This window comes from Carettochelys insculpta, chromosome 2, assembly GCF_033958435.1.
Source record: "Carettochelys insculpta isolate YL-2023 chromosome 2, ASM3395843v1, whole genome shotgun sequence".
Taxonomy (NCBI): Eukaryota; Metazoa; Chordata; order Testudines; family Carettochelyidae; genus Carettochelys; species Carettochelys insculpta.
The window spans coordinates 212341633-212629990 of record NC_134138.1 but is presented as its reverse complement, the minus strand read 5'-3'; the positions used below and the strand labels follow the sequence as shown (position 1 = coordinate 212629990).

General features: G+C 43.5%; 1 protein-coding gene across 3 annotated transcripts; it reads left to right on the top strand.

The window, feature by feature from the left end:
- Positions 1 to 99322: 99322 nt before the first annotated feature.
- On the top strand, positions 99323 to 263500 carry PLCL2 (phospholipase C like 2). Of its 3 annotated transcripts, XM_074984498.1 has the most exons (7): positions 99323 to 99549; positions 100260 to 100797; positions 193160 to 195646; positions 200141 to 200344; positions 224068 to 224143; positions 245285 to 245394; positions 256309 to 263500. In XM_074984498.1, exons 2-7 carry the CDS (start codon positions 100480 to 100482, stop codon positions 256486 to 256488), a joined length of 3375 nt encoding a protein of 1124 aa, XP_074840599.1. In that variant the 5' UTR covers positions 99323 to 99549; positions 100260 to 100479; the 3' UTR covers positions 256489 to 263500. The 3 variants fall into 3 exon arrangements, with proteins under 3 accessions (XP_074840599.1, XP_074840601.1, XP_074840600.1); XM_074984499.1 differs by lacking the exon at positions 99323 to 99549 and having other exon boundaries at positions 99840 to 100797; XM_074984500.1 differs by lacking the exons at positions 200141 to 200344; positions 224068 to 224143; positions 245285 to 245394; positions 256309 to 263500 and adding an exon at positions 198958 to 199015.
- The last annotated feature ends 24858 nt before the right edge of the window (positions 263501 to 288358 follow it).

The window sequence follows — 288358 nt, the reverse complement described above, 5'->3', positions numbered from 1 at the left end:
GTCCATCTTGCAGCTATATCAGCGTTCCAACATATGGAAGATGGGTCAACTGTATTTGCCTGTCCCATTACCACCCAGTTTCTAAAGGGGCTTGCAAATTTATACCCCCCCATGGAAACCGTTATCTCCTTCATGGAGCTTAGACCTGGTCCTCAACACACTGTCTAGAGAACCCTCAAACCATTGGCCACTGTATCCCTCTGACTACTTACCATAAAAGCGACTTTTTTTCTTACAATTACATTGGCCTGCAGGGTGAGCGAGCTGGCAGCAACAATGGCAATGCCACCCTATACAACTTTTTCAAAGGAAGCGGTGGTTTTACGATTATACTCGGCGTTCCTTCCAAAGATCACCTCAGAGTTCCACATTAATGAGCCAATAGTTCTACCATCATTCTACCTGAGACCGCATACCTCGAGTAGAGAAGTACGGCTGCATTCACTCAACGTGAGGAGGGCACTGGCCTTTTACATAGACAGAACTAAACCCTTCCAGAAGACAGACAGGCTCCTGGTTCTCTTGCACCCAGATCAAAAGGGGAAGGCCTATCATCACAAAGAATTTCAAATAACATCGTATCCTGCATAAAAATGTGCTACGAACTCTGTAAGACCCCTCTGCTAATTTCGCCCAGGGCTGACTCCACTAGAGCAATGGCAACGTCGACAGCCTTCTTCAAAGGAGTCGCATGAAAGGACATCTGCAGAACGGTGACATGGTCATCCTACAACGACTTCACCAGACACTATGGGATTCACCGGTGTTGGATGAGGATACGCGTCTATTGACAGCAGTCCTTTCAAGGGCAAACTGCACATAAATCTAGTACCCACCTCCATTTTTGGGGTCACAGCTGGGTAGTCACCTAATGTGGAGCACCCACGGGGACCACTCGAAGAAAGAAAAGTTACTCACTTGTGTAGTAATGATGATTCTTCGAGATGTGTCCCTGTGGGTGCTCTACTACCCACCCGTTCCTCCCTGCTTCAGAGTTCTGCTTTGTGTCTTTCAGGAGCATTCAGGGCGGTTGATCGAGGAACCGGTGTGGACAGGATCGCACACGTGACTGAAAGCGTGCAAAGGACCGATGCACATCGGCACATGTGTGACCCAACGAGATACAGCTGGAAATCTCTGATCTGCGGCGCCAGGGAGAGCCTGACACCTAATGTGGAGCACCCACGGGGACACATCTCGAAGACCCGTTATTACTACACAAGTGAGTAACTTCTCTTTTGCTAGAGAAAAGTATGTAACCTCCATCGACTTCCCCATGTCCACAGAGCCAGCTACCTCATCATAGAGGCTAATCAGGTTGGTCATCACGACTTGCCCTTGGTGAATCCATGTTGACTACTCTTGATCATTTTTCCCCTCTTCCAAGAGCTCCAAAAAGGATTCCTTGAGGATCCCCTCCATGATTTTTCTGTGGCCTGAGGAAAGGCTGACCAGTCTATAGTTACCTGGATTTCCTTTCATTTTTAAAGATGGGCACTACGCTTGCCTTTTTCCAGTCATCCTGGATCTCTCCCTATCTCCATGAGTTTTCAAAGATAATGGCCAAAGGCTCTGCAGTGACATCTGCCAATTCCCTCATTGCCCTTGGATGCATTAAATCAGGACTCATGGATTTGTGTGCATCTATCTTTTCTAAGTAGCTCTTAACCTGTCCTTTCCCCACCGGGGGCTGCCCACCTCTTTCCTATACTTCATTGCCTAGCGCCATAGCCTGGCAGCTGACTTTGTCCATGAAGACTGAGGCAAAAAAACATTGAGTACTTCAGCCTTTCTCACATCCAGTAATGGCCCCACGCCCTCCCTGATAACCCTCTTATTGTTAACATGCCTGTAGAAACCCCTCTTGTTGCCATTCACGTTCCTTGCTAGTTGCAATTCCAATTGTGCTTTCACTTTCGTGATTAACCCCCAGCATTCTCCAGCCATATATTTATACTTCTTAGTCATCTGTCCAAGCTTCTGTTTCTTATATGCATCCTTTTTGAGTTTAAGCTCACCAAGGATTTCCCTCATAAGCCAAGCTGGTTACCTACTACATTTGCTTTTCTTACTGCACATGGGGATGGTTTGTTCCTGTGCCTTCAATAAGATTTCTTTAAAATACACCCAATTATCCTGAATGCCTTTCCCCTTCATATTAGCTTCCGAGGGGACCCTGCCCATCAGTTCTTTCAGGGAGTCAAAGTCTGTTCTTCTGAAAGCAAGGATCTGTATTTTACTGCTCACCTTTCTTCCTTTTGTCAGAATCTTGTAATCTGCCATCTCATGATCGCTGCAGCTCAGGTTGCCAACCACTTCTATTTCTCTTACTATTTCTTCCCAGTTTGTGAGCAGCAGGTCAAGCTATGTGTGGGCCCTGGTTGGTTCCTTCAGCACCTGTACCAGGGAGTTATCCCAAACAGCCTCCAAAAACTTCTGGATTGTCTGTGTGCTACTGTATTGGTCTCCCAACAAATGTCTGGGTGATTAAAGTCTCCCATGAGAACCAGGGCTTGTGATTTGTAAGCTTCTCTTAGTTGGCTGAAGAAATCCTTGTCTACTTCATCTACCGGATCTGGTGGCCTATAGCAGACACCAAACACAACATCACCTCTGTTGCCTCTGCTTCTAAGCTTAACCCAATGCATGTGAATACGAGATGGTCCTTAATAAATAACATCAAACCATACATTTTATCACCCCTATTTTAAGAACAGTGCACATACATTTATTTAAACAAAAAGCAGTCAAGTAGCACTTTAAAGACTAGCAAAATAGTTTATTAGGTGAGCTTTCGTGGGACAGACCCACTCCTTCAGACCATATCCAGACCAGGACAGACTCAATATTTAAGGCACAGAGAACCAAAAACAGTAAGCAAGGAGGACAAATCAGAAAAAGATAATCAAGGTGAGCAAATCAGAGAGTGGAGGGGTGAGGGGGAAGGTCAAGAATTAGATTGAGCCAAGTATGCAGATGAGCCCCTATAGTGACTCAGAAAGTTCCCATCACGATTTAAACCATGTGTTAATGTGCCGAATTTGAATATAAAAGCCATATAAAATATATGCTAATATATTTATGGCTGACCTGGAACAACGATTCCTCAGCTCTCGTCCCCTATTACCACTCCTCTACTTAAGATACATTGATGACATCTTTATGATTTGGACCCATGGTACAGAGGCTCTAGAAGAATTCCACAGAGACTTTAACAATCTACACCCCACCATCAACTTATGCCTCGATTACAACATGCAAGAGATACATTTCCTGGACACTACAGTACTAATCAAGGATGGCCTGATCAGTACCACACTGTACCGAAAACCTACTGATCGCTGAACTTATCTACACCCTTCTAGTTTCCATCCTGCACATGTGACTAGATCCATTGTTTACAGTGAAGCTCTTAGGTACAATCGCATTTGCTCTGATCCAACTGACAGAGACCAAAAACTACAAGAACTTTACCAAATATTCATAAACCTGAATTACCCACCAGGAGAAGGAAAAAAACAAATCGACAGGGCCAGACACATACCCAGAGACCAGCTACTCCAAGATCGGCCCAAAAAAGCCAAGAACAGAACACCACTGGTCATCACCTACAGCCCCCAACTCAGACCACTGCAACAAATTATTAAAGACCTACAACCTATTCTTAATCAGGATGCCACACTCCAGAAGGCCCTGGGTGACATGCCTGTTCTCTCCTACAGACAACCTCCCAACCTTGTGAGGATCCTCACTAACAGCCACAGTCTATACCCCGGGAATACCAGTCCTGGAACCTCTCCCTGCAACAAAGCCCGCTGCCAGCTTTGTCCACATATCTTCTCTGGAAATACCATCACTGGACCTAACCAGGTTACTCACAGAATCACGGGCTCTTCCTCATGCTCCTCTACTAACATCATATATGCCATCATGTGCCAACAATGCCCAGATGCTTTGTATATTGGACAGACTTCTAACTCCCTTAGACAAAGGGTCAACAGGCACAAAACAGACATCAAAACACTCCAGATCCACAAACCAGTTAGTCAACTTTTTAATGGAATGGGGCATTCTGTCGATGACCTAAAGGTATGTATGTTACTGAAAAGGAATTATTGCACCATTCTGGAAAGGGAAACAGCCGAGCTGGCTTTTATATTCAAATTTGGCACATTAACACATGGTTTAAATCGTGATGGGAACTTTCTGAGTCACTATAGGGGCTCGTCTGCATACTTGGCTCAATCTAATTCTTGACCTTCCCCCTCACCCCTCCACTCTCTGATTTGCTCACCTTGATTATCTTTTTCTGATTTGTCCTCCTTGCTTACTGTTTTTGGTTCTCTGTGTCTTAAATATTGAGTCTGTTCTGGTCTGGCCATGAGCTGAAGAAGTGGGTCTGTCCCACGAAAGCTCACCTAATAAACTATTTTGCTAGTCTTTAAAGTGCTACTTGACTGCTTTTTGTTTCGATAGTGTATAGACTAGCACGGCTTCCTCTCTGCTACTATACATTTATTTTTATCAGTTAGAAGGGTGTTACCCCCATCTCCAGGGTTTATCTCTCATTCTGCAAACTCCCCCACATCCCCAGGCTTAACTCTGCTAAGCTCCAAACTGCACATCCCCCATCCTAAGGTTTAACCCCTCTCAGCCCAAAACTGCCTCTCCATCCCCAGGATTAACTCCCCTCAGCACATACAGCTCCTCTGTGGCCATCCCTCACCCCCGTTGCTCCTTGCCACCTCCTCCTCCTCCTCCTCAGCAGAGCTGCGTGGCTCCAGCAGGGGCACGCTCAGTGGCCCCTCCCCCCAGCTCTCATGCAGGCTTAGCGCTTCCCCCACCTGCAGCCTGAGCAGGTCCGTGCCCTGCCAGCTTTCTCTTCTGGAGCTCCCTGTCACACCTGACTGCTCAGTGGCTCAGAGGCTGCTGCTGCTTAAACAACAACAAAAACAAACTAAATTCAGTTGGTTTAACAGCTGGCAACTCAATTTAGTTTTTTTGTTTAATAGGCGGCAGCCTCTGGAGCCTCAAGAGGAGTCAGTGGCAACAGTGCGCAGAGCCTCAAATGGCTCTTTAAAGAGCGTCATATGTCTCCAGAGCCACAGGTTGCTGACCCCAGTCTAGTTTGTCTTCCTGTATAAGACATGCCATAGAACTTTCCCCGGCTAATTCCTTTTTAATGGCAGAACATCGTTAAAGAATGAAAACAACCTGATCTTAAAATGGTCAATGATGGAAATTATCCCTTGATATATTGTTCCAATTATTAATTACCTTTGTCTGTTTAAAAAAAAAGTGTTTTTTCCTGTCTAAATTTGTCTCTTCCACTTCCATCCACTGGATCTTTTTTACACCTTTGTCTGCTAGATTAAATAGCCCATTATCAAATTTGTATTCCCTCTTACTTAGTGTGAGCAAATCATTCCAAATCACTCCTTAACCTTCTTTGTTAAACACAAAGACCTTGATATATCTAGTTTATTACTGTACAACAGGTTTCCTAATGCTTTAATTATCCTGCTTGGTGCATCTCTGAACCCTCTTCAGTTTATCGGTATCCTTGTACTAAGGACATGAGAACCTGATACAGTATTCCAGTAGCAGACACATTGGTGCCAGATGAAGAATTAAAATAACCTTTCTACTCCTACTCAAGATTCCTCTCTTTATGCATCCACCCAAGCAGGCAAGCTGACCTCAGGAGAAAATAAGTAAATAGCTTCATCAATGTGAAAGATGCAGTTTTGGAGTTGTCTGATTATGTTTACTGCTCTATTACCCTGACTGGGTAATTTGGTTCAGAATTGTAATGTTATATGCTTTCTAAACATTTGCAGATGACCTTTACCACATTAATTCACACACCAAAAACTATATCAATAAATGTATCATTCAAACCGATGAGCCCAAATTATTTCTATTCTATTGATTTCAAAGCAATAAGGCCAGATTTCTAGTGGGTAAGTTATCAGCAATTATTTTTATGTAACTACAGTACACAGTGACTATTTGTGTGTTTAAATTAGGCATATTCACAAACCTAACTGATAATTTGGTGCACACTTTTAAAGCAGATTAGAATGCGGGTGAATGTACAGGTTGAACCTCTTGAGTCTGGCACTCTTAGGACCTAACTGATGCTGAACCTGATAATTTGCCAAACCACAGAAGGTCAGAATTCTCTAGTATCATTACTAACACTTTACCTGGTTACTGGGCTCTTACAATACATTAAGGGTAAATTACAGCTAAATAACAGCACAGAACATTGAGAGCCAGGTCTGGTGGCCGTAAACAAACTTTATGGGACCACTGGAAACTTGGCCACACGCGTGATAAGTGGACATCAGACTAAAATCATGACAGACCATGGATGTTACAGGTGCAGAGAGTGCCAGATTTGAGAGGTTCAACCTTTACTTATTTTTAGTGTGTTTGAAACTGACACTGTGAGCTCGTTGTCAACATGGTGCAGGAAGGTTCTGTACAAGTTTTCCCCCACAAGCAGTTCTGCTAATACTTCACAGTTTTGATCTACAGCATGACAGCCCTGCTGTTTCAATCCTGGATTCCATCTAAATACACACTGTCCAACATGCAAACTCAGCTGGTGTTTTTGTGATACAAGCATGTAATTTAAGGACTAGACAGAGCAACAAATTTGGAGCTTTTCTAAGTTAGGCCTATATGCAGGCTTTCTAGGGGTAAATTATTAAGATGATGTATAGGCCCTGCATGAAATCTTCACGAAGGAAGTGAAATCCACTGTAAATTATAATACCACTGAAGTCTGAACACTCTGTTTTCTAAGTGATGACTCAAGATAGGGGTAGCAGTCACCAAAGCATAGCGAACAATTTTTTAACATGTTTTATGATTTATGCATGCACAATTTAAACTTCAGTGCCTTAGTTAGCCATGTCTTCAAAGTTCTTTTCTTCTCAATAGTTCAACTGCTCTTGAATTTTCAACTTTATAGTTAATAAAAATCAGTATTCCTTGGAGCGTAAAGACAGAGTCATGTAAATTACAGTAACTAGCACAAGAACAAAGTCAGCAGGTACCATTCTTGCCACGATTAGAGGTTTCTACTCAAAGTGCACTTGCTGCATTTGAATAAATTGACAATTTTCTGAAATGTTTCTAAATAACAACTTTTGAATAGCGTTAAGACAGCTACATAATTTTTCAGCAATGAAGAAAAAGGAAGACGGAGGAAAAAGACACTATACTGGAAAGAGAAGATATTCTCACTCATTGCTTGAAGTGCTAATTTACTTTTGAAAAGGAGATTTTTGTTAATATCTTTAAGAACAAATTATCCGTGATCAAATCCTGCTACTTCAGATCACTCATTTGTGCTTCTCTGATGAAAACAAAAAAAAAGTCAAGTAGCACTTTAAAGACTAACAAAATAATTTATTAGGTGAACTTTTGTGGGACAGACTTGACTGCTTTTGTGTTTTGATAGTATATAGACTAGCAGGGCTGCTTCCTCTGTGTTGCTTTTCTGATGTTTGGGATTTTTTTTTATTAACAAAGGAGAAAGATGAGATAAGAAATATAATCAAACCTTTTGACTTCCCTTGAGATAAACACTAAGCTATTTACCTTCTCTTGTAAAGAACTCTTAATTGTGGATAAACAGATGAGACATTATTGTGCAGGGATTGTACAATGTCATTCTGAGAAAAAACGTTTGTACTTTTTCAACAATAGCTGTTAAGCCATGTTGAGTTGCTTTACTTCTTTGCTTATTGTAATACTCTTTCAAGGTTTTGGGGTTTTTTTTTGCTCTTAATTAATAGTATACATGCATCTCACACACATCTGTGCTATCTCCTTGATTTTAATGAGGTTACATTGTTATAATCAAGGGCTAAATATGCTTCTTGTGATTATTTAAAGAGTAAAATCCTGCCTTCTTGTAAGTCAATGAGAGCTTTAACTTAGACTTCAGTGGCACCAGGATTTCACCTGAAATGGTTTTCATCTTAATATTCACCAAGAGAGTTTTAATTTCTCTTGAATATCTATTCTGAAGTTTATTTTAAAGCTTAATTTATGAATGTAGGGTTTTTTTTCATCAACACTTAGAACCAGTTGCTTCAGATGAAAAAGATTTGAGAGTCAGCGATTCCCCAGATGACAGAATAAGGAGCAATGGTCTGAAATTACAGAAGGAGACGAGTGGGTTAGATACTAGTGTAGTACCCGGAGATACTGAGCTCTCATCTGGGGTGAGCGAAGTCACTACTTGACAGCCTCAGCTAAGAGCCAGCTGGCCTTTAGCTCATGTGGCAGAGTGCAGGGCTTTAGACCCTATGCTTGCAGGTTTTATCCCTGGTGCTGGCAACCCAGGTCTGTCAGCATTACAACTGGTGCATTGGCTGGGAAGAACTGCTGGAAGGTCTCAGAAGCTTGGGACACACTTCCTCAGCCCAGGAAGCATGTAGTACTCAGAGGCACTAAGACCTCATCTGGGGTGAGTGAAGTCTCTACAGCCTGGGCTGAGAGCCAGCTGGCCTTTAGCTCACATGGTAGAGTGCAGGGCTTTAGGCCCTATGTTTACAGGTTCTGTCTCTGAGGCCAGCAACCCAGGTCTGTCAGCATCACACTAGGAAAAACTATGACCTCCTGAGGTCCCTTCCAGCCTTATGATTCTATGATAATCATTCACTTAGCCGCTGTCTTGCTTTGTGATCGTGTTCAGCTTCATGCATCGTTTTTCACCCCCTATAAAATGGGGGTGATATTTACCAGTACATTAGCAGGACTAATTTATGTTTGTGTAACTCTTTGGACAGGATAGGTGCTAGATATTTTGATAATCACTTATTTTGTCCTCTCTCCTCCCATCATTCAGAGATCTTTTCAAATACCTTTAGAAGGTGTACAAAGTACATAGTCAGGATGTTGTCTGTGAACAGCTTTGGAACATCTTTTTGGTAATATTTATATTGTATTTCCATAAACACCTTGACAGTGGAAAGGTCTCCAACCAAATATGAATATTGTTTATGCAAATAGGGAGAAAGAGGGCCAAATGTTAGCGAAGATACTAGAAGAGGTTGGACCCCGCTGGTCTGCCACCTGCAGGACCTGCACAGTCCCAGGCCTCAGGCTTCCCAGGCCATCTGCTGCTCCTGGGCTGTGGCTCCCTGGCCACTGCCAGCCCACCTGCTACTGGCCTACATGAGGCTGCCTGGGCTGGGGCTCTCAGCTGCTGGACTTCCAGTGCCCTTGGCACTCCTGCTGGCTGCTGTGGCTTTCTCCTCCAACAACATTCATGTCCTGCTGGACCATGTATATTGCAGGACCAGACAGTCCCAGATTTCAGAGGTTCAGCCTGTATGTAAGTTTATAACAAACATTCTGAATAGTATGGTAAGTATAAACAAATCTTATTTAAGTAGTGGAATAGATATCATAGCATCGGAAGAGACCTCAGGAGGTCATCAAGTTCAACTCCTTGCTGAAAGCAGGACTAATCCCAACTAAATCATGCCAAGCAGGGCTTTGTCAAATTGGATTTAAAGACTTCTAGGGAAGGAGATTCTGTCAGCTCCCTTGATAACCCATTCCATAACTTCACTACTGTCCCAGTGAAATAATTTTTCCTAATATCCAACTTAGACCTCCTCCACCGCAACTTGAGACCATTTCTCCTTGTTCTGTCATCACTGAGAACAGCCTCTCTCCATCCTCTTTGGAACCCCTCTGCAGGTAGTTGAAGGCTGCTTTCAACTACGTACTTGTTCTTGTCTTCTGTATACTAAATAAGGCCAAATCCCTCACACTCTGTCCTCATAAGTCATGTGTGCCAGCTCGCGAGTCATTTTTGTTGCCTTCTCTCTAGTGTGTCCACATGCTTTCTTTAATAGAGGGGCCCAGAGTTGTGTGCAAAACTCCACATGTGCCCTCACCAATGCCAAATAAAGGGAAATGATCACTTCCCTAGATCTGCAAGCAATACTTCTACTAATGCACTCCAGAATGCAGTTAGCCTTCTTGCCTACAAGGGCACACTGTTGGCTCATATCCAGGTTCTCCTCCATTTTAATCCCTAGGTCCTCTTATGCCGACTGCTGCTTATCGAGTCAGTTCCCAGCCTATAGCTGTGCTTGGGATTCCTCCATCCTAAGTGCAGGACTCTATACTTGTCCTTATTGAATCTGATCAGATTTCTTTTGGCCCAATCTTCCAGTTTGTCTACGTCTCCTTGGGTCCTAGCCCTACCTTCCAGCATATCAACCTCTCCCTTTAGTTCAATGTCATCGACAAATTTGCTGAGGATGCAATCCATCTCTTCATCCAGGTAATAATAGAAGTATTGAACAAAGCCAACCCCAGAACCAGCCCTTGGGTACTCGGCTTTGTACCGGCCACCGACCAAACATAGAGCTATTGAGGCACTGCATGTTGAGCCCAATTATCTAGTCAACTTTCTATCCCCCTTGTGAAATCCACACTTTAACTTGATGGCAAGGATACTGTTGGAGAATGTATCAGAGGTGTCCCCCTTACAGAGCATGCAGGCTCAATCAGACTCTGGCTTGTCTGGATTGGGACCACAAGGCTTGGGGATATCCCTCTGCAGTGACACTGGTACTTCACCTATGGTGCTGCCTTCATGTCTGGAGTGCAAGCACTGGCTCATGCTGCTTCAAGGATGGTGGGGGAGCCCAGGCAAGCTGCAAGTCAGACCCAGCCTGTGGGCTATAAGTTCCCCACCCCGCAGTAGAGATTACTTTAACCATTTCACCTTGAATGTTGAGCTCATTCTAGGTCATCCAGGCTTTACCCTACACTAACTACTGGTTGCCCAGTTTTGATATATTCTCAACTTGTCTGTGACAGGAGTATTTGCTTCTGATTTAGCTGAGTCCTAACATCTGATGTATTTTTACACTTCCTGAAACCATACATATATTTGAGACTGAAATTTAGGTCTGAGCATCCATCTTATTTAAGCTTTTAAATTACTATGTTTATTTAGACCTTGTTTCTCACCCATAGGAGCTGAGAAATTTTGCTGGGGGCAAGGCGCAGAGCCCAAGGCTCTCCCTAATTTGCAGCCACAAGGCTGGCTGTAGGCCAGATGAAAATGATTGGTGGGCTGGATCCAGCCACCAGACCATATCTTACCCACCCCTTGTCTAGTGGCTGCACTGGGTGCAGAACATGGTAGCATGAAGGAGACTCTATAATAACCTGTGAAGGTGTCAGAGTTGCTGTTGGCAGCTGGAGCTCACAAGTGTGATTGGTCTATCAAACAGGTCTTTCTGTAACGTTCCGCCCTCTGCTCTCAACATGCAATCCTATTCAAGGAACTGCATGACCATTATCTCCCTCAGCTCAGCTGTCTCCCTCTGCACCTTCCACTCCTGATTTTGCTTTCTGGTACCATTGATAGTCATTTGACTTCACCACAGCGTCATGCAGCAGTTCAGCTCCAAGCTTTTTTTGTCTCCACTGCTTGTGAGTACTCTCCTCAAAACTCCATTGCAGATGTCTCAATCCAAGAGAATTAGCAAGGCCTACCAAGGAAACAAAAACCACATTACAGTAACTCCTTAACATTGCCATTATGTTCTTGAAAAGTGCTACTTTAAGTGAACTGTTAAGCAAATCCAATTTCCCCATAAGAATTAATGTAAATTGAGAGGGGTAGAGACTCGGGAAATAGTTTTCAGCAGACAAAAGACAGTATTTACATATACACTATAGGTTTAAAGGGATGTACAGGGTGTACAGGGAGGGGTAGTACCTCTGTTGGAGGGACTCGTCGTACCCCTTCAGGGATAGTCCGTCCACTTTGGTCCCCACCTGTCACTCAGCTCTCACTTGTGGCTCCAAGTAGCTGCAGCATGTGCAGCGGCCACACCCCAGGCAACAGCTTCAACAGGCCAGCCAAACCAGGTGAGTGTAACCGATGGGGCTAAAACCCTTGGTGAATTTTTGGTGAATTTAGGGATGTGCCTACCCAGCATGCGAAGTCAGTTCCAGCGGACTGGGCGGAAGAGATCATTTGGATCCAATGGCCAAGAAGGTGGTTCTGCAACGCGTTGTGGAAAGTGAAGGGCTTGACAAGGCACGAAAGACATCAAGGCCATCCACTGCAATCAAAGAAGTTACCAGTTGTGATGATTCTGCATACCACTGGTGCCTGGCTTCCAAGGTCGAGAGAGTGGGATTGCTCCCATGCAATGGCTCTACCACTTAAAAAGCTTTCATGCACAAGTCCTGTGCAAATCATCATATCACCCAAGTCCTGCGGCGATGGGGGAGGGGCGAAGCGACAGGTGGAGGTTACCACTGGGAGTCGTAGTCCCAATCCTGCACATAGGCGGCCTGTGGACAAGTGGTCGTCCAGCTCTGTACCTGGAGCAGCAGAGTTGCCTGGCAGCATCCCAGGTGTCTGAGCAGTCCTCTTTAGGACAGCACTGCTCACCCTAGTAAAGGAGGGGCCTAGAAAAGGTGGTCTAAAAATTGCCTGTCCTACAACAACAACTGGCCAGCAAGCCACAACTGGCAGTTCAACCCTACTTGTGGTCGAAACCAAAAGAAAAATTTGAGAAAACTTACCATTGGTGTATGGAATGTTTGTACTCTCATGGATCGAGAAGCTGTTGCAAGACCTGAGAGAAGGACAGCTCTCATTGCTCATGAACTAGCCCACTATAACATCGATATAGCAGCATTAAGTGAAAAAAGATTGGCTGGGGAAGGTTTCTTGAGTGAACCAGGAAGTGGTTATACCTTCTTCTGAAAGGGCAAGACTGAGACAGAGGATAGAATACATGGAGTCAGTCTGGCAATAAAAACCTCATTGATGCATCAACTCACAGACCTTCCAGTGGGTATCAATGAAAGATTGCTGAAACTACACTTCCCACTAAATGCGAAATGTCATGCCACCATCATCAGTGTATATGCACCTACTTTAACATGCCCTGACAATTCAAAGGAACAATTCTATGAAGATCTCAACAGACTGATCAAGGCCACACCTGCAACAGACAAACTACTCCTACTTGGAGATTTCAATGCCCGAGTCGGGGCTGACAACAAGAACTGGAAAGGAGTAAGCGGGCCACATGGTGTAGGCAAAATGAACAGCAATGGACTCCTCCTTTCGAGCCTTTGTTCTGAAAATGACCTGACTATTACCAACACTCTGTTCCAACAAGCGGATAAATACGAAACGACGTGGATACACCCTAGGTCTTAACAGTGGCATCTGATAGGTTATGCCATTGTTAGAAGGCGGGACATCTGAGATGTGCTGATCACCAGAGTAATGCGAGGCGCAGAGTGCTGGACAGATGACAGATTAGTCAGGATGTGTCTTCAAATTTACATCGCTCCCTCTCGGCACAAATGCCTTAAGCATGAGTGACCTGCTTCTAACGTAGCCAAACTGAAGGATGCTCAAGGTTTCAACAATTTTCAGAAGAGTCTTGATGACAAATTAACATCCCATGGTCAACTGATCGGTACTGTAATCGGAAAGTGGGATCAGTTAAAGCAGATAGTGACTGACACAGCAATAACATCGCTTGGACCAAAGAAAAGAATACATCAGGATTGGTTCAATGAGAACCAAGAAGAAATATCAAAACAAAAAGCAGTCAAGTAGCACTTTAAAGACTAGCAAAGTAGTTTATTAGGTGAGCTTTCGTGGGACAGACCCACTTCTTCAGACCATATCCAGACCAGGACAGACTCAATATTTAAGACACAGAGAACCAAAAACAGTAAGCAAGGAGGACAAATCAGAAAAAGATAATCAAGGTGAGCAAATCAGAGAGTGGAGGGGTGGGGGGGAAGATCAAGAATTAGATTGAGTTAGGTATGCAGACGAGCCCCTATAGTGACTCAGAAAGTTCACATCACGATTTAAACCATGTGTTAATGTTCCGAACTTGAATATAAATGTCAGTTCGTCCACTTCCCTTTCTACAAAGGAGCAATCATTTCTTTTCAGTAACACACATACCTTGAGGTCATTGACAGAATGCCCCATTCCATTAAAATGTTGACTAACTGGTTTGTGGATCTGGAGTGTTTTGATGTCTGTTTTGTGCCCATTGACCCTTTGTCTAAGGGAGTTAGAAGTCTGTCCAATATACAAAGCATCTGGGCATTGTTGGCACATGATGGCATATATGATGTTAGTAGAGGAGCATGAGAAAGTGCCCGTGATTCTGTGAGTAACCTGGTTAGGTCCAGTGATGGTATTTCCAGAGAAGATATGTGGACAAAGCTGGCAGCGGGCTTTGTTGCAGGGAAAGGTTCCAGGACTGGTGTTCCTGGGGTATAGATTGTGGCTGTTAGTAAGGATCCTCATGAGGTTGGGAGGTTGTCTGTAGGAGAGAACAGGCATGTCACCCAGGGCCTTCTGGAGTGTAGCATCCTGATTAAGAATAGGTTGTAGGTCTTTAATAATTCGTTGCAGTGGTCTGAGTTGGGGGCTGTAGGTGATGACCAGTGGTGTTCTGTTCTTGGCTTTTTTGGGCCGATCTTGGAGTAGCTGGTCTCTGGGTATGTGTCTGGCCCTGTCGATTTGTTTTTTTACTTCTCCTGGTGGGTAATTCAGCCAGACGCATACCCAGAGACCAGCTACTCCAAGATCGGCCCAAAAAAGCCAAGAACAGAACACCACTGGTCATCACCTACAGCCCCCAACTCAGACCACTGCAACGAATTATTAAAGACCTACAACCTATTCTTAATCAGGATGCTACACTCCAGAAGGCCCTGGGTGACATGCCTGTTCTCTCCTACAGACAACCTCCCAACCTCATGAGGATCCTTACTAACAGCCACAATCTATACCCCAGGAACACCAGTCCTGGAACCTTTCCCTGCAACAAAGCCCGCTGCCAGCTTTGTCCACATATCTTCTCTGGAAATACCATCACTGGACCTAACCAGGTTACTCACAGAATCACGGGCACTTTCTCATGCTCCTCTACTAACATCATATATGCCATCATGTGCCAACAATGCCCAGATGCTTTGTATATTGGACAGACTTCTAACTCCCTTAGACAAAGGGTCAATGGGCACAAAACAGACATCAAAACACTCCAGATCCACAAACCAGTTAGTCAACATTTTAATGGAATGGGGCATTCTGTCAATGACCTCAAGGTATGTGTGTTACTGAAAAGAAATGATTGCTCCTTTGTAGAAAGGGAAGTGGACGAACTGACATTTATATTCAAGTTCGGAACATTAACACATGGTTTAAATCGTGATGTGAACTTTCTGAGTCACTATAGGGGCTCGTCTGCATACCTAACTCAATCTAATTCTTGATCTTCCCCCCCACCCCTCCACTCTCTGATTTGCTCACCTTGATTATCTTTTTCTGATTTGTCCTCCTTGCTTACTGTTTTTGGTTCTCTGTGTCTTAAATATTGAGTCTGTCCTGGTCTGGATATGGTCTGAAGAAGTGGGTCTGTCCCACGAAAGCTCACCTAATAAACTACTTTGCTACTCTTTAAAGTGCTACTTGACTGCTTTTTGTTTTGGTAGTGTATAGACTAGCACGGCTTACTCTCTGTTACTATTCAAGAAGAAATATGTTCAGCACTGGAAGTAAAGAGAAAAGCCTTTATTGAATGGCAGAATGACCCCTCCTCAGTCTCCAAACAGGACCATTTCAAGCACCTTTAGAGCAAAACACAGAAAGACCTCCGTCAGATACAAGACAGCTGGTGGGAGAGCAAAGCCAAAGAAATTGACCACTATGCTGAGACTCACAACTCACAGATGTTCTTTAGTGCTATTAAGACTGTCTATGGACCTTCTAAACCAAGGACTACCCCATTGCTCTCATCAGACAACACAACACTGATCAAAGACAAAGAGGGCATCAACGAAAGATGGCGAGAACACTTTAGCAACCTCTTTAACAGACCATCGACCATGAATAATAACATCCTAAATGAAATTCCACAACAACCCGTCCTGACAGATTTTGACTTTCCACCCACTATAGATGAGATTAAGAAATCTGTTAGCCAGATGAGTTCAGGAAAAGCTCTTGGAAAAGATGGGATACCAGGAGAGATATACAAAGCAGCAGGTCCAGCAGCACTAGCAGCGTTCCATAGCGTGATCATCAGCATCTGGGAGGATGAAAACATACCACAGGACCTCCACGATGACGACACTATTATTATTATGATGACACTATTATGGTCTCCTTTTTCAAGAATAAAGGCAGCAAAGCAGAATGTGGAAACTACAGAGGCATATACCTCCTCTCCATTGGAGGGCCCGCATCATCTTGAACCGCCTAACAGCCAGTATTTCCGATGCAAATCTACCTGAAAGTCAATGCGGTTTTCGACCTGGCTGGAGCACAGTCAACATGCTGTTTGCTGTTAGACAAATACAAGAGGAGTGCATTGAACAGAACATGCACCTGTATACTATCTTCATAGATCTGACAAAGGCGTTTGATACCATCAACAGGGAAGCCCTTTGGATCATTCTAATACGACTTGGCTGCCCAAGAAAATTTGTCCAGATTATACGCCTTTTCCACGACGGCATGACAGGCGAAGTACTGTCTGATGGAGCCACATCAGCCCCCTTCAGCGTCACCAAAGGCATGAAACAAGGATGTGTTCTCGCTCCTGTCCTATATAACCTGTTCTTTGCGTGCGTCCTTAACCATGCAATGAAAGATCTGGACCGAGGTATATACTTGAAATACCGGCATGATGGTTCACTTTTTGACCTCTGTCGCCTGAATGCAAAGACTAAGACAGTGCAAAAACTCCTTTCTGAGGCACTCTTTGCCGATGACTGTGCCCTTATGGCTCACACTGAAAACGATCTTCAGCACATTGTCAACAAGTTTGCTGAGGCCTCATAACTTTTTGGACTATCAGCCTCGGAAAGACAGAAGTTCTCCATCAACCTGCACCTGTATCAAATGCTCCTGTCCTGAGTATCTTCATTGATGGCACTCAGCTTTAAGTAGTGGAGAACTTTAAATGCCTGGGTAGTGTCATATCCAGTGATGGATCACTGGATAATGAGATCAACGCGCAAATATCCAAAGTGAGCCAGGCACTTGGCTGTCTGCGTGTCAAAGTTCTAAACCACCACAACATCCGAATGTCAACAAAACTGCTTGTGTACAGAGCTGTTGTTCTCTCATCTCTTTTGTATGGGTGCGAAACATGGACACTGTATATGCGTCACATCAAGCAGCTCGACGCATTCCACACGTGCTATCTCCATAACATCATGAAGATCTGCTGGCAAGACAAAGTGCCCAATCCTGAGGTCCTTGAGAGGCCCCAGATGACAAGCATCAAAATGATGATTATGAAGTCACAACTACGTTGGACCGGTCATGTCAGCCGCATGGATGCCAACAGAATCCCTTGCCAGCTTCTGTATGGTGAACTCTCCCAGGGCATCCGGTGTATAGGTTGTCCATGGAAATGCTACAAGGATACCATCAAAGCCAATCTGCAGTACAGCAGTTTCAAACTTAGAGACCTTGAGGACACCGCCAGTGACAGAACACAGTGGCATGCAACAGTCAGAAATACCTGCATTGCCTTTAAGGAAGACCACTGCCAGCATCTACAAGAGGCATGCAAACAACATCACAGAGCATCAGCAATGCACAACCCACTGATAGTGAACTTCCCATGCACCATCTGCGGCAAAATGTGCACCTCTTGAATTGGCTTATACATTCACCAGAGGGCACACCATGAGACCAATAACAGATGATCTGTACAGATTTGTCATCATCGGATTGATGGACTACCATTATAGGTTTAAAACAATTCGAAACAAACAGTTTGGTACTGGACACAGCAGTCATGATTGTGAAGCTTGGTTGGGGTCATGGAGTCAGAGGACAGAATATTTCAGAGGGTGGAATACCTTGCTACTAAATGATAAACTAGCACATGGCTGAGTCCTCAAGAGTTAACATATTGTGGTTAATGTGGCTTCACATGCTACAAGGTGGCATGGACTGAGGCAGGAGGGAGGAACCACAATAGACCTGTTTGTGGAGATGGGGTGCAGACCGCTCAGTCAGGGAGAGAGGCGTCAGCACGTCTTTCTTCTCTCAGCACAGCAAGCAAGGGGCAGCTCCAAGGCAGAGAGCAAAAAGGAGTACAGCAGTGGAGGAATAGACAGCAGAACTGTTGCTGGCAGCTTCTCAGCCACATACAGTATGTTATAGGGAACTTAAGGGAGCTGATGTGGGGCTGCTGGCCCATCATGGCTACGTCTACACTAGCCAAAAACTTTGAAATGGCCATGCAAATGGCCATTTCGAAGTTTACTAATGAAGCTCTGAAATACATATTCAGCGCCTCATTAGCATGCGGGTGGCCGCGGCACTTTGAAATTGACATGGCTTGCTGCTGTGCAGCTCATCCAGACAGGGCTGCTTTTCGAAAGGACCCCGGCTACTTCCAAGTCCCCTTATTCCTATGAGCAGATGGGAATAAGGGGACTTCGAAGTAGCCAGGGTCCTTTCGAAAAGGAGCTCTGTCTGGACGAGCCGTGCAGCGGCGAGCCGCGTCAATTTTGAAGTGCCGCGGCCGCCCGCATGCTAATGAGGCGCTGAATATGTATTTCAGTGCTTCATTAGTAAACTTCGAAATAGCCACTTGCGTGGCCATTTTGAAGTTTTTGGCCAGTGTAGACACGGCCCGTGGTTCCAAGCCCACATAAGGATAAGCTGCTTTTGCAGAAAATACTGCAAATAGTGGACAAAGCAGGAGGCCAAATGATGGTATAATGGAGCACTCCACAACTTTAAATGAGCATGTCCTTTAATAGATAGCTATGAAGCAACATTAACTGGGTCAGTGTTACAGTATTATTTGATTATGAAAAGAAAAAACTCTCCATCCCTTTTATATTCTGTGACATACATAGGCCATAGGTTGTTATTTTCATGACTTGGTATGCTTTTATTACATCCTATTAACTGTCCTTGTCAGATGCTTCTGCTAATGTTGCCAGACCACAGACACATTATGGTAAGTATTGTATATTGAATACGAAAAAAAAATTAAAGCCTTTTGGTCTCAGCTGGGAGGAGAGGGGCAATCCAGATAAGGTCCTTTTATTACAGTTGGTTTTAACATTATTGCAGGCAGGGGAAGCCTTGAGAGAAGTTAATCTATTAGAGGTCCTAAAATGGAGAAGTGGCCCTTAAAGTGAGTAATTAACAAGCCTTTCATGTTACAGTCTTGGTTATTCATGCAGAATAACATTTTAACATTTGTTAGAGCCCTTTTTCCAAATAGAATTTACATACTTTAAAGGCAAACCTGCAAATGCAAAAATGCTATATATTTCATTGTCTGAGTGCCCTCAATAACTTGGATAAGTGGTGTCAAGTATCGGGGGGTAGCCGTGTTAGTCTGGATCTGTAACAGCAACAAAGGGTCCTGTGGCTCCTTATAGACTAACAGAAAAGTTTTGAGCATGAGCTTTCGTGGACCAGTATCTGATGAAGTGAGTCTTTGCTCATGAAAGTTCATGCTCAAAACTTTTCTGTTAGTCTATAAGGTGCCACAGGACCCTTCTTGGATAAGTGGGGTATTTAACACGTTAAAAATAACCTTTTAACATTCTTTCTGATGTCACACCAGCCCTGCTGGGTGGATCTGCTCAACTAGTCTCCTAAAGAGAGACTCTCTGTAAACACATAATAGATGGTAAATAAGTGTTTACTCCCACTCTAAAGTAAATCTATTTCTCTTGGCTGGGGAAAAAAGAGATTGTTATTTTATGTTTAAATATTTGGAGATTTTCCTACTATGATGGAAAACACACATCTGGCTAGAGAGGCATATGAAAATATTCCATTTGCTGAACAGCTACATATATTTGCCCTCAGTAGGCCAGCCTTGCATCAAAAGGGTTGCCTTGTAATTGGGATGTCATAGTGATATATTCTGAGACAGTGGAGTGAGACCTATACTAGATTTTAAATTAATATGTTTGGTAGTCAATGTGTTAAATGCTTCTCTTACCCTGCATGGGGTGGGAATATTCAGCACATAGGAGTGAAGTAAACAGAATGTGCGTATTGCATTTGCAGTTCATTGTTTAAGATGTATGTAAACATCCTCTTACTGCAATGTTTTCTTTGCAACATTTGAAAACTTCTATTTATCAGAGTCTAATGCATACTAAAGTAGGACAGAATTTATAGTCATTCATCCATCACCATAACATTATCTTGTGTAGTTCTCTGAGTTGCCTTTCTGCTTCCAGTAGTAAGACGTTGCTTTACTATTTATTCTCCCTTCGTATCTGTTGCTCTTGTGAATCAACTCCCTTACAGGTTAGACTCAGAACACATTCTGTTTTAACATAAGATTAGTTTTGCTGCTACATGGTTAGAAAATGTATAATAAAACAAGGATCTTAATTTGTCATCTTTTTCCTTGCAGTACCCTGTGATCTGTTTTACCACCTCTCTGTCTCTTGCTCCTTGAGTGGCTTATCCACTAAATCCATTCTCAGCTTTTTTTCACTAGCCCTGATCCCCTGGCTCACTGCTTGGAACCCTTCCTCTCTGTTCCTAGTTCTGTACTGGCTTTCCCTTTGGCTCACATACTCAAAGACAGCCAGAAGCTCAATAGGAATTAGGCACTTAAATGCCTTCGAGGATCTGCCCACCTAATCTTCTGTTTGTGTGGGTGTTTGTGGTTTTTCCTATCTTGTCTTCATATAGCAATTGGCCCTCCAGCCCTGACTTCTCTTAATATTCACAGAGAGAAAGCCATGCTAGTCTATATACTATCAAAACAAAAAAGCAGTCAAGTAGCACTTAATATGTGAATGTTGGTAGCTAAGCTAGTTAAGTGTGATTTTTATGTTCATTGATGAAGATATTCTTAAACAAATTAAGTTCTCCCATTAATTTGGGAGAGTAACACTCTCTTTATTTTACACAGAATTTGCCTAGAAATTGGTTCCCAAGCAAATAAAATGGAATAAGGATTTACCCTACAAAAGTTTAAAAGTGTGCTTTGCATTATTCCCCAAAGTGTCATTAAGACACTGATAGCCCGGGGGGAAGGGGTGGAGGGAGCCTGTCGTAAACTGTTTTAATTTAAGAGTTAATATGAAAACCAAATTGCTTCTCCAGAAAAGCTTATTCAATGACTCAAGATGAGATTAAAAATGTTACTGGTTCTGAATTACTATAGATAATTTTCATAAATATAAATAGATCAGAATCTTTATTAATATATTTTGCATAGTGCTTGCCACAGCTGAGATTCTGTGACTCCTGAATTCTAGTATCAGTGTGTATACGATGTTGCTTGAGTCAAGTTACTTGAATCTCTGCCTCAGTATCTCCATCTATAAAATAAGGATAATATTTATCTCCCTCACAAGGGTATTATGACAGTTAAAGTTAATAAAGCCAAGGGCAAAATGGGTCCTATAGACCTAATTATTCTCTTATTTATACCAATATAGCTCCACAGTAGAGTTACAGCAGTGGGAGATGTTAATTATAGAACTGGAAAGAATGTTGACAGATCATCAAGTCCAGTCCTCTGCACTCATGGCAGGGCCTTATCACATCTAGACCAGGGGCTGGCAATAAGCAACCTGTGAGCTAGATGCAGCTTGTGGGTATAGACTGTGGCAGGTCACAGGTAGTTTATTTGCCTGGGTGTCCACAGGTATGGATGCTTGTAGCTCCTATTGGTTACATGTCACCACTGTTCATGGCCAATGGGAGCTGCAGGAAGTGATGTCCCAGTCCACGTGTTTTCTGCAGCAATGGAAGCTGTAGGTAGCTGTAGCTGCAAATGTGCAGGTAAATAAAGCACCAATGGCCCACAAAGAACTAACCCTGGTGAACCACATGGTGTTCTGATTAAGCAATCTGCCTTTTTACATAACATTTAATAAGTAACTTTGGTAGATATATTTTACTAATCATCTGTTTATATCAGCTCCGATCATTCCTCTTACATATCCTGCAAGTTGTTTGTTTGCTGTACTATATGATAATATGTTTAGGGAGATGCAACCAAGCCATAGTACGTTTGTAAGCAAAAATAAACAATATTAATCTCTCATAAAAGGGCATGGGAATTTGTAAAATTAAGTATGGCATCAGAACCCAAATGAAAGATATTTCATTTATTTTACTCTAGCTAACTTGCCATTTTTTGCAATCTGGCCATGGAACAATTTATTATACAAGCTTGATTTAACCAGAGGTTTCTATTCTCTGTAATTTTGTCTCACTTCATCTGTACCTGATTCATTTCAAATACACCACATAATAGTATAGCCTTAAAAAGAGCGCTCAGCCTTTGAATGCAACATTTCCAATTTCTTACAGCTTTCTGGTTCTGAAAATGAAGGTTCCATTCTCTTCACAGGTCTTATCCAGGAATTGGAAAATATGATGAAACCCATGCTGGAAGCCCCCAAGCTGTAGCTAATTCTTAACAGATACACTGAGACTTTAGAAAGCCTGTGAAGGCAAAAATACAGAGAACTTCCAAAGTACCAAATGTAATCTTAAACTTATTCCAGCGAGCACAGCTAAAACAAGGTTATGCAGAAGTTATTTTGCTTGACCAAAACAGCTTTTGGTATGCAACTACAAAAAAGAGCTTTATCTCCAAATCTATAAATAACTTGGAAGATGCCTTCATTCATAGCCACAGAGGTACATGTCAACAGCTTAAAACTTTCTAACATGTAGACCTGTAGACCCATGCATAGGGACTGGCTTTCTCTTCCATCCTCCATGCTAAGGAAATAAAAATAATTTTTATTAATAATAATCTGAAGCTCAAAAATAAACTTGATACAATTTATCATATCAGTGTAGAATAATTCTTGAGATAAAGCCAGAACCCACACTTGCAGACATCTATATGCAGTGATCAAGCTGAAAAAATAGGTAGTGGTTATCTCCCAAGCTCTGTCCATTGGCAGACCTCCACTAACTCTGCCAACATGCTCAGACACTATGGCTGCATCTACACTAGGAAGTACATTCGAAATCCAGGTTGGAAGACCAAGTTATTTCAAAAGAACCCACGGAGCATCTACACAGACACGGCGCTCTTTTGAAATTAACTTCAGAAGAACTCCCCCATTCTTTCAAAGTCTGTCCTCTGTTCCCAGGATGGGAAGAGTGTCCTCCTTTGAAAGATATTTTCGAAAGAGAGCAAGTGTAGATGCTCCGTGGCACGCTTTTTCGAAAAAGGGAGTCCTCCATGGCTGCAATCAGTTGGCGGGCAGCACACCGCTCACACCACAGACGGAACTCTATGCCTCTAGCATTTGGCTGCAGTTAAGGATGCAGACTCCCACAAAGCCTCAGGCAGGAAGCTGAGACCATGTAGGCAGCAGGGAGTCCACACTGCTCTCCAGCTCACCAGCCCCCGCGATGGACAGCCAGTCCCTCACACATCCCGGACTCATGGCCAGCCACCAGGACCCCGGCCCACCCCGGGGCCCTCCAAGGATAGCAGGGAGTCATCCCAGGAGGCAAGAAAGGCCCCAAAGTGCCCGGCCCCTCCTGGATCCAGGACCTCCTCTCCCTATGGGAGGGTGAGGTGGTCCTCCAACAAGTGGGGATTCATCTCTGCAACACCGTGGCCTTCAAGTGGCTGGCAAAAAGGCTGATTGGCCGAGGCCACCCCACCTGCACCCTGGAGCAAGTCCGGTCAAAAGTGAAAGAACTACAGCAAGGGTATTGCATGGCCCGGGATGCTGCTGGGCAGTTGGAGGCAGCGCCTACAAGCTGCCCCTATTATAAGGAGCTCCACTGCCTTCTGGGGCTGAAAGAGGCCAGACCCCCCGTCACTGTGCTCAACATGGCCGTGGCAGACACCTAACTGGAGCACCTGGGACCATCATCCAGCACCAGGCACCAGTGGACAGTACGGTGGCCTGACCCCACCAGCAATGATGAGGGCTCAAGCGAGGAGAGCCTTGTCATCGACTTTCTGTCTGGGCCATTCAGCCAGGCCCCTTCCACCTGTGCCTCGCCCAACCTCCCAGAAGGACCCAGAGGTAGGTGGAGTGCACACCAGCCCCCCCAGTGCCCAGTGAGGGAGTGTCAGGATCTGCCCAGGGTGGCCACAGGCATCCCACACGGCCACCAGCCCTGGAGCATGCAGACCCCGGATGGTTATGCTCCCTGGGCCTGGGGGGGGCAATATGCGGCACTCAGCACCACGTGGATGGGACAGCAGCACGGGCTGGCCAGCCGTGGAGGGACTGGTGGGGGGTTGCCCACACCCTTGGCACCCATGCGGGTCACCCAGGACATAGGCACTGCAGGGACCCCCAGGGGGGCAGTGGGCAGGGACATGGGGAGCTGCACCTGGGACTAATGGTCTAGTCTCCCCTCCCCTTCTGTCTCCAAAGCTCCTGAAGCCAGCAGCCGGACCAGCCCTGTGACCGAGGGGGAGTGGCCCAGATCCTGAGTGGGAACCGCATGGAGCCGCTGCTGGGCTATCTGCCGGTGTCACCAGGGTAGGAAGGAGGAGGCAAGGGATGCTGCACACACCGTGGCACTGTGGGACCTTACTGGCATGCTCTGGGAGTGGCTTGCCATGGAGGGGCAAGCCTGGGACTGGGTCGCAGTGAACATGGACGCCCTGACCCAAGCCATGGTGGGCCACCTGGGCCAGCCACCGCCCCATCACAAGCCATTCCTGCACCCACCCCCACTACCCCATCCCACCATTCTCCATCCCTCTGTTACCCAGCCGCCCTCCCGCCAGCCTCCCACGTCAGCCTTCCCTCCTCTGACCTCTCCTGCCTCCCTGGTCCCCTAGTCAGCCTCCTCACCTCTTACTTCCCCTGCCTTCCTGGTCTTCTCTCTGACCTCACCACCTGCAGCAAACCTCCCCCCTCCATGAGCCCGACCTCTCTGCCCTGGTCCTAACCCACCTGCCCCCAGCCAGCTTCATACAGCTGGACCATATGTTGTTGGCCAGGTTTGACCGGGAGGAGGCTGTCCCCGTCCCCCTCTCGGTCCCCCTGTGCTGACCCCAGGGAGCCTGCAGGGGCCCCACCCCAGCTGTGCCCATACCTCCCCATGCCGCCTGCCCCAGCCCAGCCACGACAGAGCACGTGGACACGGGGGGGAAGGGGTGGGCGCAGGCAATGGGGATCCCGGCCCTTGACACCCGTAAATGAATAGGGCCTCCTGCCCTTACCCTCAGCTCTCCCAGGGTGTGGAGGGTGAGTGCCTGGGGCCACAATGCCCCTGTATATCGTTCAACCCCAGCCCCCTCTTGGCAATTCCCCCCGTATATATTTCCCCCCACCTGCCCTGTTCGCAAGTCCCCCCGTATATAGTTCCCTGCAGCCCCGCTGTTAGCAATTCCTCCCCTGTAGGTAGGCACAGACCAGTTGTTGAAATGTTCAGTAAAGTATTTATTTTATGGTTCCATCTGAGTCCCCTGTGCATGTGTGGGGGTGGTGGGGCATGTGTGCACGGGGGGTCAGGGGGAGGAGGTGTGGTATGTGTGTGAGGTGGGGTGGTTTCAGTTGTCCCTGATCAAAGACCTGGCACAGGGCCTCCCGTACCTGCACCCTGTCCTGCTGGACCTGGCAGCATCGAGCAGCAGGGGTCTGCTTGTACCCACGCCCTGCCTCAACGGCCCACCTCTTCATAAACATCTCATGCTTCACCTTCATTAGGCTGTGCAGGACGCAGCAACCTGCCTCAATCACCACTGAAATGCTGGGGAGGCCCACCTCCAGCCTGGAGAGGAGGCATCTGAAGCGTCCTTTGAAGAGGCCAAATGCCCGCTCCACTGTGCTGTGGGCCCAGTTCAGCCACTCATTAAAAACGTCCTGGCTAGCCTGGGTGTGTCCTGTGTATAGCCTCATGAGCCAGGCCTGCAGGGTGTAGGCCACGTCTGCCATGATGCAGGGCGGCATTGTGGCGGCCCCAATGGGGAGCTCCCACCAGGGATGAAGGTCCCCTCAGCCATGCGGCTGCCCAGCCCTGAATTCTGAAACACCCTGGCATTGTGGGCATGACTGGACTAGCCCACACAGATGTCCTGGAACCAACCTTTGGCATTGAAGAATGCCTGCAGGACCACGGAATGGTAGCCCTTGCAGATTATGTAGGCCCTGCCACTGTGCTCTGGGGCCTGGATGGCGATGTGCATGCTGTCCAGGGCCCTGAAGCAGTTTGGGAAGCCCAAATTGTTGAAGCCCCAGATGGCATCATCCATGTCCCATCATCCCATGTCCCAGTAGACCCTATCAAACTTCACCCTTCTGTAACTAAGGAACTAGCTGAAGTAATCTTGGATGAGGGTTCAGGAAGAGACGATGAAGCTGAGAGTTGAAAAAATAATAGAATAAAAGTTTGTACTGCAGCCCTCTTTCTCCTGTTGTACAACTCCTAAAAGAATCAAACAACTTCATGAATTTGTCATTTGCGTGCTGAACTCCAGTCTAAGTTTGGGTCGTGTTCAATGAGAATTTGAGTAGCTGCCTCCAATGTACTGAAGAATTTTAAGAGTCCTTTAGTGTCCGGCGTTTTCTGTGGTTCATCCAATTCTTCCTCCTCCTTTTCTGATAACCTTTCTGGATCCATCTGAATTAATTCATCATTAGTCAATTCTTCACCATGTGACAATAACAGGTCTTGAACATCATCTGTGTCTACCTCATTGAATCCTGCTTGAGTTGCCAATTGCACAATAGAATTTGAATATCTTTCACTTCACCCTCAAAACCATGGACTTCATGAACATATTTTAGCAACAGCTTTTTCCAAACACCATTCAGGATACTTTTAGTAATTTTATTCTATGCAGCTGTAATATTTTCTATAGCTATCTTGATATCATAGTTCTTCCGCAACTGCTTAATTGTTGGTTTGTCTTCTCCATCTGATGTAGATATGAGATACCTCATCACCAGTTGCAGATAGTAACCTTTAAATGTAACAATCATGCCTTGATCCATTGGCTGAAGGATGGAAGTGGTATCTGGGGGCAAAAAACCCCACTCAAATGTTATTGCCATAGTCTTGGACATTGATAGGGTGACCAGAGAAGTATCAAGGATCAGCAGGGATTTATTATCCAGATTATTTTCAGCACAATATTTAGAGATGACTGATGAAAGGTGGTTTGTTATGTTATCAGCAAAAGCCTGCTGTGTCACCCATGCCTTTCAATTAGAATGCCACACTCCGGGCAATGATGCCTTGTGTAAGCCTTTAAGCACCCTCAGATTTTCCAAATGGTAAACAAACAGAGGCTTAAATTTCATGTCTCTTTCCAAATTTCCATCAGGAAGTAATGTCAGTCGATCCTTCAAGGCCTTGAAGCCTCTTGCTTTTGTTTTATCCCATGAAATAAAGGGTTGAGAGGGCATCCTTTTTCAGAAAAGCCACATTTCATCAACATGAAAGATTTGTTTTGGAGAATATCCACCTTCATCTAGGACCCATGATGATCACAAAAAAATGAAGTTATTTGAAGATTAATATCACTTACAGTCAAGATGACATGAACCCAGTGAAGAGTGTGAACCAACCATGAAGATCTGGGCATTTGAGAGAACTGAGTTAACTTCTCAATTCGTACTGCTGCATTCCTCTGCTTTCATTACTTACAAAGTGGATGTTCAGATGAAGTTTGGTTCTTCTTTGTAGCAAAAATATGTTCGTGAATTGAAAAATAGGTAAAAATTTACATTGTTTGTTGTAGCAAAAATTTATAAATTGAAAGTTTGTAAATCGAGGGTCAACTCATGATTCATCCTCTGTGCAGTTCTTTGTCACAGCTGCCTGTTTCAGTCTTCTTCTCTCTGTCATCCCTTCTGCTTTCCCATGCCTGGCCCTGTGAATCCCAGTCCAGTTCCTGAATGACTGTAGTGTAATCCATGCCATCTTGTCCCATGTTCGTCTGCTGGTGCTGCTGAGGTCAGACTTCTATGGAGCAGCCAGAAAGCAGCTGGGCACAAAGTGCTGACATCACAGCATCGTTTCGTTCTCCTGTAGTGAACCATGTCAGGCACACAGGGCAGTTGTAACTGCTCTTTAATACACATATACTTGGTCCTTCCTCAGCATGTTTGGGATGAGAATTCTCATTGTTCAAAGTGTGGCTTGAGGCCTTACAACTGCACGCCATTAAAACCCTGCTGTGAACACAAAATTACCTCCTTGGCGTGCGTGCGTGCGTGTGTGTGTGTGTGTGTGTGTGTGTGTGTGTGTGTGTGTGTAAAAGTGTAACCCTATATATATATATATGGTGGAGCTCACTGCAACTCATAGACTCCAAGGAACCACTGTGCTCTTCTAGTCTGACTCTTGTAACACAGGCCACAGAACTTCCCCATAATAATTCACAGTGAAACAGTGTTAGAACTACTCTTTCTGAGACATGGAGAGAAGCTTCACAAGCATCTTCAGCAAAGCCATCTGCTGGGAAGTTGTTCCATTTTAAAGCTTCCCCTTTCTGAGCGAGGCTACTGAAGAAAACAGAACTGTCCTTAAAATGGGATGTCAGCTCACTAAATGCGCAAAATTGCCCAGGCTATTACTTTTTTTACATAGCAACACTATAAACAAATGCCCCTTCACCCCCAATTTTCAGTGACAAATTTCTTAATTATGTGAGCAGCTGACAGACAGTTGCATAAAATATTGACTAATTACACATTTCAAAACTTGCATACATCAGTAACTCCTAAATAACTGTTTACATTTGCACACATTCACCTGGCCAGATAGTTGTCAAGGCTATGTCCTAGGAAACACAAGCGGTGTCCAACAACGTACACATTCTGACTGCCTATGTAACTACACTCAATTGATCTTTGTGCCTGTGGTACCAGTTAAAGGTAGCAACTGTAAACATGAGATTAGCAGCCCATGCATAAATGACATATGTTTCGCATAAACAAATAGTATGTCATAATTTTAACAGGCTCCATGTTTGAGAACTGTAATATATGAAAGGGCCATTTTCGTATTAGTTTTGCATATAAATCAATATCTCAGTCAAGATCTCACATAAGATCAGAATTGTGTGTAAACCAGATGCTATTTATATAGCTTTGAGTATTACTAGGAAAGTCCCATCAACATCAGGTTTCTTCAGTGTGACAGAGCAGGATATGATTCCTTGTACATATTGCATAAAAAAATCATTAAAAAGATGGCCTCCTTGATGTCTTTAGTCCTATAAGCACACAGTGGAGCTGTGCATCAATCAATGCACACGGGAGTGCACTGCTCTGGGGATAAACTGGGGTTGTGCAGTGAAGAAAACTGTTGCATATAGGACCCCTGTCTCATTTGTTGCAACAGTAGGAGGATCTACAGTGAGTGAGTCAGGGGATTTCGGGAAGTGAAAGGAGGTTCTCCTGGTTACAGCAGTTGAGTGCTACCCTGAAGAACTGTATTCTATCCCTGTCTCTTCCATGTAGAAGCACCTTAACCCTGCCCCGCAGCTTGCTGCGCCCCCCGTCATTTCTGAGTATAACTTTCTCTGCTATCACACCCCTCCTTTTCCATTTAATAAGGAACAATTACATTCCACTGTCCTTGCACAACCAAACCCTGATAAGAGGAAGCTGCATACCAAATTTTGTGGTCCTAGCTCTTGCCATCTATGTGGAGTTCTTCAACAAACAGACTCATCGATGGACACACAGACAGACAGACACACAAACTCTCTCAAATATATAGTAGATTAGTGTTGCTACCATAGCGCATAACAGCCCCAGTCATTGATCATCGTCTCAAACAGCCCACGAAAGCAGTCTTTGGCTCAAAGAGCTTACACATGTACCATTGACAAATTCCCTCTAAAATGTTAATATATTTCTGAATATAGATAGATGCTGTTATGAAGATGTACAATAATGTGACACTTTTGACCGGCAGTAGATAGTTTTACAGGGGAACAGAACTATTTTGCACAATAAAGCTATCTACTTTTTTCTGATGTACTTTACCTTTATATCAGGTCCGTGGGCATGACATTTTCTTTCATGAATTAAGTTCTCTGATTTCTTGAACAGAGGAAAAATGCATTGTTCAGCCTATGCTGTCTTTGGATGTGTATTTTCAAGTGTGCTGCAACACTTTAGGGATATTGTGTTGTCATGTAAGTTGAAGATAGCAGATGGGTTGCTGGGATTTAGAGGAAGAACAATGACAATGTCTGTAGGAAGTAACTTGTACTGTCCGTGCTGGAGTCCCATAGATAGAACCCTGCACTTTCCAGAAAAAATGGTGTATAGCTGTTCTTTGGTATAGTAAATATCGGCATTCAGCTTCTGCTGCACTGATTGCTTTTGTGTAAATAGATTATGAGGTAGCATGAGAACAAGAGAAGCTTGTGGAGTTGATGAAACAATTTCTAGGACAATTTCTAGTCCCTTAGGAGTAAGCTATAAATCTCTTAACCACAACAAAGAAGGTGATTTTTTCTTCACTTCCACTATAAAAGAACTGGGATATCTGGGATGTCTCTCTCTCCTCAGTGTTTTGAATAGGTCCCAGTGCAGAATTTACTGCTGGGAAGTGGGGTGTGGGAGTGGGAGATAGTACTTACATTATGATCTCTGAGATCCTGATTATTAAGGGCACCCATTGATGTTAAAGAGTTTTTTCCTCATTGGATCACTTTATTTATTTTAGGGGGAAGGTCGACAGTAATATTGAAATACAACAATATAGAGGAGTAACTAATCTAGAGGAATGGTAACAGAGAGTAAGCCGTGCTAGTCTATACACTATCAAAACAAAAAGCAGTCAAGTAGCACTTTAAAGACTAGCAAAATGGTTTATTAGGTGAGCTTTCGTGGGACAGACCCACTTCTTCAGACCATATCCAGACCAGGACAGACTCAATATTTAAGACACAGAGAACCAAAAACAGTAAGCAAGGAGGACAAATCAGAAAAAGATAATCAAGATGAGCAAATCAGAGAGTGGAGGGGTAGGGGGGAAGATCAAGAATTAGATTGAGTTAAGTATGCAGACGAGCCCCTATAGTGACTCAGAAAGTTCACATCACGATTTAAACCATGTGTTAATGTTCCGAATTTGAATATAAATGTCAGTTCGTCTGCTTCCCTTTCTACAAAGGAGCGATAATTTCTTTTCAGTAACACACATACCTTGAGGTCATAGTCTTTAAAGTGCTACTTGACTGCTTTTTGTTTTGATAGTGTATAGACTAGCATGGCTTACTCTCTGTTACCATTCAACATGCAAGGCACTACATTTAGCCGTTTGGAATGGAGATCCATCAACTACATGAAAAAACTCGCCCAGATCCAGACAGACATCATCTTTCTCTCCAAGTGCAAGAAAATGGACATTATACCCAAGGGACTGGCAGTGAAAAACCCATTACAATCAACATACTACACTGACTACAGTGAACATCTATGCAACACGCTTTGTAAGAAACTGCGGAACCACTTGATCAAAATCCTTTACAATAAACAAAAGATGATCAAAAATGAACTCTCTGAACTTGAAATTATCATCAACGAACAGGCATCCACACAAGACCCCACAGTACAAAACTTTACCAGTGCCAGACAAGATATTTATAAAACACACTTCCTCTTTCTACAAAAAAGAAAAGAGAATAAATTTTCTTCATTACTTCGTTCCTCAGGATACTTCAACCACAATAACAGTAGCTCGATCAACAACATTGTTAACCTCTCAAACTACCAACTCAGCCCCGCAGAGGAGTCTCTCTTATCCCGGGGTCTTTCCTTCTGCCCTACTTCCCCCACGAACTTAATACAATTCTGTGGGGACCTTGAAGCCTTCTTTCGCCGCCTCCGTCTAAAGGAATTTTTCCAGCACACCTATGAACAACAGTCTGACTCTCTCGACCCCCACCTACCAACAATAAAAGAAGAAGAACTCTACGTGGACTCCCCGAGGGTCGTAGTGAAAGTCTGGACTTCTACGTACAGGGCTTCCGCAACCGTGCTCAGTCTGACTTTATACACAAACAATGCCAAATGAGACACAATCTCAACTATGCTGAACGCTATGCTGTCCAGAGTCTCAAAAATAACCAAGACATCATAATCAAACCAGCTGACAAAGGGGGTGCTGTTGTCATCCTGCATAAGTCAGACTATGAACAGGAGGCAGCCAGACAACTCTCCAACACCACAGACCTCTCTCTGCTGATCCCACTTTGGAATTCCAAAGGAAATTACAACAACTACTGAAGGAACTCCCTGCTGCTACTCGGCACCTCATTAACTCAGACACATCATCTGAGCCGCAGCCTGGATTATTCTATTTACTTCCCAAAATCCACAAACCTGGAAACCCTGGACACCCTATCATTTCAGGTATTGGCACCCTTACCACCGGACTATCCAGTTACGTGGACTCCCTCCTCAAACCCTATACCACCAACGCTCCCAGCTATATCCGAGATACCACCGACTTCCTGAGGAAATTACAAAACATCGGAAAAGTTCCTGATAATGCCATCCTTGCCACAATGGATGTAGAGGCTCTGTACACTAATATTCCACATAAAGACAGATTACAAGCAGTCAGGAACACCATCCCTGATGCCACCACAGCCAGTCTGGTGTCTGACCTCTGTTACTTTGTTCTCACACACAATCATTTCTGTTTTGGGGACAATTTATACCTCCAGATTAGTGGAACTGCTGTGGGCACCCGCATGGCCCCACAATATGCTAATATATTTATGGCTGACCTGGAACAACGATTCCTCAGCTCTCGTCCCCTATTACCACTCCTCTACTTAAGATACATTGATGACATCTTTATGATTTGGACCCATGGTACAGAGGCTCTAGAAGAATTCCACAGAGACTTTAACAATCAACACGCCACCATCAACGTATGTCTTGATTACAACATGCAAGAGATACATTTCCTGGACACTACAGTACTAATCAAGGATGGCCTGATCAGTACCACACTGTACCGAAAACCTACTGATCGCTATACTTATCTACACACTTCTAGTTTCCATCCTGCACATGTGACTAGATCCATTGTTTACAGTGAAGCTCTTAGGTACAATCGCATTTGCTCTGATCCAACTGACAGAGACCAAAAACTACAAGAACTTTACCAAATATTCATAAACCTGAATTACCCACCAGGAGAAGCAAAAAAACAAATCGACAGGGCCAGACACATACCCAGAAACCAGCTACTCCAAGATCGGCCCAAAAAAGCCAAGAACAGAACACCACTGGTCATCACTTACAGCCCCCAACTCAGACCACTGCAACAAATTATTAAAGACCTACAACCTATTCTTAATCAGGATGCCACACTCCAGAAGGCCTGGGTGACATGCCTGTTCTCTCCTACAGACAACCTCCCAACCTCATGAGGATCCTTACTAACAGCCACAGTCTATACCCCAGGAACACCAGTCCTGGAACCTTTCCCTGCAACAAAGCCCGCTGCCAGCTTTGTCCACATATCTTCTCTGGAAATACCATCACTGGACCTAACCAGGTTACTCGCAGAATCACGGGCACTTTCTCATGCTCCTCTACTAACATCATATATGCCATCATGTGCCAACAATGCCCAGATGCTTTGTATATTGGACAGACTTCTAACTCCCTTAGACAAAGGGTCAATGGGCACAAAACAGACATCAAAACACTCCAGATCCACAAACCAGTTAGTCAACATTTTAATGGAATGGGGCATTCTGTCAATGACCTCAAGGTATGTGTGTTACTGAAAAGAAATTATCGCTCCTTTGTAGAAAGGGAAGCGGACTAACTGACATTTATATTCAAATTTGGCACATTAACACATGGTTTAAATCATGATGTGAACTTTCTGAGTCACTATAGGGGCTCGTCTGCATACTAAACTCAATCTAATTCTTGATCTTCCTTCCCACCCCTCCATTCTCTGATTTGCTCACCTTGATTATCTTTTTCTGATTTGTCCTCCTTGCTTACTGTTTTTGGTTCTCTGTGTCTTAAATATTGAGTCTGTTCTGGTCTGGATATTGTCTGAAGAAGTGGGTCTGTCCCACGAAAGCTCACCTAATAAACTATTTTGCTAATCTAGAGGAGTGCAAGAGGTAAAACATATGCATTATTGTTCATGGCTCAGTGCATATACCTATTCAAGTCACAAGTTGTAATCTGGAAAAGTATATGAATTCAGTTTATAAAGAGAATTTTTTGTTGAAGTTAGCTTCTACATTTATAATGAGAGGATTTATTGGCATTGCTCAGGTGCTTGTGGGGACTCAGGGCAGGAGGGGTGGGTGCAGGAGTTAGGGCAGGACTTGGAGAGCTCAGGGCAGGGTGTTGATTGTGGGGCAGCTCTGGCCCAAGGGTCAGTGTGCAGGAGTGAGTGCAGGGCTGCAAGGGTGGTGAGGGGCTCATGGCAGGAGGTGAGTGATGCTGGAGTTAGGGCAGGAGTTTGGTGGCTCAGGCCAGGATTTGGGAGGGACTCAGAGCAGGGAGTGGATGGTGGCATGAGGGTAGGGTTTGGAGGGGGCACAGGAATCAGGGTGAGGCACACGGCAGGAAGCTCAGGGCAGAGGTCTGGAGGGGGGATTACTTCATCCACTGTGGCTGTACAGGTGGAGCTGGTCTTGGGGTGGGGGTGTGCAGGGCTGTGTTGCCTGGATCTGGCATCTCTTGGGGATGATGGGGCTGGCAAGTATATACCAGCCCTTGTGTCCCCTTGTGAGGGGCCACATCATGATTCCCATCCCCAGGGTGCCCTCAGGACAGTAGGACCAGCCCCCAGTTTCTGGCCCTGGTGTGTCCTCTGGAAGGCTGGTCCAGGCCCTGGTTGCCAGCCCCTGTATGTCTTTGTGTGTGAGGGGGGTGGGCAGCACTTCCCTGCCCAGAGTCTCTTGGGGGACAGCCTGTCCAGTGGGAGCCACTGGGGTGGGGGGGTGTTCTGCAGCAGTGGGACTGAGGGACAGTGGGGCTTCCTCCTTCTGTCCAGCACAGAGTCTGAGAGATGGCAGGAGAGTTTTGGCACAGAGGGGTCACTTACCCAGTCTGGTTGCTGGCAGTGTGGTTAGGTCCAGTGATGGTGTCTCCAGAATAAATGTCGACAAAGTTGGCAACGGGTTTGGACATAACCATGTTAATTACCAGATTAGGGGTTCATATTTCTGTACCTCAACCAAGGTAATATATGCCATCATGTGCCAGCAATGCCCCTCTGCTATGTGTATTGGACAGACTGGACAATCACTTCACCGAAGAATGAATAGATGCAAAGCAGACATTAGGAATCTGAGTACACACAAACCTGTCAGTGAGCATTTCAGTGGAGTGGACCATACTGTTAAACACCTGAGAATATGTGTCTTGCAACAAAGAGACTTCAACAGCACATTACAAAGGGAAACATGTGAACTGCAATTTATGCTCAAATTTGATACTTTGAGACTTGGCCTTAATAGAGATAACTACCTCATGCATTACAAAGACAGCTTCCCCATCCTTGATATTCGTCTTGATCTCAGGCAGGACACTTACAGTTAATAATTCTCTCTCCTCTTCCCTGCCCTTCATGCCCATCCCTCCCACCCTCACTTTAGCCGCATCTACACGTGCCAGCTACTTCGAAGTAGCCGCGCCAACTTCGAAATAGTGTCCGCCATGTCTACACGTGGCGAGCGCTATTTCAAAGTTGACATCGACGTAAGGCGGTGAGACATCAAAGTCGCTATCCTCATGAGGAGATGGGAATAGCGCCCTATGGGCACGTGTAGCCGATCCGCGTCCCGCAACATCAAAATAGCGGGGTCTGCCATGGTGGCCATCAGCTGAGGGGTTGAGAGACGGTCTCTCCAGCCCCTGAGCTCTATGGTCGCCACGTGCAGTGGCCCCTTAAAGCTCCCCGCCCTCTGCCTTCCTGTGCAGGAAGCTGAGAGAGTGTGCAGGCAGCAGCACAGCCACGCAGCCTGCCTGTACGCCTCCCTGCAGCCCAGAGACACCCCCCCCACTGTGATGGCCGCCCGCCAGCCCCCCAAGTGCCCCCAGGGCACCCCCCCAAGGGGAGCTAGGGCTCCCAGGCTGGCAGCCAGCTGGGGAAGAGGCAGCAGGGCCCCTCCTGGACGGAGGCCGAGATCCGGGACCTGCTGGGGCTCTGGAGCGAGGAGGAGGTGCTCCAGGTAATGGGGAGCAAGAGGCGGAATGCGGATGCGTTTGCTTGGCTGGCCAAGGGCCTGGCCGCCCGGGGTCACCCTGACCACACTCCTGACCACGTCAGGAGTAAGGTCAAGGAGCTGTGGCAGGGTTACGCCCGGGCCTGGGATGTGGCCAGCCAATCTGGGGCCTCCCCCATCACTTGCCCCTTTTACAGGGAGCTCAGGGAAATCCTGGGCCCCCGGCACACCCCCTCCCCGCTGGTCACTTTTGACTTCTCAGCCGAGGAGTCCCAGCAGGCCCCGAAGGCGGAGTCTGCCCCGGAGGCAAGCCCCGCACCCCAGGGCGCCCCCCAGGAGCCCACCCCTGGGATGCCGGAGGAGGAGGAGGAGGGGGAATCCTCCTCCAGCGACGGGGGGCTCCACATCGCGCTGCCGTCCCGGAGCTCCAGCAGGGCGTCCTCCCACAGGGTGTCCCCTGACCGTGGGAGCAGACCGTCAGGTATGTACGCCCCTGGTGCACACCCCCGGGGTTGAGGGGCAGGGACAACAGACATGACTAGGGCCCTCCACATGCCCAAATGACCATGGCCCCAAGGACAGCAGTGGCATGTCCCTCAGAAGAGTGCATCAGCTCCTGCCCCCGCAGCACAACAGTGCCATGCCCCATCCCTGGGGATGGGGAGAGCGGAACCTAGGGTCCCCCGGGGGGAGGGGGTGGGACACCCATCATCATCAGCAGCATCTCCCGGGGACGGGGATGGGGAACCAGCAGCAGAGGGGTGGGGGGAAAAGGGCCACGGCTCGGGGCCCACATTAACGGCTGTCTCCACTCTTCTTCTCCCCCGTGTTCCGCAGCTGCACCATCGGAGGGCCCGGAGAGTGCCGGCGAGGTGTCAGTGGTCCCGGAGAGCCCACCGGGGCCATCACTGCAGGCCAGCCCCTCAGCGGAGCACCGACCAGCCCCAGGGCAGGGACGACAGTGGACCCAGCACCACCACCGGACAGCAACACACCCCCAGCTGCTGGCGATCGTCCGGCGGCAGCTGGAGGTCTCGGAGCAGCGCCTGCGGGTGGACGAGTGGAGCCTCCAGCTGCAGGAGCGGGCGCTGGCCTGGTGCCAGGAGGCATGGGGGGCCTTTATGCGCACGTTTGAGTGCATCACGGACTACCTGGCCCCCCATGCGCCGCCATGCGCTCTGCCCGCCCTGCCTGCTCCACCCGCCGCTCCACCCGCTGCTCCATCCGCCGTCCCACCGCCGTCCGCCACTGAGGGGCCTTCTGCCGAGGGGGACCTGGGGCCTGCTGACACCCGCCGGCCGTATCTGCCGGTTTGCCCGGCCCCCAGCCAGCCCCGGCCAGGGCTGAGGCCGAGGCGAGGGTCACGCCCGCCAACCCCCAGCGCTGGACATTAAGGGGTGCGGGGCCCAGGACGTGGCCCCCTCTTCCCCCTTTGTACATAACCCCTTAATTTATGTTGTATATAGTTTGTATTAGACCCCTGTTATTTTATGATACCTGCCCCCCCATGTAAATAGTTCTCCCCTTCCTTGTGTTCCACTGTTTGTTTATCATATAATATATAATATTTATATTTGTAGTAATAATATAATAAGAATTCACCATTTTGTGGTTTCATGAACAACAGGTCTATTTTTATTTGCAAGAAAAGTGCGGAGGGGTGCTCTTGGGTGCTCTGTGGTGCGAGCGTAGGGGCAGGGAGTGTAGTGGAGGATGGGGGGGTGCAGTGGGGGGCCTGCCAGCTTTCACCCCGCGGCCTGCAGGGCCTCCTGGACCCGGATCCCCTCGGGGTCGACCTGGCGACTGGGGGCAGCGGGTGGCTGCACGTCAGCCCTGCCAGCCTCCACAGCCCAGCCCTGAAAGAATGCCTCCCCCTTGCTGTTCACTAGGTTGTGGAGGGCACTGAACGCGCCCACAATCTGGGGGATGTTGGTGGGGCCCGCATCAAGGCGGGTGAGGAGATACCTCCAGCGCCCTTTGAGGCAGCCAAATGTGTGCTCAACCACCTCGCGCGCATGGGTCAGGCGTGTGTTGAAGCACTCCTGGCTGGCTGTGAGATGGCCCATGTAAGGGTGCATGAGCCAGGGCCGGAGGGGGTACGCCTCGTCTGCGACAATGCAGAGGGGCATCGTGGTGTACCCCACAGGGATCTCCCGCTGGGGGATGTAGGTCCCCGCCTCCAGCTGGCGGCACAGGCCCGAATTCCGGAATACCCAGGCGTCGTGGGTGCTGCCAGGCCAGCCAACATAAATGTCCAGGAAGTGGCCCCAGCTGTCCACCAAGGCCTGGAGGACCACCGAATGGTAGCCCTTCCTGTTCATGAAGCATCCTCCACTGTGCTCCGGAGCTCGGATGGGGATATGGGTCCCATCCAGAGCCCCGAAGCAATTTGGGAAGCCCAGGGTGGCAAACCCCGCGATGGCGGCATTCAGGTCCCCAAGCCGCACGAGCCTGTAGAGGAGCAGGGCGTTGATGGCGCGGATGACCTGCAGGGGAAGGACATGGGAGAGCACCAATGAGGGGTGTGCAGGGTGTGTCTGGCCCTCCCCTCCCAGGTCTCCCCTCCCCTCCACCCCCAGGGCTCCCCTCCCCTCCCCTCCCAGGGCTGCCTCCCCCTCCCCGTGGGTCCTCTTACCTCCATGAGGACAGCCCCGACGGTGGCCTTGCCGACGCCAAACTGCTGGCCCACGGATCGGTGGCTGTCTGGAGTGGCCAGCTTCCAGACAGCGATGCCAACCCGTTTCTTGACTGTGAGGGCACGCCGCATGGCGGTGTCCTGGTGCCTCAGTGCAGGGGTGAGCCACTGGCAGAGCTCCAGAAATGTCTGCCAGCTCATACAAAAGTTCTGGAGCCAGCGGTTGTTGTCCCACTCGCCGAGCACCAGCCGCTCCCACCAGTTGGTGCTCGTGGGGTAGCTCCACAGCCGGCGGCGTGTGCGGTGGGGGGGGTGCGGGGGGCAGCAGGGTCTGAGGTTGCTTCCTCCTCCCCTGGGGGCAGCTCCTCTTCCACGAATAAAAGGTGATCAGCTGCCTCCTGCATGGCATTGAGCAGGGCGAGCACTGCTCCTGCAGGGGCGGCTGGGTGGACCTCTGGCTGCTGCTGCTGCTGCTGCTGCTGTTGGGGGTCCATAACTGCTTCACCGAGGTATGCGTGCCTATGGCTCTGCAAACCGCGTGCTGTGCAGGCTGAGTGTGTCTGGGAGGGGCCCTTTAAGGGAGCGGCTAGCTGTTGCCCCGACAGTGCTAGTCCTCCCTGTGACCCTGTCTGCAGCTGTTCCTGGCACCCTTATTTTGATGTGTGCCACTTTGGCGTGTAGACGCTCCCCTGCAGCGCCTACTTTGATGTGGTGCTGCCCAACGTCGACGTTCAACGTCGACGGCACCAGCCCTGGAGGACGTGTAGGCGTTATTCATCGAAATAGCTTATTTCGATGTCGCTACATCGAAATAAGCTATTTTGATGTAGCATACATGTGTAGACGTAGCCTTTGTGTCCTATGTATCTGATTTGTCAGTTTTTATTTCAATTTTTTTAAATCTCTGTACCATTTCCAGTACAGCACTGTCTCTAGATCTGAAGAAATGGGTCTGCCTCATGAAAGCTCATCTCCTAATAAATTATTTTGTTAGAATTTAAAGTGCTACATGACTGCTGGTTCGTTCTAATAGACAGCCTACAGCTGTTCATACTCTGCTATTTACCATACACACACATCTCGTAGAACTGGAAGGGACCTCTGGAGGTCATCGAGGCCAATCCCCTGTCCTCTTGGCAGGGCCAAGCACCATCCCTTTTTTGTTCTTTTAATCTATTTGCCCCGGATCCCTAAATGGCCTCCTCAAGGGCTGAACTCAGAACGCTGGGTTTAGCAGGCCAATGCTCAAATCATACCCTTCAATGCTTAGAGAACAAGCATTATTGCGTAGAGAAGGAATTTTTGCCTGGTTTGGTTTTTTCACTGTCCTCTGGAGCATGGTGTGTGGGTTACTTACAATTGTAAATGATATCTTCTCTGGAACTTGAATTCTCTAAACCACGATTTGAGGACATCTGTAACCCAGCCCAACGTCACTTATGGGAGTGGTTGAGTCAAGTGCTGTGGCCTGCAATGTGCAGGAGGTTAGACTACATGATCACAATCGTCCCTTTTGGGCCTTAAAGTCTATGAGACAAAAATAGGTACATTTTATACAAAGGTTATTGTGTTCTTTGGCAAGGTGAGCTGTTGACTACATTGTAAGATCTCTGGTTTCTGCAGTACTCTGGAAAAATATTGCAACAACTTTAAATTTTTGAAAATAGATTTTCTTGGTTTACACAACAAAATAAATAATTCAGTCTAAGACAATAGAATGCATGGACATTTCTAATATATTCAATTTTTATTTTAGATTGGCTCCTCCTTTTTAGTTTTGAGGGTGCTGCAGATTTTTGCACTGGTGACACATAGCTGTGTGGTGGAAGTTGCAAGGGAAAGATGGAGAGTTTGATGACTAAGGAGAGAACAGTAAGGGTTTGAGATGCAATTTCTTCTGCAGAAATGAACAGCGGTGAATTAGTTAGTATAGGTGTTAGATTTTCATCTCTAGGGGTGCATCTACACTAGCACTCTATTTCGAAATTAATTTTGAAAGTGGGCCCAATTTTGAAAGAGGCTGCGGAGTGTTTATATGCCCAACAGCCTCTTTTGAAATTGTTTTTGGCGAAAACAGGCCTGAATTTCAGATCAAATCAAATTTCAAAATAGTGCATGTGTAGATGCTCCGGGCCTGCAATTTTGAAATTGTGGGTGCACCATGGTGGTGGCTCCAGGGAGCACGGGAGATGCACTAGCAGGCCCCGGCGGGGCTCTATGGTCCGTGAGCCAGCCCCTTAAAGCCTCACAGCTCCAGAAACCCTGTGCGGGAAGCTGAGAGCATGCACAGGGCTAGAGAAGCATGAGCTGAGCCCTATACACTCTCTAGCAGCCAGACAGATGCACCACCCAGCCCATCAGTGGGATGGCGAGCCCACCGCACTCTGGGGCACACCAAGAGGCCGCCTCTTCCCCACCCAGGGGGTCTTCAGAGGAAAGCCAGGGCCAGAGAAGGAGGGGCCCATCCTGGACAGAGGCCGAGGTAAAAGACCTCCTTGGCCTCTCGGCAGAGGAAGAGGTGCTGCTCCACAGCACAGGGAGGCCCTGCAACACAGCTGCCTTTGAGCAGCTGTCCCTGGGGCTGCGGAAGTGGGGACACACCCAGCGCACAGCTGCTCAGGTCCGCCCCAAAGTAAAGGAGCTGAGGCAGGCCTACAGCTGGGCCAAGGATGCCTGCAGCCGATTGGGGGCCAGGGCCGGCCCGAGGTACTCACACTACTGGGCACTGCAACAGCTCCTCAGCCCGAAGGACGTCCCAGAGCCGTCGGTGGTGGTGGACACGTGCAGGCTGGACAATGACTGGGAGACGGACCCGCTGGAGCAGCCAGGACCCTCCAGCCAGAGCACACCTGTGGGGACAGGGAGCAACTCAGAGGAGGGGGGCCCGCTAGTCATCGTGGTCAGCTCCGGTACCTCCAGCCAGGTGCCCTTGAGGCTGGTGTCCCTGGATCTGTTCTCCAGAGCCCCAGGTAGGTGACAGGTAGATCAGGCTGCCTCGGTGGGGGGGCCTATCCCACAGTACCCTGCCCCGTCCCAGACCCAAGCACGGCACCATCCAGCCCCTGCACCCATGGACAGCACTCTAGCCCTCCCAACCGGGGAGGGATGCAGGGGCCAGGCCACAGCCAGCAGTTGCCTCACAGATGAGGTCCTGGCGGGCACACAGGAGCCCCTCCTCCCCATCACCCCAGCTGCTGCCTGGGCAGACCCGGAAGACCCAACGCCGGCGATGCTACGACCCCCAGAAGGTGGTGGAGGCCCACACCACAGCCATCCAGGAGCAGACCACCGCGCTCCGGGAGTGGCTGCAGATGGAGTGGGAGGACAGGGCCTGGTGCAGGGAGGTCTGGGCCGAGGCGGCCGCAGCCCTCCAATGGCTGGCCCCCCAGCCGGCCCCACCAGCCGCCCCTCCTGCTGCCCCTGAACCCATTCCCACTGCCGCCCCCAAACCCATTCCCACTGCCGCCCCCGAACCCATTCCCACTGCTGCCCCCGAACACACCACCCTCATCCCACCCACCCTCAGCCCATCCACCCATCTCACCCTGGGCCACTGGCTGATCACCAGTGCCAGCCAGGAGGGGGATCCCCTCCCCAGCCCCTGCGGCCCCCGCCCCATCTCACCCAGCCCACCCCATTCTTCAACCCCTGGCCCACCCTACCTCCCCGTCCTTCCAGCCCCCTCCTGGCCCCGACAGGGCCCCCGCACCAGGGGCAGAAGGGGCACCCGTACCCACTGGGAATCTTGCCCCTCCACCCCTGTGGGGGACTAGGCCTGCCCGTGCCTTTGGCCCCACCCATGGGGGCATGCCCTTGCCCCATTGTATATAGTTCTCCCCCTCAGCCCCCATATTTAGCCCCAATAGGAAGACCCCACACCATTGCTCAACAGCTGTTTATTTACATATAGTTGGTCCCCAGTTAATAAACCCTTTCGTGCACCCCAGTGTCCCCTGTGGGGGGGGCAACAGGGTGGGTGTGAGCCACTGACACAGCTCCATGAACGTCTGCTTCATCATCCTGAAGTTTGCGAGCCCCCTTTCGTCATCCCACTGGCCCAGTACCAGCCTCTCCCACCAGTCCCCACTTCTGGGGTGGCTCCAGAGGCACCGTGGGGGACGGAGGATAGGGAGTGGCGGTTGCCCTGTTGCCAGGGCCTGCAGGACCCCTGTGGGGGGGAAAGTGGGCTCCAGGCGTTCCACCACGGCCAGGATGGCGATGACCACCTAGGTCCTGGTGGGGGTGGCAGCATCGGCCTCTGGCAGCTGCTGTTGCTCCATTCTCCTCTCGTTCTTCTTGGTGCACAGCCCACACAGTGCTGTGTACTGCTCTGCCGTGCTCGGTGTGTGCAGGGTGGATGTGTTTGGGAGGGGCCCTTTAAGGGCGCTGCTGGCTGTGTGACCCGGAAGGGCTTGTCAGCCGTGTGACCCTGTGGGGGATGTTTCCCGGTTGCTTCTTTCGAAAGAGCCTGCGTTCCTGTGTGGATGCTCTCTTTCGAAAAATGGAGGGTGTTCTTTCGAAATAGCGGATCGGTACAGCGATCTGTTTTGTGCGTATAGCTGCTCTATTTCGAAATCCCTTATTTCGATTTTGTTGTTCGATGTTCCCCCTTTCGAAATTTCCTTGTAGTGTCGGCGCACCGTAGCTTTCAGCGTTTACACCTTATTGAAAGGATTCGACATTTGCGACCAGTCAGCGCTTTCCTCAGGATGTCATAGGGCTGCCAAGTGTCCAGTTGACAATGGAACCTGGCAGTGTCCGGTCAGTTCGGTTGGCCACAGTTCCAGTCTCCACCACTGAAGGATGGCAAGAGCAAAAGCTGCAGCTGGAGCCACGTGGAGGAACTGCTCTCTGCTCATCTGATAGCACCTGAGAAAGAGCAGTTGCTGGCCTTCCCCACCGGGATCCAAGAGGTAGGTGCCACTGCCTGGGGGTGGGGGATCCTGTCTCCCCGTCTTCTGCCTTGTCATACCCCAATTGCCTTGGTCCGATGGCTACAGGGACCAAGTCTGACCTGTCCTCTTCACAGCCCCTTCCTCCAGGGATCAGGCCCTGATTACCCCAGCACTAGCTTCTCACTCCAGGGCGTGGCCCATTTCCCATGTTCAGAGGACAACATGGGCAGACTTGGCTCCACATCAGTTTCTCCCAGCCTGGCTCTGCTGGCAGCAGGGCAGTCCAGGGAGAAGGCAGGATGAGCGAAGCAGAGGTGGAGAACAGGAAGGTGGGGGATGAACGAGCAGGGTGGGGCAAAGATGTTCAGTTTTCAACAGTTAGAAAATTGGCAAGATTAGACTGTCAGCAGGCTCAGGACAGCAAAAATATATTAAATTACGCAAGGTTCATGTTTAAAGTTTTCTTCGCAACTCCCAGAGACAGAGTCATAACTCTTATTTTTAAATGAAAGCTTAGATTCTGAAGCACAATTTTTCAGTGGATTTGTTGGAAATATTGCAATCATGGGATCATGAAAATCTCTGTCATGAGGATCTGATTGTAACGGGATAACTGGCTTTCCTTATACCAGTTTCATTTATGTGAAAAACTGATGACTCGAAATGTGGTGAGATATAACTATGTTGTTTCACACCTGGCCAACATTAAGGTTGGATCAGCACTTACCTGGAATATTGATGGCTGCTACACAATTTTAGGTACACCAATTGTGTACCAAACATTGATTTTGCAGCCATTGATATTTGTCCCTGTCCCCACTGCAGAATGCTGATGGGAGTGCTCCTCCCGTCGGCATTCCTTAATCCTTGTGGCTCGCAAGGAGTTCCGGGGTCGACATTGATCCTGGAACACACCATTTCACATCCTGTTTATATAATATAAATAATCACAAACAGGAAAAAAAATTACTTTAATTTGACACAACAGATGAACAGACAGTAATTGGATCCTCTAATTACCAGCAACCAAAAGCAGACTGGAAAATAAATTAATTGGAGTAGTCCAAGCTAGATGGCAATGAAACGTTATGAGCTGAAAAGCACAAGTCAAAAATTTGAAGTGAAAACATTTTCCTTAATAGTAGCCTTTTTTTTAAATTAAGCAAATCCACAATAATAAGAAGAATTAAAAACACATGATTTCTTGTGGGCCTTTACAGCTAAATAACTAAACAAAAAAATCCTTCAGACATGGAAGGCTACAGCAGCTCTATAAGTGGATGTTTCTGATGGAAGCTTCTAAATGCGAGAGCATCTCACACAGAAAAAATGGCAAACTTCCTCAGACATAGCGTCCATTCACTGAATTCTGACAAACTGGGTCTCTGCCCACGAAAACTTACGCTCCAAAATATCTGTTAGCCTATAAGGTGCCACAGGACTTCTTGTTGTTTTTGAATTCTGCAGTGAATAATGCTTACATGTTTAACCCCATTTACTTGGTATTGTGTACTAACGTGAACCAGAAACACAGTCCATGGTCTGCTCTTTAAAACTAGATCAAGTTATGTTGCTCACGACTGCGAAAAGTTTTGTATCCTGAGTGCCATAGTTAAATTAACAAAACTCCCACTATAGACGTGGCTAGGTCAATACAAGAATTCTGCTGACCTCTTGGAAATGGATTAGCTACATTGGCAGAAACCCCCCTACCGTTGATATAGGAAACAGCTATGCTACAGAAGCATTGCCGCAGTGCTGCTGCTTTAATGTAGACAGACCTTTAAAAAATATTTCTGTTCTTCCTATCATGCTGGTCAGTCTTGATTTCCTCTGCTCTTCGATTCTCAAGGAACAATTTATTTCTAATTCCCATTTGTGTTGCAAATAAGTTCTTGCTCACTCACCTTGAGCTTTCATGGTCATACAAGGAACAGTTTAGTTTTCTGCTATGTAATCAAGTACAAGACATGTTGGATCTTTGGTACTGTTAATTCCATGGAACTATTTTCAAGTTATAATTCTGATATACATAATCAGAAATTTAACTGAGATACACCATCTGAGAAAATCATATTCATGTCTAAAATCTGCCAGATTTGGATGACAAAATGTGTATATTAATGTATGAAATGTACACTTATTGGTATGTTACAGTTGAGCTAATGGGTAACCATGTTTCTAAAATGTGTATGTGATTTAGGAGCCTTAGTCATTGTGATGGAGTGCACTCACTTCTTATAAGTGCCCCTTGCCAGCAGGGTACAAACCTATACTCTTCCTACCTATGGTGCCCCCTCTCAGCTGTATTTAGTGTCTCAGTCCTTTGGCAAAATAGTAGTTGAAAGGATGGATGAGCCCCTTCTGAGGTAAAAGATCCAACAGAACCAATCCCTGTTCCCTTGTTAATGTTCTTAACACTATATTGGGGCTTAGTCTTCAGACCCTTTGGGGCTCACGTTAAGACCATGTCTGCCTGGTATAAAGCAGTACCCTCAGGGGTTTTCTCTTTGGGAACTCTTTGTCCTCAGCCAGTTCCTGAGAATCTTGTTTAAATTCCAGACCCTTTCTTGGGCATTTTGTACTGAGTTCTATCCCCTTCTTCTGGCTTTGGTTGCTGTCCCCAGTATATGGATCTGGGTCTCCCCACTAACCACAATTCCAAATTAGGGACCCTACAGATAATAGTCCCATGCTGCATCCTTTAATAGTATTTACTACTGCCATTGCTATTCCTTAGGTTGCTTCCAAATAGTCCCTTCCTTTTCTCCCTTACCTCATAGCTGACATTCTCCACTCTTCTCCTTCCTCATCAAATGCCACCAGAAAACATTTTCTGCTTCTACCTTGAGCTCCAACAAAGCGCTTCCGTTCTTGCTCTGGTACCAGCCAGGAACGAATAGTTTCACCTCTGCAGCTCCTTTTGTCTGAGCCTGCTGGGTTCTGATTGGCTGCTTCCCTGCAATCTCTCTAGGCATGCCTGTTCCTTTCCTGGGGTGGTGTATGGTAGGACCATGAAGTCTCCAGCAGGAGTCATCAAAGGTCTTGGTACACCCCACCAATCTCATTTTCAGAAAAAAAATAGATCCAGACCCTAAAAGGTATTTACATGCCTGTTTCCCATTTAAATTGCAGATATGGACCTATGGCACATTTGAAAATTGGCCTTATGCTCCTAAATCACATACGTTTTTGAAAGTGTTGCCCAAAGAGTCTAATTCTCATTTACATTAAGACCAGTGATTCAGCTGTGGCTTGCCAGCTGATGATGCATCTAGCTGCCTTCCTTATATGACTTTTATAATCATCAGCTCCTCTCCACTTCAGTCTCACTTCTCAAATGGTGAATCACTGATATTTCATTGTCATGTGCTTTCCCTCTGATGAACCATAGATGGGTCTACTACTGGGACTGGTACTTGGGTTGCTAGCTTTTCACAGCCCTTTGGCTTCCTCTCAGAGTAAGGCAAACCAAATGTGTAAGCAACAGGAAACCTGATGCCAAATGAAAGTGGCTGGTGTGGAGGTACTGGATGAATGGTCCATCAATTGGTGCGATTTCACACACGGAAGCATAGATAATTGGGTGCTGTACAGTGGATGAATTTTCAGTTATACTGAAACATAGGTGTTGTGTGCTTGAAAAATTGCCTATTAGGTTGACAGAAAGATTACCATCTGGGAAAATTGGAATCAAACAAAGAATGTTTTGCTCATTAATTAGGGGACTGGTTTGTCTCTGGTTTAATTAGAGATTTTCCTTTCAAAGCTTAGACTTTGATATTGTGGAACACCCTCCCTACATGGTAGGGACCTACTGCAGCCAGAAAAGAAATCCTTCAATAAAAAATTTTTTCAGTCAGGCTATGGCCATGTCCGCAGATGCCCCTCCCTTTCAGAAGGGGCATGTAAATTACGCGGATCAGAACTGGTCAGTGAGGCACTGATATGAATATTCAGCAGCTCATTAGCATAACAATGCCCAGTCATGCTTCGAAAGTGCTGCTTTCGAAATGCCAATGGGCTGTATAGACGTGGGTGCATCGAAATAAACCCAAGACTTCAAAATTCCCTTACTCTCAAAATGAATTTCAAAATAAGCTATTTCAGAATAGCTATGCTGAAAAAGCTATTTGAACATAATACTGCTACCCATAAAAATGTACTTTGACATAGTGCCAATTTTTGAAATAATTATTTCAAAATAGTTGCTGTTAAGACAGGGAATAGCACTTATTAGTAAGGGCTATATCTACACTAGCGCTCCCCTTTCAAAAGGGGGATGCTAATGAAACACTTCAGAATATGTTAGTCAGGCGCTGCAATGAATATGCAGTGCTTCATTAGTATAATGGCAGCCACAGTACTTCGAAAGTGCCTCTTTGGATACGGGGTCCTTTTCAAAAGGACCCCGCACACTTCGAAATCCCCTTATTCCTATTTGGTTGAAGGAATAAGGGGATTCTGAAGTGTGCAGAGTCCTTTCGAAAAGGACCCTGTGTAGACAAGCCGTGCACAATCGAAAGCGGCACTTTCGAAGTGCTGTGATCACCATTATGCTAATGAGGCATATTCATTGCAGTGCTCCATTAGCATAGCTCAAAGTGTCTCATTAGCATCCCCCTTTCAAAAGGGGGGTGCTGGAGTAGACATAGGTTCTGAGTATTATGTATTTCGAAATTGTGTGTAGTGTGAACAACAAAGTTATTTCAAAATAACAGTGTTATCTCAAAATAAGTTGGCTCTGTGGCCATAGCCTCACTGTTTTTGCTCCAACACTAGCAGACCTACAGGAAGGTAGAGGTCACTACAAAAATCATTATTTTCTTGACCTCAATAGCTACATCTACACTAGAGGGCCCTTTCAAAAGGGCGCCTTTTGAAAGAGAGCGGTTGAAAGACACCCTTTCGAAGGGGAGCGTATACACACGGGCCATTGACGAGCACTGTGAAAAGGGCCATGTGGCACGTTGAAAGGGGCCATCCAGGCCATTGAAAGAGAATGTCCATACACACACATGCCCTCTTTTGAAAGAACGGGGCAGGAAATGCCATGGATGGGGTCGCAGGGTGGCCAAGCCCTTCTGGGGCTGCAGCAAGCAGCTCCGTTAAAGGGCCCCTCCCCAACACCCTCAGCCTGCACAGCACAAAGCCTGCGGAGCTGCCACAAATCCTGCAGATGCAGTGCCTGCAGGAAAAGCCATGGACCAGCAGCAGCTGGAAACCCTGATGGCTGCGAGGGGCAGAAGGGGACGCCCCAGACCATGGGGTCCTCTGGGCCTCCACAGGCACTCCGCTGGCTCTGGAGCTATCCCACCAGCTCTGAGTGGTGGGTGCAACAGGTCATGGGGGAGTGGGATGATGACTGGAGGCTCCAGAATTTCCTGATGCAGTGGCAGACCTTCCTGGAGCTGTGTCAGTGGCTGTCCCCAGCCCTGAGACACCAGGACACCCGGATGTGGCGTGCCCTCCCCCTGGGAAGCTGGCCATTCCAGACAGCTACTGCTGTGTGGAATGCCAATTTGTTGTGGGCAAGGCCACAGTTGGGACCATCATGATGGAGGTAAAGAAGCCCAGGAATGTACCCACCGGGAGGGTGGGGCCCAGGGTGGGGCCAGGGTGGCTGGGCACACCCTGCACACCTTCCTGGGTGCCTGTGCCCCCCTGCCCCCTGTAGGTGGTACGCTCCCTCGATGCCACGCTCCTGCAGAGGCTCATCCGCATCGGAGACCTGGACGTGGCCATCGTGGGCTTCGCTGCACTGGGGCTCCTGAATTGCTTTGGGGCTTTCAATAGGACCCACATACCTGTCCGCACCCCGCAGCACAGCAGAGGACAGTCTGTAAGCAGGAAAGGCAACCATTCAGTGGTCCTGCAGGCCATGGTGGACAGCCAGGGCCAGTTCTAGGATGTGTACGTGGGCTGGTCTGGCTGCACCCAAGGTACATGGGTGATCCAGAACTTGGGCTTCTGCTGCCAGCTTGGGGTAGGGACCTACATCCCACAGAGGGAGATCCCACTGGGGGACACCACCGTGCCCCTACGTCTGGTGGATGATGCTACATACCCACTCCAGCTGTGGCTCATGCGGCCCAATATGGGCCACCCTACACCCAGCCAGGAGTGTTTCAACAGCCAGTCCAACCACGCCCACCAGGTGGTCGCGTGCACCTTCGGCCACTTGAAGGGGTGGTAGCACTGCCTCCTGGCCTGCCTGGAAGTGGGCGTCCTCAATGTTCCACAGGTGGTGGGCGCCTACTGCATGCTCCACGACATCGTGGAGAGTGAGGGGGAGGCCTTCATGCAAGGGTGGGCACCCGAGGCCAGCCTGAGCTACCCCCAGCCAGCCACCGCCCTTAGCTGCCAGGCCCATCTGGACGGGATCCACATCCAGGAGGCCCTGCACCGGTACTTCAACCAGGGGCCCCAGTAAGCACCACCCCAGTCACTCCCAGCGGGCCTCTCACACACTCCCCCCACCCTGCACACCCCATGTCTGAACCCCCCACACCCCACCTCCCACACACCACCACCACCCCCAACCAAGCGCACAGCATGCTGGCATTTGGGAAAAATAAATGGGTATATTGTGAACTACAAAAATGTGGGGGTGATGCTGTGTGGTAAGCTTGAAGCAATGTCCAGCTATTTATGGGGGGGCCTAACTGTTTACAGGGGGAGGGGGACCTAAGTGACCAGCCCAGTGGGCCATCACTCTGGGGCAGGGGTGGCAGCGGGGGTGGTGGCAGGGGGCAGCCAGGCCAGCAGCTCCTGGTACTTCTCCGCCACATCCCTACATGTGGAGAGGAAGTCTCCCCAGGATGCCTGGCACCAGGAGGCCTCACCCTCCTCAAAGTGGAGCCGGCGCTCTGCCAGCTCCACCTGGCGCCAGATGGAGGAGGTGAGGTGGGGGTTCTCTGCTGGCCACCTGTGGCTCCACAATGACCGGGCCTGTCCTGGAGCTGGGGGTGGCTCTGGCCAGTCACTGTCCCTCGCCTCTCCCGGCCCTCAGATGGTGCAGCTGGCTCCTGCAAGCTCAGGGGAGATGGGAACCCGGCTGCTGCCTGGTTCCCATCTCCCTCAGCTTGTGCAAAATTTGAGTTATGTGGGGGTTGCAGGAACGCATCCCCCCATGTAACCTGAGGGTCTACTGTACAGTGCACATGGCAGGAGCTTCACTCAAAAAGCAGCGTCCTGGATTTCTGTATGTAACGCATGGAGTTGTCACAGATTAAAACCAATTAAATAACTCTCTTGAAAACAAATTCATTGTTAATATATTGGTTGTGTGTAAGACAACGTTTGCTATTACTTTCACACACAGGCTGTACACTCTCCTGTGACTCCAGAGAGGTTTTAAGAAACCTTTATTCAAAGAGAAAAAAGTACGCTGGTTTGTGCACTAAATCTGAAGGGAATAGAGTGATAAGATTGAAAGTATCTCTGACTGAAACAGCCGGACACCTGGCTCCCAGCTTCCCTCCACTTGCAGAGCCAGGAAACTGACCAGGGCTGGTGCCCTGGTCAGCTTCCCCATTCCTGTCAGTGGCGGCTGCTGAGAGCCTGACTCTTGGCTGCCGCCACTGACAGGAACAGCTGCCGCCACTGACAGGAGTGGGGAAGCCTGTCAGGGACAGCAGCCTGAATCTCAGCCTTTTGGGGCAGCAGTCGCGTTAACCCAAGACACACACAACTTGTTGCGCATATCTCTGGAGATTATTGTATATTTTATTTACACATGTGTGGTCATGTAAGCACACCTTCAGAGACAAATCATGTACTCTATAGATGCCATTAAGGGTTCCACATCATGATAAATGAAATATTGTATTTCCTTTCTTAGTAATCTATATAAGTATGTGTTTTTAACAAGTGGAATTCTTTACAATTGTACTTAAAATCTGAATTAATAAGAGCAGCTTTATTCAGAAAATACCAGTGGTGGTTCTTCTCCCATAAGGCTGTTTTCTAGAAAAGCACATTGCATAAGGTGGATGTGAATTCCATGGTTACCTTTATCAGATAATAGGGCCCATAGCAGTTTCAGCTCTGCTAGCACATTAGCCTGAAATGAACCTTCTGGTTCAGTGATGTCATGCATCTCATCATTATCAGCCACTAGACCATAAAAATACTACACTGCAATCTTCCTAGTCATTTGCAAGAGAGCAGCATTCCATGAATACCTCGGTACTGTATACTTTCCTTCTGCCAGATCTTGAGGTATTGATGGGCATTTTTTTATTTGTTATTATGATTCTGATCCTAATTATGATGATTTTCACTACTATTTCCATTATTTTTTTCCTGACAAGCCTGTACCTACTTCTATAAAATGCAATGAAAACATCTCATTCATGATCATTGCTATGATTGGTACAACTAGGGTGGTTAGGGATGACTTGTAAGGCTATAGTTATATTGGTATACCCATCAGGGCAGACATACTGGTATAAAGGTGGCCTTCTACCAGTATAGTTTATTTCCCTTCCCCTGTGGAATAAGCTATTCAGGTATAAGCACCTTTTGTACTGGTATAACTAATTGTCTCCTCGCAAACAGGGTTGTATTGCTTCAACTGTACTATTGAAAATGGTAAAATGTTTGTATGTAGACATGCCGTCAATTGCCAGTCCTCCTGAGCTATTAGAAAACAATGCATCTAGCCACTGTGTTATTGCTATGTTCCTTCGCCTCAGTCTGTGTACAAACCATGAAGGCAATAGTATGCTGTGTATCAAATCTTTCTAACAGCTGGAAGCACACTTGAGATATATGCAGCAGTATTTCCCACAGCAAGAGAGAACACAAACAGTTTAAAGGTTTCTTAAAGAATTTTTGAATGAGAGGAGCCTAGAGGTACATATGCTGCTATATAGTTTATAAAGCAGTGGCCTCTGTCATCAGCTGACTAGTTTGCATTCAAAACAAAAAAGCAGACATGACAGCGATCACAGAACGGGTTATAATGGAGCAAGTTCCAAGAATAAAACATCTTTTTGGAGTCCTAATAGTCCAGCATCACGGCCATGATTTTTATGCTCACATATCCTACTATTGCTATTTCCATATAAATTTGTACATAATTTAAGGCACTGTGTACGTAGACTTCCCTTTTTGCAAGGAATACATTTGTGGATTATACCCACTGTTACAGAGAAGGTAAAGTGAGAAGAAGAGTCTACTTTCACACAGAATCATGAAGAGAAAGAGGACTAGAATCAATAGATCCCAGTTTCATTTTCTGTGTTCTAACTACTTAGGTAAGCTCCCTCTACAAAAGTCCACAGAATGTTAGAAAACAGACTGCAGATGCCATTTAAGGGTGTTCAAATGTTTTCAAGAACATTTAATTAAAATGCATCCTCAGGTTCTTCATAAATGCACCAGTGTAATTTACATAGAATATTGACAGTGAAATGTAAATCAGATAGCATAACAGGCTAAAGGAGAGAGTTAAGACAAATTTATTCTCTTAATTCAATCAGAGCATGCAAAACTTACGCATTTGATAGATATGACAGTGCTTATTGGGAGAGCCAATGCAACACAGCACAAGTGAATATTACCGACAGCAGCTGCCCTTGCAGCTTGAAAGTCAAGGGACAGTTTTAAATACATTTCTATTAATTGACTGTAATTTCACTTACGAGGATTTTATTTACACTTAATCTTAAGGTGTCCTCGTTATTTACTCACTCATGGATTCTGCATGCCTATGATCCAGGAATGGAATGCAGGTGAAAGAGAAAGAAAAAAGGAAAAGTGGGAAAGAAGATATAAGGTTTAAGTGAGCTAGAGGCAAGATAGTAAGAGTTTTTATGCCTTGAACACAAGGTTTCTTACAGTGTGATGCTGAGTATGGAAGAAGAGTATTTAGATATTCATTGCTAACCCTTCTTCCTCCTCATGGATAATGCAGCATCATAGGTAGGCAATAGGATTGTGAGTACCCATGTCAGGAAGTTCAGGGTTCCCACAGCAACCGTAAATCAGACCCCTTTGTGAAAATGCAGTATTATATATGCTAAGTGTATGACTCACTGTATCTGCACAAGGTGGCTGTTAGCGTGCTGTAGAAAATAAAGCTTTTAATTTCCTGACTTTAGTGGGTATTAATTCTAATTTGTAATATTGTATTAACATATTTTTCCATTTTTTCTTTTATTTTAAGAGGCAAGTTCAAAAAAAAAAAGAAAATCTGTTTCATTGTGTTTATTTTGGTGTGAAATATGTTCATTTGAATGTTGTCTCCCATTATATGGGGTAATACACATACCAATTATTTAAGTTGCCACATCAAGCGTATCGTTAGGGAATGCCAGACTTAGGATTGCTTTTACAACCTTAATTCTGTGATTTTGTGTGTCTATCCTGTGCAGTGAATGAGGCCAGGATCACATGGAAAAAATATGTAATCATGTCATTAAAGACTTTATTGTAATACATGTGCTCAGGGACGTCAATCAATGTTGGAGAATCAGTTATGAGTTTGGTATTTCCTAACTTTTGGGTGCTTGACTCTGCAACCACAATAACTTTCTTTTAATGTAACTTTTTAAAGAGAATTTCATAATTTTCTTAAATAGAAGAGAATTCTGATATGTGCAACTCAAACAACTTCCTCATCATTAACCATCAGTGGGATTTGAACATCATCATTGCAGGACAGATTTCTCCCACTTGAGCTACAAGACTAACTCCAAAGACAGGTAGAAGGGGAAAGCTGTTATCTCAGAGGTGAATGGATTCAGGAAGGTTGATAGAGGGGTAGGGATAGTTTCCAGCTATTCCGCATGCTTATTTTCTCTCTCACTCTCCTCAAGAAATTGGAGGAGCTCCTGCCCATCCAACATCCCAAAATGAAGCACAAGTCATCTACTGATTGAATCCCAGGGACAGGGCTATCCCAAGGGCAGGCAGGGCCTGAGCCACCCCTGTCAGTGACCCATGTGCAGGGCCCAGGCAACCCCCATCCCATGCAGCAGCCCTCACCCTCCCCGGCTCGGTCTCCACGCAACATCCTTCCCTCCTCCCTGGCCAATGGGGCTGGGATGTGACAGCAGAGAGTCACCTCCCCCTGGCCTCCCACTCACCACGTGGTGGGAGCGGCAGCCTGCTCCTCTCTGCCCTGCCCTCCTTGGCTGCTGAGCCCTTGCCAGTTCACACTGCCCAAAGAGTGAATGCAGGGGTGGCAAGGGGGCCTCCTGCTGCTGCCACTGCTGCTGTGCCCTGCCCCGTTAATCTGTTCCCTTCCATAGGACGGCTGGGGAAGTCACCACGGGGCCCCCCAAAAGCACAGAGCCTGGGGCAGCCACCCCACCTCATCCTATGAATGGGACAGCTCTGCCCAGGGGAAAGCCCAGCTCTCTCTGTTTCCTCCCCTGCGGCAGCTCCAGCAGCTTCTCGGTGTTCCTAGAACAAGGTGAGCAGCTGACGCTGCTTTGGTGGTATTGCAAGATCATTCTGCAATACAGGGCCCTTTCAGTTATTTTGGCAGACTGCAGAAACGTTCCTGAAGAACATATGAGATGGGGGAAAAAGTATTTTTTAAGTTTACATCTAAGCGAACGCTGAACGGAATTCCATGGGACAAAGAAAAGACGCATCTAACACAAGGCCTATATCTTGGCTGACTATCAGACTAACTCTAATCTATGTGATAAAATCCTCATGTATTAGAGCAGGGGCAGAGTGCCGAAATTTGACCTTTTAACCTCTGTGTATGGGCGGAGTGCTAGTGATACTTTTTAAAGTCACCAACAGTCCTACTTACAACAGTTTCATTAATAAGTAAATTTAGATGCAGAGCTTTACCATGAAGGTGATGGTTGGTAGCATTAGCTGGTCTTTTGTTAATCCACAGGCAGCATGGCTTTGAGTAAGCTCTGGGCTGCATCAGGGTTGAGCTCCCGTGTCACATGCTGATGAAAATCGGCTCGTTTGGCACTCGAGCCAGAGGTTGCTAATCCCTGTATTAGGGAAAAGAGAACATTTCCCTTTAATATACTGATGTGTCTAGTTCTCTGCTTGATTTTTGTAAAGCTGTCTAACTCTACAAACCCATGAAAAAAAGGATTTTTTATTGCTATACTTAGGATGTATTCAGTTCACATTGCAATAAAACAGTTAAAACTGTTTTATAATCTAGTCCCCCTTTGAAATACATTTATCAAAGAGTAACCCTCAGGAAAAGTTCCTTTGTACCGAGAGGATAGAGACATAGATTCCGGTGAAAGAAGTTACATGTTCTTGTTTGTTTAAACTGTAGATCAATCTATTCCTGCTCACCTCCATTGCCACTTGACTGGTGATTGCCAATCAATGTTGACGACGCATTGCTAGCTGCATTAGGTTGACCTTTGTCTTTTGAGGAACTGGTTTACCTCAACCCCAAGCTTGTCTGGTAAATACATTTCAGTCTTAATTTCACCTTATACTCATAACTTTCCGTATAATGTTGCTACATAAATTTTACCATGATATTATTGACCAACAAGTTATTGGTTTTCAAATCATACTTCACGAGGCATATTTTATACAAAATTATTAGAATGGTGTGTAGAATGTGAATACAGTGGTGCATTTGGCCACATAGTACTAGCTTCTTAATTATAGTCAAATAAAATAACTAAAAGCTGTATTGGTTTTACAGACAAAAGTTTCATTATGGAAATAAAACTTGGCTGTGGGAACATTTCAATTACTAGAAGTGTCGTGGCCAAATCTTAGTTTGTTAAAGGGCTGAGAGATGAGGCTCACATCAGTGTTACGAAATAGCTTGTTGACGAGCTTAAATATTTCGGTGGCATCAAAGCAAGGTGAAATCCATTCCCAGTGCAGAAAGGCTGAAGTGGGCAGGTTGCCCTGGTTGGTGTTGGGACAGTTTTCTGCCCCGCTGCCTCCCAACAACAGGAGCTTTTGTGTATGGGTGTGTGGCTGGGGTGTGGGATGGTGCTTACCTGTGGGGCTCAGCTCTTAGCTCCACATACTGCCTCTGCCTGAAATTGTTGCCCCCTGAAGCTCCTCTTGGCTGTGGTTCCCAGCCAATGGAAGCTGCAGACCCAAGGCTTGTAGTAGAGTGGAAGCAGCGCATGAATCTAGGACTAGAGGTTGCCACTTCCCAGGAGCCAGGTAGGGAGTTGCCTCAGCCCAATCAGGCTCCTCCCGGCATCCACGGCACCACCCATCCCTAAGTTTTAATCAGAAATGTATAATACAAGCAATAGGCTGCGTCTACACTTGCATTCCTATTTCGAAAGAGGTATGCAAATGAGATAATTTGAAAGTGCAAATGAGGTGCATATTTGCATAGCTGACACCTCATTTGCATATTCTTATTTTGAAATAGCTTCTTTCAAAAGAAAAAAACCAGTGTAGACACTGCTCTTTCAAAAATAAACCCCATCTGTGAAAGAATCCTTTTTCCCATGTGGGCAGATGGGGGACAGTGGGGTGGGGATGGGAGGGGCGGCTGTGGGAGTGGGTGGCGATGGGGCGGTGGTTGGGGCCCAGCAGCTGGCCGTGGTCTGGTTCAGTGTGTCGAGGTTGGCTGCCACCCAGTCCCAGGCCTGCCACTCCATGTCCAGCCACTCCCACAGCATGCTGGAAAGGTCCCACAGTGCTGCAGTGTATGCAGCTTCCCCCATGTCCTCCTCCCCACCCAGGTGGTGCCGATGGACTGCCTGGTGGTGGGCCCACACAGGGACAGCACGGGGTCCGGGTTGCTCCTCCCAGCCCTCTGTGATGGGGCTGGTCTGTCCACTGGCTACAGGAGCTGTGGAGACAAAAGGAGAGAGTCGGGGGGCCATGAGTCCCAAGCACTGAACCTTGTGCCCCCACCGCCGGGTGCCCTGTGATGCCCACGTCCCGAGGTTCCCTGTGTGGGTGCCAAGGGCACGGGCTGCCCCATGCTGCCCTCTGGTCCCTCCACAGCTAGCAGGCCTGTGGTGCTGTCCCACCCGTGTGGTGCTGAGTGCCACATGTCGGCCCCCCGTCCAGGCCCAGGGAATGCAGCTGTCTGGAGTCCACAGGCCCCAGGATGGTGGGCATGTGGGGGGACTGCGGCAATCCTGGGTGAGACTGGATGCCCCCTCCCCACTCCCAGGGTGGCTGGTATGTGGGCCACCTACCTGTTGGTCCCTCCAGGAAGTTGGGCGAGGTACGGGTGGATGGGGCCCAGCTGGACAGCTCGGATGGGATGTCGATGATGAGGGCCCCCTCTCTTGAGCCCTCATCATTGCTGGTGGTGTCCAGCCTCCATGGGCACCTGGTGCCGGGCGTGAGTCTGGGATGGTCCTCCCCCACTGTCCACATCTTGGGCTCCTGCTCTGATGCCAGGACTGTAGTGTCCAGCAGCACGGTCGGGGGTCCTGCCTCCTTGGGCCCAAGGAAGTGGTCCAGGTCTTTAGAGTAGGGACAGCTAGTGGGCACTGCCCCTGACCGCCAGCTGTGTCCCGGGCCCTGCAGTATCCCTGGCGCAGCTCCTTCACCTTGGACCAACCCCGGTCCAGGGTCTGGGTGGGGTGACCCCGGCCGGTGAGGCCCATGGCGAGGTGCTCGAATGCTGCCACATTCCTGCACTGGACCCTCCCGTCTGATGCAGGACGTCTTCGTCTGCCCAGAGGGCAAGGAGGTCCCACACCTCAGCGTCAGTCCAGGAGGGGGCCTGGTGCTTGGGAGTCTGGCTCCCCTCCTGGGAGGGCTCCCCAGTTTCTTTGGGGGGCCCCTGAGGTGGGCGGGGGGCAGGGGCACTGGCCATGGTGCAGAGGAGGGCTCTGGGCTGGCTGGAGCATTGTGACAGGGAGCAGGCTGTGCAGCAGTGTGAGCTCCCTGCTGCCTGCGTACTCTCAGCTTCCTGCCTCAGGGCTTCTGGGAGCCTGTGTGCTGAAACGCAGCCGGACGCTGGAGCCATAGAGCTCCGCTTGTGCTGGGAGCAACACCACCGCCTGCCAGCTGATCGCGGCCATGGAGGACTTGCTCTTTCGAAAGAGCAGGCCACGGAGCATCTACACTTGCTTTCTTTTGAAATAATCTTTCAAAGGAGGGCGCTCTTCCCATCCCGGGAGTGAAGGACCGACTTCAAAAGAATGGTGGAGTTCTTTCAAAGTTAACTTTGAAAGAACGCCGTGTGTGTGTAGACGCTCCACGGGTTCCTTCAAAAGAACTCGGTCTTCTGATCTGGATTTCGAATGTACTTGCTAGTGTAGGCACACCCCTCCTGACTGGCTGTGTAAACTTGTCTATGTCATTTCACCTGTTTGTGCCTCTTTTCCCTTTCTCATTTGTTTAGTTATAATGCAAGGTCTTTGTGTTAGAGACTGTCCTTATGTGTTTGTACAATTTCTAGCACAAAGGAAAGCAATCTCAGTGCTTCTAAATATTCGTATAATACAAATTATCAGAAATTATCATTCATTAATATCACTTGGCACATCCAGAAGGAAATATCTTCACTTCTTAATTTCTTCTCAAAGTCTTCTGCTATCCCTTCGTCTGGTCTTGTTGAAGGATCACACTAATATCTGCTGTTTAGTCCATTTTCTTTCCTATGTCTTTGTGCCTTCTCAGCTTGGCTTCAGCACCTTCCAGGGCAGAACTATGGTTACCGCTGTACATGTGAGCTTTGTCTCAGCTTTTTCTCTTCTCTCCCCTTTCCTGTGGGTGTGCTCGTCCATTTCTTATCCATCATCCTTTTTATCCATCACTCAAGAGGTATATCATATCCTTTTCTCCCCCTTCATCGCCATTACCGTGGGGGCTGGGGCAGAAGAGTGATGGTTAGGCCCACTCCCTACCCCTCCAAACCACTTCTGGAACATTGTATGCCTCTGTGGAGCAACCCTGTACTAGTAGCCCTGTACTCCAGTTGTGCTCAGCCCTTACAGGGGGCACAAGAGTGTGGCAGGGACACCTAATCCTTTGCCTCACTCACTGCACAGTGTACAAGGACCTGGAAAGCTCTAGCTCCAAATGACTTACCTAAAGTCACAAAACAAGTCAGGAGCAAATCCAGAAATAGAAGCTGGGATCAAATTTTTATGTCAGTACTTTGGTGTAAAACCAGAGTAATTCTCTTGGCTGATCAAACTGAGAATTTGTCCACAGGAACTGTAACTCCTAATTCCCAGCTCCAGGCTTTTCCTATACTCCTTGACGTGTATTCTGTTTTTTCTGGATGCCAATCTGCCTTCGTTATCTTTAATTTAGCTTCATTAACTTCTATAGCACTCCCTTCTGATTTAAATCACATGCACTGGTAGTAGGCCAGATTAGGGAAAATAAAAGTTGACATAGATTTTTGACAAAACAAATTAAACAGCCTTGTTGTTTTCTCCTAGATATAGTAGTATCCCATTCCTCCTTTGTCCTCCCTCGGGCAAATTCCTCATAGCCCAGTTCCCCTGAGTCCTCTTCGTGCACATTTGGCCCATTCAAGTCAAGTACCATTCACAAGCTCCCCATCTTAAAAGTTCAATTTATAGGCATGGCCTTACTCCCCTACCAGTACCCAAATGTAACAGATTTGAAAAATAAGTATTTATTGAAAAATACTCAGCAAATAACCACAAATCCATCCATTCTCATAGACAGACAGGCAATTCTCAAGGTGTCAAGAGAATAATTATAGAAAAGATGACTGCTGCACTAACTTAGCCTTGGGGAGTGGTTCTCTCAGCCTTCCAATGGCATCTGTGGTTTTCTCCCTTTTGAAGTTTTAGATTACAGTATTCCTCAAAACGGAATTACAACAGGAAATTGTAACTAGAGTACTTTCCAGACGAGTAATTAGGTCCTAAATTAACAGGGCACTTTAGATTTATTTTTAAACAATAAATGCTGAAATCCTTAACAGGAGATGGACAGCAGGTGTGGAATTTGTTTCCAAGTGGATAAAATGCTTCTTGCCATTGTCAACACTGTCAAACATTATTTAACATTTCTAACGTATAGACCACCAATGGCATGATGGTACTATACAAATGAGTGAGCAGAACCATGTGCATTCTTCATCCCTATGTTCAAGAAAGATGAATTCAGACTGGAACAAATGCATGGAGAATGGAAAACCTGTCTTACGAGAGAAGGCTAAAAGACCTTGGCTTGGTTAGTCTAGCAAAATGAAAGATGAGAGGAGATATAATTACCGTGGGTATATATATCAGGAAGTAAACATAGGAAGGATAAGAGCTATTTAAATTAAAGGATGATATTGGTCCAAGAATGAATGAATAGGAACTAGCTGTGAATAAATTTATGCAAGACGTTAGAATAAGGTGTCTACATATGAGAGGAGTGAGGTGCTGGAACAACTTCCCAATGGCAGGAGTGGGGACAAACAGCTTAACTTGTTTTCAGTTGGAGTTTGATAAATTCATGAACAAGGTTATGTGACTGATCACCTGTTACAACATGGAAGTGGACACTGCATATGTACACACAGCAAAGAAAAACCCACAGTTGGTCCATGCCAGATGACTTGGGCTCATTGGGGTCAGACTATGGTGATGTTTCATTGCTGTGGAAACTCCTGGATGGAGTCTGCAGCCCTGTCTCTGGGACCCTCCCACCCCATAGGGTCCAGGACCCCAAGGTCCAGACAAACCCTAAAATCTACAGAGCAATGAAACAGACCCACAGCCCGAGCCCTCCATCTTTGTCTTCATTCCAGATCACCACTTCAGCGGCATTTTTGCTTTACATTGAGCCTGAAAGGACTGATGACCCATCTTAACCTAGGATGTATTTCAGAGACTTTTAAAATAGCAGTTTGTTCCATCTCTGCCGAAAGTCTGCACCAGGAACTTTGAACTGGTGTATAGAATTTGATTCCTTTAACAATTTTACTCTCAAACTTTTCTTTCTTTCTGTTTTCTTAATAAACCTTTAGGCCGTTTCTACACATGCCACTTTCAGAGTGGCACGCTAATAAAGTCCTGAAAAATGTTATTGAGGCACGGATGTAAATTCCTGGCACCTCATTAGCATAGGGTCACACGATTTGGAGTCTGGAAGAAGCTTTCCTGGACCCCAAAACAACATGTAGAGGCCCGGCCCCTGGGGGAGCTCCCAGAAGGAAGTCCTCCTTCCGGAAGCCCCTTCTTCCTGAAAATTTTCAGGAAGAAGGGGCTTCTGGAAGGAGGAGTTCCTTCTGGGAGCTCCCCCAGGGGCCGGGTCTCTACATACTGTTTTGGGGGTCTGGAAGAGCTTCTTCTGGACTCCAAATTGTGTGACTCTATGCTAATGAGGTGCCGGGAATTTACATCCACGCCTCATTAGCATTTTTCAGGCCATTTAGTAGCATGCCACTTTCTGAAAAGTGGCATGTGTAGAAACAGCCTTAGATTTTAGATTCTAAAGGATTAGCACAGCATGCTCTTATAGGTAAGATCTGAGCTGTAAATTAACTTGGGAATGTGACTGGTACTTTAGGATTGGAAGAACTTATTCGGATTTGGTGAGATTGATTTTCATAACCTCTCATCTGTGTAAGGAGTGGTCACTTAGTGATTGCACAGGAACAGTGGAGTGTCTAAGGCTGGGTCTACACATGCCCCTTCCTTTTGAAAGGGAGATCTTAATGAGTGGGTTTGACAGATGCTAATGAAGTGCTGCAATGAATATGCAGTGCCTCATTAGCATAATGGCGGCCACGGTGATTTGAAAATGCGGCTTTTCCGATCATGTGCTGCCCGTGGACACAGGACCTTCCAAAAGGACGCCCCCCCAGTTTTCGAATGCCCTTTTTCCTATCTGGTGATTGGAAGAAGGGATTTCGAAAACTGGGGGGGGTCCTTTCAGAAGGACCCATCTCCACAGGCGGCGCACGATTCGAAAAGCCGTACCTTCGAATCGCCGTGGCCGCCATTATGCTAATGAGGCACTGCATATTCATTGCAGCGCTTCATTAGCATCTTTCAAACCTGCTCATTAACATGCCCCTTTCGCAAGGAAGGGGCACGTGTAGACACAGGGTAAGGGGATTGCTTGTATGACTTCTTGCTAACCAGTATGGCAAACAGAAGTGCCCTGTGTGACTGGTTTGGTGCACCTTATAGTGAAGGACCCACTTTTTTGGGCTGTAAGCAGCCCTTGTTTATAAATAATTTGCCCTGATTTGACCCTCTTAGCAGTGCACCTGAAATCCCACTATATTACATAAGGAAGGATTTTTTTCAGGAAGCATTGACTTTCATGAGAATTTGTCTGAACAAGGGCAGGATAAAATAAAGAGTTAGGAATGCAGGATTTGTTCCAGTATGGTCACCTAATTCAGTGGATGTAAGTAGCGGGGAATCTGTGGCCCATGGGCGGCACACTGCTCCCCACAGTAAGCCACTGGGGGATCTCCAGACAGGTTGTTTACTTGTGCCCACAGACCTGGTCAGACACAGGTTTCATTGGCCCTGGTTTGCTATTCCCAGCCAATGGAAGCTGTGGGTGGCCATAACTTGGGTGCAAAGTAAACAAAAACGGTATGGTGGCCTGCCAGTGGCTTACATTGACAAACTTTGTGTAGCCTCTGAGCTGCAGGTTGCCAAACACTGATCCAGGGAGTGAGCTGTAAGAATTGTCTTCACATCTAGCAGCAGAACTCTTGACACAACAAACGAGAAAAGAACAAAAGACAGCCTTTGCATAACTCTCAACAAAAAAGGCGGGAAACCACTGAAATGAGCGACAAGTTGCTAAACACAGCAGCAGGAAATGATGGCCAGCAGGGATATAAACAAGGAACAGATTTAACAGTACAAAATATTCTAACCATGAAATCTCACCCCAAACTATCATCTGCTTTGTGAGTAATAAAAAAATTAGAGGAACTGTGTCTGGCTGCTATTATGGACAAATTTATTATTTCAAAGAAACAATGGGGGCTAATGTCTCCCATACTTCATCAAGACAGTTTGGGTAAGATCTCTGAGCTTTCTTTCTTCAGCAGTTAGAGAGGAAAAATGTAAAATTTGTATTCACTGGGGAATTCACTGTTCTTGGTGGATGAATGGGATGGTTGTGCTTTGGTTAAGCCATGGGGTCAGCTTTTCTGTATTTATCTTTTTAATGTATTGTTTTTTATTTGCATTGTGTTTTCCAGTCATGAATCAGAACACAGGACTTAAATGGGTGGAGAGACAGAAGACTGACAGGACTGGAACTATTTTTAAAAGTCATTGTGTTGACCTTCTGGAGCTTTGCTTTGAATACTAGATTGGCGGAGATAAATAAAAAAAAGACAAGCTGCATTCAACTCAGCTTAATTTAACACAAAAACTAGTTGTGTTTCCCTAGTTAGATTTCCCATGCCTGCTGCAAATGCAAAACACAAAAATGAAAAACATATAAATGAAAAACTTATTCTGCAATGGAAGTTCCTATTTTACAGAGTGGCCCAGCTCCATACACTGGGTGTTGCAACATGATGTACAGGAGCAAAATGCAGATTAGGTTTGTCTTGGCTGCCTCTCCATCATGTTGGAGAGGGTGTGTCCAGACCAGATTTGTGTGAGTGAAATTGTTACCTAGCACACAGTCACACCATCACTGTGCGTTCATCTAAGGTCATGGTGTCCAGTATATTAGCCACATGTGGCTATTTGACCAGTTGTGTGGTTATGTGGTTTGAACAATAAATATATTTGCAAAATAATGTGGCTAGTTCGCTATAGTGGCTACTGTTTCAGACTTGGTTGGACGGTTCTAAGAGTCTTGCCAGTGGCATGTGCTAGTTTGCATGTTGCATTGCCCTAACATGAGATGTTTCCAAGGTTTTTTTTTTTAGATAAGCTAATGTGAGTCCCTTCATCTGGCCCGGGGTTAGGGTGACCAGATATTTCAATTTTAAGGGTTTTGTCTTATATACACTACTATGCCTCCTCCAACCCCCACTTCTCCCCCGCCCCACCAAAAAAAAACCCCAACCCCAAGTGTCTTGATTTTTCACCCTTGTTGTCTGGTCAACTTAGCTAGGGTGCATATTCCCAGATACAGCATAAATTTACCCAAAAAGGCTCACAGTCCTAGGAGCAGCAGCATGAATCAGACCCATAGATACAACTCAGGTGGCTTTTAAGTTAAGTTTAATTGTCCCTATTTAGAAAATAAACAAATATTAATTTTAAAAGTTTTTCCAAAATACTTCTGGCTCCTCCGTGAATATTCCTTGGCTTCCCAACAGACCTGTGGCTTACAGTTTGGGAATCTATACTGCAGAGCATCTCTGATCTCCAGAACAAAAAATGAGCATTGACAGCTGGATGAGTGCATATGACACTGTTTAAAGAGAATTATATTTTTTTCTTTGGGGATTTTGAACTGACCACACATACTTAATGAAAACAATGGCAGCTTTCCATGACCACTAAATTGTTGGGTGGCATTTTCAAAAGCAGCTAAGAAAGTTAGGTGGCATGCAGCTTCTATAGATACTTCAGAAAATACAACTCAATACTCTACAGTGAAACCTATCTTACAAATATTTTCCTAAGTGGGTTGGTCTTTTAATAAAGGTTGAATAAATATATGCTGGTAACTTAGAGGAGACTCTACAAGAGTTTGCTTAAGGTGCAATTGTGGCTTCTATTAGATGTTTGGTCAAATATTCCTAAAGAAGGTGGTGACTCTTGGGGAAGATGGGCAGGAAGGATAGAGACTGAAGTGGTGGCATTATTATTGACTCTGGCCATTGAGTTGTGTTGCCATGCTAACAAGGGGCATATTAAAGTTTAAGGCTCCTAAACTGCAGCCTAGAGATGCAGGACAGTCCTTTAACGTGGGATTCATGCACCTCTTACCCACCACAAAAAGAAGATGGGACATAGCAGCCCAATAACAGTGTGAGAGAAATAATGAGCATGCCATGGGATAAACAGGGTCATTTACTGGAGCAGAAAAAAATGGAGGCAGACACTAATGATGTTTTCTGAGAGGCAGGGGAAGGACAGAAAGAGATAAGGTAGAGAAGGAAGGATTTTCTGTGGAACTGTGACAGAGAAGGAGGTTTTGAGATACTGAAGCAGAGCTGGCGCAACAGGGTCTCGTCAGTGGGTGGGGCCCAAGGCAGCTCAAGACAGTGGAGCCTAGCTGTTGGATGGTGGATGCTGTTTTCAGTTTGGACACAGTACCTCAAAGGCATGGGGCCCAAGGCGACCGCCTTTCTCACCTTGCCCTTAGGCCATGACTAATTGAGGGGAGAAATTAAAAGGATAACAAAGGTAATGGAGAGGCAAAGGTGGAGGGCCAAGAGACTGGAAGGAAGAAAGGAAGAGAGAGCAGAGAGAACAGGGAATGGGGAAGACACTTGCAAGAAAATTGGCGAAGATGAAAAAGAATAGACAGATAAAAGTGAGAAAGCGGAGAACAGAGAAATGTGAAGGTGACCTGTAAGTTAACAAAAATGGAGGCTCAGAAAAAAAATGCTAAATATATTGCATTACACCAGTTCTCTCATCTCAAAACTTTTAAGACTTGGAATAAAGCTGAATGCTCAGGCCAGAAAGACAGTCAGCACACATACTAGTTTAAATTAACCCATTAAAACAAAATCTCCATTTCATTAATTCGTTGTTGTAGTTCTTGGTATGCTAACGGCCTCCAAGCACCCTGCACTGAGCTGTCCAGTATCTAGTCAACTGTAATAGCCAAACAATCCATCATGGGGCTCAGAAAACCCCTCCCATTTTACCTTTCTGGTCTGTGGTTCATTTTCCTACTATATTTTATTAATAAAGTTGAAACTTAAAAAAATCAGATTTAAAACCACTGGCTTTATTTGAGCCCCTAGGACTTATTCAAAATTACATCCAATATCAATGAATGATGCATTTAGGGGTCCCCAGTGAACGAGAACCAGCAAGGGTTTTCTGTGGGATACTGAGTTTTTTTTGTCTTTTAAAAGGCTGACTTTTAAACTAATCTCGTGAATCTTTTTTTTGTCAGGCCATCATTGAGTTCAGGATGACAAAATTAACTTAAATTACACTTGGCTCATGTTTAAAGTTTTCTTCATAAACCCCAGGGATAGAATCATAACTCTTGTTTTTTCAATGAAATCTTTGATTCTGTAGGCCAACTCTGAAATGGATGTGGTGGAAAATTTTGTAATCATGGGATCATAGAAAACATTATTTTCCATTCTTCCCTGTAGCACCGTGATCTGAGTCCAAGTTTTTTACCTCACAGTCTCTGCATTACCCTCAAGCTGTGAGCAGGGCACCAGTGCATAATGCAAGTGAAGTCATACCATGGGGAAAGTGCCATTTTGAAGTATGCTGCTATCCCACCCTTACCAGCAAGGGTGGAACATTCTCTGGTCCCAGAATTCAGGGCTGATCCCTACTCTAACACTGTGAGTGCACAATGGAGGCCTGCAAAAAAACCTTAAAAATACCATGCTTAAAAAACACCCCAAGGCCATAGGTTCCCTGACCCTGGGAGGTAGCTGCCACCCCCGGGGAAAACTCCCTTTTAAAACTCAGGAAGTCACATTTGGATATCTCCCTGTGGTGTAACCTTGTTAGAGCAAAGCCTGAACACTGTATGAAGCAAGCAGAAGGGTTTATTACACACAACGCTGGTGGAGTGTCACTTCATTTGTTAGGCTCAGTGAATACGGTCAGAAAATAGGTTACAACTGATTATACAGGAAGCTGATGGGCAGCAGAAACAACAGCATGGGAGTTTTCCAAGCCTGGATAGGTTCTGGCAGCGAGACAAAATGAACACAATAAGCCAATCTAAAAAGGTTACATGGCGTCCCCACCCATAGCTTACAGAACACCTTATCACTAGTATGGGTGGTTTTCCTTAAAAAGTTACTTAAGTGAATCAGACATTTAATGACAACTGTGTGTGTAATTGGATTAATGACACGTCTACAGGAGTAATGATGGCATCTTCACATGGGCATATCCAGGGGTCCGTTATCTAGAAGAGATTAAAGCAAAAGACAGTAACAGCATATAGCACTTGTGCCTTTGTTTTTATATACCAGCCTGGGACAGCAAATGGGATGGTGCTATATTCTGGTTCTCACATGCATGGCCTCTTCTTGCGACGCTGTTGCCCAGTGCAACTATCCCTCCCACCAAACTCCAAGGCCCTGTCTGAGTTGGGATGACGTTTCCCTGGGTCTTGTGAGTGAAGTGGGGTGGGAGGCAAGCAGCATTAACCTTCCACTCATGCTAACTGGGTTTCTGAACTATAGGATTATCGACCTACTCCAGACTTTAGGATTCAAATAGGAAGTCTTTCACAGAATACCATAACCTGCCCCAGAAATTTCCATCCTACAACCCCAAGATTTTCCCCCTCCCTTAGGAGATAGCTTGAAAACAAAAGAAAGAAATTAAGAAGTCATCTGATAGCTGACCTTTTGATCTAGGTATGGATATGCGCAGACATTCCTTTAGGACATAGGAATCAAATTATTGCCTTAAAAAATAATTTATTAACAAAACAAAAGAATGAAGTATAGTTGGTTGATAGGTGTAACAAAAGCAACTAAAACAACATCAAGGTTAGATCACAGAGAATAACTTCCCTGGGATTCAGTTCAGAAGTTGGGGTACAGGTGGAAAACATCAACCAACCTAGGAAGTTCCACACCAAACCCAAAATAAAAATAACCTGATTATGTCTAACTAAACATTTCTTTTCTTCTTACATATCTGTGCATCAGATTATGTTGCAGCCAGAATATTTACTGGCTTTATTAAGCATCTCAGCCTCTCTGCTCTAGCCACAGAGCAAGGACCTTTCTTAGCAGGCAACTGCTTCAGTTCAAACCATCCTTCTCTTCTCCCATTAGCTCACCTGGCTGGGTGCCAACAGAGCTTGCACTCTGTCTGGGTTTTATCATTTACAGACATTCATTCACCACACCTGAGAAGACCATGTTTTGCACAGGTTAGGAACAAACATGACCAAAATATGACTATCTGGCATCAAACCAGATGAATGGGCTGCCTACTTACCTGGGTCAGTATGTGTATGTTCAGGTCCCAGGGACTTGGTTGTAATTTTAAGCTGTTTAGAGTGAGAACTAGTGTGTAGTTTCAAGTCACAGGAGGGTGACTGGTTCAGCTAGCTTACTCCATTGCATTGGCTGCTTTGGACTCCCCATTATGCTTGGGAGTAGGGGTCCATGTGAGGGTTGCCACCTGACTGTATTTTAGACAGCCTGACTGACCTTCAGGCTTCCTTTTTGATTTAAAAGATTTAATGTGACTTCCCCCCACGACAAAGGAGAGTGCACTACCATTTGATGAACTCCAACAGCGATGCGGTAAGACAAATAACATATGTGACTGACCCCTTGTCTGTTTCTTAGGGTTCCTGCACTTCCGGGCAGCTCCTTGTGTGCCTCAGAGAAGCCCCTTGTTTGCCCTGGGGCTTCCCAGAGGCAAGGGGCTCCCTTTACTGAGCCATTTTCATCAGAGGCCAGTCTTGAGATGTAGTAGGTCCCTCCGATGGTCTCAAGCTGCCCCAGTTTGGCCCAAGTTGGATACCCATCCAGGGGAAGGGCATGGGAAGGGCAGTCCCACCCTCTGCCCCGGACTCCAGCTCAGGGACCCTAGGAAGGAAGAAGCTGGCAGGGCTTTTGCCCCTACCCCGTGGCAGCAACCTTTCCCTGGGCCTCTGCACCCACCACTTCCCTCTGGTACCTTGTGGCTGGTGTCACTCCACCCCACTCCACCCCACTTCTGCCCTGCCCTGCCCTTCCCTTCTCTCACCCCTCCAGCCTCCTTCTCTCTGGCTGCTGCTCTCCCCTCCTGCTGCCTGGGGAAAGCCTTTTGTGGGGAGCCTGGAGGCATTCCGTGCTAGCGGGTGTTTGGTTGCAAGCAGTTGCTGGCTGACTCCTAACAAGCCCCAGCTGCCTATCCAGTCTGCAGGTCTGCACCCTCTGGGAACTTAGGAGGGGAACAAAAAGGAGTTACTCTGGCACCCAACATGTTCACCCTCCATCTGGCATTTGTCAGCTGCAGCTTCTGAGCTGCCACACATAGATTATTATTTTGTGTAAAATGGCTCTCTGCAAGACGTAAGTAATGCTATAATCAGCAGCAGGGTACTGTTCGGTATTTGGGGCCACTGGCCACTGGTCATTTTTTCTGCATCTTGGAGGTGGCAACCTTGTTCTACCCCCATGTGTAGAAGGCATAGGTGTGGCCTCTGCTGTCCACACTTGCATAGCTACAAGGATGACCACCAGATGGCAAGCATGAAAAATCAGGATATTTCCTTTTTGGTAGTAAGGGGCATAGTTGCATATGTAAGACAGAATCCCTGATATGATCACCCTAACTGCTACCCATGATCAGAGAACTAAGCTAATGCCTTAGACCATATGACAACCCCAAATTCAAAAATCACGAGAGACTCCCAAACCATGCAAACGTAGTACAACTCTTTTTGATTTGGTTTAGAAGTCACCCAGGCGCAGCTGACAAGAGAATGAAGTGCTTAAAAGATTAATTAAAATGTAAAGATAAACTGTATAAAATGAGAAGAAAAATGTCCCTATTTTTCTCGTGTCAAAACCGGCCCCACATCATGTGCTACATCGATATCACACATCCCTGCATGAAACAGAACGTGCAGTAACCAAAGGGGAAACGGTAGCAGCACATCTCTAGTGTCACAAATTTTGTCAGTGACACTTCTGGGCTCTATCTTCTGGGGCGGCATATGTTGTGTAAAGGTTTGGCAGTTGAAGGATGACACCCCTCCAATTCTTCCTCACTTTCTGCAAGGATTTAAAATACTCTTTGTCAGTGCTCATACCCTCAGCTTTGACCCTTTCTAAAAATTACATATTATGACAGCACCAAATCTACCCCCTCCTCCAAACTGACAACTGTGATAGTATTAAAATCCCAGATTTTCATCACCCGGTCTCTGAAGAGCGGAGAATTGTTGTCAATATCATTCTGTTACTGGGTCAGACCAATGGAATCTAATGTGCTCCCAGAGGAACAGTGGAAGGACAGCACAAAATGCAGGCACTCATACTGTGTGCTAACATATGAATAAATATATTAAAACCCATTCAAATTCTGGTTTTGGTGGTTACACTGCACAGGAATGGCAGTTTTAACATTATAGTAGCTTTCTATGGAAGGGGTTTGACAGTTCTTTTGTTCTCTTCCCATACTGCCACTGTTGGGAAAACATAGTAATTTTCTAAGTGTGTTTTCAAGGAAGAGTGATATTTTGGATCTGTCATTTATCTTTCTAATTTCAGTGGTTTTCAACCTTTTTCCGTATGTGGACCTCTAAAAATTTCAGACAGAGTTACAAATGCCTTTGGAAGTTCAGCATGTGGTCTATGGATCCCTACCATAGAGGTGCTAGAATGAAAACTGCCTGAACAGCATTCATCTATAAATGCTGAACATGCTCAGTACAGCATTTGACAAAGTCTGACGCATTGGCATTAAAGTGTGGGCTTCTATGATCATGACAACACTTCTGGGGTTTGACCTGTAGGTGGTGGTATTCTCATACTTTTGATTGATCAGACAATGGTGTGCCTTTTCTGGGATGTGAAACTTTAGTCACCTGTTGCAGACCCCTTCGACATAGTTTATGGGCCCCAAGGGGTTCACAAAGCACAGACTGAAAACCGCTGTTCAGCTTTAAGGTATTAAAAAGGATATGGGGGGATGCAATTTAGAGCAGGTGTACCAGTATGTCTCCAGAATTAGAGTCTCAGTGTAGAGAGCTAAATATATTGCAAACAAGAGAAGCATTCTTTCTTTGTTTTGCATATTGAAAGTAGCAATGCTACAAGACAGGTGACATGGGAAGTGAATTGTATGTATGGAGAGATCAACCGCACTTTCTCCTATCCCCATCCCAGTGGGCATATCTTTATTTGATAAAAGCACTGGGTGTGGTCCTCACAAGTTAGGTGGAGACTAATAAGAGATGCATGAAAACCTCATCTCATTACTCTCACTGACAACAGTCACTCATTGGCTTGTGCATTGTAGGAGAATATTGCAACACTAGCATATTGAAAGTAGGGTGGACACAGAAAATGCTACGTAGAGGAAGCACCAGGTCATGCAGGATTATAGGAGGAAACCATAGAAGTAATGTGTTGTTGCAGAATGGACATCTGGCAAATGTTTTCCTACTGCTGTTTCACATAGAATGGAAAATATAAGTTGTTACATGAGCAGTCAATAGCGTTGAGACTATTGACACAGTGACTATTGACTGTGCAGTAGCCTAAAAACAATCGATTTTGTTACTTGGTCCTGCTTAAAACAACTGAATTGAAAGTGTGTACATGCAAAATGAAGACTCAACATGGTAGATCATAAAGGTTAGTATAATTTGTGCTGCTTGACTTTTTGGTCCATGTTTAGAATTTTTAATCAAGCCGACACTACGACCCCGTACATTTTGCTCTGTTTACTTTTCAGACAAAAAGGTTTGTTGAGGATGAAAGTGTTTCAGTGAAGTCCAAGTAACAGTTTCTCTGCCCTTCCTCTGGAGAAAATAAAATTACTTGGTATTCAAAAAAATTCTGTACCTTTGGTAGAAAATTCCAAATGTTACAAGGTCTGTAAATAGTTAAGGGCTCTAGGTAGTTCATATATTGTTTAGTAAAGAACAGCATCATTTGCCCTGAGCTCAGAGATGTACTAGACCTTACACAGAATATATATTTTAGCTGAATGGTGCTTCCTGTTCTGCTAAATCAGTCTGTGTTTGGAGAGGATATAGGGAGAGGCTCACTTCTAAAATGCTCTTTAGTATGGGAAAAAGGGCCCTAGGCAAGGAGCCAAAGACCTCTGTATTCCAGTCTCACAAGTAGATGCAGAATAGAAAATGTAAAAAGAAAACATCTCATCAACATGTGTTCTCATGACACCTGTTTATTTTGGTGTATCTTACAGCTTTTATTATTGATTAAGTCCTAGTAGCTCTACCCTAGAAAGCAATCACATATCAGCCTCCCCATTTTACAAATAAGTCAACTGAGAAGTTACACAAGGTCACTACTGCCAGAGCTGGGAACAGAACCCGGGTATCTAATATAGCTGGCTCAATTCTCAGGCACGCTTCCTTTTGGAATTAATAATATGCTGATGCTGTATACTTAGCTATGCTGTATACTTGGCTATTACTGTAACGACTTCAACCCATACTTTCCTCTGAAAGCCTGAAATAAATCCCAGACTTTTTGACTCCCAGCTTTCTACTGCTGTTTAGCAAAGAGCTGTGTAATTTACTGGCACAGGGTTTCATCATCAACAACAACCACGGGCTCAATGCCCATTGATGTCCAATGCCTCTCTCACTATTTCCTTCCATCTTTCCGTGTCCAGTGGGGAGTGGCTTAGTTTCTGTAGACTAGCTCCTCACCAATCTACTGTATCATCTATCCATTCTCTGTGGGCTTAGCCGTCCATTATGCCAAATACCAGGATCTTGACTTTTTGCTTGTTTTTCGTTCTGCAGATATGCGTGAATAGCTGTAGCTTCCATTGTATAACCTTCTGAAGTAGGTTTCCTATATAATTCCTCACTGATGACCTTTTGCATCGATCCTATTCTCAGGACCTTTCTATAACAACTCCTCTCAAATGCCAATATCCTTCTCTTTGAATCTTCCAGTATCGTTCATTATCTTTCAAGATCCTCGAATTTGTTCCTAAGCCAATTGATTTGCTTTTCCAGATCTTATCCATCTCATTCAAACTCACTCTTGCTTTCATTATTCTAGTCACTCCTTCCTTTTTACAGTCTAGATCATACATCATGTTGCTCCCCTGATATGTGAACTTCTCTATAGTCTCTAGTTTGATCCCATCTACACTGATTTGTTTCCTATTTCCCTATCTCCAAATACTATTGTCTTCATTTCATTGATGTTCATAACCAGTCTGTACTGCTTCCCTTCCTCATTTAGCACCTGCACTCTTCTTGCTAGTTTCTCTTCATCTTCCTCGATAACTGTATCATCTGCGAAACTCAAGTTCTTAATTCTCATCGTGTGCACCAATATCCTGTCTACCTCTTCCTTGATCTTGTCCATCATTCTCTCTAGGTGTGTGATGAAGATACTCATCAATATCGGATCTCCTTGTCTCGTACCTCTACTTGTTCTATACCAACTTCCCAACTGTCAACACATTCTTACCACTGCCTCCACATTGTCACTGATATCCTTCAACAACTGTATCAGTCTTCTATCCACACCATAGTACTCCAACACTGCCCAAGTCACTTTCTGATCTATATTGTCAAATGCCTTCTGAAGTCAGCAAAGCAATTGTAGATGTTCTGTCATCAAGCTTTCTCCACTATCAATCTTAGTGCCAATATCTGCTGTATGGTACTTCTATCTTTCCTGAATCCCACTTGCTCATCTTCTAGATGTTCTTCTATCTGCTATCTCAGTCCCTCCTACAGTGTGATCACCAGCACCTTGCTTAGATGACCCATGAGGGCAATCTTTCTGTAGTTCTTGCACTCCAACTTGCTTCCTTTCTTGTGTATTGTCACTAGCACAAATTTTGTCCATTCTTTAGGTGCCTTCCCTTCTTTCCATGCTATATTACATAAGCGGTGTGTTTCCTGAATCATATTTTCTCCACTGTATTTGATCGTCTCTCCCACGATCTTGTCATTTCCAGGGCTCTTATTGTTCTTTAGTCATTTCACTGCTCTTTCTAGTTCCTCTTTCAAAATATCAGTCTCACTCTCAATGGTCAGTGGTGACATCTCTTTCAGTTCTGTGATCAGTCTCTTTGAGACACTCAGTTCCAACTGTGCTTTGTACAGATGGGTTTGTTACATGCCATTTCAGGGTGAGGCAGTGGCCTGCTGAAGTTTAGTTGGTAGCTGTTAACTAACAATCTGAAGTTTCAGGAATCAAATCCTGCTACTAGCAGGTTTTTATCCACATTAAAAACGTCAAGTGCAGAATTTTATATCTAAAAAAAGAGTAGGCATATAAAATTCAACATAGAATAATGACTTTGTCTTTCTTAATTATTAAATCAACTGCTTATAAAACAGTTCCAAAATCAAGTCTACCTCTGAATAATGAAAACTCACCACCTCAATTATTCTGTAGATTCAACTCCTCTGTTGAAATAGTTTAAAATAAACAGGTCTGATATTTACCCCTGAGGTCTGTTCAGTGGCGATTGATACAAAATGTCTTTGGTGCTGGGGTCACATACTTTCATAATAATTATTAATCCACTTCACTGGCCTTTTAAAGCCCAATGGGATTATCTAAAGTTTAGAACACTCCCTAATTTTGGAGACCTGAAATAGAGCGTAGTAAACCTTGAATTTACAGTTTGTTTGAAGCTACATAAAAATAGTTTGACGTGAAATTTGCCTTTGTTACTAGGAGATGGACTCATATATTTCCAAGGTGAAATCTGGATTTGGATCCAAACCCAGGCTTAAAGGTGCAAGCCATCCTTTCTCATAAAAATAACATTTTGAAATAAAACTATATTTCAGTGTTCCATGGGCTATTATTTTTTAATCTGGATTCTGGTCCATCTTTAACAGCATGAAAAGTAAATGTAAAATAGTGAACTTTTTAAATTGATGTACACCAAACTAAAAAATAAAACAGAAAAACCTAGCCTTATCATATACAGTGGAACCTCAGAGTTTTGAACCCCAGAGTTATGAAATAGCTAGTCAATCACTCCCCACACCTCAACTGAAAGTTATGCCATCAGGTAGCAACAGAGACACACACCAATTAAATAAATAAATCAAAGTAATCAAAAGAACCTTAAACTACTAAAAAAAAGGGAGAGTTTAAAGAAAAAGTATTTTACATGATAAGTTTTGGTGCTTGCTTCATTTAAATTAAAATGGTTAAAAGTAGCATTTTTCCTTCTGCATAGCAAAGTTTCAAAGCTGTAGTAAGTTAATGTTCAGTTATAAAATTCAGAAAGAGCACACATAACATTTTGTTCAGCATTATGAAAATTTCAGAGTGATAAACATGGTCCACGCTTGCGATGTTCATAACTACTGTAGCATTATGTAATTTTCTTTGACAAAGTATTGTGAAGTATTTGTGATCCATCCAGTCCTTCACTGCCGTAATCCTTCATTAATTATGACACGTTTATGTAAGTGTAAGTAGATGTTTCGTGTTTGTATTTTTAATTATATTAACTACTAATAGACTTACCCAGCATTTCCAGGGGCTGGGGCAAGACCAGGCTGGGGGGGCCCACTTCTCACTGCCTCTTTCTGGGATTGGCCCCGGGAGTGGGGCAACACCCTGCCTACCAACTGCTTGCTGGGGCACAGGGGAGACGGCTGCTCACTGGGGACACTCGCTTCTTTGGGGACCAGCTTGGGTCGCACAGGCCACCCACTGGTGTGCTCCCCTGGCCAAGCCCAGACTGCACAGGCATGGCCAGCTCAGAGCTGTGGGGCAGCCGCAGTTGCTCCTCAGGACTGGCGGGGGTGGTGGGGCTGATAGCTGCTCCCTGGGGCAGGCTGGAGTAGCAGGTCTATGCCATCCACCAGTGCGTGGTCACTGGGGCGCTTGCTGCCTGCCCCATGGTCCCTCATGAGTATAACTGTCCCACATACTTGTTGCCCTCATGGTCATGGGTGAGTATAACAATCCCTGCTTTCCAATCCTCCCTTCCCCCTTTCTGATTGGTGGGAACCAGTTGCATTCTGCACACATCCCATTACCCTGACACAACCAAACCCTGACTTTTCTTTGAGTTATGATAGGAGGAAGCTGCATATCAAATTTAATGGTCCTATTTCTTACTATTTAGGAGAAGTTGTTGAACAAATGGACTCACAGAGAGACAGGCAGACAGACACACATTTCTAAAATATATATATTGAAGACGATAGATAGAAGAAGATGTGGAGTAACAACTAATGTTGTTTCTGTGTATTGAGAAATGTTGTAGAATGTTAGTGTTATAAGGTTCACATTTTTGTGAGAGATTTCACAAATCTGCTTGTGTGTGTGTGTGTGTGTGAGAGAGAGAGAGAGAGAGCGAGAGAGAGAGAGAACAACATTTTAAAGCTTAGATCAAGACTTGGGATATTACATGTACATAAGACAGAAGGAAAATAAAAGTATCCTGAATCATGCTTTCAGAAACTGTGCAGCATTAAAATTCAATGTCAGTGATTGCTGGAGGTGCACATACAGCAGTATCATTCTGTTGCCTGGCAACAAGTGGGAGGGAGAAACCTTGGAGATATAAAGGAAGAAAGAAAAAGAAAGCTCAGCAGCACACACTTGTGCAGAAATGCTGGCAGTCTGGCATGTGTTTCAGGTGGGTTTGAGCCCCCTAAGTACAGAAGTACTTGACGCAGATTTTTGTTGTTGCTATTTTTTTTTCGCAGATAGGAAACCAGACTGTTTTAGAGAGGTGCCTGCAATTTATGGTCAATTTCATCATATCAAATTATGTTTAAAAACTTGTCTTTTTTCAGAAATAAGAAAGGTAATAAATCTTAGTGTACATTCTTAAATACACCATGGGACTGTGTTCATCTTAGCATAACAACAAAGTAGATAGATATTAATAATCTATAGACAGTTCTCCCAAGAAAAATAAACTTGAGGACTGGTAATCTGGAAACATAACAGCTCTTCAAGAGCAGCAAACTTTGTGTTTTCTTAGGCGAAATGTGTTAGCTGTTGTGTTGCTGGACTGCTTTGCCTTGTGAAAAGGAAGTTAAGGAACAAGAAACTTACTGAGTCAAGAAAGCCAAACATTCTTACAGAAGCATGATATTCTTTGCAATATAGAAACGTATTCTATGAGGATTGCAGTCTGTGCATCACTACCTATTTTATGTGCAACAGAAAATCAAATTAACATTAAGGGAAGGGTGAATTAGTTTATATCTATGATGAACCTGTGTGACCGTTGATCAGACTCAAATGAACTGCTATTGAGGTTTGAAAAGGCTTGGTTAACTTTCATTCTCCTGCAGCTTTGCACTTCCTGATTCTGGCCAAGCTCAGAAACAGAAAGTCTTTTTTTGTGAGGTCTTTCTGAATCAGCCAGAAGCAGGAAGCCTCACACTCTTGCTAGAGAGTCTGTTATTGCAACACAGTTTTGAGGAATGGTAAAGTTCATATAATTTAGATCCAATCTGAATCAGCCTCCAAACTTTAATGGCCTTATCTGAGTTGAATACAATTAAAGTTGTGCTGCCGACTAACGAACTATCAGACCTAGCTGTCTCTTTTAAAGTCATCCAAGAATGAGCCTTTGTCCTCATAACATTTCAGTGTAGAACTAAACATGTGACAAATGAATTAAGCATACATGTTTTATTTTTAACTTACAAATATTAGCTAGTAGGTAAAATACATTCTCACCTAAAAACAGCCAACCTGAAAACTTCTTCTGTCAGCATATTGCAGCTATATTGCATGGAAGAGCCTATATTGACAGGTTGTCCAGCTTTAACAAGGTCTCTTACCTTTCCTAAACTAATCCTCAGTCCAAACAGTCTTGAACTGTGGCAGTGAGATGACAGTTGTGATCAGCTCTGGGTCCCCAAATATTTCACCAAAATGCTTCTCAATCCACATTGAAACATATCTAGCAGGGGCCTACAGAACTTGAAGGACATCTTGGGCCTTTGCAGATTTGAATCCATCTGATATAATTTGAGAAGCAGCTGTCCCATTTGTGCACTGGTCTCTGCTTTGAGAATATTTTGTGCCTTTGCCACTGGGCACATGACTGTGGCATGTTCTGAAAGAAGGCCAACTCTGCTAAATTCAGCTTGTAGAATACTTAATAGACATTGTTAATTAAGTTAAATACAGCTCGATCAGGTTTTTTTTAGCAAGAAGAAAAGTATAAAGCAAAGAACTGCTATTTACATGTTAATTTTGAGTGTTGCAAACATATTTCTGATGCCCTCTTCTCCTTGTTCATTCAGCATGCATAGAATTGGCTCCACAGCCATGAACATAGAGTTCCATCTTGTCCAGTTTGGCCAAATGAACTGTAGCTTGCATTCTCCTTCTGCCATTTCTGCTCCAATAGCTGAGCACCCAATTTTATTCCACAGTGGTTGGCATTTGGCAAAAGTGGACCTGGCCAGCTTTTTGTAGTTGTCATCTGAGTCAGCTTGTACATCTACAGATGAAACTTGGTTCAATCAGCAGCAGACAAAACAGTGGTGTTGTGGTAGATGGTACTCAGGGCCGTTATCTGCACCCAGAGGATGTCTGCAATTTTGTAAACTTCACCTTCTTTCTTCTGGTTCCAGACTGCCTTTTTCAATATTCTGGTGATTTTTGCTGCCAAATAGTTTGAAAGCTTTGAGAAAATTTCACTCTTTGTCTGTTGTTGCTCTAACTATCTTCTCTCTTATCTGATATTCTGAATGAATGTCATTTAGGTGCCTACATGGTAGTGCAGCAGAACATCTCTCCAGTTCTTGGGATCAATCCAGTGAACTGGTACACCAATGAAGCCATGTTGCTTGGCCATCTAGCAGTATGTGGTAGTGGCAAGCAACATATTGCATTTCACTCATGGCATCAGTCAAATTTCTCTTCACGCTTTTGGCAGCATCGGAGATCTTTGAACAAAGAACAGGTCTTGATATGATGGTAGAGTTAGGCAGTAGATCATGAAAAAGGTATTTAAATGCCTGTAACTTGACAACACTAAATGGCTGGAAATCTTCAATGATGTACTTCATCACTGCCTTGTCTACTGTGGCCCGTGATAGTGGAACGCGTAATGGGACTTGTCATGGTGTCAGTCTAGAGCTACTCGCTTGTGGAACCAGCCGTATGGTCTGACTCCCACTTCCTCTTTTGCACAGTAGAAGTAAACCCTGTGTATTTCTCCAGCTGATTGGGGTGTTTACAAAGAAAATACAATAAGATCCTAAAGGTACATCTAGGAGTGAACCATGCTGTTGTCCACCATCTTAAGTATAAAAAGCAGCTGTTGACAAAGAAGAGATGCTCCTTTTGGAAAACTGTAGATTCTTCTTTGAGTGATTGCTCGTGTGCACTCCAGGGAGCACTGCTCTGCCCGATGGCTACCAAATAGAGGCAAAAGACTTCCAGCAACTGGGCCTGTGCATGTACACACACCTGCATTGGAATGGCCATGAGCAATACATCTTGAAGAACACCAGTTACAGAAATAGGTAACTGTCTTTTGTCATCGGGAACCTTTTTTGGGTAAGAGGCCACTGATCTACAGAAAAATCAGTTGGGAGCCCAAACAAGTGAGAGGTAACCCACCCGCAAAAAAAACCCAAGCCCTCATAGATGTGGCTCCCAACTGAGATACCTCACTTCCCTGATTCTCCAGCCACATAGTAGGAGATGGGCATGAGAGGAGTTAAGGAGAACAAAGCCACTGGCCAGATTAACTCTTTTAGGGTCCCAAGGTTGGTAGATTTTAGGAGCCCACCACAGGCTCTGGAGTAAGGCCAAAAATGAGGGGTTCAGTGTACAGGAGGGGCTGCAAGGGAGTGGGATGGGGTGGTGTAGGGTGCTGGAGTGGTCTGGGAGTGGAGGTCTGGCCAGGAGGGAGGTGTGGGAGCAGGCTGAATGTGGGGGTGTCTGGCCAGGGGGGAAGGGTACAGGAGCAATGGAGAGTGCAGGAGCAGACTGGGGTTGGGAGAGCTGGACAGGAGGAGGTGGAGGAGTGGACCTGAACTGGGAGAGCTGGATGGAGTTTGGTTTGATACAATCATTAGTTACAAAATCCAGACATGCATGTTTAAAAATAATTTGAAATGCAAGTACTGTATGTTTTTTTTCTGCATGTACATTTATAGTATAATCTCACAAAGGGCTTGTTTTGGAAGGCACTGAACATTCTGGGCCCAATCTAACAAAGCACTTAAGCATGGTCTTAATTTTCAAGAAAGAGTCATTCCTTTATTTTGATGGGATCACTTACCTGCTTAAAGTTTAGCACATGTTTAAGTGTTTTTCTGGATTGGGGCCAGAATGTTCAATGCTAGAACTGAGCCCTAATCTACAGGGGAGACAAATTACAAATTACTGTATTTTGTGAAGGGATGAGTGAACATGCACAATAAAAAGCCATGATACTGAGTCATAAGGTATACATTAATTTGACTGTGTAGTATTAATGATTTATAATACGGCATAGCATATTATATGGTGTGCTATATACAGAGAAAACAATGATGTCTAAATGACAGAAGAACTCACAGCAGCGCAATACTCTTAAATCCTTTTGCTGAGGAATGGGAAGGAGACCCTGTCTCTGTGTTTGCATTATGAACTATGCAGGTTAACAACATGTGAATCACTAAGGTATTTACAAAACTCTTAATCAGACAGATTCTTACCCTTACATTACTGACATGTACACACAATCTTAACTCCATTTTAACATTTTTTGTAATTACTTATCTATTCCTAGTCCCAGATAAAAGCTATGTGACTGGAGATTTCACAGCATTCCATTTGCAGAGACCCATACAAATTCCTCCCTGGATAGGGTGTGAGGAAAAACTGGAGGTTTTCTGAGGAGACGCAGCATCCACAACCTACAGGGCTAAGGAGATTCATCTGAGGCCAGAACTATACAGCTGGAGGCCCTGTACTCCTGCACCAGCTCTAGAGTCTCCTGCTTTCTCTCTAACAATGATGATTGATAGAGAAGTACATAGATGAGGACACAGTGGAGCAATCCCATCTTCTGTCCAGTGTTACTGAGGAGGATAAAAGTCTAGGGAAGGAGAACACCAAGTTGCAATGAATGGGAACTACATGGTAACTTTGACTCACTCTCCAGATGGTCACCTTGTCATGGTGAGTGGGCTTGTGTTCCAACGAAGCCAGGAGCCTCGTTCTTCCAGCAGGGTCATCCATGGTAGCAAGGTCAAGCGGGAGGGCCCAGATGAAGAACGATCCTAGAAGTCCTCCACAGTAGAATAGGCAGAGGATAGCAAGGGTAATGCTACAGTGGCTGTGAAGGTGGATGTGGGCTGTAGTGGACAGGAGATTCCCAGTCGTCATGGATCCCGTGCCATTGGACTTGAGATTCTATCCCTCAAAAACCATGTGGTGACTACAGTGCAACAGTTCCCCCACATTAAAAGAAGTCATGGACAGGAGTCTTCCTCTGCACACTGCTCTCCTAAACTTAAGCTCTGTGACAACAGGCAAATGGTGAAGAAAGAAAGATAGTGAAATCTGGAAGGTTTTAGTCATGGACCAGCACATAGGTGGTAGATGTATGTATCAGTCATTCCATTTTGAGGACTAAGGTGGTAGAGTGTTCCAGCTGCTGCATCCATGACTGAGCAGCCCTATGGTGAAGAGGGGGCTAGAAAATGTGCCCTAAACATAGTCCACCTCAACCCCATGGACAGGGTAACAACATCAAACAGTAAATTTTGGAACATGGAATATTCAGACTCTAATGGACAATCCAGACAGTGAGTGACCTGAAAGATGCATGGCAATTATCACCCGCAAGCTGCGATGATTCAACATCGATATAGTTGTCCTGGCAGAAAAGCACAGACCAGAAGAAGGACAGCTAAGAGAAGAAGGTGGAGGGTACAAATTTTTTCTGGAAAGGAACCCCAAAGGAAGAAAAACAAATTCATGAGTAGGATTTGCCAACAATAATGAAATGACAAAGATCCTATCTAAAGTCCTTGTCAATGAGCGTCGCATGATTCTCTGCTTGAAGCTTGTGAAAAACCAACAGGCAACTATTACCAGTGCTTATGCACCAAAGATGCCAAAGATGACATGAAGGAGAAGTTCTGCAGCCAATTGGACACTGTCTTGAAAGACATTCCCAAAGAAGACAAGATTATTCTCTTGAGAGACTTCAATGCCAGGTTCAGAAGAGACGTGGATCCCTGACAGGCTACCACTGGGAAAGAAGGAATCAGCAACAGCAACTCCAATGGAGTGCTCCTCCTTACAAAACGTGCGTTGCATGAACTAGTCATCGCGAACACCCTTTCCACCAGAAAAACAAATTTAAGACCTCATGGCAACATCCTCGATCAAAGCACTGGCACCTCAAAGACTATGTCATCGTCCCTGCTTGGGATCTGAGTAATGTCCTTCTCACACATGCAATGACTAGTGCTGATGATTGTTGGACCAATCACCACCTTATTCAATCCACAATAGCAATCAGGATTTTCACCAAACAGAGAACTCAGAGGAAAGAGATCCAGTGAAAGATCAATAAACAAGGCTTGAAGGACCCCATCAGATGAAGTGATTTCCAGACGGCACTCGAAAGGAAGGTGCTGACAGTACACCCTGAAGAGGTGGAAGAATACTAGTGTTAACTGAAAAATGCCTTCATTAGAACTTGTGGAGAAACCATTGTACACCAGTACAGGAAGCACCAGGACTGGCTCAATGAGAACGATGTGCAAATTGGATGCCTGATTGAGGCAAAAGGGAAAGGCTTTAGGGCCTGGCAAAGCAACACCAACTGCACAACAAAGAGAGAAGCTCATGCCGAGGCCAAGGCAGAAGTCCAATATAAAACAAGGACTCTGAAAAACCAGTGGTAGACTGAGAAGGCATGAGAACTTCAACATCTCACAGACATCAATGATACAAGAGGTTTCTTCAACGCTGCCAAAACTGTTTATAGACTGAGAAACCATGGAATCAGTTCTGAGATCAAAGGATGGTACCCAACTCTAGAAAGACAATGAAGCCATTGCTTCTCACTGGTTTACCCGCTTCTCACAAAGTTTACCCACTTCAGGGTCTTTGCCCATGAAAGCTTATGCTCCAAAATATCTATTAGTCTATAAGGTGCCACAGGACTTCACACTGATTATCAGTTTTTTCAAGAAGGGTGACAAGTCAGACCGTGGAAACTATCTTGGCATCTCTCTCCTGGCAATGGCAGGGAAAATCTTAGCTCAAATCCTTGCAAAGTGACTCCTGCCACTCAGAAGAAATTCTCACAGAATACCAGTGTGGCTTCCAATCATTCTGGGAACAGCAGACATGATCTTCATCATTGGGCAACTGCAAGAAAAATTATCACAAACAAAACCAAGCCTTATACATGAGTTTCATGGATCTGACTAAAGCATTCAACTCAGTCAATCATAGTGCCATGTGGACCATCCTCTCAAAGATTGGCTGCCCCCAAAAAATTTCATTAGCATCTTGAGGCTGCTTCATGACAACATGACTGCCACGGTATTGAGCAACAACGGACCCCAAAGCGACCCCTTTGAGGTCAAATCAGGAGTCAATCAAGGCTGCAACATTGCCCAATCTCTGTTTTGCGTCTTCATCACTATGACCCTTCATCTCATTGATGGCAAGCTTCCAGCTGGTGTGAAGATTTTCTGTAGAATGGATGGGAAGCGTTTCAGTCTCAGGAGACTGAAGGCTAAAAGCAACACCTCCACAATCTCGATCATGGAGCTCCAGTATGCAGATGACAACATGGTTGCTGCTCTTTCTCCTGCAGCTCTTTGGACCATCTTAAATGCCTTCGCTGAAGCATATGAGAATCTCAGCCTCACACTGAACTGCAAAAAGACCAAGGTGCTTCTCCAATCCTCGCCAACAGGACAATTTCATGTACCTTCTATTGAAGCCAATGGAGAGCTTCTGGCACATGTGCAGCACTCCCCATACCTTGGAAGTCATCTTTCTGCTCAAATCAACATTGATGCAGAAATCCAGCATCATGATCCATGCAGGCTCTGTTTTCACCAACCTGAAACAAAGGGTTTTTGAAAACTGGGACATCTATCCCAAGACAAACCTGCTTGTATGCTGTGCAGTGGTTGTCCCAGTGCTACTGTAAGCATGTGAAACCTTGACAGCCTACAAGCATTGTTTGAAAGCACTTGAACAATATCATCAACACTGACTCAGGAGAGTCCTTGAATCTCTTGGTAGGATAAGCACACAAACACTAGCATCCTGGAAGAGTCGAACATAACCAGCATTGAAGCCATTATCATTCATCAACAACTTTGTTGGACTGGTCACATGGTTTGGATGTCTGATCAGTGCCTCACAAAACGGATTCTGTTTTCAGAGTTGGAGGAAGGACAGAGGAGCATTGCGGGGCCAGCAGAAGTGATATAAGGACGTGCCGAAGGTACACATGAAAGAGTGCAGCATTGTTGTGGATGCTTGGGAGAGCCTTGCCCAAGACCATCCCCAGTGGAGAATGGTAATCTATGAGGGGATGGCACAATTTGAGAGGTCCCACAGCAGTGCAAATGAGGAACATAAGAACATAAGAACATAAGAATGGCCATACTGGGTCAGACCAAAGGTCCATCCAGCCCAGCATCCCATCTGCCGACGGTGGCCAATGCCAGGTGCCCCAGAGAAGGAGAACAGAAGACAATGATCAAGTGATTTATCTCCTGCCATCCATCTGCTGCCCTTGTTCTGAAGGCTAGGGGCACCATACTTTATCCCTGGCTAATAGCCATTTATGGACCTAACCTGCAAAAATTTATCAAGCTCTTTTTTAAACCCTAATAGAGTCCTGGCCTTCACAGCCTCCTCGGGCAAGGAGTTCCACAGGTTGACTGTGTGCTGCGTGAAGAAAAATTTCCTTTTATTAGTTTTGAACCTACTACCCATCAATTTCATTTGGTGTCTCCTAGTTCTTGTATTATGGGAAAAGGTAAATAATTTTTCTATATTCACTTTCTCCACACCATTCATGATTTTATATACCTCTATCATATCGCCCCTCAATCGCCTCTTTTCCAAACTGAAAAGTCCCAGTCTCTCTAGCCTCTCCCCATATGGGACCCGTTCCAAGCCCCTAATCATTTTAGTCGCCCTTTTCTGAACCTTTTCTAATGCCAATATATCTTTTTTGAGGTGAGGAGACCACATCTGCACGCAGTACTCAAGATGTGGGCGTACCATAGTTTTATATAGGGGAAGTATGATAGGAGAGACGGAGAAAAAGAAAAGAGCATCAAAAACTGCCACATGTCCCTCCAACAACTACCAACACCTGCCCCTTCTGTGATAAGACCTGCAGTTCCAGAATTAGGCTGATCAGCCATCAGTAGGTTCGCAAATAGGGGGGTGACATGAAGACATCCTACTCTTTATTGAGTGACCACCAAGCAGTACCTTTCAAGACATCTAGATGAGTTTATGTGTAGTGCTGGGGAGGAATTGCTAGTTGTAATACCCATAAGTAATACTGACACAGAGAGGTCCTGGAGGCCAAATTTAGGTAAGAGATTAAGTTTAGGACCTCCATGGTAGCATTTTCTGAAATGTTTCTAATTCCATCCACAGGTCCAGTTAGACAGAGCTGCATTTTCTCAATGTTTAAATGAGATGAAGATAGTTTTCATAGGAAGAATTTAGATTTATTAGAAACTGGGCAAACTTCTGGGAAAAGAGGACCCTTACAGGAAGGATGGGCTGCCATCTAAATCAACAGGGAACAAGACTAACAACATTTAAAATTAAACAGGTAGCAGAAGGGTTTTAAAAAAACAAGAAACAAAAAGCAAGAAAAAAAAACAAGAAGTGCAGAGTAGCACACAGTTCAAACAGTGGTGCCTTTAAGGGGAATTTATTAAAGAAGATATGCTATAGCCTTGTAAAAAGCAGAGTGTAGAAGCTGATAAAATATAGGGAGTAACTATAGAGAGATGGTCAAACGAAACAGTGCTATTCAATAACGTCAGATGTAGGCAGACTATTAAATGTTATAAGTACTTGTGTACAAATACAAGAGGTCTAAACACTAAGATGAGTGATTTTGAGTACTTGGAATTAAATGAGAATATTTATATAATAGGCATCACAGAAACTTAGTAGAATGATGATAATCAAGTGGACAGGGTGATACCAAGATAAAAATATATATAGGAATGACAGAGTGGGTTACATTGGTGGAGAGTGATATTATATGTGAAAGAAAGCTTGAAGTCAAATACATTAAAAATCTTAAATGACTCAAGCTGTACCTTGGAATTTCTATCCCTAGAAAAGTATAATAGTAGTATTATACTACTTGATCACAGTGTGATGATGACTGAAATTCTCAGGGAGGGAGAGGATACAAAACCAGCAAACCCAGTAATAATGGAGGATTTCAGCTATCACCACATAGACTTTATGCATATCCTCTTAATATGGGTGCAGAGAGAAAATTTCTAGACACCAGGCACCATCAATAAGTATTTTTTGAAATAGCTGGAACCCATAAGGGGAAAGGCAATTCTTGATTTGGAATTAAGTGGCGCACAGAATCTGACCTAAGATATGAGTACAGCCAACTGCTCAGTAATAGCAACCATAGTGTAATTAAATTTAACATCTTTGTGGGGGAGGAGAATATCAAAGAAGTTCACCATAGTAACATTTAACTTGAAAAAGAGGAACTACACAAAACCCATGAGACTAGTTACACAGAAATTAAAGGAACTTAACTGAAATGCCCGCAAACTGCAAGGAGACTTTTTAAAAAACCGTCATAGAGGCTCAAACCATATGTATGCCCCAAATTAAAAAATAAACAGTAAGAGAATCAAAAACTGCCATGCTGGCTAAACAACAGAGTAAAAGAGGAAGAGACAAAAAGATATGTTTTAAAAACTGGAAGTCAAATCCTCGTGAGGAAAATAGAAAGGGGCAAAAAATTCTGGCAAATGAAATGTAAAAATAAAATTAAGCAGGCCAAAAAAAGGAATTTGAAGAGCAGCTAGCAAAAGACCCAAAGGTAGCAGCATTTTTAAATACATCAGAAGCAGGAAGTGTGCCAAACAATCAGCATGAGGCACTGGATGATCAAGGTACTAAAGGAATACTCAGGAAAAATCAGACCATTACAGAGAAGTCAAATCAATTATTGAATTTATTTTCACAGCAGAGGGTGTGAAGGAGATTCCCATACCTGAATCATTCATTTTAAGTGACAGCTCTGAAGATCTATCCCAGATTGAGGTGTCAAGAGAGGAGGTTTTGGTACAAATTAGTAAAGTAAACAATAATCAGAAATCAGGATCAAGAATTCTGAAGGAACGCAAATATAAGTTGCAGAGCTGCTGACTGTGGTATGTAAACTGTTGCTTAAATCAGCCCCTGTACCAGATGACTAGCAGATCACTAAAGTAATGCTGATTTTTAAAGGATCCAGAGGCAATCCTATAAATTATAGGCCAGTACACCTCTCTCAAACATCTAGATTAATGTGATATATAAAGGAAGAAGCAACAGCTTTCATTAAAGAAAATTATGCCTCACCAATCTATTAGAATTCTTTGAGGCTGGGTGTCAACAGACATGTGGACAAAGCCAGTCAATGTGGTGTACTTGGACTTTGAGAAGGACTTTAACGAGGTTCAAAGGTGGTAGTCAGGAATAGAGAGAAGGTCCTCTCGTGGATCAGCAGCTGGTTAAAAGATAGGAATAAATGGTCAGTTTTCACACTGGAAAGAGAGAACGAGCAGAGTCCTACAAGGATATTTACTGGGACCATTGCTATTCAACATATTCATACATGAGCTGAACAAAGAGGGAAACAATGAGGTGGCCAAGCTTGCAGCCAATATAAAATTCTCAAGGTAGTTAAATATAAAGCTGACTTTGAAAAGTTACACACAGATCTCAAAAAAAAGTGGATGACTGGGCAACATAATGATGGATGAAATCCAGTGTTGATAGATGCGAAGTAATGCAGCCTGAAAAATATAATTTCAGGTATACATACAAAATGATGGGGTCTACATGAGCTGTTGACTCTCAAAAAAAGAGATCTTGGTGTCTTTGTGAATAGTCCTCTGAAAATGTCTGCTCAATGTGCTGTGGCAGTCAAAAAAGCTAACAAAATGTTAGGAACCATTAGGAAAGCAATGTATAATAAGACAGAAAATATCATAATGCCACTATGTAAATCCATGGGACACCCACCTCTTGAATAGCGGTTCTGGTTGCTCCATCATGAAGACATATTAGAATTGGAAATACAGTGAAGGGCAACAAAAATGCTTAGGAGTATGGAACAGCTTCCATATGAGAAACGATTGAAAAGATTGTGACTTTTCAGTTTACAAAAGAGATGACTAAGTGGGGCTGTGATGGAAAGCTATAAAATGATAGATAGTGTGGAAAAAGGGAATAAAGGAGTGCTATTTACCCCTTCACTTAACATAAGAACCATGGTCACCCGATGAAATTAATAGGCAATAAGTTTAGAAACCAAAAAAAGAAGTACTACTTCATGCAATGGACAGTCAACTGGTAGTATTCATTGCTAAGGGACGTTATAAAGGCCCAAAGGGCCCAAAGTATAAACGGGTTAAAAAAAGTTCATTGGGGGAGGGCTTGGTATATCAATGACTATTAGCCAAGATAGTTAGAGATTCAGCCCCATTCTGTGGATGCCCATAAACCTCTGACTGCCAAAAGCTGAAACTGGATGACGGGGTACGGATCACTGAATAAATTGCCCTGTTCTGTTCATTCTTCTGAAGCATCTGGCTCTGACCACTGCTGGAAGACAGGGTAATGGGCTAGATGGACCATTGGTCTGACCCAGTATGGCCAGTCTTACAAAAAGTGAGAGTGGGATCATGCAGAAACTAATGCAGCTTCAGTAAGATTTTGACTGTAGGATGAAGGACATGCCTTCTATCCTATGTCCTCTCCTCTGCCCATGGAGGATCCTCCGCAAGGTTCTATGGGAGAGACGTTCAGTGGAACTATCTCACTTCTCACTACTGCATAGAAAAAAAAATCAGATGTATGCAATTCCTTCTATACACAGGCCAAAGTGAATGTGATGTTGTGGGCCTAAATGTGGTACTAACAACCAGTTGGACAAAAACAGTGTCAATACAGTCTATGTACTTTGGTTCAGACCCAAAGCTGGTGTCAAAATCAGCATAACTCCATCTGAAAAATCTATCTAAAATTGCTACTTTTTATGGACTTGGAAGGGGCTGGGGAGGGAAATGACATTTGAAACTTATGACAATAGACAAAATGACAAAATATACCTAAGACAATGACAGTATATAGAGAGCACTAAGCCTGCACAGTAAAGCAACATGTTTAACTACAGCCATAGCTCACTGGTGTACAGTATTTAATGCCTAGCTGTTACCAAGCTCTTTTTGCTCCCAAAGGGAATAGCTGTCCTCCTTCTTGTATTATATGGAGTTTCTGCCTGTCTGATGACTAAGGAACATACATATCACCTTGAAGTGCAGCACTGCTTCTTAAATAAGATAAAGCATAAGGAAAGGCACATCTGAATATGAGCTGCTATTAAAAACATTTTATAGGTGCAGAATGGTATTTTTAACAATATTAGCATATTCTAAAAATATTCAAAACATTAGATTAAAGGGTAAATCCAAGCAGGAAGCCTTGCTTCCCCAAGAGATGCTGTATTTGAGAGTCTGTTGTCAGGGAGCTGGAGGTCAACCCTTCACATACAAGAAGGGAGAACTACTGTGTAGTGTGTGTGTGTGTGTGTGTGTGTGTGTGTGTGTGTGTGTGTGTGTGTGTGTGTGTGTGTGTGTGTGTGTGTGTGTGTGTGTGTGTGTGTGTCTAAAATATGATGATCCTATTAAAGTTGGAAAACATACCAGGCAATTGAAGGCCTATTTCCGAAAGCTATGAAACGAAACAACCCCAAGTCCTCAGAACTGCTTAAGTAAGCTGTGCTTTCATAAGCAATTCATTTTGAGCTCCCAGTGGATTAACAACGTTTTTATTTTTTCAAAATCTTAGATATATTCCAAACCATAAAAGCAACTGAAGTAGATAGCTCTACAACTTACTACTTTTCAGGCTCCTGCGTAATAAATACTCTCTTTTTTGGAGGTGAGAGGATTTCTTTTTTCATTTGCAAATAGCGTAATATAGATTTTGCACTGCATTACCCATAATTGCTACCAGGACACCACTCCGTGTGGAGTTCTACTTCTCTCATTTCTATATCTTAGCTAAAACTACTGTTTGCATCTGTTTTCTGTGGCAATCAGGGTAGTGCTATCATATGTTGTGTGCATATATAAAATCACTATCCAGAAACCAAAGGGATCTAATTTATGAAACAAAGGGCTCGTCTGCTATAGCCCCTTCCTTCGAAGGGGGCATGTAAATGAGCCTGATTGGTGAATAGCAATGAGCTGCTATGCTGCATATGCAGCAGCTTATTAGCATAATTCCCATCCCGTGAACTTTGAAGTTGCTAACTTCAAAGCAGTGGCAAGCAGTCTAGCCATGGGCACTTTGAAGTACCACTCTTTTGATTCTCTTTTTTGTGCGTGAATGCACTTTTTCAAAAGGCTGCTGTAGTGTACATGTAGCCTTCCTGTTTGGCTTCCACCTTGAGCTGTAGTCTTTTGTTAGAGTCCCAGGTTATTCATAGATAGCATTAATGAAAGGTTATTAGGCCAAAGTGGAAAATGTTGAATTTTGTTTTCAGTTTACTTTAGGAGTCAAATTCCCCTCTTATTCATGTCACTAACTTCCTTTGTAGTGTCATCAGTTTTCTGGCTAGCAGAGTAATTTGGAAGCAATATAAATCTAACTTTTGACCTGCAGAAAGTTATGCATTGTAACTTTCAAAAACCGGGCACAAAACCACCATAATGCTTGTTAAGCACCTACAAACCCATTAGTTGCCACCAGAGATGATAAAATGTACGTATTAGATGAGATGCAGTTGATAGAAATGAGACACTTTGATTTAGTCAGGGCCCTTCCCGAGCTAGTGAAATATATAATACTATGAAGAGGATTGGCAAGATAATATCAAAGTTGCCCAGTAAAGCCTATATATTTTTATTTCAACATAGGAATCTAATGAAGGATGTAGGTAAGTGTTTAACATTTCACTCAGTTTGCAGAAACAAAGTCTAAGTTACATGAAGTTGTAAAATATTATTGCAGGTACTTAAGTGACTTGCAGCTTTTGCAACAGCAGTCAGATATGTCAACCTAGAATGTACATGACCTTGAGATGCTTTCATGTTCAGTGAGCCGAGTACTGTATAACTGAACATCTCCGATAGTTACTAACAAATATAACAAGAAGAAATAAAATCCAATCTTCCGCAGAATTCTGGCTCTTGGCCCTTTTATATAACTCTGCCATTTCCCTGCTTTCCTTAGAGGCCAGAGTTCAATATGTTAATGAGGAGGGTGCAAACAGTATTTGTGTGCTCCTTTGATCAGAAATACTTCAAGAGCAGATTTGTTGTTCCAGTCACTCTGGTGAAACATATGTGCTACAATTTAAATGCTCATGACTCAAGTCTTATCAACTGTATCTGTCTTCCCTGTGGGTTAGAAATAGACATTTTGCCCTACAGATTATTGAGATATGTGAGAACGTCCAACATTTCTGGAATTGTTATCCAAAATAATCTCAAATACTAGTTGCCTGAGATTTAGTTTTGCTGAATTTAATAACTTTTGCATAAATCAAGAAAAGTTCAACTCTTAAGTATGTTAGCAATTATTATAAATAACAATTAGTTGTGATATGATGTAGTGCCATTTCTCTTTCAGAAAGTGTAAATTTTAGAACAGGGCTGTCTAAAGTATGGCTTGCCAAGGCCATGATGTTCAAAAGTGACTAGTGATTTTTGGATACTTTTTTTACATGTCTAATTTGAAATTTTAAAGGGAACCTGATTATCAGAAAGTAATGCACACCTCCTCTCTGATAATCCCTTAAAAATATGTCAAGCTTGGACTCCCAAAAAGTGAGGCATCTGAAATAACTAGACATTTCTTAAAATCCTGGCCCTACGTTTTTCATTAGAAACCTCAGAGAATGGTCTGTTTTTCAGAGATACTGGGAAATAATGTGACCTAGAATAAGAAGATGTTGCATTGGTTGGAACCAACTGACAAATAAGTCTGGTGCATGAAAAAGAGCTAGTCTTCTGAGTAATGCTGGCTTGGACAATAACCCTCATGGATTCAAATACTGAGGTTGGTCGGGGACAGCCCGAGAGTGAGGCTAAGAGTGTAAAGCTCTTGCTAATCTTAATTTGCAAAATTTAGTAGATTTCCAGCCAAACTGACACAATAGGTGGGAGGGAGGCTAAGAAGTCCTTCACCCTGCAGTCAGTGGGCTAAGAACATGTGGTACAGATGAATGAATGTAGAAAAGAAGCAATTATCTTGCAATGGCTAGTCCAATGAACTTTCTAAAAATATAAATGTAATGGATTGCAAGTGCAAAAATCCCCCAAATATTTTCCAAGAAACAAATCTGTTAATTTGGCTGTGTTCACTCACCAACATGCTCTCTCTCTGACACAGTCACATTCTCTCACACACAAGCATATGCTCTTTCTCTCAGGCACATAGACACTCACAATCTGCAAATGTGTATAATACATTATTGATAACTACACTCTCCTTTTGATCGATTACTGACTGCTCATAAGTTTACTTTTATTCATGTGCATAATCATTTGTAAGGTCGGGACCTCAGTTATTGATCAAAACAAATACAAGATCATTACTGGAGTTGTAAAGAATCTGATAATGGAGGAAAAAACAAGTTCTAAATGGAGATTACAAGAAAGCTTTATCTGCATAAAATAATAGCTCATAATATTTTTAAATATTTAATGTGTAAAAATGCTTTGGATATTAAAGATCTGACATTTCATTTTAAGGGTTATTTAATTACAGACCAGGGGTTAATTGCCCCATTTATGTGGGATGGGGATCAGCAACCTTTCCAAGGTGGAGTGCCAAAATTTGAACTTTTGACCTCTACATACAGTCTGCATGTGTGTGTGTGTGTGTGTGTGTGAAGAAATTCCGGGGGGAGGGCGCCAGACAATCCAGCCCCCCCATCATATCCCTCACCTGAAGAAAGAGCTGGCCTTTGCTTCTGGCTCTCAGCTCCTGACATTTTACATGGGTGACCCAGTGGAGCCTCTATAAAAAGCAGGCAGCTGGTGAAGATCCACACGGAGCTAGCTCCCTTCTGCAAAGCGGAGTGAGCAGAGGTTGGCGGGGGAGGAGAAGGAGGATGGGGTTAGATGGGGGACAGGGGGTGCCTGGCTCGGGTGAGGGGGATGGGGGTAGGCTAAGAGCAGGGGCTGATGGTGCCTGGCTTTGGGGGATGGGAGGGGAGGATCTCGGGCAGGCGGCTCACGGGGCTTGTGGAGCTTGAGTGGCTGGCTGGCTTGTGGGACTCACGGGACTTGGGCAGCTGGCCCTGGCATCACAGGGCTCACACAGCTTGTTTCAGCAGCGTGGGGCTTGAGCGGTTCCCAGGCAGCACAGGGCTCGGGCAACTCAGGGTGGCGGGTGAGTGGCTGGCCCCAGCAGTGCAGGTGGCTGACCCCGGCAGCATGGGGCGTGGGCTGGTGGATGGGCAGCTGGCCCCAGCAGCATGAAACTCAGGCAGCTGGGGCTGGCGGGTGGGCAGCTGGCCCCAGCAGCGTGGGGCTTGGGAAGCTTGGGATAACAGGCAAGCAGCTGGCCCCAGCAGTGTTGGGCTTGGGTGGCTCGGGGTAGCAGGCAGGTGGCTGGCCCTCGTAGCGTGGGACTTGGGCAGGCAGCTTAGGTAGCTTAGGTGGCTGGCCCGTGGCTGGGGCGGGTGGCTGGTGAGCAGGTGGCTGGTCCCAGCAGCACAGGGTTCAGGCAGTTTGTGGGCGGGCAGGCAGCTGACAGTGCAGGTCTCAGGTGGGCAGGCAGCTGGCGTGGGCAGCTCTGGCAGCTGGCATGGGGCTTAGGCAGCTGGATAGCTGGTGTGTACCATGCACCCACAAGAGGCCAAGAAAAACTATTTGTGCTTATTTTTAATTTTAAATAATATTTTTGTATCAAGTTGTGTTTATTTTAAATTACTAATTGATTATTTTGTTAAAAGGTGGTTTGGATGAGGGTAAACAAGAGGTGGGGGGGCAAGAGGGTTTCTCAAAACTCAAAAAGGGACGTGACGCCAAAAAGTTTGGGAACCGCTGGTTTTGGTGGTGATTGCTAACGTTAGCTGGTCTTTTGTTAATCAACAGAAGGTTTGACTTCGAGCAAGGTCCTAGCTGCATGGGAGTGGAGGGGCGGGGCTGAGCTCCTGCCTTGTACACTGATGAAAATCAGCTTGCATGCCATTCTTGGCACTTGTGCGGGGGATTGCTGATGGTTGGGGTAGGCCTTAATGATTGCTAAGAAATACTTGACTTGGACTAGACAAACAGGTGCTTCTTGCTTAGCTATGGAACTTTGATATTTAATAGGATTTGATGAGAAATGACTGCTGTGAAAGCATAGTAGCTATTTTTCAGTTAAACATCTTCATAGCAGGTTTTCTGGCTCTTATTATAATAATCCTCATTTCATCATGACAATTAAAACAGTTGGCTGATATGAACATCTTATAATAGATGTCTAAGCACTTGACAAAGAACATAATATGCTCCCCGTTTTAGCAATGGGAAAACTGGTGCACAGTGAAATGAAATGACACGCCAGTGATACAGCAAGTTGCCTGAGTCATAGGGCAGTATCCCATCCACTGGCTAAGCTATACTTCCTCATAGAATAGAGAGAAAAATCAACGTAAGTCGGGTGTTTGTCATGAAGTGAAGAAAAGATGGTGTCAGTTACCTACTTGCACTCAAGACTAAGGCCAAACCTTTTCAAAGGTATTTAAATTTCTTAAGATGTCACCTATTAGGAGTTTTAAATGTGCCTAAGTCCCACAGAAAGTTTGCACTAAATGCTTTTGAGAACCTGGTCTCATCCGAGTGACACTGAAGTTAAAGGCAGAACTCTAACTGATTTCAGTAGGAGAAAAATGAGGGTCTGATGTTCTGTTGGCACAGTGTTCTACATGCCCTCAAGTCCTGTTGACCTCTAGGACACATGGTATTTCATAAGATTGAACCCAATGTCAACGTTTTCAAAAGTGACCACTGACTTTGAGTGCTGAGCATTCAAAGCACCTTGGGCTTGATTTTCGTACAGAAATTTTTGGGGATGCAGAAACTCGGGTCTATAAAGCCAAGCCAAGATGCCTCTATTTATGGAGCTATTCACTTATTCTTGAGTACTTAAACCACTGGCCTCATTGACTTCTACAGGCCTACCTGAGTACGAAGTGCTCACTTGAGTGAATATGAACTCCCTGCTTGATCTGATTTTACTGGGTACATTGACATTTGACTTATAAGTACCAGCAGTTTTTCATTTGGGGGAAAAATGAAAGTTTGGGGAAAATTTCTATGGGGAAGTAGAGTTTAAGGTTAATGTAATCTGAATAAAAGGGGTGAGGCATAACCCATCACCCCCAAATTAGGTTTGTACAAAGTGTAAATGTTCCTTTACTAAAATATGCAGAACAAAAAAATTACACCAGGGAATAAGGAATCACAGAAGAAATCCCAAAAACAGAACAATTTTCAACTATTCTTCTATTGGTAAAAAGGTTTAAGTTTGGTATTTGATACCTGTATCTTTTCTTTAGCAGTTATTAGGTGCCTAAACTGCACTGTTATTATAAAAATACCTGAATGCAGTATTGTACCTGCTGGGTGGTATGTTGTATATGCTTCTTCACCTGAGACTCAGAGATATTTTAATTGTCACTTTATATCAAAAACCTGCACAAGCCAGAGGGCTTCTGGAGACATGTATCTCTAGTACTCACATAAAAAAGTTTGGCAGTGGCTGCTTGTTGTTCCTAGCATCATTAGTTACAGGTTTGACAAGGTTTTATTAAAGGCTAAATCTGTTTCAACAGAGTTATACCCCCTCATATAGAGTGGACAAATAGGGTAAGATGAGGAGAGGCTTTTTTTCTGCAGGTGGATCATTCAAATCTTGTTACAGGCCTGAAAATCAGAAGTTGGATGACTGATTCTCTATTGTGCATCCTAAGTAGCAAAATGGCTGCAAATATTAATCTTTCTTTTCACTGGGTTACTGGAAAGGCTGTGTGACAAATGATTCTAATAACATTCTGTACCTGTCACTTGTAAATCCTGCATTCTGGAGGAAATTGTTACAGTGCTAATGTGGCTGAGGAAACTCGGGTAGGAGTAGTTTTCATACCTGAAGAGACATTACTCAAAGATCATTTTGAATTTTTAATGATTTGTTTTTACTTAATTGGTCTGGCAGTACCAAATGCCAAGCAGAGGAGGAATATTAAAGATGATCGCATGTCTATATCATCAAGACTCAAAATGGTTGTTTCAAATCCAGAACTTAGGTTTAATACTATTAGCCATCACAATTTAAGGTCTGACTCCTGAAAACACTTATGCCTGGGTTTAACATTAAGCAAGCAACCTCTCTGACTTCAGCCTTCTCTACTCACCTGTTTATAGTTAGGAAGCATGTGCATGAGTGTTTGCACAATTAGGGCCTAATAGATGTTAAAAATACATTGTGGTCACAAGATGGGAGAAATTAATAATCTATTAAAATAATTGCCTTCATGCATAGACTTGCTTTTGTTTGTGTTGTATTCCCCTTTTTGGATATGGATAGATGGCTACGTCTACACGTGCACCCAACTTCGAAATAGCTTATTTCGATGTTGCGACATCGAAATAGGCTATTTCGATGAATAACGTCTACACGTCCTCCAGGGCTGGCAACGTCGATGTTCAACTTCGACGTTGCTCAGCCCAACATCGAAATAGGCACAGCGAGGGAACGTCTACACGCCAAAGTAGCACACATCGAAATAAGGGAGCCAGGCACAGCTGCAGACAGGGTCACGGGGCGGACTCAACAGCAAGTCACTCCCTTAAAGGGCCCCTCCCAGACACACTTTCATTAAACAGTGCAAGATACACAGAGCCAACAACTAGTTGCAGACCCTGTATATGCAGCACGGACCCCCAGCTGCAGCAGCAGCAGCCAGAAGCCCTGGGCTAAGGGCTGCTGCCCACGGTGACCACAGAGCCCCGCAAGGGCTGGAGGGAGAGTATCTCTCAACCCCCCAGCTGATGGCCGCCATGGAGGACCCCGCTATTTCGATGTTGCGGGACGCGGATCGTCTACACGTCCCTACTTCGATGTTGAACGTCGAAGTAGGGCGCTATTCCCATCCCCTCATGGGGTTAGCGACTTCGACGTCTCGCCGCCTAACGTCGATTTCAACTTCGAAATAGCGCCCAACACGTGTAGACGTGACGGGCACTATTTCGAAGTTACTGCCGCTACTTCGAAGTAGCGTGCACGTGTAGACGCAGCTGACGTGTGTTACATATGTCAGGGTGTACAACAGTGTGATTTTTGTATCAACAGTATTTCTCCTGGTAACTGGCAAATTATTGTTAATTAAGCTATGATTAACCCACTATTAGATCATTGTATCTACTCTGTATTAGGATACCTTTCTAATTGTACGGGCTAGATTCTGACACGTGCACTCATGTTGAGTAAGACCTTGCTTTGTAAGTAGTCCTCCAGAAGCTGGGGGAGGTGGGCTGTCATGTGAGGTAAATTGCTACTCAGACTTCCATGAAAACGAAAAAGCAGTCCAGTAGCACTTTAATGACTAACAAAATGATTTATTAGGTGATGAACTTTCATCGGACAGACCCACTTCTTCAGATCATTTTGTTAGTCTTTAAAGTGCTACTGGACTGCTTTTTTGTTTTCATAGTATATAGACTAGCACAGCTGTCTCTCTGTTACTATTCAGATTTCTGTGTTAGTGATGATCACCCTGTGCGTTCAATGATTGCTTTCCTTGGGGGATCAGTATTCCCTGTAAGCTGAGTGCTTGGACTGCCACCCAGGAGAGATTCAAACGCCATCCAGTTGATTAGCAAAGCACCTGCAGCATGGTGCACATCCACACATGCCTTGGTGCCCATAAATTTATTCTGCACATGGATGGAAAAATCAGAGGGAACATTGATGGAGATATTGTAAAAGAGGAGGTTTCCAGGTGTGTCACTGCACCAGGCAGAGTCAAATTGCTGCCTGTACCACACTGTGCCATTCCTTTCTCTGGCTACCCTCCCTCTTTTTTAAAAATTGCCCATCATACACGTACAGCATGTACTCCCATTATCCAGTTCAATCAATTTGATTTACACTTTGGATGCAGTTAATGGTCAGGATCGATTGTCCATGAATGAACTGGTTTCCTGCCTCTAATCTAATACAGACAGCTTCATAGACTAATTTGGGAGAGTCCTGAGGGACTGGGGTGGGGAGGGACATGCACTGGGTCAAAGCGGTTCAAGGTGAGCAGTGCAGCGCTATAACACACTTAGTGACGATGAAAACCACAGTTACAAATACGCAGATGGGGACAGACACAGGCCCCGGGCCTGGGGAACTGCTGGAGGGCAGGAGCTGGGAGGCTGCTGGCCGTTTTGATCGCCGCCGTGCAGAGCGTGTGCGTGAGAGGAGCTGTCTTACCCCCCAGCCCTTCTCCGCCCCAGCCCCTGCTATCCTGTTGCTACAGCTCGGGAGGGTCCCGCGGAGCAGCAGAGCCAGCCCGGGGCCGCGAGGGTAACATTTGAGTGACGGACGTAATCCTCCCCAGCCGCGGCGCGCTGCGGATGCGCCGGAGGGGGGTGCTGGCGCTGGCGCTGGCGGCCGGAGCCGAGCGCGGCTTGGCCGAGCTTTCCCCTCCCCCGAGAGCTTCCCCGGCTGGGGGCGCTCTGGCTGCCGGCTCGGCAGCGGCTCCCGGCCCGGCGCGCTCAGCTGAGCTGGGGAGGCGGCGATGCAGAGGGCGAGGGAAGCAGCCACGCGAATCTCTCCGTATCCGGCTTCGGGCAGAGGCGGCGCCCAGAGCGCGGAGGGAGCGGGAAGGGGGGGGAAGCGGCGGGCGGCGCCCCCTGTGCGCGGGCTGTGGAGGTGTGTGCCTGCTGGGGACAGAGGTGGGGCCGGCCGGGGGGAAGCGCGGGGCGGCTGTGGGGCTGGCCCGGCCCGGCCCGGCGCGGCGCGGGGCGGGGTGTTGCTGAGCTGGGCTTGGCGGCGACCGGAGGGGAGAAAGTTGGCGGCCCCGCCTCTGGTGCCCTCCCGGGGGGCGGGTAACGGTTCTGGGGTGGCCGCGCCGGGGCGCCGCGAGCTAACGTGTAACCGGTGCGGGAGGCCGGGGGCGGCAGTGGGGCCGGCCTGGGAGAAGCACAGGAGGGGTCGCTGGTTCCTCGGGGTCGCGATGGGATCCCGCCTCGGCGCCTTTGTGCGAGGCGAGGGGCGGGCTGTTCTCCCCCGGCCGGGGCTGCGGCGTCCTGTGTGGCGTGCAGCTCTCCCCTCAAGTTTGTGTATTCGCCCCCCCCGCCCGGAGCGGGGTAGCTCCTCCAGAAACACCACGTTGTGAGCAACACCCGGGGCGGGTTTTATGCCCCCCCCCCATTGTCTTTTCTTCACGTGCCCCTCCCGTGGCGTGTGGCACCTTCCCCCCCCCCCCCGCGTGGCTGTGTGGGATTGTGTTGTATCCTTCTGGCGGATCTCATTCAGCCTTCCTGTCCCCGTAGAGATCGTGGCGTGTTGTGCTTCTCCCCCCGCCCCTTCGCCTCCCGTGAAGCGAGCGGCTGTCACGTTTCAGTCTTTTCCTTTCCCAGGTGCTGAAGAGGAGGGCTGCGGCGCCCAGCGGCGGGAGCGAGGACGTTTCCCCCGCGCCCCGCCAGGAGCGTTACCATTGCAGCCACCAAAACCGGTGGTGGGGGGGAGAGACTTTCGCCCAGCCCCTCCTCAGGCTGAAATACACAAAAAGCGGAAGAAGAGCCCGCGGCCGGGGAGAGGGGGACGGCAGCATTGTTGCAGTTGTAGTGGGAGAGGCTGATGGCGGAGTTTGGCAGCCGGGGTGCAGCCGCTGGTAACACGAGGGGCGGCGGGCTTCCCTCGTCCCCGGGTGCTGCCCAGGGGAAAGTGGCGTTCAAGGCAGGAGATGGGGAAGGAGGCGGCGGCGGCGGCGGCGGCGGCGGCCGATCCCGTGTTGACAGTGCGGACAGCGGAGTCTCCAATGGGGACTGCACTCTGGTCGGAGACGAGACGGGGACAGCACAGCTCAGTAGCCCTGGCAGCAAAGAGAGAGGATGTTCCTTGGTGCAACAGAAGGAGGGCAAACCCGGCATCCCCCGGCGGAGCAGTATCATCAAGGTAAGAGGGTTTGTCCCGCCCCAGCGCGGGGCTTTCTCCTTGGCTGGGCGGGGAAGAGATGCAGGGGCGGGGGCGGTCAGTCAGACTGAAAGGTTTTGTGGTGGGGACTTGGTCTGCCATTGTACATAGTGGACAATGGGGTTGGGGGGAGGAGGATCTTATGTGCAGGGTATTTGTCTTGGAGGGCCCCTAGCCTAAAGCAGGTGGAAACAGAGCCTAGTAATGCAAAACAACCAGGGATTACTGAAAAAGCCCTGGGTGACAAGATTCCTGCTTGTTATGTGATGGTGAGTGCAACCCTGCAGAGTATTTTGTGGCTCCCCTGGGGAGGGTGGTGAAAGGGAGACTACATACAGGTGATGGGAAAACCAGACACTCTTTGGACTGGGGAGAGGGGGATGGGGAGAAGGCAAAATAGGAGGGCTTCTTCCTTAAAAGTATCAGTGCATATGGTGATAGGCTGTAATCATCAGCAGCCTTTTTTTGCATTATACCTGTATGTAGATTTCAGCTACTAATGTTTAAACATGAATGGACAAGGGCAGGCTTCATATTATTTAATCATTGGAGGAAGGGATGGGAGATTTACAATAACCATGTAATTAAATATAGATATTCCTTTTCCTTAACCCCCAGGCCCTTAAGAGAAAAATAATTAATCTGAGCCAATTTGCCATCTCTTAACTCCAAGCTAACTAAATCTTAAAGAGCTGTAAAAAAATCTTCCAAAAAGAAAGCAGGTTTTTTAAAATTAAAAGTATACTTTAGAGGGGAGTTTCACTGATGCAAATAATTGGCTTCTGTCTTCCTGTTACACATTTTTGGAAACAGGTAATAAAGTATGCTGAAATGTGAATATGTAGTTTTGCTACCTGGACAACACTGAAATATGTCAGCAAAAGCTAGGCCAGTGTTGTCTCAAGTTGTGTTTGTTATGTGAAACTGCAGAACCTTGGTTTGAGAACCAAGGAGAGGACAAGGACAGCCATTGGTGGAACACACTTGACAGTAGTGCACCCACCCTTCCTGTCAGAGTGATGATAGTGGGTGTGGTGGTGGGGAAACTGCAACAATAAACAAGAGGGAGTTGAAAATTCTGTTTGCATAATTTAACATACACTGGACTTGCCAATTTTTTTATACAAAATCTGTGTTAATTTTTACATCTTCTCTGGTAGTCCAAAAAGATACTGCAGTGTATGCTGTATGTAACAGGCGGTTGTAATACTGATTTTTTTTTTCAGTATATCATCCTTTTAAACAGCAAACTTATATGTTTGTAAGGCCTAAACAAGCATATAACATTTAACAGTACAATATAATAAAACTAAAGAGTACAAATATTAAAGTGATTTTAATAGTGTTGTGTCTTAAAATACATGTCATTTTTAACTTCAAATTTCTCATTTTTCCATATAAATTTTGTTGGGCAGTGATGTCTAAAAGTTGCTAATTGATAACTCTCTGTTATAAATTTGAATTCTCACATATTTTAGCTTAGAACTGAGAAATATCTTTTGCCTTACAGCTTAAGTAAATAGGATGTAAGATGAAAGGTGTAAGATGAAAAAAATCCAGTGAAAACCAATAACTTCTGAGATTGTTTGGATCATATTTCTTTTAGACTTGGGTACTTTAAATTAGGTACCTAAATGAAAATGGCTTGATTGCTAGAGTTGCTGAGTACCCTTCTTCTTGTTGACTCTTACAAGAGTCAAAGGTGCTTTGAAAACCTTTACAAGGCAGTCTGACAATTTTAGCAACAACATTTAGCGTAACATTAACATTCAATATCTGACATTTATCCACCTAGTGCTACATAGCCTAAATCAAGATATGGGTCTTTTCATTGTCATAGTCCAGTTTGTAAAACTTCTTTTTAGAATTTAAGGGACGTATTTTTATATGATGGGCTAAACTCTACTCTTTCCAAGTAATATGGGTGTTAATAATGGTTTGTGATACAAGAAGTGCAGCTTTCTGTCCTTGTTTGAATTATAGAGCTATGTTAGTGGATTTGAATGTAGGAGCAGTAGTAGTAATTTCATGAAAGCTGGAATAATACCTGGTCAGTTTTTCAAGACAACTTGTTTTTCCTGCTAAATATTGTCTAGGCTCCTGAGTTATAAACAAGTTGTTGGCAGTGTTGTAGCTGTCTTGGTCCCAGAATATGAGAGAGACAACAGCAAACTGATATTCAAATAGTAGTCTCAGTTAGTATATTCTTTGGAAGTGCCGATGGATTTGAAAATCAGGATTCCAAAAATATTTTACTCCAAAAGACTGCATTGTAGGGGTTACCAAACCTTTTCTTTGAAGCCTTCTTTGGTAATAAGAAGGCACACAACTGCATCCCCTTCCATTAATCCCATATCTTTGAATGGTTGCTACCTTTTTCTTTCCTCTTTTATTGTTTGGTCCCTGTTTTTCTGCCTTCTTTAATATTTTTTCTCTAAGTCTTCGTTTTTCTATTTGTACCCACTTCACTGATGGCTCTTCTTTTTCCCTCCTGGGATGGCTATGCGCTGCTTGAGTGGGAAGTACTCATAGCAGGATGGATAAATAGCAATGATTTACAAAAAAAAATCAGACTTTTAAATTGCATTTTTAAAAAAAAAAATCATCAAGAAAATACTAAATTTCTCATTTAAGAAGTTACAATAAGATCTCATCGCAAAAATGCTGCACATATCCTTACAGTCCCATTGAAGTGAATTAACAGCTGTAGTCTGTCCAGCCTAGCTCCCAGTTTGTGCTTCTTGAAAGTTCAGGCTTTCAACTTCTGTTTCTCTAAAATCACACGTTCAGAGGGAGACACACAGGCTGGATAGGACTGGTTTTGGTTTGTGCTTTTGTGGTGGTAGACCAGGGCCAAGCAGGACAGAGGAGTTAATTAAGATGCTGTCCTAAAGACAGAAATACGATATATGCAAAAGGACAGAGGTGGAGTGGCAAAGAACAGTGGAGTGGACTGGAAAGAAAGGGAAGACACGATTCAGCACACACACTGCTTCCTATACAGTAAAGCCTTGAAATGTGCAATTTTGAGTTGCGTTTAATTCACATTAATGCAAGTTAAGCACACCTCGAAATCTGGCTGCCCGCTGCCTTGTCTCAACCCTTGCAGCCTGTGGGGGCCCGGTTCAAACCCCCCCCCCCCCCGAGCCCTGCTTCTCACCTGTGCACAGCTCTGTCTCCCCCCACCTTTGTGTGTGGCTCCAGCTCACCACCCCTCACATGTGGCTCCAGTTCAAACCCCCTGCCGGCTCACCACCCTCTCAACACCCCACACCCTGGTTCAAACCCCCATGTGCGGTCCTGGCTCACCACCCTCACACGTGCCCCCATTCAACTCCCCTGTGGCCCAGCTCACTACCTCCGCCAGTGGCTCTAGCTCTACCCCATGCCTCACTGCAGCCCTCACACACTCCACACTTAACCCCCCATCCCCCTCCCACAGTCCCAACCCCCTACCAGGCTTAACCCTCCCCAGCTGCCCCCTCCAATCCCAGGACTTACCTTTCAAAAGGAGATCCAGGTGCTCCTGCTGCTTGCCCAGCTGCAGAACGTGTGTTCCACTATGGGAAAAAAGCTGCCCCCCCCCTCAGACTTAAGCAGAATTTGAGATCCGCAAGAATGAGCGGCAGATACCTGCATCCACATCCACGGATCCAGATACCAGCAGTTGTAAAGCAGATATGCGTAAATTTGCAGAGCTCTACTCACTGGCACTTCTAGTTTTTGAGGAACCAATGAGAGAATGGGGTTCCCTCGCTCATTCTTGTGGATATGGAAACAAATGTGGATACAAATTTTGTATTTTCAACACTGCAAATTTGTGGATATCCCATTTATATCTGTGGGTATTAGCATCTTCAGGTGTCAGTTTGGATATCTGCATCTTGATTTGTGGATGCAGATGCGACAGCGGATACTAATTTTTAATTTGAGCAGGGCTCTACCAGTGAGTTCATTGAGGCTTACTCCAAAATTGTGTGTTCTGAGTGCAGTCAGTCTTAGTTTTTTTGGTAAACTGGAATCAGATCTGCATCCTTGCTAGAAAAAACATGTAGATGATTAACTAAATAATAGAATGAGAAGAACTGAGAGGAATGTCTATTCAAAATCATTGTTGAAGTTTGTTTCAGGATCTTATTTAAGTGTAAGAGACTTTGATTGTCTATCTGCAACAACTTCATGGTTATCATTTGGTAATTTTAGCAGCAGTACTGCAACTAAACATATTTCATTCAGATAATGAACTATCAGTAGCAAGCAAAAGATTTCAGTCATCAGTGAAACTACCACCATGGATGTGTTTGTAGTAAGGACCAGCAAATACCAAAAAGGGATTCAGTTCATTTATGCCACAAATTCTGCTTTTTGTATTGTTAACACGTCTTTGAAATGGTTAAGTTCTTATGACCAGCAGGCCTATAGGCAGTAATTTCTGTACGGGGATGCTTTTGTAAAAGGGGAGGTTAATGAAGAATTGAGTAGAAACCATTATTAGTAAAATTGTTTTAGTTATACTATAGTAAAAATGTATACAGTAGTAAAGGATTTATAGAAATTACCATCTGGGAAATTGCTGTAATATCGGATGTGAAAAACTGTGTTTCAAAATATTCCAGTCTTTGTCTTCAGAGTTTTTCAGTTAAGACTGTATATAGGCTAGTAGTAATTTAGTGATTTGCTTTTTTATGTGGGGATGCACTCTTTCGAAAGAAGCTCTTTTGGAAGAGATCTGCCAGAAGGGCTTCTTTTGAAAGATCTCTGTAGTGTAGATATAGCTGCTCAATATATTGAGGCATATAGCCACAGCCTTCATCAAACTTCATAGAAGTTGCATTGCTGATGCATTGAAATTTGGGAAGCACTTCAGGAGGCATTGATGAAAGAACTACCTAACTGGAAAGTTAAACTACAGGCAGTAAACAAACAAATGGCTCAAACACTAATGCCACCTCATTTTCTTGCAAACATTTTGATGACTCAGATATAAAAGTAGATGCCTAATTTCTGAGGATGTTGCTGCTGCCACTATGGAATGGGCATCTCAAAATCACTCCTCAGTTCTGCTAGCTATGACTAATTTCAGGGCTGGAGGGAACCATATAATCAGTAGGTGTTTACTGATAATCTTTTGAACAAAGTCAGTCTCCTGAACTGGTGGGACTCATTAGCCAGGCACTTTGAAAACAGAGTTCCTTCAGTTGCTTAGTTAGCTTTTCACAGCATTAGCTTCCTTTACAGGCATAGAAAGAAAATATTCATTATTTGGTATTAGTTGCACAAATCTAAGAAATTGATTGGGATGTGAAAAATCAGGACGTCTTATTTCTATTTCAGTCTATGAATCAAATGACAGTGGGAGTGGGGAAGATGAGAGCTAGTTGTAGAAAGGTGGGAAAAATCAGCAATGGGGACTGGGTCCAGCACGCGTAGTATTTCTCTCCACCTCGCACAGCTGTTTAGCAGAGTGTGCATACTTACAACCAGCAGCATGTTTTTAGGTGCCTTTGCCCCCAACTTGTTCTATCTGCAGTGGAGCTGCTCCTAGGATTTTCCTTAGATGTGCGCAGAGGGAGGGAACGGAAAGGAGAGAGTAGTGCTTAGGTAAGGGTGTTCCCTTGCCCCTGTACCTGTATCTTTCTTGTAGAGCAGTGATCTAGGAGAGGGAAACACACAGATGTGCTGCTCCAGTCTGAAGCATGGATGGTAAGTGGCTCACTCAGGAGAGGAGGAAGACAACAGAGCCGGACCAGTTTCTCTTAAAGAGACAAGAGGGTGACTTCTCTCAGAAACTTATCCAGCAGCAGTCAACACACACACACTGTGTGTCAATGTCACACACAACCAGTCTGTGCCACACAGACATAGTCATTGTCATATATATGCTGCAGCACACACTCAATCTGTGTCACAAAGTCTCTCTCACACACACAAAGTGATTCTCTTTCAGACTCACATACTAACACGCTCTTTGTCTCTTTATACAACCTCCTGTCCCAACCTTTCTGCCCAAGGTCGCACCCATTGCAGGGGGCCCAGAGGGGGCCGGTGACCAGTACCAAAATTCGTGGAGAGGGGGTGAAAATTATTGCCCACCTCTGTTGTAGAAGGTATAAAGATGCCATACATGTGGGCTATGGTTATACTACAGTACTCTGTCCACTGTTGGAAGAGATTTCCTGACAAAACTTCTGTTGACAGAATACGGCCACACACAAAAGCAAATCATGAGAGCGCTCTGCTCTGTCGACAGAGCAGCCAGACTGCTGTGCTTCTGGGTGCCTGTTTTGTCAAGAGCAGCCAGCCAGACAGGGCTGCCTGTTATGGATGCCCTGTCTGTCAAGAGGGTCTCTGCAGAGGTATTTACACAGCTATTTTGCCAACAGAAATCTGTGGACAGCAGTGTTCTGCCTCTAAGTTTTGAGGCAGAACACTGCTGGAAAAAATGCTGGGTTTTGTTGACACTGTTGACAAAACCCATTTTGTGTATAGACGCTCCATGAGTTTTGTCAACAAAACCCTCTAGCCTGGGTATTTGAGGACTTGTCAGTGTTAATAAAATTTAAAAAAAAAAAGTGCAAAAGACAGCTGTCAGCTAGCAACTCAGGAAACTGCTGCAATTGCAGCAGTGAAACATTTATGTAATATTTAAGGTGTAGCTTAATATAATTCAAGTTCTATTGTGTTTGTGTGTGTGTGATTTAATTCTTACCATTCCGGCATTTGCAGCTTGACACAGGTAACAAGTATTATGTACTATTTCCTAAATTAACAAAAATCAGGGTGTCTGAAAATTGCAAAAACTATGTATTTTTAGAAGTTGTGAAATGGTGTACTGAGTTATAAATTAACATGTTTTAGTGAGCAGATTTGCACCATTTTGTAAGAAATATGTGAAAAAGTATCAGTGGGAAACTTGATTTAAATCATTGATTTTTTTTTTGGTGATGATTTAAATCAGTGTTTTAAATCACCTTATTTTAATTCTATCTACCCTGATTCATAGAAGCTCAGGGTGCTCAAGTGGTTGACCTAAGTGCTACAGAAAAACAGATGACCTTGAGAGGTGAGGGCTGCTCTTTGTGCTTAGCTCTGAGCCTTTGAGCTGTATTCATGGCCAAATGTATTAAAGGAGGGTGTAGGACCAAGTAAAGATAGATCGTTTTCAATGAAAAGCTTACTGCTTTGCTTGAATCTGTTGGAGCAGGTATGGGCTTTGAGTATATTGGTGTTAACAAAGCTATTCTCTCTCCTACTTTTTCTTTCCACTATACCATGCCATTCTCCCAAAATGGGAAATGCTATACTAAGAATTATTTCAGGCAATGTTTTATACCACTGTACCATGTTTGTATGTCTTTCAGGGATGTCTTGTTTAGATTCCCGGCTCATGAACTTAAATACTTTACTAGAGCATGATGGGAAAATGAAATGTTAGTAATATTGCAGAATACTAGGAGTTATTATTAGCTAAGGTTTTCTATATACTTGCCTTTAATATAGGAATTCATTTATTTAAAATCCCTGTTCCTGTTGCAAGTGGGGTTTTATGATCTTTTTCTTTCATCACTCTAATCTGCCTCTGGCATTTTTCATAACTTAATAGGGCTTGCAACTAGGCAGTCAGATTGCAGCTCCCTTGATCAAGCTGCTCTTGGACTAGACTTTTTAAGGTTTCTACCTTTCTCTAAGCTAGTTAGTCCCCTGAGGTCTCAGAAGCTGCTGCATAACTTTCTGAGCTTTTGTATACAAGTATATCTGTTGTTTCCAGTAAACCCAATAAGCTATGTGAAAGAATGAACAGCAGCATTTTCTATTCATGTGCCCTCTCTTCTTCCTCACTTCAATGACAGGGCATAATTCATGTCACTTAAATTATAAAAACGGCAATGATAATATAAATTCTCTGTTAAGCTCTCCATGAAGTCATATTTATAGCCCTCAGGAGTCTCAACATGTTTCATTTGTCAGTGACCTGAAACCATGTTGCTGTTTGCTAGCAATGAAGTGACCAGGTGACTTTAATGTCATTGTTAGTTTGTGGAATGCCATTGGCTCTAAACAGAAAAGACATGCCTTACTTTTTCACTGAGATACATGCTACAAAATGATGCAACTTCCTCTCATGATTTGTTAAATCTTTCTTAAGCTATAAGAAGTACTAATCATAACATTTGACATGTGCAGAGTTCTACTATGCCAACAACAGGTTTACTAATAACCAAAACAATTGAAGAAAACCGTTTGATTATCTCTGGTAGGATCTATAAGTATATTAACAAAATTTTGTGTTTAGTGGTATGTCTGCCATTTAAAAGAATCAGCATGTATTTTTTTGTCAAAGGCCAAGGTGAGGTCACGGTCCAGCAAGTACAATTATATCTGTACCATAACTAGATTTAAAATGAGACTAGAATTCCCCTACATCAGGGGTCTGCAGCCAATGGCTCTGGAGCCCTTTAAGGACTTCTTTATGGCTCCTGATGCTATAATTGCCAAATTTAAAGCAAAACAAAACAAACAAACAAAAAACAAAAACGAAAAAACCTTCTGATTTATTTTTGTTACAGTGACCATCCTGCAGTAAACATGTATTGCATTACAAATCATTGTATCTGCTCTGTTTTAAAAATAGGGGTTACGAAAAGTATGGTTTGATGTATTTATTAAGGACTGTCTCATATTCATGTGCATTGCAGCTCTTGAATTATTGAGTTTTTTTACTGAATTAAACAAAAAAAAAAAACCTCCTCTTGTTTTTTTGTTGCTAACCCCTGCCCAATATTCACCCCAGGACATTTGAGGACCAAAGGTATTGTAGAAGTTACTTTGTGGTAATGAATCCTTGAACATAACTTCCTGACTGAGGTGCCTACCATTTTCTTAATGAGCCATTGTTGGAAGCCTGTAATAGGTTTTGATTTCTTCCTCCCCATCACTATTGGACTTTTGTTGTTAGGTTTTAAAATTAATGTGAGTGATAACCCAAAGTTCTTCAAGTAGCTCTGGGACTTCAATGAACACAATTGGCTGGAACTTAAAGAAGGAAATGGGCCACTTCTTGTCTTTCCTGAAATACAAGTTAGCCCCATGGATGCTGCCACTGCAATCCAGGGTAAATCATTCTTTTCAGTGAAAAAAATTAAAAATTCCTCCAGCAATAGTCATTTGACAGCATCTGAACAGAAGCAGCTAAATTCGCTACTTGGAGCAATTTTGCTTACTGTGGTTTTGCAGATCTTATGGTGGAGCAAAAGAGAACCTTCTTTGTTTCAATCGCATCTTCGGTATTGGACTTTAAAATTTATGAAATGAGCAGTGTAGCCTGGAATATGACTTCTGCCATCCTGACCTCCTCTCTAATTATTTCATTTGATATAGAGGAAAAAGTATATCATTGTGACCCAAGAGGCCAGCAGGAGGAGACATTTAGGGGCTATCCTCTGTATAATAGAGCAGGGAAGTGGAAAGTGGAAGATGGGAAGTTTCGTAAGAGGGGCTCAGCATGAATGGCTGCTTGGTGTCAGGCTCATCTATCTCATTTAAAAATGTTGAAATATGTTGCTATTTTTATGTGTGGGGTATTCACGCTTATATACCGATTAATAAAGGTTTTACATTCTACATACTTATTTTCTTACATGTGCCAAAAGGTTTTTTTTCATATGAGCATAACTGAAATTTCCGTTGGCTTGGATTACATTAGACAGGATGGGGGTCCCTGCTAATTGCAGGAACAAAAAAGTGGGGCTCCACAGAAATTTTGCTCACCCCTGTAATAGAGGACAATATTCTTAAAACAATGAAAGGAAAATTCGACTTGTGCTCCCCCAGACAACTGCAAATTCAAAACAGGATATCAGATGAATTTTAAGAGATGACTTAACCTTCTGGCATGAATAAGTCAACTTCTGAAATTTGGAAGCTAGTCTTAGAGGCTTATCTGTAAACTTTTGAAAATTAATGCTTTGGGTTGGAGTTTTAATCTACCCATAGGTGTGAAAATGTGTAGTATTATAGGTAGGGCTGGTTGTGCCACCTATAATTAAAATACTCATCACTTCCTTTTTTCAGTTGCTTCCTTTTTTCAGTTGCCAAACTTTAACACTTAAGGCTGAAATTTTCCATGCCAGGAGTCTGCTTCAGGCTGACTTATTTAGCCAGACTGGTTCAGCCATTTCTGAGCTAGGGCTAGGTCAAAACAGCGTATTTTCCCCATACTTTGGAGAGACCTTGTAATTTGGCTAAGGGGTAGCGTTCCCTCTAATTTTTTTCGATCCCTGGACAGAATGAATTTTGTTATATGCACCAAGGCACATGCAGATGTGCACCACCAATAGAAACTCATGCTGTCCCCTGTGGTAGCTTTGGAGCCTCTACTAATTAGATCAGCAGCACGTTAACCTTTCCTGACAGCTCTCCAAGCACTCAACTTATAGGGAACACTGCTAGGGGCTGACTTTTATATCAGGAATGTGACTTGTCCATGAAAATCTGCCCAAATTTGACTAGTCTATAAATTTCTGAAAAACTCGTGCTTAGCAGAAGCTTCTTCAGTTTTAGCCGCTAAAGTATCTCCTGGCCTCTCCACATTTCCTGTGTGTGACTGGAGTACATATATGGCATCCCTGAAGAGCACCTGAGCATGGACTTTATCTGTCTTAGTTGCACTTGGCTGGGCACTGAAATTGAGAGCAGGGTGCTTGTAGATTTTAAGATTGCATTAGACCATCAGTAAGTCACTGGGCTGATCATTGGTGCTGTTTAAGATATTGACTGAGAGAGTGCTGTGGACGTTTTTCAGATAACGCATTTAAACTCTTGTCCTTGAAGAAATGTGTTTTGTTTTTATTTTTGTATTTGATTTTGTTTTGTGTGTGAGGTGGCAGGCACACTAGTGTGTTTGCTGGAATCTGTAAGCTCAGTTTTAAATGGTTTAGTAACATGTTCCTTTTCCAGTGTTAGTGATATGAATCCCTGCTGATTAATACATTCAGCTTCCAGCTATAGTTGAATATGTGTATTTGCATATCAGTAGAGCAGAAAAAAAATCATATTATGTAAGGCTGCAAGAGTACAGTTAAAACCATGTAGCATTTCAGGGTAGGCTTCTACATGGGAGCTAGAATGTACGTATAAATAAAATATCCTTCATTATGAGAGGATTTTAGACTTGCTAGTGGTGTGATTCAGAATAGCCGTCGTGCAGGAGATGAGTCCTTTGGAGCAAATTCTCAGATGCTTTCTGTGTGTAGGAAGGGACACCCTCCTCTATAGGTTATGGGGCTCCCTTTTTCATACAGTGCTTTTTGATAGCTAGTAAATATATATATACCAGAAATTTATGTTCTGTGCATCATTTCAACATTTTTGAGTCTCCTAACTCAGACCGGTGGATTTGTAGTTTGTGTCATGAAAGTGGCAGACAGCAGCTCCATTAAAATGAGATAAAATGTTGTTGAGGCTGGAGACTGCATGTATATGAATATAAGATTGGGAAAAAATATTCTTTGCCCAGAAAGGAAATAGTTATCAGTATTGAGAGGTGTGCTGTCTCAGTTGGTTTGACTGGGAATTAAACTGTCCTGACTTCAGATCACTGTCTGTTGAACTCCTGCTTTTGTTTAACTGTCTGTAAAATAATAACAAAAAGTAGTGATCTATCTTATGCAGTTGACATGATTAGTTTATTTAAAAAGTGCTTTTGATATGAAAAACCATATAAATATGTATATAAAGACAACACTGTCATCCTTAGAAACCATTGAAATAAACAGAAAACTCACATGCCTGTTATTTCAGACTGTCTTCTTATTTAAGGAAGCACTACATTGATTCACCTTCGGAAGATTATTTGCACTCCAAAAACTTCAAAATAACATTCAATTAACGCTTATACAGAAGTCACTCTGTTCACCACGGATGTCCTAGTGAGTGTCCTAGATCAGTCTGTGTGTGGATATCCTTCGTCCGTCCTTTTACTATTCTTGTGGAAAACTCGTTTTCGCTTTCACTGAGAGGGCCAGTTGCATGTTGCTGCCTGCCATCTGAAATCTTGAAGGCCATATCTACACGAGCGGCTTTTCTGGGCTAAACTGGGCTTTTGCCAGAAGAAAATGTGGAGTGCTTACATAGCAAATGCTCTTCCTTGACAATTTGTTGACAAAATCTGGCACATCTGCCGGCTGTGTTATACCTCTCCCCATTCAGGTATAACAACTTCCTTGATGGTATTCTGTCAACAAAACAGCCATGTAGATACTGCAGGGCCTTTTTGGCGACAGACAGGGCTCCCAGTTCACTGGGCAGCCCTGTTTCCAGAGCTCAGCTATTCTGTCAAGAGAGGGCTGGGCAATCTGTCCACCCTCTGTTGACAGAGCAGATTGCTCTTTTGATTTGCTTTTATGTGTAGATGTGATCAGTCAACCGAAGTTATGCCAGGAAGTCCCTGCTGACGGTAACTTCTGTTGAAAGGGGCTTCTTGTGTAGACGTAGCCACAGATTTTACATATATGCTAAACGCAATGCTTGAAAATAAGGAACACAGCCTCGAGTGTCTAGTTTTGCACTGGTTGCTCTCTTTGTGGTACACATTCATAATGGAGACTGACATGCTATTGTGCATCAGGCAGATCCATCAGTGTGAAGCATCTGATTAGATCAGCTGACTCTCACAACCCCACCTCTTTTATGGAAAAGGTCTGCTAGAACTCTTTTTGGAGAGAGGGGATATTTTGATCCAATAGTGATCCCAAGATTGAGGGGGGACATGATAGCGGTTTTCAGATATCTTAAAGGGTGTCATAAGGAGGACGGAGAAAACTTGTTCTTCTTGGCCTCTGAGGAGAGAACAAGAGGCAATGGACTTAAGCTGCAGCAAGGGAAGTTTAGGTTGGACATTAGGAAAAAGTTCCTAACTGTCAGGGTGGTCAAGTACTGGAATAAGTTGCCAAGGGAGGTTGTGGAATCTCCCTCGCTGGAGATATTTAAGAACAGATTAGATAGATGTCTATCAGGGATGGTGTAGATAGTGGTCGGTCCTGCCGTCGGGGCAGGGGACTGGACTCGATGGCCTCTTGAGGCCCCTTCCGGTCCTAGTGTTCTATGATTCTATGATACTATGATACTATTGTCCCTATTACTGCCTTGTTCCTCCCCTACCTTTCTGTCCTCATGAAGCAGGAGAGCAAAGTGAAGCTTCCTTTATCTCCCTCTCCCAGCACTTCATTTCATGGTAATTAGACTTTGAGCTTCCTATTTGCTAAAGCTGATCTGAAAGGTGAGAAAGGTAGCAGTGTCTAGAGTGCTTGACACTGAGTACCGTGTCGGTGCTGGTGTTGACACTGGCGTTGATGTGAGTGTAGGGGTCGGTGCTGGTGTAATGCCCAAAGGCCCCAACCGCTCAGTCTTGGTGCTGTGGCGCCAGTCCACTACCAACGGGGAGGAACCCAGAACCATCATTTGAAGAAGGCCTTGTGCCACTCAAAACACCTCCAGCATTGATAGCAAGTCCCAGCACCTGTGGGCTCCCGCTCTGCAGCGGCTGCAACTTTTGCACCTCCTGCCCTTTAACAGTGCATGTCGGAGTGTAGCGAGCTGCTGTGGCCTCCCCCTGACTCAGAGGCAGAGCAGGCTTCTTAGAGACCCTGGTGGGCAGGCCCTGAGCCAAAACACCTGTGCCTTGCCCCTCAGATGGAGCTGCCTAGGGCCAGAAGGTCCAGGGATGGGGCTTGAGGCTCATTAAATGACTGGCCTCCAAGCAGGACAGAGGGCTCTGACCAGTCTCCTGGGTGCCAGGATGGGGGACCCGCTGCCCACTGGCCACCTGGCAAGAGCTGCCCCACAGCTGCCTAGACCAGCCTGGGCAGCCATAGCCTAGCCTGCTGTTGGGCCAGTACCCCAACTCCCCTGATCTACCGAGCGGCCTTCCTGGATCTCATAAAGGAAGTATTGTTAAATAGTAACTCTCCACAAGGGTGACTTATTTGGCTAAGTGGAAAAGGTTTTTGGTTTGAGCGTCTCACAGAGGGCTATCTCCCTCGCAAGCTCCCATCCTGTTGATTTTAGATTGCCTATGGGGTCTGGTACAGGTGGGCTTCTCCCTCTCCTCACTTAGGGTGCACTTAGCTTCTACCTCAGCCTTTCACCTGGTCATGGAACGTCTTCTGTGCTCAGACCCTGTGCTCAAAAGGTTTCTGAAGTGTATAGGAGGAATCAAGCCCTAGGATTTGGGCACCACTGCCCCCATGCAATCTCAATTTGGTGTTAGCCAAGCTAATGGGGCCCCCTTTGAACCCCTGGCTACCTGCTCCCTGCTGTTTGAGTTACAAAACGGCATTTTTGGTGGCAGTCACCTCCGCCAGGAGGGTTTCTGAGTTGAGAGCACTTTCAGTGGACCCCTTGTACACAGTGTTTCACAAGATTAAGGTTAGGCATTGTTTGTGGTGTATTTGGTGAAGGTGCCTATTCAGGTCATCTGTAGGGCTGCCACCTGGTCCTCAATTCAGATGTTTATAGCACATTACGCTTTGATGCAGCATGCATGTGAAGACATTGCATTGGGCAGGGCTGACCTGCAGTCTGTTCGGGGTTCCAACCCCACCTCCTAGGCGTTGGATTGTATTCACCCAACTTGGAATGCACATGAGCAATCACTCGAAGAAAAAAAAATACATTTATCTGTTCTGTAACTGGTGTTCTTCAAGATGTGTTGCTCATGTCCATTCCAAAACCCTCCTGCCTTCCCCACTGTCTGGAGTGGCTGGCAAGAAGAAACTGAGCTGGGCGGGAGGGGGCAGGTGGTTTATATATTGGTCACCATATCGGTGCCACTCCAGGGAGCGCTGCACAGACCCTATGGCTACTGGCTAGGGCAAAAAGCTTCCGGCAACTGGGCGTGCGCCTGCACACACCTAACTTGGAATGGACACGAGCAATACATCTCGAACGTCAGTTACAGGACAGGTAAATGTCTTTTCTCCTGTTACTAATGCAAAAAAGTTACCCTATTTTTTTTCTCCATAACTCAGTCTTTTTCTGTAATTACTCTGGCTTGTGTAAGTGCAGATAGTTCTCCCTCAGCTACCATAATAATTTAATTCAAAATTTGGGGCACCAGCATGTCCATGATCATGTGAGTAGAAACTGATGGGGTAAAAATGACTCATCCAGGAATTTAATGGGAGAAACTGATCCAGTAAGACTCAAATTAAACATGTTTAAGGTAGTGAAAGGCAGAAATTGAATCCACAGAAACACAGTTAAAATTGCTTTTTCTTTTTCTGTTAACTTGTCTTGTAGAATTTCTCTTCCATGCATAGGTTGAACCTCTCTGGTTTGGCAACATCCATAATCTGGCATGATTTTAGTTAGCTGGATGACCGCTAAATAAAATAAATGTGTTAGGGTGCTTAATTAAAATGTGTTGGTTACCTAGTAATTTTAAAAAAAAAAAAAAGCAACCACTAAACACTTTCTACTTGGCCTAATCAAGGTCCCAAAGAGTCTTTCTGATGAGAAAGAAAAAGCTTGCCAATGATGGATAAATCCAGTAATATTTTACACTGTCCTTATATGGTTTGCATTATTTTCTTCCATCTCCTAAAACATCAGCTGAAAAAGAAATTCTGATAATGCCCTTGAGATTGATTCAGCAGGTGTCCTGCAATACACTACATGAAAATGTCACTTCCAGGGATCTTTTTGATTATAATAAAAAAAAATGAGTAGAGTTCATGAAAGGTTGTTCTCTTATTAATGACAAGTGGGGCTCTTCAGTGATCAACTTGGCATTGAATTGGGCTCCCTATACATAGCTGGAATTCTTACTGAATGGCAAGTAGAAAAGTCAGTTGACTTCCTCTATGAAAGACATGTCCAAAGTGCTGCATAGAATTGGATTCCTTTATGGCCTCGAAATATACATGCTGTAATGCCTAGAGCCCTGTGTGGATATAGAATTTGTATCTACATCCACAAAAATGAGCCATGGATGTGGATACCCCCAGATATAAAGCAAATTTAAAGGGTTCTAGATACAAAACTTGTATCCACATCTGCACACATACTTTACCAAAATTTACCAAACGCCAGTTCTGAGGTAGACTAAAATATACAAATGAGAAGTAACTAGAAATATTTCCCATAAAAGATTCAAAATAGATGTCTTGTCAAACTCCAAACCTGTGTCTTAACGGTAGGAGAAAAGGGAACATATGGGATATTTACTAGGGCGCAGTTCCTGTATTGTCTGGGGCCTTTTCCTTTTGTATCTAGCCTCAAAATAAGGAACATTCTCCCCATTCTTCAGCCTCTTTGCTGCCATGAGAGTGGCCAGTCTTTATTGTTCTGCCACATAGGCGTCTCCTGCTTTATGGAGGTATGCAAAGAAAATTGCTGTTCTGTCTTTTTCCCAGTTGTCCTTATTTTGTGTTGTCCTAGTGATTAAGTGTCTGTAAGCATGCTAAAAATAGAGAGGTAACATGGTCTACTTACCAGAGTACAAGTTTGCCTGATTAGCTGCCAGAACTCTGCCCAGGGAATCTGTTACTGCTCAGGCTACAATATTCACACTGTTGTTAATAGTTTGCTAGCTGGAGCTGAGCAAGTGTGTCTGTAAACCTGGGCTGGAAGGTATGCTCCTGGTGCAGTGTGGACATATTCATAAGAGCATTGCCAAACGTTGTCAACAAGACAATGTGATTTTTAGCAGTTTTACAACTTCCCCCACAGGCTTCTGAAGATTTGCTATGAAATTGACCAGGGACTTGGTGCTTTTCCAAGCAGTAGCAGTAAAATTTATGAGCTTAACAGAGGCACTGAAACAGTTTGCATGCAGACATAAGATGCTAACAATTTATGAATTAGTACTGAATTCTCATTTGGAAGATTATCAGTTCATAAGGACTGAAGACTTTTCTCTCCTACCTCCAAAGCTTTAACTGCATAGACACTCATCCCTCCTTAAACAAGTACTTTATTTACGAGTACTTGCTAAAACGAGGGACACATATACCTAGCTTAGTTCACTCCACAAGTGAACTCCCCCATGCTAATGTGAGTATAACCCTCCCCATAATCTGACCCTGCCCCGTGGCCCCAAACCACGGCAGCCTGACCGGCCCTGTGGCCCATGCTGCGGCAGGCTGACTCCCCGCCACGGCCCTGCAGCCAGAGCCCCTTGCTGGCCCTGCAACCAGACTGTCCTGCCACCTGACCCCGGCGACCTCCCTCCTCCCCCATGGCCCTGCAGCCGGACCCCCTGGCTGGCCCCCCAGACCCATACTGCGGCAGCCTGAAAGCTCCAGGCACCGCAGCCTGATCCCCTGGCAGCAGCCAGACCCCCCCCCTGCCACCAGTACCCCCTGTGTCCCCACAGCATGCCCCCCCCACCGATGGCCCTGTGGCCCCAAACCGTGGCAGCCTGACTCCCCCCAACCCAACCCACTACCAGATTTTAACCCTCCCTCCTGCTCATGGCCCCAAACTGCCCCCAGCCTTTAACCCTCCCCAACCCAAGGTTCACTTACCTTTCAAAAGCAGCGCCACCTGCTGCCACTCCTTCCCTGAGTTAGGAGCTCTAGGAACCAATCAGAGACTTCTACATGTATTTTAATAGGAATTTAGTATCCCTCTTATGAGTTTTCGCCTACGAGCAGAAAGTTGGGAACCAATTGTGCTTCTATAGTGAGGCATGAGTGTAGAAATTGTCAGGTTACCCCCTCAACACTTGTAGGGAAACTTCCAACGTATCTTGGTGAGTGGTGGCAGATCATGCTTTTGGTGTTTATCACTAGTAGTGACTTGTGATTAATATAACATACAAGTTCAATGCCTATAGCTGAATCACATGTGCTGTCTTCTCTACATCTCATCTAATGTCGTATGTTATCTGTCCTTTCAGTTTCCCTGCTGTTCTTTTCTTTGCATGGGTGGGCATGTGAAATTTACTAAATCCTGCTTTTGGTAGTAGCTCCAGAGAGTCAGACTGCAGTATATATAATCTTACTACTTGCCAAGATAGCAGCTAACTGCAATGAGATGCAAAAATAAATAAATAAATAACAATCTGAAAATGTTTGCTCCTGAGGGACTCAAGGTGCTATTATTTTTCTGAGAAATTATCATTTGTCACAAATCTGAGTCTTGAATTGATAGAAACTCTAAAATTATATCTTGTATTGAGATTTTACTGTATAATTTGCCAATGATAGTATTTGTTGGAAGTACTGTAATGTGAGTTGCTAAGTTTATTTTGATCTTTTCCAGGTTTATTTCCCCTTGTGTGCTTAGGTAATTGGATCTCAACTAAATAAGAACATTTTAGAGTATTCCTGTCATGGCTGATTCCCCACCCTGACAGTTCAAGTGCAGGTAATGGGGGTTGGGCTAACCAAATAAAACACTGCTAGACCCTGTCTCTGCAGTTCCCAGAGACAGAAAAGTATTCCTGATTTCAGTTTTACCTGAAATCAGTAAGTAGCTGCCACCACCAATTGTATAAAATCCCTCTTTCAGGAAAAAAATCACTTGCAATCTGTTTATTGAGGTCATGCCTCCCACCTCCTTTTCCCCAAGGAGCTGGAAAGAAAAAAGTAAATGAACAAAAAACAAACACAAAAACACCCCACGAAATCATGCAGAAAGCTGTATATAACAGAGAGGTAGCTGTATTAATCTGTAGTTTAACAAAACAAACCAGCCGTCGTGTAGTACTTTAAAGACAAAGTTTTACAAGACTGCTGGTTTTGTTTTATGCAGGAAGCTGTGACCTCTTAGTAAACAGGCACATTATTTTAAACCCTCATAGGTCATAAAGGATCAATCAGTATTTGTTAACAAAAGCAAAAGAACTTTTATTATTAAAGCAAAACTCTCTTTGCAAGCATTGTAGATTACTGTTAGCGCCCCCCCCCCACCCAATAAATTAAAACAAAACAAGATTTTTTTTCCCTGGGTCAGATTCTTTGATTATGGGAGAGAACAAAAGGAACAAATAACCAGTTCAGACATAATTTCCAAGCCCTCAGACAATAAAAACAGTAAACCTTACACGACTACCTAAACTTTTCCCTACTCACACTTTCTGATGAGCTCGGGGGGGGCGTGTTCTGGAACAGCTCATTTCTTTCCCTCTTTTCTCTAATTCTTTGCGTTCTGAGAAAGGTAAGATGCTTCTGTGATTCATTTTCAGATTGTAATTTTTCCTCTAGATTCTGTTGGCTCTTTGCCACCTTCCCCCAACTCCCTCTCTGAGTCAGGTTAACTTAACCCTTTTTTAGCTCTCCAGGCAAATTTAGGCATTAATTTCCAGCTCCCATTCGTAACAACTCCAGAGCCTGATCTGACCATGATTAAAGCCCATATTTTAGCAAGTAAATGAATAAATTCCTGATTTTTATAACACCTGTTTTTTCACTCATTTGCATTGGACTAGGATCAATTTAGGATATTCATAATGTTTCAGAAATCCTCAAAGTAGATACTATATGCATTACTCCTTGTGATTTTACTATGACTTGGAAGTACAGAGTTTATGGTGTATTCAATTAAAATGTCATACAGGTCACTAATATATTAAAATATATTGTATGTTTTAAAAAACCTGTGAAAATACAATCTTTACTTGTATAAAAAGACTAAAATCCATAATTACAAAATTTAGCTATTGATTTCTGCTTGGCCTGGAGTGGTTCAAACTTTTTATCTGCTATCAGTAATTTCTCTAATGCTTATGGTCAAACTTAGTCACAGTCAAAGGATATCATTTACATTTTAAAGGGGGAGCGAGTAAATTTTGGACCATAGCATATATACTTCTTGCCTCTTAAAGGTGAAGTGAATAATCCTGAGATGAAGCCAGTTCATTTGTTGTGTCTCAGAACAATATTTTTTAAGTTACACAATCATGTTATGTATGCTTCAGACACCATTAAAATCTTTCTTTGCCCAGCAGTGAATTAAGACTAAATGGGCCCCTATGCAGTGTAAACCAGGGGCCACTCCCCAAAATTTCCTTACAACAAATCAAAAATCTCTCTGCCAAAAAAGTGCTCATGATTCAAATAGTGTCTTTCCACTTGTAATACAGTCTCAGAATCATACAACAGGTAATGCCTCTAGGCATGAACATAGACTCTTGCTAATGTTCACAATTTACAATATTCTTAAGAAACAAAAGGCAAAAATAACCCCCAAACCAGTGGGTCCATACTTGTGAAGAAGAAAATTATTTCAGGCATATTATAAGAATGTAGAGATTGAACCTTTCTGGTCTGGCACCCTCGGGACATGATCAGTGCTGAACAAGAGAATTTGCTGGACTATGGGAGGTTAACACAGTCTAGGAGCATTACCAGTATTTCCATTGTATTCTGGGCTCTTAGAAGACATTTAGTGGTAAATTTCAGACACGTAACAGCACAGAACACTGAGAGCCAGGACTGATGGTTGTAAGCAGACTTCATGGAACCATGGTAAACTTGGCTACACCCATGATATTGTGGTGGTCCTGCTAACTAAAATCAAGCTGGATTATGGATGTTGCTGGATGAGACCATGCAGGATTAGAGAGGTTCAACCTGTATTACAGTAACATTCTGGTTATCAGACATAATTGGGACCAACTGATGGTCGCGTAACTGAAAATGTTGGATAATTGGGGGTGGGGAGGACATGGGGGGGGCAGAGGGAGGGCTGCTGTCTGGCTGAGCCTCTTCTGCAGGGTGGGTGGATGGCTGCCACAGAGCTAGCTGCCTGGGGTACGCTGCTGGCTGCTGCGGGCCGCCTTCCTGGGCCAGCTGCCCACTCCCTGGGTTTGTGGCTGGCTGCTTGGGGCAGGTTGCCACATAGCTGGCTCCTCTGGCAAGCAGCTGCCGCCCTGGGTGCAGAGCTCCAGCCAGCCTTAAGTGGGCAGCGACCACCACCTGGACGGGGAGCCCCAGTCGGTCTGGGGTGAGGAGCCGCTGCTGGCCTCAGACAGGGCTGCCAGCTGCCTCCTGGGGTTACTGCTGGGAGCCATTTCCGGTTACCGCGGGATTGAGGTGAGATTCTCTGACCCCCCCTCCCCGGTGGTGTCGAAAAAAACAGAATGTTGGATAACTGGAGGGTCGGGAATTGGGGTTTTACTTTATTTTTACAAAGTATATTGCAGTACATTTATTTTGAAATACTATCAAATAATTAAACTGATAACCATTGTAGTTTTTATCAGGTATTTCACGTATACCAGATTCAATCATATGTAGCAGGCTTCTCAGTAGTTCATAAAATTATGTTTATATGAGCCTAGTCCAAGTATTTAAAAAAGATTTATATTTCCAAAAAGGACACGGCCTTATAAGTACCTGCCTTTTTTTAATTAAAAAAAAAGGCAGGGAGAATGCAAAATACATGTAAAATGCTTCTTTGGAAATAAACAAAACTGGGTAGAAGGAAAGACAGGTACAGGTAGGTGAAATAATTTGGCCAATGTCACATCACTGCAGATCATAGAACAGAACCTTACCTCTTTGACTCCCAGTTCAGTGCTCTGGAATGCATGTAGAAGGAGAGGGGGACAAATGCTGTATAAGTATGGCTCCCCTTCCTTTGAATCTCAGTTTGACCTGCATGACTGCAAAGTGTAAGTAATATATATTCAAGACTTTTAAAAAATGCAGTATGTGTGTATTACTTATGGGATATTTTGATGTAAAAGCAGGATCAGACTGGAATTCCTGGACAGGAGCAATAGGCAGATTTGGACTTGCTGAAGAAAATTAAAGAGCAGGGAGGCAGAAATTCAGCATCCCAAGTCATAATGTGGTGATAATGAACACACTAATTCACCAAGGTATGCTTCAGAGGAAGTATAGGCAAATAAAATTATGATGAGCTTATGAATTGCAGATGGAATCAAGTTTGTTATGTGGGTCATATATGGACAATGCTTGCTCGGATAATAAGTTAGTGTAAACATTAATCAGACTGAGTGTTGAAATAAGCAAGGAATGTTGAAGAGGGATGGAATAGTGTGAACATGGGATAGCGAGTTGGTGAACAGCTATTGGCAAAAAAACCCAAATCTGTATAACTGTCTCTCTTCATTTGTTTTATTGCTTTAGTCACTGTATTGTACATAGCCAAGTACATCTCTCTCCCTTTTTATTCTCCTTCACCTACTTAGCCTTGTCACTCAATTGCAGCACTTGATCAATCAGCTGGATAAGTGAACAAAGTAAAGAAGCAGGAGATTATGCAAAAAGAAATGCAACATGGGTTATATTGTCATATAAGAACTGGGAGATACGAATTGAAGAACATGATAGTGAAAGGAAAGCATGGATAAATAATTGAAGATGAACAGATACAGAATGTGATACAAATAATATTTTGAAGAGCTGTAATATGTAAAGGAAGTAGAGATCTTAGTAGAAAGTTTTGAAAAAAGGAAAAGGTGCCAGGAAGTGACAACATAACCACAGAGCTGTTGCAAGCAGGCAAGAAACACATGGTAAAGACAATGCACAATCTATGCAACAGGATTTACAAGCAAGAACAAGTGCTGAGCAATTTGGAGAAAGTGATAATAGTGAAGACCTATAAAAAGGGGAAAATATTACAGGGACTATAGAGGATTATTGATTGATCTGGGGACAAATATTCATGAGGATTGTAGAGGGGAATGAAGTGGTGGAAGTGGTGCTAGAGTAACAGACCATATTTAGAAGAGGATGAAGTACAGTAGATAAGCAGTTTGATAAGGCTGGATATTACAGAAAGATGTGGAACACAAAAACTTTATAGACTTGAACAGGTTTTTGACATTTAAGAGGAAGAGTTATAGCAAGCCAAGAGGATGTGTAGCATCCAGAAAACAAACAAAAAAAAAAACTATCAAGCTGATTTAGAAAATAAACAAAAAATAGTCATGGATAGACTAGACTAAAAGTTGATAGAATGGTTCAGCTGACCACAGGAGTGAGGGAAGGATGGCACGATTGCCTGATTTGTTCAGCTTGTTACTGGAAGTATTAATGGGTTTACCACTGAGATGTGAAAAGAGAGGAGTTACATTATCTGGGAGGACAACGAATAAGCTTAAATTCATAGATTATATTGATCTCATAGCATTGACCAAGAAGGCTTCATGGGAATAACTGGCAAAATAGACTGGAAAGCAGAAAATTTGGAGTGAAGGTCAACATGGAGAAGAGAGAAACTATGGCAGTCAGAAGAGAAGAGGAAGAAGTAAAGATCAAATTTGGAGACAACCAGAAAAAGTGGAAAAATGTGTGAATCTTGGAGGACTAGAATCAAAGAAAGAAGATTGTGAAGACACATAAGGAAGTATTGTACTAGCTGCTACTGCATTTGGAAAACTCTGAATGATAGAGAAGGTCAGAATATTCTGATGAAAATGAAAATAAGCAGATGGGACAGTCATGCTGATACCACTAAATATGTCAGGATGGTTGGAGTGTGAAGAAAGTGAACAAACTTGAGATACTGTCTACAAAAATGAACTGGGTGAGAGGAATTCTGAGTGAGTTAAGACTGCAGAAGATGAAGTGATAAGAAAACAGCTAGGGCAAGAAATAACTTAAGGAAGATGATTATTATGGTTATGATATGTGTCAAGAATGATACAGAAAAGATGCCATACCTGGAAATATGCCTGTCAATCTCACAGAGCTGTAAGGGACCTTCAGAGGTCATGGACTCCAGTCCCTTACACTCACAGCAGGACCTATTGCCCTCTCTGAGAGAGTGTTTTTTAATGTATTTGCACCACATCCCTAAATGGCCTCCTCAAGGATTGAGCTCATAACCCTAGATATAACAGGCCACTGTTCAAACCACTGAGCTACCCCTCATCTATGCCTAGTGTAAGGTAAGTAGAAACAGAGGTAGACCTGAGGATATATTGATTAGATTTGGTGAAGAATGACACAGAGAAAAAAGTTTCAAACTGAACAAAGCTATGAATCTGACACAAGATAGATTATGGTGGAAAATCTTATTCTTCTTCGAGTGTCCCCGTGGGTGCTCCATATTAGGTGTCGGGCTCGCCCGGCGCCGCAAATCGGATCTTCCAGGCAGTTTCTGCCGGACCGCGCATGCGCCGGTGCGTGCCGCTCCCCCGCGCGCTCCTGGCCATGTGCGCGATCCGGTCCCCGCCAGTTCCTCTTAACCGCCGTCGGCTGCAGACGGAATCCAACTAGGCTAAGGCCAAGTAGCGTATTCAACGACTTTATCTGTTTTTCTTTAAAGTTTTTTTCAGGCACTTAGGCTATTATAAGCTAGCCGGTTGTTATTTTGTAAAAAAAAAAAAATATATACTTCGTGCCGACGAAGGGCATGGAGTTCCTGTTCAGCCACCCACAACCAAATTCTTTGGTGGTGGAGTCGTCGCAACGTGGGGGAACAGACAAACATGCCAAAAAGCTAGAGCGGTTGGGCAGAAAGGTCTACTCCTCCTCCACACTACTGTTGCCAATGGCAAATTACGCAGCACATCTAGCGAACCATAATTTCGACATCCACATTAGGTTAACCTCCCTCATGGACTCGCTTCCAGAGGGCACGAAACCAGTGCCCAAGGCCATCATCCGACCATTTTATAACCAGTGGCAAAGGATCACCACAGACAAATGGGTGCTGGAGATCATAGCCACGGGGTACGCCATCCCCTCCCAGTTGCTCCCACCGCCATGACCTCCACCCGGGGCCCCACCTCCAGGAGGCCTCCCACGTAGCGAGGCTCAAGCAGGAGGTAGACCATCTCATGCTTGTAGGGGCAGTGGAAAGAGTGCCGGAGCAACTGCAAGGGAGAGGGTTCTACTCGAGGTACTTCCTCACGGGGAGGTCCATCTTAGATTTTCGAGGCCTCACCGGTACCTGCGCAAGCAACGCTTTCGGATGATCACAAACGCCTCCATCCTTACGGCACTAGACGATGGAGATTGGTTCGCAGCCCTCGACTTACAAGGTCCTACCGTTTGGGCTCTCCTCAGCCCCCAGAGTCTTCACCAAGACCTTGGCAGTGGTGTCAGCCTACCTGCACAGACAGGGGGTATTTATATTCCAGTATCTGGATGACTGCCTACTCAAAGGGGCCTCGAAGGAGGAGGTACTACGCATAATATGTGTCACAGCAGGCACGTTCTCTTCGCTCGGCCTGCTTATCAATCTGACAAAATCAAAGATAGACCCCACACAGGACATAGAGTTCGTAGGGGCACGCATAAATTCTATAACAGCGAGGGCGTATCTACCAGAGACTCGCTTTCGGGCCATCGGCTCCCTCGCGCAAGGCTTCACCTTCAGCCCTATGGTGCCGGTTCTGATGTGCTTACAGCCGCTGGGCCACATGGCAGCAGCGACGTTTCGTAGAACAGAACGCCAGGTTACACATGCGCAGCATGCAGCATTGGCTGGCGAGCGTATACAAACCAGCAGCACACACTGTTCACAGGATGGCGTCGCCCACAACAGAGGTGCACAAATCCCTGCAATGGTGGGTAAACCCCGGGAACCTGCTAACAAGGGTACCCTTCCACCAACCACACGTATTGGTTTTTCTTACTACAGATGCCTCCCTCATAGGGTGGGGAGCACACATGGGCGAAGAGGTGACGCAAGGGCTGTGGTCCTCCATGGAGCAGTCACTGCACACAAATATACTGGAGCTCAGAGCAGTGTTCAACGCCTGCAGACACTTTCGAGACCAAATGAAAGGCAAGGTAGTCGGGATCAGTACAGACGATACCTCCACCATGTTTTATATAAATCGGCAAGGAGGAGCTCGGTCCCGTGCCTTATGTGTAGAAGCAGTCCGGTTGTGGAACTGCTGCATTGCCAACAATATAACCTTGAAAGCCTCGTACTTACCAGGCGCTCGCAATGTGAAGGCAGACCAGCTGAGCAGGCGTTTCGCACTCACGCACGAGTGGCAGATCCGTCCCGATCTGCTGCAACCGATTTTTCCACGCATGGGGTTTTCCCCAGATAGACCTGTTTGCTACTCAGCACAACAAGAAGTGCCCACGATTCTGCTCCAGGGCAGGACTGGGACGGGGGTCCCTGAGGGACGCCTTCGCGATCTCATGGAGGGGCCCCCTGCTTTACGCTTTCCCTCCCACAGTGCTCATCCACAAAGTGTTGCAGAAAGCCAGGAGGGAAGGAACCTGAATGATCCCGATAGTCACAACGTGGGATCGACAGCAATGGTTCCCCCTACTCCTGCGCATGTCGGACCGGCCACCGATGTCCCCTCCGGTGGCGCTGGATCTGCTCACGCAAGCCCAGGGGTCCATAGTGCATCCGCACCCCCAAGGCCTGCGACTACAAACGTGGTTAATCCATGGCTCAGCTCCCTAGAGAGCACATGTACGGAGGAAGTGCAGCAAGTCCTAGAAAGTAGCAGGAGGACTTCCACCAGGAAGACCTACAAGCAGAAATGGACTCGCTTTACGGCATGGTGTTCTACCAAACAGCTAGCCCCCTTTCGGTGCCTATGGCTGTGATATTAGAGTATTTACTGGACCTCAAGAGAGGAGGACTCTCGCTATCCTCGTTTCAGGTCCACCTGGCCGCCATTTTGGCGTTCAGACACGAAGAGGAAGGGCACACGGTGTTCACCCATCCCATGGTTACCAGGTTCTTCAAAGGGCTGGTAAGCCTATACCCCCCTCAGAAACCGCTTCCACCTCTGTGGAACTTGGACCTGGTGCTTAATGCGAAAAGGGGACCACCGTTCGAGCCTTTGGCCACGGTTTCCCTCTGCCTCCTTATGATGAAGACGACCTTTCTTCTCGCAATCACGTCAGCTCGCAGGGTGAGCGAGCTTGAGGCAGTTATGGCAACGCCACCCTGCACTGTTTTTCCAAGGAGGCGGTAACCATACGGCTGCATCCAGCCCTTGTTCCTAAAGTTTCTTTCAGAGTTTCATACTAACGAACCTATTGTTTACCCTTGTTTATCCAAAGCCTCATAACTCTAACAAGGAGGCGCGCCTACACCTCCTGGACATGAGGAGGCGCTAGCTTTCTATATGGACAGGACCAAGTCCTTCCGGAGAACGGATAGGCTCCTAGTCTCTATCGCTCCCAAATCAAAAGGAGAATGTCTCTCTTCGCAGAGAATCTCTAAGCACATCGTATCTTGCATAAAAATGTGCTACAAACTCAAAAAGACTCCTTTACTGGCCACGCCCAGGGCTCATTCCACTAGGGCGGTGGCAGCATCAACAGCCTTTTTTCAAGGGCGTTGCGCTAAAAGACATTTGCAGAGTGGCGACCTGGTCATCCTGTGACACCTTCGCCAAACATTACGCCCTTCACAGGGTATTCCAAGAGGATACCCGTCTCTCGGCAGCGGTCCTCTCGGGGACAAGCTGCACATAATCCGATTACCCACCTCCTATCTTGGGTTACTGCTGGGTAGTCACCTAATGTGGAGCACCCACGGGGACACTCGAAGAAGAAAGAAAGGTTACTCACCGTAGTAACGGTGGTTCTTCGAGATGTGTCCCCGTGGGTGCTCCACTACCCGCCCATCCTCCCCGCTCCGGATCTCTGTTTAGTGTTTTGCAGGAGCATCCGAGGCGGTTGGTCAAGGAACTGGCGGGGACCGGATCGCGCACATGGCTGGGAGCGCGCGGGGGAGCGGCGCGCACCGGCGCATGCGCGGTCCGGCAGAAACTGCTTGGAAGATCCGATCTGCGGCGCCGGGCGAGCCCGACACCTCATGTGGAGCACCCACGGGGACACATCTCGAAGAACCACCGTTACTACGGTGAGTAACCTTTCTATTTGGGTCCATTGTTGGGGTTGATCTGATGTATGAGAATTGAAAAAGAACGAGCATATATAGAGTCAAATTTCAGGATCATTGTATTCAAAATCCTGAATGTAGGTGTTACTAATAACTTAAAGTAATTTTTAGAGTGAGTACCACACAGTTGCTTAGTAAATAAACATTTATATTTAATATTCAATTTGTAAAGAGCATTTGAAATAGTTCTTAATTTCTAAACAAAAATCTATAAGGTAGTGAATCTATTAGAGTTTCTTGCTATGGCATCCTTCCAGTTATACAAGTGCGTGGAAGTAGTTTGTTTGTTATCTATATTACAGTATAAAGCTTTCCACATAAATTGTACACTTGAGCGCACACAAATTCTTGGCCCTCGATCTTTCAAAAATGAGTCCCCATTCCATAGTGTGACCTAAGGTGCAGTGTATGTATCACTTGGATTTCTTCAGAGCTTGAAAAAGGAAACTGCAGGCTTTAGCACAAAATCCAAATGCTTTTGTTATACCAATGAGCAACTTGAGGGTTCCTTCTAGCTAGTGGCATTTAGTCTCTGGTTAATAGGTGACTTGACTTTCTCAGTATGTGGTCAGATAGGAAATCTGTATCCTGTCTCAACAGGTGTTGAGACCCAGTCTAACATCCAGCACTTCTGACCTTGCATTGATGAGCTGAATTCATATAGCTTTTCTGATCTCCTGTATTTATAATCTCCCCCCATGTTTGAGCTCAGATTAAACCAACTCAATAATTTTAAATACATAAGAGGTGTAAGCTTGCCCATAAAGATAGCTTTGTATGAAGTTTCAAGAAAAGCAAGCTAAGAAGTATGAGGGGTAATTTACCCTGTGTCTACTCTTCTTCTGCATGTTTCTTGGACACAGATGTTCAGACACTGATGACTGAGAGAACTGTTTCCTGCCCATTGCTGCTCTCCATTTCTTTATATTAAGAACAATAAAATTCTTCAATGTATAAAGCATGTGGTTTATGTACGTTGCTTTCAAGTCTTGTCTTAATCCACTCTGTCTTCCGACTTACACAAATTAGTATTCCTAATTTTTAAGATACAGTATGTACTTTTGCAGTATTGTCAACCTGAATGTTAAGAAAGCATGAATCAGCTCCCCCAAAATCATGAGTGGCTTAAAAATTAGTCTTTTAGAAATACATTTTGGGTTCTTTTCATTTGTCTTTGGTATGCATTCTTTTGGGCCACATCTACATGGCATTCCTCTCACAAGGGAAATGAGGGAACATGACGTCGCAAATGAAGCACTGATGTACAAATCTTGTGCTTCATTTGCATAATCTCACACGATCGTGTTGTGGGGAGAGATTTTGGTGGAAAAATACAACCATGTAGATGGCTTTCAGTCGGTGAAACCTCCCTTTTTCAACAGAACCCTTATGCCTCATTTTTTTCAGGATAAGGGTTCTGTGGAAAAGGGGGGTTTTGCCAACAGAACCTTGTTCTGCACGGCTGTTTTTGTTTTCCACCAAAATCTCTCCCAACAATGAAATCGCGTGAGATTATGCAAATGAAATGTGAGATTTGCAAATCAGCGCTTCATTTGCAGTGTTGAGTACGCTCATTTGCATTCCTCTCAGGTGAGAAGAATGCCGTGTGGATGTGGCGTTGGTGTTTTAAAGTTTTTTTTTTGCAATTATGAGGGCTAGAAACAATCAATGGTCCTGGAACAATTTGTGGGAACAGAGGAAGAGGTGCTTAGACTATTGAACCAAACTGTAAACCATATATATGATGGAAACCAGTTCAAGTTGGGGGTGGGGGGGGCCCTGTGGTAGCATGCCCAGTTCTGGCACCTCCATATTCAGTTTTTAAAAAATGAATATGGATGCTCATGTAGTCATGTGACTCCGAAGCTGAGACTTGAAGGAGAACACCAAGTATCAAAAGATTTGTGGTATCGTGAAAGGTTAGTTCTGTAAGATCTGACTTTATCATGCATTCATACAACTTATCTGGGGGGCAGACTTTGGCTTTTCACAACAAGAGAACTGAAAGACAGAAGTTGTATGCAGTAGATTTTAGTTTTTTGTCAGCATTTGTATTGTTGTGACTTATTTAATTCTTTTATGTTGGAAAATTATTTTGTTGTGAAAAGGTCTTTTAGATTTGACTCGTGTATTAGAACCTTGATAAATTACAAATTCCAAAACTCAAAAAAATCAGCCATTTCCCTTCTATTCATAGGATAGATTTAATCTGTTGTAACAGTTTGCTTAATTGCTGTAATGGAGAATATTAATTATATTTTAAATTGATTATATGGATGCTATTAAATGTGTTCTTTTATGGCAACTTTGGTACAATTATGGTTCTGTTCTGAATTGTATTAGAATATATGCAGAACCAGAAATTTTGCAGGACTCGTTAAGTTGCAGGAACCAGAGATGCACTAATTGAGATTTATATGGTACCAGTTGAACCTCTCTAATCTGGAACTCTCTCAGCCAGTAAACTCCATAATCCTGCATAATTTTAGTTAGCTGGATGACAGTTTATCATGGGTGTGGTTTTGTTTCCTGTGGTCCCATAAACTTTGTTTCCAGCCACCAATCCTGGCTGTCATTGTTCTGTGCTGTTATTTAGCTGTAGTTTACCCCTAACTGTTTTCTAAGAGACCAGTAAACTGTTAGGCTATGTCTACACTAGAAGCATCTGTCGACAGACGTTAATGTTGATAGGGTAATCTTGACAGAACCTCTGTCAACAGATTGCATCTACACATAACTTGCTGTGTCAACAGAGAACTGCCAGACTGCGCGGCCCTCTGCTGCCAGAAAGTCAAATGGCAGTTCTGCAAAGAGGGCTGCTAGGCAACAGGAAGCCCTCTCTGCCTACAGAAGTGTTTACACTGCACTCTTGTCGATAGTACTATGTCCAGAGATGGTTATGCCTCAAATTTTTGAGGGATAATACTGTCGAGGAAAATGCAGAGTTCTGTTGAGACTTTGTCGATAGAATGCTTTGAGTGTGTAGACGTTTCCTCGTTTGTTGACAGAAGGCCCCTTCTGTTGACAAAACTCTCTAGTGTAGACGCAGCCATAGGCTGTTTCTACACAGGTGGCATGCTAACACACAGAGTGAAAGATGCTAATGAGGCACGGATGCAAATTAGCATGATGTCATGTGATTTGGAGTCCAGAAGACCGTTCTTCCGGACTCCAAAACGCCGTGTAGAAGCTCAGCCCCCGGGGGGACTTCCGGAAGGAAGTCCTCCTTCTTCCGGAGGCCCCTTCTCCCTGAAAATTTTCAGGGAGAAGGGGCCTCCGGAAGGAGGACTTCCTTCCGGAAGCCCCTCCGGGGGCTGAGCTTCTACGTGGTGTTTTGGAGTCTGGAAGAACGGTCTTCTGGACTCCAAATTGCATGATGTTATGCTAATGAGGCACAGGGAATTTGCATTCTCACCTCATTGGCATCTTCCGCTCTGTGCATTAGGATGCCACTTCCAAAGGAAGTGGCCTGTGTAGAAACAGCCTTAAAGTGGTGGTAATTTTGCTAGACAATGTGACTTCCTGTGGCTGGCAAATTTTCTCGTCCAGCAGTGGTAAGGCCTGGAGGATGCTGGATTAGAGAGGTTCAACCTGTAGTTTTCATTCAGATATTTTGGAGGAAAATAATTTGGAGAATTTTAATAGAATAATTTATCTTCATTTGCAATATACCGCAATTAATAAGGCAGTTTTATTGACCAAAGTATTATAAACAATTCCTCCTCTTCAGGGCAAAATATGTCTCTCTCTCTGTAAATGTAAACGAGTGATGGGCCTTTCCCGAATTTAAATGTAAGAACTACTAATTTGAACCTGCTAGCAGATATCAGTTGCGTGGGCAGTTCCAGGGGAAAGAGATGTTATCTTAGCTGGCCAGAGCTCAAGCCATATAGGACCTCTGTGTATGAAACAGCTCAAATGACATTCAGTAGTGCATGGATACTATATTAGAAGAAATGGACTAATATGTTCCTTGCTGGTTGTCGAGTGGTAGTGCAGTGTTCATTGATTCTTCCTCACCCTTCACCTAAAGAATGTCACTGAATGAGGCAGAAAAAACTTGAGGCAGTCCCATGCTAAAATATTGGCTGCACGTGACCTACAGCAGAGTTAGGAAGGATCATACTGGGAACAGAGCTGGGAAGCAGCTGTGTATTGCTGTGCTTTTCTGGGAACCCAGGGTAGTGGTTTTTGCCTTTTTTTTTTTTTTTTTAATTAGAAATTTACTTGAGTCATTATTCTGAGGGGAGATTATTTAGCAGCTGCAGCAGCAGCATATCTCTGTAGCTATCAGATCACCTCCCTCCATCAGAACTCTGCTCAGCTTGATTTGTCAGGGGAATAACATCTGCAAACAGGCTGAAAATTGGGATTTTAATTTCTCACATCCAGGGTTTTTATTTTAGGATTCCATGTTGGTAAGACAAACACTATGGTTGGAGGGACAGTCAGAAGTGGAGACTATTGCTGCTTTTTTCAATAGGCTCGCGGGGGGGGGCAGGTAGGGGGAATTCATCTCTAGAGGAACGCGTGTAGGCTTCCCCACAGACTGAGAATGCACTGTTGTTCCCAGTCTCCGTCAATGTATGGAATGGGAATTGTGTATTCACGCAGATATATAGCAGCATGTCAATTTGCAGCATTTTGTGCTAACATTTGAAATCCCAGGTAAACACCCAGATATCTTTTCTTCATAGTTAATGTATTTGGTCTGTTGGCAAGTTCAGGTGGTATGTTATTGAGGACTTTATAGCCTCTTACATGGAAAGAAGACGCAGCTATCACTGAGTGAGTCAGAATGCATAATTCAGTACCTGACAAATGTATCAATAGAAAAGGTCACAACTTTCACTGCAGCAGTTATGATATGCCAGTTACTAGTGTGAGGTTTCTGGTTCCCATGTTTTAACTGCACTTGTGTGCTATATAACTGTATAACTGCTCAAGCAAAACGTTAACACTCTTGAAAATTGATGATGACAAAGAAGCACAGGATTATTTTACAACAAGTACTATACCTATCAAGTAAATACAGTACTTGACATGTCATAGAATTTTGTGAAGTACAATTGCATTTTGATTATCGATTCTTCTAGACAGTCTTTCTTTTCCCTCTTTCTTAAGTTCCCAAGCATGTTTTCATTTTTTTTCTCTTTAAATATAGTTGTTTTTATGGTGTTGCCTATACTGGCACAAGTCTGTTGCTTATATCCCACATTTTATGGTAATGTGTCTCTAGATTATTTACACTTGGATTGAAATTTTGTTTTCACCCTTTTTGCCTCCATCCTGCTTTTAACAACAGCAATATTTGCCAGAGATGATAATCAGGAAAGAAGGCCTCATTCATGCTCTTTCCAAACTCCCCATGGAAGAACAGAAGGAACTGCTATTCTGCACCTGCTGCACAGTCTGAAGGGAAGAGGCAACATTTTGCAGACCGAAGCATCCTTTGTTTCTGTGTTTTAAATTACTTTGGGATTAAGGACATATGCAATGTTGTTTATAAATTTTCCTTTAAAATAGTTTACTTTCATTTGGGTTGGTAATTCCTTGTGCACTAAAATACTTTTGGGTAGATAATGTTGGTGATCACCCTATTCTCAAAGCACGTGCTATAACCTGAGGCAGAAATTCAGCAGTATAGACCTATTTGGCTTTTGCCCCTGGTCTGTTTTTCCATCCAACATTTCTCCTAAAGTAAAATTTCCAGAGGAAAATACTTTTCTCACCTCTTCTGAAGAAGATTTAGGAGCCATCAGTTCTGAACTATTAGTACTGGTAAAGAAAAAATAATATACAAACTGTTCCCACTCATTCCACTGCCCCTAGCCCCCCCCCCCCCCAAAAAAAAAAAAAAAAAAAGGCATGAAAAACCAAAAAACTTCAGTTAGGGCCAGCTCATTGCCATTAAAATGGGGTGACCATTCTCTTTCCCAGAGAATTCAGAAATAGAAGAATTAAATCCTCACTTGGAAGGAATTATAATCCTTGGTATTGTTGGAGCCACTGCATTAACATTGCTATGTGTAGAGCTGTCCTGGCAAGAACAGAATACTTACTGAATTCCCTTTTTTTCCACAAAGAAAACACTGAAATTTTGTTCATCTCACAGAAGATTTTTCCTGGACTTTGACTGCTTTACGGATGGTTTATGGTTTCCAGTACTGTAGCCAGAATACATCTGTGGCTAAGAACATGAGAAGTCGATAAACGATGTAGTGAACCTCTTGGCAAGGCACCTGTCTGGGCCATCTGAGAAAAGAGATGATGTTCTATCTAAGATTTATGCCTGTTGATTTGTGTATCGTCGTAATATCAAAGCAGTTAAAATCCAGTCCTGGCAGGAGTTGAATTTACAAGCTTCTGTTGGTTTAATCAGACATATTATCCATTTTATCACTCACACTTTTGCACTAAATTGTATTTTCTTGGCTGCTCTTTCTCCATATTTACTAGTCAGAATGCTGGGTAAAGCAAGGTTGCTGGGATAAATCCACAAGAGAAGGCTGTGTTAGCAATGCTTCCTTTAACAAAGCACTCACTTCCCACTAAGCACCATACATGATTCTCTTTCCTTCTTATCGAGCATTCAGAATTTGTTGGACACTGACTCTTCAAGCAAAGAGCTCAGTACTTGTGAGGTATCAAAAGTTATCCGAAGGGGCTAAGACACATGATTTTGGCAATTTCTAAAAATGTTTTTGTTTCGCTAGCCTCCCTCCTGTAACTCCTCATATGTGAAAGCGTGTGGTTTGTTTTTAATCCTTACGTAATGGAACACTGTCTGTCTGCTTGAGTTGACACTGGTATGTAATTAATGTTTTTTTTTAAAGTTTTCCAGAAGACCTTTTCAGTATTCTCTTCTGGATATATATAATATTTCACATATTAGCCCTTTTTGGATTTCTTTGCTTATAGAGCCCTATTAGCAAGATTAATGCATTTGGTTGTGACTGGAGAAACTACATGTTTGTGGTAATTCCCTTTTTTTAAAAAACTAGTTAGATCTTCTGTCTGTTTATTTTTCAGTCAACGTGCCTCATGTTGGTTCTTCTGGTGCTCTAAAACTATGTTAAAATTAATTTTAGATTGCTGATAATGTGGCTTGTAAGTATTGTGGCTAAGGAATCATTATCAGGAGGCTTTTTTTTCAGGAGGTAGAATTGTTAAAATTTAACAAAGGCAGTCTGTCTAGGGCCCTAATCTTGCAAAGACATACAAACGTGTCTAGCTTTGAGATCTGACAATATTTAACATCAACCTTGAATCGTTTAAATATAATACTGAGAGTGATAGTCACTGGTATGATTTTGGCTGGTTAATGCCACTCCAAAGCAAGCAGATGAAGGGAGATTTACAGTTGTTTTGTCTTGCTCTCTTCATTTCTTCGTATGTGCTCACACATAAGTTTCTTTTCTGCATCTCCTACATTCCCCTTCAGTGAGGGTAGTTTAGCTTCACTCTCACTGGGAACAATGAGAATCAGCGGCCCTCTTTGTGTTGGGTAGGGGATGTCTGTATTCCCATTTAGAATAATGGGCATGGTTGGCATTTTGAGCTAGGGCAATTCTTGGTGAACTAAATTATTCACCATCTTCTAAAGATGAAACTTTGATACATATTGGTGAAAAAAAAATAATTCTAATTTTCTGCCCCAAATCTACCCATTGTACAGATATGTTCAAGGTTCTCCTCTCTGCCAGTTTCTGTCTATACAGGTACTGCCTGTAATTTAGGACAAAAATAGTGTGCCTTGATGCTATTTGGGAACTTACTTTAAAATTAATAAATTGGTCAACTGTCAGAAAATTCATTTTAAAAGGAAGCTCACTAATTTTGGAGAGGATACACTGAATTCTTTGTACTAAAGAATGTACTTGAATCTCTGCTTTAAATGTGAAAGCCAACATAACGTTAACTATTGAAGCATGACCAGGGTCTCTGGGCAGCAGGGAATGTGTCTCATTTTTTTCATGTAAGCATGTGCAAGTTCCATGCCTCGTCCCTAAAGATTGGGCATTAGGGTTGTTAACATGTATTCCGTTTTGTCTCCCAGATACTCAAAGTGGAATTCTCAAAAGTGCTCAGTGTTTACCTATTTTTTCTCCCATTGAAGTCAATGGTAAAACTCTTTCAGCAGAAGCAGAGTTAAGCCAAAGTTGAGTGTTCTTGAGAAGCTTTAATTCTTTCTTTAAAATGCCTTTCATATGAGACTGACTTATGTAGCTCATAGGTTAAAAATAGGAGTTTGCCAGCAGTGAAGAAACAAACTTTATTTTTGAAGTTGAGGACAGCTGCTCCAGGTATTAAGTGAAGGTTTCAGCTCAACTTGGACTGGCTTTCTTATGTCTAGTTACATTTACGCAACTGTGTTCAATTTGATTACTGAATAGTTTCAAGTTTAGTTGAAAATATACAAGAACTAAATTGACATGTATGTACAGTGTTGCTACCATCATGATATCGCAACACTCATGATGTTGTCAGCTGACAAGTATCAGAGGTGTAGCCCAGTTAGTCTGTAACTTCAAAAACAGCAAGAAGTCCTGTGGAGCCTTATAGACTAACATATATTTTGGAGCATAAGCTTTTTGTGGGCAAAGATTCATGCAACTGATGAAGTGGGTCTTTGACCACAAAAGCTTATGCGCCAAACTGTCTATTAGGTGCCACAGGACTACTTGTCAGCTGGGATGCTTTGGTATGTGATCATACATTGTGCACTCTGGCATTCCACAAGTGATTAAGAGATTTGAGGGTGGGGGTGTTTCCATTTGACAAAGCAGAAGGAAGCCCTTCCCATTTGACCAGAAAACTCAGTATACAGGAGGATTGTGCATTTGGCTTCTCTGAGGCCATGTAGTAGTTTTCTGCAGCAACAAATACAGAATTAGGAATAAAGCCGTGACTACAAAAGAAATTAAGCCAGTGTGGAAGATGGAATGTGTGGGCTTTGTGTGCAATACCTGAACAGGGAAACAAGCAAGCCACCCAGAAGGCTTGAGAAATGACCAGCTGGGAAGGCAGCCAGGCAGCCGTGGATATGGTTACTGATGGAAAAATATATCCCGGATCTTGGTGTCTGAACAGACAGCCACATATTTAAGGAGAAAAGATAAGAAGAAAGAGTTAATACCACCACAAGCAGGAAGAGGCAGTGCCAAGGCTGTATAGAATTTAGGTGCTGCCTTTTACGCCCATTTTCTTTCAAACTAAGTACTGTAGAAGACAAAACTGCTAATAACATTTTTAAGTTTCATTCTGACCAGCATCAATTGGAGAGAAGAGATAAGTGCAAATATTGATAATGGAGAAGTCTTTTGGTGGACACTGACCAAAGAGCCAAACAGCTATCTGTCTTTATTTAGAGCTGTAAGAGGCTTTCTAAATCTAAATCCCTTTCTACAAACAGGAGTAATGGTCTTAATATGAATTTGTCTGGGATAGAATTACAGAGTAGGTGCACTTGTACACTGTGAAAAATATTATATATGTCAGTGTAGAATCATTGCTCTGATTTAACACAGAAATATGTATTTGAATTGTTAATGTTGGAACAAGTGTTTTTAATTATAAAATCCCTGGATTTTCCCCTTGCTTTTTTATTTTTCTTGCTATCTTCTTCCAGTTCCTTCACTGACTAGCTGTAAGTATGAAATTGTAGCAAACATTTTAGGAGAATATGTCAAGAACGTTTCTGCAGTTCTCAAACTTATGTATTTAAAAAAAAGAAATAAAATACTTACAGGACATTTAGTAATGTTTTTTACTAGTTTTTGTATCACAGTCTTTTGGCTGTGTGTTCTGGTTTTTGAAAATGTAAAATAATAGAAATTACATTAACATTTTAAAGTTAAGAATAAAAAATATGTGGCTTTGAAATTAATTTTTATAAATTAATTATGTGGGAGTGATTTGTAAAATAGTTAAGAGCCATCAGGACAAGCCAAGGATGAATTTTTTTTTTTTTGTTCAGTGCAAAGGAAAAAGCAAAGTCAGTACACTTGCATATTTATTGCACTTAATACAATAAAAATCAGCAGCTATGGTAGCTTAATGTTATGTGAAATAGTGCAGAGATCAGTCATATGAAAGGAGGAAATTAGCATCTGTAGTAATATGGCGAGAGTTTACATATGTACTGGTCAAATTAAGACTAATGTGCAAAAATACTTTGTTCTTTCTAACCAGAATAGGATCAATGTTTACAAAGGTTTTATTTATGGTAGTATTTTCTTTACTGTCACTACAGCATTATTTTGTTCACATTACTTCTCTAGGTATATCACTGTTGATCATTTTATTTTCTGTTAGTTTAATTACAAGAGAATCTTTCATTTGTTGTGGACAATCTGAGGTCCAGATTTAGTCTAAAACTGAGGTCAGAAGTAGTGAAAAGCTTGTAAACACTAGTATTAGGCCTCTGTTTTCAAAGAAAATCTTGCTGCATTGTGGAAGTCACTGTGCAAAACACATCTGTCTCTTGAAACCTCTCTGTCTGCATAATTATAAGTTCATTGATATCAAGAAAAATTAGAGGGCAGCTTCCTTTTATTATACATTCTCTTAAAATTTAGATAAACGTTACCATCAAATGAAGAATGATAAAAATGGTCAAATAGTAAACACACTTGCATGGTTGAGTAGAAAAAGCAAGTAATCTTTGAAGCTCTTCACAAGAGCAGGAGGTCAGAATGACACAGAAAGAATGAACATAATGAGCTTTATGTAGACTTTTTTTTTTAATATATATACAGACCTAAAGTTTTCCTAATTGTACCCTGTTGCAGAACATAGCAGGAAGCAGCTGACCTACTCTTGTTCAGTATGTACCCAGCTATTGTCATTTCTTTGTAATCAGATAAATGTACCTTGTAAAGGTGGAAAAAAAAATCTCTAATCACAAAACCATTTTTCTCAGATGGCATTCAAAGTAATGTTCAGTTATTTTCGAAACAAGAAATAGAGTATTTAACTTGAGAGAGAGAGAGAGAGATGGTACAAGGGCTTCCACAGTTCACATTATCATAGCCTCTGAGCACCTCTCTAATTTTAATAAATTTTGTCTCACTGTAACATTGTGAGGTAATACACAAAAATAGAGTTCTCATTCGTTGGTTGTATTAGGGCTGCTTCACCAGTAAAAAGTGGCTTTAAAACTGACTTAGCCAACTACCGGAAGATTCCTCTGGAGGTGAAGAGCTGCTTTAGCAGTTCCCCTCTGCACCTTCTTTCCAGCAGTGAGATGATCTTTATGGTTTGTCAGTTTCTTGGGACTATTCTCTGCTAGAATATATACTTTAAATTGCACCATCATGACATATCTCAGGCTAGTGATGTGCAAATTGTGTTTGCATCCTTCAAGGTGTGTTGAATGTTCCTCTGTCACAAGCAAAGATAAGGCACAAGTATGACTTATGGAACCTCATCTTCATTAACTGCAGTTTTCTCTGTCATCTTTCTGTCAGAGTTTACTTTATTTACCAGCTCATTGCATTCAGATTCATATGTCGCCTTCTGTAAGCCCTTTCCTCCCGACTTCCTCTTGTCTCCCATCCATCAGTGGCTATCGTGTGTCTTCTGCTCCCTTCTGTTCCACTTAGTCATGATCTCTTTCACCCTCAATTTCATCACTCCCACTACTAACTATGCCCCTATAACCTAAGCCATTGCATACCACATTTCCACTTTGTTTGCTTATTCTCAAATTGCTGAATGCTTCTGGAGGCAGACTTCCTTCAGTATAAGTTTGTCCACTTCTCCAGTTCTGTCATCTTCCTAATGAAGCAGCACTACTACTCCATCCAGTTGAATCACAGATCTACCATCCCATTTGCTTATTTTCCAGCTTTGACTCTCTTCTAAAAGCCTTTACCTACACCTGCTTTGTTTTGCCTCCATTCATTCTCCCATCACTCTGTCTCCTTCTTTAGGTTGCTAGTGCTGTGGGTTTTCACTTCTGTAACCACTCCATTACCTCAGTGACCCAATCTTCTCCTGTGACACCTTCTAACCCCCCCCCGCCACCTTTCTTTATATTTACTTATAATGTTTCTCTAGTTCCTTCCCCTCAGAATAGAAACAGCTTAAACTTTAAAAAAAAAACAACAAAAAAACAACAAAAAAAACCTTTGTATCCATCTTGCCTGACCAATTATTATGTCATCTTCCCTCTCATGTTCATGTCTAAATCTTGCTCGGATGTTTGCCTAAATGACCCTTGCAGTCCCTTCAGTCCCTATGATTCTAAATTAATTGAATGTGTTCTACCTACAGGAAGGTGATCTTGTGGTTGTGACTCAAGAGTGATGGGTTCAGTATGCAGCTTTGTCATGGACTTCCTCTTACCTTGTTTGAGACACTTGAATATGTAGAAGTACTTTAGTCAGGAAGTAATTGAACTGCAGGACAAGTCAGGACTTCAGGGTTTTGTTTTGTTTTGTTTTTTGCCCATAGTTGTCAAAAAGATGCCCTCTTGATAAGGATACTGAAATAAGACAATTTAAAATATTTATCAAAACAAAAAAAGCAGTAAAGTAGCACTTTAAAGACTAACAAAATAATTTATTAGGTGAGCTTTCATGGGACAGCGAAATTATTTTGTTAGTCTTTAAAATGCTGCTTTACTGCTTTTTTGTTTTGATATTATATAGACTAGCACAGCTTTCTCTGTTACTAAAATGTTTATAATTTAGTTGCGTGACAGATTGAGTCACAGAGGTCCGCTTGAGACTGTCTCTTGGTGGGGTGATTATACCACTGAACCCACCTACCTGTCCTCTGGGATATCACACCACTGTTTTGCTGAGCTAGAAGCTCTGGTCTCCTCAGCAAAGGCACAGAATTGGGGTTACAGTCCACAGCAGAGCACCACAGACCCCAGATGTTCAGCTCCAGTGGGATCAAAACCCCACATAAATCTGCTTACTTTACATAGAAGAGAGATACACTGATGTTCCCTCATAACAATTGGTGTGAAGGAGGCTCTGTGGGGAAAAGGGAGAATCAGACAGGTAGGACCTGCAAATGGGTGCTGAGCACCCACTATATTTTTTATGTAGGTGCATTGTCCCTGGAGGCACCCATGGAATTGCTGCCTATGACTGGGTTCCCTGCTCCCAGTTTCAGTGGGACTAAGAGCTTTAGGTACAAGAGGAGTGCTGCTTCCACCCTTTCCCCCATTGCTAAAAGTCCATAGCCATGGTGCCACCCGCCCTGACAGCAATGAAACTGGGAACTGAACTGCAAGGCTGAAGCCCTGAGCTCTGACACTCCTCCCCTCCCAGGTCTAAAGTCCTGAGCCTGGTTCTCCCAAGGTCAGAAGCCCAGAATGCCCCCTCCTCTGAGCTCTCAACCCCTTTGCTTCCCATCCCAAGCTGAAGCCCTGAGGCTGTAAAGTGTTTGCTTTTTTTGTGTCTCCACAGCTCACTGATAAGGTCTGGTTAAGACACCAGTTAAAAAAAGAAAAATGAAAAGGAACATCTTAAAAATTCTGCTTTTTTACCATTTATATTGCTTATGCATTGTATTGTGAATGCAGACAGTTCATTTATACAGTTTGCTGGCATATTCTGCAGTGTCTGAGCTTCAAACACTATAGGGGAATGTCTTCACCGAAACAATTTTTTTTTTTTAAGAAATTAGAAATATTTTCATCATTTGTGCTTATCAGCAGGTTTTGTAAACTTTTTATTTCCACAGGACTTACGTTATGGCACAAACCTCCTGATGGATGTTTTTGATTGATCATCACTAGAAGTATAAATAGCACTGAATGATTAGCACAAACAAATAAATAAAATGCCAAACAGTGTGAACATTCCTCTCTATTTTAAAAAACAGGGCCAAGAACGTCTAGTGTACACAAAATATATTATGCCTACTGGAATTATTAGAAATAAGCTTTATATGAACAAGGTCTTTGTACATCAAAAGCCTAAGGTACTCTAACACCAAACAGATTTGCATTGACAAGTGGTTCTCATAGGGGAGTAGACATGGATTTATACCACAGCATTAATGTTGTTCATGTCTGTAGGTATCAAACTAATATGACAGCACTTTTCAGAAAGAACTAAAAAACTGTCAGGGAACTGGCAATGCATTGTTTTCAAGTAGTCCCAAGTATTTTCTTCATGCTTTCCCATAGAGTTCTCATCTAATATTCACAAGAAAAAAAGGGCAAAGCAGACTTAGTGTTGAATAAAACTTATCTGGCTGAAGAGGTCATAGCTTTTGGGGCTGAGGACACACAGAATCATAGAAATGTGGGATTGGAAGGCACCTCAGGAGGCTATCTAGTTCAGTCCTCTGCAAAGCTGCAGTTCAAACAGGACTGCATAACTAGACCATCCCTGATGTTTGTCTACCCTGTTGTTAACAACCTCCAGTGACAAGATACCACAGTTTTCCTAAGCAATCGTTTCAGTGCTTAATCTAACTTTTAAACACTGACTAACCTCCTTGCTGCAATTTAAACCCATTGTTGCTTGCTCTAGCCTCAGAGGTTAACAAGAATAATTTTTCTTCTTTGTCCTTATAATAAGTGGTTTTTGTACTTGAAAACTGTTGTTGTGCCCCTGTCATGAGTCTTCTCCAGACTAAACAAAGTTTTTTTTTTCCCCAATCTTTCCTCTTAGACCATACATACAATAGCTGAACCAATAAATATGTTCAATAGGAGGCATGATGTATGATCATTGAAACACTAGGACTCGTGCCATTTACGTATGGCACCCAAGCTCTTCAAAGAGAGAAATACTTAGTATAAAAAAGATATTGTTCAACTTTAACATTTGCCATCTCAAGATTTTGACGTGTTCCAGATATTATTGAACAAATGTTTGATGACCTGCAATAAAAGATACCTCTTTGGCTATTAGCTTCATTTTCCAGGAGGCGATACTGAGAGTAAAATTCATTCCTGGTTAAAGGGTATGTACCAAATATATGCATTCTGCATATTCCAGCTAATCTTTCAGTGTATGTCTGAAATGAACTTACGTGACTTATGGGTTTTGTTCGTGCCCTCTCTTTAGGCATACCATTTCACCCAGAGAGACTGGTGCTCAGGATCATTTAGCAAGTCTGTGACAGAACCAGTTATATAGCCCAGATCTCAACCCTCAGTCCTTCACTGTTGCCAAGGGACATACAGAAACTGGCAATTAAATGTATACTAGGTTAGAATAATTGTCTTTTTGATCCACTAAAGTCAATCGCTGGTATACTTTAAAACTAGGCCTCTTGCAGTTCTTAGGTCCTCAAGAACATTTCTGACTTAGATGTTCTGAGGAACTATTTTGCTTTCCATTCAGATGTGGTACTGAAACTAGCACCTAACTCTATAATCAAAACCAACTCTATAGTCTACAGGTCCAAGCTATTCTGGCTAAAATCAAGGCACAAGGTTAATATATAGATTATTAGATTAAATGTTCCTATTGCATTGGCAGCAAAGTGCTAACAAATAGGAGAGATTACACCTCTCCCACTATTTTAAGTGGCCAGAACAGGTCTGGTACTAAGATTTTGCTCCCCCCAGTGGATGGGAGAGTCAGTTCTGCAGAATGAGATGACCTTGTACTCTCTCTGCAGTGGGGTACTCCTACAACTCCTCTTCTGGCTGGGCTTGCCTCCCTCTCCAGTCATTGTAATTTGGTCCTGGTTCATGGGGTTGAGTCCCAGTGCCACTCAGGTTTGGCGTGGCCCCCGATAGGGGTCAGCTAAGCCAAATTTGAGTGACTGTCATTGTGACTTGGCACACAGGATTGCAACATCACTCATTCAAATTTGGTGCAGCTCCCCTTTTGCTGAGTGGGATGGGTATTGGGCCAGTTCTGAGTAGTGCCAGGACTCTGCTGGGGCCAGGTCCCAATACTTGGAGTAGAACTGAGACCAGCCAGCCCATCAAACAGGAGCTGTTTCAACCAAAGTAGGGTGGCTTTTCAGTTGTTATGGGACAGCTCTGTGAAACTTGGGAGTATTGCAGACAAACCTACAGTAATATTCTGGCATGATTGTAACCATATTATTACTGATACCTAGTGCAAAATGCTTATTATGAAAGGCTTATTATGGTAGAGATCTCAGTCAGGATGCAGTTGCCTGCCTCTCTGATGGTAGAAGTTTGTGAGAGGAAGGGAGATAGCAACTTCCAGCCCGTTTTGTGCTCACCCATGGGGATGCAATGAGTGAAGTTGCATCTGTTTGCATGCATGATCCTATACACACAAAGGAACAGCTAGGTTTTTTTTTTTCCTCCTCCAGACTGAGCCATTTTCGTTTCCATTATGTACTTCTATTTATCTAGTGTAAAAAACATGATGTTCACCTGGTAATGATTTCTCCTTCACTCCCAGCCTACGAAGAGGTCCTTTTCCCCATCAGGAACAATGAACTTCTTTTTATATAGATATGTTTTACAACTGCAGTGGAATATAGGGTATGAATAATACCCTTATGTTGAAAACCATATTCATGCTATATACTGAAATTAAGAAACCATTACATTTCATCTTTATTTCACTTTTTAGAAAGACAGACTACTTTTCTTGAGTTTTCAGTATCGAAGTATAAGAATCAAAGGCACTCAAAGAAATTCTACTCTGGACTGATAGGCCTTAACTGGAGTATTATGTCCAGTTCTAAGTGCCACATTTCAGGAAAAAGGTTGACAAATTGGAGGATGCCCATATAGGGGCAGCAAAAATTATTAAAGATCTAGAAAATATAACCTGTAGGTTAAGATTGAAAATCCTAGGTTTGTGTAGTCTGGAAATGAGATGGTTGAGAAGGGGTATGGGCGAGTTGCCTCAGGGAATGGCCACACATGCACCCTACACGATTTAGTCCTAGGGCTCAGTCCTATGTTCAGGCCTTGGTGAGCTGATGTCTGGCTCCTTGGGCAGGTATCACAATTAGTCTAGTCCCAAAGGCAAATGGCCCAAGCCCAGGTGCAGGGCAGGGCAGGGCAACCAACAATCAAAAGCAAGCCTAGGCCCTCGCAAGCGGAGAGGGTGAGGCCCCCCAGGCATGTGCCTGGACTAGTGAGGGGGAGACTGCCACCCACTGGTTGCGGTGGCAGTGGGGAAACAGGTCCGCCCTCTCCACTGTGTCCTGGCCCAGGGCACTTTTGATAGCAGAGGTCTGCCCCCAGGGTCAGTGGGGCTCCATATTGAAACACACCTGATCCTCGTTGCCCTGGGCAACTTCTATATCTCCTCCTCTCTTCATACGTAGGGTAATGCTGGTCAAAGTTTTCTAGGTATAGCAAGGAGATACGGGGAATAGTTCCTCCTCTGGGTCGTCTAGCAGGGGTTCTGGTGGTCCGGGCCAGTCCTCGGCCTCCTTGTCAAGCACTGGTTGGGCTCCTCTGTGGTGTCTCAGCCATGATGGGTAGTCCCTCCTTGGGGTTGTCTGACAGGGGTCCTGGTGGTCTAGGCCACTCCTCCATCTTTAGGAGCAGATCCTCCTCTTCCCATCCAAAGAGCTCAGAGCTTCTGTCTGACTTCTCTCATGGCTGGGCCCCTACTGAGTCCTTGGCTGGGGGTTCTGTACTTGTAGCTCTGCCCCTTGCCTTCTAGTCAGGCAAGGGAGTGGGGCTAAATTCTGTCCACCACAATGCAGGGAGGGATTCTTCCCCTTCGGAGTCAGGGAGTGACCACACCTGCTCCCTACAGGAATGTAGTTGTTTTCAAGTACATAAAAGGTTGTTACAAGGAGAAGGGAGAAAAACTCTTATTTTAATGTTGAAGGATAAGACAAGAAGCAATGCGCTTATATTTTAACAAGGGTGGTGTAGGTTGAGCATTATGAAAAAAAAAAATTTGTCAGTGTGGTTAAGCTCCAGAAAAGGTTGCTGAAGGAGGTATGGAATCTCCATCATTGAGATTTTTAAGAGCAAGTTAGATGTACACCTGTTAGGGATGGTCTACATCAGGGGATGCACGAAGTGGGGGTGGGCCCCTCGGGGTGTGTGCATTTCGCCTGAGAGAGGCACAGCACAATTGGTTGCTGGGTCTCAGGCTTATCTGTCTCATTAAAATGCTGAAATATGTTACTGTTTTCATGTGTGTGTTCACATTTATATACTGATTAATAAAGTTTTTGCATTCTAAAGTCCATACTTATTTTCTTACATGTGCTGAAAGTTTTTTTTTTTTCCCCCCCCCATAAGAACATAACTGAAATTTCCATTGATTTGGATTAGACAGGCTGGGGAGGCCCTGCTAATTGCAGGGATGAAAAGTGGGGCCTGACATAAAAAGTTTGCTCACAGCTGGTGTACATTACAGTCCTGCCATGAACATAGGGGAATAGACGAGATGGCCTCTTGTGTTCCTTTCCAGTCGTATGATCCTATGATTTTACAGATAGGAGTTGTGCAGCAAGCTTTTCCTCTTCTACCCTAGTGCTGAGCGAGAATTGTGTTTGAAATTTGTCTAATTGAGTCTAAAATTGTGCCTCCTTCTATCTGCACATGTGAAATCTGAGTCCTTCAGAATAAGACCTACTGACTGTAGGTTTTGATCAAAGTTGTTAAGAGTTCTAGTAGATTGATTTATTGAACTGACAGCTTTAGTTACGTGTGAGCTTTGTCCTCAGCTTACAGGTTTACCTGACCTATATTCTCTTCCAAGAAACATGACATGAACGAGTAAACTGCTGTTCTGTAGGCCAAAAAAGATGGTAATCTTTGGTACAAATGTGACATTATTAAAAACAGACTCAGAGGTTCAGTCATGTTTTACAGGAAAAGGAAGAAGCTGCCAACAGAACACTGCCCAATGTTATCTAGATAGAGGGAGTCTCCCAACATTTTTTTGATGGCCTCAGAAATGTGGCCACCAACCCTAGCTGTTGGCCATTTGGCAATTTTTCATTAAATAATTAACTTTAGGAAAAACAAATATGCATGCCCAAATCATTGTAATTTATTTGCGCAAATTTTTATTCCAGATTCAGTAATAAAAATAATGTACAGATGCCACTACTGTTTAACGTGCCTAAACAGAGTAAAAATAAATACTGGTTTTGTCATAGCTCCCGAGCAAGGAATGTGAGAGAGCCAATTATCATATTCTACTGACAGAGAAACTGAGGCACAGGAAACTGCTCCTGTCAGGGATGGAAGGAGTCAGGCTGCTGCCCCTGACAGGAGTGGTTTCCTCACTACCATTAACCCGAGACATGTGCAACTCGATTGTGCATAGCTTGAGGGTTTACTGTAATGCATGCTGGAAGTCTTGATTTGAATTGCTCATACATGCTGATGTAGTCTATTTTAACAGTAATCACTCCTGAAAAAAATGTAGGCATCACTGTGCATGGTTCAGTGAAAATTTCTCTGCAGCTGTGATCATAAAAGGAGTCATTATGTTAGGAATTAGGGGTTGAGAACAATACTAGAAACTTCATTGATGTTGATGGTACATCTTCACCTTGAATACAATTGTCACTTCTGAGTATCTAATCTTAAAAAGTGGAAATACAGAAATTAAAGAGACCTGAAAGGACAAAAAACAATGAGAGAAATGCGAAGACTTCCACACAAGGAGAGGGACTAAATCTTATGATTAGAAAGCTTATAAAAGAGGTGAATACAATATGAAATAACAAATGAGTATATAAAATGATGAATAATATATGAAGATCAATAAACTTTCCCCCTTTATCCTACTACTCTAATTCTATTCTGATTCTTTGTTTATTGATTGATTGTGTCATCCTGTTTTATTTTTTTGATTGATAGCAGTTGATAGAATTTTCTGGGAAACTGTACTTTCTTTACCTGTAGTTGCTGTGTGGGGCAAGCTTTGTATAGCTGTTGTTAATGTAAAAAGAGCATTGATATTCAGTCTCTCGGTTGATTTTTTTTTTTTTCCTTTTTTTTTTTTGACTGAGGAGTCAGGAGTTCAGATATTAAGTACAGGAGGATAGCTATTAAGATAGCAAAGCAATACATGCATTTAGTGACATGAAACCCCCACTTGCACAACTTGTATCAAAGTAGCTATGTAATAGTGGGGGAAAAAACACGAGTAATTTCTATTGTGAGTACAGATTCAGAGACTGTGTAGAGGTTCAGTGGTCTATTTTGGACTACATATAATATTTACAGTAAATGAAAACATATTTCCTGCTTTTCCAAGCAGATGAAGTTTGTTGTGTGGTATTCCCTTTACCCAACTTTCTATAGCACTTTCAGATCTATGGGTGAAATGTGTACTTAGACGTGTGCTATGAGTTTTAATTCACTATGGCTACATCTACACTAGCCCCTTCCAGGGGCATGGTAATGAGGGACTTGGGAAGACACTAATGAGGTGCTACCATGAATATGCAGTGCTTCACTTGCATAATGGCAGCCATGCATGATTTGAAAGTGCTGCTTTCGAACTGTGTCACCTCTATAGATCGGTACCTTTCGAAAGGAACCCCGCTGGACTTTGAAATCTCTTTCTTCCTAAAACCAGATAGGAAGAAGGGGCTTTCAAATTCCAGGGAGGTCCTTTCGAAAGGCCCCTGTTTACATGGGCAGCGTGCGATTCAGAAGCACTGCTTTCGAATCTTGCATGGCCACTATTATGCTAATGAGGTGCTGCACATTCATCGCAATGCCTCATTAGCCTCTTCCCAACTCACTCATTACCATGCCCCTTCCCAAAGGAAGGGGCTAGTGTAGATGTGGCCTGTATGTTTACTGCTATTTCAGTGCTGATAAACTTGTCTTTGCAGTGAGACATGGACATCCTCTTGCCATCCAATTATTTATTTTTATGACTTTGTGTACCTCAGAGTTCATGTGATGGTGAGGAATCTTTATTTTCTTAGGCAGTCTGATTTCTTTTTAAAGTAAATACATATTCAGCTCTGAATAAACTCTGAAATCTTGTCAGTATTATAATTCTTTGCAGTTTTATAGCTTGTGTACTTCCTGTTTGGCAAACAAAATTAATTTGTTTAAAGTGCTACATATATATGGTTCTAAGGGTAATTCATTCAAAGTGTGCAGTAAAATTCGTACTTAAAAGAGCCAAACAAAATTTTACTTGATTTAACCTCAATTTTATAAATGTTTTCAAGTCCCTCTGTGTTTATAATGTGACTATTAACTTATTGTTAATACCTATCTACTAGTTGCTTGACCAAAGTGAATTTTAAGCCATCTGCCATTAGACAAGTTATTAATTACGGTTTACGGAACTGCAGGAAGGTTAAAGTTTTGTCATTGTTTCCTTGGGTTTCTGCTTGCCAATAAAAGAAATACATTTATTTGCAGAGAAGAACACTTAAAATGTTAATTGTCATTTCCATATAAAGTAAAGCCCTAATTACTACAGCTGACTACTAGGTGCTTTGGCCCTATTCCTACAAACATTTCTGCATATCTTTTACTCACATTAGCAGTCCCAGGCTGTGTATACACCTACATTCCACTTTTGAATGAGGCATGCAAATGAGGGAAGTCAAAAATGCAAATAAGGTGCATATTTGCATGTCAGGCATCTTATTTGCATATTCTTTTGTAAGAAGAAAAGCAGTATAGACAGGGCTCTTTCGAAGGTAAACCTTATCTTGAAAAGAACCCTTCTTCCTATTTTTTTTTAAAGGAATAAGGGTTCTTTCAAAAATGGGGTTTACTTTCGAAAGAGCCGCATCTAGACTGGTTTTCTTCTTTCGAAAGATGCTCTTTTGAAAGAAGAATACACAGATCAGGTACCAGATATGTAAATCTGCACCTCATGTGCATTTTCAATTTCCCTTATTTTCATGCCTCTTTCGAAACAGGAATGCTAGCATAGATGTAGCCCCACTGAAATACATGGGACCACTCGTGATAAAATTAACCTAGTGCATGAGCGTTAACAGGGCTCATTGCTTGTGAAATAAGGTGATCATTCTTGAAATTGAATTTGCTGTTATCCTAATTCAATCAGTAATTTGAGGGTAAGAATTTTTTCCCCAAAAGTATGTGGGAATTTGTTCTACTATATTGCTTATGTCTAATTTCTATTTATGTTTATGAAAATCACGTGTTTATGGGGAAATAACTCTGGCCTGTTTCTATTAAATGTTGCTTAGTATTAGGGTTTTGCTTTGCAAGTTTTGTGATATTTAGTGTTTTTTCCTATACCCTTCGGTGGCTAATGTCATGTGGTTACATGTGGGGGAGGAGCGAAGAACTGACTCTTTGAATGACAGATCTCAGTAGGGTAGCTGTGAGAGCCTGTATCTGCAAAAATGAAAAATCCATTTCAGCATGCGTGAAGTTTATACAGCATAAGCTTGTAACTTGTTTGTCCCTTTCTTAACTACAAAAAGTAGGATGGAAGTGGTTGCAGGTAATAGTAGACAGATAAAGTAAGTTACTAAGCAAAATAAAACAAAACGCTCTGGTTAAGCCTAACATACTAAGGTCATGTCCACACTAGCAAATTCTTTCGAAAAATCGGGCCCTTTTTCAAAAGAATGCACGGAGCTGCCACACACAAAATGTGCTCTTTCGATCTGAAATGGAAGGAATGCGGCTCGTCTTCCTGAAGCTCTCTTGTACTCCTGGATTAAGAAGAGTGCCTCCTTTTGAAAGCTGCTGCTGCTGCTTGCTTTTTTTTTTTAAAGGTGCTCCACATGCCCTTTTTTCTGAAAAGCAGTTCTTATGGTGATGGATTTTTCAATTCTGGCCCATTCTTTTGAAAAGAGTGGGGGCTGTGTGGACACTCTCGATTGAAAGAGCAGATTGATCTTTCAGTCAGCTCTTTGTGTGTGTGGATGTACTCTTTTGACAGAAGAACTTCCAGAAGATCATCTCTCGAAAAGCTGCTGTAGTGTAGACACGGCCTAAGGAGAAGTTGTTACAAATCAGAATTTCTCACCCTAGTTCTTATTGCAGGGAAAGTCCTCCTTAGGCCAGAGATGTCCTTTCTGACTTGTGTCCAGCAGTTCTCCTCTACTTATTGTTACAGTCCTTTTGTTTCCAGGTGTTGTCATATATTCTCTTGGGTGGGGAGACAGTGTGTAAAACTAGCTTGGGACAGTCATTGTTAACTTTCCTTATCGAGAATTTCCCTAAAGGGTGAAAAGTCTTTGTCCAATTTTGTACACCCCTATGGAAAAGTACAAAATTACAAAAGTACAAAATGCAAGATGGATTCCAGCGTCAGGTGACATAGACACGTCTTTGTAACACATCTCCAAGAAGCCAGTTCTCCTTGCAAGTAGGCTGTTTTCCCCCCACTCAATTGTATTTGTCAGTAGAGTGTTAGCTCTTTTCTGGCCTCTTCATTGTTGTTCCTGATTGGCTGGAAATGGATTTTCCAAACATGAACAAATTGATAGTAGATCTAGTATCAATAGTCTTAATTTCAGATACAGAAATGATACATGCATACAAGTAGAATATGTAGATTCAGAGGATTACTATCTTTCCAATGATAGGTTACATGCAGTATTTTGCATAAAGCATATTCAAATTGGGTATTTTCATATTTATAAGCATATTTTCAAGAAGAATGTGAAATACACCATTACAAGTTTGTCCTGCCTCAGTGCAGTGGACTGAACTAGATGATCTATCGAGGTCCCTTCCAGTACTACATTTCTATGATTCTCTGGGTGACTAGATTTGTACACAGTAGTCCAGATGGAATTTTACCAGTGCCTAGTAGAAAGCCATCCATATTTCCTTAACTCAACGAGGCAGGCCCGCCAACAGGAGTAATGGGGGCAGTTATCCTGGGGCCCAGCGTTTTGAAGGGCCTCGAGCTCCAGCTGCCATTACTTTGGAAATTATGGCAGCTGGAGCTCTGGGCACTTCTTGAAGTGCCATGACAGTGCTGCTCCACCTCTCCATGAAGCTGTGTGGGAGTGGAGCCCAGTTCTGTGGTCCGGGTGGCATTAATGGCAGACTGCTCTAGACACTGCCTCTTCTGCCATTGGCCTTGCCCCTTCCAGTGCATGGAGCTGGATCCTTCTCCTTCCTTGTCCTGGGGCCTGTGATGCCTGTTGGCTCCACTACTCCAGGGAATATCCCACGTCGTACACTGTAGGATTGCTTTTGCCTTTTTCAGGCCACATCAGATTTGTGGCTCATAGTCATTCTGAGATTGACTCATACAAGCAAGTCTTTCTCATTCTACATTGTTTCTAATTCGTGTGGTCTCTGATCATTAGAGCAATTCTTGCTAGTCCCTAAGTGCATGAATCTCTTTGCAATTTATACCATTACATTTAATTTTTATTATTCCAGTCCTTAAGGTCATCCAGTTCTTCCTGTTAATAAGATAAATCCTAGGTTTTACAATGTTTTTTGAAATACACATTCTCTATATTTTTACCCATAGCATCACTTCTGTGAGCACGGTTGTTTGAAATACTCCCTATTCACACTGGAGAATCAAACCTCGCTGGCTTCAATCACATTCAAAATCAGTTCTCAAAACTTTGCTGCTGGGTGGATGCTTGAGAACAATTGTAGCTAATGTAGATTGATACTCCAATATGGACCAGGCCTTAATTAACATCTTTTGTTCCTAATGATGCCCAGACTGTTTATATACTGTATTATAAAAGTAATTTCTACCCATTACTTTTGTGCTGCCATGTCTGGACTGAAATGTAGCAGTAGTTTACCTGTGTACAGGAACACAAATAGTTCAAGATAACAAATGAAAAATAATGATGGAAAATTCATTGAATATTTGAGGAAGCAGAATATCTTTATCCAGACCTTAATTTGTTGGTACAACAGGGCTGTTATCCTTGGTTTTTATGAGGAGTTCCTAACATCAAGCCGCCTGGACTAATGCTATGTAGCCTGTGAGAGCTGAGGTTTCTATAATTGCACATTTGTCTTTACGGCGCTTTTTAAATTGTCCCCATCTGTTCATTCTTTCCTTTATATTTTTATATTAAAGGATTAAAATAAAGGATTTGCAAATGCTGATTAACTGTAAGAAAGCAAGGGAATGTAGAGTTAAGGCCTTCAAGTTATCTTTATTTTGCCCAGTTTTTCTGTAGGAGTGGAAGAAATATAAAGTTTAAATTAATTTAAGAAATTAGTGCCAGATACAGTGACACAAATGAGTGAATGAGGAGACGGGGATGATTTGATCCAGGGTCTCCTGTTTTTTTAATAACTTTATGTATAAACAACAATATGGCTAGTAACACAATCAGCATAACTCAGTGCCCTCATATAAAGTGAGCAGAGGCGGTATATTCTCAAAACTATCTCTGTGAAGACATTATATTGGTTCTTGAGAAGTTTAAGAAACTAGTTTCCTGTATTCCACATTTGATGGGCACCAACAAGTTGTTTTATTTTTTAAAAAGAAGCATTTATTATTTCAGTGCTGACTTACAAAATATATGTGTAAAAATATTGAAAATCTCCAGTCTGAAGGCAAGAATAGTTAGATCCAAAGGAATACTTGGGTTTTTTTTAATATCTGAGAATTTGAGATGTGCCTTGTTCACAGGATACCAGATGGTTGGCAAAGTACAATCCCAGTAGCATATTATAAATTACCTGGGGATAATCTACATCTGCAGGAATTTTTTTATTTTGTCAGTCATATATACAGTAAACCCCCAAGTTACATGGGGGTTGTGTTCCTGTGACCCCCACATAACTCAAATTTTTGTGCAAGTAGGGGGGAGCTTGTGGAAGCTGGGAAAATGACCGGTCCTTGCTCCCAGAGTGGCGGGAAGCTGGGAACTGGGGGCAGCCTGATTCCAGTCCCCCTGCCGCTTGCAGGACCCAGGAAACTGACCAGCTCATGACTACTCAGTTTCCCAGGTCCTGCCACTTGGTTCCCAGCTCCCGGCCCTTTGCAGGAACTGGGAAGCTGACCAGCCATGAGCTGGTCAGTTTCCCATGTTCCGCAAGCCTGGGGAGTTGGGAACCAAGCGGTAGCATGGTTTGCAGGTCCCCTGCACTGGTGGGCCTGAGGAAGCTGATAAGACATGAGCTGGTCAGCTTCCCAGGTCCTGCAAGTAATGAGGGGAGGGAAACCAAGTGGCAGCCTTATCTGGGCTATACTACAGACTGTACACAAAAGTGCCTAAAACTGCTGGAAATGTGGGAGTTTCTCATTTTCCTTATTTATTTAATATAGTACCATTTTAAAATTTGAAAATGTGGAGACCTGGAGCTTTTCTGAATAAATAAATAAATCTGACCTATTTTCCTTTTTGAGAAACTAGATACAGTGTCTAGCATGGAGAATAATGTGAGGGTCTAGTTACCTATTTTATAGTTTAGTAATTAAGATGTGTACTTGTAAATAATTATTAAAATTTTGTTTGAGAAGGCCATACAATTTCCATTAGTGGATAAACGAGCAATGCAAATTCGAGCTATTACATATCAATTATTACAATTGAGATTATTATGGTAAGAAAAATGTATTATGTCTAATCAGAATATATAGAAAATCTTTGCTTATATTTGTTGAGAATTGGTGCATTTTGTTTTAAATGTCCAACAGAGTGTAAATATTCTGACAAGTTTTGGTTGTATCATGTATGCAGACTTTGTTTAGGCTATATAGTTGTTGCAATGTTTGAATCCAGCTTTGCTCCTTCTGTAGAATTTTGGTATCTCTATCTTACCATCACTATACAGCCAAAAGTCAAGAATTAAAGGCTTGTTAAAGACTTAACTAATTGGAGAATTTAAAATTGAAGGCTATGGTTTAATTTGTAAATATGTTTTTCAAAGAAACTTGTTCCTCTTCTTCAAATGATTGGTCATGCATTTCAGTGTAGGTGTGCATGGATGTGCAAGCCCAGTTGCCGGAACTCTTTTTCCCCTGGCTGGTAGCCATCGGGTTGCGTGGCACCCTCTGGATTGGCGCCGATATGGTGACCAATATATACACCACCCAACCAGCTCCCCACTCAGTTCCTTCTCGCGGTGGTGATGGTTGTCGGTACTCCCTGTTGATTGTGCTAGCAGCCTGTTCTTTGCTGGTAGCATACTTATCTATAGAGAGTTAACAGTGTTTATAGTTCGTTAGTGTGTTAATAGTTATACAGTAGGGTTGCAACATTTGCGAGGGTTTAGTGTTGAGAATCCTTGTGAATGTTGAATTTCACGAATGTTGTGAGGTGGCAACTACTGGTGCCCCCCGCCCGGAGCCCCAGCGAGGCAGCAGCTGCTGGCACACTCTGTTTGGAGCCCTGGCGAGGCAGCAGCTGCAGGCATTCCTCTCCCGGAGCCCCAGCGAGGCAGCAGCTGTAGGCATTCCTCGCCCGGAGCCCTGGCGAGGCAGCAGCTGCAGGCATTCCTCTCCCGGAGCCCCAGCGAGGCAGCAGCTGTAGGCATTCCTCGCCCGGAGCCCCAGTGAGGTGGTGGCTGCCGGTGCTTCTGCCCGGAGCCCCGGCGAGGCGGCGGCTGCCGGCACTCCCAGCCTGGTGCCCTGGTGATATGGTAGCTGCTGGCGCTCCCAGCCCTGATGAGATGTTGGTGCCAGTGCTCCCCGCCCTGGAGCCCCAGCAAAGTAGCCACTCATGAATAATTGAATTCGCGAATGTTAAGTTCGTGAATGTGGGGGTTTCCTGTAGTTTGTTGTGTAGGTAGTTGTCAGGTCCGACTTGGGAAGCCAGTTCCCCTCTCTTGTGGCCCTGGTGCTGGGCATGCTGAAGTCTCCAGGTTCCATGTCTAAGAGTGATCCCCACTGAGCCTTGTTAAGGTGTTTGGGTGAGAGCCATCAGAGAGATCACTGCTCCATTTGTAGAACTTTTAAAATGAGGACTCTAAAAGACAGGGCACAGCATCAGCACCGAGTGTGACATTGGCATCAGTTAAGGACAGAGGGGCCCAGCACCGGGATAATGGGCCGGCATCACACCCCTCTGGGAGACAGATTGCAGTCCACAGTGCTGCATAAGCGGAAGAGGCATGACGGGCTGGTCCCCTGTGATACTGAGAAGGAGGGATGAACCCGAGATGCCCTCGATGCCAGGGGCATTCTAGACAGTGCAGAATTTCCTGGGGGATTACAGCACTTCGTTTACCACCTAGGACTTTGCTGCTGCTGGAGCACATATGGAGCTGGTCTCCATCATGGGGCAAGCTGGCTATGCTGGCACCACCTTTGACACCTTGTGCCCAGATGACAACTGTGGTGCCGGTGCAGGCTCCAGCCCAGTTGATGTCAAGGCAGGCTCCTGCAGGTCAGGCGCCAGTCTTGATGCCATCTCTTGCTGCGATGCTGACCTTGGCAGGGTCAGTGCTAGTGCTGGCTTCATTGGTGCCGATATCTCCCGCCGCGATGCTGTATATTTGGTCCCAGTTGGTGCCAGTAACCTTGGTGGCCCTGGCACCTCTCCCAGAGGCATCATCCCCACCGCCATACCCGGTGGGTGCTACGGTGCCTGTAACTCACTTGTTTCCCTTGCCCTTGGTGATTGGTGTGGACCCTTCATGGATCATGGACTCAGCTTGTTTGGGGACACCTCCTCATCATCCTCCCGAGATGAAGCTGTGTTGGTTCCTCTCCTTCTTTGGTGTTAGAGGATGGTTGAGCTCTGCAGCAGTTCCTTCATAAAGTGGTCTGGAACTTGGGTGCACAGGCTGAGGAGGTCAAGGACGAGGCAGAGCCTCTGACAGACATTTTATCATCTACAGGACCCTCTAGTGTGGCCTTACCTATCATAAAGATGATTGTCCAAACAGCCGAAACTGTGTGGCAGATGCTGGCATCTGCCCAGCCAACTTCCAGGAAAAATGAGAGGTGGTATCGTGTCCCATGTGAGGGGAACAAACACCTATTCACCACCCCTGCCCCCCAACTCTTTGGTTCTTGATAGAGCCAAACGTAGGGAGCAGCAAGGTTTTCAGGAACCTTCTCACAGAAATAGAGTAGCCTAGAGACCATAATAGGAGACAGGGTTGCAGTAGTAGGAGGCACTCCAGTCAGCCTGGCTAGGGTCAGGGACAACAAAATCCCACTCCCAGGCTGAAGCCAAACTTCTGAATGTGCAGTTGGGAGCACTAAGCCACTCCCCACATGGATCCAGCAAGTCTTTTAATTTTGTTTCACCTGCCCCCTTTCTACCTAGCTTGGTGCCTTATAACATTGGACCAGTGGGTCCTCTGCATGGTGGAAAGGGGACATACTATCTAATTTCATTCTTACCCCACTTCCCACCCTCTTTCCCTATCTCTCTTCAGGGACTCCTCTGATGAGAACCTGCTGAGCCAGGAGGTACAATCATTCCTTGAGTGAGGTAAAATAGAGGAGGTTCCCCTGCAGTTCGGGGGTCATGGGTTTTATTTCTTCTGTTTCCAAAATCTGACATCCAAAGGGAGTCTGAGATCAATCATGGACCTGTGAGGTCTGAACAAGTTGTGAAAAAGATTGGGTTTCTCACGATCTCCCTGGGACTCATCATTCCATTGCTGGATCAAGGGGACTGGTTTGTTGCTCTCAACTTACAGGACGTGTATTTTCTCATTGCAATCTACCCTCCTCACAGAAGGATCCTCGGGGTTGTGGTGAACAGAGGACATTATTAGTTCACAGTCCCCCTGTTTGGTCTGTCGACAGCTCCAAGAGTTTTCACCAAGTGCATTGGCAATGGTGGCAGCCTTCCCCTGCAGGCATGGGGTCCAGTTGTTCCCATACTTGGATGACTGGTTGGTCAAAGGTACCTCACAGGCCCAGGTTCAAGAACATTTAAGGTTTATCCATTGGACTTTTGATAGTCTCGGTCTGTTAGTAAACGAGACAAATTTGATATTGGTTCCTAGGCAAAGGATAGAGTTTGTGGGAGCTCTCCTGGACTCAGTGCTTGGCAGGACCTCCCTTCCAGAGAATAGGTTTCCAGTTACGGCCAGCATCAAAATGACCTGATGCAGTTCCCCACCACAATGGCCAGCTGCTGCATGAGGCTCCTCGGGCGCATGGCAGCATGTACGTTGATCATGCAACACACTAGACTTTGCCTCCACCGTCTCCAATTGTGGCTTGCTTCAGTGTACTGCCCTGTGAGGGACAACACAGCCATGTTAGTGACATTACTGCAGAAGGTGCTGCAGACCCTACATTGGTGGCTAGACGCTGTGTGTGCAAGAGTTCCCTCAGCTCTCCAACCTTCCCTGTTTCTGGTAACCAATGTGTCAGACTTAGGCTGAGGGGTGCATCTAGGAGAGCATCGGACTCAGGCTCTCAGGGGCATGTCAGGCCTTGAGTGCCACATCAATGTGAGGGCGCCCAGGGCTGTCAGGTTGATGTGCAAGGTGTTTCGGGACAATCTAGTGGGACATTCAAAACAAAAAAGCAGTCAAATAGCACTTTAAAGATTAACAAAATAATTTGTTAGGTGAGCTTTCATGGGACAGACCCACTTCTTCAGACCATAGCCATACCAGAACAGACTCAATATTTAAGGTACAGAGAACAAAAAGTAGTAATCAAGGTGGAGAAATCAGAAAAAAAATGATCAAGGTGAGCAATCAGAGAGTAGAGGCAGAAGTGGGGTGGGGGGTGTCTCAAGAATTAGATTAAGCCAAGTATGCAAACGAGCCCCTATAATGACCCAGAAAATTCCCATCCCAGTTTAAACCACATGTTAATGTGTCGAATTTGAATATAAAAGAGAGTTCAGCAGCCTCTCTTTCAAGAGTGTTGTGAAAATTCCTCTTCAGTAAGACGCAAACTTTTAAGTCATTAACAGAATGGCCCACTCCATTAAAATGCTGGCAGACAGGTTTGTGGATCAGGAGTGTTTTTATGTCTGTTTTGTGCCTATTAACTCTTTGTCTATGAGAGTTTGAAGTCTGTCCGGTATACAAAGCATGTGGGCATTGTTGGCACATGATGGTATATATGATGTTAGTTGAGGAACATGAGAATGTGCCCATGATTCTGTGAATAAGCTGGTTAGGTCCAGTGATGGTGTCTCCAGAACAGATATGTGGACAAAGCTGGCAGCGGGCTTTGTTATAAGGAAAAGTTCCAGGACTGGTGTTCCTGCAGTATAGACTGTGGTTGTGGATGAGAATCCTCATAAGGTTGGGAGGTTGTCTGTAGGAGAGAACAGGCCTATGGGACATTGTGTTTTAGTGAGTACGGACAACATGACAGCAATGTGACAAGTGAACAGACAGGGTTGTGTGTGCTGCTTACCCTGTGTCTCGAGTTTTGCATTCAAAACCAAATTCTCCTGCAAGCTCACTAATTCCCGGGGGTCCACAACACCATAGCAGACCACCTCAGCAGGTCCTTCATGAACCATTCACCCAGACGTGCTATGATGACTTTTCCAAATTTTGGGTTATACCCAAGTGGACCTGTTTGCCATGCACCTCAATGCAAACTTCTAGACATTTTGTTCTTATTGGAACTGGAGCCTGGGGTCTTGGGTGGATGCATTCAGCGTTTGTTGGGCAGGCCCACTCCTGTATGCATTCCCTCTGGTTCCCCTCATCCACAAAGTTCTCCTCAAAATTCGGTCAGATCAGGCCTCGGTGATCCTGGCAGCCCCAGTGTGGGTCAGGCAGAACTGGTACTTGGTCCTCTTAGACCTTTCAGTGAGCAACCCACTAGTATTCCTACTGTCCACAGTTTGTCCAATGTATATAGCAGAGGGGCATTGCTGTATATACAGCAATATATTTAGCATGTATATTTAGTATATACAGCAATGCCCCTCTGCTATATACATTGGACAAACTGTGGATAGTCTCTACGTAACAGAATAAACGCACACAAATCAGGTATCAGAAATGGCAATATACAAAAACCCGTAGGACAGCACTTCAATCTCCCAGGCCACACAGTAGCAGACTTAAAAGTAGCTGTCCTACAGCAAAGAAATTTCAGGACCAGACTCCAAAGAGAAATTTCTGAGCTACAATTCATCTGCAAATTCGACTTCCTCAGCTCAGGATTACACAAAGGCTGTGAATGGCTGGCTAAATACAAAAGCAGCTTCCCCTCCCTTGGTGTTCACACTTCCAGATCAACTGCTGGTAGTAAGCCTCACCCTTGCTGACTGAGCTAACTTTTTTTATCCCCACCCTTGCTCTGGCTTATTTATACCTGGCCTTGCAGATTTCCAAGACCAGCATCTGATGAAGTGAGTCTGTGCTCACGAAAGCTCATGCTCAAAACTTTTCTGTTAGTCTGTAAGGTGCCACAGGACCCTTCATTGCTGTTACAGATCCAGACTAACACGGCTACCCCTCTGATACTTGACACCATGCTAAACATATTCACCAAGCATTCAAACAATTTGAGAAGGCATCTTATGATTTTAGGGTTGATTGAGAAAAATGAATGTAACTGTTCTGTGATATTCCTTCTGTTGTCCTTTTCTCTTGTCCCATATGGACCTTAATTCTTTTGGTTTTGGCCACTGTTTCATAACTGTTTTCACATGTCAGGAATTTCCTTCCCTGTAGTTGGTGTGCCAGCGGGTATCTTTGCATCAGACACGTGATTTAATTTGGAACAATTCAAATAAGGCAAATTTTCAGTCATTATTAGAAAAGCTGTTTTGGTTCAATTGTTTGTTTCAATATTTAAGTATCAGCGGAAAAATTTTGTGCTTCATAGTCTGACTTTTTTGCTGTTTGTGACACAGGTGCACAATTTTTAGCACATTATTCTGAAGCAAGTTTATGTATTTCACATATTTCAGGTCTTAAAACAGTATAAATTGCTATTTTTATAGAAGACTGGTGGCACACTCTTAACACTTCTTATCCTTAAAAATTGGTATATAATTATCACATCTAATATGTATTTTTCCACTTGTTACCTTTTCTTCCAAACATGGCTATTACATTAGCATAATTCTATCCTCAGTCCCAAACATTAAAAAATCAGTAAATATTAGCATTACATTTTGGGTTCTATTTATTTGCCTCTTGGATTTGGAAACTTTAAGCTCAGAGTATTTGCATCTTCATACTCTTTTTGACAGAATTATGAGGGCTGGGAAATTTTTTTAAAGAAAGATCAAGATCATTAAATATCCACATGACTACAGCAGCTAAAAATGTCTTTAAGAAAAATGTCTATTATCCTCAGGCTTGAGATTAAACTGCAAGAGTCGGCAACACTGTATTTCAGCAGACACAATATCAGGAATCATTGGCTTTGACATATTTGTGTATCTGCACATGAGAATGTTCTCCAAGTGTAGCGCTGATCACTTTAGCTCTGATACTCATTAACTGCTTGAATTCAGATTGAATCAAGTGATGGGTTGCCACTGATCTCTTCAGGGAGAGCATCAGAGATCATTCAACTTGCTGTGACAAGGCATGCAAAAGAAAGCTTATAAAAGTAGTTACAGGGACTTTGGGAAAATAGTGTTTGGAAATTTATTAGCAATCATTTTATCTGTTGAATTGGTCAATAAAACGTGTGGTCTAGTGCAGGGGTCAGTAACGTGCGGCTCTTTATGGAGCCACTTGCGGTTCCCTGCTCTGCCCCTGTGCTGAAGTAATGGAACTCAATGGAAGTTGTATAGTGACCAACAGGGCAGCAGAAGGGATCTGGCTGTTTAAACCAATTCTATTGAGTCCCGCTACTTCAGCGGGAGCTGGGCAGGTAGCCACCCTTGCTGCACGTGGGGGAAGGAAGCAGGGGGAGGGATGGGCATGTCGGTTGCTGCTGGAGCCTCGCTATGAAGGTGGGAGAGGCCTCCTGGGAGCCAAGTGCAGCTTCTCTTCATGCGGGGCTGGCACCTCCTCCCAGGCAGCACGGTGCCTCCCAGCTTCTCCTCACTCCACAACTGAGGCCCTTCCCTGTGTCCTCTGGCAGCCACTGGAGCCTGGAGCCATGTCCCAGTGCAAGCTCAGCTTCTCCAGGATCCATCCTAGCTCCCTGCCAGGCCCTGTGAGGCGGTTTGGGGTTGAGAGGGGTTAAGCCTGGGGCTGGGGGTGGTTTTGTAGGTAAAGTTTGGGGATGGGGGACAGATTTGGGGGCCAGGGTGGGTAAAGCCTGTAGATGGAGGTAACTGTAAGGACTATGTCATATTTACATTGCAGCTCTTGAAGTATTGATTTTGTAATTGGATTTGAAAAAAATGGTTCTTGCTGTTTTGGTGGCAGACCCCTAGTCTAGTGGGTCTGTGCTTGATAAAGATATTTTGAACACGTACGTAGATCGATTATTTAGTTCTAAAATATGTTTTGCAGTACAATATTCAGTACTTCACTTAGCCCTTTTGTGAAATCACAGAAGGTGAGCAAATCCTGTGTGGTATTTGATTTTCTAGACTCTTTCATGTCTCTTTTCTCTTCTTTTTACAGGTTTCCTCTATTAAAGATTCATAGATCACTGTTCTTTTTAAGCACTTCTCACTGAAGTAAATAATTAATAGAATTAAAGAATGAAATCATTTCTTATTGTGTTCAGTATGAACGACTCACTTTCCCTGTGATTATGCTTTAAGCATAAGTTAAATGTATTTTCTAAATACCAGGAAAGAAGGAATTTCAAAAGCAGTGATCTGTTATGTTTTTCTTTGAAAACATGTTTATTGCTTTTTGGCGGGAGGAATCTATTCACATTATCTACCAACATGTGGTGATTGGTCAGTGATACTATAAATCAGGAAAGTAAATATTTATGAAGATAATCTCCTCCTTTATAGAGTACATGTGTGGGATGCAAAGAGATCTAGATAGTGTGAAACGTCTTCGCTAGGTAAACAGCTGTAGCACTTCAGCGTAGACACTGCAGTAATGAGAAGGGTTCTCATGTTGGTGTAGTTAATACACCTCCCCAAGAGGTCCTGTCAACACTGGGGGTTTGATTGGCTTAACTTATATCTTTCAGGGTTGTGAATTTTTCACATCCCTGAGCGATGTAACTGGGCTGACCTAACTTTTTAGAGCAGACTTGGCCTGAGGCTAGAGTTATTTTTCATGCAAGGAATTATGAGACAAATTTTCTTCTCTATGGACTGAAATCGTATGTGTTTCAAAGTTTTTTAAGTTTTGTACAGTACAGGGGCCTACAATCTGTGGCTTTGGAGCTGCATGCGGCTCTTTAAGGACTTCTTTGTGGCTCCTGACACTATAACTGCAAAGTGAAAAAAAAAAACTTCCTGATTATTTTTGATAAATGGTGAATGTCTTAAATCCCAACAATGAACAACTCATATCTAAATAGCAAACAATATGTGATCTCAAAACATTGGAGAACTCCCCATTTCATATGTGCACGATTGCATATCATAGTACGCGATATGATACTGTATCTATGTTTTAATCATGTTGCTAATTAAGTCTTGTTTTTGAAAAGGAAAAGAAAGCTTGCAGCGCTCCTGCTGTGGAGGATAACACATTTTAAGAAAATGGAAATTAAATGTGAAATAAAATTGGCATAATTAAAGAAGGTTCAAGGGTGAAAGTCTGGAAGATAGTGGGTCCCAGGCTGTCTGTCTGGCAAAGCTGTTCCCTGGCAGCTGCCAGCCATCTTCCCAGCAGCAACAGCTCTGCCGCTAACCACTGGGGCCTTCCAGCTTCTCCCCAGAACTCCTTCAGGGTTTGGAGGGAGCACTGGCAGGTAGTCAGAGTCCCAGCCCCACACTCTGAGGGGGCTCTGCCCTTTCCCCACCTTCCCTGTTGCAGCAGGGCTGGCAGTGGCTACAGCTCTGGCTTGGGCCTGGCTTCCAGCTACTGCTCTGGTCCCAGCCCCTGCTCCACTGATGCAGGTCTGGCCTCAGCCCCCAGATACTCTGGTCTCAGGACGATGGATGTTGCTAAATGAGAGAGTACCGGATTTAAGAGGTTGAACCTGGACTGTTAGCGAAAGGTTCTTCCAGAATCTCACTCCTCTGATAGAAAGAAACCCTTTTACTTCCAGTCTAACTTTATTCATGTTCAGTCTGTATCTATTTGTGCTTGTGTCATCATTGTCCTTTAGCATAAATAGCTCCTCTCACTCCAGGATATTTTCCCCCCAGTGTATTTACAGAGAATGATCATATCCCCTTTCAGTCATTGTTTTGCTAGGCTAAAGTAGCCATGCTCTTTTAATAGCCTTCTGATGATCATCATGGTAACCCTTCGCTATATCTGTTCTAGTTTCAATTAATCTTTTTTGAACATGGGTGGCCTCAACTGTACACAGTATTCCACATTGCGTTGTGTAGTTGCTTGTAAAATTGCAGTATAGTAAACAATTTCACGTCTGTTAGCTGTCCGACTGGGAGGTTGCCAGATAGTCGAATATTCTGGATAATAGAGAGGTTATACGTAGCAATGCAAAGCACTAAAGAAAAACATGATTGGTTATTAAGAAACAAATAAAAATGCATGCATAGTTTTTTATTTACCAACAGCAGTGTTATTGCACCCTGCTTAATAAACTTACACTGTATTTGCTGTATTTATTGGCATTTATTTTCACTGTACTGTACTTATGGAAAACGTAACTAAAATTTACTTGTGGTTAAAACGCTGGTTAATTGAGAATTCTGGGTGATATAATATAGGATATGAAAGAGTTTACTGTACTACTTTCCTAATTGCTCTGTGGGCCTGACACAAACAGATATGCCAGTAATACATAGGAGCTGTGAGGGAATGAAAACAAAAAGCAGTCAACTAGCACTTTAAAGACTAGCAAAATGGTTTATTAGGTGAGCTTTCGTGGGACAGACCCACTTCTTCAGACCAGGTGCATGAAGAGTCTGGTCAATAATAGGAACTGAAAGATCTGAGCGTGTACAGTGAGGACAATTTAGAAATTTTAGCAGCTAAATTCTGAGAAGTCTCTGCTAAGCAAGTATGAGGTATGGTTTTTCGAAGATTTATTACTGGGACAAATTTGGGCAGATTTTCACAGGGACAGCAAAAGCTACTGCCCTGAAACAACAGCTTCCAAATCCCTTCCAATTAATAATTCCCTGTTCAGAAGCCTGAAACCTGTAGAACACTCAAAGAACAGATCTCAAGAATTTTAAGTAATGCAAAACATATTTTTCACTAAGTTTTCATGTCAGAAACAGTTGAACAGTTTTGGTTGAAGTTTTCCAAAGATAATTCAGCTTAAGTAGATACACAACATGGAAAAGTTCAGCCCAAACGTTGAAATTTTGCAAAGTTAAAAGCACATCAAAAAAGAATATTATAATAGTGTTAGTTAACCATAGGAGCTGTGCTTAATTCAGCCTATAAGTGTGTGTACTTACATTTTCTTTCTTTTCCTAAAAATGACCTGACCCAGGGCGCTATATTTATTAACAGACCTTTCCTTTTAACAATTATTTTAAGTCATGAACTAATTAAAAGGTCTACTAGTGAATTTTCTTAAAATCAATTCTTTGCCTAAAGAGAAGGCTATCAATCATTTTGTGAAGGATATGCTGTATTTTGACATATATAATGTGATTAATTTCTGCTTTTATTTGAAAATCGCAGCCCATTCTTAACTATGGAATCGTGAATAGGGCTTCCATAATATAACATAAAAAGTTAAGCATAGCATAATATTGGCAGCTTGCATATTGTAGTAGTAGTTATTGCTAAAGTAACTGTGTAACTGTCTTCTTATAAACTGGTTTATTCTTTATGGAAAAGTGGGAGAGTGTGCCTGCCAGCATACATTGTGTTAATGCAACAAAATCAGTATAGTAGTAACAGTATGAATAATTGAGCCCTTTCTGGAAAGCTACCATGTAAATATTAGTATTGCAGATGAAGTACTCTCAGCAGTGAAGACACAGTTGTAAGGTTTGCCACACGATTACTATAAAAGACCTTCAGCATTGTCAGGTCACAACTGACCAGGGTCAGCTGACCTGAGGCTCAGGGAGGCTCAGGCTGTGGAGCTATAAATTGTGGTGTAGACTACAGCAGTGGTGTCCAGTAGGAATTCAAAGCTCGCCACACTTCTGGATGTCATCTTGCCATATTTACCACGTTGTATTATACAAAACTTTATTAAATAATATTAGAAAAATAAATACCTTCTGGTTTTTGAATCGTCACAAAACTGTGAGATGACTTAATATGAGATGATTTAATAATGACAGCAACATGACTCTTTGCAGGAAGGAAAGGTTAACTACAGAAAGGCTTTGAACCCCATGTAGCCTGTAAGAAACACCCCCCGACGCAGCTAGGAGTGGCACAGCTCCAGCTGTTCCCTGCGAGTAGCGCACAGATAGCAATGCTGCCCCCACCTGTCAGAGGGCATGATATCAAACCCCCATCCTTGCCAGGCTCTGCAGTAGTCCCTTTCAGCATGCGCTGCATCAGTGCCCACAGGGGTTCCCACTGGCTGGCAGGCTGCCTCACTTGGATGAGCGCCTGTGCTAATCATCTTGAGCATGTGTGACAAATTTGAAGAAATATTGTTTCTTATGAGTTCGGTACAGGGCTTTTTTTTTCTGCTGGAACACCGCAGAATGCTGTTCTGATACCTTTTTTCCTAGCACCGTCATTTATAAAAGCAGCTGAGCAGCTCCAGCTGCTTGTGGCTCTTTAAAGAGCCATTTGTGGCTGCCACGCTCTTCCAGCTGCTGGCATCCTGCTGTTCTGAAAGAGGACTCAATTTAATTGGTTTAAACTAATTAAATTGAGTCCTCTTATGAGCATGGCAGGGCACTGGGGAAGCCGGAGGGAGCCACAGCTGCACAGTGAAGAGCAGACAGCTGGTGCACATGGAGCTCTGAGTTCTGGCCAGAGGCTGATGGTGGCTGCTGCTCTTTGCCCTTCTGGGCATCCTGCGTTGCCCCAACTGCTTCCCAGGTGAGGGGTGGGCCATGGAGGCTGGGCGATTGCCTGGGTCCCTAAGGTGGCTGGGAGGTGCCAGGGTGAGTTTGTACCCACCCAAATTAGTGACTGACCTGATCTGGGCAGCAGCTGTAATGATAGGCCCAAAGAGCTGGGGGTGGGGCAGCAGGGCACAACCTGAAGTGGCAGGGAAGGTGCAGGACGTTTCGGTGGGCTCTAGACAATGCTTGGACCTGCAGTGAGAGTACAGGACTCGACTAGGTGAGCTCTCGAGGTCCCTCACAGTTCTAGTGTTCTGTGATTTTGCAAGCCAAAAAGCAGACCGTGGCTGCAGCTGTTCTGTCAGCAAATGCTTGTGGGGAGGCAGCGGGCATAATCTAGGTTCAGAAACTTGGGGAAAATGGTGCTTGAAGGAAGCCTCTCAGTAGCTCTAGCACGTACTTTTTATTTAAAGCCCAGGTTGTGAGCTTGGGCAACCAGTGCTTTCCTAACAGCTTCTTTCTTTTAAAATCACAACGCTTTTGTGAACAGCAGAGTTACTTGGCAGATGTGATGGAAGCGAATGGATATTGCTGGGTGCCTCATACATGTGCTACTGACTGAAGGCAGCAGAAACTGTTGACGCTTACTTCAGTTGCAATAACCTGCAGTAAACTCTTTTGTATCCAGCAGCTCCAGGACCTAGTTGTTGCCAAATATTCAAATATTCTGGATAATAGAGAGGTATATCTAGCCATGCTTAACACTAAAGAAAAACAAGATTAGATATTAAGAAACAAACAAAAATATATGCAGAGTTTTTTATTTACCAACAATAGTAGCACTGTACACTGTAAACTTATACTGTATTTGCTGTATTTATTTGTATTTACGTTGACTATACTGTACTTATGGAAAACATAGTTAAAATTTACTTATGGTTAAAATGCTGTTATTTGAGAGTTCCAGATGATAGAATGCCGCTATGAAAGTGGGTCTGTCCCATGAAAGTTCACCACCTAATAGATTATTTTGTTATTCGTTAAAGTGCTACTGGACTGCTATTTTGTTTTGCTGTGAAAGAGTTTACTGTATATCACTTTTGCTGAAGAGAAGGGGTGGTATTGAATTTGTAATTTAGAGCCTGATGCTTTGAAGCACTTCAACACATGCTTTGATTTAAACATGTGCTTAAATTCCTTCTTACACAGAAGTACTCTCCTGAATCAGGGCCTTAATGAAGTGAAAATACAGATGAAGTCCAGCAGGACTTTAAATTCCCAATGGATACACACCTCAAAATAAAATGTGTCACTGAAGACCAGGATGATTTATGATGGGCCCCAGGGGGCTGTTAAGCCATACAGGGGGTGGTTAGAGCCCCATGTGGGGGGGGTGTTAAGCCATTGGGGGGCAGCTCAGGCCCCGTGGGGGGTAGTTAAGCCCCAGTGGGGTGGTTTGGTTCCCACATGGGGTAGGGAGTTAACCTGCTGGGGGGGGTTGGGGCTTGAGTTCCGCCACCTTTTTTTCAAAGAAGAAAAGCACTGGTTAGGTATGCATGCATTTGCCACAGTGCAATGTTCCATTTGCCACATGTGGCAAGTAGCAAATGTATTGGACACCACAGGACTATAGTCTCAGTTGGCGCCTATGCCTTGAAATGCCAGGAGGAAGAAAGAACTTAGAGCCCAGGTGGCAGCCTGAGCCTGAATGTCAACTCTGCTATTTTTAGCCCCACAGATCAAAACCTTTAACCCTAAATCTGCTGACCCAGATGCTGAAACTCCATGAGTTTTTAATCTCAGTGTACACATTACTACAATTGTGACCTTTGACTTTTAGCTTAACCCTTGCATTGAGGGCTCCTGCACAGGGACATACAAAATTTTACAATATTTAATGGAGAGAGCTTGTTACGAGGAGGGCTGAAAATCTGGTAGGAGTGAACTAACGTTGCCGTTAACATAATGATAAAGATATATCCCACTTAAAACAAAAAGATGTGCATTAAACCATCCAGGAGGTTTTGGGCTGAGCATTATTTTGGTAACTGTGTGAGAAAACAGAAACAACAAATTCAAGCACAGAGAGAGAAACAAATGGAGAAAAAAAATAAATAAAACCCCTAGTAGCCTCTGAAGACTGTCCCTGCAGAAAAGTGAAAGTATTTTGGGGCCTGCTGTCTAAAAAAGCTTGGTGCTATAAGCTAGCAAATTGCTCCTTTTTGTTCTTGGTTCCTTCTGCATTCATAGACAGAGGAAATTGTAGAGTGTTTCTAAATAAAAATTTGCATAAAAGAAAATGCCAGACTCAGTCAATTTCTGCTTCCATCTGGAACATCTCCAGGGTCCCAAAATTCAAGTAGCTTCTTGGATCAAAAGGAACTTGTAATATTAAATTCTGCCTGTGCATAGACAGACAGATTCACTGACTAGTGTGTTGGTGGGTCATCTCCACTAACTGCTGCTCACTATTTGTAGAAAGCCCTCCAATTCACGTTGAGTGAAGACATTTCTGTTCATGTAAGCCACACAAGTGAAAAGACACTGTACTCTTCCTTTCCTGCTTTGTGGTATTCAATTTATTTGCAACGACAAGAGCTACTTTTACCCTGAGCAATACAACCTGCACAATGGTGTACATGAATCCAACCTACATATAGTAGCCTCTATATCATTTTTTGTGATTTAAGTATCTGTAACAGTATTCCTCCTGTGGTCAACTGTGATAGCACAGCTGCTAAAATAATAACATGGAGATATACATACCTCACAGAGCTGGGAGGGATGTCAAAAGGTCATTGAGTCCAGTCCCCTGCGCTCACAGCAGGACCTCTCACCATTTGTGAGACATTTTTTTTATACCTGCCCCAGAACCCTGAAAGGCCCTCTCAAGGATTGAACTCCCAACCCTGGGTTTACAAGGCCAGTGCTCTAATCACTGGATTCTACCTCCCCTGGTCCAAAGGTTTCTTTTGTCAGAGAATTTATTCTACCATGAACAAGAATCATGGTGGAATAAATTCTCTGACAAAAGAAACCTTTGGACCAGGGGAGGTAAAGAGCACAGTGTAAGAACTTTAACAGAATAGTAGAGGAGCATTTTGAATTTATAAATGATTGTTAGGTAGCCTCTCTCCATTTTGTGCTTCTACAATCTCACCCGAAGTGATCAACTCTTAATGGTTCTCAAGATTTCTGGCATTTTATTTATATATTTAAATTGGTATCTCTGCAAACACAGTTACTTTTATTAGAAAAAGAAAAACTTAGATTCTACAGAAATTTGTCCTGGAAAAGTCACTACTCTCCCTGAGCGAGTAAAATTTTGCAGAACCATACATTAGTAATCAGTGCTCTTATCTTTGTTTTGAATGCATCTGAGTATTGTGATGATGTTGTTGCTGCAGTGAGAGGAAGGGCGGAATGAGTATGAAGACTGAACTACTCTCTTGAGATGATTTCCCCAATGTCAAGGTGTCAGCAGAGCATATCTGAGGAAAGCATAGAACTATTGGGGATGGTTGAGGGGGAAGCTTGAGATGTTTGGTGGTGCATTGTGGGCAAGGTTGGCACTGAACCCTCTAATCCTGTGTGTCTGCAGCTGGTGTTGTCATTGTTGCCGGCTGCTCCTTTCCCTCTCAGATCTAGCACAGGGAGTGGTGAGAGGGAAGGTGAAGTGGTTTCCCCACAGCTGACTACATGGCTGGGTTACGGGAAGGCAATCAGTGTTCCAAATGTGTGTCAGATACAATGCCTGACACTTGGCGTCCTGTTCACCCAAAACATTTTACAATATTTTGTTTTTATTTACTGCTGTATAATATCTACAAACAATTAAGGAAATTTAAATTTGTTTTGATAAAAATATCACTTTGCCTGAAGACTTCAGTCTTTACAGAATGAGAGAAATATTCTCTCATTTTACAGTTGATGAAATTAAAGTTCCAGTCCTCTGTAATAAAGCAGACTTTCAAGCACCAGTGCAAATACTTTTCTAAAGCGAGTGGCTCTGTTGATTTCAGTGTGCCAACTCACAGTCTTAAAGTTAAGCACATTCATCTGTTCTTGCAGGAGCTGAACCTGAGAGAGATGGAGGTTTAGTGTCTTGTCATTGTCTTTACTGTGAACCAATTGTATAGCCACAAATTTTCGTCCTCTGACTGTGCACTAACCGATGCTCTACAGTATGTTGCCTGTTTGTATTAATGTTTGTCCTTGTTCAACAAAAGGCACTTTCCAATTGTAAATAATATGCCTTAACATTTATACTCTTAAACCATTACTTAAATTTAAGATCTAAAATATATATGAAAAAATTCAGAGTCCCTTCTGAGCTTCACAAAATACTTTCTACACTGTCCTTGTACCCCCAATTTTCTGAAAATTGTGCCTCCTGTGTGTTTCTTCCCATCTCCCAAACCTTACCCCTTCCTAGAGACGATGCCACCTTGCACTGTGAATGCTGCTCCTTTTGCCCCCAGATGCTGACCAGGGACACTTCCATGTCATGATGGGCAAAAGAGCATCAGGCGTGACTAACAGTTCCCACCCTGGAGTTGAAGGGCTTGGGGAGATACAGGAATTATTATTTAACAGCATGATCAATCTCACAATTCACCACGATTAATTTTTTAATAGCACAATTAATCAGTCTTATTATATATTCTTCTTGAAGCAACGATAGGCACATATGCATAGGCACTAACTCAGTGGCTGCTCCAGGGCTGAAGCATCCGCAGAAGAAAATAGGGGGTGCTCATCACTTAAATTGTGGCCCTGTTTAATCTTGTTGGTAGAGTTCACTATTTTGTCAGGTGATGTGGCACTTCATGCCGGTTACTTAGGGAATCAGCTCCACAGCCTCTGGAGCACCCTTTTCTGGTCAGTGTCTTCCTCTCTTTTACCTGCTTGTTCTCCACCACCTATATCGGCACCCACAGCCCTTCTAGAATATGTTGCCCTCCCTCAGGCTACTGACCTGGTGTAGTGCCCCATGCCCCTGGGGCTCTCCCCTCCCAGGGAACCCTGAATCCAAAACCCACTTTGCCTCAGTGACCCACTGCTAGTCTTCATCTAGCTCCTTACCTCAGGGGTAAACTATGGTCTGAAATGGCCACTCAGCATTGGCAAAGGGTTGGACCTGCTGCCTTCTGCAGCCCAAACACACTCAGGCCTTGCCTCCAGTCTGAGAGCTTATATGGCCAGAGCTTCCCCAGCTTTAAGACACATGCCAGCTGGGACCCTAATTAGCTGATATCTGCTGCAGCTGCTTGTTCTTCAGCCCCAGCCCTCTCCCAGGGCTGGCTTTAACCCTTGTAGTGCCAGTGCAGAGCAGATGCCCCACTACACATTCCCTGCATTTTGTTCATCTCTTAGTTAAGGTAACAGATCTCAGGGTGATCTCAGTTAATTCGCTCTTGTTCTCCCTCTGAATGCTACTTCATGTAGGTGATGAATATGGCTCTACTTAACTTATGACACTGCAGAAATTACAGGTTCCGCAATCTTAGGCTTTCACCACTATTTTGAAAACAGACCTCTGGCCATGCAGGGTTCAGCCAGTGGTGGGAGCCCCAGCTGTGCCCAAGTTGAGAACAGGAGCCCTCTCCTGTTCCTTCTCTGTCTCCTTGGCCTCTGCTCTCAACCCTGGGTGGCTGACAGCTGGAGCCCCCACTCTGAGCTTTGGGCCACTGTTCTCAGTGCCAGGTTCCCATCATCAGAAAATTGCAGAAAAGTAATAATGGACTTAATTACTGCAAACAGTAAGGTGAATTGCTATTTTCCATGGTGGGTTCTTAACTCTGCCAGTGTTTTGACAGTCATTCTGCAATTCAAGAGGGCCTTAGGGATGAAGTTTAGACATTTGTTTTTAATGGCATTCCGTTCACAGAATAACTATGAGGTTTAACTTTGTATTTATCCTTTTTAGTAATAGAAGTACTTTTATGCGTTTAACTTTTTTGGACCTACCATGTAATGGTAATGTTAATGTTTTCGATTTGGAAAAGTGGCATTTTGGCACATTTCAGGTCATTATAGATTGCTTGGTTGAGCAAGTTAATTTATATTGTGCTTAACTAAAGCCAAATTTCATGTGCATGTATATTATTTCTGCTAGCATGAGTGCAAGAACTTTTATAATGTTTTAACAAATAAACTGTTATTTTCTGACATTATTACCTAATAAATCAATTTAGATTTTTGTTGTGTGATTTAAGATTTTATTTTATCAGAAGAAAGTAACTTCAACTCAGTGCAGGCCTCTGTACTGTTTTATATAACGATATAGTTAATTTCTTTTGATGTTGAGCATTTTGAAGTAAGTGCATCTTTGTGTGTGTGTACTTTTAAATTTTTGGTATGTAATGCATAGCGCAAAAATGTAATGAACACAGTGTGCACTAATATTAGAAATTTTAACATACATATTATGCTCCTCTCACACTGTCATATTTGCTGAGGAAATGACAAGGCCCCCTTTTTTTAAGCTAAGTGTTGAACCAGAAAGTAAAGATCAATATACGTTAGAAGCTGTAGAGTGAGACTCTTGGACATTTTAGAGGTAATCTCTGCCACTTCTCTGGCTAGAAATGTTTTCATTTTACAGTAGATGAAAATTTAGGGAGACTCGAAAATCCTTCAAGTATTCATTTGGGTTTGATAATCTTTCAGTTCCAGACAGTTATTTTTTTGACTACTTTTAATCATCATATTTCCTGAGTATCACAATTTATATGGCTTTATGCTATTTCCTCTTTGCTAGTTTTAGACAAATTATTATCGAAATATAACAAAATGATTTTAAAAGGCTAATTTTACTGGATCTAGGATGTTTAGAAGGGTTTGACTAATGTAGGCCCCAAACTTACTGAATTTTGATCGAGCTGGAGCACCAACTTTGCTTAGGATCTTTTGGAAGTTCCTTCCAAAAAGGAACTGTAATTAACGAAAGAAAATTAAAAGTTTAGACTACCAGTCTGTACATCATTCACTGATTGCATTGGCCTTAACTTACAGCAGTATAAGCATCTATCTGAGATACTATCTATTGGTTTTTTCACTCATCAGGTTTTTAAAGTGTACTTGTGATCGTATGATTAGTGCCACTATCCTTTTATCCTCTAATACTGTTATCAAGTTCACTGCTCCTGCATTATTGCTAAATAAACATAGCCACATTTCTATCAGTTACGTTAGCTCTTGCCACACTTGACTCTTAGTGTTACTTCAGATTTCTACATCAAACCACAGAATAGAGGGAACCTGGTTACTGTAGTTAGCTTTCAAATTTTAGAAATGACAAGGATCGAATACAGACATGGTGGAAGAAGGTGCAACTCCTTTTATATCAGTAGTGCAAACAGTATAAAATGTATTCTAAGCTACCTGTTAATTTTCAGTTTTAGGAAAATATTTGTAGTGGATTAATGTAGTCACTATTACTAATGACCACCCTGCCCTGAAAACTGGGGGCACTGTCCAGGCTTGCTGGAAGAAGGCACTGGTGTATTATGGCTGGGGAGAGAGACCAGCGTCAGAAGCTACTGCAAAAAGATGGGTGGTGGTCAGCTTTGCAGCACTGCCTCACCTTTTGGGCATGTAAGGGTGGGGAAAGTTTTAAATGTGAAAGCCCTGGCATTGGAAGCCCCTTTCTCCACACAACAGGCAAGTCAGTACCCACTCTCCCTTCTGAAGAAGGTGTGATTATCAGGTGAGCATTATGCTGGCCACCCCTTTTTACAGGGGCTGGAAAGGAACTTTCCCGTCAGCGCCATATTGGCTTTTGTGGAGTGGGGTTTGTTTGTTTGTGTTAAATTTTTTCACCTTTCCCACAGCAGGTGTTAGGAAAAATCTGTTATGTTCAGCACAAAAGGTGTGATAGTCCATATGTCTCACTTGTATGGGAGACAAATGCTCAGATACTCCAAAGAGAGTGCGTCCAGTGACCAGATAAATGGTCTGGGAAAGGGCTTGAAAAGTAGATGCTAATTAAAGGAACAGAATAGTGTGTGGTCTGGGGCTCCTATTGAAACAGCAGGGAACCAAAACTCCTGTCTTATAGCCCCCAACCCTTTATTCCTACTATGAGATGAGGGTGAATAGTAAGGTCCCAGCAATGGATTTGCTGGAGGGACCTGGATGGACAAAGAGAGGAAGCTGGTTGAAAACCCACAGAATAAACAGGGAATTATCTGCACTGTATGCTTTTACCTGCCAGGTACTTTCAGACATCTAATAGTAAAGTGCGATCTTGATTAAATCAATAGGGTGTCTCCTAGCCTCTTGATATAGCAGAACAAAGTGTAGTGAATTTTTTTAAAAGAATAAATGATCAAGTGCACCATTTACCATAGAATATACACCTTAAAAAGAACTTACCAAGCTTGTTTTGAGATGTGGATTGCATCAGGATTATAGATGAACACTCTTGGCTGCAGTTGTTCCAGATTAACTCTCACTTGGTAACAGGTAGTACTCCCTGAGGCCACTTGCTGGTGAAGCTGCTTCCCTGCCCAGTGTGGCTCCCCACATATTTTCTACATTCCTTTATATCCAGATCTGGTAGGCACATCTCCTACCTTTATCTTTGTTAATTCATGATAACAAGAGCAAGCGGAAGTAGCTGATTGCATGCTTTTTTCGGTTAGGCTGTGGTTTAGTTGCTGGCAGAGGGGTTATGTATAAACATCTGTTGCACACTTATGTACTGTGAAGGGCTACGTACTGTGTCCAGATTGCATTTCTGTGACCAAAGTGCTAAATTAATTTTAAAAATAAGAGAACAGGAGACCTGAACATTAATTATTTGTACATCCCTTGCAACAGCAAAGAAGATGAAATTCTTTTGTTTAATTTCTACACTTTCCAGTCCAGGTATTAAAAAGGAATCCATGTATCTCGTTAGTGTATGTGTCTGAGACCCTTTACACTAATCCCTTGCAGGCATGTCATGTTAATTTTTGAGACATGCAGTATGTCCACATTAATGCTGCTAGCTTTGCAGTTTGAATATCAGCACCACTTTTTACTTGCTCAATTTTGTCAGCTTTTAGCTTAAGGCATGCATTGGTAACTCAAACAATAAAGTTTCATGGTTATCTTTTTAAAGCTTACAATCAAATAAATTTTAACTTTGTCATAACTTTTTTGAAGGACTGGATCCTGACTTCTCTGCCCAGACTAGTATTGTTGGCTAATGTAAGTGGCTTTATTGCTTTCTTTCTTGGAAAAGTATTACACTTTTATGTGCCAAATTGATGACAGTAGTGGCGGTCACTCAATAACGAGTGAGCCGTCTTCATGTCACCCTCTTATTTGTGAGTCCATTGATGGCTGATCAGCCAAATTCTGGAGCTGCAGACCTTATCACAGAAGGGTCAGGTGTGGGTAGCTGTTGGAGTGGTGCGGGGGAGTTTTTGTTACTGAGGAGTTAATGCTCCAGAATGGTAGTTTTAGATTTGTATGGGAGAACGTTCAATACTGTTATTTTTACAAAGATTTTTGAAAGGTATTTTAGAGTTTAAATGTCAACTGTTTACATATTTGCTTTTATAGCATGCTGTTTTCTTGACGACACAACCCATTATGTGTAAAGAGAAGAAACCTGTGTATTTTAAGAATGTGATTACATTGCCAAATAGTGCTAGGAATGGATGGAGGGTGTGAAAAGCCTCTTTGTGCACCTTCCCACTACAATCGCAATCCTTATATTTAGTTGAGTATTAGTCTGTAGGACTGCATAGAACTAACACTGCTAGGAGCATTATGTATCCTAAAGGGGAGGTAGGACAGTGTACTTATCAGGTTCTTCATGGGTAGTGCAGCAGTTTCGCTCCTTTGAGCTATGCAACCATGGGAGGCCTATGAAATACAATCATTACTTTTTTTGGTCACTTATTTTTTGTCCCAAGCTAGGCAGATTCAAGTGATTTCTGAAGGATCTTCTTTCTGAGAAACCACCACTGTATTTTTTTTATACCTCCCCTTTCTGTTTAACAGACTAGTGAAGCTTTTCCCTAGACTTCCATCAATTGGTCATCCAGAGGTCCCAATGTAGCAAATTGTTATTAGAAGCCCAGTTATGTCATGCCATGACAAATTAAAGTTCCCTGACTGAGGTGAGAGAGACTTAATGAAACAGAAGTCTTCAGATAATTTACTGCACTGGCCTCAGGTGGACCAGTCTGCTTTTATTGCATTTATGTTCTGCCATGGGAATCAAATTGAATCATGCGCCTGTTTGTACATTGCTTTAACTGAATAGGAATAAAGATAAATGACTAATGAATATCTAACACTTTTAATATGTTCCTTTTTTATAACTGGTGTATGTAACACAGACCACAATGGTGATGCTGTAAGTCTGTTCCTTATTAAGCATAACTGAGCTTTTTCAAGGTAACTCCATTCTATACTGTGTTCTCAAAAACCAGAGTGTCCGTGAGTTCAATGGCTTACTTAAAAATTAAAAAGCAGTTTTGTAGTGCATTTAAGTCTAAAAGTTCATCACCTCATAGACCATTTTATTAATCTTTAAAGTGCTACAGGAATGCTTTTTTGTTTTATGAAAATACAGACTAACATGGCTACCTCTCTGTTACTGTCCAAATTTTGAGTGCACTCTTAAGTGCAGTCAGTTTTAGCTTTTTTGGTATCATATTTTAAATCAATAATTTTTTGGTGATTTAAATCACTATTTAAATCAATCCAACCAGATTTAAAATAGTTGAATTATAAACTTCATTCTGTTGCCTGTTCTTTGTTCATGCTGCTGACTTGAAAAATAACAGTAAATAAATATTATATCATTTTGGGCTCAATACTGTAAATACACATGCATAAATGTATGTATCTGAATAATCCCATTGACTTCAATGCAGTTTCTCACATTCATAAATTCTCGTGTGCATGATTGGGATTAGGGTCATCAAATGAAAATGGCACCACACTTCTAACAGTGAGTTCTTCCTACTCTTTTTTCATAGATTCATGACATCTGTGGCCAGATCTGAGGAATAACAAAAATGAAAATAATCTGGTTTAGTGCCAGTTATCATTAGTGCTTTACGTAGCAACCATTTCCACACACAGTCTTAATTTACTCCATCCTTCTGTGTACATTGTGGAGCAAGACGGCAACTGAGAATAGGACTCTTGCAATTTTTGATGAGACTACATATATTGTGGAATTTCAAAAACAAATAGACCTGCTAATCATTACCATAGCACTTGGAGACCATTTGCTATATTAAGATTTTAAGAGCATTTTCTGTGTCTGTAGCAAAAAAGTGTAACAAGACACGAAGACCCTTATTGTAGTAAAGATTGTAGTAACTTGTTTAAAAATATTTTTCTACAGATTTAGTGTGGCTGGCATATTGTAGTTTTTTTTCCTGGTGACTGATTCACTTGTCTGTGTATCTATTTATAGCTATCTAGATAATTTTAGAAGAGCTACAGAACTGCAGTTGAGGAAGTCGGATAGTTTTCATACTAACAGAGTCTATAAATGAAAATTCATTAGATACTTCATACTACTATCAGAAGTATTAGTAATTTACTGTGTATATTCATAGAGCACGCCATTTGTTTTTCTGTTACTGCACTAAGTTAAGTAATTGATATGGAAATATACATTGTTTGCAGGTTTGCATTAAATTATATGAGATGATAGTGTGTGGTTTTCAGAAAATCTTTGGCACAGATTTAACTCTACTCCTATCAAAGTGAATGAGAATTCTTCACAATAAACAGAGCTGTGTCAGCACTTAATACTTGTGAAAATCTCTCCCTCTTTTGATTCTTTGGTTCTGTGACTAGAGGGTGCAAAAATGGATCAAAACCAAGTACCATTCCCCCCCTCCTTTTTTTTTTTTTTTTTTTTTTTTTAAAGTTTTCCCCAGATCCCTAAATGGCCCCCTTAAGGATTGAATTCACACCCCTGAGTTTAGCAGGCCAATGCTCAAACCACTGAGCTATCCCTCTCCCCTTTGGCTGTGTTTGCACATGCCACTCTCTCCCTTTGGGAAGGGACATGTATATTACGTGGATTGGAACTGTTCAATGAGGTGCCAATATGAACATTCAGCACCTCATGAGCATAATGACAGCCAGTCGCACTTCAAAAGTGCTGCTTTTGAAATGCAAACTGGCTGTGTAGATGTGGGTGCTTCGAAATAAGCCCCAGACTTCAAAATTCCCTTATTCCCAAAATGAACGGGGAATAAGGTAATTTTGAAGTCGGGGGTTTATTTTGAAGCACCCGTGTGTACATGGACAGTTTGCATTTTGAAAGCAGCACTTTCGAAGCACAACTAGCTGCCATTATGCTAATGAAGAGCTAAATATTCATATCAGCACCTCATTAAACAGTTCTGATCTGTGTCATTTACATGCCCCTTCTGAAAGGGAGTGGGCATGTGTAGACACTGTATTTCAAAATAACTAAGTGGTATTTTGAAATTTATATTTGCGTGTGTAGCAGCGTTATTTTGAAAAAAGTTATTCTGGAAATAAGGTTCCTGTGTAGACATACCCTGAGCTTCAGGATAAACCTGAGATGGTAACAACTGAAAATTAGTTTTTTCTTGTAGTAATGTTTTCCACTGGTAAAGATACGAGGTAATATGCAATGTTATTTTTGGATTTTTTTCATAGTTTAGTGCCTGAAACATCATCTTTTCCTAGTTTTAGCCAGTGTGATAAATGAAATACTAAATATGGTAGCAGTTCCACTCTCTGCATGGATTCATCTTGTGAATCTTCAGTAATTAGTTTTTAACCCTGGTGAAGAGACAATTATTTTTTGTATCTATTACCAAGACATAGGGATACACACCAATGATATTTTCTTTCAGTAACATTATTCTCATAAATGATGTTATAACTCTTCCAGAAAATGCTCTCTGTCATCTTTACAAGGTGTGTAAATAGAACTCTTGGACATAACTTATTCCTAGAAGCAGATTTAACTTTTTTAAAAAAAAAAATCCAGCACAGCCATCTTCTCTTAACATCTACATCATAATTTCTGAGATCCAACCTGCTAACTCATGTTTTTTGCTGTTAATACATTATATTTTGCTTTAGGTTATGATTCTGTAGCCTGTAATATTTATTATTTCAGTTTCATTTTCAGTTCCCTTCAGGACTTTCATAGCTAAATTTTGCCATCAACTATATTTTCTATAAGTGATACAACTGCTGTGCATGTCAAGTTGTTTATGCTTTTCATATAATCAGGCTGCAGAAATGTTTAAACAGTTAATGCTTGTTCTTTTCATTATTGGCTATCATTATTCAAACCTATTGGCAGTTGTCATGCTAAATTGAATCATTTAGGTATCCTTTTGAGTCTTAAAACGAATTGGTCAGTAATCAGTATAAAGTATCAAAAATGCCATTCAGGTAAAATACAAAACAATTATTGTCTAGCTGTACTGGAAGGAGAACAGGAGACACTGAATGGCTGCGTCTAAACTACAGTTCTGTTTCAAAAGTACGTCTTTCAAAAGAGAACATTGAAAGATACTCTTTCGAAACGGAGCATCTACGCACACCAGCAGGGACTGAAGGTTCAGTCCATTCTTTCGAAAGGCCCCCAGCACAATTTCGAAAGAGTGTGTCCACACATGCTAGCCCGCTCTTTTGAAAGAGCAGGGGCAGGAAGTACTACGGTCAGGGTCACATGGCGGATGAGCCCTTCCGGGTCCACCGTCCCCTTAAGGGGCACACCCCCCACCGACCTCAGCCTGCACACGCCGAGGGCCAGAAACCCTGTCAACAGGCAGAGCAAGAGGCATCGGAGGTGGCATCCCAGTCCCCCAGGGACCCCGAGGAGCGCCCCCCCTCCATCGCAGCTGTGGTCAGCACCCTGGGCACAGTCCTGGCCACCATGCTGCAGCGGCTCCAGGTGGCCACTACAGTAGCCACTCTCTGGACGCCATCCTCAGGGCAGAATGCCCCCAGCCGGTCCCCCAGGTCATCTGCCGCCTGTGGAGCTTCCCCACAAGCAGCGACTGGTGGAAGCGGCTGGTGCTGGAGGACTGGGGCGACGACTGGTGGCTACAGAACTTCAGGATGACCAAGGGGACATTCTGTGAGCTGTGCCACTGGCTTGTCCCAGTCCTCCAGCACCAGGACACACACCTGAGGACGCCGTTCCCCCTGCAGAAAAGGGTGGCCATCACCCTATGGAAGCTGGCCACCCCGAACAGTTACTGATCCGTCGGCCACCAGTTTGGGGTGGGCAAAGCCACCGTTGGGGCCATCTTCATTGAGGTAAGCCATGCCCACCTCACAACTAGACTGCATGCGGGGGCAGCCTGGCAACGGGCACTGTTGGGAGAAGGGTGGGCACCCCAGGGGCAGGGATAGGGATGGGGACAGGCACAGGCACAGGCAGGCACCCCGGGGCCAGGGGTGGGGATGGGGACAGGCATGGGTGGGCAAGCCGCACCCCAGCCCACGCTCATGAGCATGCCCCCCTATGCCCTGTAGGTTGTCTGGACGATCAACAAGGTGCTCCTGTGGCATCTGGTGCATCAGGGACCTGGACGAGGCCATCCGGGGATTCCAGGAGCTGGGCTTCCCCATTTGCTTCGGGGCCCTGGATGGCACCCACATCACCATCCGGGCCCTGGAGCACAGCCGCAGGGCCTACATCAATCGCAAGGGCTACCACTCAGTCGTCCTGCAGGCCCTGGTTGATGCCAGCGGCCAGTTCCAGGACATCTACGTGGGCTGGTCTGGCTGCATCCACGATGCGAGGGTCTTCCAGAACTCGGGGCTGGGACATTTTATGGCCAAGGGGACCTTCATCCCAAGGCGGGAGCTCCCCATTGGGGACACAATGATGCTGCCCTGCATTGTGGTGGATGTGGCCTACACCCTGCAGGCCTGGCTGATGCGGCCCTACACTGGGCCCACCCAGCCGAGCCAGGACCTTTTTAACGAGCGGCTGAACCATGCTTGGAACACGGTTGAGCAGGCGTTCGGCTGCGTCAAGGGGTATTTTAGATGCCTTTACACCAGGCTGAGCTGGGCCTCCCCAATGTCCCGCCAGTGATTGGGGCCTACTGCACCCTACATAACCTGCTGGAGGTGAAGCATGAGCCCTATATTCAGAGGTGGGCTGCCGAGGCAGGGCATGGGTACGAACAGCCCCCTGCTGCCTCGTGCCACCAGGCCCAGCAGGACGGGGTGCGTGTTAGGGAGGCCCTGCACCAGGCCTTTGAGTGGGAGCCAAGGTAACTCCCCCACTCGTACCCTGCACACACACGCACACCCACCAGCACCCATGCATAGGGGACACAGGCTAAACCATAAAAATAAACATTTACTATAATGGAAAACTGTGCCCCTCATTATTCAGGGGGAAACTATATACACATGTGCGGGGAGGGTTAATGGGGAGAACTATATACAGGTGTGGGGGGAACTATTTAAATGGGAGCGGGGAAGGTGAATGGGGAGAACTATTTACATGGGAGGGGGAAGGCCGAACAGGGAGCCAGGGTAGGGGGGCCTCACCCCTCCACGGGGCTTGATGGCTGGGAGCCTCATTGCCCACGCCCACTCCTTCCTTCCCAGGTCTGGGGGCCCTGCTGGGGCCAGGCCAGGGCCGGCAGCACAGGGAGGTAAGAGCGCCGCTCAGGAGCGGTTCCCTCACCTGCACTGGGCTCGGCATGAGGGGAGTGGGTGGCTGGGGGCTCGACCTCCAGCTGGACGGCCCTGGCCAGCAGGGTGTGGGCCAGGCAGACAAGGCTGGTTGGCGGGAGGTGGGGAGGGAGCAGGGCCTCAAGGTGTGGGGGAGGCAAGGGGATGAGGGATTGGGGCAGTGGAGGAAACACTGGGAAGGAGGGATGCACAGGCGATGGGGGGGGGGCGTGGAGAGGCGACGGGGAGCGTTCGTGCAGGAGTGGCCGGCAGTGGAGCAGCGGCGGGGGCCAGGTGGCCGACCACAGCCTGGGTGAGGGTGTCCAGGTTGGATGCCACCTGGTCCCGTGCCTGCCACTCCATGGCAAGCCACTCCCACACGACACCCGTCAGCTCCCTCAGGGCGGCTGTGTGGGCCGTGTCCCCTCCCGCCTCCTCCTCCCCAGCCTGGTGGTGCCAGCGGAGGGACTGGCCTCAGACCCTTGCTGGGCTGCTCCCACTTGCCCTCCGTGGTTGGGCTCCCCAGCCTCGTTGTGGGGCTGGTCCTCCTGCCAACTGCCCGAGCTGTGGAGACATAAGGGGAGAGGAAAGGGCCATTAGTCTGGGTGAGGGATCCCCTGAACCACCCTCATTCCAGTGGTCCTGCAGGGACTGCATCCGGAGTTCCCCATCTGGGTTGTGGGAGTGCTGGCTCTCCCCTGCCCCCCTCGGTCCCTCTGCAGCCTGGTGGCCTGTAGTACTGTCTGGGCTTCATGGTGCTGAGTGCCACATGTAGGCCCTGTGAGGCTGTGGCATTGGGGCTGTCTGGTTCGCCGGGGCCGTGGGGCTGATGTCCCTGTGGGTGGGCTGTGGCCACCCTGGGCGGGATTGCGTGCCCCCTCCCCCGGCCCTGCGGCCGTCCGCGTGCATGGTACATACCTGTGGGTTCCTCCAGGAGCTTGGGCAAGGCGCAATCTGAGGGGACCAAGCTGGATGGGCCCAAGGAGACTTCGATGACGAGGGCCCCCTCGCTTGAGCCCTCATTATCGCTGCTGGCTGGGATCCGTGGTGGCTGCCTGCAGGTGGCTGGAGGTCTGGGGTTGTCCTCCCCCTCGGTCCCTGTCCCTTCCTGCTCTGGCTCCGTCAGGGGGGTCCACTGTGTCGGGGAACACAGCTGGGGGTCCCTGGTGTCCTTGGGGGGGCCCCTGCGATGGGTGGGGGTCGGGGCACTGGCCATGGTGCCAGGGAGGCTTGTAGGCGGGCTGGAGCATCGGCCCTTGCTGAATGGCTGTGCAGCAGCGTGGGCTCCCTGCTGCCTGCCTGAGGGCTTCTGGGAGCCTGTGTCCTGAAACGCGGCCGGATACTGGAGTATAGAGCTCTGCTTATGCTGTGAGCGGCAGCGGAACTGCCTGCCAGCTGTGGCCATGGAGGGAGCAGAGCATCTACACTTGCCCTTTTGAAATTTTGCTTTTCCTATCCTGGGAGTGGAGGACCACCTTTGAGAGAACAGGGGAGTTCTTTCGGAGTTAATTTCGAAAGAGTGCCAGGTCAGCGTAGACGCTCCGTGGCTTCTTTCAAAAGAACTCGGTCTTCTGATCCTAATTTTAAATGTACTTGCTAGTGTAGATGCATCCAATGTGATTTAATTAGGCTGCCTGTTCCATCTAAAATGGTGTTTCACTGTGCTGTCATGGACCTATGTAATCCTGCTCTCTCTTTGTCACTTGTGGGGAACAGGGATGAGTCACTGTCCCCATTCTCACCTGCGGTTTAGCCACAGCCAGAAGTCTCTCCCCAGCTTGCTATCCCCTTTCCAAAAATCTAGACAGAGGCCCCAACCTCTTAATGTGTGCTGAGGTTATTTTCTCTTCCTGAAGTAAGATAATTATTTGTTTTCCCTGGATGCAAACAGCAATGCTATTAGTTATTGTATATTAGATTTGCTAGACACAAATGAAGTTTTTAACTGTCTGCTAGTGTGTGATGATGTAAGTGATGTTCTTCCGCCAGTGTGTGAGGTACAGGCAGGAACAGTAGCTACTTACTTGTGTATTAATCTGATGTAGTACATGAAGAACAACTTGTAATTGAAGACCAACTCAAAGAAGCAATCCCATAAGTTTTTCAGTGCATTTTTGTTTGATCTGTAAGTAGATTACACCTGTGCAGGGTAACCAGTTTCTTCTAGTCTCATGGTTGATCTCTTAAAACAGATTTGCTGTCACTAAACACAAAGTCTTCATGTCTGATAAATTTATATTTTCAATGTGGAACTACAAGTACTAAATGTATTAAACACTAAGGCCGTGTCTACACTAGCTCCAAACTTTGAAATGGCCATGCAAATGGCCATTTTGAAGTTTACTAATGAAGCGCTGAAATACATATTCAGCACCTCATTAGCATGCGGGCGGCCACGGCACTTCGAAATTGACGCGGCTCGCCTCCGCGCGGCTCGTCCAGATGGGGACTTCGAAAAGGAGCCCCATCTGGACGAGCCCTGTCTGAACGAGCCATGCGGCGGCGAGCCATGTCAATTTCAAAGTGCCGCAGTCGCCCGCATGCTAATGAGGCGCTGAATATGTATTTCAGAGCTTCGTTAGTAAACTTCGAAATGGCCATTTGCATGGGGCTAGTGTAGACATAGCCTAATTGTAATAGAGTATTCTCTGGGTGAGATGTCTTCACATAGTAAATCAGAAAAACAAAATTTTGCATTTTCACAGCCAAACTGATATGGCATTTTCCAAGTGCACTGAAGGGAGAGGCATTTTCTGTATTGGGTTAGGAGCGATGTATAGATTACCATCTAAGGAGTGTTGTTAACTGCATGCTTTTGTCAGTGTCCTTTCACTAAATATGAAATGGTTTCAGGAAATGTATTCTGTGGAAATGAATCTGTATTTCAGATACTCTGTTTGAACGGAGCTACAACAATCTAGTCAAAGACACCATCCTCCCCTGTCACTGTCCATATTTAGCATATTTAGGAATGAAAATCAAAGAGATTTCCAAACAAAACAAAACACACCACCAAAATTTTTCTGTACAATTCTGGAAAAAAAAATTACACTCATCCCTTGCATAAGTACTTTTCTAATGAGTACTTGCTAAAATGAGGAACATATATACCTACCTTTGTTCACTATATGAGTGAACTTCTGCTTATATGAGTGGGGTCCCTGGCCAGGGGACAGGGAGATGCGCAGCCCCATGGCTGGAGTGAAGCCAGCCGTGGAGTCCCAGGCAGGGGGCAGGGAGACCCACAGCTGGAACCTTCTCCCTCCCTTCCCTCAGACATACAGCTGTCTGACAGCCTTTAGGCTTGGGGAAGAGAGGGAGAAGGCTCTTAGCCATGAGCTGATCTGTTTCCCGGCCCCCCAAGCCATGGGCAGACTGGAACCAGCCTGCTCCTTGTTCCCAGCTCCTGCCACTCTGGGAGCCAGGCAACTGACCAGCCCTGGTGGTTCCTGGCTCCCCTCCCCTTACAGGAAAATTCAAGATATGCAGAGGTTTCAGGAACAACCCCTGGCTAACTCGAGGGTTTACTGTATTAGTCTTCCCCCGCCTGTCCTGCAGACCTCACTCGCAGCCAGGTTTTAAATCTCCCCCCTCCAAGATTCCAAACCACCCCCAGCCTTAGACCCCCTCAGCAGCCACAAACTGCCCCCAGGCTTATACCCTCCCAGCATCCCCAAACTGCTCGCACCATTAGACTGCCCCCAGCCTTACAACCCCCCCGTAGCCCCAAACTTCCCCCAGTCTTATACCCACCTTGTATCCCTCAACAGCTCCAGCCTTACACTCTTCCTCCTCCTCCCACAGCCTCTTCATCAGGGCTGCCAGGCTGGGTGGCTCCCCCAGCCCTCCAGCTCCCAGCAATTAACTCACATGTTAAGGTTTCAGCACCAAGGCATAAGGTAACTGCTATCCCTAGTGATAGAGAGTTGCTGGAGATGGCAGGTATCTCTGTTGACAGGTATCTGCGTGAGGCAGCAGTGTTCAGAAACTGCAAATGGCTTCTTTAACAGCCACATGCAGCTGGGAACTGCCCAACGGGCGACCTTTAAGAAATCTAATGGGACCTATGTTTGGGTCACAACTCATGGGTTGAGAATCCCTGCTCTACATACAAACACTACATCCTATTTCTGGTGCCAGATTATTCAAATACATCAGAAAGGTACCTAAACTCAACTGGTTTATATCAAGTTACAAGGGGTTGGAATTAACTGGAGACTTTTACACGTATTTTAATGGGGGTTTAGTGTTGCTCTTATGAGTTTTCGCCTATGAGCAGAAATTTGGGAACCAGTTGTACTTGTATAGTGAGGGATGAGTGTATTATACAAATAAAAAAAAATTGCTGTTCATGATATGTAATTTCAGAAACTTCTTCCATGGGGAAAAATATATTGGAACTCAGGCTCAGTCTACGCTATGGGCTGCCATTGAACTAGTTCAGCTATGCTGTTTGCATAGCTGAAGTCAGCATACCATCACATCTTGCGCTTTCCACATCAGTGGAGGCTGCTTTCATGTCAAGGCCAGCTACTCTAATTGTTTTGGTGGAGTACCAGCATCAATTCACTGAAATGTGTTACAAAGAGAACTATATACATATACACACGCATTATCTCCAGATATTAAATGGAAGTTGTTTATGAGCTCAGAAGGATTTACCACATCTACATCAGATGCATCAAATCAATGGCCAGTGGATCAGTTGCTGCAACACTGGTCCACACCATAAGACAGAGGTACCTTTACAAGAAGTTTAACTGCTGTGGAAGACGTGACCATTTTCCAAACATTGCTAGAAAATTTTTGTCTGAATTATGCAAGATAAAGAATACATGAACAGTAATCCCTCGATTTACACGGAGGTTGCATCCTGGGCAACCTCCACATAAATCAACTTTTGTGTAAATTGGGGGGAGGGAGATCCCCAGAATTCACTAGCTGGGGGAGTGGGCAGCTGGAGCCTCTGCAGAGCCCTAATGCTCACTGGCTTCCACCAGCTGGAGGAAGCTGGGGAACAGCAGCACTCTGCCGCTGTTCCAGCCACCTGCTTCCCTTGGCTGGGAGAAGTAGCGTGGTCACCATCTCCAGCTGTCAACTTCCCCCATACGCCCCTGGCTTCTTCAGGCTGGGGGGCACACAGCTGCTTGCAGTGTGGTTTCTCCCAGCTGGGAGAAACTCTGCTGCAAGCATTGTGTACCTGCCGGGCTCTCTCAGCTGAAGGAGCTGGGGACTGGGGCAGTAATGGGGGAGAGTGTTTCAATTTGCACTTAATTTGCATTAATGCAAGTTAAGTGCAAATCAAAATCCAACTTCTTAGGGTTCACTGTAGTCATTTCGGTTTTGAAACTTGTTAAATTTTGCACTAGGTTATTGTCATTCAGGTGAACTTAAACTAGATACAAAGTTCCATTGGAGCTGACTGAGTGGTGATGTTTTTCTTTCAAAATTCATTTTCTTCAGTAATTAGTGTTTAAGGAAAATGGTGGGTAAATCTTTGTTCTAAGAATAAGGCTGAACCACTGTTGCCTACCTTCCCAACCTGATCCTTTATGCTTTCACCTGTCCCACTTCAAATTCTTCCTTAAAATACCCCTCTTTTGTGATACCTTCTAAAACAGAGGTGGAATCCATCAAGGTAAGCTGCTGGTGGGATGTGTGGGAGCAGTTTTTAAACTAAGAGGTGGGGGAAAGCGGATTGGTGCAGGGGAGCACGTGGATCGGACGGAGACTTCTCTTACACGAGGCTCCATAGATAGGGATTCCCTAGAAGTTAGTCAGATAGGGAAAGTGGGAAATAATATATGGGCAAGATCAGATGTGAAACAATCGCATATAAAAAAATCCAACGCGTCTGTGAAAGGCGGACATATAAATAGTGGTAGTTTTTTAACGTGCTTTTACACAAATGCTAGGAGTCTGTCTAATAAGATGGGTGAACTGCAATACCTCATATCAAAGGAGGAAGTTGACATAATAGGCATCACAGAAACATGGTGGAATGAGGACAATCAGTGGGACACTATCATACCGGGATATAAATTATATCGGAAAGACAGAACAGGTCGTGCGGGTGGCGGAGTGGTACTATATGTGAAGGATAATATAGAATCAAATGAAGTAAAAATCCTAAAGGAATCAAAATGTTCCATAGAATCATTATGGATAACAATTCATTCCTCTAATATGAATATGGCATTAGGAATATATTACCGACCATCTAACCAGGACAGTGATAGTGATGCTGAAATGTTAAGGGAGATTAAAGAGGCTATCAAAATAAAAAACACAGTAGTAATAGGAGATTTCAATTATCCCCATATTGATTGGGTGCATGTCACCTCAGGACGGGATTCAGAGATTAAATTTCTTGATGCCTTAAATGACTGCTTCTTGGAGCAGCTAGTACAGGAGCCCACAAGGGGAGAGTCAATTCTCGATCTAGTCCTGACTGGAATGCAGGATCTGGTCCAAGAGGTAACTGTTACTGGACCGCTTGGAAATAGTGACCACAATATAATAACTTTTAATATTCCTGTGTTGGGAAGAACACCGCAGCAGTCAAACACTCTGGCATTTAATTTCAAAAAGGGGAATTACACTAAAATGAGGAAGCTAGTTAAACAGAAACTAAAAGGTAGAGTAATTAAACTAAAATCCCTGGAAGCTGCATGGAAACTGTTTAAAGACACCATACTAGAGGCCCAACTTAAATGTATACCCCAAATAAAAAAACACAGTAAGAGACCTAACAAAGAACCACCATGGCTTAACAGCCATGTTAAAAAGGCAGTGAGAGAGAAAAGGGCAGCTTTTAAAAAGTGGAAGTCAAATCCTAGTGATGAAAATAGAAAGGAACACAAACACTCCCAAATTAAGTGTCATAATGTAGTAAGAAAAGCTAAAAAAGATTTTGAGGAACAGCTAGCCAAAAATTCAAAAAATGATAGCAAAATGTTTTTTAAATACATTAGAAGCAGGAAGCCCACTAAAAAAGCAGTGGGGCCCTTGGACGATAAAGATATAAAAGGAGCGATCAAGGAAGACAGTGCCATTGCGGAGCGATTAAATGATTTCTTTGCTTCAGTCTTCACGGCTGAGGATGTTACAGAGGTTCCTAAATCTGAGCCAGCCTTTTTAGGTGACAAATCTGAGGAACTCTCCCAGATTGAAGTGACATTAGAGGAGGTTTTGGAGTTAATTGATAAGCTGAATAGTAACAGGTCTCCAGGACCAGACGGTATTCACCCAAGGGTTCTGAAAGAACTCAAATGTGAAATTGCGGAGTTATTAACAGTGGTTTGTTAACCTATCCTTTAAATCCGCTTCGGTACCCAATGACTGGAAGATGGCCAATATAACGCCAATATTTAAAAAAGGCTCTAGAGGAGACCCTGGCAATTATAGACCGATAAGTCTAACTTCAGTACCAGGCAAATTAGTAGAAACAATAGCAAAGAATAAAATTGCAAGGCACGTAGAAGAGCACAAATTGTTGGGCAAAAGTCAGCATGGTTTCTGCAGAGGGAAGTCGTGTCTAACTAATCTATTAGAATTCTTTGAAGGGGTTAATAAACATGCGGACAAGGGACACCCCATGGACATAATATACCTAGATTTCCAGAAAGCCTTTGACATGGTCCCACACCAAAGGCTTTTATGTAAATTAGGTGGTCATGGGATAGGAGGAAAGATCCTTTCATGGATCGGGAATTGGTTAAAAGACAGAAAACAAAGGGTTGGAATAAATGGTAAATTTTCACAATGGAGGGGGGTAACTGGTGGTGTTCCCCAGGGGTCGGTCCTGGGACCCATCCTGTTCAACTTGTTCATCAATGATCTGGAAAATGAGGCAAGCAGTGAGGTGGCAAAGTTTGCAGATGACACCACCTTGTTCAGGACAGTCAAAACCAAAAGGGATTGTGAAGAACTACAAAAAGATCTCAGCAAACTGAGTGATTGGGCAGCAAAATGGCAAATGAAATTTAATGTGGGTAAGTGTAAGGTAATGCACATTGGAAAAAATAACCCAAATTACACGTACAACATGATGGGGTCAAATTTAGCTGCGACAGATCAGGAAAGGGATCTTGGAGTTATAGTGGATAGTTCTCTGAAGACATCCACGCAGTGTGCAGCGGCAGTTAGTAAAGCAAATAGGATGTTAGGAATTATTAAAAAAGGGATAGAAAATAAGACAAAGAATATCATACTTCCCCTATATAAAACTATGGTACGCCCACATCTTGAGTACTGCGTGCAGATGTGGTCTGCTCACCTCAAAAAAGATATATTGGCATTAGAAAAGGTTCAGAAAAGGGCGACTAAGATGATTAGGGGTTTGGAACGGGTCCCATATGGGGAGAGGCTAGAGAGACTGGGACTTTTCAGTCTGGAAAAGAGGCGATTGAGGGGCGATATGATAGAGGTATATAAAATCATAAATGGTGTGGAGAAAGTGAATATAGGAGAATTATTTACCTTTTCCCATAATACAAGAACTAGGGGACACCAAATGAAATTGATGGGTAGTAGGTTCAAAACTAATAAAAGGAAATTTTTCTTCACACAGCACACAGTCAGCCTGTGGAACTCCTTGCCGGAGGAGGCTATGAAGGCCAGGACTCTATTAGGGTTTAAAAAAGAGCTCGATAAATTTTTGCAGGTTAGGTCCATAAATGACTATTAGCCAGGGGTAAAGTATGGTGCCCTCGCCTTCAGTACAAGGGCCTGAGATGGATGGCAGGAGATAAATCACTTGATCATTGTCTTCTGTTCTCCTTCTCTGGGGCACCTGGCATTGGCCACTGTCGGCAGACGGGTTACTGGGCTGGATGGACCTTTGATCTGACCCAGTATGGCTGTTCTTATGTTCCTATGGCAATTTGTTTATGTTGAACCACCACAAGCAAGACCTCCACAGCTCTCAGTTGCAACGGTTTGCAGTTTCTGATCAGTGGGATCTGCAAAAGGTGGCAGGCCAGAGACATGCTGGCCTCTGCTTCCTGCATTGCCTGGAAAAAACAAACAATCACTGAGATCAGCCAGGGGACTGTGCCTGCAGATGCTCAAAGTAAATAAATTGTCTCTCAGCCGACCAGTGGCTTACTGTGAAGAGCTTTATGTGGGCCACAGGTTGCGTACCAGTGTTCTAAAACTTAGTCATCTTGCAAAGATTATCCCCACACCCCACCCCAAATCACTGCTGTACACCTCTGTATGCTCCATCAGACTTTGTCTGCTAAAATCATTTAGCTTCCTTAAAGCAGCTACATGTGGCTAGTGGAAAATTTCTCCAGTTCAGATTGGGAAGGATGTGCATCAGGGAAGTTCAGTGGGAAGGATTATAAGGACCGCATCAGGGCTCAAGATGAGGGGTGGGGGCACATTACTTCCCACAATCTCTTAAGCAGAACACCAGGAATCTGATTCACCAGGCTGCTATTAGAATATGAATATTTTTACTTTTAAAACCTTTTTTGTTAAATTTTGTGGACATACAAATCCTAAATTTAGTAAAAAAAAAAAAAATTAAAAATCCCAGATACATAGTTATGCAAACACAATTTCTAAGCCAGGTGTCTCAAACTCATAGCTTGCAGACCATCTATCGTGTGAGCAGTTTCACAATCTGGCCATGTGAGTCCCTGTGGCCCTGGTATTATGTGTCCATACCCTTCCCCTAAACCAAGTCCCAGCTCTGCCCCTGCTCTGTGCTCTCCCCTGCCTGCTTTGTATCCCTTTGCTCAAGTCCCCTTTATTAAGGGATGCAGACTTGGGGATTACCAGTGCGGCCTGAAACAGGGCAACAGTAAGTGTCTGGCACCAGAAGTTCCACGGGGGTTTAAATTGCTTGAAGGCAATAGGCAATGCCAGGGTACACACTGGGGGAAGCGCATAGAGACTCCACCCCTGACCTCCCTAGAGCCACTGCCAGCATAGGGGAGCCAGCTGGTTCATTAGGAGGATTTGAGGACTGGCACTATCCCTATGGTAAATTGAGTTTGGGACCATTTCATTAAGCAATCGTTAGCATGTTAGATTTTGCATTTTTGGTGTCAAAAGTTTTATTGTCTAATTTATCTTCTTTAGATTTTCCTCAGTTAATTTTGAACTTTGAATTTTTTTTTAACATTGTGTATCAACGAGCTCATACTGCCTTTTTTATCCCTTTTAGGATGGTACAAAACAAAAGAGAGAACGGAAAAAGACTGTGTCATTTAGCAGCATGCCAACTGAGAAGAAGATCAGTAGTGCAAGTGACTGTATTAATGCAATGGTTGAAGGCTCTGAGCTCAAAAAGGTTCGGTCCAACTCTAGAGTATATCATCGATATTTCCTTTTAGATGCAGATATGCAATCCCTGCATTGGGAACCTTCAAAGAAGGATTCGGAAAAAGCAAAGATTGATATTAAATCAATCAAAGAAGTAAGAACAGGAAAAAATACAGATATATTCCGCAGTAATGGAATTTATGACCAGATATCAGAAGACTGTGCATTTTCCATTATTTATGGAGATAACTATGAGTCTCTAGATCTTGTTGCTAATTCAGCAGACATTGCAAACATTTGGGTAACTGGGCTAAGATACCTAATTTCTTATGGAAAACATACTTTGGATATGATAGAAAGTAGCCAAGATATTATGCGGACTTCATGGGTTTCACAAATGTTCAGTGAAACTGACATAGATAATTTTGGACATATAGCCCTGTGTAAAGCTGTGCAGTTTATAAAAAAATTAAATCCTGGTTTAAAAACAAGTAAAATTGAGCTAAAGTTCAAAGAGTTGCATAGATCCAAGAACAAAACTGGTACTGAAGTCACAAAGGAAGAATTTATTGAAGTTTTCCATGAGCTTTGTACCCGACCTGAAATCTACTTCTTATTGGTTCAGTTTTCAAGCAATAAAGAATTCCTAGATACCAAGGACCTTATGATGTTTTTAGAAGCAGAACAGGGAATGGCACATGTCACAGAAGAAATTAGCCTTGAAATTATTCACAAATATGAACCCTCAAAAGAGGGCCAGGTAAAAGGCTGGCTTTCCATAGATGGTTTTACTAATTATCTTACTTCACCTGACTGTCATATATTTGATCCAGAGCATAAAAAGGTTTGTCAAGATATGAAACAGCCCTTATCCCACTATTTCATAAACTCATCTCACAATACGTACTTGATAGAGGACCAGTTCCGAGGTCCATCTGATATCACAGGATATATTCGTGCTCTAAAAATGGGTTGCCGAAGTGTTGAATTAGATGTTTGGGATGGTCCAGATAATGAGCCTGTAATTTATACAGGGCATACGATGACATCACAAATAGTCTTCCGCAGCGTAATTGATATTATTAACAAGTATGCATTTTTTGCTTCGGAATACCCTCTTATTTTGTGTTTAGAAAATCATTGTTCTATTAAGCAGCAGAAAGTGATGGTTCAACACATGAAGAAAATTTTGGGGGACAAACTACACACACAGTCTCCAAACACAGAAGAGTCTTATCTTCCCTCACCTGACTCACTTAAAGGGAAAATACTAATTAAAGCAAAGAAGCTTTCCTCTAATTGTTCTGGGCTAGAAGGAGATGTTACAGATGAAGACGAAGGAGCAGAAATGTCACAAAGAGTAGGGAAAGAGGGTGCAGAACAACAGAACACTGTGCCAGTGAAACGATTTCTGCTTTGCAAAGAGCTTTCTGAGTTGGTAAGCATATGTAAATCAGTTCAGTTCAAAGAGTTTCAAGTCTCATTTCAGCTCCAGAAGTATTGGGAAGTTTGTTCATTTAATGAAGTGCTTGCTAGTAAATATGCTAATGAAAATCCAGGAGACTTTGTAAATTACAACAAACGTTTTCTTGCTAGGGTTTTTCCTAGCCCTATGAGGATTGACTCTAGTAATATGAATCCCCAGGATTTTTGGAAATGTGGTTGTCAGATTGTAGCCATGAACTTTCAGACACCTGGTTTAATGATGGATCTTAACATTGGTTGGTTTCGACAAAATGGGAACTGTGGCTATGTCCTTCGTCCTGCTATCATGCGAGAGGAAGTATCCTTCTTCAGTGCAAATACAAAAGATACTGTACCTGGAGTTTCACCTCAACTTCTTCACGTTAAAATTATTAGTGGACAAAACTTTCCTAAACCCAAAGGGTCAGGTGCCAAAGGTGATGTTGTAGATCCTTATGTTTATGTAGAAATTCATGGAATCCCAGCAGACTGTGCAGAGCGAAGGACGAAAACTGTGCATCAAAATGGAGACAATCCAATTTTTGATGAAAGTTTTGAATTTCAAATTAATCTTCCTGAATTAGCTGTGGTGCGTTTTGTAGTACTAGATGATGATTACATTGGGGATGAATTTATTGGGCAGTACACAATTCCCTTTGAATGTTTACAAACAGGTTATCGGCATGTTCCTTTGCAGTCTTTAACTGGAGATATTTTAGCACATGCTTCCTTGTTTGTGCATGTTGCCATTACTAATCGAAGGGGTGGTGGGAAACCTCATAAACGTGGCCTCTCGGTGAGGAAAGGAAAGAAATCCAGGGAATATGCCTCTTTGAGAACATTATGGATTAAAACAATAGACGAAGTATTCAAGAATGCTCTTCAGCCTGTAAGGGATGCCACGGATCTGAGAGAAAATATGCAGGTACAATTTTTTTTGATGAAATTATCAGTGTTTGTGCCATGGTTGTACTTCTGCATTTTGATATGTCTGCAGGATGTGTTTTATAGCTGTATCAAAGTTCATTTTATTTTATAGTATTTATTAATCATATTTTTACACTAAATGAATTTAAAAACACACTCTGCTTGAGCAATAGCTGAATGATATTGTCTATTACGATAACTCCTGGTTTGTGCTATAATTCAAGCCTATTAACTGGCTTAATAACTTTCCAATCTGAAAGCTTTCTGAAGGACCCTGTAATGAAACAGTGAGGTGGCTTTCTTTATGAGGTGAAAACTTTCCTGACATCATAGCAGTGCTTTCAAAGAGAGCCTTCCCTTCCCAGTATCCAAAGGAGCACTAGTGTACAACAAACACATTAAATAGGGATGGAGTTAATATTTTTCCCTTCAGGAGAGTGTTTTGTAGATTTCAATGACAAACATAGAGTATCTGTGAGTGATAGAAAATAGCGTAAGGCTGAAATGCTGGGTTGAGATCCCAATACTAGATTGCATCTTTTGGACGTTGATTAGGCTCCTCCTACAAGAACAGCTGATCTGCAACAGAATGGAGAGAAGTGTCAAGATTAAATATTAAAGATTAATATTTTGATAAAACTTTTAACTGTATAGAATTCCTGTGTATCGGTGCAGGTAACTTTTATTTATGAATGAAGACATGTTGAAAGCTGTTATTATTGAAAGATTTCAATAGTACTGCAAACTTTAAAGAGTACACTTGTTCCTATGAATTATATCCAGTCTTCTGCAGCTTCCTCATTCCATTCAGTATGATTTATACTAAGAACATAGCTATACAGCAAGACTTCAAAATGTGGTTGCATGATTAGGATTGGCAAATAAGATTCAAATTGCAGTTTAGATATGAATTTAATCTGAAGTTAAGGAAGGGCTGTTACTCCATTGTATACAGACTAGCATATTTTTAAGGTGTCTTAGTCAAGGATAACCTGAATCTAAGAGCTGCATCATAAGAAGGTGTGCTCACAATTGACACACTGTTTTAATTTTCAGAATTGGTGTATTTTTGAAAAATGTAATTTTATTAAGGTTTTAGGGGCAGTGCTTGGGAAGGAATTTTCTTTTGTGCATTTCATTCTGTTATTTTGAAAGGTGCATTCACATCTTCAGAATTCGTTACTAGCATACCTGGAAAAGTCCCCAAGATGAATATAGTTTAAGTGGATGATAGAATAAGAATTTTTATTGTCTTAATTGATGGATTTGCATCACATTGCATGCTTTTTCTTATGAATTTGCATCCATTCTCCTGCAGTTTTCCCTTTTCCATTCAGTATGATTTATGCCAACAACATTATTATACACAAAGATCACAAGCAAAAAGTGGAGGCATGATTATGTCTGGTAAATGAGATTCCTATTACAAACTAGATATTAATTTAATCTATAATTAATGAAAGGCTGTAATTCCATTGTGTACAGGGTATGAGATATTTTTAAAGTGCCTTAAGATAACCTGGATCTAACAGTTGAATATACAATAAGAAGGTATGCTTGTTACTAGCATGTTATTTGATTTTTAAAATGGTGTGTTTTTGAACAATGTAATTTATTAGGGTTTTCAGGGTCAGTGCATTGGAAGGAATTTCCTTGTATGGCATTTCATTTTGTTACTTTGAAAGATGCACTTACATCTACCATTTTATGAGTAGCATACCTGGAATGTTCCCAAGAGGGATATAGTTAGCTGAATAACAGAATGCTGATTTTGAAGAATTTACCTGACAGATTTGCATAATGTGTCTATAAAAATTAAATTGTAATATGATCTGTGTTACACACTGTATAAGATGGCCTGAATAATAAATGAACAAATATATTAAAATAAAGACAATTGCAAAATGTTACAATTATTGAATTTGAAATGGTTTAATTTCTTAATTACATGCCCATTTACTACTGTGACTGCCAGGATATATGCACACATTATTTCAGCTAGAAAGACAATGTCAGTTGTCTAGCGCTTTTAATTATTTCATGAAATACTTTTCAATTAAATAAAGTACATATAAGAGTATAATGAACTACGTTAAGATTTTGTTTGTAGTCATTATAATCCCTTTATGTATCTATAGGTTTTTTTCTGTAGTCAGCAATATGCACTGTGTTAGTAGTTCAAAAGCTGGTATTGCTGTCACAGCTAAGTGCATGCTGTCACTGATTATACTGAATATGATATAGTTCTGAAGAAGTAGCTATTGTAGTTTATAGTAATGCTTATAGTCACAAAAGTGGCTACTGCTAAAGCAGACTACATTATTGTGAAAATATATTTTTGTTCAAATCTACTAGTCACACTCAACTGGCCAAATAGCTATATGTGGTTTCATGCTAGCATGTTGGACACCATTGGATAGACCGCCCGTGTGGCTTGGCATAGCAGAGAATCATGGAAGTCAGCATGACCTAATAGATAACCCACGAAACTGGCAGTCAGGAGACCTGAATTCTACTCATTGTCCTGAGACTGACTTGCTGTGTGCCCTCAGACAAGCCACTTTACTTACCTGGGTCTTTAGTTTCCTTTTCTGTAAAACTGCTGTTTGCAATGCTTATCCACATTTATAAAGTCTGTGGTCTGTGAATGAAAAGCAATATAAGGCTTGTTTTTTCAGATATTTTATTATTTTACGAAATTCAAATCTAATTATTATAAATAGGCTTGGTTTGCTAAACAGGGAAAGCGTATTCTTAGAAGGTAAAATTCATAGGTTTGAAGGCCAGAAAGAGCCAGTGTGATCAGCAAGTTTGACCTCCTATAAAACACAGGCCATAGAACCTCCCCAAAATGATTCCTGCAACATTTTTTTTAAAGAAAAAAGCCTAAACTTCTATTAAAAATTCTCAGTACTAGATAATCTGAAATGACTTTTGGCAAGTATTTCCACTGTCTACTCTCACAGTTAAAAATGGATATTTTAATAATTGAGTGATATACCAAACACTGTGCTGGAAATAATTTGTGCATACAAATGTGTGTATGATATGTTTGTTGAAACATAGGTTGAGGTGAACTTGATACAAATTATCTGCTAAAAGTGGCCAATGGTGTTTAAGCCGTGATTCCCATTTACAGTAATACCACTTTCCATGCCTCTGTTAGTATGAGGGCTTTTGGAAAATAAAAACGAGGTTCAAGACATAAACATGTCATGCTGTAAAATATGTCCAGAATATCCCAAATGTTGAAGACATGAGAAGCACTTGGAACATTTGTAACTTAAACTTACTGTTTTTCTCTTACAGGTGCACAAACTCTAGACTTGCCACAGATCGCCACCTCCCACTTGGTGCAACAACCCTAAATTCACTGTGGTGGTGAGAACGCTCCCATCATGGAGACTGGAATCATTTTATAGGATTAAGATAAATGCCTGACTTTTACAGTATTGCAAAGTTTCTTAAGTTTAAACATATTTTATGCTATTGCCTACACAATGTGAAATCAGAATACTATAAACTCTTGAAAATGTACAATATGGAGATTAACAAATACTCATAGAAGTTCATCAAAGTGAAGTTCTGGGATAGTGTGATAATACTAATGGAGTGCGGCATTCTGGCATCACCAAGTGGGAGCCAGCAGATCCTCAGCATGTCTGGAGGATGATGACATATAATATGTATGTTTAAAGTTACAAATGGACTGACTTGTCTTTTCTGCCTTACGAAGTTTATATGTGACATTCAGCACATAACATTTAAGCAATTTGATTTAAAAAATATTGTAAATAACTTTCAGAGCTTTCCAGAATCTTGTTCAATCAACATGGATTAGTAGTCTGTTTTTATAGTTTTTGAAAGTTTGAAGTTAGTATGCATTGAAACTCTCTAATCTGGTACCCTGGGGACCTGACCAGTGCTGAATGAGAGTATTTGCCAAATCATGGGAGGTTAGTATTGTCTAGCAGCTTTACCAACACTTCTGCTGATTATTTGGCTCTTAGAAGACATTTATGAGTAAATTACAGCTAAATAACAGCACAGAACGCTGAGAGCCAGGACTGGTGGCTGGAAACAAACTTTATGGGACCAGAGGAAACTTGGCTACGCCCATGATAAGTGGTCATCCAGATAACTAAAATCATGCCGGATTACAGATGTTGCCAGATGAGAGAGTTCCAAATTAGAGAGGGTCAGCCTGTACATCATATTACAGCCTCTTTATTCTAAGCAACAGTTCTTTTCTCTAGGAGGATTTTAAGTCGATTTGAATATTTATTATATCTGATAAACAAAATATTGCAAATATCTATGGTACTTTGCTTCGGAGAACTGCAACTTTTTCAGGAGAAAACCAGTGATAATTCTCTACTGTAGCTTGGTTATAAATATTGCACCATGAAATATAAATCTATTAACATTAATGAGTGCGAGATTAAAATTCATAGTTACCTGTAAATTAACATCTTTCTTTTCTTTTTAACAGAATGCAGTAGTTTCATTCAAAGAATTATGTGGCCTTTCTCCTGTAGCAAATCTTATGCAGTGTATTCTGGCAGTGTCTACACGTTTGGTCGGACCTGATAGTACACCCTTGGTAGTACTGAATCTCAATAATCAGTATCCCACTATGGAGTTCCAAGGAACTGTTCCAGAAGTCTTGAAAAAGATTGTAACTGCATATGACATGGTAAGTAGTCCTTTGTGGTTTATGTATGCTTTTTGAAAGAGTTTCTTTTTATAATATACTGTACCATGTCTGTTTTGAAAGGTTATTCTAATCTCTGACTTCTTATTTCATGCTTCATTACTTGTGCTTGAAAAATTATTCTCATGAACATTCAGCATCTGACACTATTTTTATGTGAGGTGAATGTAAATATTAATTCCTCTTAATGCATGCAAATTCACAAGAGTTTGTACTAGCATATGTAAATATGTTATAAATTTACCTGTTTACACATTAACTGGTGGGTTTTTTGTTCAGTGTTCAGGTGTACAATGATTTGTTACAATACAGCAATGTATACAGTAGGCCCCCCCCTTTCAAAAAGGGGGTGCTAATGGGACACTTGGGGATATGCTAATGAGACACTGCAATGAATATGCAGTGCTGCATTAGCCTAATGCAGTGCTGCTTTCGATCGTGCATGACTCGTCTACATGGGGTCCTTTTCGAAAGGACCCCACAGCCTTCAAAATCCCCTTATTCCTATAACCAGATATTCATTGCAGTGCCTCATTAGCATATCCCAAAGTGTCTCATTCGCATCCCCCTTTCGAGGCGGGGGAGCTTATGTAGACATAGCCTATGTTTTTGAATTTATGGAGTTGTCATTCTTCTTACCATTAATTCAAATAGTAGAAAATGTGAAATTTTTAGGAACTAATTTTATGAGCATTGTAATAATGTTTAAATTTCCATATTTTTTTATTATGTGTGTGTGTACATATTTGTTTTGGAAGTTATGCATTATGTAATTTGTTGTAATGTTCACTTTAGTTGCTTTATACTTCAGCAAATCTGTAAATGGTATCTTTAGAACCTAGAAGCACTCAGAAATTCACAAGTATGGCTGTGTGGGGAAAGAAAACTGTCTAAAAAGACAAAAATATATCAGTGCTATAGCAGAGTGATAAATTATGAAGTTTATATAATGCATATGTAAGGAGGAAAATCACAGACCAGCAGTTTAAAATCCCCACCTAATTTCAGTTGCAGAAATATGGCATGGGGAAAAGAAAATCTATCTCATAGGGTTAATACTTTTGATTTTTTTTAAAGAACTATGAATATGATGATATGTAGAAATCCTCTTCCCAAAGTTTGTCATTAGTTTTGCATTTTTAAACAAACCAGCTCAATTGTTTCATTTTTCTAAAAATATTAGAAAATCAAATGATAAACTGGGATCCAAAAATATGCATATGCAGTTACATTTTAGAGCAAATTTCTTGGCGCAGATAGCTTTGGATAATGTAACCATACTATACTCTTCATAGTTAAAAGAGCCCAAGTTGTAGCATTGTTTGTAGAAAGAAAAATTTTAAAAGTTAACCACTAGTTCAGGTAGAACTGTTGGATCTGTACATGTCCCAGTGATATAAATACAAGTGTGATTTGATTAAAAAGATACCATACTGTATAATTACTGTATGGTTAGGATATTATAGGTAGAAAGTGTTCTTTATTGTTGGGATTACACATAAATCACAGATAAAATGAACCTCAGTTATTCTTGATGAAAAATATGTTAAAATGCTTGGCTATTCTGAGGCTGGTGACCCTTGCAGCAGAATGAGTCCTTTCTGGGCATTTCTGTACTATCCGCAAATTTGGAATACACGTTGAACCTCTCTAGTTTGCCACCCTCAGGAACTGACTGATGCTGAATGAGAGAATTTGTCAAACCATAGGAACTCAAAGTTATCTGGCAGCATTACCAACACTTCCACTGCTTATTGGGCTCTTAGAAGTAATTTAGGGATAAATGACAACTGACTAATAGCATAGAACCCAAGAGCCAGGACTACTGGCTGCAGACAAACTTTATGGGACCACAGGAAACTTGACCACAAGTGGCTGCCCAACTAACTAAAATCATTCTGGATTATGGATGTTGCTGGATGGGAGAGTGCTGGATTACAGAGGTTTAACCTATAATTTACAATTAGGATTTTTTAAAAATGTTAATACTCTTAAAGAATTTTCCAAAAAGGGTCATTGCTATGTCCATTCAACCTTAATTCCAGAGCGGTAAAATTATTCTCTTGGCCATTTCAGCTATTGAAAAAATAAATATGTAAAGAGTGCATCTACACTACGAACTAATTTAGAAGTTAACTTTGAAGTTAGGCGCTACTTCAAAGTAGCCAGCAGAGAGTAAACACATGTTTTCCCTTACTTTGAAGTTAACTTGGAAGTAAGGGAGCCCAACTTTTGAAGTCCTTACTCCATTCCCGGGAATGGAGTAGTGCCCTAATTTGAAGTTTAGCCCACTTTAACTTCTAAGTATGGTGTGTGTAGATACTCAGCTTCGAAGTCTGTTATTTCGAAGTTGTACTTTGAAGTAAGCAACTTCAACGTTATTTTTGTGGTTTAGATATGGTCAAAGGGTTTCTCAATGTCAAAACTGCCAAAAATCTATGCAGGTTGCACCAAGATAGACTGTTTTTTCCCAGGGAATTTCATACTGCCATTCATTTCTTTCTCATGTTTCTTTTACTAGATGCTTTGTCTTTCATGTCACTTTTCCTTTTCCCCTTTATTATGTGCATTATTGGAATATAAAGCACGCTTTGACTTGATGTGGACTTTAGAGAAAATCATGAGAAATACAGAATTTGTTATGTACATGTAAAAGGAGACCATATCTGCGCAGTTGTACCTTCAAACTATCTCCTTCCCTCCAAAAAGATAAAGGAGAAAAAAAACATACAGGGTTTAGCAGGAAAATAATGGAGTTTCTAAAGTGATGCCATTTTGAATATATAATGAAAATGAGACATCTCACATGATTCTGACAGATGGGATGGGATGGGATGGGATGCACAGACCTTTTTAAGGTTTGTAAGCCTTTTGTAAGCCATATCTGCCTTCCAGTTCTGGCAAGGTGTGATGGGAAATAAAAGGAAATATATAAGCATTAGCCTTTTCAAGAGATGGAGGAGAGACCTGAAGGGATCCAGCTTGTGCTTTTTAATTATTTAATTGGATGGTATGATGAAGTGGGTTGTGTGGGAATTTTATATGCCGGGTTAGCTGGAATGCATTTCCTGATATCCTGTAGTTTCCTGCACTTTCCGTAAGTTTCTCTATGCAGCATTGTTGCATAGAGGTAATATAAGCTCACAGGTGACACCTTTGTTCCCTGGGAAACAGGACAAAGTGGGTGGGTGGAGTTTGGCAGTTTCTTGGAACTGGTAATTAGAAGGTGGCTAGCCTGGGTAGAAGGGGGCCAAGGCCCTTGTTTGTGGGCACCCATTGGGGCCTCCTCTCCCTGAAATTGATTGGACTGACTGTTTCTGGTTGCTGTACTGACATCTCCGTGCCATGTGGCATCTCTGTCACTCAATGAACCTGCTGTTGTGCCTGTTGATGAGAGTAAGTTTTGGCTGAGGATGGGGTGCAGTGCTCAGGGCCCCTGAACCTTGTCACATCTGGTGGCAGTGGTGGGATCTACTGCACCGCTGTGGCTGGTGCAGTCGACAGGAAGTGGCTGGGGCACAGGCGGAAGGACAGCTAGCGAGGTCAAGGCATGCTGAAGGGCAGTGAGGTGAGGTCCCCAGAAGTGGAGAGGCCTATGGCCTAACCACTGTGCGGAGTGACCCAGAAGGACGCTGGCACACTGAAGGGGCCTTCGTGAACAACAGCAATGGTGTATTATCGGCTCCTTAAAATGGACTTTGTCTGGTTGTGCCTGGAGAGAGGGCTTCCTAGTGGCAAGTCCACCAAAGCCCATCTCATTGCCTACCTGGAAGAGAATGGTCACTCCTTGGTGTTGGGGTCAGACCCCACGGGGAGCCACCAGCCAGTCCCTGGGGATACTCCAGATCGCTGCCATGCTGAGGCTCAGGAAGCAGCACTGGGAGTAGCCGGCTAAACCCCAGGGCTGTTGGAATCCACATGGCCAGTTGCAGCTCCTCCCTGCTCAGCACCTCCTCCATGGAGCTGAAGCATCTGGAGACTGAACTGAGGCTGTTATAGCTGGAGGACCAGAAAAAACAGCAGCAGCATGAGTTGGCCTTGGCAGAGCTGAGAAGCTGAGAGGCCCAGGGGGCCTGGGACTGCCAGTCACTTTTAGAGGTTTATGCTGTCCCAGTGTAAGGATGTAGAGGACCTGGATGGGTTTCTTACATTCTTTGAGGAAGACCTTGAGGTGCACCAGGTCCCTGCAGCTGAATGGCTCCATCAGCGTACCGCCTTGCTGGATCAGAAGGCTGCAGGGGAGCTCAACCAGCTGGAGGGGCTACAGCTGGGGGATTACGAATGGGTCAAACAGGCTCTGCTGCATAAGTTCAGGCTGACCCCCGAGACATACAGGAAGAAGTTCCAGGAGGCGCAGAAAGGGCCAGAGAAGGCCCGTGTAGATCTGGCCTCCCACCTGATAAAAATACTTTTGCAAGTGCATGTTCAGAATGGGGGCCCAGGCTGCAGAGAACCTGGTTAAACTGATGGTCCTGGATCTGTTCTGTGGAGCCTGCCTGCCCAACCTGCGACTGTAGCTTGAGGACCAAAAGCCAGAGGACCCACACAGTGTGGAGAAGCTGGCTGATGAGTTCATGGACAATTGGGCCAGGTCTGAAAGGGAGTCCCGGAGAGAAAGGGAATCCCAGGAAGACCGGTTTCCTGGCTGTGCAACAGAGGGAATCACCTATGGGGCGAGCCCAGGTAACAGGGGCCAGCCATCCACCCCCGAGAGGGCCAGTCAGGGCCTGGATGGAGCAGCTGGGCCGAGGAACACAACGAAAGCTGGTCTTTTATTGCTGTGGGCAGAAGGGGCATAGACAGACCCAGTGTCCCGTGTTCCCAGAAAGGCCAAACAGGCAGGGGCCTTGTGGGGTCAACTGGGTGGAGTTCAAGTGGCCAGAGGAGACGACTGCAGGAGGGGGCTGGATCTACTGGCCAGATCTTCAGGAGAATTGATGTGCCAGAGTCGGGCATCTCCATGTACCAGATGGGGGCAGGGTGGCCCCTGTGGAGCAAGTGCCTTGTGCCACAGGAAGTGGATGGCAGGAAAGTGTTGGGCTTCTGGGACATGGGGACGGAGGTGACACTGGCCCAGCCAGAGCTAGAGGGCCCAGATTGCATCGTGCCAAACACCCATCTGACCTTGAGGGGCATAGATGGAACCCCATTCAAGGTACCAGTAGCCTGGGTGCATCTGACATGGGGGGCTAAGGAAGTGGGGATGCACTGGCACTTGCCTATGGAGGTGCTGATGGGGGGAGACCTAGAGGAGTGTCCAGAAGGACCTCACAGACTGTGAGGAGAGATTCCTGTGGGACAGGGCATTCCTGTACCAGGAATGGCTCCACCCAGGGAAAGTAGGATCATGGGGGGTCCAGCAGCAGCTAGTGGTTCCCCAAAGTAATTGCCCCAGGATGCTGTACCTGGCCCATGACATCCTGTTCTCAGGGCATCAGGAGATCAAGAGTACCCATTTGAGGCTGCTTCAGACCTTTTATTGGCCAGGGATATTTGCGGCTGTGCAGCAGTACTGCCAGACCTGTGACTCCTGCCCGAGGATGGGGAAAGCTGCTTTGAGGCACCTGCCCATCAGAGAGGAGCCTTTACAGAAGGTAGCAATAGATATAGTGGGACCCATCAGCAAGATGACCCAGACGAGGACGAAATACATCCTGGTGGTGGTGGAGGATTTCGCTACCCGTTACTCTAAGGCTGTAGCTCTGTCCTCTACTGAGGCAGACGCTGAGGCAGACGCTCTGCTGGCCATTTTTGGCAGGGTGGTGTTCCCCGAGGAGGTTTTCACTGACCAGGTATCTGACTTCATGTCAGCCCTGCTCTGGTGCTTGTGGGAGCAGCATGGGATCCATCTCTCCTGCGCCTTGGGGTATCGCTCCCAGCCCAGTGGGCTGGTGGGAAAGTGCCAGAGGAGACCGAAGCAGATGCTGAAGGCCTTTATGCACCAGCACCTGCAGGACGGGGAGGAGTACTTGCCCCAGGTTTCCCCCGACTGAGCCATTGTGTAGAAGCGAGAGAGGGGAAACCTGGTTTCTGGTTGCTGTATTGACATTGCTGTACCATGCTGTATCCCTGTTGCCTAAAAATAAACCTGTTGTTCTACCTGTTGAGTGAGAGTCGCTTCTGGCTGCAGATGGGTTGCAGTGCTCGGGGCCCTTGAACCCTGTCACAGACTCACAGACAGACACCTCAGAGGAGAGTCTGAAACCATCTGTGACACTGTAGATACATTTTCCTATATTATGGGTCAAGCTGAATTTAAGATCCTCGAGCAGGGACTTTTTTTTTTGTCCTACTGTAGTTAAGATAGGACAGTTTCCCAGACTTAACGTTTGTGTACCCCTTTCTGGACTCTGGCCTTATCAGCATACACCCTCTCCTAGTGCTGTCCCAGTGCTTTTCTCTTGATTTTTAATAATTTATTTTCTGCTGCATACCCCTTGAAATCCTTTTGAGTACCACCAGTGTTACATGTAGTACACTTTGGGAAACACTGGGCTAGGAGGTAGCTGTGAAAACTAGGGATATAATGGAAAGCCTTAATTAAGAGAGACTGTCACCTCTGCATGACAGTAATTTCTTAGTTTTTTAACTTTGTGCTAGCATGTGCCTCACAAACTGTTCAGAATTATATTAACAGAGTTGCTCCAATTTGTCATGCACTGTCAATGTGAAATCAGGGTGCTAACAAACATTACCTTGTGGAATGTTTTTCAAACAAACCTTGGTTACCATGGTAAGTGCATAGGCTATCTTTGGTTTACATTATTGTTTCATTCTGAATGTGGTGCATGGTAATACAGATATTTTCAAAGCACTCACTCATTCAGGGTCAGTCTATCTCAGACAGATACAATAATTTAATATTTAACAGTTCTTTGACAGAAATAGTTTCCTGGCTGAAAAAAATACAGTAAACTTTTACCCTAGCAGAATGGTCAACAATTATTCTGTAGAATTTGTTTGCACATTAAGTGAATAGAGAACTCTATATATTTGCTCAGTAAACTATGAAATTATGCAAGTCCTCGTCAGTGAAAGGGTTAGTCTGCCAGAAAGTAATCTTTAAAGAGTACAAACTACTGGGATAATACTGGTGAAAACATGTTTAATACAATACAGGAGCAGCATAGTTATTAAATTATTTCTGAGTCAAGTAAGCATGAGTTAATTAGAACACCCCAGAATACTTATTACTTCACCTATGCTTGTCAAAAGGATAGAATGCATGCAAAAGCTATTCTAGTCAATCAGCATTCACTATAGCATCTTTGAAGTTCTGGGATTTGGCATGTCATTTGCTAGGCTCGTGATCTTAGTCCAGTTTACTGAGATCAGTGGGAAAGACACCTATTTTCTTTAGTGGTAGTTGAATTGGATGCTTAATGTGTATTGTGGGTAAAGTGGACATTTGCTAATGGATGTACAGTAGTACCTGGAGTTATGCAAGGGTTTTGTTCCTATGCACCTTGTGTAACTCCAATTTCACATAAATTGGGGGGCAGCTTTTTTTCCCAGCAGAAAGCACATTCTGCAGCTGGGGAGCAGCAGGAGCATCCAGAGCTCCTTTTGAAAGGTAAGTCCTGGGGGTGAGGGGTGGGGCTGTTGGTGAGAGTTAAGCCTGGCGATGAGTTGGGGCTCTGGGAGGGAGGCAGGGGTGTTAAGTTTGGGGTAGGTTAGGGCTTCAGGGAGCGGGAAGGTGGAGTTGAGCCGGGGCTGCATGGCCCTTTGGGGGGTTGAGCCAGAACTGGTCATGGGGGGTGTGAGCCAGGCATGTGGGGGTCGAGTGGAGATGAGCTGGAGGCAGGTGTGGGATGGCGGTGAACCAGGATCTCAGGAGTGTTTTAAATCGGGGCCGCGGGGGGCAGGTTGAACTGGGGCCTGGGGGGTTAAGCTAGGGCTGGGGAGGAGTGGGCTTTTGAGTTGTGCTTAACTCACATTAATGCAAGTTAAACGCAACTTGAAGTCATGTATTTGGAGGGAATATTCTATAAATGATACATAGGAGCAGAAATACTGTTTCCATGCAAATTTTGCCATTGACATCACTGGGACCAGAATTTTTACTGAGAAATTTTTAAAAGGGGAATGTTTCACATATGGCTATACTACATCGAGCCCTGGCATGTTTTCAGAATATTAATAAAGACATAATAAGCATGATCTAAGTCTGTTTTCCAAAATACTGAGATACCTTTTTTCCTTGGCTGATGAAGCAGTAAAAGACTCCTGAATGTAATCTGTACACTTCATAAAAGCATCAGGATATTATAACCCATTTCATGGGGTTCTTTTACATTTCACAGTTACTTTTTTTTCCTTCTCAAGTTCATGAACTTCAGCTTCCTCTGTGTGATACTGCGACATGCATTCTTCTGGTGTCATCACACGTGTGACTGAACAGAGCTGCAGACAGACTCCTGAACATAAGGCAAATGGTTCTTCTACACCATTGTATGTTTTTCTTAATGTTAGATGCCCTACAAGATAAGCAAAAGGAATAGTAAAAATTTTATAAAGCTGTGCAATGACAAGGGAAAGAACACTTCTTTTGTTCTTAGAAGCAAGCCCCAGTCTTCAGCACTGTGATGAGAATGATGACACTAGTAAAGGGCGTGCTGGATCATCATACAAAGGAAGCCAACTGTTTGCAGAGAACTTGTCTGTCTGTGTTGGGATGAAGCCCCTAATCCAACAAATATTTCTGAAACCTGGATGAATAATGTACTATACTTGTTTTGGCACAGTTGGTATTAGTCAATTTTTTGGTACAATATGAGCCTAAGAGGGATTGAAAACCTAATCGAATATGGGTTGTGTCTGCAATTGGAGCTGAGGGTGTGAGCTCCAGCTCAAGCGTAAACAAGCTAGCTTTCATCTACATAGCTCGTGGAAATAAAAATGTAGCCATAGTAGCATGGGCTGCTGCCGATGTGCTTCTTTGAGCAACAAAGCAGGCTAGCTGGCTGAGAGGGAAAAGGGTGGACTTGTGCAAGAAGAGGTGGGATGAGGGTGGAGTGGGTGTTCAGGTGGGGGCTTCGGAGAAGAAGTCGGATAGGGGCAGGACCTGAGATGGAGAGGCAGTTGAGCAAACAAAAACATTCCCAGAGGCCCAGAGGAAGGTGAAGCTTGTGACTGGTTTTGGTAGACAGCCTTTCATAGCAGTCGATGCAGATCAGTGGTGTCAGATGGCAGAACAAGGAGTAATGGTCTGAAGTTGAAGAGGGAGAGGTGTAGGTTAGATATTAGGAAAAAGTACTTCACCAGCAGGGTGGTGAAGCATTGGAATTTGTTGCCTAGAGAGGTGGTGGATTCTCCATCCCTTGAGGTTTTTAAGTCCTGGCTTGACAAGGTCCTGGCTGTGGTGACTTAGTGGGGGTTGAAGCAGGGGACTGGACTACATGACCTCCTGAGGTCCCTTCCAGACCTATGATTCTATCAGGTGTCCATGCTACTACTGTTTGCTCTGTTAGCTAATTTTGGCCGGTCTACACAAGACTGAAAAGTTGACCTAAGATATGCAATTCCAGATGTGACAGTTGCATAGCCGGAATTGATGTATCCCAGATCGATTTTTTCTGGCCATCCACACAGAGGGAGGTCAATGGGAGAAACTTTCCTGTCAACCTCCCTTATTCCTTGCCAGAATGAGGATTACCAGGGACGACTGTAGAGCACTGAGGCTACCTCTACACGAAAAGCCTCTGTCAACAGAAGTCACTGTCAGAAGGGATTCCCTGGCGAAACTTCTGCTGACAGATTGAGTCTACCCATAAAAGCAGAGAGAGAGAGCAATCCACTCTGTCGACAGAGAGTGCTTGGCCCTCTCTCGACAGAACAGCTGGCCAGAAGCTCTACAAATACGGCTGTCTGGTGAATGAGAAGCCCTGTCTGTTGACAAAAGGGTACTGGAGTGTCTACATGGCTGTTCTGTTGAAAGAACACTGTCAAGAGAGGCGTTATACTGAAATAGGCAGAGGTATAACGCTGCTGATAGATGTTCCAGTTTTTGTTGACAAACTGTCATCAAAGCACATTTTGCATGTAGACACTCCACGGTTTTTCCGGATAAAAGCCCACAAAATATTTAATGTAATCTTGTTTTCTGGAGAGAGTAAGAATTGTGACTTGCTTGTAAGTATGGTGTTTACTATTACTATTTAGTGAGATACTGAAAATAAGCATTCTGAATGAATTACTGGCATCAAATAATTTAGTTTGATCTTTATCCTTTCCAAGAAGGGAAATACTCATGACAAATATTTGTTGTACACATAAGCAACATGCAGCGACATTGTTTTCTTACACTGACAGTTCAGGACATTTGCAGCAGTAGAAGGATCAATTACACTTCATTATAAATTGACTTTTATTGTCTGAGACAAACCATGCCTGATAAGGTTATTATTGATTTCTGCCTTGTGTACAGTTTCTTTCATTTATCAGTGTGTAGCCACAAAAACAGATATTAAAAGCACCTTTTAACTGGAGGTGTCTATTTCACCAACTATGATAGCCACAGTAAAAACACGTTTTATTTACGTGCAATTTAATAAAATTATTGATATGTTGGAATCAAAATGATATTTTTCCTTTCTGATTGCTAACCCAGTAGTCTTTGGTTCACTAGCTGTCTCTTGCAGTTATTTATCTGATATATTTGTCAGCTGAAAACTGGAGTGTCCAACTTGCAGATGATATCTCAGGAAAGTGTCAGAAGAGCACAATGAACCTGGCAGAGGTGGACGGTCTGTTTCCCAGTTGTGTGAGGGGGAGCTGGAAGTTCTTATACTGTTGGGTGTAGATCTAGCATTATTGTTTAATCACCCGCATTACCTTTCTAATCTAAGAAATTTCTGAAATGCCCCCACTTCTGCTCTTGCATTGTGTACTGTGTTGGTGCCAGTAGTGTTAAGATTATTAGTATAAACCAGCCACATTTCTTTAACTGTCATTTTGTTGTGTTTTTAAATATGATTAAATGGCATCTTAGCAATAACACGGGTGGCTGGCCTACTTTAAAGTTCTCACAGTGGCTACCAGTGGTGCTCTGACAAGGTTGATAGGCTTTCAGAAGAGCTTTGATCCAGTGCACTTGCAGCTAGTGACTAACCTGAATTCTGATATTTTAAACATGTTTTAATGTTTTTCTGGGACATTCCCTGGCTATCAGTGTCATCTCCCAAATCTAAATTAGAGGGTGAGTGGCTAGATATATCATCCAAAACACTTTCCTAATTATTTCAGGTAAGCCTGTGAAAAGTTTCAAGTAAGCCTAACTGAAAGGAACTGGCATTTAAATTCCTATTTGTCTAAGTCTCTTGAAAATGAGACAATAATCTCCAAAAATATTTAGGCTGTCCTTTGCACTTTTAAGACTTGGGGCTCTCATCCCATCCTCCACATTTTATTTACATACTGGAAGAGAGCAACAAGACTTCCTGCTTTTTCAGTCCCTGTTCAGTTTCTCAACTTTGAATGAACTATTCCAAATGAAGAAAATACTATGTCTGTGCCCACAGAAGAGACTAATTCTGTCAAAAGCTGGTTTAGAACTTCAGCAAATTCTGGTACCTAGCTAGGGACTTTCACCAGTTCAGTGATATGGATTTTCTTTAAAACATATACAAACATGTACTGACTGAATGGTTCACTCCAGTCCTGAAATATATCCTAGTTGGCATGATTGATAGATGATTCTAAGAGGTGCATGTCACAGTAAGATCATCTTCAGCAGTTAGGCATTTACTGTGCTATTTTTGGTTGAGGATATTGGCAAGAAAATGAGGTAGAATAAGTTCATGATCAATCCATTTCCCTAGTGCCTGCAAATTAACTTTGTCACTGGGTAATTTTTGTTCAGTATCTCTTGATATTCTTAGCTAATGTCAACAACCCCAGCACATATTATTGGATCATTATCTATGTTGCTCCATCTATCCAGACTCAGATTAACAAAATTTTTGCCAGTGTTCTTTTTGTATGCAGTTCAACTTTCTCCTCAGATACTGTATTCAGCAAACTTCCAGGAAAGTCTGGACTGTAGTCTGGTCGAAATGATTGAACCATGTCAGTGTAATGTATGTTTATTCTGAACAAGACAAAAGGGAGAACTTGTTGCATAAATGAAATTAGGAATCTTTTAATCTCTGGAGCCTTGCTGGAATTTTCTGGTTCTGATTTTGATTTTGAACTCATCCATGATTTTACTGGATGATGAAGAAAGTCTTTTATTTTTACCTTTTTAATTAAGGGTAATTTATTGTCTGGCATCACTGGTGGGAGTAGCACCAGGTAATTCTGAAGTTGTATACATTGCAGATGACGGACCCCTAAAGTGGACCTGAAAGAAACTTGAAAAAAGTTATTCTTGCTCATTCCGTATTACTCAGTGCACTGCTTGAAAGAAAATAAGATTGTAAATTAGATTCCATCTGCTGCAGCTGTTTGTGCCACTGTTAAATATATGATGGGCCACACAAATACCACACTTGACAACCAGGCCCATTGATGGGGGAAAGGGAGACAAAAGGGATGGTTTCCGCAGGGCTCAGAGATTCAAAAGGGCCAGGGCTCCTGGCTGCCAGTGCCACATCCATATGCCACACTTGCAGCACAACATGGTGCACTCTGGGCTGCACTGAGGGCTGGTTGGGGGTGACTAGGTATAGTGCTGAAGGCAGGCTGCTCCCAGCCCCACCCCTTTTGCCTGAAATGTCCCTACCAGGATTACAGGATGCCCCCTCCCACCTTGCCAGGAGCCAGGAGAGGCTGTTGGACCACCACCCACCCTGCTATACCTTCAGCAAATACTCTGTCTGCGAGAAAAATGTAAAGGCAAGGAAAGAGCTCATTTGGTAGCATACATGCAAGAGAGAAGACGTACAACTTGCAGCTCCAGCAGCATGGAGCAGAAGGAGAGCCAAATTCTCTAGTATAGCTGCCCCAAAAAGCATTTCCTGAAGGAAGGATAGGACCCACCCCAGAAAGTCAGAGAGAAAAGCATTTTCTTCTCACACACATGTGGACCCTAGATATTGGTAATCCTTTTTATTTCTTGGTGTAGGGTACTCTAGGAGGGGAAGGCTTGAGACTGAGCTGGCCTGGTCCCTTGGAAAGATAGCAAGTGGCTCAGGGAGGGAAGTCTTGGTTTCTAGATCACTGGTAGTCCCAGAGAGTCCTCAGTTAGATCTTGTTGGATGGGAGAGGTTAGGCTCCCATACCAATACCTCCCTACCAGTAATAGCTACCCCTAGCCGCTAAAGCATGCTTCCTGACCATCCCCCAAATGAAGGGGATGATATGATTTGTTCCAAACCCACTTTTATAGGGAAAGTAGTGCCTTGCTTGTTAGAGTTTACGTCTTACTGAAGAAGAATTTTCACAGTTCTTTGGAAAGAGAGACTGCTGAACTCTCTTTTATATTCAAATTGGACACATTAACACATGGTTTGAACCGGGATGCAAATTTTCTGGGACACTATAGGGGCTCTTTTGAACACTTGGCTTAATCTAATTCTTGACTCCCCATCCTCTCCCCCCGCCCCTCTGCTCTCTGATTTGCTCACCTTGATAATTTTTTTTCTGATTTGTCAACCTTGATTACTATTTTTGGTTCTCTATGCCTTAAATATTGAGTCTGTTCTGGTACGGCTATGATCTGAAGAAATGGGTCTGTCCTACGAAAGCTCACCTAATAAATTATTTTGTTACTCTTTAAAGTGCTACTTTACTGCTTTTTTGTTTTTATAGGGAAAATTATTATTTTTATTAGAATTTATAATTTTTCAAAAAATTCTTGTCTCTAGCAACATGCCAAACAGTTTGAAATTTTCTTAGATGTTAAATTCATAAATGCAAAATAAAATTTCTTTTAAAATCTTCACTTCAGATATTTTGATTATATTGACCAATAAAAATCATTTCAGAAGTCCAATAACATAGAACATTTAAGTAATAAATCCTCCCACAACAAACTAATATACAAATTTATTACAATAATCCAATTTATCATTTAATAGAATAGCAATATATGGTAGGCAGTCCAATAAGATTGTTTCATAATTAATTTACTAACCAATTGATCCAAGTAATTCAGACATGTCTGTGTCAACATCTTCAAAGTTACTGCTTTCTGAGTAGCATTTTGCATGATGTTGTTTCATTCTGACAACTAGGTCTTTTATCTCTTCATTACTTTCATTTGAGGGTTGGGGTAATCTGGAAATACAGGACATTCTTGAAAATAGTCTCGCATTGGGTGGTGTTTGTGACCAGCAGTTAAGGAATTTTCTTCCTCCAGTTTTCATTCATTGAAATCAGTACTAGAGGCTGCACTCTGAAGAATGTTGCCCTCTTTTCCTGTAGGCTACGTCTACACAACAATATTATTTTGGAATAAGCTGTTCTGGAAAAGTTTTTCTGTAACAGCCTATTTTGAAATAGTACAACTACATACAAAATGCGTATCAAAATAGTGCTCAGCTATTTTGAATAAGTTTCCACACCGATTGGATGCTGAACCACATTTAAAGCACCCAGGGTAGGGCTGGAGGCCCCTTATTTTGTAATAGCTCCTATTCCCTGTTTTTACAGCTCCTATTCGAAATATCAGTTTCACAATAGGCACTATTCCTTGTAGAATGAGGTTTACAGAACTCATAATAAGCCATCTGCTATTTCAAAATTATTTCAAATTAGTGGTTTTGCTGTATAGGTATTCGCAACATTATTTTGGAATAGCGGTTATTCCGAAATAACTGTGCGCTGTAGACACACCTTTAGTATGCATTTCAATGTGACTGTTGCTCCTTTTCGGGTGCACGCACTGCTGCTCTCCCATCCCCACCCTACCCGCAGAAGAACGAAAAAACTAACAGTAATTGAACACTTTTGGTTTTGTAACCTATGGACCTTTTGCACTGCAGTATATTATTTGTTTAGAGACAGAGAGGGAATTACAGTATTTGAGAAGTTAATGGATCTTTGTTTAGTATCTCAAGCTATGTAAACGTGGAAGAAGACTGAGCAAAGCCATTCACAAGGTGTCTAGAACCATACTGGAATGATGGTTACTGGGCCTATTGGTGTTTTTCTATGAGTTGGAGACTGTTTCCTTACAAGTGGCATCATAAATATTCATCATTTGAGAACTGAAGCTGTCAGCTCTCAGATAGGGAGAAGCTATAGGAGAAGAGTATGAGATCAACCAGAGGGGCTCAGTGGATGGTCCAAATGATACATTATAATTTCTTCTGAAGTCAAAGTCTAAGTCTCAATGCCTATGATAATTTCTGCACTCAGTAGCATAGCTCCTGACTCTTCCATGGGAGCACAGCCCTTAATGCAGTACATGACCTATGGTGTTTGACTCAAAAGTTAGATGTTTTTCTAATTTTTTCTTTATATAGAAAAAGCAGTCTTCAGCATATGTATGTTTCATTTAAACTTTTAAGAGATTATAGTAAGTTTAGTTCCATTCCTTAACATATTTTTATTACATTTGGATTTCATTTTAAACTGGTGTATTATAAAAAGAAGAAGTTGTTGTAATTTAAAGAACACAAAAGTCCATTTAAATAAAAAAATCAGTGCTCCCACCAAAAATAGTTGATTTTCAGCCACCTTGTTTGGGAGGTATGTGACATTCTTAATTAAAACTTACTTTACTGACGCCTGATCTAGTCCTTGACTGTGTGAGGTTTCTGTTGCAATGTACTCTTATGGAAGAAGATATCAGGAGAATAAAATAATTGGAATGACAACAAGAAGTCCTGTGGCACTTTATAGACTATGCATCTGATGAAGAGGGTCTTTGCCCACGAAAGCTCATGCTCCAAAAAAGCTCTTGGTCTATAAGGAGCCACAGGACTTCTTGTTGTTTTTTTTCAGATACCAACTAACACAGCTACACCTCTGATGATCTGAATGTTCAGGTCACTATTTGGGGCATGGAGCTAGGAAGTCTCTGTGTTCACTGTGTGCTTCTTGCTTTCTACCCTACCAGCTTTTGGAAATACTGTTAGTTTTGTTACGTCCAGGCTTTCTCTGACTCTTATTGTACCTTCATTATTTCTATAGCATGTTAACCAGAGCTGGTCAGTGTAAATAATATGTAACAATTTAGAGAACATTATGACCAACGTTTGACTCAGAACATAAACTACAAACAAATGTTTTGAAAAGTCTGAGTCTCGTAGCAGACTCAAACTTCCAATATGAAAAGGTTGTCAGGATGGAGCTCATGTATTCAGCTACCCATTTTTCCATTCCTGTCTGCTGAAGCAAGAGACGGTACTCTGGATCCTCATTAACGTAGCTCTTGTCTGAACTAACTTAATGAACTGATCCAATGTTCTTTCTAAAATGCAGGCAAATAAAAGGGGCAGCATATTTACATACAATGTAGTGCTTGATCCTGCCTCTACTGAGCTCTGTTAAAAACTTCTTTTGATATGTATGAGAACAGGATTGATCCCGTAACTCACATGGAAATAAATGGGAGCAGTATTGCTCCTTAATCTGTCCATAGCAAAAATTAACACCTTTGTTTAATTACATAAGGTTTTCTTTTAAAATAGCCAGTGCATATATTTTGGAAGAAGGTTGAGGACTAGGAACAAGCCATTGTTGCCCTAGAAGGAGATATTTTACACTAAAGGCGATTTCATATCAGAATAATTTTAATGACCTAGTACTCAAAAGTAGTTTCATAAGTTTTCTTCACACTTTATGAAAATGTTTGCTGCAAGGGTAAATCTGGCAGTTTTCAGGCTAATGCATTTTTCAGGTCAAAGGGTATGTCTACACACCAGCCTTATTCCAGAATAGCTATTTTGAAATAATACTGATATACACAAAAATGCATTTTGAAATGGCACTTAGCTATTTTGAAATATATTGTCTGCACACACAGTGCAGAAAAATAGCTGTTTCAAAATAGGTGCAGTTAAAATGGGCTGCATCTACACTACATCCCCCTTTTGAAAGGGGAATGCAAATGAGCAACTTTGGAAATGCAAATGAGGCTCAGCTTTACATATCTCTTGCGGTATTCGCATATTCTCATGCAGTCTTGCTTCTGGAAGAGCCTTTTCCAAAAGGAAAACCAGCCGTGTAGACAGGGTTTCTTCAAAAATAAACCCCGTTTTCAAAAGAACCCTTCTTCCTGAAACAAAAGAGGAAGAAGGGTTCTTTCGAAAACAGTGTTTATTTTAGAAGGAACCCAGTCTACATGGCTGTTTTTGCTTCTGGAAAAGGCTCTTCCGGAAGCAAAATTGCGTGAGAACATGCAAATGAGATGCAAGATATGTAAATTCACACCTCATTTGCATTTCTGATCTCACTCATTTGCATTCCCCTTTTGAAAGGGGAATGTATTGTAGACGCAGCCACAGGTAATAGTGATTATTTCAAATTAGCTATTTTAAAATAGGCCCTGTCTTAACAGAGCCTAGTTTGAAATAGCTATTAAAGTAGACCCCGACTTACACAGTGTTTGTGTTCCTCACAACCCCCATGCAACTCAAATTTTGCACAAGTCAGGGGAGATTGGAACCAGGTGGCAGCCTAGTTCCTGGATCCCCCAAGCTTGCAGGAGATGGGAAACCGACCAGCCCATTAGGGCTGGTCAGTTTCCCAGGTCCCACAAGCTGGCGAAAGCTGGGAACCAAGTGGCAGCCTGGCTCTCGGCTCCCCACCACTGGTGGGAGCCAGGCGCAGCTTCTCCTGGAAGCTGGGGAGAAGCCATGCCACTGCGCCTGTCTGCACCCTCTCCCGCCAGGGGAACCCGGTGGGCAGCACAGCTTCTCCCCAGCTGGGGGAAGCAGGGGAGAAGCCCTGCCACAGCAGCTGTCTGCCTGCCAGGCTCCCCCAGGGGCTTCTCCACTGCCAGAGTCCCCTGCTGCAGGGCTTCTCCCCTGCTTCCCCCAGCTGGGGGGTTAGAGCACTTTCAATTGGCAATTAACTCGCATTAATATGAGTTATGTGCAAATCGAAATCATGCATACCAGGGATTACTGTATTTCGAAGCAGCTGTTATTTTGAAGTAATTATGCTGTGTAGACATAGCCAGTTACCAAGTACATAAACAGGGCTTTGTAATAAAAGGTTATTGCTACTTTTACATGTCCATGATTTGTAAAAATTAATGCAACTATTTTGCTGTTTTTCTTTCCAACTGTGAAAGGAAATAAATTTACATCATGTGCTCTGCTCCTGGCAGTAGATAAATAAAAAGGGTATATTGATTTAAGAAGTTATGTTTATCTTTGATTTGCCTCCCTTCTGTCACTCCTTATTATTGTTTCAATGCCTCGGAGTCTAAGTAGCAGTTTCATTATGTTTCTGAGATTTGTTCCCCACTTTTCTTGAAAGAGATTATTACACTGTTCCTGAACATGAGTGAGTGTGTCTGTTGAACAGAAGCAGAATACAGTATAAAGTTAAAGAAATAGCTGAACTTGGACCAAAATTAAAATGATGTAGATATTAGGTATTAATGTTGTGTAAGTGTAAACACATGGCAGTAAATTAATATGTTTACAATATTAATAAATTTAAAGCTGTTCCAGAACAAAACATTTTGAATGGGCAATACAATTTCTTTTTGCTGTAACTGTCCGTTGCATGTTTGATCTCTGATACCTAAGGGATTCTAGAGTGAAAGAATTGTTGATATAGGAGACCTAGATTTACAGTTTGAAAATCATTCTTGTAAGACACATCCACATTTTAGCTCTCTTTGATTCACCAGTATTATAGGCAGCGACATGTACAATTACAGGTTGACTTTTTTTAATTTGTCAAGAGAGAATCTCCTTATTAGTAATCGCGAATAGTGAGCTTTGGCATTTTCTGCTGTTATTACTGAGAATAGTATTGGCCTCATAGTGTCTATGGAAATACAGCAAATCTGGGCTCAGTCCTGGTTCCAACAGCTCTCGCTCTAAAAACAGACAAAAGGTAGGGGGAAGGAGTGTCATATCAAAGGAGAGTGATGAGAGAGTGATTGGCCAGGTGTTGGTAGTATAGTGATACACTAGAATGAATCTGTTTTAAAAAAAATAAAATTGTTCAGGTTGACCTTCTCTAGTCCGGCACTCTTTCGTCTGGCAACATCTGTAATCTGGCATGATTTTAGTTAGACTGATGACCAAATTTCATAGGGGTGGCCCAAGTTTCCTGTGGTCCCATAAAGTTTGTTTACAGCTACCAGTCTTCGCTCTCAGTGTTCTGTGCTGCCATTTAGCTGTAATTTATCCCTAAATGTATTCTAAGAGCCCAATAAGCAGTGGAAGTGTTGGTAATAGTGCTAGACAATATTGACCTCACATGATCCAGCAAATTCTCTGGTTCAGCACTAATCTGGTCCCAAGCACGGCAAACTAGAGAGGTTCATCCTGTATAAACCAACCTACTTTTCCTTAATCTTACCATGGGCCGGTCAGCTAGTTTCCTATAGGCACCAGGGCAGACACGTCTTCATTAGGGAGTTCAACACTGCAAGGTAGTGATGCTGCTGAGCTGAAGAAGAGATTCTCTCATTGGCTCTAGCATGAAGATATTATCAAGACAGTTGTGGGAGAAACAGACAAAGATATAGAGGGAGGTAAAGGAAAAATATAAAACAAAACAAGGGTGGAATTATAGAGAAGACAGTGATAAGAAACTTGACTGTAACGCAGTGGAAGCAATTATAGGGGTTCAAAGGCAGAAAATAAAAAGTCAGACAAGGAAGATAGCTTTGAGCAGGTGAGTTTTGCAATTTCTGGAGTGGGAGTTATGTGGACGTTGGGGTGGCTTACTTTTATAAAGATAGGAAAATATGAGTTACTGAACTCATGATCATAGTGAGGACTTAAATACCACTTGATACTAAACAGTGATGGCTGAGAAGTTTAGAATGTAGAATTTGTTGTCAATACAAAATTAAGATGTTTGTCTTACATTGAGGTAGATTTTCAAAGAGATGAATGGATTTTTAGTTACGTGACATCTCATGTCTTTAAAAATGATCCATTTACCTTAGATAAGTAAACATGATTGGTTTTGTATCTGCACTAGTACCTTTTTCTTCCTCTTATATATGATGTAGAATACCTAGAATACAATAAATATTGATGTGAAGTATTTAAATCATTATCTAAGGCACCTGGTAGATTTTTATGAGTGATTATTTTGTAACTCAAACTGCTCCTATCTGAATGCTTGCCCTATTCTGTTCACATTAAAATGCTTCTGAGGAGGAAAAAACACATTTGTGCTGTCAGTCGGACTATACATCTGTAAATTTGGTTGTCATTTGCTGTTGTATATTGGTATTCTAATTAAAACAGTGTACAGACATTCTCAGGGAATCATTTCCAAGGTGATTTTCATTTTTCAAATCAGCAGGATTCTTCTCACAGGGAGCTGTGTGGTCTTGTTTCAGAATTAACATGTTCTTCTATTGCAAGGCTATTTGTGATTTAAATCAACTGCATCTTGGTTCCTAGTATTCAAGTTCATTATAGACGCAAACAAACACACACTTCATGACATGCATGTTGAAACAACTGGTAAATTCCTTGTCTTTCAAGGATATCAATAGAGCAGATTAATTGTAATTTCTAACTATTGCTGAAAACATATCATTAGCAATGAACACCATGAAGCAAAATAACTTACAGCTTTCTCTGGACAAATTAGGAATAAATAGTTTCAGTAGTTCTCAGAGGCGGCTGTTGGGGATGACATACGCTATTTTGGATGTTTCAGCTTTCTCTTACGTATAGTATGACTCTCTTTAAAAACATTAGCATACTCAGTATACAGCACTTAATTATCTAGAAATCATTTTAATTTTATTTACCAGGCAAGTTCTGCCTCCAGGAGTGCCAAATGTAAGCTGTTTATATACAGTAAATTGTTCAGTAAGGGAATGGATCAGCACCCATATTTTGTATGCAGTTTAGGCTACATCTGCACTACCAGATACATTTGATTTTAGTAAATTCAATTTTATAACGTTTGCTTTTATAAATTTGATTTTCAGTATCCTCGCTTCCCACAAATCCACACAAAGTCGAGTTACTGCTGCCACACTAGCGTGGTCAAATATTGACTGTTGCAGCAGTGCATTGTGGGAACCTATCCCACAGTTCCTTTAACCCTACATTCTGTGTCCTCCCCCCCGGCCTGCTGCACCTCCACCACTGGCAGTGGTCATGCTGTCCCCGGGTCCCCGCAGCTTGCGGGAGCTGGGAAACTGACCAGTGCTGCTATGCCTGGCTCGCAAGAGCCAGGAGCAGCAGGGCTCCAGGTGCTGCGTTGGTCAGTTTCCTGGCTCCTGCAAGTGGTGGGAACTGGGAGCCAGGTGCAACAGTGCCAGTCAGCCTCTGGAGGCTAATGAATTTGATTCAAAGACATGGTGCTTCCACACCAGCCGTCATTCGACCTGTTAAATTTGAACTTGATGCTATACCTGTCCAGTTCCAACGATATTGTGGTATTGATATTAGTGCTCCCTAAATCGAGTTGATGGTATTTGCAGTGAAGACAGTCACTTGGTACAATTGAGCTGATTGCCTTAAATTCAAATTTATCTTGTAGTGTAAAAGTAGCCTTAGTTAATGTAGTTGAGAATATATTCCTTATTATGTAGTACTGTGATAGGCATTCTATTTTCTTCTTTTTAAAGGACCCCTGGAATGTAATCATAGATTAAGACAATTTGATTTTTCAAATTTCAGAAGAGATGACTAAGAATGGAAAAATCCATTGAATAAAATGAATAACACGCTCCAAAATAATGGCTTCTGGAATTTACAACAGAAAGCTACAGCTTTTGATGTTATGCTACTTAGTTCTGCCTTAAGTATGAGATCTGACTGGCTGCATTTTTCTTTGTATTGTAACTAGGACTGTAAAACAATTTAAAAAAATCTTAGTAATTAGCTGAACAAGAAGTAAGCACTAGAGTTTTATGTTATTTTGTTTTTGAGTGCAGCTACGTAACAATTTACATGTGTGGCAAAATATCCAAAATATTTAAAAACTGGGATTCTGTTGTTCAGCAGTGCAATTAAAATTGCACTTAGTCATTTATTTTTAATCGCAATTATTTTGAGCTAATTATATAAGATAATGGTTATTAATTGAAAGCCGAAATTTTTACATATGTATGTGATAACCCTTCAGTGCTAGAAGAAGAGCTAGAACTGTTTTCAAATAATACCCATACAAGTTTTTCTAGCCCAGGTTCCTGTTGTAGTGGAAATAAAAGTTACAGCTAAATTTCTGTGGTACAGTCTATGTCAAGGCAGACATTAGATTCTTCCTCCTTATTCACTGTGGAAGGCTGGAAGACCACATCTTATGACCCCGAATCTAAGGATTTCTCACGTGCTTCTCCAGTTTCATTCATCCCTTGCTCACACCAAGATGAAAAAGGAGGCCTCAGCTTCTTTCAGACAGAAAACAGCTTTAAAAAAGTGGGTGAGGGAACTCTTTCCCTGGTGGGTTATGTTGGGGATTTTTTTTTTTCTGTATTGCTTACAGAGATGCCTGTTCAGCAGAGTGAACATGCTCTCTCGGAAAATTCCACATAAATGTGTATTAGAAGGAGGTAAAATGTAGAACCTGACCCACTCAAACAATTACTGTCTGCTGGATCAGAGAGGAGGAAGAGAAGTGAAATAATTTCTTTTGTAGCAAAGCATTCTTTACAATGTTCATGAGGCACTACTGACTGGAATTGCAGGTATTTATGGATGTACCCATAGTTACAGAGCACCAAATTTGTCAAAGTATTTAGGTGTCTCGCTCCCACTGATTTCTGTGGGAGTTAGGTGCTTAGATACTTTTGCAAATTTGGCCCTGAGTGCTTAGAGCAGGGCTTTCATAAGAAAGTCTGGAAGGAGCTGGTGAAGAAGTCAGTGATTCAATTTCTTTTTACCCCTTCACCTTCCAACTCCTCGTTTGGCCTGAAGTCTCTTGTTCTTCCTCCTTAGGATATTTTCTCTGTATAGATGAAGCCACAAAACATCAATTATAAGGAACCAATCTGGAAAAGCAGAGGGGGAATAAACAGAGAACAGAAATATTGGATGATGATTGTTTGTTATCCTGAATGTGAGTGGAGGAGGAGGAAAGGAAACCCCCTTTTTGAAAGCACCCTTCTTCCTATTTTGTTTCAGGAAAAATGGTGCTTTTGAAAGGCGGGGGGTTCCTTTCAAAGGAATCCCACCCATGCAGCTGCTTTGACTTCCAGAAATGGCTCTTCTGGAAGCCACATCACATGGGGATATGCAAATGAGGCACAGAATATTGAAATCTATGCCTCATTTGCATTTCTGATCTTGCTCATTTGCATGCCCCTTCCAAAAGGGAGGGGCTGTATCAACACAGCTTGTATGTGCGCTTTATGTAAGATAGGAGTTACAAAAAGTATGATTTGACACTCTTTATTCAGGACCATTTCCTATTCACGTGCATTGCAGCTCTTGAATTATTGTGTTTTAGCGAATTGGAAAAAATGGCTCCTCTTGGTATTTTGATTGCAGACCCTTGTCATAGCGGCTGAAATACTGTTTATGGCGTCAAAACTAAATAGTTCATAGTTGAAGCTCGCGTCTTTCAAAGATTCAGTAACGGTACCAATCAAGGTTAATACTTTAAGACAATTTTATAAATACATGTTTGAATAGTTTAATCTGATTTCTCTGCAGATGATTCAGACCGTCAAGACTTTGATTGAAAATGCAGATAGTGTATATGACAAGATAGTACAATGTCAGAAAACAGGTAAGTGTGGGCTCTCTTTTTGAAAAATAAAAATAAAGTAAGGCTTTTTCTCCTAGATTTTCATCTTCACAAAATCTTGGGTTTGATTACTTTATTCCACTAATGCACAGAACAAAATTATTCAAATTTATGATAGAGCAAAATCAGCAAAAATGAACCTTCTCAACACTAATTTAATTGTAGACATTGAATTCCATGGCATTCCTGTTGAATTTTGGTAATTGTTCTTTTTAAATTTTGTAATAGGGAAGTAGCCTGCTGATGTACTCTATTTTAATAAAGCAAAGATGGCATGTAGGAAATACTCATATATTTATGAAAGAAATATATTGTGCTGTTCCTACAGATGTTCAAAGCCACCCTGTTTAAGTGTATACCAGAGCTCAATGTGCTGATGGAGCAGCAGGATATAATGCGCCCACCATGGGCTAAACAGATGCTACTTTCTAGAATGTACATTATGTATTTTAATGTCAAAGTGCTTAAAATGTTTAAATGTTTTCTTAATTGTTCATTAGACTGTGGAAAATATAAAATACACATTTTTAGATTTTTTTGTGTAGCGGGTATGTTAGAAACAAGTGAGGTGTATTTTTTACAATAACATTTGTATCAGTGATTCATGTCTCATCATTTTCAATTCACAATTTTACTTAAACATCATATGGTTCATTTGGGTTAGATGTAGTTTGAACACATTTCTATAAGCCAAATATGAGACACCTGGTAAAATTGCTCAGCCTTCAGTGAGTTAAGTGGAAATCAGTCAGACCTATTCAGTACAAATGTTCAAAACAACATTGTTTACTGAGCAACCATTGGAAAGACATCCTACATTTTTATAACTAGTAGGTAAAAAAATTAAAAATATGTATTTTAACTGAACTGAAGTTATCCAGAGATTTATAATGCAGAATGCTATGTGCTCATGATTTCTAATACAAAAACTTCCTTCTCGTCTTGCACTGAGGTGTTTATGACATTACAAAGTCAACATTTACCAAAGGTACATGCTACAGGGAGCCAGGAGCAGGACTGTAGCCCCACAGGTGTGTCTCCCAGCTGCCCTACACTGCAGGGAGCAGAGAACAAGGTTGTAGCCCTGGTTCCCTAGCTCCACAGGCAGCTGTCCAGCAGCACAGCAGGGATGCGGCTAACTCTCCGCAGGGGTCTCCGTGGCTGGAGGGTCAGCTGTCCGAAAGAAGGGCACCAGGTCCCCTTAAAATCTTAACAAGGAGCGAGTGGGGGACACAACTACTCCACCCTTGCCCCAGCATACCCTGCCTTACCATATGGCAAGGCCCCAAGCTCCTTCACCTGCTGCTGCCTGCACACCTGCCCAAGCTGCATGTGCTACCCAGCCAGCACCAGGTATCTGCAACTATGGCTGTGCTGACTTGGGGGAAGGGCAAGTCAGCAGGGGTCGTGAATATGGGACAATTAGCCCTTTTGTTAAAGTAAGTCAGAATGCCTTCCTGACCCCTGAAATATGGGACTATCCCAGTGAAAACGGAATGAAGCCCAAGAACACCAAGTGAATTCCCAGACCGTCATGACTTCTGGACCTTTGATCAGTTAGCATCCTGTGTTCTCCTGTACACAAACATGTAGAATAAGCTGAGCAGAGTATTTAAATTAATTGATTCTAGTTTAATGGCATTCTTTAAAAAAATCACATAAATTGCAGGTCATACATACATTCTCATTGCATCACTTCTGTCTTTTATTTGACTTCCAGGTAGTCAAATTGCACCAATAAACTCTGCATTTTGGTGTTATTGAAATTATGCCATGACTGATCTTTGACAGTGTGAAGGTATTACATTCACAATGGTAACAGGGGGAGGCTCTGTGTTCCGTATAGGACCACATGATAGAAAGCCTTAGGTTCAAATCCCAGATTTGACAATTACTTCCTCAGTGACCGTGGACAGCTTCCTCATCTGTAAACTGACAATAATAATACTTACCTTACAGAAACTTCAGTGTTTAACAATCATGCCATATTGGAGGACTGGGTTACATACACACATGTAGGGCATATATATGGTAATTATGTTGTGCTGTTACACTAATGTGATTATTCTGCATAGACAGAAGAGTTATAGATGCTGAATATAAAAAAACCCTTAATATCTGAATCATGTACTGTACTGGATTAGTGTGACAATTCATATACCTATACCGAAAGACCAATCTGAAAAATTTATATGATCATGTCCAGAGTAAATAAGCTCTGAAGCTCTTTGATATAAGAACTGCTGGAGAGAACTCTTGTCTGTGTGCTGAGTGAAAGCATGGCAAGCCATGATATGAATTTATTTAGCAACTTGCTATTCACTAACTTTTATAGTGCATATTATGGAATTTCTAGCACATAGTTATACATACAGTAAGTTAGAGTGTGCTGTAAAGTCACACCCTGTGCTAATTCACCGTGTAGATGAGGCCCTTCTGTATGCTAAAACAGGTTTGTCAGCGCTGCATACTTTCAGTGGCTTGCAGAGTACTTCCCCTTTCCCTCCACAGCACACGTATAAACAGAAGTGTAGCCAACGATGCACAGTTCAGTGATGGGTGTGAGTATGTATGCAAGTACATACCTTAAATGCTGTCTACTCACCCAAACTGTGTCTACCCATCTATACTGCTTAAAATGGCAGTGTAGTGTCCATTGCCTCTATACTGCCAGAACCTTTCCCCTCCACAAGAAACTATTCTCCAGCAGGGAAGGACTCTTGCAGATGGGGAAGAGCTCTCCCAGCTTCCTGCTGTTGGAGTAGTCCCTCACCACAAGGAAATACGTGAGTGGGAGCAGGGAAAATCTGCCTGCTCTTTGCTGCTAGGTAGGCAGCTAAGAAAGGCTCAGCCTTTCCCTGTTGCTGGACTCTTCTCTGTTCAGCCTTGTACTAATGGGAAGAGGCTGTGGCAGCTCCCTTCTGCGGTTAAATTGTCTGGCAGGGAGGAAAGATCATGAAAGTCAAAGAGGTAGCTGCTTTCCTTCTGCCAGGGTATTTTAGATGTAGCTACACACCACAGTGTGGACACAGCCTGATTTCCACCACTGGTTGTAATTACATGTAGAGTCTGTACCACTGTCAGGGATATGTTCTATAGATGGAACCAGAGAAAATAAAATGAGGGAGACCCTGAAGAAAATCTGTTCAAAGCCAGTATCTTAAAAGTTAGCTAAAAAGGGAGAAAAACAGACACGAGAATGGGAAAGTGAACGTTAAGGCGAATAATGCCCTGTGTCAGTATTGTTGAAAATAAATACCCTCCCAAAGATATGTAGGATTGTACTTGTGACTTGAAGGCACATCCTTGCATTTTAATTAGTAGGGAAAGGCAGCTCTGCAGCAGAAAATATAGAAGGAATTTACACTTATATAAGTCTCCCTGAGAACTTCTCAGGTGAATAGTTGTAGTCAGAGCTCTATTACCAGTTGGAAAAGAAGTGTGCACTCTTTTCTGTACCTAACTACTTCTGATGATGAGTGCAGGAGACAGAGCAGAGTCAGGGTCATGATTGTTGCCCCACCTTTCCCTCAGACCATCTGAGGAAGCTAGTGCTTCTCACAGGACTATCATGGAGTAATGGCTTTAGTCCATGAGTGGTTGGCCACTGTGAAAAAGCACAGGCCTGGGGAAGGTTCTTTGCTTCCACTTCTCACCCCTCCCCTCCCCCAGTATTTCTGTATGTTTATAGGATTGGCCACAAATTGTTTCAAAGTAAATTGCTGAGAAATAGGGCAGAAGGAGAAGAGGGCTGGGATAAAGATAATTTACCAGTGGTGACAATGCCTTGAAATCAACCTTTGTTGAGAAAGTTGGTGCATAGGTGATGCAGGGTTACATGCTCTCTCAGATTTCTGCCAGCGTTGGAGCTGGGTTGAGGTTGGCTGAGGGGGATGTACCTAGGAAAGGCACCAGCAGCTAATGCTCCCACTGAGCCCCACTAGTGGTGCCCAGCATATGGAAGTGAGACTAGGCTGGCAGCAAAGCTCTCTGCTGGTGGGGGGAAGCTTGTTGAATCCCATCCCTTCGTCACCAATAGCCACAGTTACCTGTTCAAATACATGTCTATACTAACCCATCTAGAGTGTGCAGAAGGGGGCTTAAGGAGTCTGGGCAGTGTGGAGAAAGGCAGTGAAGACTGAGGATACTAAGGGTGGGTGGGAAGCCTAAAGAGGCACTCTGAGGCAGTGACAATTAATAGGGTCTGTGTAAGGCAGTGGTTCCCAAACTGTTTCTGGTTGTGGGACGCTTTATCTTTTATACATCAGCATACTAACTATTAGGAAGGTTACTAATGGAAAACATTTTATGATAATTAAATTATGGTATGGTAAATGCAACTCAGGAAATAATAATGAAACCAGACATTAACCAAACATGTATAAAATTGGTTACTGTATAGTCATTTCAAGAAAACTGTAAATTTGAGAAAATTCCATCCCAAAATTAATTTTTTTCTCTGAGAATGGGGAGTAGACTGCCGTTAGTCAATTTCAGTGACGGAACACTTTGTCATAGCTCCTGGAACACTAGTGTTCTGCCAGAACATAGTTTGGGAACTGCTGGTGTAAGGCAACAGGGACCTGGGAGAATGGATGGGGGAGGCAGGAGGGGTCAGGAGGATGTGGGAGCCAGGGATGGCAGCAAGGTCCGAGGGTGAGGGGGATAGGCTGGGAGCAGTGAGGCACTGGGAGAAAAACAATGGGTAGAAGCCAGGAGAGTCAGCAGGTGGCTGAGGGGATGAACGGGGGGAGTCAGGGGGTGTACATGTGATAAAGCAGAACAGACACTCACAGTCCTAGAAGGATATCTGTTCCTTTCCCCATTTTACAGAGAGTATGCTCCCTAAGGGGAATGCCCAGCTCCCCAGGGTTCAAATGCTGTGGTGGCTGGGGATCTGAGGAAGGCAGTGGGGCCCAGGGACGATAGGGAGGGGCAGGAAAGTGGGGAGTGGGGGACAGGGCACCAAAATACAACTTTGCCTAGAGAATCCATTTTATCTAAGGCCAGCCAAGGCACTATGAGGGGCGTGGCTCTGTGGCCAAGAGCATATTGCTCAGGGTGTCTTGGCAGTCATCAGGAAGTGACTGCAGCAGTGAGGGGGGAGCCAGCCATCATGCCCACCACCCTGACTCTACTTTCAGCAGTTAACCATTTGTCTATGAGTGGTGGGTTGCTTAGAAAACATGAAGTAAAGAAAATGAGAACTCTTCAGGCCTTCCCAGATCAATTAGTGCCAAAGCCCAGTGGGTAAGCAGATTTCTGCTGTAGAACATAATCCATATGGTCTCCATTTCAATCAGAATTCACTGGCAGAAGGAATAACTTACTCCAGTCTGTACTAAGAAAAATTGAGTTTCTTCTGGTTTGCACATGGATTCACCTTCGTGTTATGTGCAAGCAGGAGACTAATTGCAACTTTTTCCTTTGATACTGTTACTATGTATTTTATATTTAATTAATCTTACTGAAATGAATCCTGGTCGTTGCCCTCCTATACTACTCTGCAGTGTAAAGGGCCAATAAAGATGCTGCACACAGGTAGCCAAGAATTCCCTATTCTTCCCTTGCAATCTTGGCAAAGGGGGTAGGGTCAGGGCTGGGAGGGAGACTTGCTAGACTGATAAAAACTATGGAGATTGCAGGCTGCTAAGTCGGGGTGGTGTCTTAATCTAATTTATGCTAGGACTTCACCAGCTGACATCTGATCCAGGATCTGAGCAGTGAAAAGGATGGTTGAAGCCATCCATGACTTAAAGCATGGAATCTGTCCACTGATTTTTTGGGGAAAATGTCACAGATGTTAGGTAGTTTGTTTGGTTTAGAATGACTGTGTAGTCAATGCAGTTCATATTACCTGAAGAATAATCACCTTTGATAGATGCCTGTAAAGAAGGTCTTCCCATTACACAGATAGTGTCAGATTCTTCTTCAAGTGGTGTCTCTCTAGACACTACACTGTAGGTGTCAATGCACCATTGCGCTTTTAGCTGGAGGCTTACAGTACCAGTGTCCGGTTGAGCTGCTTGTGTGCAGTCCCTGTCTTGTGCCACTTCAGGCAGTGAACTGGCGCTGTTTTTGTTCCTTCTGTACCACCATTGGCTTGAATAGGAGCACTCAGCAATGTCTGACATCTTAGAAATATTTTTCTTTCACTAGTTTATACTTTTTAGTTAGAATGGATTAAACTACTTAACTCTCCTCTGGCCATTTAAAATGAAACAGTCTTCAATGGACTGTAAATTTCTTTTCTGCTCTATCACACTAATGGCATATCCATTCCGCTCCACATTTTTATAGTGTGTGTGTGTTCCCAGAGGGCTCCTTGTGGTTCAGATGCTGCACTATTTTCAGGCTCTCAATCCTGCTTTCAGGCACTCTTTGTTCATTGTCTTGGCAAGATTCACATATCTCAAGAGAGCTCGTACTATTACAACATGAACGCCCTCACTAGAAAGGCAAGAGATCTCCAGCTAAAATGTCTCGTCATGGAGAAATCGCTTTGCCCAGCATCTGAGATTGAGATACTGTGTCCTCTGGACCATATATTGCCAACTGCAGCCTTGAACAAGAGACATTCTTCCCCAGAAAGGGCTCTTGACTGACCAGTCAACCAACAAGGGGCACTTCATCTCTTACTTCAAAGTTCACCAGGAAAAAGCTCTCTGATACCAACTGATCTCTCCCAGTACCACCCTCACTAGCCATGTCAATGGCCAACACAGTGGGTCCCTAAGGCATTGATGGAACCAAGAAACCATGAAATCTTGACTTCACTCTCTCTTGAAACAAAACTTCTTGCTGACTCCAAGAGTACCCCAGTTGTTGTCCATCAGCCTCACGAGATCTTCTCCACAGTGTCTGAAGTCCTCCTTTTGAGTTTTCCTGGTGGGTTCCCTGTGAGAGCTTAATGGAGTATGCTGGCGTATGATGGTTTTCTGAGAGTGTGGTTTAGCCATCCACACTTTCTTCTCTTGATTTGAACCTCAAGTGGTTCTTGTCTTGCTCTGTTCCAAAGCTCCTCATTTGTGACAAAGTATTGCAGTGAGCAGGTTAAGTGGATTTCGAAAGGTGCGGGGTCCTTTCGAAAAGGACCCCCGTGTATCTGCGCTGAGCTGGAAGTGTCCTAATGCTAATGAGGTGCTGAATATTCAATTCAGCACCTCATTAGTAATCTTCGGCCATTTCAAAGATTTGTGCCCATGTAGACACATCCTGGGAGCAATAGAACCAAATTCAAGCAAATTGACAAGATCTTGAGAATTAGCAATGTTAAACTGAATTTTTTCTTTCATGAATAAAAATGCCAGCATGAAGCTTTCAAACTCTGCAAAATGCCAGGTTTTCAAGCCTTATCATATAACACTGACAGTTAAGGTAATCACACTCAAATTCACTATCTTCAGCAATTTTCTGCAAATTTGAGAAGTGGGTGAGTTCTGCTGTCTTCACTTGAATGATGAATAGCTGTAGCTTAGAAGTGAACTCCTGAATGTGCTTGGCCATATCCCAAATCAGTTTTTCCTTTACCTGAAGTTTCAGATTGAGTTCAGTTCTTTAAATGCAACAATGTTTGAGTATTTATCATTCAAGCCAACAAGCCACACGCAGTTGGCCAAATAGACACATGTGGCTAATGGCAAGCATGTTAGACACCACGGCTTCAGCTTTTCCAGTGTGCCTCAGGTTTTTTCCAAGGTGTTAGCTGTAGTAGCTGCCTACGTACACAGAGAGGAAATAATGATACCCTGAAAACACCAACATTAGAGTCAGCATAGATTCCACCCTCTCTAGGACTTCAAATAAACACACAAAAATCCACTCTGAGATCATCCAATGCCTTGAATATATTGGAGTGCAACTCAACTCCCTCGAACTGCAACTGCCTCCCTTCCAGCATAATGGTTTTTTTTTTGCTCTAGCCACCTTTATCTCAATGGTGTGGAACTGCACATGTGCACATGGGTGTCTGCCAGAAGTTACCTACAACTCCTAGGCCACATGGGCACCATGACCTTTACTGCCCAGTGTGCAAACCTACACATGCAATGTCTTCAGGCCTGGTTATAGACCAGGGATGTCTGACCTTTTTTCATCGGGGCCCAGGCCACATGGCAATTTGTTATGTGTTCTGGGAGCTGAACACGAAATAGCCCCAAAACTGGCCCCCAGGTTTAACTTCCCCCCAAGCCCAGCAGCCCCAAGCCACCCCCAGGTTTAACCCCCTTCCATTGCCCCTAGCCACACACAAGCTTATCCCCCTCCTACCCCCCACAGCCCCAGACTGCCCCCAAGCTTAGCCATCCCCCATAGCAAAGCACCTTACACCACACCCCCAGTGACTCATTGGAGCCCTGAGAGCTGAGCTGAGCCACTCCCGCCAGTCCAAGTATATTGCATTGGTATCTTTCCATCTCCTTTTGAAACAGATCTAGTGTTCCAGTTGCCCTCAGTGTTCGGATGTTCCATGTTCTGATTGGTAGTATAGGTATTAGTTGTAATTCTCTTCTGGTAGCCAACTTATCAGTCCAACCCTGATTGCTTGATTGATATCATGGACCTTGTTTATTCGCGTGACATCTGAGCCGGCATCTTCTAGTTGTCTGTTTTCACACGTTCAATTATTAAATTACTCCTGAAGGGTCTCTCCAACTCCTATTCAGAAGTGAAGAATCTTAAGTCACCATGGGACTTCAGACTAGTTCTCTGCACTCTTATTGGGCTCCCTTTCAAGCCCATAGCTACAAACTCATTACCGCTCTACAAAGTTGCATTCCTTGTGGCCATTACATCTGCCAGGCAGGTGGGAGAATTAAGCTGTTCTCATGATGGACCCTCCTTATAGAAACTTTTTCAAAGATCAGCTATCTCTCAGATCACATCTTGTGTTTTTTATCTGAGGTGGCTTTCACCTTAACCAACCTATATACATACCTACATTTTTTCTGGAGATCATATACAGACAACAACCCAAACTACACTCCTTGGATGTCCAGAGGGCTCTCACCTTTTGTATCCATATAAGAAAATCTTTTTGCAAGCCTCCAAATCTGTTAATTTCCATCATTGAATGATCAAAAGACAAGATCATTTCCAAATAATAGCTGTCCAAACAGATATAAAATATCCAGCATGAACAATAAACCCAACAGAATCTGTCAATCTCTATAGCATTTTGCAACAATATCCCTGTTGTGGAAATCTCTAGGATCTCAATCTGGGACTCACCGCACACTTTTACACACCACCACAAGTTGCAATAACATGCATTGTCTGATATTCTTTTTCATCACACAGTGCTTTCATTTGCTATGACTTCAGCTCCCAAGCTTGCCCATTCCCTTGGAGGGTTTTGCTCTGAAGTGGAGCACCCACAGGGACACCATCTGAAGAAAAAATGACTTCCCTTGTGCAGTAACTGAGGTTCTTTGAGATGTTTGCCCCTATGAGTGCTCCACACCCTCCTGCCTTCCTTCTGATTTGGAGTTCTATCACCAGACTGTGCAGTAGAGAAACAGAAGAGATGGTTGGACACAAAGTGCCAGTCAACTGTGAAGAGTGATATGAGGCATTAGCCACACACATGCAGCCCAGTTGGACACTGCTACAATAAATCTCCATCTGCAAGTGCAGGTGTGCTTCAATGCCTAAAGTGGCACACCCACAGGGATACACATCTCAAAGAACCTCTTGTTTCTGAACAAATATTTATGGCTGAATGTCTTTTGTGTTTTATATTTACAATTAGCATAGGAAAATTTAATGAAAGAATTGAAGAATTATAGAATCATTCTATTGACAGCGCCAGGAGACAAGCTGAGGCTCTATAAAATCCATCTAAGTATGACAAAAAGGACATAAGCATTTTTTCCTTCCAAAAGCTAATAGTGTTTTTTGCAATAGAGCTTTAATCCTTCCAAATTAGATGTAACAACATGAGTTTCTGAATTGAAGAAGAAGATGATTATTTTTTGGCTTCACTGTATAATCCATTCATTAAACAAACTTCATTGTTTTTTTCTAATGTAGCACTTGGAAATAAGCTGTATTTCTCATTATCCATTTTGGTAACATCTTAATATTTTTTCAACTATAACTTTCCTTCCAAGCTTTTAAGAACAGTAAAAAAGGAAATCCTAATGTTAGCACATTAGTATTGCTTATATGGAGAAAACAATGCATTTGCATGATCCAAATCAATGATGAAATTCACTAAAAGTGTTAGATACTTTTTGTTGAAGCCCCTTCACAGGTTCTCAAATCATGGTCTGTGTACCCATGATGAGTCACAGAAAGGTGGCAAACTTTTAGGTGCAGCTCTCTGGCATGCCTCCATTAAAAATTGTTAAAAATATATTAAATACTGTCTTAAGATTACTTTTCTATGTAATTATTTGCTATAGGTGCTAGAGGTCAGTTACATAAATACAAATGGGGATCTGTTTGTGTAAATGAGAGCAGGTGTTCCATGAGTCAGTATGTATTGTCCACCTAAAATATGGTCCTGACTCCAAATTACAGCTTTTCAAAGGAATCTGGTGTTGGGTTGTATTGGAGGATTTTTTTTTGTAAGAATTAGAGGAATGGATAGAGGAAGTTTCCTTTTTTCTTTGTTTAATAAAGATTCCCTAATACCAGGTTCTGCAGGTAAGTTCTCCTATGGTAATAAGTGCACAATGAGGGCAGGAACAGATAACAAACCCATTGGTTCAGTTCCTGGTTCATAATTCATTGTTACTTCATTCTCTGTATTAATAAAACGAGTTTAGTTATAGACTACTAACAGGTAGGTTGACCATCCGTCCCGTATTTAGAATGGCTTCCTGCATATTTTTTAAAAGGGATGAATTGTCCCATATTTAGGCCCTAAGGGGGTGGGGACGGGAGTGGCTGCCGCCTTCCTGGGGCTCTGGGCTTGGAGCTCCCACGGCCGCTGCTTTCCCAGGGCTCTGGGACTGGGAGTGTCTGAGGCCACTGCTTTCCCAGGGCTCCAGGCTGGGAGCACATGTGGATGCCACTTCCCTGGGGCTCCAGGTGGGGACCTCCTGTGGCCACCACTTTTGTAGGGCTCTGGGCCAGCAGCTCCTGCGGCTGCTGCTTCCTCGGGGCTCTGGAGTAGGAGCACCTGCAGCTGCTGTTTTCCCAGGGCTCTGGGTGGGGAGTGCCAATGGCTGCCACTTCCCGGGGGCTCTGGGCAGGGAGCAGCTGTGGCTGCTGGTTTCCTGGGGCTCCGGGTCAGCTGCAACTGTGGCCACCACTTTCCCAGAGTTGAGGGGGCGCCAGCTCTCTGGGGCTTGGTGCAGCTGGGAGGAGCCACCCCCCTCCCCCCAATATGTCCCTGTCCTGTATTTGGGACAGGGAGATATGGTTGTCCTACTAATAGGCTGCTAACTGCAAAAGTAATAATTCTGCTATAGTGTAAGATTTTTAATGGTAATTATTTCATCAGTATAGAACTACATCAGTCAGTCTTTGGCATTTATATAAGAATGTAGTGTTTTGTTCCCAACAGAACTGCTGTTTTCTGTAACCTTATAGGACTCTGGCTACATCTGCACTACTGCAGAAGATCGACCCACTCACGGTCAATCTTCTGGGGTTTGATTTCACGCACACATGAAATGATGCTCTCAGGTGTCAAAGTTGACCCCTGTGACCCTTGTGCGAGGTGAGGAATAAGGAAGGTCGAAGGGAAAAATGCTCTGTCAACCTTCCCCTTAGCAGACAGACATGGAAGTCGACCGCAGATAAATTGGTTTTTAGCTACACAATTGGCATAGCTAAAGCTGCTTATCTGTGGTCAACTTCTGTGTCTAGTGTAGACATAGCCTCTGTTGGTAAATAAAAATAGATGTTGTGCACAGTCCATGTACCTTTTTCAATTCATGTTGATTATGTCCAGATCAGTTTTCAGGCTTTAATAATAGTTGAGCCAATAGTTTTGTAGAAAACCACATGATTTACTTGGCAGGTCTGCTGCTTCAGGAGCCTACTGCTGACATCCCGATCATCCTCATTCCAATGGGAAGAAGGGATGTGTCAGCAGAGTTGGGGTTTCCCAACATTTTGCCCCATGTGGATGGGCTAAATGTCGGGAAAGCCTCTCCTGTTCGAACTGTTGGCAGGAGATACTCAAATGCTTTGCACAATTTGCGTATCTTTTGCTGACAGATCTCTTCAGTCTAGACGTAGCCTACATATTGTCATTAACAAGCTCAGAAGGAAAACCTGCTAACTGGACTTTTTCTCTTAATTGAACTAATTCCTAGTTTAAATGAATAATAAGATTCTTTTGCATTTATTAAAATTCAAAACTAATTCTGAAGTAAGTATGATAATTTTGCTAATTTGTGGTAACAATGCATTGAAAAAGCTGGAGTTTTACTCTTGTTCTTATTTATCCCACAGCAGTGCTTTGGCACCTGCCTTATACTTTATGAAAGCAAAAATTAAAGGGTATAAACTTTGTGGAAAGCTGGATATTTTGTTTATTATATTTATTTTTCAAAAAAATCCAAATTGTTGGATTTTAAAAGTCAGCTATTTTCAGCTGAACTCTGATGTGCTTTTTTGAATAAAATATCTTCATTGCAGGAGTTGTATACATGCTAAATAATGACAATAGTACAGTACTGTAGAACGTTAGAGTTATGAAACCAGACTTACGAACTGACTGGTCAGCCACAGCCTTATTTGGAATCAGAAGTACACATCAGGCAGCAGTGACCGAGACAGATAAACAGACTGGCACACAAAGTAAATACAGTAGAGTATAGTGTTAAATGTAAATTACTAAAAAAAAAAAAAAAAAGGGTAAAGTGGAATTTTTCTTCTGCATAATAAAGTTGTATTAAGTCAATGTTCAGTTGTAAACTTTTGAAAGAAAAATCATAACATTTTGTTCAGTGTTATGCACATTTCAGAGTTACAAACAACCTTCTTTCCTGAGGTTTTCGTAATTCTGAGGTCATAGTGTAAAACAGTACAGGTTGAACCTCTCTAATCTGGGGATGTCTGGTCCAGCATCGGTGGACCATGGATGTTGGCAAAACCAGAGTGCCCTAGTGGCTGGAGTCCCATGACAAAGGGGCAGCAGCTGGAAGCCTAGCTGGGGCTGGGAGCAGGGCTGGCAGCAAGGGCGCTGGTGGCAGAGGATGCAGCAACTAACTCCTACTCTGTTCCACAGCTCTCCTTAAAAGGGCCTTCTTGGATCCTGATCTTCTGCTTCCCGTGCAACCACTCTAGACTGCCTTGAGGTCCTCTCTACTGTCTTTTCTGGGGCAGGGTGTGGCAGGGGTCCTCAGGTCCTAGTCCACCCCATCATTGAAACTCATTGGGGCAGCTCAAGCACCCACAGTTACAGCACATCACTGTTGTAAATTATTATATCTGGTACATATATCCAAAAATAGAACTGGTTATTCTGAGCATAGAATATTGCCCCTTCACAACTGATATACCTAATATACGAGACAGCACTAGAGGTTTATTTTGTCAGATGCTGTAGGTACTTTCACAAACAGCAAAATGATAAATAATATATAGTGTCTCATCTGCAAATTAATAACTATACAGGCTTGTCCTCGTGCCTGACAAGTTGCTTCTTTCTGACAAAAATTGTTAGCCATTGCTATAATTATTGCAGTTTAAGTTTCAGACAGTGAACCTAAATTCTAAGCTATGAATTATTCTGACAACTGATGGCTCAAAAGTTCTGTCAGTTACATAATTCAGTTTGCTGTCTGTGCTTTATCGCTTTAAAGATCCAGATTTTGTTTTAGAGAATGTCAGTAGTAAGCCATTACAGTATGTGAACTGTCATATCAGTTCATGCTTAGTTTAGTTGGCAGCACTCAGCTTTCTATCTTGTCCATCACAATACGGTAGGTGTGAATTAATATAAACCAGTTCATGCCCTTTCATGTTGTATAGCTTATCACAGATACATCTGTAACAACAGATTGGTAGAGGAATTAGATAAGAGTGTAGGGAGCAGGAAAATGTAAAAGGCAGAGTATCCAATGTAAATGGGGAAAGCACAATGATATGCGATGAAGGGAAAGAATTAGATAATCTAGAAAAAATAAAGTGTTGATTATTAGATTATTTATTATTGGTTGCAATTTAGAGCACATATGTATGTTGTGAGTTTCACTGAGTAAGGAATGGAAAATCTATTGACAGTGTTTGAATAAAACTTTCAGATCTGTTGTTGTTTCATGCTACTCTGTTAACTGTTCCTGTAGCAACTACAGAGTATTATTATGACCTGTGTTGTGATGAGAAAGTAACTTATGAGTGTTGCTCTTCCTAACCAAGTCCTTTGTGTTGAGAGCCAGATTTTCAAACACGACTTCCATTTTTAGCACCCAAAATGTGCCCAGCCCTCCATATTTCCCACAACCAAGTGCTTTTTCACTATCTCACGTTACAAAATATTTTAGGAAAGTGTAGACCTCATGCATAAAGTAGTGAACAGTGTTTACTTTTAAGTCTTTTGTTTTTAATTTTTTTATTTGGTGCATGAACTGCCTTATGTGTGCATTATATCTTGTAAGTAAATGCTGTATTTATCAAGATATGAGTGACACAATCTTAAGGAAGCATCTCTATTGAGAAGTCAAAGGGTAGTATCTAAAGTAACACTGTCTGCGTCAAGAGTCTAGGAGAAGTATCTGTTTTGTAATTAGTCTCACAGAGTCCTGAAAAAGCCATAATATAGGCAGGAGGAAACAATGGCTATGTGCAGGTTGGACTGGGCTGTATATTGAGGTGTCACTGTACAATGGAGCTAAGTTGGACAGAAGTAAAGGGATGATATTTGTAATGGAAGATGAGATCCTAAGGCTTGCATCACCTGTGCTGATAACAACTCCTAGTGTCTGGGAGACAGTGGTTCAAAAAGTGAGTTCATCGTGGAGGAAGACAGTTGCATTCACTGCTGCCTTCCCCAAGAGGAACATACAGAAGAAGGTAGATTCGGCATATTCTATGATGGGACAGAGACTGCCCGGGAGATTGAATCACTTTTTAGACTATGTCTACCAGTCCTTCATCAGCTAATGGAGTAGGGCCTTTTCAAATAAACCACTGCATTCCCCCACAGACTGACTTTCTGCCACTGAAGAGCAAAAGCCAAGGTTCTTGAAGCAAGAATTCAAAAGAGAATCATAAATTACATTTTTAAATCATCAGATTGCCTGTTCTTTTAGCAGGATCTCATCTTTGTAAAAATTGATTTTGATAATGTTAACTGAGTCAAGTTTAAGCACACAAATTAATCTGTTTATTCTTGGTGCTATTGAAATGGTTAATATAAGAAACCACTAAAGAGCTTTCCATTAGCACATAATGTGGCAAGCTCCTTAATGATACAGTAAGTCCATGTGAGCTTGTTACACCTCTGCTTCGGGAACTGCCCTGACTTTTCAGCTCCTTCTGAAATAATTCTGGGTGTTGTTTCTAGTCTATGAAATACAGTATGGTTTTGGACTTAACTGTTTTATGGACTGTGTGTCATTTTGTGCACTACCATAATGACTGGGGTCACAGGAGTGCTAATTCCCTCTGATGGTATGCTGGAGCGAGAGTTTGCACCATCAGGTGTATCATTTCAGTCAAGTATTAATGAACACATCACTTAGTCCAGCATCTGATTGGCTCTTCGGCAGTGCTAGATTGCTGTTTTTAGTTATTGATAATGATAGCTGCCCTTTATTATGGGACGTGTTACGCTATACTGTGAGCCATTTTAATTAATGGATTGTGGTGTTTAATTTACCAGTTAAGCCCAAATACTATCACCACAGGTATATAAAAAGTCTTTCGGGGATAAATTGTGACAAACCCGTCTGTAGATATTGAGGGAAATGCAAGGAGCCTCTCCTCCAACATTTAATGGCCCACACAAAGGCCTGTCATTGCTTCACTGCTTATTTATGAATGCCTCTAGAGGTGCCTGTTGCCCCCAGGGAAGCAATGATGCAGTCATATATCAACATGCACAGTGAGCCAAATGAACTGAACAGAGCAGATTGCATCATTCCAACTGCATGTGGCTGTTCAAGGAGAGCTCGTACTGGCCTGAAACATTGTCTCTCCACATGTGATGGTTTTGCTCCATATTATCCCTTATTCCTTTTCAAACCAGTGTCTGAAAGCTTCAGTTTGATCCTAACTATATTGATCATGCTGAATTAGAGTTATAACATGTTATGAGCTATCATCATTTTAGTAGTAATATAGCTTGAATTGAGCATGTCATTTTCTCATGTCTAAAAATTTTGTACTCGCAAAGAAGAAAACCAAATATTCTGATTCTTTGAGACTAAGAGTGTGTTTATATAACAGCTGAAAGTTGCCTCGGGATTCTTTGTTATCATATGTAATCCTCATAATCTCTCAGAAACATTAGCTTGTTGTCCATTTGTGACAGCTGTCATCAAAGCTAGAAAAGATGGGATGTTGTGCTTTATGAATTAAACAGATGGTATGTAGAGGAATATAGCTCTGAATAATCTAATAATTAAGGTTTAATCAACAGTCCAACATATTAATGAGAGCTAATAATTCTAAAAGTAATTAAACCTGTTTGAGTACTAGATTCATTTCATACAGGTTAATGAGAGCTAAATTTGAACTCTCACTTGTGGAAAAAATAAGAAATTTTGTCCTGCAAAAACAATGTTTTTATGCTTCTGGTTAATACAATCTGTGTTAATTTTATAGATAATAAATTTTTGCTACAAATATCTACTAGTCTAGGGGATTTTTACATGATTTTGTGCAAATATGCATTACCCATTTCATTTATTTCTGAAGAAGAAATATAAGTACTTCCTCCTTAGTTCCCCTCTTTGTCTTCCCTCCATCAATTTAAATTAATTTCTCTTGCTTTTTTATCAGTTGTTAGCTAATCATAATGCAAAAAATGGCCAGACCTAAACACAGGCACAAGTGAAACAAGTAGCCAGTTGATTCCCTGTTTCCCTGAGGCTTCTGCAACTCACAAAGAGCACAGACCTGTGAGGTGCTGAATACTCTGGCTTTGATCCAGCAGACTACACGGCCATGTGCTCAACTTTAAACATGTGAATAGGCACATTGACTTCTGCAGGATTATGGCTAAATGCTTTGCTCAGTCTGGGACGTGATGCTCAGTACCTTGCAAGATCATATTGATACTGAGTTTATGTCTCTGATACTGAGTTTACTTTTCTCTCCCGTTATCGGACAAGAACAGAACACCCTATTTTACATCCCTCACAATCCAGCAGCAGAACTGGAAAGGGAGGCAATTCATGGACTCATCTTTCCCTGTTCAAGCAGCTTGAGGCCCTACAAATTGTAAAGTGTGTTCTAATCACCAGTAATCGCTATGCACAGTACTTTCAATACTAATATAGTGTAGTAGTACTTTTGATAATCCAGTGTGCATTACAGTAGGTTTTATATAAATTACCTTTAAAATATACTTCCACAAGTTAATCTTGTGGAAATATTAGCCTCTACTATGTATATGCATTCAGAAATATCTTTTTGTTTTAAAGTTCCTAACATTTTGAAATACACATTTTCCTAGAGCAAAATATTTTTGCAAAAGCTTCAAGCAATAATTCATTCCTGAACCAAATGAAGCTGTTAAAGACCAAGCCGTGGTTGGTAGATATAAAATAGTTCTTTTTGATTCTGTAATTGGATGAATGCAATATAAAGGACCTATTGATACAAAGTGTGAAATCACACCATACTCCTTTCCTAGTATGTTAGAGCTTCTGAGAGACTCTGCTAAAAGAAAGGGTTTCTAATAATGAATAGAAAATTCAATTAGTGCTACTACATTGTTTTAAAACTTGTCATCCTATTTCAGGTAAACTTGATAGTTTGGAATTGGGTGCTTTTCTTTTGCCTTTTAAAAATATTTTGGAGTGTAGTCTAATGCTTATTAAGGAGAGAGACATTACACAGTCTCAATCTAGGCATACGTGGCAGCTTGCATGACTTTTCCTGAACTGGTAGGAAGCAAATTTTGTTCATAGTCAAATGCATTATAAAAATGTAAGGCCATAGTTTCTGTTACTTTGCAAATATTAACAAGGTACAAAACAGGAATTTTAATTAGCTGAAAAAATGGAGAATTCACCTTCTGTAGCATTACTTTCCATCAGCTCTACCCTCTCCTAGGTTAGCTGCCTCACTCATATCCGTGAAATAAAGGAAATGAAGACACTTGTCAAAGGTTTTCTCGATGAGCATATGCATACAGAGGAGGGAAAGGGAGATGAATCAGAGCCCAACTATGCCTCTCTAATGGCATAGAGTCCAATGTGGGAATGGGCAGCTGAGGATATGAGAACTGCAACCAGCTTTCTGCAGCAGCCACTAGTCACAACATCCAAGTGCAGCTTAGTCATAGTGGAGAATCAACCCAAAAACTACCCTTCCCAATCCCCAACCATCAATCCAGAGCACAGGTAAGTTTATCAAAAAATGAACCCCATCATTTTGAGGTCATTTGCAGTCTCTGTCTCTCAAGGCAATTTGTCCGGTGGTTACAAGTTCAGACAAAACAGTTTGTGACTATTTAACAATCCATTAGTGAATTTGGCAAAGAAAAAGTTATCCTTCATTTTAATCCATATTGCGCCTTCAGATTGTCAAGAATTTTTTGCCTCTCTCTTTCACTGCCTTTTTTCCCCTGATGTTCGGGTATGTTAACTGGCTTTTGTTGGGTTTTTGAATCTGTATGTTACAAAGGTGAAACAGTGGCCATTCTAGATAGGTTTTCATGCTACTTCAGTAGATCTATGAGCATTAGAAGGGCCATACTGGGTCAGACCAAAGGTCCATCTAGCTCAGTATCCTGTCTTCCAAAAGTGGCCAATGCCAGGTGCTCCACAGGGAGTGAACAGAACAGGTAATCATTGAGTGAGCCTTTTCCTGTTATCCATTTCTGACAGAGAGAGGCTAGGGACACCATTCCTACCCATCCTGGCTAATAGCTATTGATGAACCTATCCTCCATGAATTTGTCTGGTTATTTTTTTGAACCCTGTTAAAGTCCTGGTCTTGGTGTCTTCTATGATATGCTGTTATTATTGTCTTTGTATTTTAAGCAAGTAACTCACTGTTGGTGCTGCATATAAAATTATCTGAAATCTGCAAGATTGCTAAACTGAAGTGTGATTCATGCATTCTGTTAGCCTGAATATAAGAAGGCCTGTGGTCTCTGTGTCAGTGTTTTCAGCTCAAGGTGATAGTTTACTAGGTCCCAAGAGTTCAGATTTGCAGAGACATATTTATGAAGATGAAAATGACATTAGTAAGTGGTGACTGAAGTTCTATGAATGTATTACATCTGTACTTGCCCCTTTTCTTTCCTGCCTGTCTTTGAATTTAGTACGGGGGGGAAGATAGTTCGGCAGTGCAGGTGCAAGGCCTGTGTACATATCTGCTCCAGAATTGGTGTGCATTCTTCCTAAGATGCTGAATGGAGCACTTTATAGCTAAAACTGTGGATCTGGGGAAACTATATATTCAGAGGATTTCAACAACACGTATGAAGAATATATTTTCATGGCTGTAATTGGCACTGCACATTGCAGTTTTGGGTTTACAAGTCTTTCCATAATCATATTGTTACACCAATTATTATTTGGACAAGAAATAAATACTAGGGATGAATGAATTTTAATTTTTCACCTGGTTGATCATCTCTGTTGGGCAAATATGTAATGAATGGTTTAATGGAGGCTCTACTCTAGACACTGAATCAGAGTTATGAGGAAGTTACTGGTTTTAAATAAAAATGATGCATTGCCATTAATTTAATTAAGATAAGGAATTCACTATTCTGTTTTTCCTCACAGTCAGTTTAAACATGCAATAAATGCAAAAATGACCAGTTTGTCATTTAAATCAATTTATGAAGCTTTAAAAAGATACTGGCTTTGGGATTCAACCTTTTTAAAGCACCTTAACATATGTGACTGTTACAACTAGGTAGAACACTTACTTTGCCCAGAACAGAAAAAGAAATTCAAATTTAAAAAACATAAATCTGACCTGTAGGCACATGAGGGGAAGGGGATTAAGGAAAAAAATTGTGTGTCTTGGTGATATCCATATGATTATTGCATAATATTACCGCAGTATTGTACATTGTGGGCTACATCTTCAGTCAGGGAATTTAGGGAGATTGAACAGAATCCCTAATCTGGGGCTAAAGAGTGGCAATGAGACAATTAGTGCAAGTGTAGGTACACAAGCAGAGGAGCTCATATAAACAATAGCCATAGATGGAATGCCACTGAGCACAGTTCCCTGCACCCATGCATGTGAGGGAACCACTTCTGTCCTTGTAGGAAATTATATTTGTGTTTTTATTCTAAATTTACCATATTTGACATGAAACAACAGTGATGTGGGAAGTAAATTAGATTTCTTACATTCCCATCCAGTCTGGTTTTTTGGCATAAACAATGCTATGTTTCTGTCAAATTATCTCTTATATAGATTTAATGCATAAAAGACCAAAATGCAAAATATGATTGTCAGAAGATAGCCTTTCATGAAATTATTGTCTCCATATTACAGCAAACCACAAAAAGACCTTTATATGCAGTAGAATGAATTTGATTGCAAGTACAGTAAAGTCTCAATAATTCAAATATTCACAAGCAGCCGCTTCCCTAGGGCTGTGGGACACAGAACACCAGCAGCCACCGCTTCCCCCACTTATCCAGGTGCCCCTACTGCACTATGGATTTTTGTAAAGATGGTAATGCTTTTATATAACCAAATAACTGACAACATAGTCTCTTTTTCTTACAGAATAAATGTACATTGACCTGTTGGTTAAGTTTGTATGGATGAAAGCATGGTGATTTGCCAGAACAAATTAAAAACGTGCAGATTTATTTACCCACCCTTCAGTTTTTTTTTCATTATGACTTTTCAGTCTTTCGTCTTTGCCTTATGTCAGTTCTGAGTTATTAGAATTTTTCACAGCAGCTCCAGGAAGTTATATATATGAAATGTTTTTAGAAAAATCGTAACTCTCTCACCGTAAAAATTCAAATTTTATACAAAAATACTAAAATTCTCTTTTTACACCTTCTACAGCAATGGAGTTTCATGAAAACCTGCATAATATAGGAACAAAGGAAGGTTTAAAAGAAAGGAAACTGCAAAAAGCAGTAGAGAGTTTTACCTGGAATATTACCATTTTAAAGGTACTGTCTGTTCACTGGTGCTAGCAATGATGTTATTTATTCCGGTTACACTTGATCTTCTAATTTTATTGTCTTGTGCAGCTAACTAGTGCTCACTTTGTGGCCTGATGAAATTTCTTTTACTATCATTATCAGTTTAGCTCAGGTATTCTGAAAGAGTAACAGTCTGTCAACATGAATTTAGATGAGTACACTGAATTTTACCATTGTAGTTTCTTTGAGGTTTTTTGTTTGGACTTTCTTTGTAAAACCTTTTAATGTTAACAGGATCCCTATGGTATAGGATAATGTTTCTAGAAAACATTATTGATTTCTGTGGAGTAACTAAGGCTCTGAAGAGGCTATGTAGTTGCTCAAAATAGACTGATTTGAAAAGGAGAAACAGTATTGAGATAAAAGCAGATCGAGAAAGGAAGAGTGTTGATCTTTCCTAATCTATCATGAATAGACTTAATAATGTATACAGATGTGTATTAATTATTTCGATTTGAGTAACTGAGTATATTTGTCTTAGAAATTCCCTCTGCTTTTCTTAAACACATTTTGCTTACATTTTGACTAAACATAAAGTGATATATTATAAATAGTTTTCAAATAGACACCCTCAGACGATTAAAATGCAGAATGGTTTTCATTCTTGTCATCTACAGTCTTTCTGCACAGTAGAGTATAGTTATTACAGCTGCTTCCCTTAATTTATTCCTCTAATTCAGTATTTCCAGCCTCATTTTTAAATAGTTTTCTATTTAAATTTAATAAAGATTCCCTGTTCCCTGTACAGCTGAGTACCTCATCCCTCCGTTAAACTGTAAAATATATTTTAATTAAAAAAAGTTTTTGCTTCCTCCTACGCAAGCCTTTTAAACTCTATCTCTTTTAATTGTTGAAAATAAATTTTCCTTCCACCCCCTTCTCAGCTCAGTTCTTCTCCCCTCATTCCTTTTGTTATTCCTGTTATAAAATACTTCACATACTAAACCATCTCCCTTATTTTGTTCTGTCGCCCTCATTTTATTTTCCCACACTTGCTATCCATTTCAGCTGATATGCTGGGCTGTGCTTTCCAGAGTATTTAAGATGGCAAAAGTCCACTTTGACCTCAACTCTAGGGGAAAAAATAGGTTTCAGTCTGAGCATTCACAGGTAACAAATTCTGTTGGGAAGGTTCCAAGTTCTGTTTAAAGCTAAAGAGGCCAGATTATTCCTGTTCTTCTGCTACATCTGTTGGACCTTGGCTGAAGGGAAAAATGGGAGATGATGATTCAGTCCTTCCTATGTCTTGGGACTCTGTGGCTACGTCTACACGTGAAGCCAACATCGAAATAGCTTATTTCGATGTAGCAACATTGAAATAGGCTATTTCGATGAATAACGTCTACACGTCCTCCAGGGCTGGCAACGTCGATGTTCAACTTCGATGTTGCGCAGCACCACATCGAAATAGGCGCTGCGAGGGAACGTCTACACGCCAAAGTAGCACACATCGAAATAAGGGTGCCAGGCACAGCTGCAGACAGGGTCACAGGGCGGACTCAACAGCAAGCCGCTCCCTTAAAGGGCCCCTCCCAGACACAGTTGCACTAAACAACACAAGATACACAGAGCTGACAACTGGTTGCAGACCCTGTGCCTGCAGCATAGATCCCCAGCTGCCGCAGCAGCAGCCAGAAGCCCTGGGCTAAGGGCTGCTGCCCACGGTGACCATAGAGCCCCGCAGGGGCTGGAGAGAGAGCATCTCTCAACCCCCCAGCTGATGGCCGCCATGGAGGACCCAGCAATTTCGACGTTGCGGGACGCGGATTGTCTACACGGTCCCTACTTCGACGTTGAACGTCGAAGTAGGGCGCTATTCCGATCCCCTCATGAGGTTAGCGACTTCGACGTCTCGCCACCTAACGTCGAAGTTAACTTCGAAATAGCGCCCGACGCGTGTAGCCGCGACGGGCGCTATTTCGAAGTTGGTGCCGCTACTTCGAAGTAGCGTGCACATGTAGACACAGCTTGTGAGTGCACGATGGCGGGAGGACAAAGTTGTGAGGGACAGAAGGGGAAGGCATTATTATTTGCTGCACTTTTCCATCCTGTGAAACAGAAATCAAATTGGCTATTCTTATATAGTTTAATACTGTCTGAAGCAGCAATAAGTTAAACCTCATGTCTGTATCCTATTCTGAGTGTAGGCAGTTTCTGAAGTTGCAGTGTCTTGTTGGTGGCATCCCAGTATCAGCAGGAGCCATGATGCCTAAGATTGGAGGGCCAGATGAGCAGTATGGTGGATCTGACCACTCGCAGTACTGAAAACCTGTCATCCCCTTGTGCCATGTCATTAGGATCAGTTGGGAGGTGGCAGGGTCTTCCTTCTGAAGGGAGGAACTCAACAAAGCTTGTTAATCTTCACCTTGGTTTGTTTCCTCCAAAATGAAACTCCCTTTGAAGAGTATAACGTTTTGTGTGAAAAAGAACAATGAACCATCCAGTTAATATCTTGACTGTGATTGTGCCAAAATTATGATAGAGGTGTACTACGTTGAAGATATACAACATTATTTAAAAATGCTTTCCAAATATTAAACAATCACAGAGGCCCTTTAATTATTAGCATTATTATCATCATCCCTATCTGCAAAAATCTGATGCCCCTAAATGCGGCACTATCATTGATACAGTGCCATGTTGATTGACAGGGTGCTCTATGAAAGAGGTTTAAAAACTAAAGCCATCCTTATATAGCTTAGAAAAACTATGATCAATATGGAAATTGAATGAACTACATAACATCTTAAATGGTAGAGACCACTTCCGTCCAGGTTGTTGTTCTCAGAACAGAGAATTAGATGATTGACAAAGTAAAATTGAGTATAAACAGAACAGAGTAAGAAGCATTTTCTTTTATTCAGCAGCACATTTTTATTCAGAAAAAATTTTTAAAAGTATACGTTAAATGAATATGAACTTAACAAAGCTTAAAGTTACCTTGGTTTACTGTCTGTATTTATAGTGGAGAATATTGTTAAATTTAAGTCTTTCAAAATGACCACTCAGAATTTCCAGACACATCTGAAGAATTAGACCTAGATTATTAAAAGCACATTTACAGCTAGGATTTGGTCAGCAATTGTCAAATAGCTGAACAAAGACCACATAAAATGTTTTTGTTCTGCCTGAAAAAGTCAGGGGGCTGAAATACAGAATTTTCATGGACAGCTAGACTGGCTGTCTCAGTAGTCAGACATCAGTGTCATTTTTTCCAAGATTCTACTGGTCATGATCTGTTTATTCCTCTTGACCTAACATAGAGCTTCAACCCCTTTTCCTTTGCAGTAAGTGTGCTGGGTATAATCCTGACTCAATTAAAGCAAATGGCAGAGTTTCCATTTAACCCAGGGGTGGGCAATAATTTTTGATGGGGGTGCCCCCCAAGTGGTCAAGGGCCACACTTTTATATGGAAGAGGTGCAGGGGTCTGGGTTGAAGGTTGAGTGAAGGAGCTCGTGGTAGGGGACTGGGGTGCAGGAGAGAATTGTGGCTCTGAGAGGGAGTTTGTGTGACCTGGGGCAGAGGAATGGAGTGCAGGGTCCATGAGTGGGTTATGGGTGCAGAAGAGGATTCTGGCCTAGGGGAGGGGTGCAGGGGGGATGCAGGGTCTGGGAAGGGGCTGTGATTTGGGGTGGGGAAATGCAGAGTTTTGCCCATTGACCTCTCTTACTCCTCACGAGAGGAGTACAGGGGGTCGACTGCCAACCCCAGAGACATCGATTTTGTGCATCTGGTAAATCGAACTCCAGAAGATTGACCCTGAATCGGTCGATCTTCTGGTAAGTGTAGTCATGCCCTCAGGCAGGCTCTTCAGCCTTCCATCAGCCCTCTCTGCAGCGATGGAGTCTTCTCATACTGCCCCTGCCCTCAGCAAAATCTTTGTTTCCCATTGTCCAGTTTCTTGGAACCAACCAATGGGAACTGAGAGATTTTGTTGCAGGATGGGAGCAGCATGTGAAACTTTCCCTCCTCTGCAGCACAGAGAGCATTGTGTAGGGCAGACGTGTCCAGCCCGTGGGCCGTATGCAGCCCTGGACAGCTAGTAATGCGGCCCCACAAGATTGCAAACTTTTAACATTATTATGTGATTTATATACATTAACTATATTATATATTTTATATGCAGCCCAAGACAATTCCTCTTCACTCACTGCAGCCCAGGCAAGCCAAAAGGTTGGACACCCATGGTGTAGGGGTAGGCCAATTAAAAGCCTTGGAGGGCTGGATCCAGCCTGAGGGCAGTATCCTGCCTGTCCTTAATTTAACCCCTTCTGTGTCATATCAGATGCAGGATTTGGATTTAGATGCATGCATTCCCTTGAAAAATTCAATCTTTTAGAACAACACTAGTGTTTTTATTTCTCCAGTATTAATCTGGAGTACTGGGATATATAGGAATTATTCATGCTAGTATAAAGTATATCCTGGTAGGTGGTTTGTATTGCATTTCTGTTAATGACACACACAAAGCATTTTTGGCTCCTAGTTTAACCTGTTCCCAGGCCTCCAACAGGTAGATATTAATTTAGCTCCTCTTCCTATTGATCTATGTATTACAGTTTCTGTAGCGAGAGCAGTGCTGTTTGGAATTTCATATATTCACAAACATTATTATCAAGGTGAGCAAATCAGAGAGCAGAGGGGCAGAAAGCGGGGGGGAGTCAAGAATTAGATAAAGCAAAGTATGCAGAAGAGCCCCTAAAATGAGCTAGAAAATTGTCATCCTGGTTCAAACCACATGTTAATGTGTCAAATTTGAATATAAAAGAGAGTTCAGCAGCCTCTCTTTCGAGACTGCTGTGAAAATTCCTCTTCAGTAAAACACAGACTTTCAGGTCATTAACAGAGTGGCCCACTCCATTAAAGTGCTGGCTGATAGGTTTGTGAATCAGGAGCGTTTTTATGTCTGTTTTATGCCCATTAATTCTTTGTCTAAGAGAGTTTGAAGTCTGTCCAGTATACAAAGCATCTGGGCATTGTTGGCACATGATGGCATATATGATGTTAGCTGAGGAACATGAGAATGTGCCTGTGATTCTGTGAATAAGCTGGTTAGGTCCAGTGATGGTATCTCCAGAATAGATATGTGGACAAAGTTGGCAATGGGCCTTGGTGCAAGGAAAAGTTCCAAGATTGGTACTTCTGTGGTATAGACTGTGGCTGTTGATGAGAATCCTCATAAAGTTGGGAGTTTGTCTGTAGGAGAGAACAGGCCTGTCACGTAGGGCCTTCTGGAGTGTGACATCCTGATTAAGGATAGGTTGTAGGTTTTTAATAATGCGTTACAGTGGTTTAAGTTGGGGGCTGTAGGTAATGACCAGTGGTGTTCTGTTGTTGGCTTTTGTGGGCTGATCTTGGAGTAGCTGGTCTCTGGGTATTCGTCTGGCCCTGTCGATTTTTTTTTTTTTATTTCTCCTGGCGGGTAATTCAGGTTAATGAATATTTGGTAGAGATCTTGTAGTTTTTGGTCTCTGTCAGTAGGATCAGAGCAAATGTGATTTTACCTAAGGTCTGTCCCACAAAAGCTCATCATCTAATAAATTATTTTGTTAGTCTTTAAAGTGCTACTGGGCTACTTTTTTGTTTCCTTATGATTCATATGTGTACTGTACTATAATCACTATTTCCTAAGGCTTCCTCATTTGTAATTGTATGGCCAAATTCATCTTTGGTATGCCAAGGAGTTGCAAACAGAAATGGTCTCATTCTTGTCCAGCTACGAACATTGCTTCTACAGCCCTCAAATTCTACGGACTGCTCACATGGCCTTGGCAACTGTTCTTTAGCTTTACTGAAGCACAAAATGGGAAGACTGGATGTATTTAAAGCCAGTCCCAGCTAGTTTTGTAAATAGTTCCCAGTCAAAGTCCAGGAAAGCCTTAAAGGGATATAAATATGAACATCTAATATGTTCATAATATGAATATCTAATGACAGGAAGAACTTTGCAATGTAAATATTAAACATCCTGTTTAACAGTAGCTTAACATCGGAAGAACTTCTGTGTTTAATATTTAAAGTAGGGCAGAAACTGGTTTCAGTCACCATCAGTTTTGTTCACAACCCATTATTGTCACAGAATGTCAACAGTTTTCTTAACCATAGAATGATTTTACCCATAGATTTAAATGTTTGTTAATGATATCTCAGAGGTTCTTCACATGCTGCTCATCTATTCTAGCAATTCCTGTCCCACAAAACAAACAAACATGGACAGTGAGCAACTACACTAGGAGTAGTTTGACAGGTACTGAATGTGGGTTCGCTCCAAGTATTGGCCACCTGTGTTCAAACTTGCAGGCTTTTTGTGGTGCAAACAACACAGGAGTATGTATGTGTGGAAAAATATTTCTCTTGATACGTATGCTAATTTGAGCACAATAGCTAAAAATTCTCGTAATGAATGTAGGGCCATACGGTGAAAAGTGTTGGTCAGTGAAACAGTAAGGAAGGTACTGCAATTCCATATTATTTATACATATACAGGTTGCACCTCTCTAGTCTGGCACACTGGTCTGGTATGGTTTTAGTTAGCCAAACGTCCACTTATGTGTGGCCAAGTTTCCTGTAGTCCTATAAAGTTTGTTTACAACTACCAGTCCTGGCTCTCATGTTATTTGGCAGTAATTTACCCCTAAATGTCTTCTAAGAGCCAAGTAAGCAGTGGTAGTGTTGGTAATGCTGCTCCCATGGTTTGGCAAATTTTTGTTTGGCACCAGTCAGGTCCCGAGGATGCCAGATTAGAGAGATTCATCCTGTACTTACAAAATTACACTCTGCCAGTTGTAGAGGGCCCACCCAAATACCAGCAAGAACTCCTTGTTTATTCAAAATGGTCACAAGACTGCAGCGTTTTAAAATACAGTGCAGTCAAACATGCCTAGACAAAAGACTTGCTCATGCTGGCCACTCTTTCTGAACTCTTTAACCTTTCAAGAGACATACCTTATCCCTCCAGCTAAGCAAAGACAGAATACATAATGGCACCAGCTTCGATGCCTTGTGACACCTACACCAAACCTTTCTCATTTAGAGCAAGAGGGTACCCTCTTACTAAGTCACGTCAGCACAGCCGACCGGCACTCTGATGGTTTTTCTCTCAGATGGCCAACAACATAAATTCTACACACTCTGCCTCATAATCATCCCAAACTACAATCAACAGTGATGATTATTTGGAGCTGGCCCCTAAGTGTCCTAAAATTTACTGTCCAAAGAAAGAAGTGTAAGGATCTGCACAGCCATGTACAAAGATCAGCACTAATACCAGCACTAGAAAAAAAGACAGACACAGATCCACAAAGCAAATGCCTGCTCCAACCTTTTTGATATTCACCTACTGCTGCCCTTTAAACAGACCGCATTGGTGCACTCCTGTTGAGCCAATCTGATGGCTTGGCGCTGATCCATGGCAGCCATATTGTAGTGTCTGCCCTTCCATTTTTTACATTCCCATTTCATTTTTAATTTATAGCCAACAAGTCATTTTAAAAGTAGACTGTACAGTAATAGGAGTGACAGTCACACGGTACTGTAGAATCTGCGACAAAAATCAAGTTTCAGGACAAGCTACAGTGTAAAGACAACATAAAACTGTTGAGACATTCTGCTTGTTAATGTGTCACATTGGATCAAAGCCAACATCTCATTTCACAGATGTAGAGGAGATGATAAACCAAAGCTCCTTTCCTTTTTAATTACCTTTCAGTTTCTATTCGTATCTGACATCACAACTCATACCTGAAAATATCAAAGCAAAGCATGAGTTTCCATGCTGATGAAGCTGCTGTTCTAGGGTAGGATTCAGGCAAATGAGAGCCTAAATTCAGGAAGGAAATTTAAGCAATGCTGCATATTAACTCAGGTCCTCTTTTTTAACAGTTTATAGACAATCTTAGTGTTAAAATTTGATGTTCTTTAAAGTAGCTACAGTAAACCCTCGATTTAATGGACTAAGGGGGAGGGGGGTGTCTGTTAACACCAGAAGTCAGTTATATCCGAATGGTTCTACTGTATGATGATACACCGACCTTCTCAGCCCATCACTCACTCCTGTCCTCTGCCCCCACTTCTCTTCCTCCCTCCCACCCTGCCCCATTCTTCCCCTCACACCTCCATCTTCTGCTCCCAATTACCAGGAGAGGAGCTTAATGCCAGCCTGGCTCCTTCCACCTCCTGCAGCTCTCACCACTGTGGCTCTTCCAGCTGCTGGCTTTGAGCTGCTGGTGCAAAGATAAAGCAAGTCTGCCCCCAGCCTGCCAGCAGGCAGCAGCCTCCAACACCATGGCTGCTGCTCAGAGCCATTGCAGGCATGCTCCATGCACATGGGGCTGGGAGAGGAGAGCTTCTGCACCCTGCCACAGCCCCCAACCCCTGGCTCCTCTGGCCCTGGTGGCCCCAGCTGCTCGTCCAGCCCCGGTGGAGGCTCTAGTGAGTCTCTGGCATTTATTTGGGGGTGGGGCTGGCAGACAGTGTCTGTTATTTCCAAAGTCCGTTATATGCGGGTCTGTTAAATTGAGGGTTTACTGTACTTTAGGTTGGGTCACAAAACAATACTAGAGCCAATTCCTTTTGTGAAGAATGAGCAAATGTGAATATCATAGATGGTCATTTTGCAGCAACACTTTGTGAGGCCAACCGCCACTTAAAAGCAGCATTTCCCTCAGGAGAACAGTGCCTCCTGCGAATTGTTGTCACAGCCCATAACAGCTACAGTTGCGTACCAGCAACATAGCAAAAGGGCAGCAATAGGTTGCTACTGATGAATGTCCAGTGTGCCATGTACTCCCAGTTACTTCAGTAGCCGGGGGGCGGGAGGGGATGCATTTTATTCAGATGTTCAGGAGTTCATAAATATGAAGAGCCCTAGCCACCCAACCAGCACCACAGCCGTCCTACAGCCTTGTGTCTTCAGGCATTGAGTGTCCACAGACCTGCACTGGGAACCCTGTGCAGCTCCACTGCCGCAGACCCTCACACTTGCTCCCTGTGATGGCAGGAGGGAGGAAGCTCCCTCTACTGCCACAGTAGACATTCAGCGTCAGGGTGCCCTCCTACAGCTTCCTTGCCATACTTGTTGGAGGTGGGAAGTTGCTCTTTTACCAACCCTCCACAGCATCCAGTTCCTTTCCTTGTTCCTCAGTCTGAGATGTACACTGCTGAGGCAGACATCCACCTCGTGCTACGACTAGACTCAAAGGATTAGGATACTTTCACTTGTGACATAACCCAGATTTGACGGCAACTCCAGAAGTGAAAAACTGATAGAACTAGCATAGCCATACATCCAATAAACAGCATCTGGGTTTAGTTTTGGAATTGATTCAAGCTTCAGAATTGTTGCCTTTAAGGGTGAGGTTACTGTTGGGACAGCTGGTGCTTTATTTCCTTTAATGTTGCTTTCCTTTAATTTGTTCTGGATTATGGTGTGTGCATCTCATTGTTTGAGCCATCGGTTAGGTTTGCATTCTTCTTGGAAAGTATCTGTTTTGTACACATCTAGGTTTTGCAGCATAAATTTTCGGAGCATGGGGTGTGACTGCCCATGAGGAAGGGTGACTAGCCTGCACTGTCAATGTATATATTCCAGTTAGGAATCAAGCATATAGAATAGTACTTTGTTTCTTAAGGCACTATTTGATCCTGATTCACAGACTTTTGCAACAAAATACAAGGCGTTGAGGATTAGTTTTGTAAGACCTAGTAGTTCCTCACTTAGATGGCTAATAGGATGGGATTTTTGTCTAGTCATTGAGACATTTAGCCAATAACAAAGGAATTATTGTATTAGGCCAACTTTTGAGTTCTAAATTGAGAAGGCAAATCTTTGAATCTTCCACCGGAGTTGCTGGTACCTCCAGCTGTGCACGACAAAGCAGCACTGGCTGCACAGTGGGGTGCCCATGGCCATGCAATCAGGTTCCTGGAGCCACGCTCCACAGCTCCCCCTGCGCCCTCCGGCCTGGCCCAGCTCCCAAACACCCCCCTCCCCAGCCCCCAGCATCCTCACATCCTCCGGCTCAGCCCGGCTCGCTTCCCACACCCACCCTGGCCCAGACCTTGAATGCCCCTGGCCCACCACTCCCCCAGGGGACTTACCACTGGTGCAGCCTGGAGGAGCCACCAGTACCTCCAGCTGTGCAACAAAAACTGCTCCCACTGTGTGGTGGGGCGGTTAGGTGCTGCCAAGTGGCTCCAGCTGTACAGTGGGACACCCGCAGTCATACAGCCAGGTACCTCCAGCCATGCTCTGCAGCTCCCTTCGCAGCCTCCAGCCTGGCCTGCTCCCTCCCTTGCACTTCTGGCCCGGCCCACTCCCACCACCCCCTGGCCTGCAGCTTGCTGCCCCACCCGCACCCTCCAGCCTGGCCGGTTCCAGTTCTAAACCTGCATTCTTACTAATTCTTCTTAAACTCCTCTTCATACAGGGGAACAAATATAATTCCTTGGAAGCATCACAGTGTAACCCAGCTGTTTTTTTCCATCCTCTCTGCCTCTCTCAATGCCAGCCTTTATTTCGATATCCCATTTTGACACATTTAGATTTGGCACCAGGCTACTATTCGGTGAGGAAAACTTGCTGGTACACACAAGCATGTACCAGCTCTGTCAAATATACAAATAAATCCTTATATCTGTCTACATTAGTAAATAGCATGTGTTAAAACTGTAGCAGATGCCTTTGCTGAAAGCTACTGGGTGGAGAGGGTTTTTCTCATATTGTTTATCCAGCCAGTTGGCTCCAGCGAAAGCAAGCAGCATGGCTTCTGACTAATGCAGAGTAGTCTGGTTTTGATCTTCATGAGCAGGGCAACTGTGCAATACATCTGAAAAGAGCCGTATTACTGATTCTCTGTTTTAACTGTATTTGGTCTTACAGGGACAAGCTGATCTTCTAAAATATGCGAAAAATGAGACATTGGAGAATCTGAAACAAATCCATTATGCTGCTCTTTCATGTGGACTCAATAAACCAGGCACTCAAAATACAGAAGTCTCAAAGCCGCGTCGAAGCCTGGAGGCCATACCTGAAAAGTCAAGTGATGAAATTGGAGAATGAGGGAACTGTCTGCTTGGAGTTACGGAGTTTAAAACTCTGCTATGAAACTTAACTGCACAGGACATTTGTTTTGCACTTAATACTGAATGTGGAGATTTTAAAGCACAACTGGAGAAGCTAATTACAATCTGTTAAAACTGTGAACATTTCTAAAAATTCTGCGTGTGATGGCAAATTGTTTAACATGGAAATTATTGTGCTGGCCAAAACTTACTGTATATGTGTAAAATATATCATAATGCAGTAGCAGTGTGCTGAAAAAAGATCTTTGTAGTTTCGCAGAGAAGCAAACTGCTTTTTTCTTAATGAAAATGAGCTATAACCAAGGGGAGGTAGATTCACAGGCTAGAATGTTACTGTCTTGATTTTCAAAATAATTAAGTGTACAATTTAATTCCTTGATTTTTGTTCAGAACCCAGTAGTTGTAATATGTAGGTATTCAATTGTGCACCTAATTTATGAAAATCAGGTCAATAAAATGAATAACACATTCTGTAAAACTATGGATTTTATTTTAGACCCTTGGGGATATTTGGGTTTGAAGGGGAATATTTTTTCTTGTTGAGCCATAAATAAAAAGAAGAATGTAATTAGACTGTGCTCACTGATTCTTCAGTGCACTGTAGGAGAGCCATTGTGTGAAAGGAAAATGTGCAATCAGTCTGATATAGCTTAGGTCTGAAGAAGACTTATGAACTTCTGCAAATATGTATAGCTAATGTAAAAGTGACCAAACTGCGAGTAAAATGTTGTAAATAATTTTTCATTCTGTGAAGTGAAGTGTTCACATTAAAAACAAGTTTTGTGATATTATTCCCATGCAAGTAAAGCTTCCAACTAAACTGTATTTTTAAAATACTTTCTTCCGTACATAGTAGATATACTCAGTTACAACTTTTGTCACAAACATATTTTTATTCTGCTATTTTTAATCATTTGACAATTTTAACTAAAGGTATAGTAGCTATTGTACACACAAAATTATTATACAAACCTAGAGCCATGTATCAGAGCTTCCAATTTAATAATAAAGTTAGTATATCATCACGTGGTGCACTAAATTCAAAGAAAAATAATCTTAAAATACAGTTTCTGGCCAGCAGAGGGAATTTTTATTGAATTCTTGAGTAGCGCTTTATACCAAACTGAGGTTTTACTTATACAAAACCAAGGCCATGAGTCTGCGATGAAAGTTGTGTGAGTGAACGTTTGCATCAGCGCAAAGTCGTATTGACTTTAATGGAGAGCTCCCTAAGGGCAGCAATCCACCTGCATAGATCTGATTACAGGATAACCTTTAGTCATTAAAAAATGTTGACCACAATCCAGGCAGTACCCTTTGACGTTGCTTTTCTAAATGACATGCTGTACAGTTTAGGAGTTGATTATAACAGGTGTTGCTCATTCAGCTCCCAACGAACAGACCATATATTGCAAGCCCAAAATATTTTGTTCCTACTTAGGAAAAACTTCCAGTGACTGCCATATAAAGATGTAAGTCTGAGCCCATAGTCACCATTGCTTTTTTAAGGGATCTTTCAGTAGGCTGTTAGCTGTAAGCTCCCTGGTTCTTTGTGAAATTGATGAGAAGCAGCCTTCCTAGCAGTAGTAAATACAATATTAGGCTACCTGGGGCAAACGCACACCTCATAGATCTTCCACAAAATGAATGGGAACCAGGAATGACGTGCACTACAATTCTATAAGGACAATTTTACTGGAAACAAGAACTTATCAAAGAGTTCAAAAAACAACTTTCAATGAGAATCTTTAGAAAACAGTCTGGAAAATACCACTAAAATGTGAATTGTTTCATAAACTGATTGATTACAAGTCAACAATAGTCCATTAAGAATGGAGGCCAACATCACCCACAGTGTGGCTGATTATAACACACCACACATGAGACTGTTTCTGAAAATACACAATCAGAATTCTGCCATCTCAGGTACTCATTCCTCTAAGGCACATTACATTTTTGAAGGGGATCAGGGATTAAGATTTGCCTGATATTTGTTTCTTTGTTGAAAAGGCAAGCGAACTTAAAAAGAAAGAAGGCAGTATATGGCCTGAGTTCATTTGACCTACAAGTAATTTTAAATTAGGGTTAAACTTTGAACCCAAAAGTGCATGGGGCTATAAATAATCCATAGAATCATAGAAGACTAGGACTGGAAGGGACCTCGAGAGGCCATCGAGTCCAGCCCCCTGCCCTCATGGCAGGACCAAGCATTTTCTAGACCATCCCTGAAAGCCATCTATCTAACCTCTTCTTAAATATCTCCAGTGATGGAGATTCTACCACCTCCCTTGGCAATTTGTTCCAGTGTTTGATCACCCTGGCTACGTCTACACGTGCACACTACATCGAAATAGGCTATTTCGATGAATAACGTCTACACGTCCTCCAGGGCTGGCAACGTCGACGTTCAACTTCGACGTTGGGCAGCACCACATCGAAATAGGCGCTGCAAGGGAACATCTACACGCCAAAGTAGCACACATCAAAATAAGGGTGCCAGGCACAGCTGCAGACAAGGTGACAGGGCGGACTCAACAGCAAGCCGCTCCCTTAAAGGGCCCCTCCCAGACACAGTTGCACTAAACAACACAAGATCCACAGAGCCGACAACTGGTTGCAGACCCTGTGCATGCAGCATGGATCCCCAGCTGCCGCAGCAGCAGCCAGAAGCCCTGGGCTAAGGGCTGCTGCACACGGTGACCGTAGAGCCCCGCAGGGGCTGGAGAGAGAGCGTCTCTCAACCCCTCAGCTGATGGCTGCCATGGCAGACCCTGCTATTTCGATGTTGCAGGACGCGGATCGTCTACACGGTCCCTACTTCGACGTTCAACTTCGAAGTAGGGTGCTATTCCCATCCCCTCATGGGGTTAGCGACTTCGACGTCTCGCCGCCTAACGTCAATTTCAACTTCGAAATAGCGCCCAACACGTGTAGCCGTGACAGGCACTATTTCGAAGTTGGCGCCGCTACTTTGAAGTAGCGTGCACGTGTAGACGTGGCCCCTGACAGTTAGGAACTTTTCCCTAATGTCCAACCTGAACCTCCCCTGCTGCAATTTCAGTCCATTGCCTCTTGTTCTATCCTCAGAGGCAAGGAAGAACAAGTTCCCTCCCTTTGCCTTATGACACCCTTTTAGATACCTGAAAACTGCTATCATGTCCCCCCTCAATCTTCTCTTTTCCAAACTAAACAAGCCCAATTCTTTCAGCCTTTCTTCATAGGTCATGTTCTCTAGACCTTTCATCATTCTCGTTGCTCTCCTCTGGACCCTCTCCAATTTCTCCACATCCTTCCTGAACTGCGGTGCCCAGAACTGGACACAATACTCCAGCTGAGGCCTAACCAGCGCAGAGTAGAGCGGGAGAATGACTTCTCGTGTCTTGTTCACAGCACACCTGTTAATGCATCCTAGAATCATGTTTGCCTTTTTCGCAACAGCATCACACTGTTGACTCATATTTAGCTTGTGGTCCAGTATAACCCCTAGATCCCTTTCTGCTGTACTCATTCCTAGGCAGTCCTTTCCCATTCTGTATGTGTGACACTGATTGTTCCTTCCTAAGTGCAGCACTTTGCATTTGTCCTTATTAAACCTCATCCTGTTTACCTCAGCCCATTTCTCCAGTTTATCCAGAGCCTTTTGAATTATGACCCTATCGTCCAAAGAAGTTGCAACCCCTCCCAGCTTGGTATCATCCGCAGACTTAATAAGTGTTATGTTCATTAGCTGTACAGCAAACCCAGAGACAAAAAGGGTTCTTCCCAAAATGACTCCATTGTGACTCCTTAACCTCCTACTTGCTTAAATCATGAGCTTAGGTAAAGCAGAAAACACCATTTAAAGTCAACCAAAGAAAACGCCCCCCCACTCCCAAAACATCAACATTTTACATTCTAGTATGGTGGTCTGTTGCTTTGAGTAGAAACCTTTCATGCATTACTCATACATGGTCCAGAGCGCTATGTAATATGTCTAAAAACATATAAAACAATGAGATCAACTTGGGCATACAGAAGGTATATGCACCTTGCACTTTAGAAGACTAAAAAATAAGTACACTTGAAACCATGCTAGTTGTAATCCTGGCATTGTAAATTCAAGACTAAAGTTGTGTCCAAGTTCTGCAATTTATTTCTTTAAAAAAGTATCCTTGTTTCCAGAAGGCAAGCTATTGTAATTGCTACTCATTTTTTAACACTGTTTATAAATGAAGATATTGTTCAATTATTTTCTAGGTACTCAATGCAAAACAAAACCAACCGCAGCTGGTTCTAACTTTATATTCTCTGTTTGCATTGATATTTTTCCTTACATGTTGTTTGATCTGTGAATTATTTACACATTTGAATTATGGTAAATGTTCCCAAACAATGAACATGTTTTCTTCATCAAAGTATCCCTCCTTTTCTCCCCAACCCCCCACATTTTTTTCACCTGGTAAGAAATAGTCACTGTTAAGATACTGATACAGGTTGAACCTCTCTAGTCTGGCTCTCTTGGCTGCAACATCTCTGATTTTAGTTAGCCGGACACCCAATTATGCATTTAATCAAGTTTCCATTGGTCCTATAAAGAGTGTTTACACCCAACAGTCCTGCTCTCACTGTTGTTATTCAGCTCTCTCTTTTCTTGACAGTCATCCTCCTATTTGTGAGTTTGCTGATGGCTGACCAGCCTGATTCTGGAGCCGCAGGTCTTATCACAGAATGGGCTGGTGTTGATAGCTGTTCGAGGGGTACAGAGCAGTTTTTGATGCGCTGTTCTTCTTCGTGTCTCTGGCTTACCTTTCGCCAAGTATCCCAAGTGTCAATATCGATGTTTCACTTTTTCATGTGTGCCTTCAACACGTCCGTGTAGCGCTTCTGCTGGCCCCCCAAAGTGCCTCTGTCCTGCCTTCATTTTGGAGAACAGAATCTGTTTTGGAAGACATTGATCAGACATCCGAACCACGTGACCAGTCCAATGAAGTTGTTGATGAATGATAGTGGCTTCAATGCTGGTCACGTTTGCTTCTTCCAGGATGGTAGTTTTTGTGTGCCTACCCTGCCCCCAAGAGATATTTAGGATTCTTCTGAGGCAGTGTTTATATTGTTCAAATGCTGCTTGTATGTTGTCCAGGTTTCATATGTGTGCAGTGTTGGAATAACCACTGCACGGTATTCAAGGAGCTTTGTCTTGGCATAGATATGCTGGTTTTTGAAGACTCTTTTTTCTAATATACCCCTAAATGTCTTCTAAGAGGCCAGAAAGCAGTGGAAGTGTTGGTAATATGCTAGACAATACTGATGTCACAGGTCCTGAGGTGTCGGACTAGAGGGGTTCAACCTGTAAAGTGATAAGTGCCATTTGAAAGAAAATTATGCTGCACAAAGGAAATAGTCACATATGAATTATTTGTCTTTTAAATAGTGACCTCTATATTCTGCTCTGTCCACAAGACAACAGATGGAACAGTGCCTACTCAAGAAAGGTAACAATCTGAACTGGAACCTCCACCTTCAGTTGCCCCCAGAAAGCCCTTACTGCAGTAGAGGAGGGCAGGAGTGGTGAAGATCCCCTTTATGGCCACCTAATTGTGGAGCTTTCCCTGGGCCATTTCAATCATTCCAGCATAATTTAGAGCAGCCTGAAGACTCTCTGGAGTATATCATTCTCTGGCCACCCTCTCCAGGTGATGGGATGGTTTAGGAGCAAACTATTCAACCTTACGCCATCCAAGAAATCTCCTAACCAATGGAAGACTTAGCTGGAGAAAAACTGTCACTTTTAACTCTTTCCTGACACCCCTTTTTCACAAGGGTTCCAAAATGGAACTGAGATCTGAGTTTTACATCAACCTGACATCCTATCCCCCTATAGTTGGCAAGAGAGGCAGGATTTCCTACCAAGAGTACAAGTTCCTCCTATTTTTGATTATTTATCCTCCTACTCCTAACTCCCTGTTTTAGTGCAGCAATGAGAGTTAGATAGAATGCCCCTTCGAATATCACAAACTCTGCTATCCCACAGATAAAGGTGCATGACTCAGGCCTTGCAGCAATAGTTACATGCTGTATAAAAATACTTGAGTATGGCTCCCTGGCTGGTTACCATGTTCATTCTTCCTGTTGTGATGCTGAAGCAGAAGGAAGATGTCAGAGGTGCCAGCATGAAAAATAGAAGTGGTTTTTATGTGACTAAAAATGGTGTCTATATTCGATTAAGTGAATGAAACAAATCTGTAAAGAGCCAGCCAATGCTCTTGCAAACTTCGGTTTCAGTTGTACGACTTTCCTATTTCTGCTGTATGATTCTTATTTTAGTAACGATGCTGCTGTCTCCTGGCCACCATGTAGTTTCCAGCAAAGCCTTAGTGACCTGTGTGTTTTTAAAGGAAAGCTGTCGCCCATACTTTAGCCCAGTATAGACTAGGTAAACTAAACAGCACCGTGAACAGGTTGAGAAGTGTTTTCACAGGGGTAAAGTGCAGCCAGCTTTATGCACAAACAGTAGCCATAGAAATACAATACACTAACCAGTCATACCACTATGTATGAGTGATGTAGCTGTGTTAGTTTGTATCTTCCAGAACAACAAGAAGGCCTGTGGCACCTTGTAGACTAATAGTTATTTTGGAGCATAAGCTTTTGTGGGCAAAGACCCGCTTTGTCTGATAGATCTGATGAAGCAGGTTTTTGCCCGTGAAAGTTTATGCTAGACGGTGCCATAGGACTTCTTGTTATACCACTATGTAATCATCCTAATTGCTCCACCGTGTGAGCTTTCCTATTAAAGCAGAGCCATGGGGCCTAAGGCTGCAGTAGCTAATGTATACGGGCTACTCTGCACTAGCTACTCCACCTGCAGGCCCGCAAGTAGCCTCACTAACCCTACATCACACTTGTAGGCTGGGGCTGTGATGTCCAACCCTAGAAGACATAGGCTAGCTGCCACAAAAAAGTAGTGTAGCACAGGCAGCGTAAGCCATGCCAATTCCCTCCTACCCCTGCCCCAGTACCATCCTGGACAAGAGGTCCCACTGATTTGACCTTAGGGCAGTTGTCCTGCGCTGCCAGTGCCTGCGTTGTGACGGGTATGCTACTATTACTTTGGACACTAACTTGCGCAGCCAAGCACCATTAAACGGGTGCTGCTGTCCTGAGAGCTCTTGTCAGCTCCAGTGCCCATTAGGCATTACAACGTGTCTGGTCTCCACCAGGAACCAGTGACAGACCTACCTGCGCCTGTCCTAGCTGCTGCTCCACAACCGACTCCGACGCCCCAGTGCTGCTCAGTAGAGAGCCACTGGGGAGGGTCAAAGAGGGAGACTGAGAGCACCCAGGGGTTCAGAGTGCTCCAGGACAGGTCAGGGGGCTTGTGTGGGGGCCGGTGGGGGGCAAGGCTGTGCTGCTGCTTCAGCTCGCAATGCACTAGGCTGCTGCGCCATAACATGTTGGGTTGGAGTGGCACACAGCGCGAGTCAATGCAGCATTTTGGGCAGCAGTAGCGGGGTAGCACATGGCTGTGTGGAGGGGCAGGTGAGTGGGCGGCAGAGGGTTCCGTACACAAAGGGACCGGGTGGTGCTGGAGTGGCCCCCAGGGAGGCCTGGTATGGCGTCTGGCAGGCTCACATCGGCACTTGCAGGCCTCTCTCTGGGCTGCGGCCAAGGCTCCCGAGTGCCTGTGCACCATGGTGGCATAAGCAGCTTTTGGTGAGGTGTTGGCACAGAGATCCCAGCAACACTGCCCAGTGTGTCAAAGCACCCAAGGAGCTGGCCTGAGGCAGCCTGTCAAATACCAGTGCCTTGGTACAGCCACTTCTCACCTCAGCCTGCCCTGCACAGGCCGTTTCCTGCTGGTCTAGCCCTATGTCCCCTCTTCAGCAAACGCCCTGACACACAGCACCAGGCGAAGCTGAGGTGGGTAAGTCATGAGACCTTAATTTACATAACAGGGTCAGAAGGGGAGTGTTTTGTGGGGGCTGTAATGAGGTGAGGTGGACTTGAGCTGCAGTAGGAGACGCCGGGCATAGAAACATGGTGCTCACAAGCCAGCTATGGAGGACCTCGGCTCCAATGAGCCTCCTATGGTTCATAAAAGCAGAGCGCCTGGCTGAGGAACTGCAGGTGCCTCAACAGCGCGAAGGGCTCTGGTTTGCAGGCGCATGCTACATGCCTCACTAGCAACGTTTTGCTTTTCCATTGTTTGCAGCGGCACGATGTGCTTGGAACAACCTTCACTGTTTCTGGAGGTGACCACCTTGTCCAATGGCTAAGGCCAGGTCAGCAACCCTGCTGAGGGGGCGAGTGCCAAAATGTGACCTTTTGCCCTCTATGTGCAGCCCGAGTGCTGGTGGTAATTTTAAAAGTTACCATCAGTCCTACTTACAACAGCTTAAGTAATAAATAAACAAAGCTGCAGCGCTGTATAGTTTCTCTCTTTATACCCCACCCCAGGCCACCCCCTCATCTGTCGGTGGGGGGAGGGTGGGGAAACAAGATATCCCTAACCCCACCTGGCCCTGTGGGGGTACAGCAGGAGGTGGACATGAGATACACCCGCCTCTCAGACTTCGGTGTGTGTGTGTGTGAAAACAGGCTGGGGTTGGGGGGGGGTGACGCAGGCCCCCAAACCCAGGTACGGTTGCTCAGCCAGGCCCCCCGCCAGGATTCCTCTTAAGCCAGCTGCAACCCCGCACTGCCACAATCCCTCTTGGGCCAGCCAGGGTCCCTCTTTGCACCAGCTATCCAGGCCACAGCAAAGCTCTGCTGATGGCAGGGAGCCCCACTGGCAGCCTGCTATGGGGAGCCCCACTACCACAAGCCTGGCTGGGGTTGGGGAACCCCACTGTGGGCTCTCCCAGCCTCACTCAGGAGCCGTATACAGGGGAAAGAGCAGGGAGCCTGGCTGTGGCCCAGAGCCCCACCAGGAGTCCTGCAGCCACAGGAACCCTGGCTGGGGCAGCCCCCATCAGGGCAAGGAGCCCACAAAGCCAGACAGGGCATGGAGCCCCCTGCCAGAGCATGGAGCTCGCTGTAGCTGGCTGGGGCATGGGGCTCCCCTTCGGCAGACCTCACAGTCCCCAGCCGGGGCAGATGCTGCAGTCACGGGAAGACCCCTGGCTGGCACAGCTCCACAGCCACAGAAAACTGGTGGTGGTATGGAGCTGCCCTCAGGGGCAGCCCCCCAGCAGACTCTGGGGTCAGGGGTGCCCTGCTGGCAGCCCCACAGCCACATCTCTCAGAACCACCCCCACCATGCCAGTAAGCCCCACAGCTGCATCCCTAGAACCCCTCCTCCACCCTGCCCACTGCCACAACACCCCCAATAATGCTCCCCACCCTTATGGTAGCCTTACTGCACCCCCACAACACCTCCCCCTGGACCTACCAAGCTTTCTGCCCCACATGGATGGAGCAGGAAGCAAGGGGGGCACTGTCCCTCCCCTCTGGCTGGCTCCTGGGTGGGGGAAACTTGCCCATCCTTCTCTGCTCTTCTGCATTTGAAAAAGAAAAAAAAAACCTTCTGTTCTGCCATTGCTTTGCTGGCTTGTAAACACTGGCACTGGCATGTCACCTTTGCCATATGGTTTTAGCAACCAGTAGCTCATAAGGGCCAATGTAAGTGGCAGAATGCTGTGATTTTTATCTTTGTGACTGTATAACATGTTTATGTGCAGCTCTGGTGGTTCTCAAACGCTCAGAATTTAAAACTACATGAGGTTTATATAACCTGTTGGTCTTACAGGGCCCAGCTCTGACCCTAGGTGACCTCTAACCCGTCTTCAATCAGAATGGCCATGTCTACACTGCACCAGCCTTCCAGAATGGACATGCTAATGAGTGAGCATAAAAATTCAAATAAGGCCCAGATTTACATACTCTCCCACAATCTCAATTTTCTTCCAGAAGGGAGGGGGGCAGTTTCTTCCGGGGAACCCCATGTACATGGCTGTTTTTGCTTCCAGGAAAGGCTCTTCCAGAAGCAAGATTGCATGAGCATATGCAAATGAAGTGCAAGATATGTAACTCCATGTCTCATTTGATTTTTCACTCTCACTATCATGCCCCTTCTGGAAAGCTGGTGCAGTGCAGCTGCAGCGTAAGTGTGGAGGGCATTCAGCACCTCATAGGAAAGAGCCTGCAGAAATGTTATGCGGCTGGATGGAGAAGGTTGGAACTTTGGATTAGGGAAATACTCAGCCCTTGGAGAGGCATCACTACGCTCACCTCTTCGAAGTTGTGCTACTCCAGTTTTAACAGCAAGTATCTTTGCTATTACAGCTTGCTTTTTCACAGACAAATTGAACAGTTTTTACAAGCCTGACTATGACTGTTCAAATTTACAACTGTATTCTGTGTGAGCAATCCCGCCTTTGAAAGATAACTCACACTTTTTGCACTGCGGTGCTCTGTAAACTCTAGCAAAAGGAAATGTATTTTCTTCATGTGCTTTGAGCTCCTCTTGCATCTGTTTTTTGCTGTATCATCTGGGGAAAAAACACACACACAAAACAGCATTAATGCCTGCTAAAACAAGGATAAACAAACAGCCTCAAAACAATTGGAAGCACAAATTAGATGTTTTGGAACACTAGACGCAAGACCTGAGAAGTGTTATGATTTACTGCTGATGATAAAAAAATAGGATGTGCCATTTTTAATTTTCATATTATCAACAAAATGTAACAATAAGCTGTGAGAACCTACATCACCAGCCATAAGGATGTCACTGTTAGAATGAAGAATCCCTTTTAACACAAAAAGTAACTTAGTGTTGTTGATATAGGTGTACATTTTTCTCTAATTGCTTGAGAGCTTGTAATGTCTTTGGCTTCTAGTATAGCTGTGTAAATCCCACTCAATCCTCTCTTTCCCATCTCAGGTGATACCGTAGGACACACCTTTTCTCCATTGCCAAAAGAAAAAGACCTGAAGAAAATCACATTCCAGAGGAATACCCAAGGTTCAGCCTACAGCATGACCTCAGATACATATCCTGTGCATATCAGTGGCAAAGATTACACAGGGCAGGAAAGAGATCTCAGGCAGCTCACTGGGCAGTTCTCACTGTTCTGAATAGTCCATGTAGAACACTCAGACACATCCATGGGAGACTGAACATCCTTCCTCCGATTGGTGATCAGCAGCATGTTTTATCACTTAGTATTTCACTACTGCTAGAAATTGTTTCTGCTGCAATACTAGTTAATAGATACAGTATTAATGAGGAACTCATGGGGCTAATAGATTCCCTCCAGAGACACTAAGCTTTCATCACTCCAGTTGATGTCAATGCTCAACACCTCTGAAAATCAGGTCCTAACACTTTTCATTTATGGAACATCTTTTAGTGGATGTACCAGAGCCAAGCTGCTTTATAGCTTGTGCAGACTATGGTACCTATAGCACTGTAGCAATCATCACATCTGACATTAAATCCCACCATTCCAGGTTATGGAGGTTGTTTATACTTGAACCAGTGCTTAAAATGTACAAGATGTAGATAAATTCCTTATAAAAAATGGCAAAGCCGAATCCAGCCCAGGAAAATGGTTTGTCTCACAACATTATTATGCAGTGGAAGTCATTGCTGTAGGATGTCACTGAAGTAAATAAAATCAGCAATCTTCAGAGAGGTAAGGATAACAGTATTATCCAACCTTATAACTGTTAATGATAACAAAACACTCAGACAAGATGTTCCATTTCATGCTTGAGGGTTTAAGACAACTTTTATTGGGAAGTTTCTTGCACTTAACTCTGAAGCATCTGTTGCAGGCCACTTTCCAAGATAGGATATTGGACTAGATGGACTGTAAATTTAAGCCTGCCGGGTAATTCCTGTTCCTGTGGGGCTACGTAAGTTTGGAATTAATTCCAACACACCAGAGGGCATAGTAATTATAACTCATTGTAAGGCACTGCCATGTCTGTAGAGTTGATTTTTAATGCTACACACCACATGTGCTGCAGAACTTTTGCAAGTAGAATCAGATGCCACAGGTAACACTCAGGATTTCAGGTCTTCTAAGGATTCAGGCCAATTCTGTGTGATCAGAATTAAAGTAGCTCTTTCTTGTGGCAAAATCTTTAGCAACTGACCTAAAAGATGATGGGGGAAGAAATACAGATCAAGACTGGCTTCTTGGGGGTGCAGGTAAGGTCCAATCTCTGCTTCTAAGGAACCTGATCCCGAAGCAGAATTCCCAGTCTTTGTAATGCTGCTGATGGTTAACATGTGTATCTGGAGAACTGTTAGGTCTAGGAAGTAATTTGACAGGCAGCTGCAATTATCTCCCATTTTATTTGCTGAAAGGGGCAGACTTGACAAACTCTGTAATCGCATTCAATGTTCTTGTAATATTTATTGACCTCTGAGCCAATCAAGCGACTAATGACACTAGTGTCCCTGACGAATGCCTAGATTGTACTTGTACTGGTGCTGACTCCTCCAGTTCTGAATGAGCCAGTAGCAACCCATCATGGAATTTAAGAGTATCTTTGTGAGATCCTAGGGCAGGAGGAGGTAGAGGTGCCCAGAACTGCTTTGGAATCAGAAGGCTAGAACTATGAAGAGAAGCAACCTTGAAGGTCTTTGTTTCCTAGAAACTGTTCTGAGTTCACTATCTGAAAGGCAGGCCTCAAGGTCCTACTTGTTCAAGCTCTTCAAATCCAGGACGAGATGGATCCCATTGGCAAGGTTTCTTTCTAGTCCTCTCCAGATCTGCAGGGACTGACGCAATGTGCTGGATTTGTAGAGGAGTCAGTGGTGGGTACTGCTTTCCTTTCCTTTTTCTGAAAGCTAGGAAAGCAATGGGAGAAACTGGTGGTGAAAAGAAACTGAAGCATTCTTCAGGGATCCCCCATCAATTATCATTTCCAATGCAAAACGCTCTCAACACATCCGTAAAAAAGTTCTCTTCAATCAGCAAAGTGCTAATGTGGTCAAATGCCACTTTGAGTGTTGGGAAGTCATTGCCTCTAACAGGGAAAAAGACATTAAAGAATAGGTCTGAAAGGCTTATCCATGTTAGCCTGTATCTGCAAAAAACAATGAGGAGTCCTTTAGCACCTTAAAGACTAACAGATTTATTTGGGCATTAGCATCTGATGAAGGGGGTTTTACCCATGAAAGCTCATGCCCAAATAAATCTATTAGTCTTTAAAATGCCACAGGACTCCTTGCTGGTTTTTATTAAAAAAAAATAGAGAATGATTCTAGTGTCTGAAATGATCTCCCAATGGACTTGCCCTGGTCCTCTGGGACATTTGAAACACTTAAGTGTGTGTGCGTCGGGAGAGGTCTTCTACTTCCGGATTTGATAGAAGTACTAGATAGTAGAGCTTGAGGAACTTTTTCAAGAGAAACTAATTCTGTTCATCAAAAAATGCTGACTTAATGACACCAGACTATTTCACGAGTTCAGGTTCATTTCTGAGAATGATTTGTTTAAAAACCTGATCTTTAATCAGAATGTTTCAAGTTCACATTTCTTTTATTTTTAAACATTCCAAATGTTTTAAAATGCTCAAAATCAAAATGTGTTGTTCTCTTGAAACATTTTTTTCCAAATAATGTTCATTTTTGATCCAATCCAAAATTAATGTTCAACTTTTCAAAATGTCAAAAGAACTGATAAATCTATTATTTGCCCACCTGTACAGGATAGGAAAATTTTGGAGGATATTTCCCACTTATAAGATTCTTATATCACTGAAACCCTTGATCTCTTATTTAACTTTCACATGCATTTATTGTATACACTGTTTTCTGGAGAATGAATTCTTCATGATGCTCTCAATAGTAGCATGCAGAGTAAGTCGAATGGCATGTAATGTATCATATCGTTAAATAGTTTGGCAGAAGCTTTAATAATACACATGTTTAATTGTTATGGAAGAAAAGTGAAGTTAACAAACAAGTGGAAAAGCCTAAAAATGCTCATAATCTCTCTACATACATACAATAAAGGGGACAGACAGTGATTTGGGCTATTCTTACTATCTGTTTACAGTGCAGTATGTTACATCTGCACGTCTTTTTATGGCTTGGACTCAGATATCTAGTTAGGGAAGAAAGAGGCTCTAAATGAGACTGTATGGTGTTCAAAGTACTTCCTTGGCTCAGCAGGCATACAGAGGACAAATCATGATACAGATAAAAATTAGATAACTGTGACAGGGTCATTCTAGTCTGAATATGGAGGAAAAGAAACCAAATGCTAGTAATTGGTTCTGTGACTGTACTCATCCTCAATTTTCTGAACTGTCAAGCCTCATTTCCTCTGTTATTTTTGATGACAGTCTTCTCAATAGTGTTTCCCATTATGGCTTGAAAGACACCATGGTCGGGTTTCATAGTGTTAGCACTGAGCAAGTGAAGCACAGCCTAGTGTTACTTTGTCCACAGTGTTAAGCAATGCTGATAATGATATTGCGCTCTTCTTCACACGCTAGTAATTTGCTAGACAGGCCAATTGACCGAGCTATAATTCATCAGCCATGGTCTTGGGTGGAACAGACTGTGGCAAGTGTCCCAACGTTAATTTGGGTTAAGCAAAACAGAGAGGCTTTTGACAGTCCAGTGGCTGTTTTCACATATTCTGATACAGGCACATAAAATAGTAATTCACCCAGCCCCATGCAGGGACTAGAGGAGATGGGTGTGTGCAAGGGAGAAAAACATGTATTAAGTCATATTGTGATCAGCAGGCATTTCTTTGTACTTGTCAGTAGTCATATGGCACAATATCCTTTGAGGAAATCATTGAATCCATTACTGATTCTGTATGAAAAAAGGTTCCATTTCTAGCGAGCCATTTAGCCTTTAATTAGATTTTCCTATTACTGGTGCTCACATAATAAAGGTTACTTTTGTATGTAATTGATACACTTAGCAGACATTTAAAACTGCATAGAAACATTGTGTGAAGTCACTGCATGCAAAGGGCTATTAACTGCATATCATTTGCCAATGAACGCTTATCTCTGTCTCTTTAATCCTCATTTTATCTGGTGTTGTGACATTTTATGGTATTTAAATGTCTTGCTGTGGGACTTTGTTCCCTCCTGTACATGCACAGTGCGTACTGTCCCTTGAACTCCGAGGCAGACCTAACATGGCAGAAGAAACAGAGAAGTGGTGGAATGATTAGAGGACACTGGTTGCATTGCCAGTTATTTCTGATGTAAATGATGTTGCACAGTGAGGCTGTAAACACCAGCTGAAATATGAGATATTTCCAATGGTTTCTACTGATATAAATCTATCAGGAAGTAAGAGATGGGAGGGCTGTGGTAAACTAGATTTAGTTCACCCTCAAATGGAAGCTCCAAGAGCGAAAATATAACACAAGACTAGTGTCCCACAACAAGAGGCATTACCACATGCTGTATGATCTGTCTTGACACAGTTATCAAAAGCTTAACAGTCAACTGGTTTTAGGCACATTTAGATTGTGGAAACTGAACCTTAGAGAAACAGGCGTGGTTACAAGAAATTGTAACAAACGCCACCGCCATGAGAAAAAAACCCACAGCTCTTTTATTAGCTAGTCCACTGCAATGCTGCAAACCCACAGATAACAACACAGGCCTGGAGGTGAATATCAGAAAGCAGTAGTGACAACAAATAGCAAGTGAAAATGGCTGTAAATTGAATAGTTGAATTTCACCGCCCACTCCAGATGAAAGAGAGTAAACAATAGAAATGCTGAAAAATACATTTCATGCTTCAAACTATTTCCACATTGATAATCTAGGGCATTTTTGGTAACACAAATAAGGAAACTATTTTTGTGTATATAATAATATACAAAGTCCTCAAATCTGCTATATAACACTTAAAATAGCTTCTAGGACTTAATTAGCAACATGTGCTCATTTCATATCCAGCCTACGGTAGGCAGGGCATCAGCTTCAAGACACAAGAAAACAAATGTTAACACTCAGTTATTAAAGACATTTACCATTTGAAGTGGGTTTCTTTCCAGAAGGGCCATTCTTTTGTTTACGTGTGTCTACGTTCTAAAAGACATATTGCAAAGCAAAAACCAGTGTTTGTTCCCCTTCCTGACAAAGGGATTTTTTTCTTTACAGTTTTCTGCTTTGTAGTTTATATTTCGATGCTTGAATTCTTCCTTCTTTATGCTGGGGCTGTGTCAAAATCATTGGAGGATTTATTTGGTAAACATGGGCTACTTGTTCCCCTCCTCCTCAGTTAGAAGATGGCAGAGCAGAATTGGTTTCAACTAACCTGTGATATCTCCCTCCACATGCTCCAAAGCTCTGTCCCTTGGGAAATCCCGATACTAGACCTGGACCCAGCATTCTGGTAATCGTCCCACTAACACCACACACAGATGCAATGACCATTTCCTTTGTCCTATTTGCTATTTCCCTTCTTGTAATCCAAGAATTGTATTTGCCTTCTTAGTGACACCATTGCACTGACAGCTCACGTGCATTTTGCTACTTAGTATGATCTACTCAACCTTTTCAGTTTCACCCCATTGCAAGGTTCTGTTTCCCACCTTGGAAGGGTGACCTTTGTCTTTTAGATGGATGGTCTTGTATTTCAATGTATTCAAATGCATATTGTTCAACATCCCCCAGGACCAAGCCTTCCAAATTAACCTGTATAACTGACCTGCCGCCCTCCTTTACCTCTACACCAATGTTTGTGTCATCTGTAAATTTTACCCGCGGAGTTTTGAGGTAACTGATAAAGATATTGAATAACATTGGGACAAGACCAGATTCGTGAAGAACGTTGTGGTAAAGTTAAGACTCTGCATTTACAGTTACTTTGAGATCTATCAGTTAATTCCTGGGTGGGCAAAATCTGGCCCACCAAACATTTTCCTCCTGCCCACCATGACCCTCCAGACTGGGGCCACAGGAAAGTGTCCCATGTCCCAGCAGGTACTCAGCCAGCCTGCTGCCTGCCACAGCTCTGCTGTGCTGCTCCCACAAGCAACTGGCTGCTACTAGCAAAGGCGTTTTTGCATGCCCCAGGGGAGCAGCAACACCATCCTTACAGTTCCCATTGGCCAGTTCTCAGCCAATGAGAGCTGTGGGGCAGGGGCAGTACAAAAGACCTGCTGCTAACCCCTCCCCCACTGCACCCTGGAGAGTGGAGAGACACGATTTCCAGTGACGCAGCAGCTTTGAGTGGTGTGGGAGCACCATGGCATGCAAGCGGCCTGCCTGCTGGAGTGCCCTGCTGTGCTGCTGGCCAGGAACTGCCTTTGGTAAGCACCTGCCAGCTGGGCCCAGAGCCTACTCCAGGCACCTGGTTCCAACTCCAATCCCCCACCCCGGAAAAAAAAACCCCACCGGGACCCAAACCCTGCACCCCCTCTTACAACCCTGCCCCAGATCATAACCCACTCCTGCACTCTAATTCTGTCCCTGACCCCATACTGCCTTCATCAATATAATAGAAAAGTGCAGCCTGGACCACTTACTAAAATTCTTGGAGTGGCCGTCGAGCAAAAATTACGGACCACCTGTAGTGGGGCAGGATGGCCAGCCACCAACCGGAAGAAGAGGACCCCTTCCAGCAGCCATTTTGTGTGGAGCCGGGAGTCTGGAGGTGGTGCCAGGCCTGAAGAAGCCCAGCCTGAGGGCTTAGTTAGGGTTGAGCCTCTAGAGGAGCCAGACAACTGCTCTGGGCTCCCCAGCTGGGAGGCTGAGGACCCCACCGGGGGCCAGCCTCCAAGAGAGCCAGAGGATGGCCCTGGCCTCCCAGCCTGGGAGGTGGATGGCTGGCTAAGTGAGGTCAAGGCCTGGGTTGGGCTGCCCAGGCTCTTGCCGATCCTGGCACCCTGTGGACCCCAGTGGAAGCTGCCTGACAGAGATCAGACGCACCCAGAGGACCGACCTGAGTACTGGCCGCAGCCTGCACCGTGAGCCAGCCTGAGGCTGTGGGGCCTCTAGGCCACCCAGACCCCAGCAGACCTGGATCCCTGTGAGCCCCAAGAAGTCAGCCAGACACTGGGTATGTGCTGGGGGGGAGAGCGGGAGTGGCCCGGGGGGTTAAGAGGATCATTAAAGGACCTCGGGTCGGCGTGTTGCGGTCTGGATTCTACACTGGCCTGCGCAGAAGACCATGCTGCTGCGACCAGGGACCCTGGGCTGGGACGTGGTGGACTGGGTGGGCCCACATCCCCCCTGCCACCCCCTTGCCAGGTGGCAGTCTCCCCACTCCGCCAGCACAGGTGAAGTGTCTGTGTCCATCATGGAGCTGGGTGAACTGTGGGAACTGGGTTGGTTACCCTGCCCTGAGCTAGGGCTGGGGCTCTCCTGAGTGAGGGGACAACCTGGATGTGGACTGCCCCACCCTTAGAGAGGGCTTGGGGCTTCTTAAGCCTGTGGTTGTTTGTTGCCCCACCCTGCATTAGGGACTGGGCCAGCCCCACCTTTCTCCAGGGCTTGGGCATTCTTGGATGTTGCCACCTTGACCTGAGCTAGGACTGGGGGCCGCCTAAGACTGTGGGTTTGCCATCCTGCCCTGAGTTAGGGCTGGGGGCCATCTAAAGATTGTGGGTTTGCTGTTGCCCTGACCTAGGGCTAGGCCCTGATGCAAGAGCTAATTTTCCCCAGCACCTGCCTGAAGTAAGGCAGAGGGCTTTGAACTGTTGCCTCTCACCTACCTGAAACAGGGTGGGAACCCCCTGAACTAGTGACTTGTGGGCGGTTTTGTACTCGTGGCAGTGGGGCGGGATGGCTGCCCACTGACTGGGAAGGGGAGGAGCCCTTCCGGAAGCCCTGAACCAGCTACATCACCCCGAGTTAACCAGTTTTTAATTAATTTAATATTTATCTACATTAATTTTGTATACTTCTTTTCAATCAAAATATCATGAAATGAAGGTAGATGCCTTACAGAAGCTATTATATCAACACAGTTATCTTTATCAGCTCAATGGTAATCTCATAAAAATGTAATTGGACAATATATTTTCCAAGAATCTACGTTAATTGCTCGTAATTATGCTGCCATCCTTTGATTCTTTAATGATTCCATCCCATAGGAATTTAATTTGTTTCTGCCCAGGATCAATTTCAATCTAACTGCTCTTTTTAAACAGCTAGAGGACATTGATTTTGCTGATGATGTCTCCCTCCTTTCACACCAACATGAAAGCAAGAAAGAAAAGGTCACAACACTAGACAAAACCACCTCAATGACTGGACTGACCGTTAACAAGGGAAAGACCAATACAATGAAGGATCAACCAGTCCAACAACACCATCATCACACTGAGAGGGGATGACCTGAAAGATATAGAGCAGTTCATCTACTTGAGGAGTATTATGGGCATAGATGGAGGAACACATAAGGATATCAATGCCAGAATAGAAAAAGCAACAGCTGCATTCAAGACTCTTCATCCCACAGGGAGTTCACAAATAATGTCTGCAAAGATGAAACTGTGGAGCTTCAAAACAATGTGAAGAGTGTGCTCCTGTAGGGATGCGAGACCTGGTGTACTAAAAAGTCTTCAAATCACAGGCTACAGACATTCATAAACAGATGCCTGAGGTACATCCTTCACATCAAATGGCAAGACTTTGTCACAAATGAGGAGCTTTGGAATAGAGCAGGACAAGAATCAATTGACATTGAAATCAAGAGAAGAAAGTGGGGCTGGCTAGGCCACACTCTCAGAGAACCATCATCCAGCATAGTCCATCAAGCTTTCATGTGGAACCTGCAAGGAAAACGCACAAAAGGGAGACCTTGGACAACATGGAGAAGGTCTACAGCGACTGAAAGAAAACAACTGGAGTACTCCTGGAGCCAGCTAGAAGTTTTGTCCCAAGACAGAGTGAAGTGGAGGAGACTTGTAGATGACCTATGCGCTACTTGGAGTACTAGGGTTAAGTCAATGGGGAGAGAAGGCTGTATGGTCCTATTTGTGTGCCAGCCATAGGAATTTCAATACCTACGGGCAGATTTCTCAAAGCTTGTGTGGCAATGGCTATGATCAGGACACAGTACAGCACAAAAGTAAAGAAAAAGGAGCTGAGGCAGACATACCAGAAAGCGAAGGAGGCAAACTGTTTCTCTGGTGCTGTGCTGAAGACCTGCCAGTTCAATGAGGAGTCAGACACTATCCTTGGTGACAACCCCACCACCCCCACCAAGAGACCTGTGAACACTCCAGCAGATCCTGAGGCAGCGAAAAGTGGACCTACACCAGAGGATGAGGTTGTGGAGGGGAGGTAGATTTTGAGGATACCATAGAACCCATGTTGGGGCTAACCACGCAGCCAGGCCAGTCAAGAACTGTCCTCCACTCTGGAGTGGTCTAGCCAGTCCCAGCACTCCCAGTCCGGCCAGCAAGAAGCCAGAAATGAAACCCCGGTAAATGTTTGGGGGGGTGGGGGTTGGAATTGTTGGTGCTTGGTTACATGCTGGGAGAAGAGACAGACATGGACAAGATCTGGCTGTGTTTTTGGGCTGTCTGTGCAGCAGCTAAGCAGTAGAGTGGAATAATGTGCTGATGCACATGGAGATTTCTTGGGAATCCTTCAGAGAGATCTCTAGAAAATACTCCTGCAGGAGGCTCCTTGGCAGAGCTACTTTGTTCCTTCCCCCACTGAAAGAAATGTCCCTGTGGAAGGCCAACGAACCCAGGTCAGAGGCAGGAGGGAATGAACTTGTGATCTTAGGGGCTAAAGCCGTGTGCTCTACCATATAAGCTAAAAGCCTGCTGCCTCTCAGCTAAGTCTGTATAGCCAAGATGTCACTGTCCCTTGTCAGTGGTGTCAGTGCCTCTGGGGTTACACCTGCACCACTCTGCAGCCAGCAAATGTAGCCTTGCTTCCCTGGTTACCCTCTGGAGTGAGATATCTGCTTCAACCCTGTAGATAAGGGTTGTAGACGTCACAATAGTGTCTCTAGTCCCCTTCACTGCCACACTTTCATATGCACCACTGCTCTTTGCCCCAGCGCTAACCTCACTATGCCTGGGGTGTTTGCTGAGATATGTGCTTGCCTAGTGACACTGAGAAAATGCTTGCTACGTCACAAGGGGTGTGCGAAACGGTAAGGATTTAATGCTGTACGTGAACCAACCATTGTGCTTCTGGCTGTTGTTTTTTGTGCTTTGACAGATGCGGCCTTTAAGGGAACCTCTTATACTCTGGCAAAATGCCTCCCCCAGATAAGAAAGCAGCCAAGACACAGCAAGGACAACATACTCTGGGAGGTCCTGCAATACTTGGATGCAGAAAAAAAAAAAGAGAATGAGAGAAGTAGAGAAAAATTGAAAGGTGACTCAGAAAAGACTATTAGGACTTCAGTAAGGATGCCACTGGGTGAATGATAAAAGTAATGGACCAGCACATAAAGATATTCAAGTCCCTCATAATACTACAGTCAGATCAGATCCATATCCACCTCCCTTGAAGCAAACTCAGCACTGTTTTCAAGCCCCCTACCCCTCAGCTCCACCCAGGCATTTGTTAATGCTTTCCAGATTTCTTGGTTTCCCATTCACTCTACCCTCTTGGATAGCTTTCAAAATAATAACTGGACCTATGCCCAGTTCAGCTGGTCTGCCCTTCCCTCCTCCCTTCTAGTTCCATCAAGCATTTGTGTGTGTGTGTTGATTGCTAATTTAATAAAAAAAGGAATGTGAAAGATAACTGATATTTATTTATGTCCTACAAACTGCGCTAGCAGGTAGCTGCAAGACATGCACAGGTAGCTTAATCTTTTGCTTACTGAAATCCTAGACCACAAATCATCATAACTGCTTCCTAGGAAATCCAATTTAATGAATCATTGCAGTTTGTGGCACAGAGATCTACGTCACTGGTTTTCATTTGCAAAGACATTGCTTCCAAGCTTCCCTGATTCAAATTGCCCTCCATCTATTGTGCTTGCTAACAACCTTTCACCATTATCTTCATAAATATTATGCAAAATACAACAGGCAACTTCAAATATTCTCTTCCTTGAGGTCTAATCTGCAATAAAGTCATCTTTGTTGTGTCTTTCATCTGCCAAATGCACATTCCATGGTCATCCTGGATCTACTGAACCTATTGCTGAAGCACTTCTTTCGGGTGTCCAGGTTTCCCATGTATGGCTTCATAAGCCATGGGAGTATACTAGTTCTCCCAGGATCACTATGGGCATTTCAACATCTCTCACTGGACCCTTCTGGTCTGGAAAGAAAATCCAAATCTGCAGTTTTCTGTACAGGCCAGTGTTCCTGAAAACACGTGAACCAGGCACCTTCCCAGACCAACGAGCACTTATGTCAGAGCATTGATGTAGTCCATTGCAAGGTGCTCAGGTGCCAAAGTTGGGATGCATGTACCATCCATTGCACCTCTGCAGGTATGGCAACCATCTGCACAAAACCATCCACTATTTTCCATGTAGCAGCAACCCCCATGACCCTTCACAGAAGGATCTGACCAATGCTCCTGCATTTTGCACTGACGTAGCCCTAATAGTCAACTTCCCCACTCCCAAGTGCTTAGCAACTGACCAGGAGTAGTCACCAGCTCTGTGCTGCAGTGGCCATGCACTTCTCCACCAAGAGGACAGCTTTCATTTTGGTGAGCTTGCATGCAGCGCTGGCGTAAGTGCTGCACACAGTTCCTAAAAAGTGGCTTTCCTCATCCAAAAGTTCTATAAGTGCTGCTTGTCATCCTAGACCTGCACAAGGATGCAATCACAACCCTCGGTACTTGTTTTCTGAGCCCAAAAGCAGAAATCCACCATGTGAAGCTGCTCCGTGAATGCTAAAAGTAATTGTATGTCACTCTTAACATGGTCACCCAGCAGGTCAGGCGAGTCTCACTCCAGTTCACTTAGGAACTTTCCAATTAACCACACCACCATCCATGATGTGTTGATGGCAGCAGAATACCGGGCAGCGCTGTGGAAACCATCCTTTCACATTCAGACAGTGAGTACACAATGACCAAGGGCCATTGACAAATGCTGCAAACCAAAGCTGGAAACCCACAGCATTTCAGAGCAGAAAACAATGCGTCAAAGGACTTTGCGTCTGCCCCCCAGGATGTACTGCAATCCATTCTGCCAGCCTTCAAGTCATACCAGCAAAAGGTGGCAAGTAGCACTGTGGGATAGGAACCCACAATACACCGCTCTCATGGTTGATGCTCGAAGACCAAGTGTGGTGACACTTTGCTGAGGGATTACGGTGTGCACAGGCAACAGCTGTGGTATTATAGTGCTCTTTGGATCGACATAACTTTTGTTGACAAAACTCTGTAGGTTAGGATAGCCTAAAGCAAGACCACACATTAAAAATAGAAGCTGAAGCAACTGACGTTCCATTGTTTTCAGTTTGTATCTCAGGTTTATCATCAGAAGAAGACCAAATATGGATCAATACTCACCTTCTGTTAATGAACAACTGAAAGAATAAATCCCATGCAGGATGGTATTTACTGCCAGAAAATACGACATTTAGCTTTAGTTCACATCTCATGTCTTCATCAAAACTTTTAAATGGTCTCATCTGTCCACTCCATCCTCTGGAGCTTTAGTCAAGGTTATGCTTATTTATGCTGTTTTTATCTGGTCTTCTAAGAATTGGGGCACCTGCGTCCACCTAATGGATGAAAAGCCATTGCAGTCCTGTTTCCTTACCAATCTACCTGCATACTGTCTTTCTATTGGATACTATCAGAGGCTACAGTTTACACTACAGCACTCTGTTGACAGAAGTCACTGTTGGAAGAGATTTCCCGACAGAACTTCTGTCACTACACACAGAAACCAATTGGAAGAGTGCTTGGCTCTGTTGACAGAGTGGTCAGACTGCCCAGCTGCTCTCTTGACAAAACCGACACCACGAAGCACAGCAGACAGGGCTGCCCATTGTCCGGGATGCCCGGTCTGTCGAGAGAAGGCCCCCCAGAGCAGCCACACAGCTTTTTTGTCACCACAATCCATCAACTGCAGCATTATGCCTCATGGCTGTGAGGCAGAACACTGCTGGTGAAAGTGCTGAGTTTTGTCCACAAAATGCGTTTTGTGTCTGGATGTCCCACCAGTTTTGTTGACAAACCAGGATTTTTTTGGCAAAACTCACTTGTGTAACTGTAGCCAGAGAATCATAGTTACGGATGCACTCCCAGTCACGAGATCAACTGCTGCCAGTCCTAAATAGTACCCATTGCAAGTATCAGTGAAATACTGCTGAAAAGTTCTAATGCATTCGTACTTTTCCACAGGCTTTTGTGCAGGAAAAACAGCATTATTTTAATAATAATAACAACAACAAAAACCAAACAGCGTCCCCCCTCCACCCACACAGAATATTACTTTTACTGCCCATTTAGCAAGGTCTTGTTCAGACTGAATTGCTTTTTTGCATCTTTTTTTCCAGACATGGTGTACTGGGCCTAGCTCTCTGTAATAACATTATTTTGCCAATTTATCTAATTGGGTGCTTTATGTAATTCTGCAGAGTAGAGTGAGCTACTCATGAATAACATCATTAAGTTAAAGAGCTGACAATTGATAGGGATAATTTTGTCTTAACAGGTTGTAACCTTTCTCAGTGCAGCCCCCGGGGGAGCTCTCCAATTAAATCAATAATGCTTCTAGGGTGATCAAAAAAATTGCTTTTTAAAAATCACATAAACAGATCTTCAGCAGCTTTGTGGCGGGTTTCCAGCCTGCCTGCATCTCACTGCTTTGCTGAGAAGGGAAAAAAGCAGTGACTGGTTATTAATGCCTGCTGTGCTGAGCTGTGATAAGCTGGAATTTCTCCAGTGACTGGTATTCTTAGCTGGATACACTAAAGTTTGGGAGGCGGCTTTCGGAAGACATCAGCTGAGGTCTACTGAGCCATCACTACAATAACAGCACTTGGATCAGACAAATGACAGGTCAACAAGTACTTGGAGTAGCTTCTGGGGAGGTCGGGGAGGTTTGTTTAAAAAAATGCTGCTACAGACATTATTTTTAGGCTCAAGACACTGGAGGGCTGACAATAGGGAGACAAATATAAAATATTCATCACAAAGGATCCCAAACTGCTTGAACAGTTACATACAGCCAGCACTCCTGACAGGCCGCCACCTTAGGGGTGGAGGGCAGCAGCCAACCTCATCATTGAACAGATGGCTAAAAACCTGCTGGGTAGGAGGAAGGGAAGTAATACCTGGGAGAATAATAAAGAACCACACAGCTCAGAAAGCAGCACAGATTTTGCATCTGAGGCCTCCAGTCTAAGTCCATTAAACTAGCTGCTAAGACAGATATCTTTGATTATCAAAGCAAGAAAAATATAGTATTTATTTCTCAGATGAGAACTTAATATCACAAAGGCCTTCTACAGTCACATTCATGCCGTTGCATACTCACAACAGATTTGTCTGTTGAATTACCACTTGCTCTTTGAACTTGGTTTACAGTATATCATGCAGGAAGAGGGCTGCATGTTTTGATAATGTTGAAAACCAGCATCTGGATTTTTAAGTGGTTTTCCTCAAGTCTTTATTTCACCAACCCTGGAGTACTCAGTCAAAGTTCAGGCTGCACAATGCAGGCAGCAGTGCACGACAAAGGAAACAACCCAGACAAAACTGGATTTGCCATGAAAGGCAATTATTACATATCACTGTTCCTAGGCCATGGCCATAACCAAGAGATCTGTTTTGCATGTACGTAAAATGGGACATACTCAGACAATAGGAATGAAAGTATTTTTCTATTAATGTATACGTGCCGCAGTTCTAGAAGTATTACTTTTGCATTACTTTCCTTTGACGAAACCAGAGTGTTGTAAGTCAGAGCCTGAAAGGTGTTGTGTGGTGCTAATTTACCTACTGTTCTACAAAATATGGGCTAAGGCTCACAGGCAGCTGCAACCTAGCGACTCAATACAAAACTGACAAGTGAGAGACCTGGTCTCTAGTCTTGTCCATTGACTTGCTGTAAGACCTTGGGCACATTGACAAAACACACACACACGCCTTTCCCACATCCATGGAGAACCCCAGGTGAAAGAGTGTTAAATAAAGAGAATGAACAGATGATCTTTTATGAACTTTTCCATTTTGATTTTGGTTTGACTAATGATATTTGAGAATGGTTAATAATGTGGACCTATTAATATGTAAGATATCATATGTCATTTGGTATAAAAGAGTAGGAATGCCAGTGGGTCTAAAGTCATATAGTATGGCTGAGGGGGTGAATAGATAAGGGGGAAACTTAGCGGGGGGGGGGGTGAAGGGGGAGGGGATGAAGCAGGGCTATCCTTCCAAAATACACACAATTTGAGAAGCGATGTATTATCAGGAGCCTACCTGATCTCTATCTCTGTAGCTGAGATCCCTCCAGCATCCTTGATCCTCCTGTCAGCTGTTACCCAGACAGACTCCAATGTCACAGTCATGCAGAAAGTCCATGTCCTGAGGTCCATCTGCAAGTATAGTTAACACCTGTGTTAGTTACCCACATTTGTAAGGGGTAATTGGGTCCAGCCTACATGCCTCTGTTCTAAGTTTAACCACTGGGCTGTCTGCAGTACCATCTTTCTTCTTCACCCACCTGAGATCAGTCGCCCTTCCCATGCCTCAGAGGCTGGAGGATCTTATGGGTAACAAATCCTGAGCTGGGTCGAGCCATCGTGTCGCTACTCTGAGTCAAGCAACAAATGCAGCACTTTGAACGCTAATCTGCTCATTCTGTTCATTTTTGAAACAGGTTTCCACTATTATTTGGTGAAGTATTAAAAAGATATGAGGCACACAGACAATTTCGCCCTGAGGTGGAGAAGACATTGGGGAGGATAAGGACACCAAACTGTTTTTTTTCTGTTACTGTGCTAATGTTACATAAACATGAAGTCACCCCTCAGCTAACTGCATGTGTGAATCTTTAGGGCTGGGTAGACAGTGAAGCTGGGTTTCAGAATTGCCTTAATGTAGCATCTCATTTTATGGAATAAAATATCGACACAACTGACTACCAATTTCAGTCAAAATTAAATTAGAATCCATTTGGCTATCGTACATTGTGAGCTTTAAGTGGACAAACAGTTGCAGTTTGTACATAACAGACCACGCTCAGCACTGTTTACATTCTCTAATGACTTCAGTTTAATTAACCAACATGTCTCAAGTACAACTTAGGGTTGGAGGAGTTTCGATAACTTCCGCAGACATCTTGGAGTACTTTGCAAATAATCAACCATCGAGCACAAGCCTTTAAAAACAGGTTAAAATGTTGGCAGTGTTCAAACTAGCTGACAGAAGCAAAAGATTAAGGATTAAGTGTCCTTCAAAAAAACACCTTTGAGAGGCTTAGGAAAGCCAGGGACTAAAGAGGAATACAAGGCCTGCAGCCTTTCTAAACTGCTTTGTACCTCATCTCTGGCTTATAGCTCACCAGTGCCTCTCTTGAGCAAAGGCTGCAAATAGTTCAGTGATTCTGCAACGTGCACCAAGGGAATCGGTTCAGCACTGCTCAAAAATGTTCTGCCCAAATACAAAATGTGTGTTTTATCACAATCCATATTGACTGGCTTACTTTGCATTGGCTGGTGTCCAAAAATCCATAGCTCTGCAAAGACATGATGATTGCTGTTATTTCCTTCCTGCCCCAGCAACCTTTTTGATAAACTCATTGCAAAACATGTATGTGTGTGTGTGTGTTAAACACAAAAAGCTACAGTGGCATCAACACTTCCCCTCGCCCCACCCTGCCCATCATAAAACAATTAACCTGAAGGAACTCCTCCTTAAATCACACATTAAGGCAAATTCCGATGTTGGTTACACTGCATAATGTCAGCAAAATGAATAATTGGATGGTATTACCCCAAGCATAGAAGGTAGCCCATTATGTACTGATTGCCGAGTATTCTGGGATTCTTAAACTACAAAAGCACCATAGGTTAAACACTAGAAGTATTTCTTCAATCCCCTGTCAGGCAAAATCCCTAAATAAAAACTGAATGAAGAACAAATAATTGGATCTAATATGAACAATGGAGGCATAATGAACTTAATTCTAAAGGTGTCCTAGAGTTTCATATCAGAGAATGGAAATTAAATAGTTACTTAAACTACAAGTGAAAATCAACTTGGTGGTGTTTGCTGGGACTGTCACTAACTCCCCAGTACGTTGAATTTTGGTTTAGTTAAAACAGCATTTGTTGACAATTGGACAGTCTGTTGGGACTGTTATCCAGCCTCCTAGTATGTGACTACACTATGTTCATTTAGCAGCAGTATGTCTTACTTGGTTTGAAGCAGGAAAATAGGCTGTCTAGATTACAGTGATTTGTTGACAGAAGTTTTTGTCGGAAGATATCTTCTGACAAAACTTCTGTCGATAGATCACAGCCAAATTGCCAAGTGGCTCGCAGAGAGCTGCTGGACTGCCCTCAACAAAATGGCCAGCTGGAAGCACAGCAGACAGGGCTGCCTGGTGTCCCAGAAGTCCTGTCTTGGACAGATGGCCCCCAGAACGTCCAGACTGGCTTTCTGTTCACAGAGGTGTTATGTCTTGTGGGGAGCAGGACAAGGCCATCAACAAAAGTGCCGCATTATGTCATTACTGTCAACAGAAGGCCTTGGGAATCTGGATGCTCTCCAGGTTCTGTTGACAAAATCCTCCAGTGTAGACATAGCACTTTGACCCTGAACCACAAAGCACTTAAGCACAAGCTTAATTTTAAGACGATATGTAATCCTGTTGATTTCACTGAAATGACACGTGCTTAAAATTAAGTGTGTACTTAAATGCATTGCAGATTAAGATCAGAGTGCTCAGCATCCTGCAGGATTGAGCTCACTATATATTTTACAGTGCATTACACAACAGGGCCCTGATCTCCAAAATATAAATTAGAGACTATTATTTTCTTGACATCATACATAACTTGCACTGGCAGAAATACAGCTCTTTAGGAAGCAGATGTGCTTCACTCTCTTTTAATCTCTTACACAAGTCAGTGATCCAGCATTTCTGATGAATCTTGTGAAATATTTTCAGAAAAGTCCACTCAATAGCCGTCTGCAGCTGTTTTTCTTTTGTCTTCTAGCTACAGGGAATGGTTGGTTTTGTGGGAAATAAGGAGCCAGTGCCAGTTTCCTCATCATCATTTCTCATATCCCTTCTAGAGAGAGGTCCAGAAATCAGGAACAATTATATGTACCAGAAATTGGGTGACTCAGTCAGTAAGCATCATGTCTTCAAGTTGCCTCTGGGCTCTGCTTCCTTTCATAGGCATCAAAAATGACAATGCACGTGGCATGCAGGAAAGAGGAAATTTAAAGTAATGGAGGTTTTCATCTTGCAGACAGGTAGAACTGGATGTCTCGCAGCAGGACTGCTGATGGAGGTCGTTGAGATGATTTCTATCAGCTAGTTGTTGCCAGTTGAGTCCTTCAGCCCTGTCTGCCTGAATTGCCTTGATTTTTCCTTTCTTTTCCCTACGTCTACATAGTGATGGCAAAGTACAATTTGCAACTGCGTTTCTTGGCATGGGACTGTGGAAAAAGACAGGTTTGAATTGTGCAAACCAAAGAAACTTGTTGCAAAAGAGAAGCTTGATCCAACCACAGAATGATAGAAAATAAAGCATGTGCAATTCTGAATTGTAAAAAATAAAGAGGGGTAGGGGTGCAGGGAAGTAACGAGGAAAAGAAGAGACTTGAAACAGCCAGAAAAAGGCAGAATTCAACACACAGACTGTTCTCATCCACCACTCTTCATTAAGGGGCCCGATCCTAATTAGAGCTAGACTAATTTACATGATCTCTTTACATATCACAGTGTACACATCCCATCTACTTGGCATGCTGCAGTGAGATTCTTAGAACTCACTTATCTGTCACTCCCCTCCGACTCTCAGAGGCAGGAAAGAGGTTGTGCCGGGATGGAGAGAGTGTGGTGTACCAAAAGTACCCATACACGAAGAAGACACACATGCCGCCTTTTTGCATATTCAGAGAAAATTCACCCCAGAACAGGAGCTACTGCCCTTACATAGTGATTGCAGATCATCCAAAGGAGCTGGGCAATAAAGTGTACACCATTTCAGTTGTGTACCTGACACTCCAATCCAGCTGGCTCTGCAGCATGAGGCATTTGCTGTTTGCCTCCATTTTTGCTGTTAGAAGTTGCAGGCTGACTAGCTTTTAAAAATGCCACATTAATGACTAAAAAACTAAAAATCAGGCAAATCTGACCAACTCTTGAATGCATTTCTTATTACTTAACTGCTGCCAAAGCTTTAATTGAGAAACTGCTCTTGACTGTGAAGGCCTCACAGTGAGTTCTGCATTTTTGAAGTCTAGGGGCACAGTCTCGTAAACACTCTGTGCAGAAAATCCCCACTGAACTCACAGGAGTTCTGCATCTGGTTCATCTGCAGAACTGGGCTGCAGAAGAGGAGTTAAATCAAGGCTTTATGTAGGATATTTCCTCTGCGTGAAAATACCCCTGACACTCTCTTAAAAGTGCAAGACTGAGTACTAAATGGAAATGTTAGCAAGGACTGTAGGCCCCTAATTAAAGAGCCTATGAACTTGGTCAGATGTGGCAGACAGAACTTTATATACTGTAAACCGGCTTCGACGGGACTACAGCTCCCATGATGCAGTGGTGGGTTCCCCATGGAACGAGACAGAGCGTCTGTGTGGAGAGACTGCCAAGGGACAGCAGTGGACTCCCTTTTTTGCACAGGGAGCTATAAACTGAGAGCTACTGCTCCCTTTGGGGTCTAGGGCCAAGGAAAATCCCTGTCATTGAGTTGCCAGGGCTGAAGACATGTACCCAGGGTTAAGATGACACCACAACTGAATACTTCTCAGCGCTTAGCCCTAGCTCACAGACTCCTTCTCCCTGGTTAGGCACTGAGAGCAGGCACTGGAGACTGGCAGTTGGGCCATAGATTTGAATTTGGCTCTCAAGTCACTTGAGGAAACAGTGACTTACCCTGGGACTGTGCTGTCTGGGTTGAAGGGCCAGTCCCTCGGGGGCAGGGGGCTACATTAAGTCTAAGAAAGAAAAAGGTGGGGGGGATTCATTGTATGGTCAGAATCCGGGGGGCTACTCCTCTCCAACAGCCTCTGCTGCTAGCTTATCCTGTGCGATCTCGGCTCATCAGCGCAAAACCACCCCACTCCCGTTTGTTTCAACTAAACTGCCTTTGCCAGACTTGCAGAGTGCTGGCCTAAACTCCTGCTCAGCTCGTGCAGCAATGCAAGAGAGGGCCCACAGCTATGAAGTGAAGGGAAAGCACACACGCCAGGTCAGAATGGATCTGTGTGCGATGCTATGAAGGGGTGGGCAGCCCACCTGTGGCCTGAAAGGGTTAAGGTGACTCAACTGGCCAATTAACTGCCCAGGCTGCACATGAAGAAGGAGACAGGGAGCATGGACTTAAGTGGAACAGGCTCAGATGGGCAGGAATGGTGTGTGTGGGGGGGTGGGGGTTGTGTCCTGTTTTAAGCCCAGCACCTGAGAGCAGACGGGGGCTGTAGAGGAGTCTTCAGTCACTCCCTAGGAGAAGGGAGGAGTGTATGGGCTACCAGAGCCAAGCAACCGATAGTCACTCCCTGGGAGGAGGACCAGTGGCTTGGCAAGCCCAGAGGGTGGGGAGAGCCAGACCAGTAGGCAAGGCTCAGGGGAAGAAGCAGAATGGTATGAGGTAAGTCAAACCTTGCCTGCCAATGAGAGGGGCTCCTGAGCCGGGACCTGGATCTCCCATCAAGTGCTGACAATGTAGCACTAGTAGGACAATGAGCAGGAAAACTGCCTGAGCCCAAGTGTCAAGAAGAACTTTGATACCCCAGAAGGGTGGGACATGGAACCTGGCTGCGGGTGAGTCACAAAGAAG

Bases quoted from the DNA above. Each gene is read 5' to 3' on its own strand.
- PLCL2 (XM_074984498.1), top strand. From the start codon at position 100,480: ATGGCGGAGTTTGGCAGCCGGGGTGCAGCCGCTGGTAACACGAGGGGC. The intron at 195,647-200,140 runs GTACAATTTTTT...TCTTTTTAACAG, and splicing joins ATCTGAGAGAAAATATGCAG to AATGCAGTAGTTTCATTCAA. The intron at 200,345-224,067 runs GTAAGTAGTCCT...ATTTCTCTGCAG, and splicing joins TTGTAACTGCATATGACATG to ATGATTCAGACCGTCAAGAC.